At 38.5% G+C, this 288,358-nt stretch overlaps 12 protein-coding genes and 2 long non-coding RNA genes across 22 annotated transcripts; 5 read left to right on the top strand and 9 right to left on the bottom strand.

Annotated features, from left to right (window-relative positions):
• Nucleotides 1-9,096: 9,096 nt before the first annotated feature.
• Nucleotides 9,097-21,123, bottom strand: LOC118803466. Of its 4 annotated transcripts, XM_036563955.1 has the most exons (6): nucleotides 21,025-21,123; nucleotides 17,721-17,797; nucleotides 13,670-13,737; nucleotides 13,101-13,400; nucleotides 12,704-12,994; nucleotides 9,098-9,934 (listed from the first exon to the last, which is right to left on the bottom strand). In XM_036563955.1, exons 3-6 carry the CDS (start codon nucleotides 13,728-13,730, stop codon nucleotides 9,708-9,710), a joined length of 879 nt encoding a protein of 292 aa, XP_036419848.1. In that variant the 5' UTR covers nucleotides 13,731-13,737; nucleotides 17,721-17,797; nucleotides 21,025-21,123; the 3' UTR covers nucleotides 9,098-9,707. The 4 variants fall into 4 exon arrangements, with proteins under 4 accessions (XP_036419850.1, XP_036419849.1, XP_036419848.1 ...); XM_036563957.1 differs by lacking the exon at nucleotides 13,670-13,737 and having other exon boundaries at nucleotides 9,097-9,934; XM_036563954.1 differs by lacking the exon at nucleotides 21,025-21,123 and having other exon boundaries at nucleotides 17,721-18,182.
• LOC118803446 lies at nucleotides 18,685-30,442 on the top strand. Its single transcript, XM_036563929.1, has 5 exons — nucleotides 18,685-18,742; nucleotides 24,273-24,340; nucleotides 27,943-28,242; nucleotides 28,346-28,636; nucleotides 30,159-30,442. The coding sequence occupies exons 2-5, from the start codon at nucleotides 24,280-24,282 to the stop codon at nucleotides 30,440-30,442; spliced, it is 936 nt and encodes a 311-aa protein (XP_036419822.1). The 5' UTR covers nucleotides 18,685-18,742; nucleotides 24,273-24,279.
• A 23,893-nt stretch (nucleotides 30,443-54,335) lies between these two features.
• LOC118803464 lies at nucleotides 54,336-61,073 on the bottom strand. The gene is made up of 4 exons (XR_005006860.1): nucleotides 60,604-61,073; nucleotides 57,168-57,243; nucleotides 54,913-54,983; nucleotides 54,336-54,626 (listed from the first exon to the last, which is right to left on the bottom strand). It is a non-coding gene; the product is annotated as an uncharacterized LOC118803464 (long non-coding RNA).
• A 247-nt stretch (nucleotides 61,074-61,320) lies between these two features.
• Nucleotides 61,321-66,777, bottom strand: LOC118803459. The gene is made up of 5 exons (XM_036563946.1): nucleotides 66,738-66,777; nucleotides 62,933-63,000; nucleotides 62,415-62,711; nucleotides 61,745-62,053; nucleotides 61,321-61,626 (listed from the first exon to the last, which is right to left on the bottom strand). Exons 1-5 carry the CDS (start codon nucleotides 66,755-66,757, stop codon nucleotides 61,406-61,408), a joined length of 915 nt encoding a protein of 304 aa, XP_036419839.1. The 5' UTR covers nucleotides 66,758-66,777; the 3' UTR covers nucleotides 61,321-61,405.
• Nucleotides 66,778-81,411: 14,634 nt separating this feature from the next.
• si:dkey-10o6.2 (uncharacterized protein LOC100124608 homolog) lies at nucleotides 81,412-89,046 on the top strand. Its single transcript, XM_036563938.1, has 7 exons — nucleotides 81,412-81,660; nucleotides 83,966-84,090; nucleotides 84,194-84,260; nucleotides 84,395-84,548; nucleotides 86,500-86,639; nucleotides 87,411-87,521; nucleotides 87,671-89,046. Exons 1-7 carry the CDS (start codon nucleotides 81,421-81,423, stop codon nucleotides 87,848-87,850), a joined length of 1,017 nt encoding a protein of 338 aa, XP_036419831.1. The 5' UTR covers nucleotides 81,412-81,420; the 3' UTR covers nucleotides 87,851-89,046.
• A 27,573-nt stretch (nucleotides 89,047-116,619) lies between these two features.
• LOC118803445 lies at nucleotides 116,620-121,393 on the bottom strand. The gene is made up of 5 exons (XM_036563928.1): nucleotides 121,343-121,393; nucleotides 120,706-120,823; nucleotides 118,382-118,681; nucleotides 117,989-118,279; nucleotides 116,620-116,801 (listed from the first exon to the last, which is right to left on the bottom strand). Exons 1-5 carry the CDS (start codon nucleotides 121,391-121,393, stop codon nucleotides 116,620-116,622), a joined length of 942 nt encoding a protein of 313 aa, XP_036419821.1.
• Nucleotides 121,394-128,726: 7,333 nt separating this feature from the next.
• LOC118803458 (gastrula zinc finger protein XlCGF7.1-like) lies at nucleotides 128,727-135,617 on the top strand. Of its 2 annotated transcripts, XR_005006859.1 has the most exons (3): nucleotides 128,727-128,862; nucleotides 132,061-133,241; nucleotides 133,465-135,617. XR_005006859.1 is itself a non-coding variant. In XM_036563945.1 (2 exons), exon 2 carries the CDS (start codon nucleotides 132,123-132,125, stop codon nucleotides 133,047-133,049), a length of 927 nt encoding a protein of 308 aa, XP_036419838.1. In that variant the 5' UTR covers nucleotides 128,727-128,862; nucleotides 132,061-132,122; the 3' UTR covers nucleotides 133,050-133,436. The 2 variants fall into 2 exon arrangements, 1 of the variants encoding a protein (XP_036419838.1); XM_036563945.1 differs by lacking the exon at nucleotides 133,465-135,617 and having other exon boundaries at nucleotides 132,061-133,436.
• Nucleotides 135,618-139,802: 4,185 nt separating this feature from the next.
• Nucleotides 139,803-190,739, bottom strand: LOC118803447 (zinc finger protein 850-like). The gene is made up of 6 exons (XM_036563930.1): nucleotides 190,404-190,739; nucleotides 186,681-187,396; nucleotides 178,090-179,206; nucleotides 174,010-174,140; nucleotides 166,981-167,773; nucleotides 139,803-141,084 (listed from the first exon to the last, which is right to left on the bottom strand). The coding sequence occupies exons 2-6, from the start codon at nucleotides 187,285-187,287 to the stop codon at nucleotides 140,682-140,684; spliced, it is 3,051 nt and encodes a 1,016-aa protein (XP_036419823.1). The 5' UTR covers nucleotides 187,288-187,396; nucleotides 190,404-190,739; the 3' UTR covers nucleotides 139,803-140,681.
• Nucleotides 149,966-153,223, bottom strand: LOC118803465. The gene is made up of 7 exons (XR_005006861.1): nucleotides 153,060-153,223; nucleotides 152,686-152,785; nucleotides 151,973-152,060; nucleotides 151,603-151,761; nucleotides 151,289-151,500; nucleotides 150,875-151,045; nucleotides 149,966-150,740 (listed from the first exon to the last, which is right to left on the bottom strand). It is a non-coding gene; the product is annotated as an uncharacterized LOC118803465 (long non-coding RNA).
• Nucleotides 190,740-193,346: 2,607 nt separating the features above from the next.
• LOC118803450 (zinc finger protein OZF-like) lies at nucleotides 193,347-210,035 on the bottom strand. Of its 2 annotated transcripts, XM_036563933.1 has the most exons (5): nucleotides 209,956-210,035; nucleotides 209,188-209,282; nucleotides 197,020-197,218; nucleotides 196,274-196,371; nucleotides 193,347-195,733 (listed from the first exon to the last, which is right to left on the bottom strand). In XM_036563933.1, exon 5 carries the CDS (start codon nucleotides 195,616-195,618, stop codon nucleotides 194,164-194,166), a length of 1,455 nt encoding a protein of 484 aa, XP_036419826.1. In that variant the 5' UTR covers nucleotides 195,619-195,733; nucleotides 196,274-196,371; nucleotides 197,020-197,218; nucleotides 209,188-209,282; nucleotides 209,956-210,035; the 3' UTR covers nucleotides 193,347-194,163. The 2 variants fall into 2 exon arrangements, with proteins under 2 accessions (XP_036419826.1, XP_036419827.1); XM_036563934.1 differs by lacking the exons at nucleotides 197,020-197,218; nucleotides 209,188-209,282 and having other exon boundaries at nucleotides 209,956-210,031.
• Nucleotides 198,595-201,844, top strand: LOC118803455 (zinc finger protein 239-like). The gene is made up of 2 exons (XM_036563939.1): nucleotides 198,595-198,756; nucleotides 200,438-201,844. The coding sequence occupies exon 2, from the start codon at nucleotides 200,440-200,442 to the stop codon at nucleotides 201,436-201,438; it is 999 nt and encodes a 332-aa protein (XP_036419832.1). The 5' UTR covers nucleotides 198,595-198,756; nucleotides 200,438-200,439; the 3' UTR covers nucleotides 201,439-201,844.
• On the bottom strand, nucleotides 206,297-264,636 carry LOC118803449 (zinc finger protein 850-like). Its single transcript, XM_036563932.1, has 6 exons — nucleotides 264,551-264,636; nucleotides 262,673-263,245; nucleotides 230,279-230,950; nucleotides 230,087-230,217; nucleotides 220,978-221,676; nucleotides 206,297-207,234 (listed from the first exon to the last, which is right to left on the bottom strand). Exons 2-6 carry the CDS (start codon nucleotides 263,117-263,119, stop codon nucleotides 206,412-206,414), a joined length of 2,772 nt encoding a protein of 923 aa, XP_036419825.1. The 5' UTR covers nucleotides 263,120-263,245; nucleotides 264,551-264,636; the 3' UTR covers nucleotides 206,297-206,411.
• On the top strand, nucleotides 237,146-247,825 carry LOC118803461 (gastrula zinc finger protein XlCGF7.1-like). 4 transcript variants are annotated; one of them, XM_036563951.1, is made up of 4 exons: nucleotides 243,066-243,152; nucleotides 244,225-244,299; nucleotides 244,862-244,951; nucleotides 245,098-247,825. In XM_036563951.1, exon 4 carries the CDS (start codon nucleotides 245,204-245,206, stop codon nucleotides 245,984-245,986), a length of 783 nt encoding a protein of 260 aa, XP_036419844.1. In that variant the 5' UTR covers nucleotides 243,066-243,152; nucleotides 244,225-244,299; nucleotides 244,862-244,951; nucleotides 245,098-245,203; the 3' UTR covers nucleotides 245,987-247,825. The 4 variants fall into 4 exon arrangements, with proteins under 4 accessions (XP_036419841.1, XP_036419842.1, XP_036419844.1 ...); XM_036563948.1 differs by lacking the exons at nucleotides 243,066-243,152; nucleotides 244,225-244,299; nucleotides 244,862-244,951 and adding exons at nucleotides 237,146-237,244; nucleotides 239,550-239,621; XM_036563950.1 differs by lacking the exon at nucleotides 244,862-244,951.
• Nucleotides 264,637-271,814: 7,178 nt separating the features above from the next.
• Nucleotides 271,815-275,950, bottom strand: LOC118803457 (zinc finger protein 239-like). Its single transcript, XM_036563944.1, has 2 exons — nucleotides 275,850-275,950; nucleotides 271,815-274,315 (listed from the first exon to the last, which is right to left on the bottom strand). Exon 2 carries the CDS (start codon nucleotides 274,243-274,245, stop codon nucleotides 273,313-273,315), a length of 933 nt encoding a protein of 310 aa, XP_036419837.1. The 5' UTR covers nucleotides 274,246-274,315; nucleotides 275,850-275,950; the 3' UTR covers nucleotides 271,815-273,312.
• Nucleotides 275,951-288,358: the final 12,408 nt, after the last annotated feature.

The following is a 288,358-nucleotide window of genomic DNA, read 5'->3' as shown; positions in this document are numbered from 1 at the left end:
AAAGTAAATACTGTTCTATTAAAACAATAAAATGTAAATCAAAACTCTTTTTGCCATTTCTTTTTCAAAACACCTGAGCAAATATCCTGCCAAAATGAAAATGAAATGAAGTACCTACATCTGCAATTAAATTTTCCACATAAGCACGAGACATTTGTGAGAAAAATGAAAATAAATTTAAGAGAGTTATTTGTCATTTCATTCATGGCCGTATCTAAAATGGAAAAGCTTCACTCTGGCTTTTCTTCATGAAACGCGTAATTCCTGTCAAAACTAGAATCAAGATGTGATGTTCTTCTTCATACCAATCGGCTGCGTATCTGACAAAAGGAAAATGAAAATGTAAAATGTAAAATGGATAAATCAACAGCAAAGTGATGGTTTGTGATTCAGTTTTCGAGGTGGACGCGCTTTAAGTGTCAGAATAAAACAATAGAGTGAGACAAAGGCGCCATCTGCTGGTGATTTTTTTCCTGCTTTCTTTACGTTTTCAAGTTAACCAACATGCAAGTATATGTTAATTAAACTAGGCGGGGCTAAACTTTGCAAATGTTACACTGGCATTTATATCAAAAACACAATAGTTTTCTAAGTACTACATGAACCAGTAAATCACTGCTGTCAGAAGAAAACCTCACATCTCCACTTTTGTCCTTTTTCAGTTTTTGACATGATTTGGGGAAAACAACACTCTCCTTTACATTGTGTGCAAATTTCACAATCGATGGACCAAATCAAACGAGCCAAAATGACCTGGAAAAAAGTCTGGTTCCATTGACTTCCATTAAAAGTAAAGTAGGTTTTTTCCTTCTCCTGTAAAGTTACCATTTTGGAGATACGAGGTTTTCTTCAAACAACAGCGATTTGCTCGACCAGGCTTGCATTTGGTCTCATAGTTTTTTTGGGTTTTTTTTTTTGTTTTTTGTTTTTGTGAGGCTGTTCGATCTGATGTTCAGTTACACCAGATCTGAGACATGACGATGGTTTTTCTCGAGACTAAGTTGTTTAGTCCGAGGAACGATGCCGTTCTGAGGTCTGAGGATGTCCCAAAACGTACACTGTAGTCCCGCCTAGTGTTTGCATGTTGGTCAACTTGAAAACACACACACACTCTCACACACACACACACACACACACACACACTCTCACACACACACACACATTTTCTATGCCGTTTATCCTTCTGGGTCGCGGGGGGTGCTGGAGCCTATCCCAGCAGTCATTGTGCGGAAGGCAGGATACACCCGGGACAGGTCGCCAGTCCATCACAGGGCAGACAGACATACAGACAGACAGACAGACAGACAGACAGACATACACATTCACTCACACACTCACACCCAGGGCCGATTTAGCGTGTCCCATTGGCCTGACTGCATGTCTTTGGACTGTGGGAGGAAACCGGAGCACCCGGAGGAAACCCACGCAGACACGGGGAGAACAGGCAAACAGCACACAGAGAGGATCCTGGTCGCCCTGCTGGGATAAACTTGAAAATGAAAAAGCAAAGTGGGAAATGAAAAGTAAATCTCCAGCAGGTGGCGCCGATGTTCGTTTGCATTTGCCTTTTTATTCTGACACTTAAAGCGCATCTGCACCGAAAACTGAATCACAAACTGTCACTTTGCTGTTGATTTATCAGTTTTACATTTTGATTTTGTCAGATCTGCAGCCGATTGCTGTGAAAGAGAAATAAGAACGTAAACACTGCATTTTAGTTTTAGTTTTGACTCATATTCTGCATTTCGTGAAGAAAAGCCAAAGCGAAGCTGTGATTCTCTTTTCTGTTAGCTTTTTCATTTTAGATATGGCCATGAATGAAACGACAAATTTATTTTTATTTTTCTCACAAATGGCTCGTGTTTATGTGGAAAATTGAATTGCAGTTGCAGGCGTTTCATTTCATTTTCAATACTGGCAGGATATTGGTGCAGATGTTTGGAAAATAAATGCCAAAAAGAGGTTTGATTTTTACATTTTATTGTTTTAATTTCTTTTTTGGCTGGATTTGCCTCCCATAGTGTAAAAGGCAGGCAGACGTCTGCACTGGAGTCAAACATCTTTAAGTGTAAAATTTCCGACTCCACTACCTGCATTTGGTGTCAGAGTAATTTGCGATTTTCATTAACTTTAAGTGCTAAATTTCCCTTTATATCTGCTAAGCATTTCATTATGCGACAATAAAAACAATAGTTTTATAATCTTAGGATGCAAATAATGTAAATGCTAAATGTCCTGGTTCTTTTATTTCTCCTCTGTGTTCAAATACTTATATTAAATACTAAAACTCCACATATGTCATTAAAACACAGCACACCAGTGTATGTTACCATATAGCGCTCAGACAATAAATACTACTAGTGAGCTCTTATTATAGACGCCGAATGGTGATAATCAGTAAAATCCATTAAATACTCATATGGAAAATATGTATAGACAAATATTTTTAGATGTTGGGAAAACATGTCAAACACACTGCAGTCGCTGCTGAAACAGGTTCCAAACATTAACATGTATTTCAGAATATTTTCCCATATTAACCAAATATATTTTAAAATGCATTTAATTTAAAATGCATGTGGAAATATTAAACAGACAAAAATAACTGTATGTAAATGTGTTTATCAGATCCATCTGAAAATGTATGAAAATCTCCAGAATGCTGTCTGATCTCTTCACTGTCTGATACCTTTAGAGATGAGTTTGTGTTCCAGTATCTTCATTTTAAATCTGATCAGATGATCCTTTAACAGGACAGAAGCGAGTGTTGTAGTATTGATACTCTGTGAAAATGCAGTTATGATCTGATATCTTGTTTGTGTGAACTACATTGTGTGTGAGAGTCTGACTGCAGACGGACATGGTTAATGTAAAGAACAGTGCAGATCACAGAAGAACGTTTAGTTACATCTGGAACCTTCAGTACACTCAACTCAACATATAACTAATGCTAATAAAAGCATTTTAAAAATATATTTAACACATTTTTGACCATTTTCATACGTCACAAAATATATTTGATAAAAACATTTGGAATATATATACATATATACATGTATTTTCCATATAGGTAACATGTACACTACTCTAATGAACTCTTATCTGATTTTAAACTGGAGAGATTCACCTATGAACAGGTGTGTACAGTGTGTTTTTAAGAGGGTGGTGTGTTTGTCTGAATGTGAAGCTCATTCACAACATAAATCATTTAAAAAGACAGTTATTGAAGATGGTCTCTAATGCATGTTGGAACAAACCCCTTTAAATAACGCGCTGGTGTTTCCAGTGTTTAATAAAGCTAAACACATTTTAATAAACTCAGATTTTACCTTTGTTCCTCTCAGCTCCGCAGTTACACTGTCAGCTCCACGGTTACCCTGTCGGCTCCACGGTTACACTGTCGGCTCCACGGTTACCCTGTCGGCTCCACGGTTACACTGTCGGCTCCACGGTTACCCTGTCGGCTCCACGGTTACACTGTCGGCTCCACGGTTACCCTCTCGGTCCCACGGTTACCCTCTCGGCTCCACGGTTACCCTCTCGGCTCCACGGTTAGCACTGTTAGCTCTGCTCCGCACTTCGCCCGCGTTTTTTTAAATTCCTCTTCTTCCTCTGTGAATCGCGTGCAAGAGGAGTGAGGTGCGTTATCGCCACCTATCGAGCTGGAGGACCTGCTGAAAAGGACCGTTCGAAACCACTAAGATTAAAACCTGATTGTTTTGCTTTCTAATTGGAATCAGTTTAATGGTTTCCAATAAACAACGCTGATTTCCTGTAGAACACCTTTAGATTCCACTAAGAAACCATCAAACGCATTTAGAATCAGCCACTGGTCACCTGTTAAACCATTAGGATAATTTACACTGTGAAATCAAACCATTAAAAAAGCCAAAACACATTACAAAACCATCAGGAACCAACAGAAACTCTTAGTGGTTGCTATCGGTTTTTTCAGCAGGGAGTGTGGAGCCATGTTGAACAGTAAAACACAAAATATCTATCTATCTTTCTGTCTGTCTGTCTATCTATCTAACTATCTATGTCTGTCTGTCTGTCTATCTATCTAACTATCTATGTCTGTCTGTCTCTCTGTCTGTCTGTCTATCTATCTATCTATCTATCTATCTAACTATCTATCTGTCTGTCTGTCTGTCTATCTATCTAACTATCTATGTCTGTCTGTCTGTCTGTCTATCTATCTATCTATCTATCTATCTATCTATCTGTCTGTCTATCTATCTAACTATCTATCTATCTGTCTGTCTGTCTATCTATCTAACTATCTAACTGTCTGTCTATCTATCTATCTATCTGTCTATCTATCTATCTATCTATCTATCTATCTATCTGTCTGTCTGTCTATCTATCTATTTGATAGTTTCCTAATGGGATCTAAAGGTGTTCTACAGGAAACTAGTGGTCTCTACTGGAGACCATTAAGCTAATTCCCATTAGAAAGCAAAAGCATTAGGTTTCAATCCTAATGGTTTCTAATGAAGTTGTTATTCTAATGAAGGTGAAGTCAGAAAGCCTTGAGATCATCACCAAAGAAGACGGCCAAAGGAGTCAAGAACACAACAAACTACACCAGGGGTCCTTAATTAAAATTCAAAAAGGTCCAGTTAAAGAAAACTTCCTCAAGCAAAGGTCCGGAACATCATAATTATGATTCAGTGGCACAAACCGAATCCTGAAGTAGCCTAGTAGTTATATCAGCAGCAAGTCAGTGGTCAGCAACTGAACGTCAAATCAAATTAAGAACAATTTAATAATATTTCATCAATATTTGTCAGTTTTCACCCTGAATTGGAACAATAAATACTCCAAATAAATATTCTGTTCTCACTTCAAGTAAAAACAAGGGCTGCATTTAAAAAATAAAACAGAAAGCTTTTGAAAAAATGTGCAGCTGAAAGTGCTTAATTTTAGAAAAAGTGAATAGGAAGTGTTTGAGTTGCACTTTTTCATCATTTTTGTTAACTCAGTTTCACATCTTAACAGTATGAACCGATTTATAATAAAAAAGTCTCGCACCCCGCAGCTGAACAGCTTCAACACCTTTCTCTTTCTTTGACTCTTGGCGATTCTCGACTCATATCGCCCGTGTGTGCGTGTCACTGGAGCCGGTTTACTACAAGTTTTCAACAAGTTCTCTGGTTCTCACTTGAGTTGCTGCGCTCATCGTGAGGCACAGATCTGATTGGATGAGTAGCATCTCATGTGATTTTTATAACGCATGCGATTGGTGTGTGAGTTTCCTGGGCCACTAAATCAGTTCCGTAAATGCTTGAAAAATTACAACATTTAAAATAGAAATACTCCGTCAAAATTAACGTCTGGGTCTGGACCCGGACCGCGGTCGGCCTATTAGTGACCTCTGAACGACACCAACAAACCTGGCAGTTGAAAACTTCAAGTTGAACCTGTGACAGGATTCTGGCTGAAAGCTCACTAGAATAAACATTAGAATTGGTTGAAAATCTATTAATATACAGAGTGAAACTGTAAGTAGTTACAGAGTGAAGATCCCCACCTACAATATGGATTTATGAGGAGTTGCTAGCTAGCAAGCTAACTTTAGGTTTACATGAGGTAACATTAATGTTAGCTAGCTGATGAACTACGTTAACTATTTCAGTCTGAGAGTAAATATTCGCAAAACTTCACAGATACTGAGAGTGTAAATGAGTGACAGGTAGAAATAACGTGACTGACATGCTCTTTGTTTTTATATTTCTCACCAGTGTTTGAAACAATCACAGCAGTGTTAGCCATGCACTTCTGTTTACAGTAACATTACATTAATGTCAGTGAAAGGTTCACAGTGTTGATCATGATGCAGCTTTATATCGCTCTCAGTTCCTCAACCTCTAGATGGGTATACAAAATTTATTTCAAGTAAAAAAAGTTGATCTCTCTTGTAAATCTGTGCAATCAAATAGTGCAACAATTCTAGAATAACGTTTCTCAACGTAAAATAGCAAAGAACTTTTCATCATCTACGGTACATAATATCATTAAAAGATTCAGAGAATCTGGAGAAATCTCTGTATGTAAGGGACAAGGCCAAAAAAAGAAAAAAAAACTTATTAAAAAAATCAGGATCCAGAAATGCTGCTGTCTTCTCTGGGCCCAAGCTCATTTAAAATGGACGGAGGGGAAGTGGAAAAGTGTCCTGTTGTCCGACGAATCAACATTTGAAATTCTTTTTGGAAATTCTGGACACTGTGTCCTCCAAGCTAAAGACCACTCAGCTTGTTATCAGTGCACAGTTCTAAAGCCAGTATTCATGATGGTATAGGGGGCATTAGTGCACATGGCATGGGTGACGTGCACATCTGTGAAGGCACCATTAATGCTGAACGATATATACATGTTTTGGCAACATATGCTGCCATCCAGATGACGTCTTTTTCAGAGAAGACCTTGATTATTTCAGCATTTTTCAAAAAACAATAAAATTTCCCAGTTTCAACATTTGATTTGTTGTCTTTGTACTATTTTCAGTGAAATATTGAGTTTAAATGATCTGCATATCATTGCATTTTGTTTTTATTTACGCTTTGCACAGCGTCCCAACTTTTTTGGAAATGGGGTTGTACAACAGAATCCACTGCTCTACTCTCTCTACACCAATGACTGTTCTTCTACAGCGTTATTTACCTGTTTGCTTTCTCAGTGTATCTACCTGCCTTGCTTTTTGACCTTGTCTTTGAATTTCCCTTTAGGTGCTACCTGCTTATTTTGGACTGTCTACATTTTGTGAACTGTCTGTCTCACTTTGGACCCTGGCCTGTTGTTGGATTAGGTTTCTGGCTCACCCTTTTGCTATTAAAGCTCACGCTTTTACTTTCTTCCGCAAGCGTCTGACCAGTTATTGGAGCGTAACACTTTCCCACTGTAACTTGTAACACATATATATTTTATAAATATATTTACATTTGTTGCTCAGTTCTCTTAGCTGTACACAGTGTATATACTGTATCTCTACTACAGTACCTGGTTGTATCTCCATTGCACGTCATTTTACTTACAGTTTGCTTGTGTGCTGTCTGTTTGATGTTTATATCTAGCATGTTTTTTCTATATTTTATATAATTTCATGCACCAAATTCCTTGAACATCTGGTATTTAGTAAATAATGATTCTGATTCTGATGGGTAGTTGGAGCACCACAGACCGTAGGCTCACAGAGCAAGTGAAAACAGACTTCTTCTCATTTCACAGTCCAGGCAAACAAGGAAGCACTCCATTCTCTTTCGCCATAACTGCTGCTCACCTGTGCATCTATGGTACCACGATATACACACCACATTTTAGGAATAAGCCACACACGGATATAACTCCTACAGCATAGTCGAGTGGTTCTTCTGCATGAAAAACTTTTAAAATGTTTGCGTATCGCGCCTAAAGGATTCCACTACTGTTACAAGTCATAGAGCCCTTTTTATGAAGAGTGTAGCTGTAAAACTCCTGCTGGGAGCATTTTCCCTCTTCTAACGCTCTGAATTCAGTTCATTTAGCTCTTACTAATCAGCTGATGACTTTTTTATGACGGTTTAATCTGCTGAGCTGTGACCCTGCGTTTTAGATGCTGAAACAAATCTGATCGTAGAGCTTTATTGCTCACTCTTATTTACATTTTAGGCATTTGAAACCATTCAGACTGAAATGCGTTAAAATTAAGACAAGCATACTTTGTTTATTTTGTATGCAAATTACAAAAATATTATCCCATAGTATTGCATGCAATGCACACAAAAACAAATTAATATACTACAATGCACAGAAGCATTACATGAACATTTCTATGTACAAACAATAACAAAGATACACATGTAACAACAAAATATACACACGTAGTCTTCTTACACATCCTGAATGTTATCTTAGTTAGTGGTCACTTGCATAAAACATAAGTTAATTTTGGTCTTAAGATTTCCATTTTACCTTAAGTGAACTGCAAAGGGCTGTTTCTCTTTCTTTCTTTCTTCTTGTTTTAAAAGGCACTGGGTAAGAATATAAAGAATCCTGAGCAGATTAACTTAAATATTTCATTCAAGGTGACAAAGGCACTGGTGCATCCTTCTCCACAGCTTCCAGCAGTGATTATCTATCTAGTATCTGTGGCTAAGTTCTGTTTTTGGGGAAGATGAGCTGAACCCACACTGAGGCCTTACAGCCAGTTCACGTGAAGCGTCCACTGCGAAAGTGTTCAGTCTTATCCACAGAAGGCCACAGGTTTTCATACCAAGCAATCAGTATCTTGTCTGTGTTTCACCAGTTGGTCTCAGTTTTCAACAGCTGATCAGGTGTTTTGTTGGAGTGAAAACCTGCAGCCACGAAAGACCTTTGCAGACAAGATTGGACACTGCTGGTCCATAGAATGGAGAAGGACTCAGCAATGCAGCTGCAGCTACAGTCAGATATAATCAAACAGCTTTCGGCTGAACATCACTTTGATAAAATAGTGAGATCGATGTGGAGCTTATCTGACATACTTTCTCTGCCGACCATCAGTCCACTATAAAAGCAAACTAAGCTAAAAAGGTCCATGAATGAATCCAGAGGTGTCAAACTGGGTTCCTGGAAAAGAGCACTTGCCCTGCAGAGGATAGTGTTCTCTTTCTTCTAACAGTCAACTGAATTCAGCTGGTGAAGATAATCAGAGAAGGAGTTGAATTAGATGTGTTTAATGAGAAGGAAGGCTGAAGTCTGCAGAGCTGTGGCCCACCAGGAAAGGATTCTGACACGTCAGCTAGACAGACTCAGGAGAGTATGTGTTAGAGTATGATAGTCCAGCATAGTTTGGCGGTTTAAACACTCAAACACACAAACTAAACATCGCAATGAACATGTGAGTTGAATCAGGAGTGTCTGAGTACGAAAATAACCAAACTGGGCTGGACACCGGCCCTCCGGCTTTAGACCAATCACAACAGGGGCTTCTTTTTTAAAAGTATATCGCTGCTGTCGGAAGAAAACCTCGTATCTCCATTTTTGTCGTTTTTCAGTTTTTGACATAATCTGAAAACGCCTGTTGTCCTTTACATTGTATGTAAATTTCATGATGAATGGACTAAAAGAAACGGCCCAAAATGACCTGGAAAAAAGTCTGGTTCCATTGACTTACATTAAAAGAAATGTAGGTTTTTTCCTTCTCCTGTAAAGTTACCATTTTGGAGGTTTTCTTCCGACAACAGTGATATGCTGGAACATGGCTTAGAATGGGTTTATTACCATTATATTAACATCCTGCAAAAAAGATATATGCTTGTTTCATGTACAGTAAAACTGTACAGTTAATTGCCTTTAGATATTATCTACCTACATTATTTTTTTCATAACATTAGCAAGCTCATTATATTCAGTACTGGAATCAGTATATTCAAGTATTACAATCAATGAAATCATACTGAGTACAGCACTGAAGCAGAACTAAACACAACAGTGTGGAGTGGAGAAATTAGTGAAACGGGCTCTACATGTACAGGTGGTGTTGTAGACCCCGCTGTGCCCACTCACTAAACATCATCCAGTTCTTATATGTAGAACCTTAAAGAAGGTGCATATTCAAACAAATGGAAGAAAGAACGTTCTGGATAACTCTCTGTTTCTCTCTGTAAGCTTCACACACACACACACACACACTCACGCAGTCTATTTAAAAGAGAAGAGAAAGAGAGCAAGAGAAAGACGGAGAGAGATCAGGAACTATCTTGCTTCAGCTTATTAGTGAGGGTTGACAGGCTCTTCATATTTTCTGCACCGTGGTTGTTTAGTCCATTGCTTTCACATCTCTTCTGGAGGAGCAGATTTCTTCTCCACAACCACATATTCACTCCCCATAATGCTACACACACAACCAGCAACAGGACGAACGCCCAGACTGGCACAGCAGCTCCCTGATCTCCGCACACACAGGGCTGTTCATCTACAAACAAAAACACACAAAACATGTGATACTGTTAGTTTTATGTACACTGTCTGACTCCAGATAGATCTGTTAAGACCTCATGCAGCAGTTTCACACTGTATTGTGATTAATCAGTCCTACACTAACACATTAAGAATGCCTGGGTAATTAACACAGGCTCTCTATGGCAGTACTAAGCGTACTAAGTGGAGCACTGGCAGATGCTCCATCTGTGGTGGATTTAAGAGGACTCATCAATTTGTCTCTGTACTTCAGAGTCATCGCCATCATCTGGTAAAATATCACAACAGTGTCACAACGCAAGATCTCAACCTGAAGATAAACACACTTCAGCAGAAACCACTGATTTAGGATCTGAATAAACCAGGCCCAGATCGTCAAATTATAGGCCCCTGAACACAAATCTGTGGTGGGCCCCTATCTGGAACCTTTTTTTCCCATTTTGTCCAGGAGGAACTGTGTTGATCTACCATGGGTCTCACAAAGCAGGGTTTATGGTTTAGCTAGCTACGTTTAAGATTGGTTTGATCTAGCTCTGGATTTTCTGTCTCATAATGGTGAATAAATAGTGTAAATTAAGCGAAGGCTCGGCATCAGAATTTTGATTTGGCATAATACAAGGTTAAAATGTTTTTGCTGTGCTGCCAGTAACGTCAGAGAATGTGAAGTGAGGAGTTCTGCCACTCAATAATGTCTTCTTTTTTCTAGAAAAAATGCACATTTTCTGAACACAGAACAGAACACAATATTTTAACACTGCTCATATTTTTGAGCGCCCCTGAGCTCCAGCTATAGAACATTACACAGGTGCCTCATGTATGTTCATCAGTGAGCATGACCTGCTTCACTCAGCCAATGAACTGCTCCGCTCGCCAGCCAATCAGCAGACAGTAGTAGTAATGCCAACCAGTCAGCGCTCAGTAGCAGTAATGCTAACCAATCAGCACTCAGCAGCAGTAATGCTAACCAATCAGCTCTTCATAGCAGTAATGCTAACCAATCAGCTCTTGATAGCAGTAATGCTAACCAATCAGCACTTAATAGCAGTCATGCTAACCAATCAGCTCTCAGTAGCAGTAATGCTAACCAATCAGCACTCAGTAGCAGTAATGCTAACCAATCAGCTCTCAGTAGCAGTAATGCTAACCAATCAGCACTCAGTAGCAGTAATGCTAACCAATCAGCTCTTAGTAGCAGTAACGCTAACCAATCAGCGCTCAGTATCAGTAATGTTGACCAATCAGCGCTCAGTAGCAGTAATGCAAACCAGTCAGCACTCAGTAGTGGTAATGATAACCAATCGGCACTCAGTAGCAATAATGCTAACAAATCGGCACTTAGTATCAGTAATGTTGACCAATCAGCACTCAGTAGCAGTAATGTTGACCAATCAGCACTCAGTAGCAGTAATGTTGACCAATCAGCACTCAGCAGCCGTACTGCTAACCAATCAGCAAATAGTGCTGCACCCCACAGTACAGGTGTGATTCTGATTAACTGCTGCTCATTTAAATTGATTAAAAATTATTCTTGAAAGAATGAAGTTTAGCGTTTTTAGGGCTGTTAATTTTACCTAAGCCAGCAGTTGATGCTAGTAGACCGAATGTGCCACACAGCATAGGCTCGGTTCCAGCTAACCGAATCTAAAATGACCCGTTTAGAGGATATCTGAGAGTGCAGAGTGACTGGTGTCGGCATGAAAGCTGAGCATGTTCTGTGGTGAGTGGAGCTCTTATTTGTAGCTGAGCTGCTATCATGCTCTTTCAGAGGTTTCACCTATCTCTGATTTTTCCCCTCTTTCTGTAGCACCACCTATCAGTGAGCCCCCACACCACCAATCAGTGATCCCCCCTAAAAAATTGGTGTAATGGGTTTATTTGGCTGTTCAGACGTGGAATAGATATCGGATCCTTTTGAAATACTGTCATTATTTTTAAATAGCAACATTTTATTTCAGTAACACTGCAGTACCTTAGGGCTGTTATACTGCCCAAACATAGTCTGGACAAACACCATAATCGCTGACAGATAAACACCACCATTAAAGCCATGGCAAAGGTTTCCTAAACTGGTATTTCTCACTGTAAATACACTGTAAAAATACTGACTTCGCTAATAAATGCCTTTGGCGCAGACCCATCAGCTTAACACACTGACACAAGGCCTGGCCAGTATAATGAATAATAATACAATATTCTGCTCTATTTGTCACAAAATATTTCAAAATTACAACTACATGAATTTATACCAATAATATAGCAAATAAATAAAAATAAACTTGCAATTTTCAATTCAAATAAACATTGTAAATTCCTGATAATAATTGCTAGTGGCAGTTTAGCTAGCAGGCTATAGCTCAGAACAAGCTGAGACAGTTTCAGTAACTGATGCTCAAGACAGCGGGAACTGAACCTGTCCCACGGTGTGTTGAGCTGTTAGCCTGTTAGCTTCAAGTTTTGAGCTGTTTTAAGACTAATAGTGTAATAGTTTTGATTTTGCTCTGATACACCTCATCAGCTAATGTACAAACTGCTCATACAAGCTTTTCGGCCACCATCAGAGATGCTTTTCCGCTTAGTGCTCTGGTTGTGAAAATAAAGGTGCAAGGAATGACAACTTTGGAAACATAAAAACAAAGTAGTTGTGTGAAACCCTCATCCCTTTTGGTAATATCATACATGGAGGTAAAATCTGTTAGACAGCATGAAAAAACAGACACTTTTCAACTCTACTGCTTAAGCTGCACAATTTACATTAGATACATACCCTGAACGGTCACTGTGTAGATATGAATGGCCTCCTTATTAATGTCCATTATAATATAATTGCCCCTGTCAGATGGAGTCATTTTTCTCAGTTCAAGGGCAGATGTTATTAGTGACACTCTGTGTGTGTATTCAGGTTTACACTGTAGTGAGTTTCCATTCACTGTACAGATCTGATCGCTGGATGGTCCAGCTGGATCTGTGCTGTTATAAATCACCTCCACTGGATCTGATACGTCCAACTTCATCAACAGAGATTCACCAGGCTCTATCTGAACTGAAGTTTTTAAGGCTGAGGAGAAAAATATAATCACTTGCAAATCAGATACAAAGCATTATACTTGAATCACTGCGGTATAGTCAGCAATATTCAGTCAAGAAAGTAGTTCAAAACGTACGCTCAACCTGAAGATCCCAGTGATATATCTCTCTACCATCACACTGACACGTGTACCAGCCTCTCTTAGTGAAATCAGCGTCAGTGATGGTGAGAGAGAGATTCCCCTTCAGGTACTGATCATGGATCATCTGATATCCCTCCTTCACTGATCTACATGAAGTCTGATCACACTCAGCCAGAACATCAGTGGGTTTAGTGAACACAGTCCATCTGACCAAACCAGAGCATCTCTCAGAGCAGGGCAGAGTAGCAGAACCAAGAAACCCCACCTTTACCAGAGGAAAAGCTGATTCAGACACTGAAAGCAAAAAATAAATAAATAAACAAAAAAACAGTGTGTTAAGAGGAGTTATTATGCCTTAATTAATTCTTCTAAAGCATTAAATCATTCAGAGTGAAATATTTGTACTAATTAAACTAAGAGTTTAATTACAATATGCAGCCTGTTTCAATGCCTATTTTAAATTATAAACATGTCATTGCTGAGAAATGCCCACAAAACTGGTTCACAACCCAAAGTGAAAGTAAAATACAGTGAAATCTTTAAGATGATTAAGAAGTCCTTACCCGTAGTGAATGTAGAGATCAGTAAGATCAGGATACAGAGAGCGGAACTGCAGGACTGCATGACTGACCTACAGACACACACACACACACACACCATCAGTACTGACCAGGAGAGGAGAGAGAAAAGAGAAAGAGAGAACAGAACTGACCTACAGACACACACACCATCAGTACTGACCAGGAGAGGATAGAGAAAAGAGAAAGAGAGAACAGAACTGACCTACACACACACACCATCAGTACTGACCAGGAGAGGTGAGAGAGAAGAGAGAAAAGAACTGACCTACAGACACACACACACCATCAGTACTGACCAGCAGAGGAGAGAGAGACGAGAGAAAGAGAGAACAGAACTGACCTACACACACACACCATCAGTACTGACCAGGAGAGGAGAGAGAGAAGAGAGAAAGAAAGAACAGAACTGACCTACAGACACACAAACACACACCATCAATACTGACCAGGAGAGGAGAGAGAGAAGAGAGAAAGAGAGAACAGAACTGACCTACACACACACACACCATCAGTACTGACCAGGAGAGGAGAGAGAAAAGAGAAAGAGAGAACAGAACTGACCTACAGACACACACACACCATCAGTACTGACCAGGAGAGGAGAGAGAAAAGAGAAAGAGAGAATAGAACTGACCTACACACACACACCATCAGTACTGACCAGGAGAGGAGAGAGAAAAGAGAAAGAGAGAACAGAACTGACCTACAGACACACACACACCATCAGTACTGACCAGCAGAGGAGAGAGAGACGAGAGAAAGAGAGAACAGAACTGACCTACACACACACCATCAGTACTGACCAGGAGAGGAGAGAGAGAAGAGAGAAAGAGAGAACAGAACTGACCTACACACACACACCATCAGTACTGACCAGGAGAGGAGAGAGAGAAGAGAGAAAGAAAGAACAGAACTGACCTACAGACACACAAACACACACCATCAATACTGACCAGGAGAGGAGAGAGAGAAGAGAGAAAGAGAGAACAGAACTGACCTACACACACACACACCATCAGTACTGACCAGGAGAGGAGAGAGAAAAGAGAGAAAGAGAGAACAGAACTGACCTACACACACACACCATCAGTACTGACCAGGAGAGGAGAGAGAGAAGAGAGAAAGAAAGAACAGAACTGACCTACAGACACACAAACACACACCATCAATACTGACCAGGAGAGGAGAGAGAGAAGAGAGAAAGAGAGAACAGAACTGACCTACACACACACACATCATCAGTACTGACCAGGAGAGGAGAGAGAAAAGAGAAAGAGAGAACAGAACTGACCTACAGACACACACACACCATCAGTACTGACCAGGAGAGGAGAGAGAAAAGAGAAAGAGAGAATAGAACTGACCTACACACACACACCATCAGTACTGACCAGGAGAGGAGAGAGAAAAGAGAAAGAGAGAACAGAACTGACCTACAGACACACACACACCATCAGTACTGACCAGCAGAGGAGAGAGAGACGAGAGAAAGAGAGAACAGAACTGACCTACACACACACCATCAGTACTGACCAGGAGAGGAGAGAGAGAAGAGAGAAAGAGAGAACAGAACTGACCTACAGACACACACACACCATCAGTACTGACCAGGAGAGGAGAGAGAGAAGAGAGAAAGAGAGAACAGAACTGACCTACAGACACACACACCATCAGTACTGACCAGGAGAGGAGAGAGAGAAGAGAGGACACCTGCATCCAGTGCCTTAAACTTGTAAAAGTGTTTATGTGATCTAAGCTTTGTCTGTATTGTACTATTCATCACCATGAACAAAAACTCTGAACTTAAACAATCACAGAAACCATGTAAACACACTGGCACCACTGATTTAGCAGCTATAATTCCAACTTTAGACCAAAAATTACATTCGTAGTTTTCTCAATAATATAAAATGATGAAATGCTGATGTAGCACATCATAACTTTCAAACACTGCAGTAACACAGTAAAAAGTAATTTTGGTTACTTTTTTCTTTTTACTTTTGCCATGGTGATCAGGCGGAGCCTGTGAAAACTCAGCCCACACCATTACACTGGTAATGGATTTGCACAAATTGTTCCCTCTGGAGAACTATTTCAGCCTGTGAAAGAGCCAGTTATACAGATTAGCAACTTCATTAACAAATTAAGTTGTTTCAGTCATGTGACCTCTTTTTTGGTTTCCTACACTTGACTACCATTATAAATCTATATACAGTAGTTATCAATGTCCATTAACATAATTGTAATGTAATCCATTTTGGGCACAGTTCAAACACTGCCTTGGTAAGAGTGAATGACCATCTTGTGTCAGTAAATTCCAACTTCCTCATTCTTTTAAACCTGAGCGCTTCATTTGATACACTCTGTCAGACTGATCAGAAGAATGTCTGTTTATATCTAATACTGTATTCACCTTGTTTTAATTTTACTTTGTTACTGTGTCCCACAAGGATCAATCCTTGGGCCACTATCATTTAATATTTAGGTGTTATATCTGGGATATAGTATCTTTAGGAAATATGGCTTTGGCTCTCAAATTTACATCAGCACTAAGAATAACAAGGAGAGGCATTCATGTCAAATTGAAATGCTGTTGCTACAGTGACAAAATGACATTACTATAATGTGACATTATTATTATTATTATTTTATTATTGTTGTTGTTATTATTGTTATTAATGATGTGCATAATGCATGCCAAAATGAAAAGCAAAACCTCTTTTTAATTGTTTCCATGTCGCTTGACTTCACTGAAAAACAATGCATGAGGATTCACATTAAAAAAACAAAATGCTTAATTTATGTGAGCATTGAATACAATCCAGTTTGATATGTAATGAGTGCACGGCTTTAATGCTGTGTCAACGTAAAGTCAATGTAATGTTTTTTTACTTTTCATTTTGGCACATTTCCTGCACAGCACTGTAATCTTGTGGGTATTACACTGTTTTCACTACATTTCAATGAAGCAAATACATTTGGAGCACTACACAGTGAAATCAATATAAGTGTCCATTGTTTACATTTGAACATGGATTGCATTCAATGCAAATTAAAAGGATGATTTGCTTCTCATTTTGGCAGGTATTCTGCAGGTCACTATGGAAAAGTAATGGCATTTGTGCATTGCACTTCACGTTTTTCCACTGCAGTGATTGCATTTCAGTTTGGAATTATTTCCTTTCCATATTAACAAGAGGTCTGTTTGTGTTGCAGTCTCTGTTTCTGTGATATAAAAACCTACATGCAACAGAATTTCCTCCAGCTAAACTCGACAGTCATCTATTCTCAGTTTGGTTTTATGTTTTAGATATGTCATCTCTAAAAAATAAAATTGCTGGCATTACCTTAGTTTGCTATCTAGTGAAGTAAGTGGACCAGCCACAGGGTCATGAATGGCAATTGTGTTGATCAGTTTGATTGGTTTAGATTGCGTTCGCACAGTAAACACTGATGCAAACATAGTTAACAGTAAAAGTTGTATTTTTTGCTGCTCCGCCTGCTGCTGCCCAATCAAACAGAAAATGACAGTGTGGTCAAACAGCGACATCACATGAGACAAGTACATGCAGACAGTACAGATCTACTGTGGAAAAAAGCCACTCCGGAAACTTGCTCAAAATAAGTTTTAAGGAACACCTGCAGCTTTACTTCTCGTTTCACATTCACTGCTGAACAGGACCACCTGTTTCCTGTAGAACACCTTTAGATCCCGTTATAAAACCATCTGATTCATTTAGAATCAGCCACTGGTCACCTGTTAGACCATTAGGATTAGGAATGAGTTTAAATGATATCAACCCATTAAAAAAGCCAAGACACATTACAAAACCATCAGGAACCAACAGACACACTTAATGGTTTCTATGGGTTTTTTCAGCAGGGGCATTTTGGAGAGGAATGTGGAGAGGGCTGTTACATGGATTTAAGGATTAGAAGTGCATGAACAGGGTGTGTTTTAAGCACAAAAGCACAGCGTAGTCTGTTACATTAAATAAACACAATAAATCAATAAATGCAGAATGTAACTCACTGTACTGCTGCGCTTGATCTCCTGAGGGGGAAAACACGACGGTGGAAATACTGGTCCTCTCAAAGCTGCACTGTTACCTTAAAAGAAACGAGAGTTAGCAGAAAGCAGTAATTCCTACAGAAAAGGTGGTGTTGCAAAGAAGGTGGAATCTATGCTGAAGGAAGTCTGTTCACTTCCTATTTCTGCTGTTATATGAAAAACCATAGTTTCTAATGCCAGAGGGTGCGGCCCTCTGACTTTTAAATTATTATTTTAGTCTTAACACACACCAGATTTGATCATTTTCCTCTCCTGAGTAGTGTTGCTGCTTTCAATATTAACAAAATAATGATTTTAATTCATACAAAATTCCATTATATAAACCCAAGTCCAAAAACATTGGGACAGTATGTGAAATGCTAATGTGGAATGTTGGAATGTTGATGATGGAAAATAGTGGAAAATCTGAAATAATAAGTTTTCTTTGGGGACTATTTTGCCTCACAGCGCCCTGCATGTATCCCTCCACCATTTCATGTAATAACTTTCTGTGAGCTGGACGTCTGGTTCCTATCACCACCACTGTGAACAGTCTGTAAGTTTCTCACCAAAAAAAGTGAACGAAAATTTCTTTTTTGTGTGTAAAGAACCTTTTTAAAATTGAAAGAATCTACACATAATGAATAAAGAACCTTTTTATTTTTAAGATCATATATTATAAGATTTTATAACCTGTAAATTTAGGCTGAATTATTTCTAATTTAGATATTGAATCAAGACTGTCCTTTATGAATGGATGTTTTAAATGCGTGTAATGTAAGATTTCCTCAGTTTGACTCTAATCAAAGAAACAACGAGCCGTGAAGAGCTACAGTCAGATCGATTTTAGAGCTTCAGCATAAAGAAACCAGTTGTTCATGTTTTTTGAGAAGTGGAGATTGTATTCAGGTATCTGACTCTTCTCTGTTCCTAAAATTAAGTGGAAGTCAGGTGTGTCAGTTTAACACACAAAGAGAGAAGAGCAGAGTTCTGTACTCCACAAGGTCAGTCTATTTTACAATTATATAGAATACATACATATACATACATCTTCTAAACCGCTTATCCTTCTGGGACGCGGTGGGGTGCTGGAGCCTATCCCAGCTGTCATTGGGCGGAAGGCAGGATACACCCTGGACAGGTCGCCAGTCCATCGCAGGGCAGACAGACAGACATATACATTCACACCTAGGGGCAATTTTAGCATGTCCAATCGGCCTGACTGCATGTTTTTGGACTGTGGGAGGAAACCGGGGTACCCGGAGTAGAAACAGAATAATGACACTGGTGTTCAGATGAAAGCAAAACACGTATGTTCATATTCTGATAGACAGTGCTTTTCTCTTCAGCTTCTTAGAAAACAAAATATAAACCAAAACTAGCGTAGATAATATAAACTGTATGATCTGTGTTTGAGACTCAGACGGACTCGTTTCCTTCCTCTATAACTTTGTGCTGCTTTTGTAGCTGCCTGTGTTGTCAGGTTTCTGGTGAAATAGAGTCGAATCTGTCACTATTGATTAACATTAAGAGTTCTAGACTGTAGGATTGGATGAAAAACATGAATCAGCACCCTGGACTCTTCACTGTATTAATACTGTTTCACTTTTTTCTACTTATTACTGCTGAGGTTTAAAAATGTCTGCCAGTCTATTTGTTTGTTTGTTTTTGTGTTTGTTTGTTTAGACAGCTGTTGGAGCTGACTGAGCAAATAAACCGGCAGCAATTTTTACAGCTACACTTTATAGAAGTTTCACGATGTGTCAAATGTTGCACTGCATTCAGCAGAACTCTCTAATCCTTTTCTACACTGTTTAGGTGACCAGTTCTGCCTGACATCCACTCTTTAAAAGTTAGTGTGTGAAATCAGTGTTTAATGTGAGGTGGCTGTATTGGTCAGTCACTGTCACTGGACAGTGTAATCCAAGTACACAGACACGTCCTGTTTAGGCTGTAACTGTTACGACGCTGCATACACAGCAAAGACAGATAAAAAGGAATCTCAGTTTTACTTGACTGCTTAAACAAAGTTAGTGAGTTCCATTCTGAAGGCAGCTGCCTAACACTGCCTTCAGAGGCGGCTCTCTTGTTGGACAGCATTTTAACTGAAATGGAACCTTAGTAGGCATCGCATTCAGGACAGAGCTTCAGAGCCATCACACGTCAACTTTCACTGCACTGTATACGCTTTATCTGTTTATTCGCAGTCACCAGTTAGTTTATACGCACCTCTGACTAAAGGGGGATCATCTCAGTGAAATAAGGTCTGAGTCTGTAGCAGCTGTTTTCCTGCATTGACACTGTGGTGGAAGTTTGTGTATGAAGAAGAGGCTGCTGTAAGGAGTCGTTATATGCAAAAAAATGCTGCCTATTTAGACAGCTGCCTCACGATTGGAACGCAGCAAGTGTCTCTGCTCTCTAAATCACATGTCCATGCTCAAAACACTAGAGCATTTAGCAAATTGTCCCACACTGAGAGTTAAATTAACCATGAAAACCCTAAAAATTAAATATTCACATCCAGACACCAAACTGTATTTAAATATAATTATTTCATTACACACTGAAATACTTCAGCAGTACCAGTAACCAGTTTGTATTTTACAGCACTCATTCATGCAGGGAAGTTACACTGTACGTTACACTGTAAAACAAGGGCTGTATTATAAAGTGTTACTGAGGTTTGCTACACCGACACAAGTTCAAAACACCTGATCTGAAATGCAATAAAGTAGACCAAGTTTCATTTTCTCCATCAGAGTAAACGTGTAGACATAGCATCACAGACTGTGAAACTGACGCCAGCATCAGTGCTTTTATGGTTTAACAGAATCAGACAGGGTAAAGCCAAACCCCACCATCTACCAGTTCATATAAACTACCACACTACCATACACTTCTCATAACTTTAATAACCTTTTTACTTTATAAATAATATGTAAAATTAGTTTTTAAACACCTTCATTAACTATTAAGGAGTCTCTCTTTCATAATAAATAATACACAAATCAACAAGTGTGTCTTTAACATGTCTTTAAATGAGGAAAGATAGGAGGCATCCCGAATAGACTTTGGGACAGCATTCCATCATTTGGGAACAGTAAATGATGGACCATCCATAGATGTCAAGTTAAACCTTGGAACATGGAGAAGGGCTCAGTTATTTGCAGAAATCCTCAAATACTAAGGGACAGGATGGGACATATAAATGAAGATGCTCAACTAGGTAATGAAGACCTAAGCTGTGCAGAGCTTTATATGTAATGAGAAGAAACTTGTACTTAACATGGAATGTAACAGGTGATCAGTGAAGACTCTGAAGGACAGGGTGACCTGGTCAGTCTTCAGAGAATAGGTGAAGATCAGTGGCACACTGTAACCTACTGGAACTTTAGCAGGGAGGATAGATGGGAGAACATTACAGTAGTTTTAACAGATTTCACTAATTCATGCTCACATGTTTCAACATATGTAAGGCTGAGGATGGTGACAAGCAATAATATGAAGATGAAAAAACATTGTCTTAACTTTAGAATTGATATGTCAAAGGAACGTTTGGGGTCAAAGATAACTTGACTGTGTATGCAGGCAGAAAGTATCACCAACATCCCCTCAATATTGATGCCAAGGCCAGGTAAACTAGATAGGAGGGAAACATGAGAGTGGCTGGGTGATATTAGGGGAAAAGAAATCAGGGAGGGAATGACGGAAAGAAGTGAGGGGAAAGCAGATCGGGTCAATTTTATGCTAAAAAGTAAGCAAAGTCACCGTATAATTTATCTTGACCAGAATAAGCTACAGCAGGTGGCTGCAGGAGTTTGTTAATAGTGTTGAAAAAGGTCCTGGACCAGCATGAGCTACAGCAGATGAACAGGGATAGGAACACAGAACAAGCCCTACTTAAAGCAGACATTATCTATAGATATAGACATTTGATCTGCGTAGGCCAGAGAGTTTTTCTATAAAGTCATTCAACACATCTGCCAGTGGCTCTCACATCATGGAGCTCAATGGTAAATGACAGTAAGGAGTGGGAGGACAGCAATAGCCTTTTTTTTAATAGGTGAAAGTATAATATACAGTATCTCACAAAAGTGAGCACACCCCTCACATTTCTGCAAATATTTTATTATATCTTTTCATGGGAAACACTATAGAAATTAAATGGATATAACTTAAAGTAGTCAGTGTACAGCTTGTGTAGCAGTATAGATTTACTGTCCTCTGAAAATAACGCAACACTCAGCCATTAATGTCTACATAGCTGGCAACACAAGTGAGTACACCAGGTGTGAATGGGGAGCAGGGCTGTTACATTTGTTTTGGGTACAATTCGCTCATACTGGCCACTGGATAGTCAACATGGCACCTCATGGCAAAGAACTCTCTGAGGATGTGAGAAATAGAACTGTTGCTCTCCACAAAGATGGCCTGGGCTATAAGAAGACCTAACACCCTGAAACTGAGCTATAGCACGGTGGCCAAGGTCATACAGCGGTTTTCCAGGACAGGTTCCACTCTGAACAGGCCTCGCCAGGGTCGACCAGAGAAGTTGAGTCCACGTGTTCAGCGTCAAATCCAGAGGTTGGCTTCAAAAAACAGACACATGAGTGCTGCCAGCATTGCTGCAGAGGTTGAAGAAGTGGGAGGTCAGCCTGTCAGGGCTCAGACCATACGCCGCACAATGCATCAACTCGGTCTGCATGGCCGTCGTCCCAGAAGGAAGTCTCTTCTGAAGCTGACGCACAAGAAAGCCCGCAAACAGTTTGCTGAAGACAAGCAGTCCAAGAACATGGATTACTGGAACCATGTCCTGTGGTCTGACGAGACCCAGATAAACTTGTTTGGCTCAGATGGTGTCCAGCATGTGTGGTGGTGCCCTGGTGATGAGTACCAAGACAACTGTCTCTTGCCTACAGTCAAGTATGGTGGTGGTAGCATCATGGTATGGAGCTGCATGAGTGCTGCCGGCACTGGGGAGCTGCAGTTCATTGAGGGAAACATGAATTCCACCATGTACTGTGACATTCAGAAGCAGAGCGTGATCCCCTCCCTTCAGAAACTGCGTCGCATGGCAGTTTTCCAACATGATAACGACCCCAAATACACCTCCAAGATGACAACTGCCTTGCTGAAGGTAAAGGTGATGGACTGGCCGAGTATGCCTCCAGACTTAAACCCAATTGAGCACCTGTGGGGAATCCTCAAGCGATAGAAAGAGGAGGAGCACAATGTGTCTAACATCCACCAGCTCTGTGATGTCATCATGGAGGAGTGGAAGAGGATTCCAGTAGCAGCCTGTGCAGCTCTGGTGAATTCCATGCCCAAGAGGGTTGAGGCAGTGCTAGATAATAATGGTGGTCACACAAAATATTGACACTTTGAGCACAATTCGGACATGTTCACTGTGAGGTGCGCTCACTTGTGTTGCCAGCTATTTAAACATTAAAGGCTGTATGTTGTTCTTTTCAGAGGACAGTAAATCTATACTGCTATACAAGCTGTACACTGACTACTTTAAGTCATATCATAGTTTCATTTCTATAGTGTTTCCCATGAAAAGATATAATAAAATATTTGCAGAAATGTGAGGGGTGTGCTCACTTTAGTGAGATACTGTATATAAAGACGCTCTCATCCAGAGGGACTTACAAAAGTGCTTTGTTGTCCACTCAGAGAAAGTATCTAGGCTAGAACAAATAGGACAGAGTCCTACTCTTGAGTTCAGACACTGCAAGACACAAGAGTCAGTGCTAATACCTAGAAAGACAGATACAGGGTTAAACACAGCATAAGAGCTACACAATATATTTCAGTAAGTCCTTAGATTAGTGCTCACTTAAAGGGGACCTATTATGATTATGATTTTCTTTCCTGTAGTTTGTTGTAGCTTTTTGTACAGTGTAAATGATCAGCATGCCCTCACATAACGCACAGAGAGCTAACAAAGTAAAAACTGACCATTCTGACAATCTCAAAGATAAACTCAACACAAAGATAAAAGCTTTTAGAAAAAGACAGTAAATAGCTGGATTCTTTTTACAGTTCTATATCATATTTTCATAGGCAATGTAAAAATATTGGTTTGGGGGTCAGGATGTGAACAGTAAGAGATTATCTTCAGTATCTCTCTCTCTCTTTCTCTTTATCTCATCTCTCTCTCTCTCTCTCTCTCTCTCTCTCTCTCTCTCTTGCTGTCTGAAGTCCATTAAACTGTATTTTAAAGTGGTAATATTTAATATTAAACTGTTGTATCCGTTGTTCCATTGAAATGATGGTGTTAGAAGCAGCATGTGTAAAAGCTGAGAACTAAACAAATTTAGTACAATGATAAATACACATTTTTAAGACAATTATTTTCCAGTGCCTCGTGTCTGTAATGTGGCTAGTGTCTTTGATGGATGCAGTAAAGTTCAAAATAACCCTAAAACTTCTTCCTTTCTGTTTTTTTAACTTGCAATGTTTAGAGCAAATGAATGGTCATTTTTTATTTATCTCCTGGTCAGTACTGATGGTGTGTGTGTGTGTCTGTAGGTCAGTCATGCAGTCCTACAGTTCTGCTTTCTATATCCTGATCTACCTGATCGCTACTTTCACTACGGGTAAGTTTGTGTAAGAAGTGACCTTCTTATAAATTTCACTTCTGTATTTCACTTTAGTTTGTCAGATTTACTGCTGCTTCTCTAAATGATGACAATGATAAATTGATACACTGTTCTGTGAAAAAGTAAGTCATTGTCACGCCCCCCTCCGGCACGGCTGGAACTGCAGCTGATGCAGCTGCCTCAAACTAAGATTCCCAGAACCCCTCGCTGCCTCACATGACGCAGGACTCCTACTGATCAACCTATCAGCACTCAGCTTCACCGGACTTCTGATTACACACACAACTGTTCTTAATTTTATGTAATTATTAGTTTAGTATATAAGCCCGGGCTTTAGCTTAGACCATTGCAAAGTATCATCTCAATATGTGCATACCGAGCATTTCTCCATTGTCTGTTTTATCTTCTTCCTTTGTATGACCTGTTTTTCCGTCCTGACCTTGATTTTTGTCTTGCCCTTTTGTCTTGTTGTGGATTTCTGGTTTTTGGCTTCTTGCTTTCGTTTTTCGACTGTGATTTTGGATCATCGCTTTGTTATTAAAGATCTTAACTCTAGCTTTGTCTGTGAGCGTCTGGTTCCGTCTGCCACCGTTACAGGATACTTCCCTGCATGCAGATGGTGGACATTGAGGCTGTTCAGAAGATCTTGAGCAATTAAGGTTAGCTTCTGGGACATCACCAGCAGGTATTGGCAGGGGTTACTCAGTCTGTAGGTGACCTCACCCAACAACAAGCTGAACAGCAGGCCCAGCCCTCTCAACTCCTAACTGTTATCAAAGACATTTCTGCTCAACTGCGTAACCTCTCTGTTTGTTCACCAACTCCTGTCACCATCTCAGTCTCACATACGAATGCGACCGCCCCAGTGAGTGTTAATACTTTTTTTCCAGTAAGCAAACCCGATAAGTTTGATGGATCTCCAGACTAGTGTCAAGGTTTTCTCCTGCAATGCTCTGTATTTTTCAGTAATCCCCATCTAGCATTGATCAGGCCAAAATAGCACTCGTCATCTAACTTCTCTCAGACAAAGAATTAGAGTGGGCAACTGCTGGGTGGTCTCGTATTCGAGACATGTCTTATGAACAATTTTTTGAAAGACTTTAAAACAATTTTCAACCATCCTCATAATGGTTACTCCAGGGAAGAGCTTTTGTGCAAGTTTAAACAAGGTAATCACTTGGAGGCAGCCTAAGCATTGTAGTTTCATACTCTGGCTGCAAGAAGTAGGCGGAACCTACAGAAGCAGAGAGAAACATCATCCATGACAATGTGGTGGCTCAGCTACAGACTCCCGTGTCCAACATCCCCGTGCAGGATGGAGAACCCGTTGGACTGGACCCAAATTCCTTCATCACTGAACCTCTTCAGCTTGAGGCTAGCTTTCTCCATAAAGAACAGTTATCCTTCTTATTGATAGACTCATCAGAGTTTTCCATCATCCTAGGTCTTCCTTGGCTCCAGAAACATGACCCCCAAATCTCTTGGTCCGCTCATGAAATTACCGCTTGGTCCTATAACTGTGAGTCCCATTGACCCATTGAACTGAAAGTCATGTCCACATCCATTGAAAGCCCAGACCCCACTCAGGTCACTCAAATTCCCCTTGAATACTCTGATTTGACTAAGGTGTTTAGCAAACGAATGCTACTAAAGTCTCTCCGCATTGTTCTTATGACTGTACCATAGACATTATAGAAGAGGCCACTTTACCAAAATCTAGAGTTTATCCCCTGACTCAAGAAGAAGAAAAGCCATGGGAGAGTACATTGATGAGGCACTGGCACAATGTTTCATTTGTCCCTCAACCTCACCAGCTGCATCTGGATTTTTCTTTGTCAAAAAAGACAGATGGCGGTTTAAGACCCTGTGTTGATTATCGTGCCCTTATTGAAGTCACAGAGAAGTTTGCATACCTTTTACCATTGATCCTGGTAGATTTGGAACAACAGAGGTGCTCATTATTTCACCAAATCAGACCTCCGTAGTGCCTATAATTTAGTCCTGGTTTCATCTGCTTTCATCACCACTAGGGGCACTACGAATACCTTGCAAAGCCTTTTGGGCTCTCTAATGCCCCATTGTCTTCCAATGCTTTATCAATGATGTTCTTAGAGACATAATTGGTAAATTTGTCATGGCCTATATAGATGACATTTTGATCTATTCCCCAGATTATGACACCCATGTCCATCAAGTTTGACAAGTCCTTAAACTTCTACTAGAAAACGATTCGTTCGTCAAAGGGGAAAAGAGTGAGTTTCACCTTCAACAGGTCTCGTTTTTGGGGTATATCATCAGCGCACAAGGGGTACTAATGGACGATCACAAGGTCAAGGCTGTAGTTAACTGGCCCACCCCAACATCTGTGAAAGACTTACAGAAATTTCTTGGCTTTTACAGGCATTTAATTAGAAACGTTTTAAGACTCCAACCGATCAACCTATCAGCGCTCAGCTTTACCTGACTTCTGAGTACACCCACACCTGTTCTTTATTTTACGTGACTGTTAGTTTAGTATATAAGCCCGGGCTTTAGCTTAGCTTCTTTGAAAAGTAGCGTCTCACTATGAGCATACCAAGTGTTTCTCCATTGTCTGTTTATCTTCTTCCATGACCTTTCTTTCCGTCCTGACCTTGATTTTTGCCTTGCCCTTTTGTCTCGTTGTGGATCTCTGGTTTTTGACTTCTTGCTCTTGTTTTTCGACTGTGATTTTGGGTCATCCTTTTGTTATTAACTCAAGCCTCATCTGCGAGCATCTGGTTCCATCTACAGCCGTTACAGTAATTCCTGTGAGAATGCATTTGTTTTTTTAGCATAAATCCATGTAGGTATTTTTGATTGATTAATATATCTCAGTCATTTTTAAAAATATCATAACACAGATGCAAGAAGTGCACCACTACCTCTTTCACTGAATCAGTTGCCTGTATTTCGTAGTCACCAGTTCACTGTTCAAAAGACCATCCATAGAACAAATCAGTTTTAATCAAAACAGCTAAAAACTTGGCTGGATAACTTCTGTAGTACTTTAACCAAGACACTTCTTTTTTTTTGAGAAATATCTACTAGTTACTGTGTTGCACTTTTCACATTAATAGCATTAGCTTCCTAACTAGCTTGTGGCACATTATAGTGTAACAAATGAACTGCTAGTCTTAATACTTGGTAGTATGAATTTATTTTATTCCCCCCACCAAATGTCTGATTTCACATATCGGCTCAAGCTTCGGTGTGCTGGTAAACAGCAGACGTGGCACCAGCAACTGATGTGTGTAGGTGAACTTCCTCAGTCAATCAGTCTTCTTTTTGTAAAACATTTGCAAAACACTCTCAAAAAGAAACAAAATACTGAAAAAGCGATGGGAAACAGACAACCTGTATCTGTAGCTGGTAAACACGTCATTATCTAGCTACACACTGAAACAGATTATTTATGATGATTAATGTGATCTGCTGAGTATAGAAAATCCTCTCTGATTTATTAACTGTGCTTTTGAAGAATTCAGAGAAAAGTATAACCTTTAAACATCTTGACAAACATTAGAGATGGAAATGTGTGGTGTACACTTTTTTATTTTGTTCCTTCTTTTTTATTTCAGTGTCTGAATCAGTTGATCCTCCAGTGAAGGTGAAGCTTCATGACTCTGCTACTCTGTCCTGCTCTGAGAGATGCTCTGGTTTGGTCAGATGGACTGTGTTTCATAAACGCAGTGACACTCTGGCTGAGTGTGATCAGACTTCATGTAGATCAGTGAAGGAGGGATATCAGATGATCCATGATCAGTACCTGAAGGGGAATCTCTCTCTCACCATCACTGACGCTGATCTCACTAAGAGAGGCTGGTACACGTGTGATTGTGATGGTAAAGATCTCTGTGATGTGAATCTTCAGATTGAGCGTAAGTGTTCATCTGGTTTCTTAAATGGCCAGAGATTTGGGTGCAATGACTTGAATCAGATTTGGACATAATTAACAAACTTCCTGATTGTTCTTCTTTTCAGCCTTGAAAACTCAAGTTCAGATAAAGCCTAATGAGTCTCTGGTGATGGATTTGGACATATCAGATCCAGTGAAAGTGATTTATAACAGTTCAGACCCAGCAGGACAATCCAGTGGTCAGATCTGTACAGTGGATGGACGCTCACTACAGTGTAAACCTGAATACACACAGAGAGCGTCTCTAACATCTGTTCTTGAGCTGAGAGCAGTGACTCCATCTGATAGTGGAGTTTATACTGTAATGGACACCAGAAATGAAGAGGTCATTCACATCTACGAGGTGACCATCCAAGGTAGGAGTTCATTCAGAGTGTAGAGAGAGTCAGTCCTTTACTGGTGATGGTGTGCAGACTCGGTGCTGATGAGTGCTGAAGCCCCCTCTGACAATCATTCAGCACCCCCATTAACACCATAGGCTATTTATAGTTTATACCACATGAATGTAATTAGAAAACCGTTTCATATTTCGGTTCCACTCTTTTATACAAAGTACACAAAAGTAGTTTGTGTACACCGGAAGTCCTCCACATTCACTGACTAGACCACCGATATCAAATCAGTCCTGTTTTAGCCTCTAAATCTAAGCACTGAATGACACTCTAAAGCACTGATCTTCAGCGAGTCATGACAAATGTACCCACTGTGCTCTCACGATATTTTTGCTGTGGGTTATTTCTGTTTAGCTGTTTAAACACATCCTGCTTTCTTTTTCTTTACACAATGAAAAGTTCAGAAGTAAACAGTGAAGACAGGAAGGTCCAGTCCCATTTCACCCCTCGCCCCTACCACTGAGCCCCAGCCCTCTGCTTTGCGTGTTCACGTCTAGGGTTAGGGTGTCCCAATTCTTGTTGAGATAGAGGGGGAGGGTGAAGTGTTAGAGCTACATGACCCTCCAAACGGAGGCTTTTCAGAGACTCACTCCAAATAGTGTTATATAAAAAATTTACGATCACCACATATCATGTTTTCTTCATAATAAGCATAAAAAATCGCTAATAGTATGCTAATGTCTCGGTAGCTAGCTAGCTAACTTTCCCGTTCCACCTTAAAAAATCCAGCAGTTTTGACACCTGAAGCGCCAGAATGTAACTGCTGCACCATTTAATGTGGAACGGGGAAATTCGAACAAGAATCTGGTGAATATGTGACTTCAGCTTCATATCACTGAAGAATTAGGGGTGGGTGATAATAAATAATTGCCCCCCTCTTTGAAGTCATATGATGCCCTAAATATAACTAAAGCCCAGCAGTGAGGAGCTGAACTTTACCCTCCTCTGCTGTCACTGCAGACTGGCAGGGTCGCCTACAGAGCAGCGCTGGTAGCTGTTAATACCCTGTAGCTCAGCTCCAAGGGGTTATGGTGACCCTCGAAAACAAGCGGTAGGAGTAAAAAGAGGAAATGGGACTAATTTTTTAACATTCCAACAGAAATGCAGTTAGCTTGTGGCATACAAGCTAAAAACAGGCTACTAAATGTATTGTAATAGTGAGCTAAACGCAGCCTGTCAGAACCGAAGCTGTAGTGCATGAGAGCTCTGTGTAAAATGAGGATTAATGCTGTGTTATAATCATTTACCATTTTATCTGCTGGCCAATCCAGGGGTGGTGGAGTCTATATTTTTGGACTTATGGTTGACCCAGGAGAATTCTCTCCCCATTTGCATGAAGTCTCCCCTCCCTGGTGGCCCTAGGTGTATCACTCCCTTTTTTAACATACGCCACTGGTGGTGTGAAAGAAAAAGAAACTGCAGCTGTGGACTGGAATTTAGTTTCATTTCTCTATGTTACAAATCTGTATGTCTTTTTTTTTTGCAGATCACTCATCAGATCTGGACAGAGATAGAGGACCTGCTGCACCAGTGAGGGTGATTATAGTGCTGGCTGTGATGGGGACTGGGTTTCTAACTGTGACTGTGGTATTAGTGGTATTAGTGATGGTGAATGTGAGGCTGAAGAGAGAAAATCATCAGCTCCGCATGAAAGACACAAAGAACAGAGTGGAAACTAATGAACGCAGTGATTCCACTGAGGAGGAGAAACTAAACGTTAACCCAGAAGTGGAGAGATCATTACCACCCAAACACAGGACGGGTACATGAGAGTAGTTATTCACATGTATCAGGCAACAGTGTCCCTAGGGGCCCACTTAGGGCTTGACTTTTGACTCACAATGGCCTGCCTGCACTGGGCCTGTGAAAATGTGTTAATTTTTGCTCATTTTTTTTTTTCATTATTTAAAATTGTTGGCCTTATGCAGGCAGCCCTAACTTAGCTGTAAAGACAAATTCAATTCAGACTGAATGCACTGGAAAGGAAATTCAAAATTTATATATCATATTTATTTTTTATATATACATTTTGTTTTACAGACTTTGATACTTATTATTTTTAACTAAAAAATAATAACATATATTGAATTCCATGTTTTCTAAAAAGTGTATGTACTTGAAGAAACACTCAAATATAAAGCTAATATTTCTTCCCTGCTGAGACTGGAGTCCCTCCCTCTCCATCGATATGCTGGGTGATGAGTTTGGTGTCAGTGTTCTTTTTAGGTTTATTAGGTTAATTGTTATTGGGGTTTATTTAAGAACCCCTGACCCACAGCACCACTATACACCACTTCTTTGCAAGCAGTTCTAGATAAAAAGCCCAAATATTTCCAAAAACAAAACAAGCATTTTAAAAAGTGGATGCACTCTAATTAATCAGGAGCAACAGAACACTAAAAACATCTCAGGTTCAGATTAGAGCAGACTAGTAGAGAATATCAGCAGGACAGACATTCATTCAGACAACAAAAAGCTACCATTCATGTTCATAGGCTGCTGGTTTTTGTAAAAGACACTCCCCCTTTGCTTCCATTGGCTTAGTTTAAGACATATTGATGATAATGAGTGCAGTGCAGTGATGAGCTCTGACTGCCGGAGAGAAACAGCAGATTTACAACATTCACTCATCTGGAATTCAGCTGTACAGCTTTAGCAAACAGCTTTAGCTTTAAATATTCTGTCCTAAATCTGCTTTCCTTCAAAAGTCTGGCTTCTTCTACCAAAGAGATTTTTCTGTCTGACAGCATACAGCGCTTGCCTTAAAGGGGAACTCCACCTATTTCTAAACAGTTAAGATGTAATCAGAGAGGTTCAGAGTGGTTTGGTGTGAAACGCTCCGTTCTAGAGAAACTTACCGAGTCAGAGCTGTTCACAGTGGTGGTGATAGGAACCAGACGTCCCCCTCTAAAAGCTCCCTCACTGAAAGTTCCTACAGTAAATGGTTATGAATTCACTGCCTGATGACTGAGACACTGTTTTATGATAGTTTAGAGAACTTAAACTCCATTCATGGTGGAGGGATACATGCAGGGCGATGTGAGGCAAAATAGTCCCCAAAGAGAACTTATTATTTCAGATTTTCCACTATTTTCCATCATCAACACTCCATATAAACTCAGAAGACTCGTGTAGGTTCACTGGTGGTTCTGGATAGTAAATAAAATGTCTATATTTGTGTTGTAGTCATGGCGACCCCTGGTTCCTATCACCACCACTGTAAAGACATCTGAACCATTTCACACCAAACCACTCTGTTTATATCTTACACACTCAGTTATTACTGGGGAAGTGTATAAAAAGGTGGATGAGGCAGCTGACTGTCTCTGAGTTTAGATTTCACTAATGAAGCTTCTAAAATATTTATTGATTTTAAGACCTGGTATTAAATGAGTGCGACATAGAATCAGCTTTAGGATGGCAGCTTCTGTAGCGTAATATACAGATTACAGATCTGAACAAGATCTAGAGGAACAAGAGAGTAACATTTGGGGACTTAGAGGGTAAATGTCTGGCATTTATCATGTAATTTTCTGGAACTTATGCTGAAACTTGGCAGTTGTGACAACCCCTTTTATGCATGCAAGTTCAGCAGGTGGGCTTCAACCCCACTTGAAGGGTTTATTCTGCTTCTATTACTTCGCTGTATCATTTTGAATAACAGCATGTGGAGAAATGGCTCTATACTTTGGAAAAGGAGCTTCTGGCAGGCATGTTTGTCCAGCTCTGCAGCAGCTTAGAACAGGCAGGCTGGCCTACACTCTCAGAAGTAAAGGCAGTAAACTGTCACTGGGTCAGTTCCCCTCCTGTCACTGGGGTGGAACCCTCAAGGGTCCATCTCAGTGCCTTTAGTCAGGGAACATAACTGAACCATAATCCACTGAAATGATATGTTCTAAGCTGTACTGACTCCACACACCCCGTCTCGTCTCCAGGCTTTTATTTTACTGTTCTGTTTTAAAACATTCGGTTATGAAAAGGTACAAATACGAACTTTTCACCTGGAAACACTTATTTAAGGTTCACAATCAGACCTTAAAACCACTGTTGGAGCTTTGAGGGAACATTTACACTGTTTGTACCTTGATGAACGAGAAATGTACCTGAACAGAACCTTCATTTCTAACAGTGTATAAAGGAAACTTACTTAGCTGAAGTGCACACCTAAAAAACTGAATCTCACTAATAAAACAAGGCCAAACCGCTCTAACAGATGCCATTTAAAGTAACTAAATGTCCATAATTTAATAAACAGCTTAGATGTCACTGTATAGATACATAAATAAATAAACACCAGTTATAACTTCCAGCCTGTTTATACTAAATAAATAAACACCCCAATGAGGACGGATTATTGAGACCCTCACAGTGGAGTCATGCAGTGTCTCCAGGTGTAACTGTAGTTTATGTAACAGCGCCACCTGCTGGGGATCAAAATCATTTCTAACCAATATAGACTTTGTTTCTGAAAGACAGTGGCTGAAGACGACAGTGCATAATTAATGTGTGTTTTAATGGCTCATACATCATCTGTAATTTTGCTCATTCTTTTTTAATATCACTTCTTTTCACACTGAGATAAGCACACTGCATGCATTTAAAGTGGCTCAGGGAGAAAGTCAGACGTTCATTTTGTTTATATAAATAACAAACACTCTGTGGCAGAGAGATTTACTAAAGAGCTGTTGATGAAATAAACACTACAGTTCCTCTCTGGTTCCACATGGACACTAATAATATACAACAACATACATTACTGTCTATACAAGAGAAGGTTTACAGTTATGTTTACCTATTTACATCACTATACGCCGATCAGGCATAACATTATGAGCACCTCCTCGTTTCTACGCTCATTGTCCATTTTATCAGCTCCACTTACTATATAGGTGCACTTTGTAGTTCTACAGTTACAGACTGTAGTCCATCTGTTTCTCTGATACTTTGTTAGCCCCCTTTTACCCTGTTCTTCAGGGGTCAGGACCCCCATGGACCCTCACAGAGCAGGTACTATTTGGGTGGTGGATCATTCTCAGCACTGCAGTAACACTGACGTGGTGGTGGTGTGTTAGTGTGTGTTGCGCTGGTCTGAGTGGATCAGACACAGCAGTGCTGCTGGAGTCTTTAAACACCTCAGTGTCTCTGCTGGACTGAGAATAGTCCACCAACCAAAAATATCCAGCCAACAGCGTCCTGTGGGCAGCGTCCTGTGACCACTGATGAAGGACTAGAGGATGACCAACACAAACTGTGCAGCAGCAGATGAGCTATCGTCTCTGACTTTACATCTACAAGGTGGACTGACAAGGTAGGAGTGTCTAATAGAGTGGACAGTGAGTGGACACAGTGTTTAAAAACTTCAGCAGCTCTGCTGTGTCTGATCCACTCGTACCAGCGCAACACACACTAACACTAACGCTTTTCCTTGTTTCACATCAGTTCTCATCAGTGCACTGAGTGTTACACAAAAAACAAATAGTCTGAGGTCAAATTTCATGTGTTCATATTCAGATTGTTGCTCCTCTACTGATCACATAGTGTTGCAGTTTACCTAAAGAAACAGACTGTGTGCATAGAAACTAGAAACATCTGCAGAATATCCTCCCTTTCTTCATCGTCTATCAGAACAACAGACGGCGATCTTCTACTGCTTAGTATTTTGGGAAAGTGTCACGTCAGTGTCATATCAGAACTCTTATTTTGTACGTCAGTCATATCAGAACTATTTCATGATTCACTGATTACATCATCTTTGCTGTGTGGAATTCACTGTAAAGGCAGGAAAGTCGTGCTCGTGAATGTCCACAAGGTGGCAGTATAACAGTATAAATGACAGGAATGGAGGTGTAACTGAGTGACTTTAAGGTATTAACAGTGTGCAGTGCTCAGAAATAATAAAGTGCCTCAAATTAGAATTATGGATTTGTACCTGCAGCTACGAGGCTAAAAGCTGGATTATAGTTGACCACAAATATAAAAGACTGCTCACCATCAACTGACTGTTTCATTACACTTTGTTTTGCTAGTTACACACATGACATGAAGCTTACTTGGATCTAGTATCATAAGAATAATGCCAATAAGAGAGCACAGTGGAGTCATTAACGAGGTGGAACTGAATTAAGGTGTTGCTTTCTGTAAGTAGTTTTATTCATTTCAATTCAGAAATCAGATTGTAAATTTTATGTAACTTACATTGTAGTAAGTTACAGTGTAGCTGCTGAAGAGTGGAGATGCTCAGACCCTAAATCAGTGGTTTCTGCTGGAACTGCTGAACTATACTGATCTTCAGTTTGAGGTCTTGCGTTGTGATACTGTTCTGATGTTTTATCTACTGATAGAGATGATTCTGAAGCACAGAGGCAGATCCTTAATCCTTTGGGGTCCACAAACCTGCCCACACGTCAGATTCTCTGTTTCTATATCTGTGTCTGTGTCTTTGTGATGATCCAGCACAGAAATCCAGTTCAAACACTTCCTGAATCTGTAGAGTCGCCCTTTCCATTCCATCTTATCTCGAGATCATACGAGACTCACATCCGGAGTTATGAGCCTATGAAGAGGGGCTGAGATACACGTCATCTGCCTCTCACCATGTGGAACTGGTGGATTGGTGTGTCCGTCTACATTCTGTGTGAAACTGACCAATGGACACTCAGGAAATCACTAAGGACTGACCATCATGCCGATTCTTCATTCGGTCCACATCGGAGACTCATGTGAAACGGCGTGCAGAGAGTTTACAGCTGCTGAAGCTGCTGCAGCGGTTTTGGAAAGTAGTGATGAAGATAACGAAGCATTTTGATATGAAACACATGAGGATCATGATATATGAAGAGCCTTTAAAGGAGAGTTTAAGAAGAGACGAACAGATCGACAAATTGGATTTACTTCAGTTTTATATTGATTATGTCCAATTCTAAGAAGAGTCTAATGCTAGTTTTTGTTGTCTTCCTCTACAAGGACTCTTATTCTAAGAGCAGGGGCTGGTAATGACTAGGCGCTGTAGCAGAAAGCTTTGAAGTTGTGAGAACAGTACCAATTAAATACAGGGTCAGTATCGCTGATACCGATACTGATACCTTTTACTTATAAAAGCAGCTTAGGTACTTTCATGTGGGGGACAGCAGTGTGTCATGATTTATGAGGTGAATCTATCCATCATCAATATGGTAAATCTGAATATATTTTCAGGACCACTAAGTGATTTTGTGATTTTTGGTTTTCCACTGCAGTTAAATTAGTTAATCATGTGCATGTTTAAACCCAGGACGGCAACGTTTTTAGGCAAATAAAGACAATTTTTTATTACTGTAAATTTGCATACATGAATTCTGCATAAAATTACATAGAATAGTGAATGTTTTAAAGCATTTTTCTTTCCTTCAGCCTGTAGTTTTTTGTTCAGGAACAAATAAATACTAACAAAGCATAATTTCTCCCATTCATTGCATTTCTCTAGCTTTTTCACAAATACAGTGCACAAAGTCATTACTGGAGAGTCAATGTTTTAAAATTTTAAATATGTAATATCCACTGCTCTGGGGGAATCACCTAGCTGAAACAACAAAATAAAGTCTACAGCCTGTGTACAAGTAGCTTAAATATAGGAATCCTATGGTGTCCCTTACCCAGTTAACACAAAGGGGCGTTATATTCAGCCACACAGCCAAGAATGTAGAAGTACTTCCACCCTGAACATGAATAAATATTACTTTCACCACGATATAAGCTACCTGGATAATCTTTGGCTCTCTGAAAGGACTGTGACCTCTGTCTCAGTGCTGGGGGTCTGAGGGAGTCTGAGGGATTTCCCTCCTCCTTCCCTTTCTTTTGCAGCTCTGAGTCCTCTTTTTCGTGGTTCTTCATATGTTTGTATAATTTGGTGGTGTTGCCACAGTAACCCTTCTTACACACATCACAGTTTGCAAGGTTTTCATTTACAGCCATAAAATACCTCCACACGACGCTCCTCTTTCTCTCTGCTGTGAATGTGTTCTGTAATTGGCCATATTTCCTAATGGTTAAGTAACCAGCACGGACCCAGAAAAACACGAAGGGATCTACTGGTTGGAGTGGTCAAAATGGTTAAACTATCATAAGCTATGCTGCTATTCTACAGAGCGGAGAAACAACACAAAGCTGATAAAGTTGGTTTAGGAATAAGTGTTTAAGTTGTTTTCTGCAAATATCACAGAGGCTTCGAGGGGTTTAACCTTCATCAGAAAGATGAACTAATCGCCTACAGTGCCCAGACTATAACGCATAAGTGATGATAATGAATGTACAGCTTTATTTCCAGTAAAGCTGGGACGCCGTGCAAAATGTAAATGAAACAGAAAGCAACTCATATAAAACCTGTCAAAGACAATACGTCAAATGGTGAAACAGAAACTTATTGTGTTTTGAAAAATATGTGCCCATTTTGAATTTGATGCCAGCAGCACATTTCAAAAAAGTTTGGACTGGAGCAAAAAAAAAGACTGGTAAAGTTGTGTAAAACTATTAGGACACCTGGTGGAGCATCTCACAACCAATTAGGTTAACTGTAACATGATTCAGAATAAAACATACATAAAATATAGTATAAAAGATATTTATGATATAGATATGTGATATAGATAAGAGGTAAATAAATGACACGGTAAATGTCAGGAAGTTACACTTGAAGTCCCCAATTGTTACTCTTTTCTCTTTGCTTGCTTTGTTACTGTATTGTATATGTACTGATTCATATGGGAAGTTACACCATAAATTCTGGGAAATGACCCAGTAAATGACAAGAAGTCACACTCGCTTTACAAAATACTACCAATAAGATTAAATTAAGCAAATATGTTAAAATAAGAGGAAATAAGAAACATAAACAATAAAATAAGCAATAATGAAAAGGTTCAAAGTGGTCACAGCAATAATAGAACTCATAACAATGAGTGTCACTGATGGAAACAAATGTAATAAAAATAATTGTTCTACTTAACAGCAGATAAAAAAACAGAACCTTGGTACAAATGTGTCTTCAGCTGCTTCTTCATATGATGGCTGTGTAATTTTAGCTGGTTACTCCATTATTCAGTTAAAAAACATAAAAACTACATGCACATGTACATGTGTAACACTACAGGTGATGTATAACATCCATGTGTATAACAGTACATGTGATGTATAATATGTATGTGTATAACAGTTCAGGTGATGTATAACATGTATGTGTATAACAGTTCAGGTGATGTATAACAGTCTGTACGTTATGTGTTCTGTATGTCTGTGTGAAAGTGTCATTCAGTGTTTTGGTGGAGTTTATCAGGTATTTTGAGATATAAAAATGAATTATTGAAATATTGACCCCCCTCAGCTTTACATTCCTGTTTTGTCCGACTCTTCAAACGGCACTCAGAGGAATAGTGTCTGCTGTCTACTGTCTGAGTCTATCAGAGCTGCTGCTGTTCTCCATCTGCTTCACTTTGAGCTCCATCTTTGATATCCTGACAAGAATCTCCCAGTGAACAGCAGAGAGAGAAACAGTGGAAGAGAAAAGTACCACATTCAAATGCAGCGTAACTTGGAATTATCACTTAACAGTGATATCACAGTAAACGGGTTATTGAGTTTTTCTCTTTAGTGTGAGTTTATTCTCTCTGAGAGCCCATCATGCAGCGTCTGTCTCTCTTTTTGGGAACAATTGTTTTATTGTCTTTGAACATATATGTTAGCATGCATGTTATCACATCACAGAACATCCCCTTCCCATCCTCACCCCACCAGGGTGTGTTGGGATACAGAACTTACACTTAGGACAGTATATAGAAAAAAATATATGAGAACATCACTTCATGAAACAAAAAAAATGTATATATATATGGGTTTCAGCTGGACCTACAGATTAGACTCTATTGAGAAGTATTGAGAAGTTCAGCACAGGGCCTGTACATAAGGACACACACTTTGATGACGGTCCCTTACTGTCATACCTGAAGATCCTCTTAATGCAGGTCAGCGAGTAAAATGAAATAGTGCAGTCCAGAGAATGTGTAGGTGAAATCTGGTCTGATGCTCTCACCCTGGGTGATCTCACCCTCCCACTCTCCCGCTCTCTCTCTCTCTCTCTCTCTCTCTCTCTCTCTTGCTCTCTCTCTCTGTGGGAGATCTTACCCTCACTCTCTCTCTCTCTCTCTCTCTCTCTCTCTCTCTCTGTGGGTGATCTTACCCTCTCTCTCTCTCTCTCTCTCTCTCTCTCTCTCTCTCTCTCTCTCTCTGTGGGTGATCTTACCCTCTCTCTCTCTCTCTCTCTCTCTCTCTCTCTCTCTCTGTGGGTGATCTTACCCTCACTCTCTCTCTCTCTCTCAAGTTCAAATTTGCTTTATTGACATGACAAATGTACATTTGTATTGTCAAAGCACAACAAAAATGATCTATATATTAAAAGTTAAGAAAGAAAAATATTTTTTAAAAAAATAAAATAATGATAATAATACAAAATATAAACCAAGATTAATATATGATAATGTAATAATTAAGAACACAAAGTGTTAATCATAAATTAATATTGTAAAAGTACATGTAATAATGAAACAAAACCCATTGAATATGTGTGTAGTTTATGATACAGAAGAGAATGTTACTCGTATACATATCTGGCTGCAGTGGACGCTGCTGTGACCCTCTCCTAATATAATCGCTAATTTATCTGTATCTCCCAACGTCCTGAAGTTCTTTATCTATTTTTCAAATTGGTTAAAATATTTATTTCTAATAGAATCATATTTTGGGCAGTTCAGTAGGAAGTGCACCTCTGTCTCTACCTCACCTGTCCTGCAGTGACCACACACTCTCTCCTCTCTCGCTAGCCAGGACTTTTTAAACCTGCCTCTCTCGATGGCCAGGCTGTGGTCACTGAGTCTGTATTTGGTGAGGATCCGTCTCTGCTTCATGTCTTGGACAGTAATAAGATATTCAGCCAGTCTGTTTTCCTGTTTTAGGGCCAGAAAGCAGTTCAGTCTGTTTTGTGAGTGAATGTGGTGTTTCCAGTGTTCCAGGTAGGTATTTTTGCTTTGTTTAATAATTTGGTTTACTCTGATTGGTGTTTGGGAAGCAGTGCTGGTCAGAGAGTTTGGGTTGTTGGGGGTCAGTGAAGTGGTCAATCTCTGTACCCGCTGACACAGGGGACTCTTTTCAGGGTTCAGCTCCTGGGACCGGAGTGCCTGTAACTGTAGTGTTGTTTTGGGACTCGATTTAAGGTGCATCCAAAATTTAAGTGTTCATCTAGTGTAGTCACGATGACTGAGTGGACCCCAGACTTCACTACCATACAGCGCGATGGGCAGGACTACACAGTCAAAGATCTTTGTCCAGATTCTGATTGGGATGTTAATGTTGTGGAACTGTTTCCTGATTGAATTGAGGGCCCTGCAGGCCTTTTCTTTCAGTGCATTCACTGCCAGGTGAGGTATATCTCTCTCTCTCGCTCTCTCTCTCTGTGGGTGATCTTACCCTCCCATTCTCCCTCCCTCTCTCCCTCTCTCTCTTTCTCTCTCACTCTCTCTCTCTCTGTGAGTGATCTCACCCTCTCTCTCTCTCTCTCTCTCTCTCTCTCTCTCACTTGCCTGCTGTTTGTCTTTAAGCTTTAGTCCTAGTTAAGTCTTTGTGTGTGAGGTTGTGTGTGTTTGTGTGAACATGTTGACCTGTTGAGTTTATTTTTCTCTATTTTTTCTCTATATATACTTGTTTTTTATGTTCCTGTGATCCTGACAAAGCATTACTGTTGTGAAATTGGATGATCTATTTTAAAGTTAAACTCACTGTGTGGGCGTCTCTCTTTAGTTTTGTAACAAACTGCATTAGAGAAATTCTCAGTGGGTGTTTTTCACACATTTCTGAGTTTTGATCTTAGTCATGCTGTGGAAAATTCCCCAGCAGTTAACACTTATTTGGAGATCAGGTCTGTTAATTGTTCTGTTGCTGCATATCTGTGTTTGAGTGACAACTAAAGAGATGTGAGATTTTATTCCATCCTGCTAAGAAATAATTCCACAGTGAATCACTTTCAGCCCTCTTTGCGGTGTTTATTGCCTGATGTTTTACAGGGTGAGTGAGAGAACGTCAGCAGGTACATCTCAGTCATACCGAGCAGCTGTACAACATGCTTTATAACTGTTTAATAACTTTATATTGTTTTACCGATTCATTCTTATTAGATAGACTAAATTAAAATCAAATCACTTTTATCGGCACAGCTGTGAAGGTGACTGAAGATCTCACCTATACAAAAAAACTATATATATATATACACCCACACACACTAGACTCTAAATATTTACACATATAAACAATATACAGATTAATATACACCAGTATTGCACCATTCAGTGTAATCACTGCTGTTATATTTACTGATGAGATTGTTAATTGTTTATATTTATTGATGCTGTGATTAATTTTTATATTTAACCCTCAGAACCCTAGAATTTATTTATTTTTTCTTTTTTTTGCTATTTTGGGTCAATTACAATTATACAGTATTTACATGTGACAGTCACAAATGAGGGGAAATTGGGTTCATACCTGCCACAACTGCCGCACTGACTAAACAGTGTGAGGGGATTTCTGTGTAATTCTGTGAAGAACTAGTGACCATTTTCAGCAGTAAAAGGACTCCATCGTGCTCTGTGTAGTGTCCAGAAGGTGAGTAATGTGGTGGTTAATTACGTATGTGGACTGCATGTCCACTTTCATTACAAAACATTAACGTTGAGTTAGTTTAATGTGTAAAATACTTAACGCGCAGATTCTCTGATATGACCTGAAGCTGGGTAGTGTTACTGCTCTGTGTGCATTATTTACCTCTTTATTCAAAATATATTTATCGTAATAATCCAGGGTATTGTTACCTATTTATACACCATTCATAAACAAACAGCTTAATGTAATTTTTTCACTACTTTTCACACAATTTAAGTGGCACTTCTTGTTGAAGCTTAATATTAATAAATCAAACAGAATTATGGGTCATTTGTCAGAACAATTAGGGTGATGATGAGGATGCACAGTGACAACAAACGGAAACAACACGCTGACGTGTTTTGAAAGGCTTTAAAGCTTCAAAACACTGTTATCAGTATTTTCTGTAATAATCTTAGAACATCAATATTTACAGGTGTTGTAAAGACTCTACCACTCCGTGATTGGAGTCCAGAGGCTTCAAGAAGAAACGTTTGTAAATGAGCTTGTAGATCCATTGTAGTACATCTCATCTTCTGGCTGTGAGATGTTTGAGCTCCGTCGCTCCCAGAGTAAATAAAGCTGGACTAACCGAGTAAATTAACACACTTCTGGGCCTCCAGTCTAACAGAGATCTCAGAGACACACAGTAACTGGACCAGGAGACTGTAGCTCTTCACTGGGTGAGCAGAAACCCCACTTTTCTTGGGGGCTTCACAGTTTAGTTTCATTTAAAATTCAAAATTCAGGCGTCTTTTGCCTTCTGTAAAATAAGCTGGTCCAGATAGCAGACAGTTCTGGGCCAATTCTGGCCTGTTTATGATTCTGATGCACAATAAACAACCTGACTACATTCTAAATGTTTCTGCTTTTTGTTTTGTTTAAGGGATTCTGCACGGGTGAAAATGAATGTATGCAAATCAAAGCAGGTGGAGCCAGATAAACGTCTATGTATAAACTATAGGTTACTACCACCATAGGTGGGTTTAGAAACCCACTGCTAAAAGAGTTATAATATCCTGTAATATGTTTTAACATATTAGAGGATATAAACATATATTTAAAACTATCATGGTTCAACATTCATCCAGAAATATTGTGAAAATGTATTTATGTGAAAAACATAGTACTCTTTGACTCAAGGCAGATGGTCTGCAGAATGTCCAGCTGCGTATGTCCTTGAAGGTGTTCACACAAAGACTACAGACAATGACCAATCACAGAGCCTTTTTTCCTTCATTTACTGTTTTTATCTGTTTGACCAAAATCAAACTTGAGTTCTCATTTTGCGGCGGCGTTTGACACATGTTGATTATTAAGAAGAAATATTACTAAAATTTTGCATGTTCTGCAGTAAATGAGTGTGCCATCCTGTAGGGCCACATTTGGGCTGGGGACCAAGATGGGTACTTAGCTGTAACTGGACCACAGGCATTAGTTCTTCTCATTTTATGGCGTATAGGCCAGATCTGGGCTGAGGACCCATATAATCTCAGATTAAATTAATCCTGCACTGTAAATTGAGTTATAGAAATAACCTTATATTAATCCTGTGCTGTAAAATGAGTTTGAGAAATAACCTCAGATTATATGAATCCTATGCTGTAAAACAAACCATAGAAATAAACTCAGATTATATGAATCCTGTGCTGTAAAACAAGCCTTAGAAATAACCTCAGATTATATTAATTCTGTGCTGTAAAACAAGCCATAGAAAAAACCTCTGATTATAATAATCCTGTGCTATAAAATGAGTTATAGAAATAACCACAGATTATATTAATCCTGTGCTGTAAAACGAGCCATAGAAATAATCCCAGATTAAATGAATCCTGTGCTATAAAATGAATTGTAAAAATACTTACATTATATTAATCTTGCACTACAAAAAAAGAAAAAATAAACAGAAATAACCTCAGATTTTATTAGTCCTACGTCATAAAAAGCAGGGCACTGCACTGTAAAGCGAGCTGTAGAAATAACTGTCAGTTGGTTTTTACCTTTCAGTCTTCAGCCTCCTACTTTTTGTCTCTGGTCATATTTTACCTTTTTGCTTGTTTGCCTGGGGTTTGGTCTCTTTGGATTTGGCCTTTGATTGTTTTGATTGTGACGTCTGTCTCTGACCACTGCCTTTAATAGGACTTGTTTTTGTGGATCATTGAACTTGTATTAAACCTTTCCTGGTTCTGATGTGAGACTGATAGGATTAACATAGCTATCATCATTCATCGTTCAGTTTCCAAACCTCTCTTTACCTCTTATAATTTTTCTCTCTTCTCTCTCTCCTCCCCTGGTCAGTACTGATGGTGTGTGTGTCTGTAGGTCAGTTCTGTTCTCTCTTTCTCTCTTCTCTCTCTCCTCTCCTGGTCAGTACTGATGGTCGTGTGTGTGGCTGTAGGTCAGTCATGCAGTCCTGCAGTTCTGCTCTCTGTGTCCTGATCTTACTGACCAATACAGTCACTGCAGGTAAGTACTGCAATATTACTTCTTAAAGACTTCACTGTGTTTTACTTTCACTTTGCTTCGTGAAACTGACTGACTGAACTCCACTGATTTCTGTTCAGATTTACACTCTTCTTGTTTGTTATTCTCCTCAGCCTTGAGATCTCCGATTCAGATTAAGCCTGGCAAATCTCTGGTGCTGAAGTCGGATGTATACGATCCAGTGGTCACATCTGTACAGTGAATGGACGCTCACTACAGTGTAAACATGAATATAAACAGAGAGCATCACTAACATCTGCTTTTGACCTGAGAGGAGTGACTCCATCTGATAGTGGAGTTTATACTATAAAGGACAAAAGAACTGAAGAGGTCATTCACATCTACACAGTGACCGTGGGGTCAGCAGGTGGAGGTAAAATAAAGGGTATGTTGTTTTATGCTCTCTGTCTGTCCAATCAGAATTCACTGAGCAGTAATCAGGTGCTGCTGAGCTTTAATGATGGTGTTCAGTTAAACTCACTGTATTACAAACCTGTGTGTTTGTTTTGTAGATGACCATCCAGATCTCTGCACAGATGAAGGAGCTGCTGTTCCAGCGTGGGTTTTTGCACTGATGATGGCTGCACTTTTAACTGTGATTGTGGGATTAGCAGTGGTGATTGTGCGGCTGAGAAGACAAGTTCAGCAGCGCTGGATAAGAACTGAAAGGAATTGAGTTGAAAAGAATGGACACTGTTACCACAGTCGGGAAAAACAGAGACCGTCCCACCCCATTGTCGAATGGCCAACCCTTCATGTTAACAGCAGAACTGTTGCATTGTGGTCGGTGTGTGTCAAATGTTTTTGGATGCAGACGAGAGGGGCACGAGAGGGCAGAGGAAGGCCCCTCACAGGCCTTAAACTCTGAGCCCATAGGGGGTAACACAGGCCAGGCCTCTGATACAGAGTACAGCTGAGCGGAGTGCTGCAGATCCCAGGGCAGGCAGTGTGGCCGACGCAGACCCTGATACACAGACACAGGATGGGGAGGGAGGTAGAGCAGCTGAACCTGCTGTTAGACCCAATAGTGAGACAGATGTGGGACTGGAGTGTTCAGAGCCTCAAAGGAGTAAACGTAATACTAATGCTCATGTAGGGGTTGGTGCGGCAGCTATTGCTGCTATGGGATCTGTTTTAGGAGAATAGAGTATGGACACAGAAGCTGTGGCTGAGGAGACTGTTTTTAAAGCTCCCTCTGGTAAAAGAAAAATGAAGTGGGCTAAGACTGGTGACAGTAAAGGGGAGGCACAGCGAGTGGCAGGAGTGCGGAGCGAGAAACAAGGAGAGGATACTGGTTTCTGTGCATTGGATGATTATGATAGTGACCTGTCAGACATTAAAAGTGCATATATTTGGTTGAAGATCAGTTTTCTGATCGCAAGCTGTTTATTGAGTTGGTTCACGCAATTATGAGGAATGAAGGTGAAGAACAGTTCACAGTGCAGGAGATTTACAGGCTGAAGAAAAATGTGCTGAAACTGAAATTAGGTTTGCAAAATGAAAAATGGGTTTTAGGGCACTGGTTGGCTGTGGTCTGGTCGCGTTTTCACAGTCTAACTCAGATGGATGCCCCATTTAAGTTTTTCTTTAATCTAGAAAGAAAGAATGACCAGAGCCGTTTCATTCGCTCTCTACTCTGAAGCTGGGCAGGAGCTGACAGAGCCTGTTGACATAAGAAAATGGGCTGTATGGTTCTATTCAGAAGTGTGCAGAAGTGAGTATGAGCAGAACAGAGAACTGGCTTCGAGCTTTTATGCAGGTCTGCTGAAGGTCTCTGAGTGGCTGAATACAGAGCTGCAAAGGCCTCTGGGTGAGCAGGAACTCCATGCTGCACTACAGAGCACAGAGGGTGGAACTGCTCCGGGTTTTGATGGCCTTCCGGTGGAGTTTTGTAAGGCCTTTTTGGCCTTTTTGGCCAAAATGCTTAACTCTGTTGTTGGTCAGGCCAAGTATCCAGTTTATAATTCAAGAAGAAACAAAGTAAATCTGGTCACAGTGTTTTTCCTCTATTTATTGCTTTAGTCAAGTCTAGAATTGTTTTCAAGTTTAGGTTTCATAAAGCAATGAACAACTTAAAGGTATTTGAATTTGAATGGTGCTATAATGATGTTTTCTGCACTGTGGTGGAGGGTCAGTTGGTCTTTGCCTTGGGGCTGACACTGTTTAGGATCAGTCATATTATGTGTGAAGCACTGTGTTTCTGATTTGAAGTGACTGAATTAAAGTCTCTGTTCAAATCAAATCACTTTCTCTCTCTGTGCTCTTTGTATCTGTGTTTGAGAGTGATTGTCTGTGTGAATCAGTGTGAAGAGTACAGCTCTGTCTAACATCCATCTACAGAGTTTAAGGGCCCAGTCTGCGCCGCCAGCCGCCAGCAGAGGGCGACGACGGCGAGGTGCCATAAGTTCAGGGAACTCCAATTCCCAGAAACCCTCGGGCTGATTAGGCCCAGCCTGGCACACATGTGGACTCCTCTACTTAAGGCTGAGGCAAACAGCAGCCCTTTGTCACACCTTTGTAGAGGGGTGACTGGTACGGTACTTAGCCCAGGTGGGTATTTAGACACAAAGGAAAGGAAAGAGAAAAGAAAAGAAAAGAAAAGAAAAGAAAAGAGGACTGGAAAAACGAGAGAGAAAGTGCCCCAAAACTACTTAAAAAACCAAAAAGAAGGCTTGAACAAGAAACGGCTCAAAACCATACAAAAAGTATTTGCTCCACTAAGAGCAAACAGGTGAAACATAAAGTCTACCTTCCTGTCATCACAGAGGAAGTGTTTTTTTGTTTTCTGATTATCTTTTATTTCACTTTTTCTATCTCAGCCTTTGTTTGAGCACACTGCTGTCAGCGTCCCCTTTGTTTGCCTTTTTCCCACCTTTTTTATTTTTCCATTTGTTGAGGTGTTTTTTCCCATTTTTGCCTGGGCTTCTTGGTGGCACAGTGGTAACTGTGGTAGCCAATCAGCACATCAGTGGTTTTGGGCCTGTCTCTGAGGCACCTCAACTCCAATGTGTACAATCACCCAATTCACACTCCATCACGTCAATAAATTCATTTAAGACCCTTTCTCACAGGTTTTCGTCTCTGCACTTGGGTCTGCCTCCCTGCCGTCCTGTAACGCTGAGGTTTCACAGGTATTCTGTCTGTTTTTACTCATACTGTGAGAGTTCTTTTATTAACGTATTAATATGTGTTATTACATAACGTATTATTGTGTAAAGATCCTTTTGCTAGTAATGGAGCAGGTTTGTCTAGTACAGAACGTTCAGTCTAATTTCTGTGAGCTGTTTATCTGTAGAAGATTATTAAAGCCCTGAAACCACATGAAGCCACACACCAAACTGTCATATGTATACCAATGGCATTCATGGGAGTTACGGAATAACTGAAATTCGGGAGGAGGGCCATGCCTGAAACCCCTCCTCCTTCCAATTACACCCTATAAATTCCCATCTATACCTTCCCTTTCCCCTGATGAAGTTCTTACAATCAGCTGTGAGACGCAAATCCTGCCTGCTCGTTTCGCCAGTACAGTCCAGCCAACATTCAACTGAAATCTGTTTTCACCGTACCAACCGATCTGGGTTGTGTGGCCTTGATAGGATCCGCCCGCCCGGCTGAGTTCCCAGGCCATGTATGTTCTCCCTGCCAAGACTCCCCACTTCCAGCATGGCAGCTGCTTGCGTGACTGATGGAGCTCATCACGCTTTCTTTCCCTTCTCTTAATCCTCTTCTGCCTATGGCCTACCTACTCCCCCTTCCCCCCTTTCATTCCGCATCCTGCCTCCACCCCCTTTGATCCCTAATACCTCCTTATTCCCTACACCTATTCCTATGCTTCAATTATAATCTCAAAATAGAAGAATCCAATTTTAATCCACAGCACTGCAGTTCACTTTAAATCCAATACAAAAGAACTAAACAACGATCAAATCACCCGAATAACAAGATTAAAAAAAAACCCCTCTGTGGTTAATCAACATATACAGAAAGAATAGAGAAGAAGCTGCAGAGTGGAGTGAAGGAGTTCTACTGCATGTAGGAGTGACTGATGAACAAACGACATGAACAAAACGAAAGAGGAAGAAAAACTTCTCTGGAAACTCCTCATTACTCAGCACTCTGAGAACAAGGTCAACACGAACAGGGGAACCACATTCCACACACACAATAACCCTCCCACCCCCACATCACTGAGACTGTATACAAAGGCTAAAGAAGACTAAAATCCACAGGGGCTGAAAATGTATGAACTGTTTAAAGGGTGTTGTTTTAGTCATAAAAGAACCTTACAGCATAGAACTACTCAGAAAAGGACACTTTCTGTTTGATTTGGTGCTGAAGCATAAACAGGATGACTGAATATGATAATATGATATGATAAACAATGTCAGCCATAGCGTTGTTTGCTTAAATGCATGGTGCCAAAAGACTTAGACCTGTGAATCTCTACTGTCTAACTAAATCTAAATGTTATCTTAGTAGAAGAGACACAGTCACCGTTGTTACGTGTTGGTGTAAAAAGTGGCTCAATAATTTTGACTGGTAAATTATAGTAATCATTTTCATCATTCTGTTTTTCTACTTAAATATAACATTGAAATTAGTACAAAAGAACATATTACAGTAACAGAAGCTATTCTTAAGAGTGTACTCTCTTAAGAGATACTGCCTTAGATAAAACAGTATCAACCTTTGATAATCTTAACACAGCTTAAATCACTGGAATTTACATAAGCGAATAACTTTTTAATAATAGATTGGTTAGAGATCTGTATACTCTGAGACGAATACCGGCAATACTTTGTCAGTGGGCTTGGGAATGGGTTCTTGATTGGAACTATGTAAGGACCTTATCTAGTGAATACAGTGACATGCCAGAAGTGACGGGATAGCAGTGTGTAAATGGAGTGTAAAGTGTGTTATCCTCAGGGGACGGCTTGTAATACAGCCACACCTGTTTTAGTTGTGAGGTGTTATCTTGTGAGTGAGGTTGAACACTGGCCAGCACACTCTTGGCAAGGCAACGTGAATTATCAGAGTTCGAAGGACGTGTGGTAGTGGGCGCCAGATGGGTGGGACATTCCATTTCCGGAGTTGTTTGGGCATTTAACATCCTCGATCCACAGTGTCGCGTGTGTACAGGGAATATGTCATAGAAGGCATCACAACCCACAGTGGACAGCACAGTGGCTGCCCATAACTGCTTAATGATGATGAATGACCGGCGGCGTCTGGCTAGAATTGTCCAAGCGAACAGACAAGTGACTCTGACAGAAGTCACATCCACAGAAATACTAGCATGGCATATTTATCACTGTCTGGTTTTGCAAAAAAATGCAAATTCACAGCTGCTCAACTCCCTCGCAACAAAAACAACAAAAAAAGTCATGAACAAAGATGAACTAATATAAAAAATAATACTGACCAAAAGCACATACTTTATATTGTTATGATTTTGGTAGAATTCACATTAAATTCAGTGAGTTTATGTTCAACTGTTACACTTGTCTTAATTGTAGTACGTTTCAGTCTGATGTTGAAGTGATAGATAGTGTAAAGGTACAATAAGTCAGAGTGAGTGATGAGAGTTAACTGCTGGAGTTTCAGTAAAGATCATGAACAGGTAAAATTCCCAGATTGATTTCTCTGAACGGTTATGAGCTCTAATTTCTGGTAAAAGATGGAAATCCCCAGTGACCACAACATCAATGATTGTTTACACGTGCTGCTTCAAAACCAGTCATAATGAATGAAAGGTCAGTTGCTGATTCTGCAATAATACATAACTAGATTTACTGTACAGCACTCTTCACACACCAAACACAGAACACAGACCAGAATACTTCACAGAGAGATGAGGCAAAAAAAAAGACAAACACAATTATGGAAAAATAAAATCACACAATAAATAGTAATTATAAATGTATCCGAATAAAATAAGATAAACCATACACAATAAAAAAAACAAAATAACATTAGATAAAAATGAGAAAAATGAAATAAGCAAATATGGTAAAATAAGATAAAAGTAACAATAAAATAAACAACTATGGTAAAATAGGATAAGCAGACAAAAAATAAGCAGAAATAATGAAATAAGATAAAAACAAGATCAACAAAATAATCAATAATAGTAAAATAAGATAAAAAATAACAAACAATAATACTAAAATTTGGTAAAATAAGCAAAAATAAGAACAACAAAATCAGCATCAATCAAAAGATTTAAAGTGGAAATAGAAATAATGGTGATCATTTTAAAAAGTGACTGTAATATAAACAAAAAGTAGTGAAAATAACTGCTAATAAAAAATAAATGAAAATAAAAGTTTGTTTAGAAATTGCATAAAAATGTGGGTTTAATAAAGTGACCCAATCTTTTCTAATATTTTAGAAGCTTCTTTAAACTGTACAGTGAAAGACAGTTTGCTGTCATATCCACCTTTTTATAAGTCCCCCCATAATTCAATGTGTGAGATGTTAACAGAGGTTCTGACTGGATTGGTGTGAAATGGTTCAGACGTCTTTACAGTGGTGGTGATAGGAACCAGGGGTCGCCATGACTACAACACAGATATAGACATTTTATTTACTATCCAGAACCACCAGTGAACCTACACATATGTGTTTGGCTTTAAAATAATACACACACATGCACACACACTTCTTCTAAGCTGCTTCTCCTTCTGGGTCGTTAAAAATTGTTTAAAAATGTATTGTTTAACATGAAAATAAACATGGACCAGCACATGTTTATAATCTGAAGGACATCATGGACATCAATAAACAGCATGACAAGAAACATGATATAGACATGAAATGTAGTGAACACCACTATTAGAAGAGACACTGCTTTAGCACAAGTTGTGGTGATTTACTTTACTGCTGTCGTCAGCCACAGTTATGAAGTACATAAGTGGAGTTCTTCTCTAACCAGCTCACGTCTCTCACTCCCTGTCTCAGCTCACACATGCATACACATACACCTCCGGGGTCATTCGTAGGCCCACCCTCCACAATAAGGTTACAGTCCTCACCCCCCAGAAATGCAAAATCTTTAAACCAAACCACCCTTTCTCAAGGGTCAGCCATCCCGGCTACCCACACAGTCCACCATCCTGGCCAGCATAGGTGCCATGTCTTGTTGCTGTGTTCTTGGCGCAGTGGCTCCTCAGCGTACCCTGCTCCAGGTGCTGTCCAGTGGTGGACAAAGTACACAAACCATGTACTTGAGTTAAAGTAGAGATACCTAAGGTAAAATATTACTCCAGTAAAAGTAGAAGTTCCTCCCTTTAGACCTCCACTTGAGTACAAGTACAACAGTATTTGCCTTCTAATGTACTTAAGTATCAAAAGTGAAAGTACTAAAAGATTAATTATGGCTCTAAAGTCCTGTTACCGTTTTTGCTTCATTAACTCATTTTAGGTGAAAATACTCCAGTGTCTCTCTTGGTAAACCAGTCTTTTAATAGAGTCATTAATTAGTGACGCTGATGTCTATTAAAATTATCATAAGCACAAAACACTGAAGGCAAACAGTTTCCATCAGGTAGAACTGAGTGGCTCTGAAATCACTTTTTACAAACGAGCAAAGTTTCAGTTTAAGATTTATTTGAACTTAGTTACAAGTTTAAGTTTAATAAAAACTGCTTTAAACTCAGATTTACAAATGAGTTTCCTTTACTAAACTGCATCTGTAGGTCTCTGTTCATAAACATAAACTAGCCTAAACTAATTTACTATAAAATGAAATAGTGTTTGTATAAATTCAGAATAAAGACACGTCAGTCTCAACTGCATATGTGTACATATTTCTATATTGTGGTCTATTTACACAAAGTTAGGTTAGTTCATCATTTATGTTGAACAGACTCTCCCAAAATTTTACGCTGCTGCACTGACATTGAACCGTGTGCTGCACTGGGTCTGTATGACCAACGGATCAAAACAAAGTGACCGCTGTGCCCTGATTGGTGTTCTTGCTTTGCGCTTCTTTTGTTTTGACATGTTCCGTTTATATTCACACATAAACCAAAAGGAAAATGGAAATAACTACTTAAGTACAGTAACAAATTACATTTACTGTCCACCACTGGTGCTGTCATCTGTCCTCTAGTCCTTCATCAACAGTCAGTTTCTCAGACAGGTTCACATTGTAGTGATTCTCCTCTTAGTCTGCATTCAGTTCAGTGTTCATCTGGAGCTGCCAAATGTCTCTCCTTTGCCGCATATTCACCACCCCTAACACCACAATCACAGCTACAAGTACAGCCACCAGTACAACCAGCAGTACAATCAGCACAGTCACCCACACTGGAATAGCAGCTCCTTTATCTGTGTCCAGATCTGGATGGTCACCTACAAAACACACACAGGTTTGTAATACAGTGAGTTTAACTGAACACCATCATTAAAGCTCAGCAGCAGATTCCTGATCAGTGAACTCTGATTGAACTGAAGAAAGCAGGTTACATACCTTTCACTGTATCACTTCCCCCTGCTGACCCCACGGTCACTGTGTAGACGTGAATGACCTCTTCATTCCTTTTGTCCATTACAGTATAAACTCCACTATCAGATGGAGTCACTGCTCTCAGCTCAAGAGCAGATGACATTCTCTGTTTATATTCAGGTTTACACTGTAATGAACGTCCATCCACTGTACAGATCTGACCACTGGACAGTCCAGCTGCACCTATACTGTTATAAATCACCTCCACTTCCTCCGGTATCTCCAAATTCAGGACCAGAGATTCACCAGTGTTCAGTCGAAGTGAAGTATTCAATACTAAGGGGAGGAAAAACAAAAAGAAGCATCATTAGCACTCAGGTCTGCTGCTTTACTTCAGGTTTTTCATTTGTTTACCATTGTTTGACTGCGCCATTAGCAGGGGGGCTTTAAACTGCTCATGGGCCCTGGGGCTACAGGTGGTCATGGGCCCAATTGGTCTAGTTACTCAAAGTGTCCAAAAACTTAAAACCTTCACGCAATGCCCTCTGCCAGTCAACGACTCCAGCACTGTCATCCATTCCTGCACTTCTAAAAGCTGCAGTCGGTCATGGTTGGAAATTTGCACTGAGGAGACAGTCCATTCCCAAATGGGGATGGAGTTTGCTTCGCTAGGTTCTCTTTCGAATTTCCTTAAATCCTCCACCTTAAATGTTGCCACAGTTACATTTTGCCGCATTAAAAGGAAGCTAGTTTCAGCCTCACTCGTACCTTTTAGCTTGAAAACAGAAAGTCTGAGAAGAGATTTTTTTGACTGTTGCAAAGTTTGACTGTGCCGTGAGCTGTGAGACAGCACTGCGACACTGGAGTTTGCCTGTGTCACGAGCTGTGATACGGCACTGTGACACTGGAGTTTGACTGTGATGCAAACTGTGAGACTGCATGCCATGGTGGTGGATACGTGATAAAGTCGATGAGAAAGCTATGATTTGGGAGCTGTGAGGATTTGATTGCATTCAGCCACAAGAGCATTAGTAAGGTCAGTTACTGATGTTGGATGATTAGTTCTGGATCACAAATGCCACTCCAACTCCAACTCTTCCTAAAGGTATTGGATGGAACTCCATCACTCCAGAGAATGCAGTTCTACTGCTCAATGCCCAATACTGGGGGGTCTTCATACCCCTCTAGCTGACACTTAGCACTAAGCATGGTGACCTTAGGCTCTATGTGTATGTCCCATTCTACTGGTAATAATATTCTTTGGAGATTTGAAGCTCTTTGTGCAGTTGAACTCCTGTGTCAGTAGTGGGTACACACTTTTGGACATACAGTGTACCTCATTATGGGCAACGCTATATCCCTCTCAATTGACAGCAGCAGTTTCCAAATTGATGTTAGCATTGAAACAGCTAAGCAGGGTACATGTTTACTTAGCCATCTCTTTAACAGGGTTACAGCTCAGACTGAATTAATAGGGATGGGTATTGAGAACTGGTACTAAAATTGGTACCAGTTCCTGACTGGTCAGTACTGAAATATCAATGAGCTCCTGGACAAATGTTGCTCCTACAGGTGTTTATGTAACGTTAATTCATTCTACATAGCAAAGAACAGCATCATGAGTTGGACGTCTATACATATTTACTAATAACACTGATGTATTGCACACAAAACTCAGTGCAACATATTCAAAAGACGAGAAGACACTAAAAGTCTTGTTTATGCGGTTAAAATCACCACTATATATACATGCCACTCCTCGCCCTCACATTCCCTGACCATACAGTGTGCATGAATCTGTCATTTTCAGGAGCAGCTTCAAGCAAGATCATTGACCCACTATCATTCAACCATGTTTCCGTTAAGGACATAAAATGAAGCTTATTGTCTTTCATAAGACCCCAAATTAAAAACGTTTTGTTATTTTTTACTGTGATCTAACATTCAGTACAGCGTTTACATTTTCTATTAGTAAATCACAGTGAAGAAAACACAAACACTTGCCTTCGATCAGAAGCTGGACACTGCAGAGGTCTCTACCATCACACTGAGATGTGTAAAGGCCTCGCTTATTGAAATCAGCGTCAGTGATGGTGAGAGACAGATTCCCATTGAGGTACTGATCATGGGACATCTGATATCCCTCTTTCAGCCAGCATGACTCTGGATCACACTGACCCAGAACATCACCAGGCCTATGAATCAGGCTCCATTTAACTGAACCAGAACATCTCTCAGAGCAGGGCAGAGCAGCAGAGCTATGACGCTTCACCTTCACTGAGGGTACAGTTGAGTGAGACACTGAAAGAGAAATAAAGACAAAAAGGATAAAAGGGTTCAACACAGGTTTCATGCTGTTAGAAGAGCAGATTTTAACTGGCAAACCATAAAGCAGAAGGTTTAAAATCCAGCATGTTTAAAGTGAAAGTAAGTAAAGTGAAAGTAAAATATTTACAATAAATATTCCTCATAATATAGGATTATAATATTACATATAATAACCACATTTCACTTTGGTAAATAAGTGCTAGTAAGACAGAGGAGTAAAGTCTTTAATATGATGATAGAGTGACAATGTAGCACTTACCACCAGTGAACATAATGATCAGTAAGACACAGACAGCAGGGAATTCAGTCATGCAGGACTTCATGACTCAGCTACAGAGACAAGACGTAAACGCAATTAAAAACCATAATCAATATTGGTCACTATCAATGAGAACAGGAGAGACAGAAGAAAGCATCATTACATACAGAATCAATAGAATCAATACACGTCAGGACGTTCGATAAGAAATAAGAGAAAGCACTCAGCTGTCCAGGGAGGTACACAAATAAGGACACACACTGACCCCCATTCACCACAGAGAGACAGAGAGGGTGTGAAGAGAGACTGATACAGGGAGAGAGGTTAAGGTCAGAGTTAGGATTAAGGGCCAGGGTGAGGGTTAGGATTAGGTTTTGGGTTGAGGTTAAGGACAGAGTTATGATTAGGGCCAGGGTGAGGGTTAGGATTAGGTTTTGGGTTGAGGTTAAGGTCAGAGTTAGGATTAGGGCCAGGGTGAGGGTTAGGATTAGGTTTTGGGTTGAGGTTAAGGACAGAGTTATGATTAGGGCCAGGGTGAGGGTTAGGATTAGGTTTTGGGTTGAGGTTAATATTAGAGTTAGGATTAGGGCCAGGGTGAGGGTTAGGATTAGGTTTTGGGCTGAGGTTAAGGTCAGAGTTAGGATTAGGGCCAGGGTGAGGGTTAGGATTAGGGCCAAGGTGAGGGTTAGAATTAGGTTTTAGGTTGAGGTTAAGTTTAGGGTTAGGATTAGGGCCAGGGTGAGGGTTAGAATTAGGTTTTAGGTTGAGGTTAAGTTTAGGGTTAGGATTAGGACCAAGATTAGGGTTAGGATTGGGTTTTGGGTTGGGTTTAAGTGTAGGGTTAGGATTAGGGCCACTAATCCTACTATTTAATGTAAGTAATGTATCAACAGAACATCTACAGCATATTTACCTCAGTGTATTCAGACGCTTCACTACTGCTACTTCACTGATATGATGTTGTGTTACTGATAATCTGTTAAGGGTTTATTAATCATTTACAAAAGACCACTCCAAATAAAGATTTAACATGTGATAGTAAAGAAGAGAGCTAATAGTTATATTCATAATAATAAAGGTTCTTAAAGAAAAATAGATTCACCAATGAAATACCATCACACACAACAGACTATCACACCCGTATCAGTAACAGATACAACTCTCTGACCAACACACCACTTTCTCTCAAAACAGGAGATATGATGAGTACTTTGATGAAAAACAAGCTCATTTCTACTGTGTGATTCCACTAAAGCCTGGAACAATTTTAAAACATCCACCTGCTGCCATTCAGACAACCTGAAGGACTTCCACACTGATAACTTTAGATTATTAAATTAGCCAAAGCTTTAGAATCCTGAGCATATCTACAGCCATACATAGTCCAGGTAGAGAGAGAGGGAGAGAGAGAGAACGATAGAGGGAGGGAGAGAGAGAGAGAGGGAGAGAGAGCAAGAGAGAGAGCGATAAAGGGAGAGAGCAATAGAGAGATAGAGAGAGAGAGAGAGAGAGAGAGATAGAGGGAGAGAGCGAGAGAGAGTATGTGATGCCACCAGCGAAGTAATACAGAAAGATATCATTTGCATATTGCCCCGGCATTAAAAGTTTTCTGTATCAATGGCTCGATCAGTTACGCGAAAGCTCCGCCCACTCTACTCGAGCATGTGCTGGCTGAAAGATGGAGCTTTAACTCTTTAAACTCTTTAAACTTTCCAGTTTTCAGTGACTTTAATTCACAGAACTCGTGTGTAATTATAGCCTTTAACTGATTCATATTGTCTCTGCTGATCATGCTGCTATTTCAGCATGTGACCCACAGAGAGGAGATATTCTGCATAATCATGATGAGGCTTTTGAGAAATCCCCACTTTTCTTACTGGCAACAGCACCATCATGTCAGTAGTAACCACAGTACTCTTTATTCCACTCTTCAGTGTGATTCTATTCAGTGACCCTGTGTTCATCACACCTTTATTGTCCAGAGCAGATCCTGATGTCATGGGCCCAAACACACACACACACATAACATACACAAAACACACACAAACACCCACAACACACACACACACACACACAACACACACATGCAATCACACACATACACAATCACACACACAAAGCAGGAGGCATCACAGACAGCACTGGGGAACACAGAGTTTTAACATCCACAGTTCAGACTGTCAGAGCAGGCGGTGTTTAAACTGCTGATTCAGTCAGAATAATCGATCAATAAAGCATTTATCAATCATACTCACCACGACAGGCGACGCTGAAGTCCTCAGCAGACTCGCCCTCTCACCCCTGCTGACCTCCGGCACTACCAGTGATGTTCTGTAAAGTAAAAACAGAAAAGCACTTCAGAGAAAAGAGGCATCCACAATGCGATTGGCTGCTGCAAGAGAAGGGGACGGGGAGGGGCCGGGCCGGGTTTTGGCCTGTAAATAGGAGTGTTGATTGGGTCCATGAAAAATGGGTTAATTGTTAAGGGGGGATTGTTGATACACGGCGAGTTTAAACCTGTCACGTGGCGTCTTAAACTCCACTGCTGTGCCCTCGGAAGCTGCGGTTTAAAGTAAACCCGACCGCTGTGTTCTTCAACAACCACACAGCTGATGGTGCTGTATTTCAGGTTTAACTGAGGTTTATCTTAAACCTGATAAGGACATGAACTCACTCAGGTTTAAGGTAAGATCACCTCTGAAACGATAATATTCCATACTTAGGCCTACATACCTTCCACCATGATGTTCTGTGGACTTCATGGTGTGTTTTAATCGAACGCTGTGCTGTTTAACTGAGTTACTGTACTCAACTAGAGGAGGTGTTAAACACTACTACAGCACTGATTAGGTTTTTTCATAGTGTTCTGTTCAGAGAAGCTTGAGATGAGCTGCCTTTACAGGAAAAACTTACTGACTGAAAAGGAAACTGTATCTGATACACATCTAATTTCAGAAAAGTGTACACTCATTCCCTCAACTGCAGGGAATGAAAGAAAGAAAGAAAGAAAGAAGAAAGAAAGAAAGAAAGAAAGAAGTGTTTGAAAAGGCCGTTATTATGTGCTGTAGGTGTAAATGAATATATATATATATATATATAAAAGTATAAATATATATAATATGTGGGTGTGTTTTGTTTGTATGTAGTTTTTCATTTTTAATTTGACAGTACCTCCAGTTTAGCGGTACAGGTGGACAATAATGTACAGGTGGCAAAATGTAATATCATGATAGTTTTACAACACACAATATGCCATGTTTATGTTTTCTGACATTTAATAAGTTTAGCCACATTTTAAAAATCCTTTAAAAATGATAAATGTAAGAACTTGTATTCATCATTTCATGCACTGTGCTGCTCTAAATCCAGTGAAATAGGATTCAATCTGCTAACTTCTTAATCAAATATACAGTTAGGAAGTGAATTTTATGTACTGATGATATCGACAATATGCTCAGAAATACATAGTGACATATTTTGATGTACTTCATCACAATAATAATAAATATCATCATATTGTCCAGCTCTACACAGCTTCAGAGTAACTTCAGAGCATTAAACCCTGAAGTTCCGGGTTCAGCTGAGCCTGTGTTAAATTAAGGCCCAATCCCATTTGTTATTTTTACCCCTATTCCTTGTTTTTCGAGTGTTGCCCCTTGGAACTGAGTTACAGGGTAGTGGTTGAAATCTTCCCTCTGAAATGGGACCCTCAAATAAAAAGAGCATCACTTCATTAACAGCTACCAGCGCTGCTCTGTAGGCGACCCTGCCAGTCTGCAGTGACAGCAGAGGAGGGTAAAGTTCAGCTCCTCACTGCTGGGCTTTAGTTACATTTAGGGCATCATATGCCTTCAAAGAGGGGGGCAATTATTTATTATCACCCACCCCTAATTCTTCAGTGATATGAAGCTGAAGTCAGATATTCACCAGATTCTTGTTCAAATTTGAAAATACCTATTGCTCTTTACATTGTGTGTAAATTTCATGAAAAATGGACCAAAAGAAATGGCCCAAAATTACTTGTAAAAAACTCTGCTTCCATTGACTTACATTGGATGTGAAGTGTGTTTTGTCCTTCTCCTGTAAAGAAGAAGGAGGTTCGAGGTTTTGTTCCAACAACAGTGATGTTCACTTTGTATTGTATCTGACTCTGAGACCGTTTAGAGTAATAAAGTTCCCTCATAGTTGAAACTTAGAGCTTCATTACTCACTGCTTCATTTTACTTCATACTCATGTCATTTCAAACTAATCAGACTAGAACACAGTTAAGACTCAAATAAGCACACTTTCAAACAGAGAAGCTGAAAGGCTGGACCCTGCTCTGGTCACTGTTGCTGTCAGACAAGAGTCAGAAGCAAATAAAAGGTTCACATTCTGCATTTCCAGCTATGGTGGTGCACACTCCTCTGCTTGGTAATATCAGTGGAAGCTTCTTAAATATTTATATGTTTGATTGAGCTATTGTTGTGTACTACATGGAACATGAATGTCAATACACACCTAATAACAATAATAATAATAATAATAATAAAGCAATTTTAAAATGTTATGTAGTAGGGAGAAAACTATTTGAAATACAGGAAGGAAAAAAAATACCTTTGTGACAGCTGAAGGAGGTTTATCTTGTGTAGAATCAGTTGCTCTGGTGCTACAACCCTAAACTGTGCAGTTCCCTTTTCTGAGCTGACTGAAGAGAACTAAGTCATGCCACCGAGCTCTCAGCAGTAAATGTGTTTCATAGCTGCTCTATTTGATCATGCAGTCTTTCAGAGTGGTGAACCCCTCCTCATCTTTTCTTCTGAAAGACTCAGCCTGTCTGAGATGATCTTTATACCCACTCATGTTACTGACCTGTTGCCAATTAACCACCAGGCGTTTTTTTAGCATTGAACAACTTTACCAGCCTTTTGTTGTCCCCGTCCCAACTTTTTGGGAATGGGTTGTTGCATCAAATTCACAATGGGCATATATTTTTCAAATATATATATATATATATATATATATATATATATATATATATATATATATATATATATATTTCGAAATGGGGTTATATTTCCTGCTTATGTAGTGTGTTTTTAAATGTGCCTTTAAAGCAGGTAAGGATTTCTATCACACAGCAGTGCACAGTTAGATACGCAGACACAGATATTTTTAAGTATTAACTTTCATTTTAATAGAAAAATTTTATATTATAAGTACAGTACTGAATATTTACACACTGGACATCTAATGGACTCTCAGTCAGTCTAGGTTACTGCTGTGTTCTGTTTCTAAACACACTTGAGTCAGGTTAGCAGCACTACAGCCTCCATCACCTCAGTGGAAGCATTCACACTGTACAATATCTACACAACAACTACATTAAGACCCAATGTAACGTGCCAAAGGGGCTTTACTGAGAGAATCACAGTTCAAAGTCGTCGTCACAAAACAGGCAGGTCGAATCCAAAAGGCATAGAAAATACACACAAACATACATCTGACAATACATCCAGTTCAAGAAGGGGACAGGCAACAGCGTGGTCGAAGATACAGGCAATGAGTCAAAAACAGTAATCCGAAATCAGGCAAACAAATCCGAAGGGCAGAGCAAAAAGGCAAAGTCGAGAAAACGAAAGACAAAGATCACACACAAGATAAATTCCAAGAAATGACCGCTCAGTAGTTCGCAAAAGTGGATACAATACCTCGAAACTTCTGAGCTAAAGCCCGGGCTTAAATACGAAACTAAGTATGTCATATGACAAATAACACAGGTGCTTCCCATCAGTATTCGGGAGCTCTAGAGCGCTGATAGGAGCGCGGAGTCACGTGAGGGGTCAGGTGATCTCCCAGAGGATTCTGGGAGATTGAGTCCGACTCCACCCTAGAGCTCGGTGGATGCGTGACACCCAAAATAACAATAGAAATAATACAGAATAAAATACAATCATATTCTTTGCTTTGCTGGAAAGAAATATAACAACAAAAATAACGTTTTTCTCCAAGTAATTTTGGATCATTTCCAGTTTTCCATTCATCGTTTAATTCTAACAAATTGTAGAGAACGGCTGGCATTTACAAACAAAAAAACCAAAAAACAAAAATGGAAAAATAAAACTTTAACAGCAACAATGTGTATATGTATAGGTAAAAAACCTCAAATAAGAATAAAAATAAAAAAAAAAAAAACATTCATAGCTGTTTGTTGTGATTCAAAGATAATAAGTCATACATCAAGTCACAGTTCTACTATTTATAATCTGCATCACTATTTCTCACATTTGTCTTTTAGTGATATTCTCTTTTAGTGATAAGCCAACCTTTTCATCTCTTCCAAGCGTAAAAATTGGTTTGGAATATTTTGCCATTTCTTTGGTTTCTGCCCTTTCCATTTGGGTTTTCTAGTGCTTTTATCAAAATTTGCTGAAAAGAAGTGGATGGAAAACCCTCCACATAAAGAAAAAAGAAAGACAGACGGGTTAATGAGGAGGGCTGAGATTCTTGTCATTATTGGTGCATGACAGTCCCTCTTTCTCTGAATTGACAATGCCCATTGTTTTCATTCTTCTTGAGCTGCTGAATTTCTCTCCTCAGCCACACATTCACCACCACTAACACCACAATCACAGCTACAAGTACAGCCACCAGTACAACCAGCAGTACAACCAATACAGTGACCCACACTGGAACAGCAGCTCCTTTATCTGTGTCCAGATCTGGATGGTCACCTACAAAACACACACAGGTTTGTAATACAGTGAGTTTAACTGAACACCATCATTAAAGCTCAGCAGCAGATTCCTGATCAGTGAATTCTGATTGGATAGAGATCATGTAATAACATACCCTGTAATTCACTTCCACCTGCTGACCCCACGGACACTGTGTAGATGTGAATGGCCTCTTCATTCAATTTGTCCATTACAGTATAAACTCCACTGTCAGATGGGGTCATTTCTCTCAGCTCAAGACCAGCCGACACTCTCTGTTTATATTCAGGTTTACACTGTAATGAACGTCCATCCACTGTACAGATCTGACCAATGGATGGTCCAGCTGCACCTGCACTTTTATAATACACCTCCACTTCCTGTGGTATGTCCAAACGCAGGAACAGAGATTCTTTGGGCTCTATCTGAACTGAAGTATTCAATGCTGACAAAAAAAAAGGAACATCATTAGTGTCACTGAACTGCGACACTGCGCTCCACAGCGTAGCAGTTTGAATGTGCTGTGAACTGTTACCACACTTCAGTGCAGCAAGTATAATCATCAGTCTGAGGGGGCAACACTGTTGTCAGCAGCTGCCCGCTCTGCGTTCCATGATGGCAATGATTGTTTAGTTCTTTGCCAAGTGAAGGGAAGAAACAGACCAGAATCACTAGAGATTGGCAAAATTGGCAGAGTCTGGCAAGTGATGAGAACTTCATCAGCTCTGTACACATCTGAAGCACTGCATCTAAACAACTGGAGTTCTATTACTAATTCACAGTGAAGGAAACAGACGGACACTTACGCTCAATCTGAAGCTGCACATCACAGACATCTTTACCATCACAGTCAGATGTGTAGAGGCCTCTCTTATTGAAATCAGCATCAGTGATGGTGAGAGAGAGATTCCCCTTCAGGTACTGATCATGGATCATCTGATATCCCTCCTTTGATCCACATGAAGTCTGATCACACTCAGCCAGAACATCAGTGGGTTTAGTGAATACAGTCCATCTGACCAAACCAGAGCATCTCTCAGAGCAGGGCAGAGTAGCAGAGTCATGAAGCTTCACCTTCACTGAAGGAACAGCTGACATGAGCTCTGAAAGAGAGAATAAGACAGAATGGATAAAAAAAAAAAGTGTCACATGATAAGTGAACACTTCAAAATCATTTATGATCAAAGAAATCTATGTTAAAGTGAAAATAAGAGATGGGAAGGTACAATATTTAGAATATTGATTACCTGTAATATATTATTACACCATTATAAGAGTAAATGTCTTTAATAATACATTAAAATAGCGACAGCGCAGTTCTTACCAGTAGTGAATGTAGAGATCAGTAAGATCAGGATACAGAGAGCAGAACTGCAGGACTGCATGACTGACCTACAGACACACACACCATCAGTACTGACCAGGAGAGGAGAGAGAGAAGAGAGAAAGAGAGAACAGAATTGACCTACAGACACACACACACCATCAGTACTGACCAGGAGAGGAGAGAGAGAAGAGAGAAAGAGAGAACAGAACTGACCTACAGACACACACCATCAGTACTGACCAGGAGAGGAGACAGAAGAGATCATCGTTACAAACACAGAGGAACAGAATACACTAGTCATGCAGCACCCGATAAAACAAATAAGAAAAATGTCACTAAAAACAAATTCTATATATTTGAAGGTAACAAAGGATCACCAATGGAAAACACCACAGCCCCATTAACAGGAACAAAGCCTTGATTAACACACCAATTCTTTTCAAATCCAGAATTATTAATTGTGCTTTGATAGAAAACAAAATTTCACTAGAGTTTGGAATAGTTTTACAACATCTATGAAGGATTTCCAAATTGCTAATTTTGCCTGTCCCACTAAAATATGACAAAGCCACTTTTAAAACACAAAAACTTTTAAAACGTTTAAAACTTTAAGAGTGCTGAGTCTTGGAGTACATGCAGCTAAAGATGAATAAAATATGATTAAACAGAAAGCCGAAACCTCTCAGAATTCAGATTAGGATTTCAAAAAGCAGAACCAGCCTGGAGCATGAAACGTAGTATCCCAGTTATGAACAATAAAGCAAAAAGGTGAAACAGCTGGGTTTAATTTTCATATAAATGTGTTGGTGGCTCCTGAGCCTTTGAGCAGAGGGGCCAAAGAGTACAGAAGCCTAAGAGACGAAACTCTGGTGCTCTGTTGACAACCGTCACTAGATGGTGCTGCGGTAGCACTATTGCCATTTTGGACTGAAAAGGAAAAACACAAGATTGTTGGTAAAAAGGAAAAGCAAAGAGCAGACATGTCAGTCACACACTCACTCTCAACGGGGTGTCTTCAGTGAATAATGAATACTTATGAATCTGGTGGCTGACATTTTCTCAGTTTCCCTATTCTTAATGACACTTCTAAGATAAACTGGATTTTTTAAGATTGAACTGAAGTTTATCAAAAACCCACACTCATCGTGGAACTTCATTCCTGATTATATATTGTAAAACTCCTATGTACTATGTAAGTTTAAAACTGATAAAAATCTTCAAAAATTGTCTGATTTTCAAAAACAAATGTTGCTTGCTTATTGGTCTATGATCTATAAACACACTAAAATTTGCTGTAAATTAACAGCCAGTTTTCATCTGTATTATCCTGTTATACACAAAAAACAGCTCTTTACTGTAAAATGAATTGCGGCTGTAAATTTACAGCTTTTTTACAACATTATCAAGTTATCCCTAAAAACAGCTATTTTTGTAAAACTAATGCATTATAGGAGTTGCGTGATATAAAGCTAGCATAGCAGTAGCTCATGGCAATTCCTTGTGATTTTAATCCAAATTCATGTTTTACATTATAGCATGGCATTTCTTTTTTGCTTGCGAGGAAATACAAAACTCATCTGTAACATTTCCAGCTGTCTGGATTATCATTTTGTAGGTGACTACATTTTTTGTCCTTTTAGCACCTTCAACAACTAGCTGCCAAATGCTGGCAAGCTGGAATGCTGGAATGCTAGCAGTGCATTTTCCCTTAAGCTTGCCTTTCCCTACTGTACAACACTGGACAAGTAAGTTCCTTTTATATTAAGATCTATTAGTTAATACATCAACTGCCCTAGACTTGTTTTGGTTATATTTGGTTTGTATTGCGCTGCTTGCCCAGCTCGAGCCTTTAACACGGTATAATCGCGCGGGCTCTCGCATCTGATCGCTTTACTATGTCAGCGCTGCTGTCTGTCTCAGATCACGGACAGACTGTATCCCGAGTAGAACCTCATAATGATCCCTGGTCTGTTTACCTGCTGAAGTGCTGAAGACTGTGGCTGCGTGTACGGCGAGCATCGAGGTCTTCACCATAAAGCAGAGCTAAAGCGGACTGGGGCCGTTTTGTTTTCACTACGCACAAATTAATCGAACTACAAACCGAACTACAAACGAACCGAACTGAACTGGTCTCAGTTCGTTTCGTTTTTGGGGCCGTTTAGGGGGTCTGAGTTCGTTTGGCGTGTTCACATAAACAAAAGAAACCATGACTCAGCGGTCTGAGTCCACTTGAAGTGTCAAAACGGCCTTAATGGTGTCAACGTCACTGATAAAGAAATTACAAATGTTTTTATGATCCATTTCTGTAATGAGCACTGTGTGCCACAGGCAAGAGTGTTTGTTCTGAATTCTAACTTCTAATGTCAAAACACTGAACGCTGTGTTGTGTGGAAGATTGGGAGGAAATATTGTGTCAACTAACAAAGTTCATAAAATGTCTTGTAAAATTATTCATTTTATATATCGCGTTTAAGGGCATCGCGCGGCCCAGAAGAATGAGCGTTTAGAAAATATGTATGTATGTGTTTGTGTGTGTGTGTATGTGTGTGTCTGTGTATGTGAGTATGTGTGTGTGTGTGTGTGTGTGTGTGTGTGTGTGTGTCTGTGTGAGTGTGTGTGTGTGTGTGTGTGTGTGTATCTGCATTGTGTATCTGTATTTGTGCCAGACTGTTCTGGATGTAGAGAATTTTCTTTTTGCCATAACTGGTGTAAAAGTTAAATGTAATATAAAAGTTGTATTACTTTAAGTTTAATGTGAATCAAAACATGTCCCTTTTGGCTAATCTTCTCATATATTATGGCAAATATGATATACATAAATGCAGGTGATTAAATGACAAGCTAAGATTTGCCCTCTTCAAATAAGAATTCAGTCATTACTCAAATCTTTCAAGCAAAGTTAAAAATTCAACTTAAAACATGAAGAATGTGTAAAGATTTGAAAACAGTATGAATGAATAAGTCCATTTATTTTTAATTTCTTCATTTTTTACTTTTCAATGTTCTACATTTATTCATCTGAATTTTCTCTTTTAATAAATGTATTCATGTGTGTAAGCTCTGTGGCACGTTTGACGTTCCCAAATATGAATTTCGACTGTCATGCTGTTATTGCCAGAATCCAACAAAAACATACAGTCCATAAGTGAAGCTTTTTAAATATTAAAAAAACAGCAGAACAAGCTCTGCTGCGAATATAATTAGCTGTAACGCGCTCTCTGCTCGTTACTAGAGACAAGATGTAGGCAAAAAAAGGTTTGAGATCCTCTATTCAGGATAGGGGGCTAAGCCTGTACATGGGGTGTCAATCAATTAATGTTTTTTTTTAAATTGGTAACTATCTTCTGGTCCGACTGGCCTTCGACGGAGCTGCCTCGTAATGTCTGTCTACAGCTTAAGGAATCGAGGAACATAAACCTGTGTATTATGATCAACTCTATATGACTTTTCACTGACATTTAACTTTAAACTTTAGCTCTAACTTACTGTAAACTGCAATATAAGACAAACACTGTTGTCATTGTTTTCCAATAATGAAGAGAAATCTAAAAACAAAGAACGTAAAGAGCTGAGTATAAGTATGTATAATATATGTATAAGTGAGGTATTTCAGGAAAAGCACCTTTCTATTTAATACTGCTTATTATAGGCTCAATCAGGACATACACACACACACACACACACACACAGACACACACACACAGAGCAGATGAGTTTTAACCAGAATGCAGGCTTTTAGGAGCAGACAGAGTTTAAGCTGCTGTTTCAGTCGATCATTAAAGCATTTCTCCATCCTACTCACCGTTCGAGGAGACCCTGCATTCATCCACAGACCGCTCCTGTCTCTGGTCAAAGAATAAAAAAACACTCCCCTGTAAGTGTCAGTCAACACGATTGGCTGCCAAGAGAGCGCTGGTACAGAAACACGCTCGCTGATTGGCCTGACAAGCCTCCGGTGGTGAATGTGTTCTAAACGGCGCCAACTGCATTCATTATTCTTCTCCGCTTCTTTGAAACATTTCCTAACACCTGAGAGCACACAGGTGTTAAATGTCTTTCAAGAGATTACAAAGAATCCACATTTTGGGGACCATGTACCTCACACTCTTCAAATATGTGCTGTTTGTATGCGTGTGAAGGGACTGTATATCAAAACAAAAGGTCCGAAATACAAAAGAAGCGGGACGAAAATCTACTAAAATACTAAAATATCATTACTCAAATATTTTAAACAAAGTTCAAAACAAAAATTCAACAGCACTTAAGACATAAAGAATTTGTAAGGAATTAAAACAATATGAATAAACCTATTTCTTCATTTTTTACTTTTTAATGCTGTTATTTATATTTTACATTTATTTTCTCAAAATGTTCTCTTGTTAATAGATGTATTAATGTGTGTAAGCGTACTGTTATACGTACTATGTATGACGTTCCCAAATATGAATTTCGACTGTTATACTGTTATTGTCAGAATCCAACAAAAACATGCAGTGTATAAGCGAGGCTTTTTAAATATTTAAAAATTATATTATATTATATTATATTATATTATGTTATATTATATTATATTATATGATATTATATTATATTATATTATATTACAATTAGCTCCTCCGTTCAGGAAAGGGGGGCTAAGCCTGTACTGGGGGTAGGTGGGTGGGGAGACATGGTCCCCCACGACAAATTTTAATGGCCCCAAGATTTTCATCATGTACTTTTTGAGTAGCATCAGCCAGAAAATAGATCAAAAATGGTTATTTGGTCAAATCGGCATAGCAGATCTGCCTCTTTGTGTATTAAGCACAGAGCTAATGTAACAAACGCTATGTCCTCTACGATTAGAGATCAGTTCAGTCTCAAGAAGACTGTGATTTTGCTTTGTAGGCATGTTTAATAAGCTGGGTGACAGAATTCCATGGTCGTAGTGACAAATATTGTATTATATTAAATATTATATAGTTAAATCCAGTATTAATTTTAACCGAAAGCTTATACAACTCTCTCTCGCGCGCTTTCCTCTTGATCACTAACTTCAATCAGATCTGCTCTTCAGTCCCGTCAGTTTCCTTCAGCTTCTTTCTCTCCCTCTCATCCTGTGCTTATAATATATATTTTTTTCAAACACATCCATTAAACATGAATGAAAGGTAGATTCCATTCTCTCCGAAATACGCCCATTTACAGTTCCTCATAATAAATCAAGGTACTGACAGTTTAAAGTTCACTTATACACATTTTTATTTTTTTTAGAAGAGGCACGAAGGGCTGAAAATAGGGCTGGCACTGGTTTACAAGAAGACACCTGCGTACATATATATATATGGCAGCAACACAAAAAAATATATATGAACTGAATATACTTCGACAGAAAATGAATCCACTGTCTTAAGTGAGCCGTCTTAACATTAATCTTGATTATACATTCTAACTCAACAGGAGGTTTTTAAGAGTTGGCAGTGAAAGTTTGTTCTCTCCCAAGCCAACCATCGCTCTTTGAATGAAGTTGAAAGTGTTTTTCGTGGCTTTAGAGTAATCCAAGTGTAAAGCATATGCCAGCTGAAACAAGAGGCACGTTGCTTGAGGTAGGTTCTGTATCTAATCTATAGATTGTCTATCACAACACGTCTCCCAACAATGATGGCAGTAGACACTGGGTCAAGGTGATCTGAGGAGAGGCACATCTTCACTGATGACAGTCAGAACCCCAACAAATACTTGCGCCCAGGCCTCATCACTGTCAGAACCCTGTATTAAAAAAAACAACAAAAAAAAAAACATTAGTAGCCCTCAAACATTTCAGACCAGTTTACAGACGTAATAAACGAAGCGAAACTAAGTATTGAAGTCTACCTCATGTTCAGTTTGCGGAGCTTTGCGGAGATGTTCTGCTCCTTGTGCACATTTCACAACCAAGGCATGGCAGGCAGGCTTAGCAGCGTTAAGCTCAGCAGTGCAACACACTGACATGGACTGCAAACGGAGTTAAGCGCGTCACACACCAAACGCGATGTGAATAAACAAGACGAAAAAGCTGAATATTTGGACAGATTTTTTTTCGCATAATAACAGGAACCTTTAACACATAATAACAGGCGTGACGTCATCACGTGTGGAACTGCAAAGAAAAAAAGTTTAAAGCTTAAACTGAGTTAACAAACCTCCGAGCTGTGTGCAGAAACGTACAGTGGAGCTGACGTTTGTGAACCCTTTATACTTTTCTATATTTCTGCATAAATATAACCTAAAACATCGTTAAATGTTCAGTCAAGTTCGAAAGTAGATAAAGAGAACTCAAATAAACAAATGAGAGAAAATATTATATTATATATTTGTGAGTGGCAAATATATGTGAACATCTGTTTACAGTGGTGTGACCCGCTTTGTGCAAATCTGATGATGTTTCAGGTCATATTTACGCAGAAATATTTAAAATTCTAAAAGGTTCAAACTCTTTCAAGCACCATTGTGGGCGACCGGCGCCTTATACCGCAAGCCTTCAAAGCAGCTTGCTGCTCACCAGCAGTTGCCACATGCACTTCTGAGAAGGACAAAGTATTTTTGGGTTAAAACAAGTTCCACGTGTTGTGGTTTGTATTTTAGTCACACATTCTCTGATATGTGCATGTTTTAACGGCATTAGAGAAAATATTGTTTTTGATATGAATGTATATGCACTATTTTAAATATCTACTTTAGGCCTCAGCCATTAAAAACACTTTAAAAGCAGGGTGTCTTCTGTATTAATTTAACAGCAGTATGCTAACAGAAATCACATTTACTGCTGGAAAAAATGTGAAAGTAATCATTTTAATTTAGTTTAACTTAGGGGTGTAAAGCTAAAGGTCACGGTTTGGCACAAACCACTGTTCGGACCTCATGGTTCGGTTCGGTTTCGGTACAGGAGAGGAAAAAAAAACAACAAAAAAAGGGTTTCATTTTATTTCCATTTCATGCACTGATCAGCTTGAGCTACGCTTATACATGGCATGTTGCTAACAGTTTAGGGCTAAAGGCAGGGGTAACAAGTACCACCTGTATCCACTTTTACTTTTATGAAATAACGACTTTTTATTTGTATTCAGCTCTGACCTGCAGTATGAACATATTAATAAGGTTCAGTAATATTTAGACGTGCTGTCTTTAAACTGGCTCTGATCTGTGTTGTTCAGCTACAGGACTGGGTTTGCCTCTCAGCACAAATTAAAGATGGTTGTTAGAGCGAGCATCACATGAAACACTCTCTTTACCATCTCAGATGGTCTAAACACTATGAAGCTGTAGAGAAACTGAGCTGGTCAGGTCACCATTACTGTCTGTACTGGTTTATTACTGGTTTAGTTCTAGGGATTGTTTCTGACATGAGTTCAGCAGCAGTGAGCGGCCTGTAAATGTTCCCGTGCCAGCAGCCGCTCGTCCGTTTGCTCGGCGCTCGCAATTATGATAACTATGAGAAGAATACAGATTCCGTTACAGACCTAGTTTAACTAACCTTACAGGTTTTCTCCGGCAGTTTGCCTTGACATGCCTAAGAGATTCTGAATCTGACGCTTCCACTGCTTTTAATCGCTAAACATGCTCTAACCAGTGACGGACAAAAATGACAGCAACAATTCCGGTGGCGGTGGCAGGTAATTGCTAATACATGTCTGGACATGTCGGTTATAGTCCGCTAGTGTTTAGTGTTTAGTATATGAGAGCATAAATGATGTACAATATTCAATTGCCTGTTAAGATATAGTAGGTTTCATGTAAATAAGCCGACGCTGGAATCTAGCCTGTAAAGCAAATTTAAAGAAAAACTGACCAACTTCGCACAGTCTGGGGAAAGTTTTTCTTTAAATTTGGCTGAATTTCTTCTTGGCGTAGACTCCAGGACCTGCCCTCAGGTGTCACAGCCTTCTAAGATATCTTTCAAGAGATCACAAAGAATTCATCTTTGGGGACGATGTGCATCACATCGTACGTACAAAGAAAGAACATACCTACGAAGAAGTATCAGTGGACACCAACGATACTGTTTAGAATGCTGTACGTATTAGAATGCTGCGTAGATGTGTGAAGGGACTCTATATTAAAAAAAATAGTCTGAAACTAGGTCAATTTAAGAATATGAAACTTATCCAGAATACAAGAAAAAATACAGCATTATCAAATCAGTGTGATTTGTTTGGAATTGTAAAAACCCATTAAACCATAAAAATGATAAAACATACATCTATTCATTTTTAGGGTGGGAGCAGACGTGAAATATATGTTGGACTGTTCCATCCTCCCTTTTACAGAAGAAGCTTTGAGGAGATGTGGTGTCAAAGAACTTACACAACAACACCTTACATGGACGGTAGAATCTTCAAAAGAGTTTCTTTAATTTAGCTAGAAACAAAACTCCATTTGCAGCACACTGGGATCACTGTTATATCCTGAAAATAGGACACATTCCTGATGAAGTAATTATTACACACTTCATCCAAAATACTAACCTCGCCAGCTGAGAGTGAAGAAATGCTGTATGACGAAGAAGTGTGCTTTAAATAACGTTCTTAGACTGAGTGGAATGCAGTTTGTAGCCTTATTGAATTTTTTCACAGAAATTTGAACCCTCTCAAAGCCACAACATCATCATGAGAATAGCGGTCTCTTTGTTCATTCAGCAGCTTAGAAATAAATATGCTTAACTGTGATCTTTCAATAAATACGTGTTTGTGGAGGTTAGAAAGTTTGATAGGCCGCTTACTATACTTAAAGAAGTAAGTCCAAATGAGAGCGAGACTGGGTCAATACAAAACCCAAAAAATCGAGTCCTCTTCAACACCAGGGCCTAATTAGTATTTATCTCCTTTTGCAAAAAATACAAAAGAAAGATTTTCTTTCCACAACACAAACCTGTATGTTTAAAAATAACTCCAAACATGTTGTATGTGGTTTAGAATGAATGTTTCTTTGCAACCAATGTCCACTTTCAATGAATCCCACCAAGCCCGCTGTAAATAAATCCAACCAGTGCTCATTTGGAATGTGGCCATACCAAAACCTCTGAATTAAAGCAATGGCCTTTCTAAATGAACCCTACCAATACCTGTATCATAAAATATTATACAAATGTGATTAAAAACAACAGCCTACCTGTTTTTGTCTTTCGTGACTTAATTAAGCCAAATAATTAGTCTGTTTTAAGTTATTACAGTCAGTTTTGGTTTTCAAAATATATCATCACATCTTCTGATTGCTTTTTGACAGAAATGAAAGTGAAACTAGCGTCTTTATATTAGCAAAAACGGAACAGTCTAATCAATAATGCCGTCAATCACGACTCTTCACGTCCTTTTATCTGCTCAGATCATATGTCTCTTGTTTTTAAGCGTGCTGTACAATACAGTACAGCAGAGTTTATACAGGAAAAAGGTGAAATGGTTCAGCATTGTGCAGATGTTTACGGCCAGATGGCTCAGCTCTGTCTGGCCCTGAGACAAACCAAAAAAAGCTCTCTGTGTTTCGGTCTTGAGCGTGAGTCAGTGCGTGTCGACGACCGTTCAAAGAAAGTTATTCTTTAAGCCGAAGATGGACTAGAAAATCAAGAACATATAAATGTAGGGCGGGCTAAATGTTTAGCCAAAACCAAATTAATTCAAAACTTCAAGAAATAAATAAATGCTCTAAAGTATCAACAGCTTTGTAAAAATCAAGAAAAAGGATCTTGGGTTATAAATTCACAGTAATCCAAATTTTTGAAAAAAGCAGACTGAGGGCAGCATATAGATTCATCTAAACTGGGTTTCATCCTATTTAAAAAGAGTCAAGCCAATCATTTATAACCCGAATTTAAAAGAGTAATTGGCCCCAAAATAATCCACGTTGGTCTTTTTTGGCTTATGTGTTAAAGTTATAAGACTCTGTTTCACTGATGCTCCTAATTCTCATCTTTTAACAGTATCTATGTGCATCAACCAGATTTACAGCTTGACAAAAGTTACCTATAACTGGGTTGATAGAAACTCTTCTGTGTGGGAATTTATTAAACGACAGATCAGGTGGTTTATTAAAATCACCACCCACCACAGGGATATTTAAGACTAATGTTCATTATACATTATAACATTTCTGCCAGAAGAGTGTTGTTCATATATGACCTATTAAATCCATAGACATCTACTAAAATATTACAAATATAACCAACTTAAACCTGCCTGTCTATGAGGAGCAGGTCTCAATAATCATTCCACAAAGTTTGTTAAACAAAATGAAACTCAAACACCTATTGCCCTACCCCACAACACAGTGAAATAAATAAAATATTTAATAATTTTAAACAAAATTAAACAAATAATCATAACTTTGAACAATAACAACAACGATAAAAATAAACTGCTGCTAAAATAATAATCATAGCCACAAGAAAATCACACGCCCCGCACAAGACTTGCGAGAGGACCAACCTAAATTTCGTTAACTGTTCAGTTTCAATATGCATCGATACATTGATATTTTTGGCAACATGACAACATCTCCAAAGCTAAAAAATGTTAACATTACAGCTGTGGATTGATCTGTGCGGGAAACCTGTGTGGTTTCCAAACACAACTGTTTTCCTCTGTTCATTACAGTCGTAGTTGGTAATATGAGCTAGTCTGAGTGAATAATAAACAGTGAGACTCCACACGGGAGTCTGAAAATCCAGTGTTGAGCTGAGACCAACTTCAGTGAGTTACTGTTATCAATGTTATCTATGCAGTAAGTTAACTTTGTTAAATAGTCAGCAAGATCAGCAAAGAAAACAGATGTGGCTTTAGCATTGCAGCAGCATTTGGACACATTTCTTACATCATACCGTTATTAATGTATAAAAAGGCTGAATCCAAAGCTATTAGAATATCCAGGTGGTTATGTCAGTGGTTACGTGTTCTTGAAATGACTGCATTTTGGGATGCAGCATATGATGAAGGTAACTCTGTGTGTATACTGGAATATTTTGCCAAAGCAGTATGTCATCGGTCTCTGTGGCGTATACTGGGGAAATTCATGTTGGTCAAATACTTTATACTACTTACTACTTTTGGGCAGAAGCAGTACACAAGTGGTCTGTAGGATGCCATTTCCAACACAGTCAAATGCCGGCCTTTCACCAAACAACTTTTTAAGCAATTTCACTGTCGCAGACAAATTTCCAATGTTGTTGTAAAAGCATGAGAGTCTTGCTAGAGTTGTGCTACTCACATCATCTGGATCGTTTATGCTAACTGAACACTATAAGAAAAGATTTTTAAAAGACTAGAGTCTGATGCACTTTTTAAAAATTTTATAATTCCTTTTTTATTTAACATAAAGATTTACACATCAACACAACATGCAGCGATTCATAACCATAAACAAACACGGTTGATTTTATCGCAGCTTTGAGAAAAAGAGGGAAAGAGCGAGGGAGAAAATGCATGCCTGAAATCTCTGTATAAAATGCAAATCTGCTCCCCTTTAAAACAAAAATCAAACTAACCTAAAAATGTAAACTAGCATATTTAATGTTTTCGGTTCACTAAATGTACCAGTGATGTGCAGCTGTCTTTACGAATGTCTCCACTGAAGAAGCATCTGTTTTTGTTTTTTTTCTTTCTGTTACAGTGGTTTCTTATTTTGTTTGTTTGTTTGTTTATGGTTAGTTCATAATACCCACTCATCGATGCTGAATCGCTGCGTGTTTTGTTGATGTTTAAATCTGTATGTTAAATAAAAGTAGATGCATATTTTACAGGTTAATTCTAAACATTCTGGGTGATGATCTGCCAGAATATTCAGTTCCACAGTGAACTGTGCTGATCTTTACACGCCCAGCCAGCGTGCCTTCACACTGGTACCACTTCAAAGCAAAGAAGGAAAAAAGTACATTTCAACCAGGTGTGTGATGGGAAATCATTTCAAAAGCCTAACTATGTGATATGATCTAAGGGCTTGTTTCTTGCATGTGCTGTTTAGACTTACCGCCAAGTGTGTTGTATTCGCGGACTCCAGTGTTACATGCGGCTACATGAGGTGCTGTGGCGCAAGGCGGCTGGCTTATCCGCAGTACAATCTAGATGCACTGTTGCAAATAGCGACCCTGCAGAACCACAGTCTGTGTGTAAGGGCTGGCTCCAGGGCTGCGGCGCTCCCGGCCACCAGCGGGAGACGACAGACGCACAGGTCCCAGGTCCCATCAAGCCCGACGTCCTACACCTGGGCAGAGGCTTCATAAGCGCAGTAGAAGGAGACACACATTGCTGTGTCTTCGTCTCATTTTGAGTCAGCAGAAACAGCCGGTAATTTGGGTAATGAGGGCTGAGAGTTTTGCACTCCCCCCTCACTTTTCGGGTTTCTCCAACCTCCTCTCGAGGTTCCTTCTCTGCTCTCTGTCTCTTTCAAAAGAAAAAGAAAGAAGAGAAGGAATTCTCCCTCCTTCTGTTCAGTTTTAGTTTTGTTTCTGTTGGGAAATCCGAGACTTTGTTCTCTTTTCCCGCCTGACAGAAACGGGTGGGTTTATAATTCGAATTCTCTGTCTGGTGAGCCGTCGGAAAAAAACACAAGTACCATTGTGTTTCTGTTGGTTTTATGATGGTAATGTGTTTTGTTATTTTAATGGGTTTATCACAGTGTAAAGAATCCTAATGGTTTAACCGGTGACCAGTGGCTGATTCTTAATGTATTTGCTGTTAGTTTAGTAAATTAGTAAAAATCAGTTTAGTAAATAATTTTACTAAATTTAATAAGCTGTTTGTAATGTGGGGGGCGGCACCCCACATTACACCCCAGCACTGTAATGTGGTAGCGCTGTCGCCTCACAGCAAGAATGGCCTGGGTTCGATTCCCGGCTGGGCGACCAGGGTCATTTGTGTGTGGGGTTTGCCTGTTCTCCCCGTGTCTGTGTGGGTTTCCTCCGGGTACTCCGGTTTCCTCCCACGGTCCAAAGACATGCAGTCAGGCTGATTGGACGTGCTAAAATTGCCCCTAGGTGTGATTGTGTATGTATGTCTGTCTGCCCTGCGATGGACTGGCGACCTGTCCAGGTCCGTCCAATGACAGCTGGGATGGGCTCCAGCACCCCACCGTGACCCAGAAGGATAAGCGGTTTAGATGATGTATGTATGTATGTATGTATGTTTGTAATGTGTCTTAGTTTATTTTCTAAAATAAAAGTCTCTGTGCATTTAAAATTTGTTTGAGGAGATTTAAACTAGTTAGAGCTTGTATACAGGACAATAATCTGGGTGGTTCAAGGGTGACCAGTAGTGGCAAACAGTCGGTGAGGTGCCAACCTTATCAAGCCTCTGTTTGGAGGGTCTTGTAGTGCTAACACTTCGCCCTACCCCTCTATCTCAACGAGAATCAGGACCCCCTACCCCTAGATGGAACACGCAATATGGAGGTGTAGGGCTGAGTGGTAGCGGTGAGGGGTGAAATGGGATTGGGCACAGGAATGCCATTTTACACAAAGCAAAATCGCTCAGGTAAATAATCACACCTTCAAGCTCCTTGTTTTCATTTATAAGCACGTAGAACAGCTCGCCAACCAAGTAAGAAAGAATGCATAATACACACGTAATCACTACAAAAGAATATGGCTGTTTTTGTTCTAGCTTAACTGCAATTTTAATCTGCCATAAAATGCTTACACCTGCGGTACAGATCAGGCAGTGCCAGTGAAAGTAATATCCTCTACACATGCCTCACCATGGTAGTGCAAATGTGGGGTGCAAATCACGCAGGGAACATTTGCTACTGGAGGCTGGTCGCTACCGTTTTCACCACGCATGCGCACTACTTGCGTGCATAGAGAACATGTACATTTCCCAACACCAGGCAGCACTACTCCTCATGTCCTTGCACTCTAACCTGAATGCTTTCACCCAAGAGCCTAACTCAAAACTAACTAATATCAAGCCAGGAAATGGAATGAGACTGATTATATAGTGGTTCCTACATTAAACACTATAAAACAGTGATGTGTAGCGGCCTCAAGTTATTAGGTGCAAAAGTTATTAGGTGCCCCCCTCCCCCCTCCCATGTGTTAAATTCAGAAGACAAGAAGACACTGTGCACTAAAATTTGCAGAAAAGTGTCATGTACGTGTGTTAGTTGTAGTCAACGTGTTATTTTCACTTAGGAAAAACTACAAAACATATCATTTGACCAAAACATGTTCAAACTTTTTATAAGACTGTACATGAAATATCTCAGCATTGGCCTAGAATTCTCATATTGGTTCCTCATCAAAATAACCAAAGTAACCAAAAGTTCAAGGCCAGGGTGCCTGTAGGCCACCGTTTTCCCTTCTTTATCTTTTATATTTTTCTTTATTTTTGCTGAGAAACCCTTTGCTGATAGTGGTTTTATTGTGACCTTATTTTTCTTTTTAGATTTTATTTGTTTTTGTTTGGTTTAGGCCAGTTGCTAGCACTAGGAGAAGCACATTGTCATTACTTTTCTTCCTTAAATTCATGGTGTTTGATTTTTTGTAATCATTTGTTGGGCATAGTTTTTGCTTCTTATTTTTGTTTATAATGTATTTACATTTTTCATGTGTTTGTGGAAGTGTAAAGGGACATTGACCAGCTTTTAGCTTTGAGTATCCCTGTGCTGGGCCTGGACCTAGTTCCTTCATTTATTTTCTGGCAGTGGTTTAAATTCCACATTTCTATTGTTATTGATGAAAATCTGTCTCATGCAACTTTCTGTCAGACTCATTCATTTGTGGAGTGTGAAACAGAATCCCCTCCTCACAAAATTGGGGTAGCATAGTCTAAGATTGCTTTGGGGAACTACCCCAAGGGGGCTTACAAAAGTTCTGTCTATTTTTAGTAATGAATAAAGTAACTCAGTTAGTTTATGCAATATATTTCAACAGGACTGTACATGTACACCATATAAGGGCCATGCACACTTTTCTAAATTAACAAATGAAGAATGCAGTAGCTGTTCAGCAGTTCAAAAAATCTTTTTTCAGGAATAGTCACCAAAAAGTAAAATAGCTATGCTGAATATACTGATATACCAGTTTAATTCAATATCTTTAAAAGTTACTTTCCTCCTCATACTAACCCTGCAATGTATTTGAACAATAATAAAACTGTCAAACACGGTGTTGATCTGACAGATGTTCACTAAACTCAGTTACACTTTAACTGTCAGTGTGCAGTTTGGTAAGCAGGTTCAGTAGCACCACAGTATTCTTAATTAAACTGTTTAAAATCTTGTTCATCAACATTACACCGGGGATCCTTGTTGGTTTGTCATTTGTATTTCTATTTTTTCCTCGAGCTCTAATCTTCAATCGCCCTGTTCTTCTTCACAGAATGATTGAAGAGTAGTGCTCTATAATCATAGTTAAATTATTAAAACCTAAATAAGGCTTTAATTAATGTTTAGTATAATGATTTGTGAAAATTTCATAATTAGTACAACCCAAAGGCACCAATAAATCCTATAAAATCTTTTCTACGATATATAACAGCAGTAGTAACTGACCTCCTTCACTCTGAGTCTGATGATTTTCATCAGTAGAAATCTGAGTTTATGTCCATTATTCCATCACTGTCTCCTCATCTTCTCCACATGTTCCCTCCTCATCCTCTCCTCCAGATACAGCCCACTCCTCCCCCACATTCACCTCTCTAATATTAATAATATTAATCTTCAGAGTAGCGTGTCTGTGTCTGTCGTCTATCTTTGTAACTGACAGCTGATGATTTAAATTTCCCGCCTGATTTAGAGCGGAAACACGACACATTACCACCGCCACCTAGTGGAAAAACAAAGAACTGCAGCTGCAGAGCTCAAGTCTTTCTGTACTGCATCATGAAACAGGACTAAACTATTTGGCAAAAATATCTTGTTGATATTTTTCTCTGGCTGCGATTTAAACTCTGTTTTCTATAAACCCAGCTCTGTTATCTTCAGCCCAGAACTTCCTCTTTTTCTGGCTTAAGGCTTGAACGCTGATCACAGTGCTCCAGACTGCCAATTATACGTGGCTGTAATGTCACAGGGTGTTTTTGTTGTTTCTGATTGGTCTAACTCATCTACAGGCAGTTCACCAGCTCTGTGTCAAGTTTCCCCACTAAAATCTTAAGTGTTGTTGATCATATAGATTAGAATTAAAGCTGCAGCTCTTACAGTTTGAAAATTACACTTTGTGATTTTAGTACAAAATTAATTAATCTTTCACCTCTATCATGAAGTGATATAGTTTCAGGATCAATACTGTCGGCTGAGTCCACCTGAATATCTGAGTGGGCTCCTGTGTTCTGCAGGTTCAATGAAAACTCTACAGCACCCTGAAGGCAGTGAGGTGTCCATCAGTAGAAGTTGAGATGGAGATGGAGTTATTGTGCTGACGTTGATGCCAGTAGAGGTTTGAACTCTGCAGTTATTGATCAGCGGAGTGTTGGTGACTTTTATGCGTTACGCACCTCAGCACTCAGCAACCCGCACTATAACTGCATGGCTAGGTGCTTGATTTGATACACCTGTACAATGGAACTGAATGAAACACCGAATTCAGTGATTAAGAGACGTGTGCTAATACTTTTGTCCATATAATGTACATATTTTGGTTGCAGAGTTGACAGTTTAGACTGCCTCATCCTCTTTAAAGCTCAGTAGGCTTCTAAATACAGTAAACACATTAGAAAAGAGTAACCCTCACAGTGCCCAGTGCAGCCCATATTTTACATTTATTACAGCTGCTGACATGTTAGTCTCTCACAGGTTTGGCACAGCACAGCACCATCTGCTAAAAGAGCAGATAAAGTTGTAAAGAAGGTCAGTGTACGGCAAGAAGAAGCCTGGTTCTATTAAATTCCACTAGTGGCGTAACTAAATCTCATGGGCCCTATGATGCCCCCCACCCACACCAAAAATAAATACTTCCATTTAATAATAAAGGCAATGTAATTTACATGTTTATTTTGTATTGTTATGTCTCAACAAAAGTTGATGCCCTAAAGGTGCCAATCCACACACCAGCATGTATTGTATTTGCTTTTCTAACATTGGGATAAACACAAATAAACACAAAAACAGTAGAAATAATGTGTTATTTGGCAATGAAAAAATTTTGTTATGAAGGTTAGATAAATTCAGATAAAGCACGTGCTTTAATTTAAAGAAGAACTGATTCGATACACCAGGTTTTATATTGTGATGGTAAATACTAGACTTCATCCAGGAGAGATTTGCCAAAAAGGCTTTGCTAACACTCATCGAATCACAATGGATCTTCTGTTTCTTTGTATTTTTTTGCTAATGCTAGTGTTTCTGGAACAAAAACACTTCATTTAAGCACTATGTAAAAATGCCACTTTCTTTATCGGAACTGTACAAGTACATCAAATATTCCTCCTTTCACTCTGAGCAGCTCAGTGTTTATATCTCACATTTTCTCAACAAAACTCAGTGGTTTAAGAAAGAAAGAAGAGAATAGAGGAAATGTTCTCAATAATAGATGCCACTGATGTTGCGGGTGAGCAGCGGGTGATTTCAGGAGGTTGCAGGTGAGCAGTATGAGGTTTCAGGAGGTTTCGTGTGAGCAGCGGGTGATTTCAGGAGGTTGCAGGTGAGCAGCAGGTGGTTTCGGGAGGTTGCGTGTGAGCAGCAGGAGGTTTTAGGAGGTTGCGTGTGAGCAGCGGGAGGTTTTAGGAGGTTGCGTGTTAGAAGTAGGAGGGGACAGATCCAGTATGTACCTTAACAAGCTGCAAGGAAACCGCTCACAGTCCCGTATTATTAACCACAGACTGTCATTTAAGCTACGTTCACATTACAAGCCTCATTGCTTAAATCCGATTTTTTGCTCAAATCCGATCTCTCTGACACGATGGTTCACACTCATTTAGGCAAGTCATTCAAATCTGTCATTAATGTGACGAACCGGCGTCCTGAAATGACCCTCATGAGCTCATCCTACTCAGTAACGTCACGTGAATGAATCACGTTCATCATCAGCACAAACTAACGAGCAGAACGAGCTTCGCTGAGAAGATAATTAACTCTGATCAGCTCTCAGCTTCATTATTAGAGCGAGACGAAGGAGAAAAAGGTGAGATGAGCTGCTTTTCCACCGTTTACAGGCTTTAACTTCTGTTCGGCGCTGTTGCCATGGTAACGCCGAATGATGGCGCAGCGCAGTGGAAGAAAAACACATGAATTCTGATCTGAACGTTCACATTAAGGTCACATGACCACAAATCAGATACGTATCCGATCTAGGACCACATATGAAAGTGGCTCAGGTCGGATTTGAAAAGATCAGATTTGCGTGTCCACACAGCTCTGAAAACATCAGATCTGAGTCACATTAGGGCAAAAAATCAGATTTGTGCCACTTCAACCTGGTAATGTGAACATAGTCTTTGAAGTGTTAAATCCTGATGTCGGTGCTCCGCTCCAGTCCAGTAAGGGGCGCTAATGCACCACATAACAGGCTTACAGACCGCCAAAATCCCAGAAGAAGAACGAAAGTGATGTGCTTCGTTAGCGCCATCACAGCTCGCTCTCCTCGATGTGAAGACGAATGGACGCTGCTGAGCCCGGTGCTCAGCATGGACACCATCCCGGTCATCGACTTCGACGCCTACAGACTCGGGGTCACCGACGACGACGTTCCCAGAGAGCAGCTGCAGGAGCTCCGTGATGAAGTGCGGAGGGCCTTCACTGAAGTGGGCTTTGTTTACCTGAAGAACACCGGAATAGAGCAGGAGGAGGTGTGAGAGATAACGAGACAAGTTTCACAAACTAATCATCAAATTACACAACAAACTAACAACAGTGGAATTAGGGGCTTCTGATCTGGGCGGAGAAGCTCAGACACGCTGTTCTGGCATATCAGTAATGTAGTGATCTAGAAGAAGAAGAAGAAGAAATCAGTGATCTAGAAGAAGAAGAACCCCTGTAATAGATAAACAGCTAAGGTTAATAAACAGCTCATAACGGTTGAGTTAGGCTTAACAGTTACACTGATTTTGAGAGTTCGTGCAGCAGAACTGAAAGGTCATGATTCAGTGGCAAGTTTCAGTTTAATTGAATCTCTAATCAAACTTAATGAGACTCCACAAGTTCATGCAAAAGCCTCTGATGAGTAGATAAAATCCACCTGGTAGTTGTCTAAGCACAAGCTTCAATGGAATGAATAGGTTAAACCAGCAAAGACTATGATGGTCACCAAGCTTCACCTGATTTTTTTTGCTGGTCAGATTTCATTGGAATGAAATCAAGATAATTATGCCAGAATCAGACTCCCGTTAGCTAACGCACGCATGACACCACTGATTACGCTGAGGATTTCTAACATTTCTATGTGCAAATAACAGCTACATCTGTCATGTTCATCTGTCACAGTGCAACAGGACATGGAGTCTCACAGTGATTCAGGGATTTCATGCTGGTCTAAGCTGATTTATTTCAGCAGGGGAGAGAAATGAGTCACGTTGCCCAGTCATGAGGAGAGAAGTAACACCGTAGGGTCACACGGTCAGAGGAGGACTTTGTCATAGGATTGAGTTTTTGCTCCAGACATGAGAATTAAAACTAAGAGCTGCAGTTTAAAGTGTTCTTGTTATACTGATCATTATGACTGAAAGGTGTTCAGTCGCCCGAGTGCTGCTCCAACAACCAAAGTCTTTAGTTCATTACACTAAACTATCAGTGTGAGACTGTGTCCTGTTCTGCTGTTTACTGTGAAGGTAAATGACAGATTAGCTGTTATTTACACACAAACATTAAAAATCCTGAGTGCAATCTGTGGCATCCATCTGCCTGGGGATTGGAGTTTGTGCTACTTATTTTGAACTTGAGCATGTAAGCAGCTAATCTGGCGAGCACCCTGAGAGTTCAGTGTGGGAGTCACTTCCACATATCATTATGTCACATTAAAAAAAAAACAAAAAAAACAAGGCCAACCAGATGCCCTGAATTCCTAGGGGACCCTGGGCTTTAGCCCAGGTATGTTTGTGCATTAAATCAAGTTTGATAGCCACTGTGTTATGCGTATGACTTAACGCTGCACATCAATTTTGTTTATTGGCATAATCCATCTCACTAATATACATAGGGAGAAGGCCGGGTAAAGAAGTTGGGACAAACTATCCATTTTAGATAATCCCAAAGACTCTGACCTCTCTCTGCACCCACCTATTCAGAATTAATTTACACTTTTCTATATTATTCCAAATATTCATGTTGCCAGTTGTTTTATCCTTAGAGATAACAATCCCCAAATATTGAATCTCCTTCTTAATCTCTGTCTTACAGAGTTTGCAGGGAATAGGCATGTAGAATTAATAATTCATATGTATCTACATTCACTTGTAGATCTGAAGCTTTTGAAAACTGGTTATGAACTTGAAATGTGATGAATTTGATTTTCATTTTTTCAATTAAGGTAGTGTCATATGCCGACTGACTTATTATTATTTAAAAGGGTGTTTAACAGAATGCAATGCTTTATATAAGCTTAAAAACAAAATACACCCACTTCCTTGTGTCATATTCAAGTATAACAAGTAAATCCAAGACTTATACCCTTCTTCAGTCTTGTAATGATATCCCCCAAAAGGATTTATTATCAGTATTATCAGATAAAATACTTTTATCTTTACCAGATTTAGGAATCAGTGATTTAACGTTGTTTCATGATTGGCGTCAATGCTTTCTTCTCTATGCGCTCCTTTAAAGCTTTGAGTAATAAACCTCTTACATCCTTCCAGAGATTTACATCTGTCCCTGGACATTGTTGGAATCCATCTTCAGAATAGCCAAATGCATTTGGATGTGCTATTGCGCTCCCTTGAGGCCATTAGGGCTCATATAGTGTGCCTGAGATGATGGAGGGACGACTGCCTGTCGACCAAGTTTAATGTCTCTACAATTTACAGTTTGGTCTGAGCGAATCTAGAAAAACTCTTTAGAAAAAGAAAATAGTTTTTCTTCTTATTATTATTATTAATATTATTATTATGCACTGCATATTTATGTGCTAATAGAAACTAAAACTTTACATGATTTTTGCAGGTGGATAATGTCATGGCCATTTCTAAGAAGTTCTTCCTGCTTCCTGTGGAGGAGAAAAGACCCTTCAGTCGTGGCAGCTATTCAAACAGTGTGAATCATGGCTGGGTCTCCTTAGAGAGAGAAAGGTAGCTTAACCTACAACTTTGTGTCTGATGTGGGAAAGTGGAGGTATTGGTTATTGTTGATGTATTTAAATTAATCTAATCTGTATCAATCTGATTTTAACAGTTTGAATCCTCGCCGTCCAGGAGACTTGAAGGAAGCCTTTAACACGACTTCTCTGCGCACAGACATTGTAATTCCGTCTTCTTTTGCAACACAACACTCATCAGATATTGATGAAGATTTTTTTAATGGTGTTTTTTTTTCCCCAGGGTAAGTCTGTTTGTTAACCCAGAAGATCTGTCACTTTTTTGTCAGTTCATTTAGGAGTGGCCTTCAGATGGTGTTGATGACTTTTGCGCCACCCAAGTGTCCTTCTATGAACGCTGTATGAAGCTCTCGCTCCGAGTGCTCAGAGTGATGGCACTCTGTCTTGGCATAGACCCTGATGTGTTTCTCAAAGCACACAGGCAGATTGGAAGTAAGCTAAATGATGTTCAATGCTTTGATACACACAAACTCTGCACTTTGCTGTTCTTTTTCAATGTATATTATATTGTTATGCAGCTTTTGGACAATTATTATAAGGTAGCATTACAGAAAATCAGTTCTAGACACCTAATCTTGGAGTGGAGGACAACAGTCTCAATGGCAAGGAAAAAACTCTGAGATGGCACAAAGAATAAACTTTGAGTAAGACCAAGAATCAAAAAGGGAATCTTTTCCTGTTTTTTTGGGCAGCAGTGGAAAATGAAGTTATAGTCAGAGATTACAGAAATTGAATGGGATTATACAGTGGTGGGCTACTCAAACTGCACATGGAGTATCTGAGTGGCAATTAATACGTGTGTACATAATTGAGAATATAAGGCAGATACAGAAGACTAAGAAAGAGGTTTGGAGTTCATGCAGTAGAATGTACATGAGGCTAGTTAGAGACCATAAGGATTAGGAGTTCATGAGTGTTGGATTACAACTCTGGAGTGTCCAGTAGCATCAAGGGAGGTTATTGGATGCTCAGATAAGATGTCACATTCAGATTGTTTGGTCAGTTTTGTAGTATGCTTTTTTTTGTAGTACACCAGAACAAAAGTGGCGAGCAGATATTTGACCCACCACTTTTCAAAGTACTGCAGAGACGACCCACCACTTTCTGATTGAGTTCATGACACTTACATTATAAATAAATGAAACTACACAGAGCACTGATCATTAGACACGAACAGAGAGAGTCAAACTCTTTGGCAGAACCAATCAGAACCTCTGTTTCAGCTCAGGGGCGGGACATTTCCCAAACAGTTAACGCCTTTGTGAGTTGGTGTTCAGTGAGAGGAGCTGCAGCTTTTTGATCTGGTAATGATGCTGTTACTGCGATTAAATGTACTAATGAACTGGCTCACGGTTTGAATCTACTGAATGTTTGAATATTTCTCATTGCTCCCTTGCTGTGCTAAGGTCGCTGTCACATCTACCTCGTTTGGAGCTTTTTCTTTAATTCTGTTTTGCTGTGTGGACGCTGCACCTTATTCAGGTCCACGTGTTATGACCGTGAACCGGTGACCCCTGATTGAGTTTGCTGCTGCTGGCAACGCATTTTTACGATGGTCCACACCAAACGAGAGAATGCAACACCAGAGTGTGCTTTTCTCAGAGCACATCAGCCTGCCAGTTTAACATTTTATTCTTTAAAAACTGTCTTATATTTCTTGCAGCACATGCTGCTGTTAATAACACCAGATAAGCAGTAAAGTAATAGCAAAGATAAGCTTTTAATTTTGGCACATGAATGGCAGAACATATTTTTGGTCAAGATGAGAAACCTTACATTCAAGCTGGTAAAACAATCACAAAGAAACAGAAATCATGGTGGTAAATGTGACAGTAACAGAGTGACTGCATCCCTGCAAAATATCTGAATAATCACTGAATAACCCCATGTGAAATTAGGTCCACTTTAGCTGTTGCGGCGTGAAACCAACTTGAATCATTTTTTTTCCCCTGTTCTTTTTGTTCAATGTTGTATATTAATTGTAAAATCATATTCACTTTCATATTGCGCTTGTTATGTTATTGTTTTGCTCTCTGATGTGGACTAGATGAGGATAGGTTCCCCCTTTGAGTTTTGGTTCCTCTCAAGGTTTGTTCCTCTTGCTCTTGGGGAGTTTTTCTTGCGACTGTTGTCCTTGACGACACTCATGGGGTCTCAGACCCAGATTTTCTGTAAAGCTACTTTGTGACAACACCTGTGGTAAACAGCACTATATAAATAAATGTTGACTTAAACCAAATGAAAAAAGATAAACTTCCGATTTTGTCATAGGTTTTTTTTGTTTGTGGATGCTTTTGTTTTTTGAAACCACAAGTTTTGCTCCACCACTTTTGGAGATGTGATGCCAGTCCAGGCCCTAAAATTAGTTTCTTTTGCTGTTAAGGTGAAGAGAATGGCAGTACCCTGCGTTCTCTGTATTACCCTCCAGTAAAGACTGTGAAGGAAGATCAGATCCGCTGTGGGGAGCATTCTGATTATGGCAGCATCACTCTTCTCTTCCAAAGCCGCGAGGGCGGCCTGCAGGTGAGAAAGCAGAGTGACGGGACTGATAATGCAGGACAAATTAATTACATCTCCTACAGCCTCATTTTAATGGAGTTTAGGACAGTAAAATGGTAAAATCTTGGACTATCACTATATTGTAGTGTATCATGTTGTATTACTGTACTGTTACTAGCCTGTTAGCTTGTGGATAGTGTGTTAACTAGGTGTTGGATGTTGTTTTGTTAGATATTTTGCATTTCAAACATTGACTTTTGTGATGAGGTCACAGGTGAGGTTTCCTTCTGATGAGTCTTCTATGAAGATCATGTTTGTGCAAGTAACATTGCACCATCACTCCTTTTCAGTTAAACCATCCTGCAGGTTTTTGCTGTCATATGGGGGTTTTGCCTTGCATTTTGAGCAGTTCTGAGAGTTCTCTGGGTCTTCCAGATCTTTCCTTGACTTCCACAGTTCTCCGTAACTGTCGTTTCATAATGCCATTTCAGACAGTGGAAATTGCAAGCTGGAAATGCTTTGATATCTTTTTAAAGCCCTGCATTGTAGGCATCATTTTCAGATGCTCAGCCAGCTGCTTAGAAGACCCCATGGTTGTTGAGTGTTGCCACAAGTTATGAAGGGTCAGAGAGTTCATTAAGCTCTAGAGTCATCGTCGAATAAAATAACTGGGCATTACCATTTGCAGAAAAATGTATTGTTGTAATGTTTTGCTGCAGAGGTTGGGTTTACGTCTTTCACATCAAAAATCAACAAAACATAAAATGTATAAAACCTAACCTTTTTTTTTTTTAGGTCATGAACCGTAAAGGGGAGTATATCTCCGCTCAAAGCATTTCTGGAACTGTTCTGGTCAACATTGCAGACTTGATGCAGAGATGGACCAGCGATGTGTTTGTGTCTGCTGTAAATATCCTTATTAATTCAAAACCTAATACAAAAACAAATAAAGCAAAACTGAATAAATTATGTGTACACACAGTAAAGCAATACTTATCCTTACATTTCAGTTGACCACCTTTTTTTTGTTGTTTTTTTTTTTTTCACTCCTTCAGGTCCATAGAGTCTTGCTGCCCCCTGGTGGTGATTCAAGAACGCGGCAGAGTTTGGCCTTCTTTGTGCAGCCGGATGACAACGTCATGATAAGTTGTGTTGATGGATCAAACAAATATCCTCCAGTGAAGTGTGTGGATTATCTTCAGTCAAGATTCAACGACACTTATGGCAGAAACTAGTGTCTCCTGAGCCACAGCTGGAACAGCTGGACTTAACATTAACATTTGTGTCACTACAAACATTTAAATATTTTGATCAGTGTCATCAAACACTCTTTTAATTAGTCATTAGCATTAGGTTTTAGTACAGCCTAGGGACAAATTTTAGAGATAATATTAACATAGCAAATGAGAGGTTACGTATTTGATTAAGTTTGATTTACATTGCATAATGTGTACTGAAGTGAAAGGATGATGTAGGTTATCTTCCACAATCAAGCTCAAATCTTTTTAATATAGAATATTTTCTATATGATTATATTTGTAACACATAGGAGTAATACCAGCCACCTTAAATAAGCTGCCTATGCTGTGACACAAAGAAATAACATTTTGCAAAGAGAATTATATTTATAAATTAGAAAAATCAGAGTTAAGAACGCTGGGAAGCTTCTTGAAGACTCTTCAGTCTTTAGGATTTATGCAAATTAACTGATCTTAACTAGATTTACCTCAGTAGCTCAGAATTCTACAAAAATAATATGTGGTGCTAGATGTGTTTAGTAATTATGTTTACAACGTATGGTACAGGACTTGGTACTGGGTTTTGCCATCTTAATATAAGTGGGTGAAAGATGAACTTTGAAGGCCTTTAGCCTGACTGAGGGCGACTCTTCTTGCTGATGTCCTTAAGAAGGACACTGTCCAGTTAGTTTCTGTGCCTATCTACCAGCTATTTTAACAAACTTCCTGGAACCACTCAGGGTCATTGAAGCTGGCGCTGCCCAAATGGCCTATGCTGATTAATATTATCCAGTGCTCTTTGTTTAGTCATTAGTACTACGTTTTGATGCACTTTAAGGATCAGTCATAGAGATGAAAATATCACTGGTTTTAATATTGCAAATAAGAAGTTATGTATTCGATTAACATTGATCTTCATACAATTTACATAACAGCTTTGACCAAGTCTTTGGGGATCTCTCTCGCTTTCTTTCTCTCTACCTCTACTTTTAGAGTTTTAGGCCGCTGATTTTCCTCAAGCTTTTGTCTTAGTGAAGCCTGTTTAAGATTTGTGTGCGATGACGTGTTTTTGTTAATGTGATAACCCGTTACGATTTTTGTATCCATTTTTATAATCATGTTTTCTCGTTCATGTTCCTCTAATCCTGAAAATAGTTTTCTAATTAAATTTTATAATCTGTTTTACTTTTGAATTTCACTGTGTGGTTTTCTCTTTGTTTTTGAGGTATACTGTATCACAGAAATTATGAATGTACGATGTCATACATTTCTAAATTTTAAAAGTTATGCTGTGATAAATTACCCAACAGCTTTTGGTGTTTGCATCTGTTTTCAAAGCCTGGATCGAAAGTCTTTTTAAAAGGACAAGGAGGGTCCACCACAACCTGTGTTTTCATGACCAACTGGCCCTCTATCTAAAGTAGGATTAATCTAATTTTAGCTGTAAATATGAAGTGAAGGTATTTCGGTATTTTGTTGCGATATTTGCCTGACTGTGATCTCTATCCTTTCCAGTGTTTATGGTGGTGCACCATCACAGCTGATTAGGACAGGATTAGCCAATACAGTCAAGTGGTGTACACTTTTAGCAACTTTAGGGTTCTTTGACTTGTAACAATAGTGGAACCCTTTTCAATAAGGACGGACATTGTTGGTCTCTCAGCTTTCCTTACTTATTTTCTTCTAGTTGAGGACAGTGGACCAATAGATGCACAAAATGTACACATTTGAAGAATAACAGTGCTGAACAAAGTGGTAGATGTATGGAATGATTTTTGTACTGTACATTACAGCATATATACATACCAGACATCTGAATTGCATTAAGATGATGGTACTCGTCGTTTGTAAGTTCTTTTCAGCTATTTTCAGCTTCATACCTTATAGATTTAGAGGTGTGCAGCTGAAAATAAGTTACTAAAATGAATACACGAACAGTAAGACTTGCTGACTTGTAAATTTCTGAACTCCTAAAATGTTTATTCAACTTTGTCCTAATTCTCAAATTATTCTAACACACAAAGGACAATCTTTAGCCTCTTTCTACCAGTACCCCGCCCTCCTTGGCTCTCGCACCTCTGCACCCTGCTTGCCTCACCATTAACGAGCAGGTGAGAAAGCTTTGCGGCCAGACGGAGTCTAAAGCACTGTTGCGATCAACTAGCGTTAATTTTCACCACCATCTTTGTCAAATCACTGGAACTTTGCTCTGTTCCCATTTGCTTCAAAACATCTTCAAAACCATCATTCTGTCCCCAAGAAAATGAACATTACTGGCCTAAATGATTACAGGCTAGTAGCCCTGACCTCTGTAGTCATGAAGGTCTTTGAACGCCTGGTCTTGGCTCACCTGAGGACCTTTACAAGCGCTCTGCTGGATCCCCTGCGGGTTACATACAGAGTTAACAGGTCTGTGGATGACGTGGTCACTTCACACTACAACATCTTGACAGCCCTGGAACCTACGCCGCTCCTAGGTGCGGCTAGGAAAGCACGCCAGACCCTCAGTACTGGTGTACCACAAGGTTCCGTGCTCTCAGTCCTTCTCTTCAGTCTCTACCCCAGTGACTGTCTCTCTAAGGAACCAGCTATAAAGATCCTTTAGTTTGCAGATGACACCACTGTGGTGGGCCTCATAGCCAACAGTGAGTGTCTGGTCTCCCTTCCTCAACATCAACAGCTCTGTGGTTTCCACTGTGTTGATTTTGTAGAGTTAAATGAAAATGTTACAGAGCTGTAAGCAGAGTTACATTTACAAATATGAGTGACTTCAGTGTTGGTGACAGCTGAACTGACCAAATACTCACAAATCACATGAAAAAACCTCAATAGAATGAAGAACAACACAGCATAGTTTATTATCACTTTATCACATCATAATTAATTATTATAAAATCATATTAAATCCATTTTATTACCTTGGCTATTGTTTTTAAAACACACACACACACACACATATATATATATATATATATATATAAACTAATAATGTTCTACATATAAACAGTACACAGGAATCAGAATGAATTTTCAGAACATGCTAAATTGAGTAGTTGTACAAAACAGATTTTTACACAGTAAATCACATTAATAACCTCAACTCTGAGTATTGGGGAAAACACACACAATACTCATAAAAGCTCTGCAGATGAAAATCAGACAGAGCTAGAACATTTGTGTAGAGTTATAGATCAGCTCTGAGCCCCAAAGCCTAACAGGGTCCAAGTATAAACATATAAAAGTAATACTGACATTATATCAGCTGCTGTATCTCTCTCTGTGTATATCCCAGTGTTAAATATCACCATGTGACTGTGGGCGTCACACAATTGATTACTGCACAACATATAAACAATCTGATTGGTCTCTGCTCACATAGATATACAAACATAGATGCCACGTTGGGTCAAACCAGACACATCAACGGTGCCGCCATTTTGGGGAGGTCAACATGCATTCAGTACCATTACAGAGCGGCAGTTTAAGAAAGATACTGTCCAAAATTACACTATTTCAAGAATATTGCTCTCAGAAAGTGACAGACCAGTCCGTATGATCTAGATAAATGCCTGAGGATTATAATAAAACAAATTTGGTGAAAATTGGTTGAGTAATAAGGAAGTTATGGTCGATTTAATCCTGAGACTCATCATACCTCTTGACCGCTCCAACATGGCGGAAACACAGATGTTTTGCCCGAGATAGAGAACAACAGAAAACACGGCATCTAGACGTGTATATCTGTATATATGTATGTCTGCTCGGTTCACCTGCTCAAAAGAGCAGAGCGAAGCTCTTCATCAGTGTCAATTATATGTATATATGATCATCTCTCACCTCACTACAGCACTGACACCTTCTGAGTCTTAATAGCAAAAAAAAGCAAATCAAAAAGGCAAAATTAATTTGCGTCATTGTTCACGTCACATATCAGCACCTTCAACTGTCCTGAATCCCTGGCTGAGCTTTAATACTGGTATTTAGTTAAAACTCAATATAGTGAGTGCATGCAGGTCTAACACCAGCTCCATTTTCTCTAAGCAAATAAGCAGAAGAATCCCAGATGATCCCGGCATGCTGACTTGAGTAGATTGATGTCAGGGAAGCACTTCTAAGAGTGACCTCATTCCCTAGTTTCACCACAATTTGTTCATCTCTTCTGCCACAATAGAGCGACAGTGAAGCCCAGCAACACTCCAAGAAAGACACCCACACCGAGCCCAATGCCAAATTCCTCTTTCACCCAAATCTTCCATATCCAGCTCTCCTTCTCACCTACAGAAATTAAAACATTAAAAAAATTGTTTTTTGAAGCTATTTTGTATTTTAGTAACAACGTACACTGTATGTGAAGATATTGCTGAACTTTACAATAATATTCCAATGAATTTTCTTTTTCCAAAGCATAACATGTAATTGTAGTGTGATGAAGTTTATTTATGTAGCTAAATGCTAAATGGTAGCTTTTAGCAGGTACATTTTCAGCAAACCTCACATTTAAAAGAATGGCTAATGCTAACTAGCCGATAATACACACCAACTCTCCCACACATCACATACAGCAATGCTTTTGCTGGGAAATGCATGGGAACTAAGAAATGGCTGTTGTGGCTTTTTTGTGCCACACTACAATGAAATTCTACACCACTAGATCCAAATTACTGGGGCACTTTAAATTCTTGTCATGCCCCACTATAATCATGAGGAAAAGTCAGTAAGCTATACAGTTAAGTGAACTCTGTTAAGCTAAACTACACGACACGAACATAACCAGGTGAATTTACTACTGACGCTACATTTCCCATAATGCATCTATTCGGCAGCCATGAGGTACGTGAACATTTGCAAGTATTTAACAGCATAAATACAGACATGTCTGTACATCTACGTTTAACAGCAAGACAGTCGCACAGCAGCCAAAGTAATGGTAATGCTAATATTAGGAGCTAACCTCTTGTAGCCTACCAAAAACACATATTAACACATGCTAAATCAGATAGAATAGTTAAGTTAGCAACTTGTAGTCTAATTGAGATCAATACACCAAAAAGACTTTGTATCATTTTCATATGAAATGGACATTATATTAATTCGCAAGCATGTGCTGTCTAACTAGCATAAAGACAAGAAGGAAAAAGCTACTTAAGGAGGATGAGGACATATCTGAGCAGGTGGGCAATGGGAAATCTTGACTTTCACTTACTTAGCTAGTATTAGTCTGTAGCATATTGACTGTCATGATAATGCCACATTTAGGAAAAAACCTTTGCCAGTTTTTATCACTAGTTAGCCACCTTAGTTAGCTCACTGCAGTATACAAATAATAAGAGATGATGAAAAATGAAGAAGATGAAAAAGCACAGATTTAAAAAAATATTTTGAAAGAAGGCAATGCTGTGTGTGTGTAGAGTTTGGGGTGGGCTGGTGTGCATCATGAAACTCCTGGTTCGAAAACCACTCTGACCTTGCTTGACTTTACACAGAGAAGTTTCTCATCTGAATTTAATTCAGGAGACTTCAGCTACTTAAAAATAAAGCTCAAGTTTAGTTTTGGCCATAAAAATACATTACGCTTTAATGCAGGTAGTTTGTAACTGCAACGACTAATACAGAAGACTTTTTAAAAAAGTCTTGTCCTTGTAAATATCGGTTTAATGCCATTGTGAATATTAATAGCAGTAGCAGTATTGTGGGTAGAGCTCTGGGTGATTTGAATATAGGGCTGTGGGTCTGCTAAGTTGCCACTGTTGGGCCTTTGAGCAAGGCACTTAAACCCCCTGCTCCAGTGGTGCTGTATCATTGCGGACCCTGCATTCTGAAAGCTTTCTTAGCTGGGATATGTGAAGAAAGATTTTTTGTTGTACTATGCAAGTACAGTGACAATGATGGTACTTAACCACATAAAAACTAGCAATTGGTTGTTGTTCATGAAATGATTTGCATATATATGTGTGCCACATAGTAATCAGACTTAAGTCTGATTATATGGAGACACATTTGATTTACAAAGTGTAAATAAATGAGTTTCATATCGTATCAGGTTACAATCCAGATAAAATCACGTGAATCAATGAGGTGTAAATGGGTTATTAGAGTAGGCCCCTCAGGACAACCAACGGTATAAAACACTCTTGACCTGTACATAATGATGACACCAGTAATCAGTTAAAGTCTTACCTCTGACTGTGATTTTATATGTAGACACAATCTCCTCATTCTTGGTGTCCACTAAGGTGTAAACACCATCATCAGAATCCTTCAAGTCCTTCAGCACTAGACCAGATTGGAACGACACTCTCTCCTCATAGGCAGGATCACACTGGATTTTACGGCCCTCAACTTCACACAGCTTCACAGGGTTTGAAGTAAGGTCTCCGGTCCTGTTAAAGGTCACCTTCACAGGCTCTGAGACAGGAAGATCCAGGGTGAGAGATTCTCCAAGATACATCTTCTTGGAATACTCAGGAGCTGGAAAGATAAAAACACAATAAACCACAACATCACTCCCCAACTCTTATTTAAAGGTCGAATGACCAGGTTTACTGACTGGACACTTACGCTCGAGTCGTAGACTCACATCACAGACGATGTTGTCATCACACTGACAGGTGTACCAGCCTCTCTTAGTGAAATCAGCGTCAGTGATGATGAGAGAGAGATCTCCCTTCAGGTGATGATCATGGATCATCTGATATCCCTCCTTTGATCTACATGAAGTCTGATCACACTCAGCCAGAACATCAGAGGGATTATGGAACTCAGTCCATCTGACCAAACCAGAGCATCTCTCAGAGCAGGACAGAGTAGCAGAGTCATGAAGATTCACCTTCACTGAACGAACAGCTGCTTTGGAAGGAACAACTGGAGAGGAAAAGGAGAGAAAGTTAGAACACTCCAGTAAACCAGTGGAAGATGTCAGTGAAAACAGGCAGAATGTATTATTGTTGTTCAAAAAAAAGTGTATTTCCATTTTTGTCCATTTGTATTTTTCTACATCATTTTAACATGGTGGAGGTCTTGTACATAATGTAAATACTTCATGATGAATGGACCAATAGAAATGCTCTGAAATAACTCTCTGAAAGACCAACTGCTGTAGTTTAGAAAGTGAAATGCTTTGCTTGACATAGCATTTCAGCTGCTCAACAGTTCAGGGCCTCCTTTGTCTTATTTGCAAACTTTTGCAGCTGCTCCTGAACTTCCCCTCCTTCCCCACTGCTCCTCTTCTTTCCAAAAGTGGAGGAGTCAATGGGAGGAAAGGAGCAGGAGGAACAGAGACAGCAAGCAGTAACAAATGAAGATCTCGTCTGCAGCTTTTCACTGTATTGCCTTATATTAAAAGTCAGTTCACTACACCAAGCAAGCAGTTCCACTCTTAATATGAAGCTGTTCTCTATATACATTTATTATATATTTGATATATGATGTACAGTGGTGTGAAAAAGTGTTTGCCCCCTTCCTAATTTCTTATTCTTTTGCATGTTTGTCACACTTAAATGTTTCAGATCACCAAACAAATTTAAATATTTAAAACATAAATTAATTGTGGTTTATCACATCTTTGGAAAGCTCAGTTCAATTTCCCTAGCCACACCCAGGCCTGATTACTGCCACACCTGTTCTCAATCAAGAAATCACTTAAATAGGACCTGCCTGACAAAGTGAAGTAGACCAAAAGATCCTCAAAAGCTAGACATCATGCTGCGATCCAAAGAAATTCAGGAACAAATGAGAAACAAAGTAATTGAGATCTATCAGTCTGGAAAAGGTTATAAAGCCATTTCTAAAGCTTTGGGACTCCAGAGAACCACAGTGAGAGCCATTATCCATGTCCCATTACACCTGGCGTAGAAGTAACACAGCGTTTGAGAAAAGGAACATCATACCAACAGTAAAATATGGTGGTGGTAGTGTGATGGTCTGGGGCTGTTTTGCTGTTTCAGGACCTGGATGACTTGCTGTGGTAAATGGAACCATGAATTCTGCTGTCTACCAAAAAATCCTGAAGGAGAATGTCCGGCCATCTGTTCGTGACCTCAAGCTGAAGCGCACTTGGGTTCCGCAGCAGGACAATGATCCAAAACACACCAGCAAGTCCACCTCTGAATGGCTTAAGAAAAACAAAATTAAGACTTTGGAGTGGCCTAGTCAAAGTCCTGACCTGAATCCGATTGAGATGCTGTGGCATGACCTTAAAAAGGCGGTTCATGCTCGGAAACCCTCCAGTGTTGCTGAATTACAACAATTCTGCAAAGATGAGTGGCCAAAATTCCTCCACAGCGCTGTAAAAGACTCATTGCCAGTTATCACAAACGCTTGATTGCAGTTGTTGCTGCTAAGGGTGGCCCAACCAGTTATTAGGTTTAGGGGGCAATCACTTTTTCACACAGGGCCCTGTAGGTTTGGATTTCTTTTTCCCTTAATAATAAAAACCTTCATTTATAAACTGCGTTTTGTGTCTACTTGTGTTATCTTTGTCTAATATTTAAATTTGTTTGGTGATCTGAAACATTTAAGTGCGACAAACATGCAAAAGAATAAGAAATCAGGAAGGGGGCAAACACTTTTTCACACCACTGTATATGATTGGGTGTGATTGGCATACAAGGCAAAAGTTGCACTTGAGATAGAAAAAAGTCAAGATTATTTTATTATATGAAATGTTATTATTCTGTAATGGTTTTCTAACTTTGTGTACATGTGCAATGACAACATGTAATTATAAAAACATGTTTGAGAGTACAGTTAGACCGCTATTATTTCAAAATATAAAACACACCTAAGATGCAGGCAAAAGTCAGCAGCCCAAACACGGATCTTCTTTGCATGTTCGCGAATCCACTGCGGAGGAATAAAAACAGACAGCGCACACGTAAGTATGACAACCTAATATGTCCTTAATTATATATGGGTGTTTCTGCTGAACTGGTCCAAATTCAGAGTTGAAAAGACATTTGGGACTTTTCACTGATCTTGGACTTAAGACTAAAATCCTTTTGCTTTGAGTGACCCTATACCTTAATTATCTTTATATTATTAAAACAAAACATTGAATATTCCATTTTGTCACTACCAAAACAATCATAACACCAAACTTTACCAAATGCTTCAGCAGTGATTGGTTCTGAGGGACAGGGATGCAGCCTCACTTCCTGCTCATAAATGCAGGGGTGTGGCTAAAATAAGGCTCTGCCTACATACTAAAAGCCTTTGTGCTTTGATAGTGACATGAAAATGTGGGACAGCATTTTTTTTTTTTTTAATTGATGAGGGTTTAATTAAAATATGAATGTAAACTATAAAACTTCACTTGAAAATACATCAAAAAGATCTTAAATCTTTTTTTGCCTGTGGGACTAATTCAGTAGAATGGTCCTTACATGTTTATGGATCATTTGTCTTTTTTATTCTCTCAAATTGCTGTCTTGTCCACACCTACTTGTCAGTCATACTCATCTCATCACCCCTGTTTTTGGTTAGATAGGCGTTTAACCTACACAAGCTAGCTGGTAAATAGCTGTACGAGATATAGGTCATCAATACATGCTATCATGGTTTGACTACACCATCATGCTGCACCCCACCGCTCAGTCAAATTTGTAAAGAGTGTTTAGCTTATAAGATAAATTATAAATACTAAATGATAATAAATGATATCATTTACTAATTTTCATCTTACCATCATATAGCCTACTTCATATAATGTAGCTCGCAGTTCCAAAACAATAGGTTTATTAAACCGTTAACTGCATTTTTAAATATTTCTTTTCCATTATTTTAATATAGTACATTTCGTTATCTATAATATCTCTTTCGAACATTGTCTCAGCAATGTTAATCCACATAGAGCACAATGCTGTTTGGCTGCACCGCTGGTTTGCTGGTTGTTCACTGCAGTGCTGCAATACCAGTGACAAGAAACAGATCACAAATGATTGATATGTTAATTTATTTGGAAATACAAAGGATGCATCATAATGAAGGTAAATGCTCTGCACTGATGGTTTACAGTGGCTAAGGGCTCAGCTGTGCTGCACACGCTCCCTGTTAGCACATTAAAGTAATTGAATAACTATGCTCATTTACAGCCATCAGCTTTTAATTCCAGCATCAATATGTATTGTGTACTCACAGTCCGTCGGGTTAGAGGTAGTAATGGTCCAGCCTTATGTGCTGTAGCACCAGCTGTGGGCTCATACAGGACGTTCTGTGTGGCGGGTTCTGGGATGCTCCTTCACAAGCAAGATGTGCGCAATGCTAAATTCAGTGCGCATGACTCATTGTGCAGGGAAGAATTTGGGGGATTTGTCCGGCTCCCTGAAACTGAAACTGAAAGTGTAACCAACGGTGATGCATTCCGAATGCCTGGAATAGCTGTGCTGAGTGAAGTCATTTCATACTGGCTACCTGCATGCTGACATCACTATGCACAGTGTGATTAACTGTGAACGCCTTTGTTGAAATGTTGAGCAAAATGGGGTCCTGCACTTTCACTAAAGAAACACAAATTACAAAATTAGTTAACTCATTCTATACGAGAGACTTAAATATGGCATTTTCCTGCACGTTGCTAATTTCTACTTATTTGTGAACATATTGGAAAAAGTACAATATAAAATATGCCATAACTTTTGCACAGGCCACATTTCATGTTTTGTTCATATTTACATTCAGTAATAAACAGTAATTGTGCATTAAAATGTGCAGAATTGTGTTCTCCATAGAAGAGGTTTTAACTTACTTCCAATCATCAAAACATGGAATTCTCCAGGGGTGCCCATACTTTTGCACACAACTGTAAGTTAATACTTACATTCAGCCACTGGCGTCCCACGTGATGAATCGCTGTGATGCTAAACTCTGAACGCTGTAACGCAGTTTAAACTCAATCAGCAATGTGATAAATAATCATGCTGCCTTATAAAGTTGGCTTTTTGCTCTCAGTATGAAAACCCTAAAAACTGTGTCATCATATTTACTGTGTTCATGTTTAACACTGTTTTCACAGTGAAATATTGTACTCATCATGTTACTGTGAAACCAGCTCATCTTAGAACACACTAATACAGTAAATTGCTGTAAGTTGATACTGTACGATCTTGACTTCTGACACATAGCATTATGGAAAATGATTAGAAACTGTCAAATCATCCAGCCAGTTGAGTTCAACACATTTGTAATTACATATTGTCATATACTGAAGTGCTTTCCAGGGGATTTTTTTGGCTTAGTTTAGTTTTATTTATTTATTTATTTGGTACACAGAGCAATAACGACATATTCAGCACACAAGCTTTTAACTGCTCATTATGATCTGCTAAAAGTCAAGTTTTTTTAGAGCACATTTAAAAACAGCCAAAGCTGACCAAAGTGCTGTTCATAAGGCTCAATTTTAATTCAGTAATGCACAACATGATTTCCCCCCCGCTGATCTTCACTATTGCCTTTACTGTAGTGTAATTTGTAGACGGCCCCTTAGCTCTCGGGGACTTTGTGACAGCCCGTAAAAATCAGCGTGTTCTGTGGTTTTAAAAGACACACGTTTATGACCTAAACCAAGTAGCAGCTGCTCATCTTGGATGCCAACAAATTAAATTTGCATGTATTAATTGCTTTGCATACACTGTTTGTAAAATTGTGAGGACAAAAATAAGATTACAATAATATAAAAACTCGCTTCACCCATCTTGTTTGAACCGTTTGTGTGGGTGAGGGAGAACGAATTCATAAAGCTTCGATTGGAAGTGTGTAATTCCAAGAGAGTGATAACTCCTAAGGCAGGACATAACCAGGGGTGAGAGAAAGAGAGATAAAGAGACAGAGACAGAGAGAGAGACATGCCCACCACCCAAGAGGGAAGTTGTGTTTAGTATGAGCTCTTTAATGAGAGTTTACGCTCTACACTGTATTAAAATGGCTGCAGCAGCTCTGCTTTGCTGCACTTTTGAGTACAGCAGCATATACAGAAAACACAGAGATCTGCTCTGAGAGCATAGAAAACACAGAGATCTGCTCTGAGAGCATAGAAAACACAGAGATCTGCTCTGAGAACATAGCAAACACAGAAAACACAGAGATCTGCTCTGAGAGCATAGAAAACACAGAGATCTGCTCTGAGAGCATAGAAAACACAGAGATCTGCTCTGAGAGCATAGAAAACACAGAGATCTGCTCTGAGAGCATAGCAAACACAGACGTCTGCTATGAGAGCATAGAAAACACAGAGATCTGCTCTGAGAGCATAGAAAACACAGAGATCTGCTCTGAGAGCATAGAAAACACAGAAAACACAGAGATCTGCTCTGAGAGCATAGAAAACACAGAGATCTGCTCTGAGAGCATAGCAAACACAGAAAACACAGAGATCTGCTCTGAGAGCATAGCAAACACAGAAAACACAGAGATCTGCTCTGAGAGCATAGAAAACACAGAGATCTGCTCTGAGAGCATAGCATACACAGACGTCTGCTCTGAGAGCATAGAAAACACAGACGTCTGCTCTGAGAGCATAGAAAACACAGAGATCTGCTCTGAGAGCATAGAGAACACAGAGATCTGCTCTGAGAGCATAGAAAACACAGAGATCTGCTCTGAGAGCATAGAAAACACAGAGGTCTGCTCTGAGAGCATAGCAAACACAGACGTCTGCTCTGAGAGCATAGAAAACACAGAGGTCTGCTCTGAGAGCATAGAAAACACAGAGGTCTGCTCTGAGAGCATAGAAACACAGAGGTCTGCTCTGAGAGCATAGAGAACACAGAGGTCTGCTCTGAGAGCATAGAAAACACAGAGATCTGCTCAGAGAGCATAGAAAACACAGAGGTCTGCTCTGAGAGCATAGAGAACACAGAGGTCTGCTCTGACAGCATAGAAAACAGAGGTCTGCTCTGACAGCATAGAAAACACAGAGGTCTGCTCTGAGAGCATAGAAAACACAGAGGTCTGCTCTGACAGCATAGAAAACAGAGGTCTGCTCTGAGAGCATAGAAAACAGAGGTCTGCTCTGAGAGCATAGAAAACATAGGTCTGCTCTGACAGCATAGAAAACAGAGGTCTGCTCTGAGAGCATAGAAAACACAGAGATCTGCTCTGAGCGCATAGAAAACAGAGATCTGCTGCATAAAAACAGCAGCATAAAAAGAAAACAGAGAAAGAAAATCCTGAGACTCTGTTTAAAGATGCCAGTGTAAGCAAAGGAAAAAGCCACCACCACTAATTAGTTTTTTTTTTACAGCATGGCATTCAGCTATAAATAAATACTTAGAGATCAAGACAAGAGATCTGCAAAGGCCATCAAATGTACATTTTTAAGGATGACAAAAAAAAGTCTGAAAATCGGCTGCTAACAGTGAATTTATACCAGAACGGTACAGTAATGGTGCACAGCAGTGAAGATGCAGTGCTAAAGTTTGAAGGGGCAACACTAGCTGCACGTGAAAGCGCTGAAGCCTGGACAAACACAAAAGCATTGGGCCCAGTGTTTTTGTTTCGGCGTGCATGTGGGCCGACACAATTTTGCCAGCTGAGACAGTCCCCCCTCCTGAACTACTAAGAGCTGAGGGAGAAGCAGAGCCCCCTCACAGCCTCACTGTCACTGTAGAGCACAGCCCCCCTCAGCGAGCACTGCTCCTCGCCCGAGCCCACGCCTTCACTCCACTGTGGCTGAGATCAGGAACAGCCCCTCCCTGCTGGAAGTGGAGCAGGTGGAGGGAGCAGATACAAACACATCAGCAGCAGCACAGACATGAGCTGCCTCAGGGACCAGCTCAGCCAGATCAGAATCCAACTAAAGATGTCTGTACAACAGCCGAATGGGGACAAAGAAAACCTGCTACAGGAGAAAGAAGCACTGAAAAATGAACTGACAAGTGTTAAAATAAACAAAGGCCGGGAACAAATAAAGCAGGGACTGAAAAAAGAAACATAGGCCTCAAAGATTAGCTGTGCCAGAAAGATATGAAAAAAAGGGCAAGTTTATATATATAGCACCTTCCATGTACCGTGGTCAATACAAACGTAGTTCAAATTAAAATGTAAAAAGATGTAAGGGAATAAAAACATGATTAAAACATAGAAAAAGGAATAAACATTAGGATAGTAGGATAATAAAGTGCCATTACAACATTGTTCCTAATAGCTAACATTGTTTTAAACTGAGCTGAAAGCTTCTTAAACAGGATTGTTTTCAGGCTGATTTAAAGTGTCCAGTATCTCTATCCACTGGGTCCATCTAAACACTGCTTCTCCATGATTAGTCTTCACCAGGGGCTTCAGGAGGACTAACTAAACCAGTTCCTAATGATCTGAGAGTTCTGCTCGGCTCATATCGCTGCAGCAGGTCAGATGAATATGCTGCTCCTGACCATTAAGACATTTATAGAGCAGGAACAGCTCCATAAAGTCTATTCTGGAACAGACTGGTAGCGAGTGAAAGGATTTAAGAAAGGGGGGTTCCTTCTTTTACTCCTAGTGAAACTCTGGCAGCTGCATTCTGAACCAGCCGAAGCTGTTTGATTGTCTTTTTTGGGATTCCAGTTAGACGACCATTACAGTGATCAATCCTGCTAGAAATAAAGGTGTGGATCAGGTTCTCCAGGTCTGCTTTAGTCAGAACATCTCTGATCTTGTTGATGTTCTTAAGGTGATAAAAAAGCTGATTTAGTGACTTCATTGACACAACTGCTAAAACTGAGAATCAGAGTCCATCAGTACACATTAGTTTTTCTGCTGCTGAACACATCCTTTAACTCAACACTAAACAGATTAAGCACATTGTGCTCAGTGGTATCAGCACATTTTCAGCCAATATGAAATGATTTCACTTCCATTATTCTGGTCATTCTCCATGGGTAACACTTTCAGTTTCAGTTTCAGGGAGCTGAGCAAATTCAGACTGAGTCAGTCTGGCATGCGCACTGAATTCAGCATCTCATCCTTCTTGCATCTAAAGCAGGAGCCACCCAAAACTCAGTCCTGTATGAGCCCACAGTTCCTGCTACAGGTCACACCACTAAGACTGGATCTTTACTATCTCTAACGCAGCAAACTGTGAGTATACAATACATATTAATGCTGGAATTAAAGGCTGATTGCATTAACATTCAGAAGGAGCTGTAAATGAGCATAGTCTATTCAGTTGCTTTAATGTGCCTAAAGACAGCGTGTGTAGCACAGCTGAGCCTTTAACCACCATAAATGAGTTAGTGCAGAGTATTTACTTTCAGTGAGATGCATCCTTTCTTTCTTAAAGAAATCACTGTTTTTATGATCTGTTTCTTGTTGCTTGAACTAGCACTGCGGTGAACAAGCAGGGGTGTGGTCAAGGGAAGTGTTTTTTTCTGGCCATCTGACCGCACTTAATAATCAGTGTCTGCTATCTCACAAGATGGCAGGCACTGCTCAAAACAATAACCTTATTCTTGTTTGTGTTGCCTAAGAAAGCAGCTAACATTGGCTTTCTACATTAGAAAATCATTAAAAAACTAAATAGATCTCTACATCTCTACTGTGTATTAGAGTATTCTTTGTTACTCATTGTGCTCTATGTGGATTAACATGACTGTAACTGAAGATTTTAACAGTGTTCAGCAGAGAGTAGAGATAGGACAGAGAACAAAATGTATAATATGAAAGAAATGGAAAACAGGACAATATCACTTTCAGTTTTTGCAGTGAAACTGAATTTAAAAATCTTTAAAAACACTATTATTTTGAAAATCTTCTCAAAAGTATGACCACACTGATGATTTGCTCAGTACACCTCAGCAGTGCTGTGAGCTATGCTATGTAAAGAAGGCTGTACGATGGTAAAATTAGTTACTAATAGCATTTAGTGTTTTAAAGCAATGTGTGTCATTTATCATATAAGCGAAATACTCTTTACCAATTTCAGTGATGCTCTTGTGCTCAAATACTGATATGTTTTGAGAATTAAAATTTTATGCAGTAATGTATTAACTTGCTTGTGTAGGCTACACACCTATCTAACCAAAAACAGGGGTGTAGAGGTGAGTATGACTGACAAATAGGTACAGACAAGACAGCGATCTGAGAGAATATGAATGACAGATGGCCTATAAACATTTAAAAGCTGACATATAAGGACCTTTCTACTGAATTAGCTCAAACTGCACTCCCACAGTAAAAGAAAAAAGGGTTATTTTTTCAAGTGAGGTTGAAAGATTTAGATTTATCATGAGTTTTATTTTTTAATTCGAAACTTCATTAATAAAAAGAATGCTGTCCCACATTTTCAGGTTACTACCGAAACAGTTTTAGTCCATTTTAGAGCACAAAATGAGACTGCACCCAAATCTGAAAATCAGTGTGGATTACATTAATAATTGTCACAACGAAAACACATATTTTTAACATTTAAGTAAACTTTTTAGTGTTTAAATGAAATGTATGATGATTTTATGTGTGCACAGCTGTTCAAAGCTGTGTTTTCTAGTCATGTACTGGCAGTACTAGTATTGTTTTTGAGCTTAAAATGAGCTAAAATTGACCAAGACAGTCACTATTTGGTAAAGTTTGGGGAGAGTTATGATTGTTTTGGTAGTGACAATATGGAATGTTCAGTCATTTGTTTGTGTAATAAAAGAAACATAATTAAGGTTTAGAGTCACTCAGAGCAAAAGGATTTTAGTCCAAGATCAGTTAAAAGTCCCAAATGTGTATTTCATTCGGACTCTGGATCAACTTGGTAGAATGATCTGTTAACATAATAAAGCACTGATCAGGTTTTCATACTGTATTTGTTTGTTTGTTTTCACCTCAGTGAATCCACAGACATGCAGAGAGCATCCCTGTTTGCGCTGCTGAGTTTGACTTGTGTCATGGGTATGTTTTTACTTTTTCAAATAATAGCAGTTTAATAACACTCTCAGATATGTTTTGTTTAAGGTAGCCTGATTCTTTATAATTATGTTTTTGGTGTGATTTAATTGATGCTCAGGGTTCTTGAGCAGCTGCTAGTTGGTATAAAATTCCATACCATCGACAATGTCTGAGATTGAGACTTCAGAGCTTGCAAGAAATTTTTCTAGTCTGTTTTTGATGAAGCACTGCTGATGCTTGTGTCAGTCCTAGAAAATCACATGGCCCATGACAATTTAACCACATGGGTGCTGCAATTGGCAATGAATCTTGCAGCATAACTGTTCAAAACAATAATATTTACTGAAACAACACTACTGCCATTGCAACAGCTTTTACATATGATTATTAATAATCATTAATAATGTGAATCAGTGGTTTTACAGGTACAGTGCTTGCTCTACCTTAGCATCTGTAATGGTACTACATTTCCATACTGAAGCATTGCACATGTACAGAAAAAGCTTTTTCATTTCATAAAAATATCTTCAAATTTTTCTATCACAAAGGATTTTTTGCCTTGTATGCCAACCACATACTATTATATACATCATATATATCAGATCTATGATAAATGTTTTTGTAGAACACATTTCATATTAAGAGTGGAAAAGCTCGCTTTGTGTAGAGAACCAATTTTCAATACAAGGTATGTCAAAGTGAATGCTAGGAACAAACTCTATTTCTAACTGCTCGTTTTTTCAGTTCCTCCTGCTCCTTTCCTCTCCTCAACTTCTCCACTTTGGGAAGGAGAAGGGGAGTAGGATGGGAGAGGGAGGTCAGAAGCAGTAGCAAAAGTTTCTGGGCGCAGTCCCAGCACTGATCTATGAACACTACTCTTCAGTGCTCACTTGTGAACATCTGAGATGGCCTAAGCAAGGTGTACCAACATGTCACAGCATGCAACAGGTTTAAATCTTACGATGAAAAACATAAAATTGCAGGTACAGGCACAGGCAGGGGCGCTATATTGGGGGGGGGTTGGTGGTAGCAAGGTTCAAAGGGCTCATCCACATACTTCTACCAATAAAGCAGCACTGTCTCCCCATCCCCATACCAATGAACCAGCCCTATCTGCCTATCCCCATACCAATTAACCATCCCAGTTTCCTCATTCCCATGTCCCTACCAATGAACAGGCCCAGTCTCCCCATCCCCATACCAATGAGCCAGCACTGTTTCCTCATACCCCTACAAATGAACCAGCTGTAATCCCAATCCCCATATCAATTAACCATCCCAGTTTCCCCATACCCCTACCAATGAATGAGCCCTGCTTCCCCATAACGCTACCAATGAACCAGCCCTTCCTGTTCTGCGTCAATATGATATTAAAACAAGTGTATATCCCACCATCTCCCTGACTCTCTTTCAAATTAATAGGCTTGTTCAACTTCAAGTGGAGCTGTGCAAACTGAGCGTTGTGGTACGATGCATGCCACAGTTTTTTCTCTGACTTAATCATCATGATGGCATACATGGTTATGCACAGCTCAGATTTCAGAGCCAATCAGCACCGTTGCTTTCCACTTGACTAATCGACAGATCGACAAAAATCAAAATACATGTATTTTTGGACAACAACAACATGTTTAAGCTGAGATCTAACATCTTGCACAGGTTTGCTGTACTGTTCTAATTTTCTCTCCTTTTCCTCTCCAGTTCTCCCTTCTGTATCAGCTGTTATTACAGTGAGGGTAAAACTTCATGACTCTGCTATTCTGCCCTGCTCTGAGAGATGCGCTGGTTTGGTCAGATGGACTGTGTTCCATAAACCCACTGATGTTCTGGCTGAGTGTGATCAGACTTCATGTAGATCAGTGAAGGAGGGGTATCAGATGATCCATGATCAGTACCTGAAGGGAGATCTCTCTCTCATCATCAATGAGGCTGATTTCGGTGAGAGGAACTCGTACATGTGTAAATGTGACGGTAAAGACATCTGTGATGTGAGTCTACAGCTCATGCGTAAGTGTCCAGTCAGTGAACCTGGTCATTTTATCATTAAATACCAGTTTAAAACGTAACGATCATTGAGTGATGATGTGGTTTATTGTGTTTTTATTTTTCCAGCTCCTGAGTATTCCAAGCAGAAGTATCTTGAAGAATCTCTAACCCTGGATCTTCCCATCTCAGAGCCAGTGAAGGTGACCTTTTACAGAATTGGAGACACTGATCCAAACCCTGTGAACCTGTGTGAAGTTGAGGGGCGTAAAATCCAGTGTGACCCTTCGTATGAGGAGAGAGTGCTGTTCCAGGCCAGTTTGCAGCTGAAAGACCTGACGGACTCTGATGGTGGCATTTACACCATAGTGGACACCAAGAATAAGGAGACTGTATCTACATATAAAATCACAGTCAGAGGTAAGACTTTAACTGATTTCTGGTGTCATCTTAATGTACAAGTCAGGAGCATGTTAGACAGCTGGTTGCACTGGGGGATACATTAATACCCCGTTTACACCTGGTCATTTTATGTGACTTGTATCTGGATTGTAATCTGATACAATTTGAACCACATTCTCATACACTTTATAATCAAATCTGTCTACAGTTAGTCAGATTGGACAGAAGTCCAATTGCTAGGTAGTGAATGATATGCAAATCATATCTTATACAGCAACTAATTGTAAATTGTTTCTCAAAAATCACAGATTCTCATGCTGTTAAGCTCACTTAATTGGCTTTATTGTCATTATACTTGCATTATTCAAACTAGCTTGGCCTGCTAAAGTCTCCTGAATTAAACTCAGATGAGAAACTCTTTCAGGTGAAGTTGCATGATGCACACTGGCCCACCCCAAACTCTGCCTTCTTTTTTGACCTGATAGGGGAAATAGACATTTTGGCTCAACCCTTGTGATTTTCCTCACAAAAAAAACTTGCACCTGACTTCCACCTTGTGTGAAGCTTGTCGTGACACAATCATTATACCTTGCTAGATTTTTAGGCAATTAGATTAGCTAGATTATTGCTAATATTTTGAATGAAAGATCAAAAGAGTAAGTAATTGAGAATATTTTTTACAACTCCTTTTGCTCATGATTACAAGGGGTGCCAATATTTTTGGAGGGCACTGTATCTGTTCTGCGTTCTTTGTAAAACATGAATATTTCAAGTCATTGGAATATTATTTAATGTGATATATGTTCAATATATGTGTTCAAAACATGCTTCAATATGTCTCATTCACATACAGTGTATGTTGTTACTAAAATATAAAATAGCTTTGGAAAAAGTCAGAAGTTTTTATGACACTGTGTGTTTTAATGTCTTTAGATGAGAAGGGGAGCTGGATATGGAAGTTTTGGAAGACATATCAATTTTGCATTGGGCTTGTTTTGGGGGTCTTGCTTGGAGCATTGCTGGGCTGCTTTGTCTGCTGGTGTCTGAAGAGAAGAACAGATGATTCTGATACTAATACTAATACTAATACTAATACTAATACTAATACTTTTACAGGTACAATATCTTCTGTATCAGTGTACTTGGGTTCTATTCCTATACTGAAATATTTTTACCAAAAGAATAATGTGGAAAAGCAGGCTCATCAATAACTGAGTATTTTTACGCACAATGACATATTTTCTGCTTCTTTAGCCTGAAGGAGTATTTTACTCCTTTTTACTGTCACTAAATCTGTAATAAACTGGGATGAACAGAATAAAAGATTGTCCCTGGACGTTTTGTCTAGACCCAGACATGATTCTTGTAACCCCACTTCAGTGTACTTTTGTGTATACGTTGGTAATATGCATTGACTTTACATGTGAGATTTTAGCAGAATCTGAATAAAATATGAAATATTCTGTAGTCAAACTCCCCACCGGCCCATCTTTGAGATGATTAAAAAATAGCTGGTTGATCAGTTTTCCAAAACCTTCAGCTCAGCCTGTGAGCCGGTTCACTTTTTGCATTTTGCTGCCTCTTACTCAAATGAAAAATCGAAGCATCCCAATTACACCATTCAATTTAGCTGCCAATCAGAAAATAAATTAATTAAAATTTTAAAACTAATGAAACAAAATGGCATCATTGTGTTGCATGCATGAAATCTGGCTTACTCAGTGGCATCAAGTTCACATGACTGTATCTCCTCTCACTAACTCAGCTGAGAGACAACATACATGATTACAAAAACATATATAAAATTATAAATATATATAATTTAAACTCTATATTTAATTGAATATAGTACAGAGACAACATATCAAATGTTTAAACTGAGAAATTTTATTCTTTTTTGAAAAATATACGCCCATTTTGAATTTAATGCCAACATGTTCCAAAAAAGTTGGGGGGGGCATGTTTACAACTGTTTTATCAGCTCTTCTTTTAACAACACTCTATAAGTGTTTGGGAACTGAGGAGACTCTGCTGTAGTTGTGAAAAGTTTTCCTGTTCTTGTTTTGATACAGGATTTCATCTGTTCGACAGTTCAGGGTCTCCTTTGTTGTATTTTTGTTTCATAAAGCACCAAATGTTATCATTTTGATTGATCGGACCACAGGACACATTTACTTCATCTATAAATGACCTCAAACCCAGAAAAGGCGGCATAGTTTCTGGATCCTGTTTTTAAATATATTTTGCTATATTATTAAATCATTTTTTTTGTAAGATTCTTACTTTTGTTTTTGTTTATGACATTATTTGGATCATGTATATTTTATTGATATTTCTTGCCTATTTTCTTATTTAATCTGTTATTTTTATTTTCTTTACAATTCATCTGTTTAATCTCTGTTTAACTTGCTTGGCTACACTGTAAATAAGAGTCACCCTAAACATACGTCTGAGTTGAAATAAAGGTTGATATTGTTTCTTCTTTGCATGGTAGAGTTTGCATTTGCATTTGTGGATGCAGCAAATACTTGTTCACAGGTCAAGTGCTCTTGAGCCCATGCAGTGATTTGAGGTACCCAAAAATCATGGCCAGCCAATATTTCTATTCAGTTATTTTATTTTGAGAAATGTAATTCTTGAATTGTTGCACTATTTGTCCAAGCAGTCTTTGTCATGTTACTGAACTGTGGCTAATTAATGCAATAAGTTGTGAGATTTTCCACTAGGAGTTTTTTTTTTAGCTTTACCAGTCTTGTGTTGCCCCATCCCAACTTTTTTGAAACATGTTGCTGGCAAAAATTCAAAATGGTCACACAGTTTTCCGTTTCAATATTTGATATGTTGTCTTTGTAGTTTTTTCAATTAGAAGTAGGGTATCTACATTTTACAATATTTGCTCCATATATATCAGTGATCATTCGATATATTTAGATGTTTATTCTATATACATTATGTGTGTGTGTATATATATATATATATATATATATATATATATATATATACTTTGATTCATATATATATATATATATATATATATATATATATATGAATCAAAGATCATTGCATGTATATCAATGTTCATACAATATATTTCAATGTTCATTGACTATATATGAAATTGTATTGTATATCTGTCAAGGTTCAATTTATACATATGTCAATGTTCATTAAATATTTCCTGTTTAGCTTGCCGTAATATATATGAGCATCAATAAACAATGGAGATAAATAGAACCATTTACTTCTTGTCAATTATTTACTGTATGTTCCTTATTTACTGAAGCATTACTTTGTGAATATTATTGATGTTACTGCTTGAATGAATGTACAAAACTTGGAGATAAAATGTTTTGCATGTGTAACTTCAATCCAAAGAGAATCCAAATCACTCTGCATGTAAATTTGTACGTTATGTTTCATTTTAAATCCAATAACATGCTGAATGCCTATTATTTGTTGGAGATTATTAAATGATTTTATTTATTAATGCACTGGTGAAATGGTATGTTAATATGTTAATGTCAATATTTATTACTCATATTTATTACTATTATTTATAATTTCTTAATGCACCTCTACTGGTTACTAGATTTGTTTAAGTGATGTGATTTGAATTGAAATTATTGAAATTTTTAAATCAGAAAACACATGTTGATATTTCCAATACTGATACAGCATCAGTGTTATCTACTTTGTGTGTGTAGAAATAACTGTCTTGAAATTATACTATTTATATGAATAAAAATGCACTGTTATTGTCTCATTGTAACAAACAAGGTGAGGCAGGATGAATGTGTGAGTTTTTGTGAGGAATCTAAGTCAACCAAGTAAAAGTAAAAATACCTTGCCAAAAAAAAAAAACTTGAGTAGAAGTACAAAGTACAAACGTATCTGGTTAAAAAAACTACTACTACTAAATTTTTATTAACTCCAGCATCAATCAGCACAGGATCACCAGCTCTATTTTTGGGATTGTTTTGGTCTAAAATATAATGCTAAAGCTCCAAAGTCAGAGATGTAACCAATCACAAAACAGTGCAGATGTGGTCAACAACAAAACAGAATAAAATTAAACTCAAAAAGGAGTTATTAACTAAATATGAATAGCTAAAATGTAACTGAGTAAACAGTAGATTCATCTACTCACTAACATACTCTGGAGCATGTGTCAAGAAAATACTTTACTTTAAAGCACTGCATCAATACAACTATACACATGATCAATGCTGTCCGAAGCTTCTTTGGGACACAACCACATGAACACTTTGGTAAATCTGATAATACCAAGACATTATTTATGATTTATATACTTAAAATAAGACTGCATATCAAAACGTTCTTTTCATTCAACTGTAAAATCTGAAAAAACTGAATAGTTGCAATTACTGTCTCTGAGTAACTGTATCGACTACGTTGCTTATTACATTTTCTAAGTTAATTTATGCCATTGTTTTGAAACTTCTTGCAGAAATAAATAAATAAGGGAACTGCTTCAAAACTGATTCAAAAATGCAGATTTCCATGGTTTTGAGCCACACAAAACTTTATTGATGATTTAGTCTTTATATATGAAGTTGACAACTTGAATATGAATTTATATGTAGGGCAAATTCATATGTCAATAAGATTATGCATGAGTTAGGAGATGTGTTAGCTATAAAATAGCAGCTATAAACTATCTTAAGCCTCTTAAGATTGTCATTTTTTGTCATGTAACTCCATAGTTTATGTTAATTACCTTTAGTGCTTTAGAAACTAATTACAACAAAAGGCTGGTAAAGTTGTGTAATGCTATAAAAACACTGGGTGTTTAATGGACAACAGAAAGACTGCACAATCAAATATTGCAACAATTCAAGAATAACATTGCTCAGAGTATCTGGAGAAATCTGTATGTAAAGGAACAAGGCTGAAAAACAGGATTTGCAGGCTGTGGTCTTTGGGCTCTCAGGTGGCACTGCATTAAAAACAGACATGATTCTGTGATGGAAATCACTGCATGGGCTCAGAAACACTTCTGAGAACCACTGTCTGTGAAAACAGTTTGTCGCTGCATCCACAAATGCAAGTTAAAACTGTAAAACGCAAAGAAGAAACCATAAATAAACAGGATCCAGAAACGCTGCCACCTTCTCTGGGCTGGAGTTCATATAAAATTGACTGAGGGGAAGTGGAAAAGTGTCCTGTGGTTCAACCAATCAACATTTGAAGTTATTATTGGAAATCATGGACACTTCATATCGATACTGGTATCGATACTATTGATATTTGGATCGATCTGCCCTACTGGTTACACTCAAAAACAGAAATGCCTCTTTATGCTAGACAACACCTAAAAAGCCTGCTTAGATCTGGAACAACAATCTTTGGACAGAAACCAAGATTAGCTTGCAGCAGAATGATGGGAAGAGTATGGAGAAGGAAAGGACCAGCTCATGATCCGAAGAATACCACATCATCTGTCAAACATGGTGGAGGTAGTGCTTTGACATGGGCAGGTATGAATACCCAGTTGGTCAGTGGTGTTTATGGATGATATAAGTGCTAACAGAAATAGCAGAATGAATTCTTAAGTGTATAGAGCAACACTTTCTGCTCAGACTTAGTCAAATGCTCAAAAACTAATAGGACAGTGCTTCACAGTACAGATGGATAAAGACCCAAAACATACTGAGTAAGCAACCCAAAGAAATGGAATGTTCTTAAGTGGCCAAGTCAGTCACCTGACCTCAGCCCAACTGAGCATGCTTTTCACTTACTGATGACAGAAGGCAGAAAGACCCACAAACAAGCAGCAATGGAAGGCACTTATCAAGGGAGGAAACTCAGCATGTGTTGATGTCCACGGGTTCTAGTCGGGCAGTCATTGACCATATTTTTGTTAAATGTCTTTATTTAAAGCTGAAAGTCTACACTTCAATCACATCTTGACCGGTCAACTTCGAATCCAATGTGGTGGTGTAATACGAATTCTATTCTTGAGTGCTCTCAGTTTCACATCACGTTCAGAGACACTTCACTTTTCAAAATGTTTTTAATACAAATGAGCTAATTTCCTCTCATCATTTTCAATTAATGAGTTTAAACCACTTGGACTAAAACAGCTGGGCATCAGAAACAGCTAGAACAGCTAGAACTCACTTGACTTTATGAACGAACTGATTTTCTTGCTTCTTGTGGTTTCTGATTAACAAATAATGAAATGCTAATAAAAAAGGTGAAAAACAGATCTGTGCAGAAGTCAGGCAGTACACATTTGTTTATTTAATTTTCAGTTAAAACAAACAGTAAGTTGAACAGTAAAAAAAAAAAAAACTTTAATGGAATAGAATCTAGAAGTGAATCACTGAACTCCTGTTTCCAAACCTATTCATTGCACTGTGGTTGTTTCAAACCATTACATTCATTTTCATCTTGCCATATCTGAAATATTTATCATTGTAAGAATCAGATAAACTGGATACATACCAGAAAATACATGACACTAATCCCGTTACAGTTTTTTTCAATGATTAATACAAAAACTGACACTCTAAACCCAATAATCCCATACAAACTGCAGAGCTTTTAAACTCTCTTTACATTACAGTAAACACTGATTTCATTACAATATACACTCTCAGAAATAAAGGTACGAAACTGTCACTGGGTCAGTGCCTCTCTTGTCACTGGAACCCTCAAGGGTACATCTCAGTACCTTTAGTCAGGGAACATATTTGTACCATAATCCACTGAAATGACAGGTGCACAATTGGACCTTAAAACCACTGTAGTGCCTTTGAGGGTACATTTACACTGTCTGTACCTTGAAGAATGAAAAATGTACCTTCACAGTATCTTTATTTCTAACAGTGTACAGTTAGCCTCATATGGTCATACAGAAAGCAGACATTCAATACACAAAGCTCCAGTCACTATAATCAAACACAAATAACACGTTGGTGTAGTGGTTTACACTCTACCACAGACGTTCTCCACCTTTTCTAACTCGCGGCTTACACACCTGACCACATAAGCTTCCACAGACCACAAAATTATACCGACTAGATCATTTAAAGTGCAGAAAGAAAATACAATAATGAATGTAGCCTGTCAATTTGGTCTGATTTTATAATATAGCACAACACATTAAACACTAACAAACAACCAAACATTTCTAAACGTCTAAACATTTCTAAACGTTCATTTGCTTTCTGCTTTCTCACAGATGTTGATAGCATCTGTAAAACCAGCATAAACTGAGTTACAGACCGAGCCGTATCCAAAAGCTTTCATAAAGCTTCAGCTCCTGAATGAGGGGCTGAAACTCTCCGTGCTCCTTTCACTTTTTTGAATGGAAAGTAGCCCACTCAGTATCCATACAAACAGGAAGAGAAACATTTGACTTTTACATTGATCTGAAAATAAAAAATATCTAGCATTTGGCAGACAAAAAAGAAATGTTCTATTTTTGCAAATAATCACCCATATTTAAAATAATATTGAAGTTAAACAAAAGAGAAAGAAACAGCCACGGCCCCTTAGCAGCACCACCATGGCCTACGTGCTCAAACCACTCTAACAAATGTAACTGTTAATATATATTTCTAAAGGTGAAAAACTATGGGAAAACTGTAATATAGTGTACATTTTTGAAAAATAGACTGTGGTATCTTTGGTGAAGTGGAAAGATCAAGGAGTAAAATAGGACATGTAATGAAGTCATCTGGTTAATCTCAGCCCACAGCAGGAATGCTACAACACAGTAAAACCACTTTATTTTCTTTCTACATATATTTCTATAGCAGTATATTTTTCTATTGAATGTCTATATGTTTTTACTTTTTCCAACAACGTGGATTCTTTATATTTTTTGTTGTTGTTTCTTTAATTTTACAATTTCTTCGCTTACATGCATATTTATATTCTTTTCTTCTTTATTGAATTCATTAGCATCTTTGATAACTGTTTTCTATTGATCACACTAGCATTCAGTTGATAATCAGCCGTGTTTATGGATTTGATTTGTTTGTCTTTGTGTCCATTCAGAGCAAAGTTAACATGCTTTTGGACGTGGCTTTGCCACTACAGCAGCTACAGTTCAGAGAAAAAAGGCATCTGTAAGAGAGCAGCACGAAATATACTGCTGATCTGTAAACGTGTGCAAAAAGCATCAACTCCAAATCTCACCCTACTACATAATGAAAAGTCAATGTAAACAAGTAAAACAGGCAAATAAACCCCTGAACAATTTGAAATAGGTAGCTTGTAAAATTTTGCAGCATCAATTTGTCCAACACTTTAACAAATGTGACAAATACTGAAAAACATATTACAATTTACATCCATAATTCCAGTGAAATTAAATCTAAAGCCATTCTGTGGCTTATTTTTACTGATAGTTGTGCATAGGCATTGTAATTGATCTATTTAAATAAATAAGAATTGTTTGGTATGTTTTTGTACCATTTCATGTATGTCTGGCAATTCAAAATTCCTGATGTCAGAAATTCAATATGAACAAGAGAAAATGTTAATAATATCAGAAAACAACTTTGACATGTGAACGTCAAGTTCAAACATGTAAAATTTAATTTTTAGATGAAGGAATTCTGGGTGGCACAGTGGGTAGCGCTGTCGCCTCACAGCAAGAATGGCCTGGGTTCAATTCCCGGCCGGGCGACCAGGGTCATTTCTGTGTGGAGTTTGCCTGTTCTCCCCGTGTCTGCGTGGGTTTCCTCCGGGTACTCCGGTTTCCTCCCACAGTCCAAAAACATGCAGTCAGGCTGATTGGACACACTAAATTGCCCCTAGGTGTGAATGTGTATGTCTGTCTGCCCTGCGATAGACTGGCGACCTGTCCAGGGTGTATCCTGCCTTCCGCCCAATGATAGCTGGGATAGGCTCCAGCACCCCACCGCAACCCAGAAGGATAAGCGGTTTACAGGATGGATGGATGGATGGATGAAGGAATTCTTTTTAGCATGCAAAATGTTAATGTCCTTTACAAATACTTAATTCATTTTAATATGTGGAGCATGCAATGTATGTACTTAAATTCAGATGTCAGATTCTGAAAATTCAAATGTTTTTGAAAAAAAAGTTTTTTCTGTTTTAAGTTAGATTAACATTTTCACATAAAATTGAATTTCTGGTATCAAAAATTAAAGGTTAAAATGGCTTTGCACAATTATGAACATCATGCCACTAGAGTAGCATACACTGCATGTACTCTAGCAGTTTCTCATTCACCTCTTTTCTGCTGTTGGTGAAAAGTTGTGATATTTAAAGCTAAACGTGTGTAGAGAAATGAAATGTGGAATCAGTAATGCATAGTATTTTAGATTTAGTTGGTTAAAACCACTCTCTCCTGATTCTTACAAATAATCACAGAATAATACTAAACACATTATATATTGATTTGTTCATCTAGTTACACAGAAAAAAATCCACCAATGTTTTAGTGGACTTTAAAAACTGTTGTTTGATGTGGTTTAGGAGTTACTAAGTCTGTTGTGGGACAAATCAGACACAATATCTGTAGATGAGCATCACATCAAGCTTTAAGTTTTTTTTTCCAGAAGGAAAAAGAAGAAAAAGCGGTTTAGTCTTCGGAGCTCTGACTGGGGAGCTCTGACTGGGGAGCTCTGGCTGGGGAGCTCTGGCCAGGGAAACACCACTTTCCCCTTCTTCAGCTTATAACCCACCTGCGGGATCTTCTCTTCTGCCTCAGAGTTCTTCTCTTCTGAATGTCGGGACACATCTGTCTATTAGAGGACGCACTCGTGGCCCAGCAAGCATTCCCAGGATTACACCAAGAGCCAGTGCTACAATCCCAAAAACCCCTGCTCCAATTCCCAATCCGTTATGATATCCATCTTCGTTTCCCTTCCGATATCCGTCCTTCCATATCCTGGTCTGCTGAACATCTAAATATAACAAATAAAACAGAAGAGTTTAATGTGATTGATGCTCTTTAGGAAAGTCTTCAGGTCTTAATGAAAAGTCAGACTAATAGAACTAATAATAAAATTGATTCCTGTATTAAAAATTACATGTCAAATTTCTGTTCCCCATTTTATGAAGAAATAAACACATTCCACCCATTTACACTTTTCCAGATGTTGGGACACAGCTGATCCTTCAAGTTAGCCAGTTAACTTTAGTTAGCCAGAACTGAACGTGTTCTGTGGTGAGCAGACCTGTGATCATGATAGGCTAGTCTATGCTAATGCTAACCAGCTTTTCAAATAAATGTTGAACAGTTAGCAGCACTATTTAACATTTATCACCTCATTTGTTCTGAGTCCTCCCCCTGACTGTGATTGGTCCTAATTACCACCTTGACTGTTCTGCGACCTCCCCCTGACTGTGATTGGTCCTAATTCAAGAGTCTTGATGTCAGAAATTCAATATGAACAAGAGAAAATATTAATATTAGGAAAAAACTTTGACACATGAACATCAAATTCTAACATAAATCCTAACAAAAATCTACCATTATTTTTTTTAAAAAGAAATTATTTTTAGCATGTAAATTTTAAATTTCCTTCACAACTTCTCAATTAATTTAAGTATGTGGAGCATGTAATATAAGAAATTAAATTCAGAAAAGTCAAATTCTGAAAATTCAAAGGCTTTTCTGTTTTGTGGTATTCATTTTTTCACAACAAAAGTGAATTTCTGATATCAAAAATTAAAGGTTAAAATGGCTTTGCATAATCATGAACATCATGCTACTAGTAGCAGGCAGTGCCTGTACTCCAGCAGTTTCTTATTTGCCTCCTCTTCTGAGACCTCCCCATGACTGCGATCAGTTCTAATCATCATCCCATTAATTTAATTCAGTTTAGTTCACAATTACCAATACATCAGTTAGGAAACAGTGCTTGGTAAAACATGAAGTATGCTATTAAAACACTAAATGCGTACCTTGGACTGCCACTGTGTAGGTGTGAATGACCTCTTTATTCTTTTTGTCCACTATAATATAAACTCCACTATCAGATGGAGTCGCTCCTCTCAGCTCAACACCAGATGTAAGTGATGATCTCTGTTCATACTCAGGTTTACACTGGAGTGAGCGTCCATCCACTGTACAGATCTGACCACTGGATGGTCCAGGTGTGCCTGTGCTGTTATAAATCACCTCCACTGGATCTGATACATCCAGCCTTAGAATCAGAGATTCACCGGTCATTATGTCAATTGTAGTGTTCAAGGCTGAGAGAAAAACCATCAGAAAAATCCTTAACTCTATGCAGATCTGATCTGTAGTGTCAGTAATATAAATCTCTTCTGTCAGTGAATAAAATAAATACTTACGCTCAATCTGTAGATGAACATCACAGATGTCTTTATCATCACAGTCACACGTGTACCAGCCTCTCTTAGTGAAATCAGCATCAGTGATGATGAGAGAGTGATTCCCCTTCAGGTACTGATCATGGATCATCTGATATCCCTCCTTCACTGATCTACATGAAGTCTGATCACACTCAGCCAGGGTGTCACTGCGTTTAGTGAACACAGTCCATCTCGCTGAACCAGAGCATCTCTCAGAGCAGGGCAGAGTAGCAGAATCATGAAGCTTCACCTTCACTGAATAATCATTTGTTGCAGACCCTACAAAAGGAAAAAAGAAAGTCTATATGTTAAAAAAAAGCAAATGCCTAACTGACATCATTAAGTTAACAGAATTGCTGAACGTTAAAAAATTGCTGAATTGAATGTCTATAAATGCAACCAAATTAAGAATTGCTGGTTGAACATCACTGGTTGCTGTTAACAGGGGACCAGGGACTACCACTGAAAATGAGCAAAACGGGCTAAATTGGAACATTTACAAAAATGCTGATTATTGTGCGTTGACTGTGTAAATCTAAATCAAAAAACAAACAGCCTGTTTTTAACTGGTTTGCACTTTATATTCTCCAGAACTGGACTGTATTCTGCCCTCATCAGGCAAGTTCAGAGATGTGCATCTAACATTTGCACAGAAGCATTTAGAAAAATCAGGGACAATGTTTTGAAACGTCTAAAACGTTTTATGGTCAGAAGACACAAAAACAGAGCTCTTAGGGAATAATTCAGCTCGTAATGTTTGGATAAAAACGGGTTGAGATTCTGATCCCAAGAACATCCACAGTGAAGTATGAAGTTGGGAGCATCATGATATGGAGCTGCTTTCCTGTAAACAGTACTGAAGCAATAAATGCCATCGTAGGAAACATGAATGGACACAGGAGCGATGTAGTGGAAAATATTAAAGAAAAATTTAAGTATATCAAAGAATGAAAACAAAAGTATCTTAATACTTGATTCCCTTTATTGTATAACAGTGCTGGTTTGGCACTAAATTCAATAATAGCATTCTAGAAAATGTTACGAATTTATGCTTAACAGGTGTCTTTATTTCCAGATTAAAATCATATTTGTTTAGACTAGCTTCTGTCTAGAAATACTGTGTCTCATTTTCTCCTGTTTGCCACTCTGATTTTCATTTTGAACATAGTATGAACAAAGCAAAGCGCTTTAGATTTTCTGATTTAAATGAAAAGTGCTATATAACAAATTTATATGGTCCTAAATAAAAAAATTATATTGCATATTCATTAAGGAAATCATGCAAAACAGAAAGCATGTTATTTTGCTTACTTAAAAATTGCAGTCCTCCACAGGCCCTCCTCATGCCCTTTGTAGATTCTGTCAATAAATCAAACTGTTAGTAAATCAGGGCCTCAGAGTGCATCACTGGACAAAAAGGACCTGCATGCTCAATAAATCTGGTTCACAAAAATACAAGAGCCAAATCTTTAATAAACATCTTAAAGGAGTGATAGTGCAGTACTAACCTGTAGTAAATGTAGTGATCAGTAAGATCAGAACACAATGAGCAGAACTGCAGGACTGCATGACTGACCTACAAAGACACAAACCCACTATCAGTACCAGGTCCAGACCCCATTAGGAGGACCTGTAAATTTCCTGGATGGTCTGCTGCATCAGCCTGGTTTAACTAAACTACAAAGCAGCAACATCCATTCAAGTTTCCCCCATACTTCTATGCTCTACAGTATATCATGCAACTGGTCTAAAATAACTTTTTAAAGCATGAGAATAAAACATGAAGCTGGCCAGCTAGTTTTGTTAGTCAAACAGATTACAGACTTGAGTGGCTGGAGTGGTGTAAAGCATACCACTGCTGGACTCTGGAGCAATAGAATTGTTTTCTCGGGCATGATGAATCATGCTTTACTATCTTGCAGATGAATCAGAGTTTGGCAGATGCATAAGAACAGTACCTGGCCAAATGCAAAGTTTGGTGGAGGAGGTATAATGGTCTGGGCTTTTTTAGTTGGAAAATTGCCTCTCTAAAGACCCAATACAACCCAATACAACCCAGTGTTAAGTACAGTGGCCATTGTGATGGCTGCATTGAGGAAGCAGACAAGTTGCCTAGGAGCCTACAAGCACTGGCTAGAGTGCTAAATGAAATCCAAGCCTTGAATCTTCCTTACATAAATTGGCTCCAAACATGTGGAGAACGCAGGCATTTTGGACACATTGACCACAAGCAAAAAATGGGCAATTTTCTTCCCAGTGGGTTATCAAAAATCTTACTACATTCTACAGCAACAGGAGGTAACCCAGGAAATAGCCCGCTCCCAGAAAGATGTAGCAGCAGAAGATCTGGTCTTTCTCCAGAGTGCGGCGTGACCTACACCTAGGGTAGAAACATTTGCTATGGACCACCTTCTTCGCACCCTGCCAGGTGAGTTGAGAAGCTACGGGATTCCCCAATGGCACATTGTCAGTGGGGCGACAAGAGAGGAGATAGCAGTTTGGAACCATGGGTAACCGCAAACCCTCTCCCAGATTATGAGAGTCAGAGAAACAAAAACTGCTGTTCACAACAGAACAACGAGCCTTATCTGCCAGTCTGACACTATCAGCCAACGGGATGAGCCCAATCGAGCCAGATATGCCAGTCATATCAAATACAGTAAAGTGTTGACAAAAACCCACCACAACATTAAAAGCAAACAGGAAACAGATACCAGCATTCTTTAAATCAGGTAACACTACAAATCTCATTCATCCCTGACTTTTAACCCAACCTCCAGTGACGACAGGACAGCTGCCTATTTTGTGCATTCGTGGGGATCTTTAAATGGTTCCTGCCTTTGGAAAATGGCAAAAAGTCCATGTTACATGGAACCCCATTCAGTTTTCAAAACCTGATGGATGTCATGCTGAGACTGTCAGAAATATGCTGCCACTTACTTGGACAATGTCATCATTCACTCTGAAGGTTGAGCCGAGCACCTTCTCCATCTCTTCAGGGTTTTAGAGCCATTGAGGGAGAAGGACTTACTGCCAACACCTCCAAGAGTCATTCAGGCCTCTCTGAAGCACAGTTTCTTGGAAATTCCATAGAGAGGCAACTGTTAAATCCACAGAAAAAGGCAGTAGTGGTCATCCACAACTGCCCAAAGCCAGTCAATGAAACACAGGTATGTGCTTTCTTGGGGTTGGCGGGTTCTTATAGGTATCTTGTCCATAACTTTTCTTCAGTACCCTTCCCCTTTCAGATCTTCTGTCTGACCACCTCCACTGAATAGGCCTTCAAACAACTAAAAGCCACCCTCATATCACCACCCACAAAAGGGCTTCTCCAGCCCTAATTGGAGTGAAGACTCTGGCAGAGCACCACTTTAATCTCTCTACTCTGTTCTCTCTATCCCACAGTACGCCCCTCGATAGACACCAAGCCTGACCTAGACCTAGGGAACTTCAGGTAACCTTGTTAATGGACCTATATTCTACTTTATTCTCGTATATTTATTTTTTATCCCTCAGGTCCACTTATGACATTAAATTATTTATACATAACATAGTCATAGTTCATTTAAAGTCTTTAAGCCCGATATACATTTACCAAACACTTTATCAGGATCACTATACTAATACTGGTTAGGGTCAGTAATGGGTCAGCTTCCTATTTTGGAGCATAACCATAGTTTTGTGTTCTTGGAGCAGATTGTGTGTCTCTGAAAGTGTCACGCATCCCTCTGGCCCTGACACCTCCATTGACTCCATCTCTCAGAATCCTCTGGGAGATGATGTGACTCCTGACCTTCCACCCTGCTCCAATCACTGTTCAGCCTCTCCAGTTCAAATGTATGTTGAGTCCCATTTTTTTCCACTCCCTGATTAACATTAGAGGTACATTGTAGCAACTAAAGTTAGTTTTATGCACAGTAAGCTTTCCATACTCATACTGTGGACAAAAATTAAGGGAATTGGTCTGGACTCTCTTAGCCTTTGATTTCTTTTAAATAAGAATAATTGTGGTTTTGTTTCCAACAGAGGGACAAACTTATGTTATCTAACATCGAATATATGGTTTATGTGGATAGATCATAGTGGCTAAACTTAAATACATCACAGATTCTAATAAACATGGAAGGCACTTTGTAAAAGCAGGGATGTTAATTAGATAAATAGCATAGCGTTACAGCCAACATGAGCACTTTAAAGTCCCCATGTACCATCAGCTTGATGAACCAAACAGCCTGGTAGCTCATGAGGAAAACCATAGCAGATAGGGCTTGTGGCTAGGATTCCTTAGCACCGGTGTTCTCACAGCAAAGTATGTATGACTTCTTCCACAGGCACATTAATGATGTAGATGCATCCTTATGGTTGACTTTAACCAAATCAGTTACTTCAGATAGTTAAGTCATCAACCAGCCTGGTGGGGTCTGGACACTGCAGGGCACTTATTTCTACAACATCTTTGCCAGCTTCACATTGGGCCTCATTTACCAACCATTTGTAAGAACAAAAATTCTTCTTAAAACCCACTTAGGCAGTTTTCATGAAGCTTCCGACATTCACCAATGTTCTCTTATTTGGGATTTGTTCTTAGGTAAGAACAGAATCTACACACACTCAATATCACAAAGGTGCGAACAGTTCTGCGCTTTAAGAACGTGTCATGAATCTGACGTAGCCTTTGTCTTAGAACGTTTCTCAACAAAAACATAAAACTGATTATAATTATTAAATTCCATAAATAAATTCTAATTTCTATTAAGAATGTCTCAGACAGATCAAATCAACTTTTAGGTTCATCACTTTTTTCACCACATCAGTTCTAGAATATAGCCTGTTAGTTTGTAATTTCTGCCTATGTTTAGAATGTACATGCTTTTATGGCCCACTCAGCCCAGAGATGAACGAGCTCTGGATATAAAAGCATGAAGTACATTTCCATAACACAGGGGGCCTAAATCAGATTACTGCTTCTTGGCAAGTTAACATATTGTTGAAGGTTTATGAGCAGATATGACATTGATTTATTAAATTCCATCATCAGGACCTGATTTAACATAATGAAGTATTGATTAAATAAACCATGTATTATACTACAAATAATACTTGAGGAGAACCACAGAAATGGTTAAAAACACATTAACATACATAGACTCACTACTTATTGCATTAATATTACTTACATTTATTCTAATAGTCTTCTTTTACTGAGTAAATAAACACTTAGTGCCCAGATAAATCTTAAAAAAAAATATATTTTTCTCTGGCATCTAAAACTCTAGCAGGGTAGAAATTTGACAAACTACGTCGGACTTGATGAAAAGGCATAGCCCTACTTAGACTGGATAAAATGCTCTTAGGGTTCTGGGGTAATTTCCTCTGTAACAGGTGCTGCTTGTGTTTTTATTTTAATCAAGATGGGCCACATCATTGTTTTTGACCTATTTTATCCCGTTCAGATGCACAGCTCAGTGTTTTTCCAGGAAGATGTCCCGTCTGCCACCTGGGAGAGCAATATCAGGAGGAAAAAGAAAATAAAATCAGTGAGAAAAACTCATTGAAGGGGCAATTATAACAGCAGGTATAAAGCATTACTGTTTGAAAGTTTCTGAACCCGTTACCATTTCATGAATTCCTATATAAATGTGACCTAAAATTTGATTTTTGTTTAATGCATAACAATAGATAGAGAACCCAATTAAACAACTAAAACAAACAATTATATATTTTTTCATCCATTTTTTTGAACAAAGTGATCCACCATTAAATATATTTGTTGTTAAAAGTATGGGAACCTCTACAATTACCAGTTTGGTACAGGTGATAATGAGGGTCAGGGGGTTAAATCAATCGGATGACAATCAGGTGTCAATGTGGCTGACCCTGTTTGTCACAATTTCCCCATTATTCCCCTATATAACATTAAATGGGTTCCTCTATTGTTATGATGTCAGGCTTGTTACAATAGAAGAACCCTTTTTGGTGCCATATAAAACATTTTTCAAAAAGGTTCTATATAAAACCATCTACAGCACATTCTCCATCAATCTGAAGAATGCTTTCATCGTGCAAAAAACCCTTTGGAAAGTGTTCTATAAACGCTCATGGTTCTATTTAGAACCATCTTCTTTACTAAAGAACCCTTAAAGAAAACATAATTGAAAAAATGTTATGTTGTATTTTTAGGCTATGTTGTCCAAAATTTTAACAACTAATGTTTAACTCATCAACAAAATAAATCAATATATAATAATACAAAAATATATATGAACTGCAAAACAACTTCATGCTGTTGTTTGGTTCTTCAATGTGAAATGAAGTGTTTATTCTTCAACTTCAGGATGGACATTTTTGAAGTATATTTGCTTGTAGTTTGTTCTGTTCTTCTCAGGAGGGAAAAATGCAGGTTATATCATTTTTCTGCATTTATTTCATGAGAAATCCAGCAGAGAAATGTCTAAAATGTACAAAACCAACATTTCCATGCAGTAACACACCGGAGCTGTTCTGTTCTGCAGCGTGGCTCTTCTCCGTATTTAGTGCATGTTATTATACCCTTAGTGTTCTCTGTAGCTGTGGCTGAGATTTACTACCATTCTCATAAACTCCACATCACAAAGACAGATCAAGACACATGCTGTTGATTAACACCTAAACCTGGCTATGAACAACTGAGAGTCACAGCTCATTCCAGTAGTGTCCAACAGCAGAGCCGCAGCACCACAAATTTAGACCTCACACTTAAAGACTTAATATAGGTTCTAGATATCTACTACCTTGCAGATTTTTGGCTCCAGTCCTATTCTAACACACGTGATCCAGGTAATGAAGGGCTAAAGGAGCATCTGAAAATTAGAGCCAGGTGTGTTGGATCTGAACTCTCCAGGGTGGTAGACCTCCAGGACCAGGATTGGACAGCCCTGACTTAATACCCTGAAAAAGATTTATTTATTCATCTATTTTTTCCAGATTTTGCAACTTACATTTTTTGGAGTTTATCCTGTTTTTAATAGAGATTAACCTGTACAATGACACATAACAATGACCCAGAGCTCACCCTGCATTGTGACAGAAGGAATTTTTTATAAAATGTACTTTATGATTTTTTTATTGCTTGTTTTCTTATTTATTCTGAATGTTATTCTATTTTAATGTCCTCTAAAGCACTTTGACCTGCTCTCTTGTACGGAGGGTGCTCCATTAGCAAAGATTTTTGTTATACTACTACGATTCTTATAAGGGAAACGCGGGGAACAACCTAACAATTTAATGTATTGTTATAGAAGGTCAAGCAGCGGGCACTTCTGCCCACATTACCACATTTCCTAGCTGTGGTCTCCCACCAAAATTCATTGCAATTCGTCAGTGTTTCAAAGAGATCTGAGCCAAAGATTGTTTTCAAAGTCATTTTTTCCAGCAACTGAGCTGTTTGTGTAAATCACAAAATCCAGCCTTATATTACTGTAATCTCCATCTTGTTTCCTACAATGCAGCACCATTTAGAAGCAGCTGACAAGCTCACAGCAAGTGCAGCTGGGCTTCAGTCCAGCCTCCGCACTACGGGGTCAGTTCACACACAGCGTTACAGCTCAGACACCTTCAGTACACAAAGACTGATAAAGGACATTCAGTCTTTTTGTTCCAGTTTACACAGATTTTAAACTGAAAAAGAGAAACATTTGAAATCAGGCATTTTCTTCTGCTTTATTAGGATCTTTCAGATGTCAGTGTTCTGGTTTTAAATAAGTTTATTAATGAAATTGACATTATCAGTTGGTAAAGCTGCAGTCATTCAGAAACAATGTTCATATTTTACTGATATTTTTATTTGCTTAAAATAAATCTGTAACTGTTTGACACACAGACTGATGTTAGTGTTGACATAAGTTGATCTGTGTCTGATTTATAGATGATAATATTTAACGCAGTACGTTGGAAAATTGGTTTTTTGTGACATTGAATTATATTGAATTAACTCTGTTTGCACTGATTGATCAGACGTTTCTAGCAGGTGTTAAACTGACCCACTGTCTGTTACAGTGAACCCACCCATGGGCTAAACTGGAATACTGCACTCCCCTTATTTTGGGTGGAATTGTACTGAATAGTAGGAGCTAGAAACAAAATTCAAGTGTTCGTATGTGTTGCATGTATAGAAATCTGACTATTCCAAATGAAATATTTTGAATAATATTTTAAAAAACTAAAATGCGTTAATTGTTGGTTGTGCCCCGCTCTCCCCTACATCAGAGAATATTTTTAACAGATAATCTATTTGTATTTATGGCAACATTACAGTTTTAAATTATGTTTTTGGTCCTGCAGATCGTCTCAGGTGTAAATCACCACTGATCAGCCCGGAGCTGAGAGGGCGGTCCTGCGGCTCTGCGGTCAGACTCGAACCGCTCCCTCTGGGATCTAATCGTGTAGTCCAGTGTATACTCACTGTTCCTGAAGGCGGAAATGTCCATCGGAGCATCAAACACACAGGACGCCGAAAGGAGCCTCGTCATGGCCATGTGTTTTCGGTGTCGCGGTTACGTTTAGGTCACGTGACCGCGCGAGTCACATCCTCTCTTAATCCATCCCTTATTAAAAAGGCATGAACCATTAAGTGTTTCTATTGGTTTTGTATTGTGTTTTGATTTTTAATGGGTTGATATCACAGTGTAAAGGATCCTAATGGTTTAACAGGTGACCAATAGTTGATTCTAAACGCATTTGATGGTTTCCTTAGAAGTATGACCAATCCAAAAACTTTGATCCTTTGGCACAACTTGCCCCCAGACAGAAATCTGGATTGTTGAAGACTTTGGAGTTTAGCTTCATATAAAAACACTAGTCATTACCTTCTTTTTTGAAAATATTCACAAACATGTTTGTTTTGATCTACATGATTGCTTTATTCGGGTCTAGTTTCCGTGTGTAAAAGTGGGATTAGACAGCCAGGTATATGTGTGTGTGTGTGTGTGTGTGTATATATATATATATATATATATATATATAATATATATTCTATGCGCTGTTCTGAGTTTATGTGACATGTCGACGTTTCTGCGTTTCTCCATAGAACCCCAAATGTACTTAAGTATCGAAAGTACTAAAAGATTAATTATGACTTTAATGTCCTATTATCATTTTTACAACAAGACTCTGCTTCATTAACTCAATACTCCAGTGTCTCTCTTGGAAAACCAGTCTTTTAATAGAATGTTATTAATTAGTGACGCTGATGACTATTAAAATTTATCATAAGCAAAAAACACTGAAGGCGAACAGTTTCCATCAGGCAGAACTGAGTGGCTCTGAAATCACTTTTTACAAACAAGCAAAGTTTCAGTTTAAGATTTATTTGAACTTAGTTACAAGTTTAAGTTTAATAAAAACTGCTTTAAACTCAGATTCACAAATGAGTTTCCTTTACTAAACTGCATCTGTAGGTCTCTGTTCATAAACATAAACCAGCCAAAACTAATTTACTATAAAATGAAATAGTGTTTATATAAATTCAGAAAACAGACACGTCAGTCACAACTGCATATGTGTACATATTTCTATATTGTGGTCTGTTTACACAAAGTTAGGTTAGTCCATCATTTATGTTGAATAGACTCTCCCAAAATGTTACTCTGCTGCACTGATGTTGAACCGTGTGCTGCACTGGGTCGGTATGACCAACAGGGTCAAAACAAGCTCAAAACAAAGTGCCGCTGTCCCCTGATTGGTGTTCTTACTTTGCGCTTCTTTCGTTTTGACATGCTACGTTTTTATACACACATAAACCAAAAGGAAGGACAGATTTCTCATAATGTAGTGGAGTAAAAAGTGAGATATTTGACTTTGAAATGTAGTGGAGTGAAAGTAAAAAGTCGCCCAAAATGGAAAAACTTCAGTAAAGTACAGATACACAAAAACTACTTAAGTACAGTAACAAATTACATTTACTTAGTTACTGTCCACCACTGATAGAATGTAAACGTTTATAAGCATTGCTATAAGCTGTAGTGTTTTGGGTGAATGTTTCTGGGGTTTGTTAGGGGGAGGGACTCTTATTATAAAGAGCAGCAGTGGTAAACGCCATGTTTGCGGCTATTGTAAGTAGTTGAGCTCGCCTAAAACAAAAGGTTACTAAGAGTTTTAAAGAACCCAAACACAAACGGTGGTGAAGAGTCCTGGACCCGCCAGAGTTAAGCCTGCTTACATTTGTTTCAGACCCCAGAACGCAAATCCCCATCTGGACTCGGTCCAGCCTGCAGGAATACGTACTTGCGCTCGCGGTGTAACCAGCAGCGAGCTGATTGGCTATTTTTTACAGAAGGGCGGGACTTTCTCCGTAAACAGACGCCATGTTTGAGCGTTGCCATCTTTCCCATTCATATCTAAACCACTGACCGTCTACCCGCTTATAACGCCTCCTCCGCTCGGACAGTGGTGGAGGAGCAGAGCCCAGAGCTGAATTACTGAAGGTAGGAATCTGTCCGACACTTCAACACTAACTGTTCTTCATTCACTCTCAGACAAACAGCTGGAGACACATCTGAGTTCTGAAAATAAGATCTGATGACTTTAAAATTAGATTAGACACACAGAAGCAGCTTCACTCAGACAGAGCTGGTAATGTGAGCTGCTGGGCCAGAAGATTTGGTTGAAAATCTTTTCCTAGTTGGATTTGGGAAAACATAGAGCAGTTTGCTTCTGATTTGTGCACGTTTTATCCCATATTTATGGGACCATACAGGGAAAACTGTTAATTAATCTGTAAAGCTCCTACTGAGTGCTATGTTTGTTCCCAGCCAACGTTTAGAACGAGCTTCGTGATTCTTGGTTTATCTCATTAGGTTCTGTTCTTGTGTGTGCTGATGTCATCGTCAACGTCTTCATTTTTAAACAAAACGTTAAGATGAGTCCTTTATGTCCATGACTGTCTGCTAAATTTGCCCTGCGATGGACTGGCGGCCTGTCCAGGGTGTTTCCTGCCTTCCGCCCAATGACCACAGGGATAGGCTCCAGCACCCCCCGTGACCTAGAAGGATAAGCGGCTTAGCGTGTGTATGTCTGCTCCATTGTTAGTTTGAACACACAAAGCTGATCTTATTCACTTATAAAACAATGTGCAAAACAGGTCATGCTGTAATTAATGTAGAAATACTGACTGATATGCTGATACTGTCCGAAATGGGTAGAACCGGCTGTGTAAATGTGGTGAGGAAACAGCAGTTTGTTCTAGAACAATATGAAGAGCTTCCTGAAAGCTGGGACTGTATGGGTGGGGGTTGGTGGTCAGTGGCTGGTATTAAGAGCTGGTAGGAGTGTATGTGGTGGGTGTTTAAGGTCTGTTTAGAGGTGGTGTAGTGTGTGAGCTTTTCCAGAGCTGATAGTGTAGTTCAGATGTTCCAAATCCCAGACCACATGCTCTGGATATTTTTGTGCTTTCCCTGATCTGACACTCAGTCCAGCATTTAATCAGTTAATAAATTGAATAAAGTGTGCTAGATAATAAAAACATAACATTTTGTATAGTCCAGGGCTGGAGTGAGAACCTCTGTCTATTTTTCTACCGCACAAAGAGCAAAACTTTTTAATTTAATATTAAAATGAACCCAGGAAAAGGTTAGATTTGCACACAGTCGACTAAGATGGCTGATATGCATTTTTGCATAAAGTGTTTTATGTAGTTTTGTCTGACTTATCTGCGACTAGTGTGAAATGTAGCTGTCAACCTTGCACATGCACTGATGTGTAGCAATACAAGACAAATCGGAGCAGGCAAAAATAAATTTTTGTTGTGTTTAGAAAAATATTTAAACTTCTATATCACCTGCTCAACACTATTTTCTACACTATTTGCATCATTCTGGATCAACATCAGTCTGTAGTGTTGGCTCCCTATATGTCTTTCCCTAAACATGCTGGGAAAGTGAGCTGCCTCCATTATGCCAGAACTTTTCTTCTCTTTAAATGCTCCTCTTTTTTAGCTTCACTTCCTCAGCCTCGTAAGCTTTTGGGTTGGTGTAGTGTAGTGGTTAATACCTCTGCCTTCTACACTGTAGACTGGGGTTCAATTTCCTGATCGGGCAAGGACCCTACACTATACCAGTAAGAGTCCTTGGGCAAGACTCCTAACATCACCTTCGCCCAGTTGTGTAAAAAATAAAAAATGGTCAAATTGTAAGTCGTTGTGGATAAGAGTGTCCACCAAATGCCATAATTGTAAAGGTAAATGTAAAGTTTGGCTCTGTAATCCCTGAGGACAGAATCAAATGGACTTATTATGGACAGAAAGTGTTATTAAACCACAAACAACTAGTATTTTAAATGGTACTTACACAGACGGCTAAGCTAACATGTTAAATTTACGCATCCTGTGATGTTGTTAAACAAGCAAACTGCCTTAATTAAACCTCAGGAATGATTTCTAGTGATCTACAAACACAAATTTGTTGAATAAGTTTTACAAACACAGCAATCAACCAGAATGGTTTGTACATATGTAAACACATTCTTTGAAAGAAAGTAAAATGATGGAACGGTAGATCAGTATTATGGGACTGTTACAGACAAATATATTAGAAAGACAAAGTCCTTTGTTTACAATTACGGCACTTTATCGGAACATTGGATTTTCCTAAAGAAGCACTTAAGCACCTGTTAAAAAATGAAATCATAACTGCTGAAAGCAGTTAAAATTAGAAAGATATTGAAAGCAAAGGTGCAAAATCATTCTTGAAAATTTACCAATATGCATTTCCCCATTATGTAGTGATTTCATCTGACAGTGTTTCCTCAAAATCACAGAACAAAAGTACATGAATTGTACTGAAAACTAGACTTTCTTCTTAGAGAAAACTAATTCTAGTCAGGACATCTCTGTTGGTTACGTGTAGCAGCTAGCTTACATTGGCTCTATGTACAACTTGAATTAACGTGCCTAGCTTACACTAGTTTTATTTGCACCTTGAACTAACATGCCTTTTCAGTGATCAGATAACATTTCAGATTTCACATAATTGTACAAAAAGCCAGGTGTAAACACCCCCAGGACGCACTGTGATTGGTTTATATCAGTATACGGATCAATGGGGTGTGCATTTCAGTGAAAAGTGTAAATGGAGTCCAGCAAACTTTAACCAGATACAATCAGGAAACTAAACGTGATGATGCAAAGTGTATACAGGCTTGTAAATCAAGTGCTGTATTAAGTACAGTATGTAAGGAGCTAACGGGTAACTGATAACAACTAAAATATAAAGGAAATAGTCTTAACAATTAGCAGGGAAGAACAACATCTGACCTGGCTCTGTTTTGCTCCTCTCTCTCCTCGTGACCTGAGCCACGTTCATGTAAAGTTAGCAGCCAAGTAGTGGACAAAGTTTGTTGCTTCTTTGGAGCAGACTAAGAAAAAAATGCTGCACATTTTTTGAATGTGTTGAAATATATTTGGTGGCCATCCATATACCTGGGCACCCTATATGAACTTCAGTGGTTCCTATGTCTGTTTAATGAGTGCAGGTGATTAGGTGATTTGGTTTTTCCACCTCAGACAGAATTTTATTCTTTCTTTGCACTTTCTGCCAATTGATGCAAGCACAGCATTCATGAATTGGATCAGACTACTTTTGTTGCATTGCACGCTGAGTTTATATTTTCTTTTTTTCTTCTTCCAGAAATAAAGTTTTCACGTCTTCTCCCGCACTTCCCTACCCATCTTAAATGTGCTTCCGTAAACATGTCGGAACATTCTACCAAAGGGATTATTAAGCTGCTGAAACAGGTTAAGTATAAGAAGAAACCATCCAGAAGACGTTTTAGTACTCAGCAAACATCAGCTGGAGACCCCCACGTGAACACATCTGATATACAGACACAGGAACACATCGAGGAGAGAACTCACTACTGTTTGGAGTGTGGGAAGAGTTTTACTCATGAGAGTCATCTCATATCACACCAGTGCATTCACACCGAAGAGAAGCCATATCCATGCTCAGAGTGCGGAAAGAGTTTTACTGAACAGAGTGATCTTGTATCACACCAGTGCATTCGCATAGTAGTTAAGCGGTATCCGTGCTCAGAGTGTGGGAAGAGTTTTAATCATCCGAGTCAGCTCAAAATACACCAGCGCATTCACACAGGAGAGAAGCCGTATCACTGCTTGGAGTGTGGAAAGAGTTTTACTCATCAGAGTCATCTCCAACAACACCAGCTCATTCACACAGGAGAGAAGCCGTATCACTGCTCAGACTGTGGGAAGAGTTTTAATCATCTGAGTAACCTCAAACAACACCAGCTCATCCACACAGGAGAGAAGCCGTATCACTGCTCGGAGTGTGGGAAGAGTTTCACTGTACAGAGTAACCTCCAACGACACCAGCTCATTCACACAGGAGAGAAGCTGTATCACTGCTCGGAGTGTGGGAAGAGTTTTACTGCACAGAGCAATTTCCAACGACACCTGCTCATTCACACAGGAGAGAAACCGTATCACTGCTCAGAGTGTGGGAAGAGTTTTAATCATCAGGGTAATCTCCAAGAGCACCAGCGCATTCACACGGGAGAGAAGCCGTTTCACTGCTCAGAGTGTGGGAAGAGTTTCAGGCATTCAAAAACTGTGAAGACACACAAGTGCACTAAGAGCAGTGATGGAAATGGGCAGTAATGAGTGTACCCTTAACACATACTGGGAGTAAAAGTCTCCAGGGAACAGTGCTTCCAGCTCAGATTTCAAAATGTTTCTAGGGAAAACCACCTATTGCTGTTTTACTTTGTTTTAAAAACAAGATCATAAAATGAAATCTATTTTTCTGAGCAGAACACAGTCAAGCCTACAGCTCAAACACCCGCTGAAAAGGTGAAGTACTTCAGATTGACTCAAAACTTGTTTGATTTGTAATACACATGGAAAACAATCAAGAAGCTCCACATTATATATTAAGGAGTTTCTTTACTTTCTAATTTAGTATAACTAAGCTAGTATAGTGTTTCTGATGCAGTGATGGATGTTTTGACAAACATTTGTGTGTGAGCCTCTTTGTCTTTCCTTTGAATCTTTGTGTTGTATGCTGTATGTCCAGAGTGTTGTTGGGACTGTAATAAAGGAGATATGACCCTGGAGACTGCAACAGCGAGGTTTATTCTGTCTTGCATTCAACTGAGCAGCTTTTAAAGAAGACAAAGGAATAAGAATGACTGCAAGACATCAAGCTATCCAGGGGGGGAACCAGTGACCTCTCCTCAGTATGGCACATGCATTCCTGTTCTAAGCGATGTTGCATACAGTCCAGATAACAACTCATCCATGGACTTTTTCTATTACTGTTTTCAAACACTTTTAAGGACTGTTCATGTTCTTTGTGATGCTTGGAGAGTGAATGTACCTTGAGAAAGGTGTTGTGACATGAGATAAGGACCTTTATACCCATCTCCAATCTCCAAAGCAGTCTGAACTGGGTATCTCAATCATTGTAGATGTGTATGAAAGGTGACCAGTTGGGAAGTTCAAGGTTTTGAGTCTCACTGAGAATGACTCTTGTTGATGTTGTTACGATGTGCATAAGACACTATCTTTGTTGACTGAATCTCAATCCAGTGACACAGTTTTGTTCCTGAACCAATCCAAGCCTACATTATAATAGCTTCGATTTGTAGTGATGAATCGAGATGTGTATGCAATTCTGTATGTAGAGTCTCATTTTCACATATGCATAAAGGTATGACTACTGTGACAAAGTCTATGTTAGGTGAGGAAGAGACCTGCAGGTACTCTCAACCTCCACCGTACTATTTTATTTTCTGTCTTGCTCACTTTCTGTCGCTTTCTATCTATCCATCTACGTTATATGGAGAAAGGTTTTGGGACACCCACACATTACACCTCCAGGAACTTTTATGATGCCCATTGTAAATTCTAAATAGACATTAATATGGAGTTGGTTCCCCTTTGCAGCTCTAACAGCTTCCATTCTTCTGTGAAGCTTTCTACAAACTGTTGGAGAGAGTCTGTGGGAATTTGTGTCCATTCATCCAGAAGAGCATTTGTGAGGTCAGACACTGATGGTGGACGAGAGGGCCTGGCTCACAATCTCCATTCTAGTTCATTCTAGTGTTTGATGGGGTTGAGGTCAAGGCTCTGTGAGGGCCAGTTAAGTTCTTCCACACCAAACTCACCCACCCAGTCATCCTGGAATTGAAAAGAGTTCCCCAAACTCTTCCACCTGTTGGAAGCGTACAATTGTCCAAAATTTCTTAGTATGCTTTATTTGAACTAAGGGGCAAACCCCTTAAAAACAACCCCATAGCATTAGTTAGGCAGGTAAAGTTCTCATGGCCCAGAATTGCCCATCAGACAGCCAGATAGTGAAGCGTGATTCATCACTCCACAGAATGCGTTTCCACTGCTCCAGGGGCAGCGTGCTTTACATCACTTAGTGTGGCTGAAACATCTGAACTCAATAATTAGGAGGAGTGTCCCAATACTTTTGTCTATATATTTATGTCTCTCTCCCTCTTGCTCTCTCCCCCCTCTTAGTTTTAGGTGCCTGATTTCTCTCTTACAGCATGTGTCTTAGTGAAGCCTTTGCGTCTGAGCTTGTGTTTTTGTGAATGTAAAGCTGTTTAGATTATTTTTCTACACTTTCTCAATATTTATTCTTTAAGTAATATTTATGTTTCTGTAAACCTGTTTTTCTTTTGAAAGTCAGTGTGTGGTTTTTAGTTTTTAGGGTATTTCACATAGAATGGGTGTTTTTTAGTTCTGAACTTTGATCTTAGTCATGCTGTGGTAAATTGCCCAGCATTAGCCAAGCTCTACTTTGCAGTTCATTTTGGTGAAGACTGCACCTGGCACAGTCACCCATGACACTGTGTTCAGTTATGTTCCTGAACCAGTCTGCATTGTAATAGTTTTGATTTCTAACGGTAATTGTATTGTATATGTAGATTGTCTAATTTACATATAATGTGCATAAGATATAATTACTTTGACCAAGTCTGTGTTAAGTGAAGAAGACACCATTCAGAGTGCTCTCAACCCCCACCACACTTTCTCTCTCTTCTTCTTATTTTCAGCCTGGTATTTTCTTTCTTTAGGCTTTTGTTTAGTCAAGTCCTTGCTTTTGAGGTAATGTATGATGTCATATGTGTTAAATAGTTGAGATTATTTGTTTCATTTTTCTCCATTTATATCATTTTAATCATATTCCTTTTTATTTTTCCTGTAAATGTGTAAAAAAAAAATCCTAATAAATTTTCTTCTTTTGAAGCTCACTGTTTTTTCAGTTTGGGGTATATCAGTTAATAGACTTTATGAACAGGTGTTTTTCATACAATTACACAACATCAGACAAGCTTCACTTTGCAGTTCTTTTTGGCAAAAACTAGCTGGCAAGTTAGCTGCTGTGCCACACTATATAACCTAATAGATGGAGACTTTTTTTTGGTTCCATAACATCATTTACATCAGAATCATGTTATTTCACTATGTTAGTCATACAAAGAATTTGTTTTGGTAAATACATACATGTAACACACTAAACATACAAGTGCAGAGAAATGTCATAAAGCAAGAAGACTAATAAAAACTCATTAAATAACAATAAACATAAACAGATCAGCATGTTTGTAATATTTTTAAGGAATATTTATGTTTGTATTTATTTTGTATGAAGATAAATGCTATTTCATATTTTTGAAGTGTTTGTGTTTGTCAGTCTTCTGCTACCTGAAGAGCAATGAGATTAGCCTCATCGCTCCTCGGACAGCAAGCTACTTCCCTTGCTCTTCAGATAGCAGGTAGACCTGTCGCAGTTATGGCATAACCCCCTGATCGCGATTATTTGAGCTAATTGCGATGATTTGCACTGACCACGATCATTTTCCGGTTATTTTATTTCAAGCCCAACAAACAATATGAATTACATGCATTTACATCGCAACAAATGAGGTGAGACAAATACCTGAATGATCACAGGTTCATCTTAACTACTGCTTGAAGGGAAAAATGTCTTTCCCCTTTTTAATCCAAATGTAGCTGGTGTCACACAAGTCACTTAAGCTGCATTCTGAAATCACACTCACTTCGACATGCAAACCACGAGAAGGCGCAAGCAAACTATTTTACATTTCATTTGCGAACAACTCGTCATAAGCAGCTTTTGAAAGAAACATGGATGGATAGTTGCGAAGCCAAACATCACCGCTGTGGGCACATTTTGGTTTCAAGCCAAATGAAAAAAGAGAACCCAAAAACTTGGATGAGGCAATTTGTCAGATTTGCTAATACAACAAACCCGAGAAACCATCTGCGGATTGACCACCCAGCCAGTTAGCCAAACTTGGAAAGACAACTGTGTCATCAGATTCTTCTCAGCAGCTGGCTATTCTGGAGGCTCTCAGGTATCTCGGGTAAATATCAATGTGACAGTACCAGATGGCACACGTAAACCGACAGTGTAACACGATTTATAGCCTGGGACATAGGTTTGGTACATCATACCAATTTAGCAGAGATACCGTGTGACGTGCCGTGAGCTTTTCGCTGCTGTCAAGACAATCCCATCACTACCTCTTGAGAGAATGAGATAGAACTGAGCTTAAGGGGGACAAGGTGAAAGAGTTAGAATTGGGAAAATAAGAAGTATGGAAATGGCAGAGAGAGATGAGGATCCATGTCTATGTCTCCATGGTAGTGCTTCAGATGTTTCTGGATCCTTTCTCCGAGTCTTTCTTATCGAAGACACGAAGATTCAGTGAAAAGACAAACACAAACCAACAAAAACACAGATTGTAGAAGTAATGCGATATACACTGTATGGACAAAAGTATTGGGAGACACCTCTTAAGCATTGAATTCAGGTGTTTCATTCAGTCTCATTGCCACAGGGGTATAAAATCAAGCACCTAACCATGCAGCCTGCCTTTACACACATTTTTGAAAGAATGGGTCATTCTAAAGAGCTCAGTGAATTCGAGCATGGTACTGTAATAGGATGCCACCATTGCAATAAATCCGTTTACGAAATTTCCTCCCTCCTAGATATTCCATGATCAATTGTGAGTGGTGTTATTGAAAAGTGGAAGCATTTATGAACCACAGCAAGTTACACAGTGGGTCGCCGAGTGCTGAGGCACATAGTGCATTAAAGTCTCCAACACTCTGCTGATCAATAACTGCAGAGTTCCAAACCTCCTCTGGCATCAACATCAGCACAAAACTGTGTGCTGGGAGCTTCATGGCATGGGTTTCCATGGCCAAGCAGCTGCATGCAAGCCTACAATACCAAACCCAAGCATTGGATTGATTGGTGTTAAGCACGCCATCACTGGACTCAGTAAACAGTAAAAACATTAGGGATGTTATGCTATGGGGTTGTTTTTCAGGGGTTGGAGTAGACTCCTTATTTCTAGTGAAGGGAAATCTTAATACTTCAGTATGCCAAGACATTGTGGACAACTTAAATTTATAGTCTTGTCTATTACTAACTGATTAATTACTCAAATAATTGTTTGATTAATAATAAACTTTTTTATTAATTCATCCAAGAACCCATGCTATGGATGGTGGTCTGTGATGCTATTTCCAGACCTCCACAGGAAACAGAACCAGCCACAATTCCTTAAAAGCCAAAATGAGAATATTGTACATAATAATGTTATAACATTGATAAGTGAACCTTCTGATGTTTTTACATATTGTATTTGAAGTATTTATAAAGGTGAGACTTGGATTTATTTTACTTTTTTTCTTCTTGGCAGCACTGCAGGTCTGAGAAGATAAAAGAGCTGAGACCTGATGTTATAACAGTGGCATGTTAGCAAATTTTAGTTGTACATGTGAGTAATATAACATCACTGTGATATCAAATATAGCTTTTATTTTTTGCATTTGAAAACTGCTCTTACATTGGGCCTCATTCACCAGCTGTTCTTAAGAAAAAAAATACCTTAAACCCATTAATGCAATCTTAAGAACAAATTTAAGAAAAAAAAATTGGTAAACGATACCCGTTGTGTGAACATTTCATGTTTAATGGACCAACAGAAAGTTCAAAATTACTTTAAAATAAGCGTCTTTTTATTCATTTACATGTTTGAAATTTAAAGTATTTTTTCCACGCTTCCTGTAAACTTGCCAGCAGTTTCCTTATATTCACTTGCATACATACATTTCATGTTCTTTGTTTCTATGCCTTGCTCTGTCTCCTGCTAGAATCTCCACCTTTATGAATGTGTAGAGATGATCTGTAAGTCCAGGCCCTCCTCCTCAGCCACTCAGAGGGCAGGTTCCAGTAGTGGAAAGACTACTGAAAATACCTACTTAAGTAAAAGTACTTTTACTCTAGTGATAATTTACTTTAAATGGCTGCATTACCAGCCAGTTTTTGCCAAAGAGAACTCAGAAGATAAAGCAAGTTGAAGCTTATGGAGTGCTGGGTAATTTACTACAGCATGATGGTAAAGTTGCTCAAAATTCAGAAATGTATGAAAAACAAAAATCATAATTTCTGTGATGAACAACAGATTACAAAATTTAATAGGAATTATGTTTTTCAGGTTTACAGGAGCTTTATTATTAATAATAATAATTTAAATAGTTTAACATTCCCATAAAAACACAAACAACCTCACAAATGCTTAACTTAAACATTTAAAGAAAAAAAAATTCAGCAAGCTAAAAAGATGAAAAACAGGGAGGGAGAGAGAGAGAGAGAGGGGTGGGGGTGAGAACACACACAGGTGTCATCTGCATGCAAATCAGACTTGGTCAACGTAGTTATACCTTTATGTAAATTAAAAGTAAATTAGGCAATCTACATTACAATTAAACTTCGTTCAAAAACAAAACTGAACACAGTGTTATTGGTCAGATTCAGCAAAGATTGTGTAAACATCATCCTCAGGGAGACCTTTCACCCAGGTCTATGAAGATGGAGATTCACCGCCATGTTGGTAGGAAAAATTGGAGATGGGCATCCAATTCCTTATCTCATGTCACAGAAATCACTCTCCAAAAGGTTCCTGAAGAACATTAACAGTCTTGAAAACAGTTCTGAAAACAGTAATGGAAAATTTATAGAGGAGTTGGAGTCTGGCCTGCATCCAACTTCATGCCGCTCAGAACAAGCATGTGAAGGCCATACTGAGGAGAGGCCACCAGCATGTCACTCAAGCTACATTCACATTACAAGCCTCAGTGCTCAAATCCGATCTTTCTTACACGATGGTTCACACTCGTTTAGGTAAGTGACTCAAATCTGTCATTAATATGATGAACCGGCGTCCTGAAATGACCCTCATGAGCTCATCCTACTCAGTAACGTCACATGAATGAATCACGAGCATCATCAGCACAAACTAACGAGCAGAACGAGCTTCGCTGAGAAGATAATTAACTCTGATCAACTCTCAGCTTCATTATTAGAGCGAGACGAAGGAGAAAAAGGTGAGATGTGAGATGAGCTTTCACAGTTTACAGGCTTTAACTTTTGCTCGGCGCTGTTGCCATGGTAATGCCGAATGATGGCGCATGTGCACTGGAAAAAGAGCACATGAATTTTGATCTGAGCGTTCGCATTAAGGTCCCATGGCCATGAATCGGACACGTATCCGATCTAGGATCACATATGAAAGTGGCTCAGGTCGGATTTGCGTGTCCACACAGCTCTGAAAACATCAGATTTGAGTCACGTCAGGGCAAAAAAAATCGGATTTGTGCCACTTCAACCTGGTAATGTAAACATCGCCTCGGACAGCTTGATGTCTTGCAGTTCATACTCATGTGTCTCTTTTACAAAGCTGTTCAGTTCTGCCCACCACAACAAAAAAATTCCCTGTTGCAGTCTACAGGATCACATCTCCTTTACTACAGTCTTCAACAAGAACACCCTGAACACAGCATACAAAAATCTCCTAAAGATTTAAAAGGGAAGACTGAATGGCACTTTCATTGCAGCAAGCAAACATGTCACATGCAGGAATCAAATGAGCAAAAGTGGGACTTGAGGAGCAAAGTCCACTGTCACGTGTTTGTGAAAACATGCATCATTGCATCAGAAACACACTAGACTAAATTAAAAAGAACCTTTATTATTTAATGTGGAGCTTCCAGATTGTTCTCACTTTGTTATTAATATTATTAATGAAATTTTATTTTACACTCATATACTAGAAACAGCATAAAACAACAAAAGTTGAATTTCTCCTCTGATAAAAGCTATGCAGATTTTTCTAATTTGGGCGAGAAACACCATTCCCTGCAGACTTTTAATCCTACAGTGTTCTAAGGTTATAATCATTACTGCCCATTTCCACCTCTGCTCTTAGTGCACTTGTGTGTCTTCAAACTACTTGAATACGCAAAACTCCTCCCACACTCTGAGCAGTAATACGGCTTCTCTCCTGTGTGAATGCGCTTGTGTCTCAAGATATTACTCACGTAATTAAAACTCTTCCCACAGTCTAAGCAGTGATACGGCTTCTCTCCTGTGTGAGTGCGCTGGTGTGTTTGGAGATTAATCCGTTGATTAAAACTCCTCCCACACTCTGAGCAGCGATACGGCTTCTCTCCAGTGTGAATCAGCTGGTGTTTTAGAAGATTACTCTGTACGGTAAAACTCTTCCCACACTCTGAGCAGTGATACGGCTTCTCTCCTGTGTGAATGCGCCGGTGCATTTTGAGAGTATTCTTTCGATTAAAACTGTTCCCACAGTCCAAACAGTAGTGTTTTATCTCCTTGTCGCGTTTCTGTTTTCGTCTTTGAGATGCGTTCATGGGGACGGCACCAGGTGACCTCTTCTGAGTACTGGAACGTGTTCTGGGTGCCATATTTTCATATTTAACCTTTTTCAGCAGCTCATCATTCTCCTGGTGGAATGTCCTGACATGGTTATGGGAGCACGATTAAGCTGGGTAGGGAAGTACAGGAGAACACTTGAAACAGGACATCATTCATTTCTGGAAGAAGAAAAAAAGGAAACACAAACTCAATGTGCAATGCAACAAAAGTCTAGTTTATTCTGATCCAAATAACCAACTCTACGCATACATCAACTGACAAAATGCAAAGAGAGAATAAACTTTGATTTGATGTGGAAATCAATCACTTAATTACTTAGCTTTTTGATAAGGTCTCAGAGATTATTATGGTCACTAAGACTCAATCCAAGTCACATATAGGCAATTTCAGAACATAATAAATTAGGTGACCCTTCAAACCTCTTACTCTTTTACTCACCTCTTAGCACTTACACTACATGAGTTTTACCCCAATTTTAGGCCTGATTCTCAGTCTGCCTGAGTCTGAGCTCTGGTCTGCAGAGTCGAGAGAGAAATGTGCAGTGTGCGAGGGGTGCAGACATAGATTTTTGGTGTTTCATACCAGCCAGTGTATCAAACATGTTTGATATTTTCAACCTGACTGAGTTCAACCTAGTAGTGTATACTGGTCAATGACTCAATCTGAATGGATTCCTGCAACAGCCAAAGAAAACTGAGCACAAAAGAAAAAATTCCAAGTAAGCAAAGAAAAATATCGTAAGTAAGCAAACAAAAAGTCACATGTGAAGTAAAACTTCTTAATAAGCTTAGTTTAATGCACATGCATAATCAAGTTTACATACATTTAAAACATATCACAGTGATCACAGTTGTAAATCCATGACCCTCACTTAAATATGTGTACCTGGTGTTTCTTTACAGCATCAGTGCAAATGATAGAGAAAACGGCAACAGCAGGAAGCTGTCCCAAATTTTTTGTGTCTCCTAGTAATAGTGAGTTCAGCAAGTTCTGTTAAGTTCAGCAAAAACTTGAAAGTTAAATAGTGTGTAATCCCTTGTGATTGAATGTGAAATCCCCAGTATTCCAAAATGCACAGAAACTAGTTGGATAGTGTGATAAGCCCTGTCTTTTTTTAATATGTTAAGACTTTAAAAGATGCGTAGTGTTCCCAAGGCTTCAAAACATGGATTCACCTAAACAGCTGACTGAGGATCTGAAACTATAGATTACTGACTCTTGGAAAGCAAAAGAAAAATATTACATTTATCTAAATTCCACCTGCTTATAAACTTTCTTTTTCTGAAATGGCATTAAGAAATCAAAGTTAAGGACAACTATCGAAGTCAAGGCTGGCCAGGTATACAAAGCAAAACCCCCACCTTACTGCCCAAGACCTGCTGGAAGATTTGGCTGGCCTGGGAATGGTGATGAAATGACCTACTGTGCAGTGTTGTTGCAAAAACATCATCTACATGAAAAGATTATCAGAAGGTAACCTCAACTGTGATATCATCACAAATGTCAACATGTGACTTTTGCAAACAGCTCTTATGTAAACCAGAAGCATATTGTGAATCTTTGTGAATTTTGTGAAGTGCTGCAGTCTAATGAAACAAAAACTGAACGCTTTGGCTACAATCACCATTGACTGAGAAAGTGCTCAAACCTAGGCATTATAAAAATTAATGTTTTAATATTAAAAGAGTATTTGAACAATCTGGTAGACCAGTGACAGAAGTTGTTAGGTGTAGTACCAATAATACTGCCACTAAACTGTATCTAATAAATAAAATATCTAACCTAAAACTACGTTAAATGCTCGTTCAGTTAAGGAGCTTTAATGCAGCCTGGACCAAAGGAAGCAGAATTAGGATTAAATAGTATTTAGTGGTATAAAAATAAAATATTTTTAAGTTTAGTTAAGAGGCTCTTCAGGACTAGAGTTAAAAAAAAAAACAAAAAAAACAAAAAAAAACATTAATATATGGTACAAAAAAGGGCCAGGTGGCTTCACTCCAACAACCAAAGAGGTCAACCCAGCTAAACTATTGTACTGAAAGAACGGCACTCATTACTCGACTTGAAATGCCTACAAAAAGAATCTTGTACATTCCATGGGTGACAAACTACTTTAACGAGAAACGTGTGTGGTAGTGAAGATATTTTATTTGTTAGTTTAATAGACAACAAAATTGCTATTTTATCAACAAAGTCAAATTACACTAATTACAGATGCTCTCCATCTGATTCTGTGCCCCTCTTAAACTGGTCTGGTCACAACTGGCATCGTTTTGTGGCAGCTTGTAGTGCTTCATGAGAGATCTGTGTTAATGCTTATGAAAGTACGCTTAGGAAAGCGCATGGATACTCAATTAACCGCTTGGATTAATTTATTTCAATACTGACATCTCTATTAATGTATTTGTTATGTTTCACCACAAAGACAGTGAAATACACAGAATAAAAGTCACTACACACTGAATTTGATGCTAATATGCAGCACAAAAATACTAAATATTTGGAACTGTAACATTTCTTCTCAAATGGACCAATGTTGGCACTAGGCAAATTACTTTCCTTTTTGAAAAAGTGAAAGTAGCATGGAGAACTCCATGGCTTCATTTAGTAAGTCTGTATATACACTTAGCCTCTCTGAAACACCTAAACATGAGCAAATTGCTAACAAGTGTTGTTAAGAGAAGAGTCTGGCTACTGGAAATATTGAAACACTTCCAGTTGTAGAGCTTGTGATGAATCACAGCAGCAACATCTCTCTCCCATTCAGTCACTCCTATTCACTCTCTCAAACCCTTGAAGCTCACACACAACAGAAATTATGTATCCACAACCATCCACTAACACACCTCCTTCAAGCTCACAGCAGAACAGACTGTCTGACCAACCCTTCATTATATGAAGGGAGAATTCTATCTAGCAGCTAAAGCAGCGTTGGCTCAGTTATTACAAACACCCTGTCTAAGCTCAGGTTTTCTGTTTCTGCCGAGTGTCCACGGAAAGAGTTCTAGTTTGCATTAGATGCTGTTCCAAAGTCCAAACTTTACTTCTTGAAATCTTTTGTTATAGTTTTCATATGAACTTCTGCTGTCAGTTACTGTGGAACTGTGAGCTTCTGTGTAACTTGCTTGAAATTCCTTGTATGTACAAACATATTTGGCCAATAAAGCCAAATATTTTATTCTAATTAATCTGTTGCCTGAGGTGTTGATTTGGAATAATTACAGAGACATCAAAACTGACATGAATATCAAAGTCAAAATATCAGTATTGATGCAACACACACACACACACACACACACTACTTTATGCACTTACCCATTGGCAAAACTTTATCCAATTCTGTGATGAAAATCATTCACTAATCTGAAAATCTCAGTCTCTGAACATATGTCTGTGGAAAATATAAATCGTAAATCACTTGCAAGTTCATTATTACATTTTCAATTAGTTTGACACTTTTTAGCTAACACTGTACTGACACGAAACAACAAGCTGCACTATAAAACTATCACAAATAAACCCTCTATTCTGAGAGTTTGGCGTACACAGGCTTTTTGGAAATCATTTTAATCCATCCAAACAAATTAAAGCAAAGGGGAGTGCTTATGCTACTGACACACCTGCGCTCATATGACTAGCTTTTATTTCTTAAGAGTTTATACAATCTAAAGGCTCGATTAGATTAGAGATATGAGATGGAGGTGTGCTTCAGGCGTTAAAAAAAAGGTTCTACTGAAGAACTTTTTTTTTATTTTCACCCAACCATTGGCATAGCATATAATTAGGACTCTGCAGAGGGCATTTGTAACACAAAGTATTCTAAAAATAAAGAACCTTGACATAAGAATCTAGAATTAAATCAAACTTGACACTTTGTGTATAATTAAACCCCTACTGTACATGATGTAAATACTGACATTTTAAAATTAAGACATGAGGTGCATGTTCCTGGCAAACAAGGCTTTGCGGGACCAGTGTGGGGCCACTGTGGGCTAAAAGTCAGTATGAAACTGGGGGCACACGCAGGGCTTGATGTCCCGAGTGGGGCCCTAACATAGGCCCCTGCTTTCACATCAGATTGGAGCCCACGTTAATACAGGTAGCCACTGTAAGTCTATAATGAGCTGCTGTGACTCATGTTCTCCCCTTGCTCCAGCAACTGAGACATTTCAGTGACCTTTTGGCTTTCCATAGTTCCAGTGTTGCTTGGCATCGAGTTTTGTTCAGTGAATGCACGCTCAAGGGCTTGACTTGTGAAGGGAAGCACTAATTTGAAGGGGACCCCAATCGGATGCAACCCCAGCATACTGTCAGCGTTCAGTCCACAATTTGTTTCCAGTCATAAATGCACTCGTCTGAGTGGAACTGCTGCACCACTTAAGGTGGAATGGACAATCAGGCAAGCTAGCGAATTAGATGCAAGATGTCAGCCTTGTTTTCACACCTATGATAGCATGAAATCCAACTGTATTCTATAAACAGTGCATGCTGTCTCATGATCCCATATCAAAAAAAAGAGCATTATTACAAAACCAAGGCGGCACGGTGGCGCTGTGGGTAGCGCTGTCGCCTCACAGCAAGAATGGCCTGGGTTCGATTCCCGGCTGGGCGACCAGGGTCATTTCTGTGTGGAGTTTGCCTGTTCTCCCCGTGTCTGCGTGGGTTTCCTCCGGGTACTCCGGTTTCCTCCCACGGTCCAAAAACATGCAGTCAGGCCAATTGGACATGCTAAATTGCCCCTAGGTGTGAGTGTGTGTGTGATTGTGTATGTCTGTCTGTCTGCCCTGTGATGGACTGGCGACCTGTCCAGGGTGTATCCTGCCTTCCGCCCAATGACAGCTGGGATAGGCTCCAGCACCCCACCGCGACCCAGAAGGATAAGCGGTTTAGATGATGTATGTATGTATGTATTACAAAACCAAATGCTCCACTACATGATTACAGTGACAACGCAATATTGTACCAACGCTTTATTAAACCAATGACAATGATATTTAGCTCATCCATCCAAATGTATTATTATTAATATATTATTATATTATTATTATTATTATCCAGAAACAGAAAACTGTGCAGCCTACCTTCATCTTTTCTGTCTGTTTTTTGCAGCCAGCTTGTCAAAGTGGCAACATTACAGTAAATATAAAAACTCTCTCGATGTCAAAACATCTCAATAATCCCAAAGATAGGTGACTTGATTATCATTAACCAAAGTCAGATTTGAAAAGTATTCAGATGAAGTCAAAACGTGTGTAACCCACAGAACTGAATTCTTCCATTGTCAGTTAGTTAGTTAACTAGCTACCAAACATCTCAAACATCCCAACACCTCAAAAGGCTAGCCACAGAATGATTTAAACTCACCCTCCAGTCTTCCCTTTAGCTTGTAAAAGTTTTCTCCAGTTGCCCTTCGTCTCGTAAAAACACTCAGACAACACTCTTTTATAATAGTAATAGTTTAATTCAGCTCATTCAGTATTTAATGGTTCACACTTGCCTTTTTTCTCTCAGTCTCTCTTTCCACAGGTTAGTGGTCAGCTCGCTGTGCAGCTACAGCCCTCATTATTTATTTATTTATTTAAGTCTCGCGAGAGGTTTTTAAAGTGACAGGCACCACTTAAAGGCTAATTGCTACCATATGATGACGTTATCAACTTTAAGGCTTTACATTTTCTCAAATATTATTAATACCATTACATACTATTAACATTTATATATGAAACATAAAGATGATTATACTAAATAATAATGAACTAAAAATTACAATGTATTTTTTCATGCCCCCCGTAATCATTAGGCCTTCTCTGAAGGTGTAGAAAGCCTGGCTGGTTCCCTACTGCCTTACATATTAATAAATACCATTTTCTAAGTTTATATTTTTACAATCCGTTAACATCCTTAACGTCCATTAGTCACTTTTTATTACATTTTCCTTCTTATTCACAAACTAATCAAGCACCATTAAACACAAAACAAGATACTCTTTAATGCCACTGGTTCTCAGAGACCATTAAACTGTTGTCTGGATAAAGTTTGTATCACAACATAATATCAATGCAAACTTAGAATTATTTTAGACCCATTTTGAAACAAAACGCTGCCTTTAATATGCTGCTTAATATGCTTAATATGTCATTATAAGCTTTAAACTGTTCAACAATACAATATATTTATGCTTATGGAGAATTTCTTCCAAACGATTAATTAAAAAACAAATTTTTCAATTATTTGGTCTGTTGGTTCTGTATGTTGCTTGAGCAATGACGCCTCACCAGCAGGGGGCGGTGAAGCATCATGGTCTCCCAATAGCAACACAACCCAAACAGAAAACACTTAACTTACAGCATTAACGCGCTGAATACGTGTTAACTCGGGATTCCCACGTGTTCTGATCCCAAACTGCCCTACGAGCGAGGTCCTCCCACCACAGTGACCACAGTCCTGAAACAGCTCTGTCTGAGTGAAGCTGCTTCTGTGTGTCTGATCTGTTTTAAAGCCATCAGATCTCATTTCCAGAACTCAGATGTGTCTCCAGCTGTTTGTCTCAGAGTGAATGAAGAACAGTGAGTGTTAAAGTGTCAGACAGATTCCTACCTTGTTTTCTTTTCCTACAACAACACTGTCTGAGCTGCTGACCACAACACAGTCTTCCGCTTCTCCACTTTAGTGCAGTTGGAGAAAGTCAGTTACAGAATTAGCGCCACCATCTGGCCTGGAGCGGCTTCACAAGCGTCTGTGTAGAAGAGTCTGTTCACTCGGCGGGCAGGTTTTTCCTGCCATATAGACGAGATTCCTCTCTCTAAATGAGGAGACCAAGCTACTCCAAACTGAAGGTCAAAATTTGGTCACCTAGTGCACCTAGTGTGAAATTTAGCTGCCAACCTTCACATGCGCTGATGTGTAGTGAAACAGGATTTTTTTAAAAAAAATCACCAACATAACAAAACACAGATTAAGCATTTCACTTTTTCTGTCTACTGTGTGTACAGTTGCATGAAAAAGTTTCTAAACTCTTGGAACCACTTGGACTTCTGCTTAAACAGCTCCTAAAATATTAAATACTTGTCACTGGTGTTAGAGATTTGTTATGAGATGGTGTTCTTTTTGAGGAAACTTTGTCTGTATTAAGAGTATCTTACTTGAAATGTTAGAATGATGCGTTTTGCACTGGTTTTTATCTCAGTAATTCAATTTCCATGCTTCTTGTACAACATTTTATGGTATATGGAGGTACATTAAAATATGATATATATTTATCTGTATTTTATTATTTTCTTAGTGCATTTGTATAAAAGAGCTTTGGTAACATGATTATTCACCTTAGATTTCTTCTTCTTCCATGCTGCTGACTTCACTATACATGCCTCAGGTAAGGTGTTTATTGGAGCAGAGCCCACACCTGCCTACCTATGCAATCTCAAAAATAGTGCTAAAGAGAGATATACAGTCCCTCCAGAGTGTGAGTACCTGGTGTGGAGGGCAGAAGATAACCCAAAACCAGGTCCCTGCAGTTGTGGAGCCTGTTAGCCTGGCCGATGGAGTCTCCTCTGGAAGCATTATGATTAAGATGGAGCACCGCTTTCCAGTATGGCTGAGTAATGTGTCTGCTTCTAGCAAACCATGTGGAGAACATGTTTGGGGTGGTTAGTGGAGGCCTACCCTGATGTGGCTCAGAGTAAGAAAGAAAGTCTAGTTACTGCTAGAAATGTATGACAAACATTCATAATTTGTTATGTCATATACCATGAAAACCTAAAAACAAACAACCACACCTAATTGAAAAAAATGTTTACAAAATTTAACAGGAAAAATATTTTTCAGGTTTACAGGAACTTAAATATTATTTAAAAAAAGTTGAGAAATATAATTTCAATAGGTTAATAATGGCAAAGATAGTGGCTCTCAAGCACATCCTTCTGACATCAGCAAACGTCGCTCTGGGAAGTTCATAGAGAAGTTGTTGTCTGGCCTGTATGCAACTTTACGCAGCATAGAACAGACATGTGTAGGCTACACTGAGGAGAGGTCCCCAGTACGTCACTCAGATAGCTGTCTTGTAGATGTCTTGCAGTCCATCACACTCCTGTGAATCCTTTAAAAAGCTGTGGGTAGAACTGAACCACAGCAAAACTTCACTGTTGCAGTCTTCAGCATCAGATCTCCTTCATTATACACACTAAGAAAATTAAGTACAGATTTGTACTTAAGTGAGTACAAAGGCTTGTCGCTGGGGCTGTACCCTGTTGAGGTACAATACTGTACCTTTCAGTGCAGGTCCTTTTTTGTACCCATGGTTTTTGTACCAGTTAGGGTACAATTACATACCCCAAGAGGCAAAAATGTTCCTTTGAACTATGGTACAACTGTGTACCCTTTCCCAAAGGTACCAACATGTGCTTTTAGAGGTACCACCCCAGCGACAAGCCATTTTGGACCCTATAGTGACAAAAGTGTACCAGAAATATCCACACAAAATATTCATAATGTCTTTGTACACTGTTTATTTAGTAGTAAACAGACAAATTTAGCATTAATTCAAAGAGCATTACAAAGAGGAATACAATAACTGTTTATGAAGGTGAGGTCAAATAGTAAAAAAACTGGCCCACCACCAATGCAATTTTCAATAACTTCAGAGCATTAACAGTGTACAAACACGATAAATCCAAAGTAAAAAAGGTCAAATGTCAATATTTTGAAAAGCGTATTTCATGGCAGAATTTACGAATGTGTACAAAAAATAAAAACAAAAGATACTCCAGAGAAGATCAGCCTTAAAACACACACACACACACACACACACACACACAACACTCAGAATACAAAATTGACATTCTTAAAAACACTTCAAACTCCAAACATGCCCCACTCCATCGTAATGCTAAAACTAACATTTTCAAGGAACAGCTTCACAACAAAATGTGGCATCAACAAAATACAAAACGTCCAATGTCGATATCATGGCAATTATAAAAAGACAGAGTTTCATGCATGAACATGACAGAATTTATGAGCATGTACTCCAACCTTGAAAATAAAGGTCAACCTCTTCTTCCGTAACCTCCTCATTGCTCTCAGGGGAGGGAAAAATATTGTGCTTGTGTTTTCTGTACACATGCCTTTGGTAAGAATGATACTTGGAAAAAGTAAACCAGCAGTCATTTATACCACAAGTTATGCTGAAGTGAAGTTCATGTGCATGTACAAGTCTGATGTGTTGTATGAGCTTCACAAGAGTAAATGTTCTAAGTGGGCAATTTGTGCACTGGTGCAGTGGAGGCATGACTGGTTTAGAAGAGAAGGTTGATCACCCCGTCATGGAGAATATTCTGTCTACTTGAGTCAGTGAGTGTGTGTTGGTGGGCATGAGTTAAAATGCATGACAATAAAACAGATCTGGCATGGTACACTAAAAAACATATTCCTGACTTTCTGTTAAGGGGGGGCCCTATCAGTTTGTGTGGCACCAGTTCTTACCTCTCCAAGAGTAATGAGGTGGTCAGCGTTGTCCCTGAAGATGGATGGTAAAAGAACAAGTCCGCCCCTGAAGTCAATGCCTACATCATCATGAAGACAAGGGGGTGGGGGGGGGTGCTTTCATAACAATCCTGTACTTACTTAAACAATTTACATTCCAAAGCACAGAGGCAACACTGATGCAATAATAATATATCTGGGTCAAAATCACAACCTGGAAGGTCCTCAGCCAGGGCTTCCTTTATCGCCTCCAGATACAGTTTTTCAATGGCGATGTCCCCTTGACGACTTTCAACAAATTAGGCAGTACAGCTGTAAATCCCTCGCTGAAGCGCCGATACATGTTCACCGTCAAAGGATGGATGGCATCAACCTCATCATACAACTAAACGATAACGGCATAAAATAGACAAAACCATATTAGACAGATAGACTATATAGTAAAATGCTAATATATGCCAATCCTTATGATCTGTATTAAGCCATAAATAGGTCATCAGACATATAAAAGATAAATTTATACCTATTTAATGTTGGTCCAACACTTGCCAGCAATAGCTAACATTGGGGCATTTGATGGCTATGTTTAATTTAGCTGTTTCACTTTCCATTATGTTATTCCACCTACCCCTGAGGATGTTCTTAAAAATTGGTATTTCATCAAGATGTTTTCAATAGTCATTCCCTCCGCTATTTCTTGACGTCGCCATGCAAATGTCTTCTTCATGCGGTCCTTTACAATCATCATATCAGGTTGTGCCTTCTTATACTGGTCATACAATACCTTAACGTGAGTCTCAACAGACATAGCATCTCCAGCTCTCCAACAATGCATGATTCCTTTTAAAAAAAAAAAAAGATGCAAGTAATCAGTCACAACCAAAAAATTTGTGCATTACTCAAATCTCTCCCTTGTTAAAACCAATATAAATAGATACTTACTGATAATGGCTTAGTTCGCTTAGCACGCAAAGTTTCAGATCCACCTGTTGACTTCCTTGCTTGGTGAAACTTCTCTTTAAATTTTCGGACCTCTGTGTCATTAATGAGTGGTGCCCATTCTGCCTTGAACTTCCACTTGAGTGATGTATGCCAGGTGTGCTGGTTGATGAACAGCATTAAGTGAAAACATGCATGTTTTCAGTAATCACCAGATCACTAATAAGTTTAAAATATTACACCAATCCAACATTATACCAACTACTATTATCAAGTAGCCGATTACCATTTTCAAAAATAACAAAATACTTCTTTTAAAAAAAATAATAATAAACAAAAAAAACAAAACAAACAAAAAAAAACACTAACTTACATGACCATTCCCCTCAACATCCTTCAGGACAGGGTACTTCAAGATTAAAGCTTAGGCAACCTGAACATACTCTGCATTGGTTGGATACCTGCACAACAACAGCAACAAAATGAATCAAATTTGTCCAGTAATTCTGCCAATCTAGACAAAATCATATGTAAACATTTGGCACTCCTGATAAAAAATAACATGTTTTGTTGATTTTCTAAGTAAAAATAACTATTCAATCTCTACAGAGCTACTCCTGCACAATTTCCTGCAAAATAACTATTCATTTGATGAATTTAACATATTGCGAAAAATACAAAAATTGTGGCCTGTGCAAAAGTAAAGGCATATTTTGTTTTATTTTTTCTTTTATGTCTAACTCATCAAAAAAACAGAAATTTTGCACTGAAATTCACAGTAATACATGAGGTACGTTTGTTCCCTTAGGAAGATGTGAACTTATTTTCACTTAGAAAATCAACAAAGCATGTGATTTGACTCAGGGTGTTCAAACTTCTGCATACCACTGTACATCATTTGGTCAATGGTTATTCTTTAAAATGGCACATCATAATTTTTTAGTGCATTTTCAGTGTTCGACAAGGTATAGAGCAGTATAATTGAAACAAAGTACTTTAGTTTGAACTGAGCAGCCCTAATGCTTACATCATAAAAAAAGCTATGATTTTATAATAGTCCACTGAGCTATATAGAGCAGAACTTACATTGTGTACTGTACCATTATTTCATGCAGCGCTCTAATTTTGTTCCGATCTCTTGGAACCTTTTGACAGTGCTCTTTGGCACCCAGACGGCTCTGGACATCTTTTGGAAAACGTGAAATGGATATGACAGCAGTTAGTCTTTGGAAAACTGGTTCGTGTCTGAAAAATGAAAAGGAAATGCCTGTCTCTATGACTACTATATGACTATATAGGATGAGACTAAAACTCAGATAAGAGGTAAAAACAACCTGAAGCTGGTTTAATCCAATTCAACTCTATTGTTTGATGGATGAGTCAACCAAAAACATAAAGCATAGCAAACAGGTGGTGAATACATTTTGAGAAAAGTAATATCCATTATTAAAAATCCTTACCTTTCACTCTGAGTCAGGTGCTCTACTTCTGGTGTGACTTCTTCCAAATTAAGAGTCACCTCCTTGTTTCGACACACAAAGTCTCTGAATTTTAATTGTTTTTTGAAAGACTTGTCAAAGAGATAGGCAATCATGGCTTCTGTAAGTCCACAGTCCACGGTCTCTCTGTCCACATCATTTGTCTAAAATGAAAAGAAAAAAAAAGGTTCACAGTCTAAAGTAATCTAATACTTTGAAGATGGGAGGTAAACTGAAAAAAGTCAAAGGCTGGATAACTACAACTGGCAGGTAGATTTGCTTTTGTTACTATACAACCCATCTCAAGGCATTCAACAAGAGAACTCACGAGTGCGCCACATCGTCAGCTACATTGATCCGTCATTGGCCGGGAATTATTAGGCTTGCTCTTCGAGTCAACGACACGGACAGCTCAGTGGGCTTATAGCTAGTACAGGTGCAGACAGTTTAGCATGCATTTATCGTTACGTGACGACAGACAGATTTAACCACTTCAGCACTCAGGGACTCAGACATATTTGGTTTGTTAGTTAGCGGTTAAATTATTAGCGTTAACGTATAACTTGTGTGTGAAACAGAATCATAGTTAAATTAAACTGAACGTTTGCATGTTGGTCGGTGCAGGTCGGATCCAAGTAAATGGCTAAGGCGTGTGCAAATACCTTTTTTTTCCACAGCAGAGCCAGGGTCACAACAAACACGAGTAACATTTGCCTGGCGAAAAAGCTTGAATGAGAACGTCCAAAAACACAGAATCCGCTTCCTTAAGCGGTCCATGTTAACTTTTAATTTTAACCAAACTCGCCGGACGTTTCGAATAAGACGCCAACTTCAGCCTCCTGCTAGTTTACGACGCGCAGAGCCAAAACAACTAGCGGTTAGCTAATTACTAACGTATATAAAACTAATACTAACCAATTATAAATTATACTGGTCGTAAAAATGCTCTTTGCCTGTAGTGCCAGGCTCTTTATTAGCCAAGAGCTAGCTTAGGAGGCTAACGATGATAGATTTTTTAGAAAGACTCAGGTAACCTTAGCAAGCCTTGTTTAAAAGAGCTAACACGCCAATGAGACGGTGGCTAAATAATTCCCGGCCAATGACGGATTAATATAGTTAGCTAGCTGACGATGTGACGCACTCGTGAGTTCTCTTGTTGAATGCCTTGAGATGGATTGTATAGCACGCAAAAGCACAAAAAGAGGTAATTTAGTGCTTACTCGGCTTTCTTCCAGACATTTACAAAAAAAAGACACAAATATCGCCATTTGTAACTAAAAATAAAGGACTCGCCTGCTACAGTTGGAGTCATGAGAGCTCCTCAGTGTTAGCCTTCGTTTCACTGAACTCGCCACAGCCACGCTCTTCCCGCTCTTTTAAAAGTCGGTTAGCATCATTAGCTAGCAACTTAGTTAGCGTTAGCTAGCTTGCATTTCACTGCACCTCACCGGCCTACTGCTGAAATAAATGTTGAAAACATAACTGTTAGTTAATACAACTTAGTTTGTTTAAAATATTAGGGGCTAACTTCCTCTACACCTTCACTAAAAAGGTAAGCTTATTAGCTAGACAGCATAACGAAGCTGTTGATTCATTAAATTAGCTAGCGCTCTTAAGTAGTTTAGCTAACGTTACCTATGAAAGTGAGTACGTTAAAGTCACTTACTATGATTACAACGCACTTACCTTTGAATTTCTGAGACTCCTCCGCCGTCATGCGTGACCGTTAAATTTGAAAATGTAAAGGGGAGGAGCTTTTCTCTCTCTCTCTCTCTCATTACAAAAATAGACCCTAAAAGAAGTCTGGCTTTTACAGGCAAAAATAACAAAGTTGTGTGTGTATACATACATACATACATACACACACACACACACACACATACATATATATGTGTGTATATATGTGTGTGTGTGTGTAGAGAGAATGATATGTGATATATTTTAATATATTATATATATAAATTTGTGTGTGTGTGTGTGTGTGTGTGTGTGTATCTTAATACTTAATACTACATTTATATAAAATAGGCATGACATCATAAGCCTTTACTGCCATCTCTTCATAATGATGTGCAAATGAGGTAGCCCATCCCAAATGTACCTTTTGTTGGTGGTTAAATGGTACAAATCTGTACTTTTTACTGTTAGGAAAGACTTTTGTACTTTTCAGAAAATCAGAAGGCACATATCTGACCCTTTGAAGTCCAATATTATACCTTTGAGGGCACATTTGTGAAAAGTGTACCTCAGAGTACAAGACAGTACTTATATCGTACCTCCATTTTTTAGTGTGTAGTCCTCAACAAGAACTGTCTGAATATACAGCACACAGAAAACATCTCAAAGATTGAAAGGGAAGACAGAGTGACACTTTCAGTGCAACAAGCAAACATGTAACACACACTAGGGATGCAATGATTATTCGACTTAGTCGACTAAAATCAACAACCAAATTAGTTGGCAACTAATTTAATAGTGGATTAGGTGTTAACATCATTACACGTATTTTTCGCAGGAAATGTTTTGACATTACCACTTACTGGAGAGTTGACAAAAGTGCAATGGCAAAATTTCAGTTGTGCTACAAACCTTAGCTGACATAGAAACACATCCTCCATGTTGGAGCCTCTGAAGCGGAAACATGTTGGCTCACTGGATTAAGAAGATTCATATTGGTAAGAAAGCTGTGCTAGTGAGCTAGTTAGCTAATGTTAAAGTTAAAATCAGTCCTATTTCATGTTATGAACTGTAACATCTATTTCGAAATGCATGTTCTCTTCAATCGTTAATGGAGTTGGAACCGAGAAGCAAATAACTATTATTCACAACAACCCCGTTTACATTCCAGGTAATGTTTACGGCTTTAAACATTACGTCGTTGTCTTAACATTGAGGCTGCTGGTCCGTTCAGATTCGGCAAACACAGGAGAACATTTGCAAACTCTCATAGTTTCAAGAGGTAGTTCTACATAAATATACAGGGCAGCTGTTCAAAGGGTTACCGTCGAAATGAAAATGTTTAAACAAAATCATTCCGATTTAACTGTTCAAAGATAACACGTTTGCCACAAAAGTTAGCCATTTTCCCCGTTAGAGTGCATCTTCTCTGCAGCAGGGAAGAGTAATTTAGATTGACCTTTTTTATATACTTAATTAAGGGAAAACTTATTTGGTTATATTTTCTGCTACTTTGCACATCCTTGGTTTTAAATTTTGACAGGAAAAAGATATTTGGAGTTTTATGTGTCTTTTGTATTAGCAGGAAAGATCATCACAACAGTGAATTTTTAAATAAGATATTCATCTTTATTGTCCTCATTGTTAGTTAGTAAATGCATAAAACAACCTCACACTAAATTTCAAAGCAGATGGCTACACAAGAGTTATTTGGTAAATTTGTGATTTATAATCAGAATAATCGATTATTCATTTCAATAATCAGCAGATTATTCAACAATCTAATAAGTCTTTTGTTGCAGCCCTAACACACAGGAATCAAAAGAGCAAAAGAGGGACTTTAAGAGCAAAGTCTACTATCAAATTTTTGTCAACTATTTGTCAAAGCATCCATCATAGCATTAGAAACACTATACTAGCTTAGATACACTAAATTAAAATTTTTTTTCAGATTTTTTTCATCTTATTAAAGGACTCTGAATGACAAGTGTATGAAAGGTGCTATATCAATAAACTTGCCTTGCCTTATCATTAGTATTTTTCATAAAATTTTATTTTACACTCACATATTAGAAACAGCATAAAACAACAAAAGGCGGATTTCCCCGTCTAATAAAAGTTACACAGATTTTTGAAATTCTGTTCTAAAGTTACAATTATTACTGTGAATTTCCACCTCTGTTCTTAGTGCACTTGTGTATTGTCAAACCATTTGAATTCCTGAAACTCTTCCCACACTCTGAGCAGTAATACGGCTTCTCTCCTGAGGAACACTTGAAACAGGACATCATTCATTTCTGGAAAAAGAAAAAAATATATATAAACTCAGTTTGCAATGCAACAAAAAATCTAGTTTAGTCTGATCCAAACCATCAATTCTCTACGTACATCAACTGGCAGAAAATGGTTTTGGTAAGTTCTCAGAGTTTATTATGATCATTAGTCCTTAATCCAAGTCATGTATAGACAATTTCAAAGCATAATTAATTTGGTGACCCTTCAAACCTCTTACTCACCTCTTACCCTATGAGTTTTACCCCAGTTTTAGCCACGATTCTCAGCCTGGCTGAGTCTGAGCTGGCTGGCTCTATTCTGCAGATTTTTGGCTCAGGTCAAGAGTCAAGTGGAGAGAGAAATGTGTAGTGTGCGAGGGGTGCAGACTTAAGGTGAGTGAGCAGCTATGTTTAAACACAGCTAAAGTCAAGTATTTGTACATCATATCATATAGCCGCCACTACACTGTATCTAATAAATAAAACATCCAACCTAAAACTTTGTACTGATGGTTCTTTCAGTTAAGGGACTTCAATGCAGCCAGGACCAAAGCAAGCAGAATTAGGATTTAATGGTATTTAATGGTATTTAATGGTATAAAAATAAATTGGAAATCATTTGAATCCATCCACTCAGATTAAAGTTAAGGGGTGGGGGCTTACGCTACTGACACACCTACACTTAAATGACTGGGTTTTAATTCTAGGCAGCTTATACATTCTATAGGTTGTGTTGGGGGGGGTGGTATTTTATTAGTGGTCAGTGTGGCAGGTGTTGAAAAAGGTTCGACTGAAGAACTTTCATACAACTAAGCAGTGTAGTATATAATTAGAATTCTGCAGAATCAAGACAAACACATAAAAGTATTCCAAAATAAAATGAATGTTGAATTCAGAATCTGAAATTGAATCAAACCTGACAGTGTGTGTATAATTAAACCCTAAGTGCACATGATGTAAACACTGATATATTAAAATTAACACAAGGCACATGTTCCCTGCAAACATGGCCATGTGGGCTAAAAGTCAGTCGTGAAACTGGCGGCACACAGAGGGCTCCTTGTTAAGGCCCCTATGGTGACCAGCATGGGGCCCACATATGGCCCTCCTTTCACAACAGATTGGGGCCCACTTTAATACAGGTAGCCCACTTTTAGTCTTCATTTACAGATGACTGGGGCCACATTTTAGTCAGGTTTTTCCAATTAATTTCAGACAGAATTTTTTCCAATTAATTTCAGACAGAGACAGGGGATTTTCTACCATGGCTCAATCGCTCCCAGTAAACTCCAGAATCCAGGACTCTCTCCAACAAAGTAAGTACTAAAAGCTGTTGAGTTACTTGTTTGGCTCATTAAGAATCGGCTCTTGGTGGCTGTTTGAATCCTGTGTGGATAACTAGTTGCTGTGACTCACATTTTCTCCTCGCTCCAGTAACTGAGATAGTTTGCTTTGACCCTTTGGCTTTCCGCAGTTCCAGTGTTGCTTGCCTTTGATATTTTTCAGTGAACGTGCGCTCAAGTGCTTGATTTGTGAAGGGGAATATAAATTTGAAGGGGATCTGAACTGGATGCAACCCAGACCTACTGTCAGCGTTCAGTCCACAACTTGTTTCCCAACACCAAAGTGTTCCCAAACAGGTGATGAGTGTGAATTTACATGGCTTTTTCCAGCTAAAGCTCATTTTCTCTGCTTGCCATTTCAAACATCTTGTCTAATCAGCCATCCAAAGTAGAACAATGAAGTTAACTCCATATACAAATTTTCCTCAGGTGTCTGAGTGGAACTGCTGCACAATTTAAGCTGGAACAAACAATCAGGCAAGGTAGCAAAAACGATGCAGGATGTCAGCCTTGTCCACGATAGGCTGAAAAAACTGGTTTGATTAGTTCATGGTTAAAATTTCTTGATGCATAATAGGTTGTGTTAAACAGAGATATAGAAACTATTCTTGTTGTCACACCTGTTATAGCATGAACTAACTGTATTCTGTAAAGTGTGTACTGTCTCACAACCCTGTATTGAGAAAAAAAAACAAGCACATCATTACAAAACACAATTTGGCACTCTGGCACAATAATAATTTTATTGTGATTATCCTGTTTTTATTAAACCAATGACAATGGTTTTAGCTCACCCATAATGTATTATTATTATTATTAATATCCAGAAACTGAAAACTATGCAGCCTACCTTCTTTTTTGTCTGCTTTCTGCAGCCACCTTTTTTATATATATATATATATACATATATATATATATATATATATATATATATAATTTGTGTATATATATATGTATAAGATATATAAGCAATTACATTAAATAATAATTGACTACAAATACCAATGTATTTTTTCAGTCTCCAGAAATCATTAGGTGTAGAAATCCCGAATGGTTCCCCAATGCCTTACATTTTAATAAGGACCATTTTCTAAACATCCGTTAAGTCACTAACATATCATTATTTTAGACCCATTTTGAAACATAAAATTCTGCTTTTAATATGCTAATGCATTTATATATGGAATTATGAACTTTAAATTGTTCAACATTACAATGTATTTATGCATATGAAGAAACAATGAATTATGAACTAATTTTTCAATTATTTGGTCTGTTGGTTCTGTATGTTGTTGAGCAATGACACCTCACCAGCAGGTGGCAGTAAAGCATTATGGTCTCCCAACAGCAACACAACCCTAACAGAAAACACAAACTTAAAGCATTAACGCGCTGAATACGTGTTAACTCGGGATTCCCACGTGTTCTGATCTCAAAGTCCTGCCCTACCAGCGAGGTCCTCCCACCACAGTGACCACAGTCCTGAAACAGCTCTGTCTGAGTGAAGCTGCTTCTGTGTGTCTGATCTGTTTTAAAGCCATCAGATCTCATTTCCAGAACTCAGATGTGTCTCCAGCTGTTTGACTCAAAATGAATGAAGAACAGTGAGTGTTAAAGTGTCGGACAGATTCCTACCTTCAGCAGTTCAGCTCTGGTTTCTGGTCATCCAACAACACTGTCCGAGCTCCTGACCACAACATAACCTTCTGCTTCTCCACTTCAGTGCAGTTGGAGAAAATGAGTAACAGAATTAGCGCCACCACCTGGCCTGAAGAAGCTTCACCAAAGTCAGCATAGGAGAGTCTGTTCACTCGGTAGCCAGATAGACCAGGCTCCTCTCTCTAAATGAGGAGAGACAAACTACTCCAAACTGACGGTCAAATGATTATTTCATTACATTGGATTTGGCCGTTGAAACAACGTTGAAATCACGTATCTGACTGCCGTTTAAACTACGCTTTATTAACGCATTATCTGTCAATGTGAAGAACCTTTTCCTCATGCAAAAAAACTTCCTGTAGTTAACTAACAATTTTGATTCCAATGTAAACATAAAACAAACTTTGTTAAATGGAAACTTCATTGAAAACGTGTAGTTATTATTAATTTCATTTGTGGAACATGAAACTGGACCATGAACTTCGTTAGGACTAAGACAAAGATCCTATGCATCAATTCAGAAAGAATTTTCAAACCTTTGAACCATAAGCTGTGTCAGTATTGTACATGATTTTCAATGTTTTAATGTAAAGGAAATCAAGGTGATTATTTAACAAGACAAAATCTTGCATTTTAGTTTCTGAGAAGTCAAACAAGAAAAGAGTTAAAAGCTCTGCAGGGGGCATGCTTGAGGTGATCGGCCACAGCAGAATCCATCTCATGAGCTGTGGCTTTGTTGTTCCACTTCAGAACTGCAGCTAACATAAAACACAAACAAGACTGTTACAATTAATGCACACACAAAGCACTAAAATCTCCTGGCAAAAACAGACAGATCTGTGGAAGGTGAAAGCCATTCTAACATCATACTTATTACTTATTTAGTCTTACTTATCAATTAATAGTCACAATGCCACAAGGCCTTTGACAGCTTTTAATTCACATATATTTAAACCTTTCAAATCTGAAATATGTTTCCATATAATATACATAATATTTTCCTGTCTGCAATGTAGCCAATAAGGAGGCAACTGATAATTACAAATCTATTTTTTAGTTATTTTTAAATGTTTATTTCAGTGGGCTTCTAAACAACTGCGAAGTAGTGATGTTGTGATATGTTCTTTTAAATGCAAAGGGCTTGAGCTTGTCTCTAATTTTATATACTGTCTCTAATTTTATATATTCTCCTAAGACCCATGAGATTTCTAAACTCTGTACTAGACTGCTGGGAACTGAAAAGCCTCTCTCTTATTTTGGTCAGTGTTTATTTGTTAAAAGAACAAAGCACAGTCCAAAGAACGAACTGGGTAGTAAATAGAACAGAATGCAGCTATAAAGCTCAGTATTATTATTTGACTTTTTTATATGCCTTACAAATTCCAATATCAAATTTGACTGAAATGACTACAATTAATGATTCTGCTTCTTTAGTTTAGTATTGGTGTTATGTGTAACATTGCTCAAACACTAGAAGACAATATTAACCCAGATGTTTTTCCATAAATACATCCCTAAAACTTCTCTCAACCCTCTCAAACCTCATCTAGGTCTCCATTAGAGTCAGCAGACTTGTCAGTGTAGTGTAGGACACAGAAAGACTTACTTTGAACTGCAGAAATGAACAAAACCTCACCACTACGGCCATTTTAGGCAACACAAAGGCTGCACAGGACTGATGTTGGATCAGTAATTATGACTGTCATTTCCATAAAAAACTATTCTAGCTCAGCAATCTTACTCCTGAGACAGAGAGGTCACCCATGGCACTTACTTAATATGTCATATTGTGTTGCACACCACACTGAGAAGTCTGCGCCACCTTAATGAAGACACGAAATGATTTAGGTGAATATTGACTTCTAGTGTTTGTTAGAAATGTTAGCTTCACAGCTCCATTGCTAAACTAAAGACACAAACTTTGGACACCAATTATGTCTTGGCCAAAAGATTACATTGGGGGTAAGCAGAAAACTGTTTAAATTTTATATTTTGCAGAACCATTCCTTTAAACAGGTTCTTAATCATAAAATGAGTGTGGCAACTGATAACCAAGAAACCGGTACATAAATTGTTAACACATTACGTTCTATTCTGTTTGTGATAATACTTACTTTTTTAACTTGTGTGCATTATTTGACCACAGCCAGTATGTTGTTGTGGCACACAGACAAATCCAGTCAGCTTCTGAAACAAATATTTGTTTGCAAAAGACGACAGTCAGCAACAGTTAATTCAGTAACTGATCTCTGATAGGACATTTCATTGTCTAATAAAACCTCACTAATGATTTCAACGTGTGTAGCCAAAGCTAATGAACGAAGCATCAGAATGACTGCCACATTTCCACTCTCCAACATCTAGAAACACAGCTGTAGCTTCTGCAGCTGTTTAAAAAATATGCTAGCTAGCTAGCTAGCGTTAGCTACTCAAATTACCTAGCTGCATAAGCTAACTACTTTCAAATAGTGATAATCATTAATTGTGGTAGTTCGTTTCAAAGTAAAAATAAGCTCCTGGCAGTTTTAAAATGAGCCTCGAGCTATTCATGTATGTGACTACAAGCTTAGATAAATATAGCTAATGTAGCTCAATATAGCTAACGGCTAACGTTTACAAATGAGCCCGCGCAAAAATCCAAGATGAACGCCGACGCAGACGCTATATGGAGCGCTACATTCACAATATACAGCTGCTATTCACGTTAGCGTTTTACTATAATGATTATGTGGTGTTTCTAAGAAGTTATTAGCAAATACTTATACAGGGCAACAACAGAAACAGCTAATGTCAGAAAACGCGTGTTGTCGTGATGAATCAATAGCGTTAGCTAGCGATCTTAGCTTTTATCAGGACCTTCACCATCAATCACACTGAATTAAGGGAAATAAAATGACCGCTACCTTCGTTAATAAGGTTTTAATTCGCTATATTCAGCCAATACAGACAAATCTTTAAATCTGCGTTAATGACGTGCCCAACCGACCGCTATGTTTCCCGTAGTTAGCACGACTGTTCAGCACTAGCTGACCTTAGCAGGACGGCTTCAGCAGCTGTATCAAATACTAGTTAACTAGCTAGCTAGCTGGCTAACATGTACCCTCTATTCAAAAACAAACGATAATACTAGCTAATATTTAAAAAAAAATCTTTGTAAGCTTAGTGACTCGTATATGGCAAAAGGTCCACCTAAAACGGCCAGCTAACGTTTACTCACCTGGACCAATGTGGACAGTAGCGCTGTGTGCTGCGGGCGGCTCGCTGAGAACTTTCTCAGACGAGGACCTTCCATAGGGGCAGTGATCGGTGTCCGTTCAGATGGATATCGCGGCTTCTCAAACCCGCTTGATACATCCAACAAACCCACAGCGCTTAAATGACAGGACTGCCTTGCTGACAGTGGAAATGCAGTTGCAAACAGGATTGCAAATATTCATTTTGGCAGAGCTGAAGGGCCATGATGACGAAATACAATAAAATGGGCGTTTTTTATGTCAGAGTCAGACCGTATTAAGATAATGAAAATGAATGGTCAAAAACGCTGCTTTTCTATATTAACCGTTTCCAGCTATTATACAATACAATAAATAAAAACGCAAATAAGTTTGCATTCAAATTCGAATTGTGTCTTAAATAATGCGATATGCAATTACAAACACCATTTAGCACTTGCATTTAAATTTGAAAAAAGTCCAGGAAATATAGAAAAGCTGATGGCACCATGTTAAATAATGACAACCACACTCCATGTGACGTCATATGGCATGTTCTTTACACCATAAAGACAAGTGAAATATTATCAAGCTTCAGCAATCAACATCTAACATAACAGTAAGCCAATCTATATTTAACATTTGGTATCTTTGAGAAAAGAAACATAACATAATATCTCTGGACTGGAATACAGCTTTCTTTTTGTTGTTTCTTCTTCTTCTTACTATTACTATTATTATTACTATTATTATTATTATTAGTAGTAGTAGTAGAAGTAGTAGTTGTTGTTGTTGTACTAGTAGCAGTAGGCTAAAAGCAGTGGTACTGGTATTGTTATTATCATGATCGTTATCATTATTTTTGGGTTATAGTGAAACGTCCATTGACGTTATTAACAGGTCACCAATGGACTGACTTTTTGAAATGGATTTTGGACGTCTATTGACATTCATAACATGTCCCCGACTGACCGACTATTTTTAAACACATTTTGGACGTCCACAGACGTTCTTTGTTTACTGGGACAGCCATGTTAAATTTAAATTTTGAATAAATACATTTATGACTAAATGAATGCCTAATTACAAGGTGACACCAGTAACAAATTCACAAAAAACTTTCCATTTTACATTAAAATACATTTGGAATGAAGCTCTCCACTTTGCTTATATGATAATAGGAGATACTAATGGACATATTAAGGTTGTTTGGTTTTGGCATTAAAAAATTATTTCTAAAAATATATTCACCTAAATTCCCACTCCCAATAGAGAATGACCCTTATACAGATAGCTAAGCTAAAATATGTTAGCTGTACACATCCTGTCAGGTTATTAAACAAGCTAACTGCCTGAATTTAACAACAGAAAAGATTTCTAGTGACCAACAAACACAAATTTGTTAAATATGTTTTACAAACTAAGCAGTCAGTTTGTATTGAGCTCTCTGAGCTCTACTAGCCCAGTCTCTGGTGTCTGTGTCCAGCTCAGCTGTCGGTTTCATTTACAATATGTAAACACTTTCTTTGAAAGAAAGTGAAGGGATGGAACTCTTGGCCTTAGGTCAGTATTGTAGGATGGTGACAGACAAGTGTTATTAAGACAAACATTTCCTCTAGAAGCACTTCACCACCTGTTCATAAATGAAATTATGGTCCTTTGATGGAGAAATTATGTGCAGACAATCTGCTAAATGATGCATTTTCAGCCTGTTTCTCAGGTCAGTATTTGGCATTGTATAAAAATATAATTAAATGTTGCGCACACTTTTTTTTTGCTCCTTTTTCACTACAAACTATCAGAGGGCCTTATTACAAAGTTTTCTGTGCTCTGACAGGGAGAAACAGTCAACTGAATTCTTTCATGACTGACGGGAGATACTAAGTCTGGTTAGTTCTTGAGAGCCTGTAGACAATACAGTTACAAAATCATAATCACTGGCAACAGCAGTTCAAATTAAACATGTATTGAAAGCAAAGGTGAGAGCTAGACTTGAATAACATATTTTACTTGAACATTGTTTACTTAAAATGGCCCACTGAAACATAGCCAGGGCTCCAAACCTGACACATTAGTGTAATCCAAATGGTGTGGAGAAAGCTGTTTTTTCATGAGAGAGTGGAGTCAAAGGGATCTTCCAGTATCCCTTGGTTAAATCCAGTGTCAAGTAAAAACAAACAGCACCCATCCGACTGAACAGCTCATCAGTACGTGACACTGGGTTGGTGCCCGAATTAGACACAACATCGATTTTCGTATAGTCCACACAAAACCGAAAAATCCTGTCAGGCTTGAGGACAAGCACCACAGGGCTGCACCAATCACCATGAGATTCCTTGATTACACGCATGTCGAGCATATCCTTGATTTCATCCTGAACCAAGTTTGCTTTGTTTTCAGGTAAATGACAAGGCCAGCTGCGTACAACCACACCAGGAGGAGTCTCAATGTGGTGTTCTATGAGGTCAGAGTGGCCAGGCAAATATTTATAAGAGTCTGATTAAACTGTTTGACCAGTCCATCCGTTAGGGGATGGTAAACACTGGCAGGAACCAATTTAATGCCCAAACTGATTGGTAAAAAATTGTGTAGGGTGATGCATTTCAGGAGAAGGCAGGGAGGCTGACTGTGGTGTCACATGGTATAAAAATTAGACCGTGTACATAAAGAACAGCATACGCATATTGATTCATCATTACTAATCAAAACTACTATAATGTTGACTTGGATTAGTTCAGAAACAAAACTGAACACAGTGTCATTGGTAAGACTCAGTCAACAAAGATGGTGTCTCTTAAGCACATCCTAATGATGTCAGCAAACGTCACTCAGTGAGACCTTTCACACAGTTCTACGAAGATGGAGGTTCACCCAATTCGAACTCCTGTACCATCAGCCACCACCATGTCTGGTAGGACAATTTGGAGATGGGCAAAAAAGTCCTTATCTTCTCTCACAGCACCCATCTCAAGGAACAATCACTCTCCAAAGGTTCACAAGATTCAAGAACATCAAAATCCTGGCCTGTATGCAACTTTATGTCACATGGAAAAGGCATTTGTAGGCCATACTGAGGAGAGGTCACTAGTACGTCACTCAGACAGCTTGATGTCTTGCAGTCTTTCGTATTTCTGTCTCTCCTTTACAAAGCTATTCAGTTCTGCCCACCACAGCAAAAACTTGAACGTTGCACTCTTCAGGGTCACAGCTCCTTCTTTACAGTCTTTAACCAGAACACTCTGAACATACAGCATACAGAAAACGGATCCTAAAGAATAAAAGGGAATACAGAATGGCACTTTCCCTGCAACAAGCAAAGTACTTAACATGTAGTATTAAAGGAGCAAAAGAGGGTCTCTAGAAGCAAAGTCTATTGTCAGATGTTTGTCAAAACATTAATTATTGCAACAGAAACACTGTACTAGCTTAATTACACGGAATTAAAAAGTAAACAACCTTTTTTATTGAATGTGAAGCTTCCAGATTGTCTTCACCTCATTATTAATATCATTAATGAAATTCTATTTTACTTTACACTCATGTATTAGACACAGCATAAAACAACAAAAGGTGGTTTTCCCGTCTGATACAATTATGCTGGTTTTTGAAATTGGGCTACAAACACCATTCCCTGCAGACTTTTAATCCTGGAATGTTCTAATTTTACACGCATTACTGCCCATTTTCACCACTGCTCTTAGTGCACTTGTGTGTCGTCATAGTATTTGAATTCCTAAACCTTTTTCCACACTCCAAGCAGTGATATGGCTTTTCTCCTGAGTGAATGCGCTGGTGTTGGTGAAGATGGCTCTGTTGATTAAAACTCTTCCCGCACTCTGGGCAGTGATACGGCTTCTCTCCACTGTGAATGCGCTGGTGTGCTTTGAGATGACTCTGATGATTAAAACTCTTCCCGCACTCTGAGCAGTGATACGGTTTCTCTCCTGTGTGAATGCGCTGGTGTCGTTGGAAGTTACTCTGTACAGTAAAACTCTTCCCACACTCTGAGCAGTGATACGGCTTCTCTCCTGTATGAATGCGCTGGTGTTGTTGGAGATTACTCTGTACAGTAAAACTCTTCCCACACTCTGAGCAGTGATATGGCTTCTCTCCTGTATGAATGCGCTGGTGTTGTTGGAGATTACTCTGTACAGTAAAACTCTTCCCACACTCTAAGCAGTGATACGGTTTCTGTCCTGTGTGAATGCGCTGGTGTTTTTCATGAGTACCCTGATGATTAAAACTCTTGCCACACTCTGAGCAGTAATACGGCTTCTCTCCTGTGTGAATGCGCTGGTGTGTTTTGAGATAACTCTGATGATTAAAACTCTTCCCACACTCTGAGCAGTGATACAGCTTCTCTCCTGTGTGAATGCGCCGGTGTGTTTTGAGATGACTCTGATGATTAAAACTCTTCCCACACTCTGAGCAGTGATACGGCTTCTCTCCTGCGTGAATGCGCTGGTGTGTTTTGAGATGACTCTGATGATTAAAACTCTTCCCACACTCTGAGCAGTGATACGGCTTCTCTCCTGTGTGAATGCGCTGGTGTGCTTTGAGATGACCCTGTTGATGAAAACTCTTTCCCACACTCTGAGCAGTAGTGTTTTCTCTCTTTGTTGGATTTCTGTGTTTGTCTGCGAGATGTGCTCATGTGGAGGTTACCAGATGACCTTTGCTGAGTACCGGAATGTTTTCTGGATGCCATATTCTTGCATATCAGCTCTTTCAGTAGCTACACATTTTGCCTTTGGAATATCCTGACATGTTTATGGGAGCACATTTAAGCTGAGTAGTGAAGTACAGGAGAAGACTTGGAACAGGACATCATTGATTTCTGAAAGAAGATATATATATATATATATATATATATATATATATAATATATATATATATATATATATATATATATAAACTCAATGTGCAATGAAACAAAATTGTGCTGATTCAAACTATGAATGCTTCATTTACATCAACTGGAAAAAAGTGAACAGAAAGAATAAACTTCCATTTGATGTGGAAAACCAATTACTTTAAGCTGGTGTTTACACAAATTCTACCCCGATTTTAGCCCCGATTCTCAGTCTGACGGAGTCTGTGCCAATTGGCTGTAGTCTGCAGATTTTGGGGTCAGCTGGAGTCAACAGTTGGAGAGAGAATCCTGTAGTGTGTGAGGGGTGCAGATTTTTTTGGTCTCGATTGCACTATAGACCACTCAGGGTTTATCAAACATGTTTAATTATTGCGACCCAACTCTGAGCATAATCTGTAGTGTATACTGGTCAGCAACTCAATCTGAATGGACTCCTGCAACAGCCAATAAAAAATGAGCACAAAAGAAAAAAATATCACAAGAAAACGAAAAAAACGGCAAAAAGTCACTCACGTGTGAAACAAAGGTTCTTAATGAGCCAAGTTTCAGGCACATGCACAATCAAATGTATGTACATTTAAAACTCAAACATATCACACTGACCTTGTTCAGTGAGTTCCTTTCAGTTCAGGAACAGCTTAACTACTGTGTGATCGTTTAGTGTGTGATCCCCAATATATCAGTTGCCCATATTTTTATAATCTGTAAAGACTTTAACAGACATGTAGTGAACCCAAGGCTTTAGGATGCTTAAACTTCACAAAAACATCATCTCATCTAAACAGCTGACTATTTAGCTTTCACCATCTGAAACAGCATTAAGAAATGAAAGTTATGGACAGCTATTAACATCAATGAAAGACCTGAAAGACCAAGAAGGAAACTGCTTTTGGACTGCCCAGGTATGAAAAGCAAAATCTGTGGCAGAAGAAGCTCATGACCGCATGTTTGCTGTAAGGTTTATAACGACAGATGAAGTAGTTCTCAAAAGATGCTGGGTTACTCAGAATCACGTTGTTTAATATGCGAGTTTTATTAAAGATTTTCATTAAAACAATTACTACTAAAAAGCTAAAGACTACAATAGAATAGAAAGTAGATTAAAGCTGCTGTAGATCACAAAGGGCTGCAGGAAGAATTACTTTAGCATGAATATGACCTCCTGCCCCATCACACTCTATTCACACTCTGCTGTCTGAAGAGAGAGTGAAGATCACGGACCTCCCGTTTTCAGTTTCAATTAGATCAGAGGTTCCCAGTTTCAGTCCAGAAGAGTCCACACCATCCACATTTTTACACATCTCCCTTATCCAACACTCCTAATTCAACTCATTAACTGATTGAATGAGGGTTAAAGTAGCAAAAAAACATATGTACAGCATGTGGTCTCCAGGACTGAGATTGGGAACATCTGAACTAGGCCATCAAACCCCTGGATGTCTCCCACACACTACACTCTTCTTTAAACAGACCTCAAACACCCATCATAGACACTCCTACCAGCTCTTAATCTGCCAGCCATTGACCACCAACCCCCACCCAGACATTCACAGCTCTCAGGAAGCTCTTCGTATTGTTCTACAACAAACTGCTGTTTCCTCACCACATTTGTACAAACAGTTCGATCCATCTTGGATAATGTCAGCATATCAGTCACTATTCCTACATTATTTACAGCTACACAATCAATACATCATGAGCTCTTTTTGCACTTTGTTTTATAAGTGTATAAGTTGAGTTGACTTGATAACATTAGCACACAAAAGTAGAAAAGCTCATGGAATAAGCCAAGAAGCACAAAGACTGTTCCAAATGTTGACTGGAAAGCAAAAAATGACATTTTAATCAACTAGATAAAATAACTGACAATAAATAAAGGTGTAATTCAACAAATCAGAACCAAACTGTTCCATGTTTGCCGAATCCAACTAGGTAAACATTTTAAACCAAATATTCCGGCCCAGCAGCTCACATTACTCTGCAATGCTTCCCATTAATTAACTAGATTATGGCGGCCCATCAGAGTGTAATTTGTCCTGCCACAGTTCCACATTGAACATATCTTTACACTTCTTGTAAGAACATAAACAACATTGTGTTTTGCCAAAGCATCTCTCACTATCAGTCAGTAATTTTAGTCACTATAACATTTTCCCTTCTTATTCACAAACTGATCAAGCACCATTAATTACAGACAAATCAAAATGACTTTTTCATGTCTTTGGTCCTCAGAGACCATTCAACTGTTTTCTGGATTAAAAAAAAAAAAACTCATCACAATGTAAAATCAGTATAATTTTTTAAATTATTTTAGACCGATTTTCAAAAAAAAAATGTTATTAATGTGCTGATAACTTTATATGTTTCATTATTATGAGCTTTAAGCTGTTAAACAATACATGCATTCATGCTTATGAAGATTGTTTTCCAATCGACGAATTATAAACGCATCATGGTTTCCCAAACCGCCTTACAATAACGCTAATATTTACGTGTTAACTCGGGATTCCCACGTGTTCTGATCCCAAACTGCCCTGCGAGCGAGCTCCTCCCACCACAGTGACCACAGTCCTGAAACAGCTCTGTCTGAGTGATGCTGCTTCTGGGTGTCTGATCTACTTTAAAGACATCAGATCTCATTTCCAGAACTCAGATGTGTCTCCAGCTGTTTGTCTCAGAGTGAATGAAGAACAGTGAGTGTTAAAGTCTCGGACAGATTCCTACCTTGTTTTTTTTCCTACAACAACACTGTCTGAGCTGCTGACCACAACACAGTCTTCCGCTTCTCCACTTTAGTGCAGTTGGAGATAGTGAGTTACAGAATTAGCGCCACCACCTGGCCTGGAGCGGCTTCACAAGCGTCTGTGTAGGAGAGTCTGTTCACTCGGCGGGCAGGTTTTTCCTGCCATATAGACGAGATTCCTCTCTCTAAATGAGGAGACCAAGCTACTCCAAACTGAAGGTCAAAATTTGGTCACCTAGCGCACCTAGTGTGAAATTTAGCTGCCAACCTTCACGTGCGCTGATGTGTAGTGAAACAGGATTTTTTTTTAAAAATCACCAACATAACAAAACATAGATTAAGCATTTCACTTTTTCTGTCTACTGTGTGTACAGTTGCATGAAAAAGTTTCTAAACTCTTGGAACCACTTGGACTTCTGCTTAAACAGCTCCTAAAATATTAAATACTTGTCACTGGTATTAGAGATTTGTTATGATATGGTGTTCTTTTTGAGGAAACTTTGTCTGTATTAAGAGTATCTTACTTGAAATGTTAGAATGATGCGTTTTGCACTGGTTTTTATCTCAGTAATTCAATTTCCATGCTTCTTGTACATTTTTTTTTTAAATAGTATATGGAGGTACATTAAAATATATGATATATATTTATCTGTATTTTATTATTTTCTTAGTGTATTTGTATAAAAGAGCTTTGGTAACATGATTATTCACCTTAGATTTCTTCTTCTTCCATGCTGCTGACTTCACTATACATGCCTCAGGTAAGGTGTTTATTGGAGCAGAGCCCACACCTGCCTACCTATGCAATCTCAAAAATAGTGCTAAAAAGAGATATACAGTCCCTCCAGAGTGTGAGTACCTGGTGTGGGGGCAGAAGATAACCCAAAACCAGGTCCCTGCAGTTTTGGAGCCTGTTAGCCTGGCCGATGGAGTCTCCTCTGGAAGCATTATGATTAAGATGGAGCACCGCTTTCCAGTATAGCTGAGTAATGTGTCTGCTTCTAGCAAACCATGTGGAGAACATGTTTGGGGTGGTTAGTGGAGGCCTACCCTGATGTGGCTCAGAGTAAGAAAGAAAGTCTAGTTACTGCTAGAAATGTATGACAAACATTCATAATTTCTGTAATGTCATATACCATGAAAACCTAAAAACAAACAACCACACCTAATTGAAAAAATAAAGTTTACAAAATATAATAGGAAAAATATTTTTCAGGTTTAGAAGAACTTAAATATTATTTTATAAAAGTTGAGAAATATAATTTCAATAGGTTAATAATAGCAAAGATAGTGTCTCTCAAGCACATCCTTCTGACATCAGCAAACGTCGCTCTGGGAAGTTCATAGAGAAGTTGTTGTCTGGCCTGTATGCAACTTTACGCAGCATAGAACAGGCATGTGTAGGCTATACTGAGGAGAGGTCCCCAGTACGTCACTCAGATGGCTGTCTTGTAGATGTCTTGCAGTCCATCACACTCCTGTGAATCCTTTAAAAAGCTGTGGGTAGAACTGAACCACAGCAAAACTTCACTGTTGCAGTCTTCAGCATCATATCTCCTTCATTATAGTCCTCAACAAGAACTATCTGAATACACAGCACACAGAAAACATCTCAAAGATTGAAAGGGAAGAGTGACACTTTGATTGCAACAAGCAAACATGTAACACACACTAGGGATGCAATGATTATTCGACTTAGTCGACTAAAATCGACAACCAAATTAGTTGGCAACTAATTTAATAGTGGATTAGTTGGTAACATCATTACACGTCTTTTTCACAGGAAATGTTTTGACATTACCACTTACTGGAGAGTTGACAAAAGTGCAATAGCAAAATTTCATGCTAAACACAGGGAAAAAAAAGGTTGTCAGTTATGCTACAAACCTTAGCTGACATAGAAACACATCCTCCATGTTAGAGCATCTGAAGCGGAAACATGTTGGCTCACTGGATTAAGAAGATTCATATTAGTAAGAAAGCTGTGCCAGCGAGCTAGGTAGCTAATGTTAATGAGAAACAAATAACTATTATTCACAACAACCCCGTTTACATTCCAGGTAACGTTTACGGCTTTAAACATTACGTCGTTGTCTTAACGTCGAGGCTGCTCGTCTGTTCAAATTCGGCAAACACAGGAGAACGTTTGCAAACTTTCATAGTTTCAAGAGGTAGTTCTACATAAATATACAGGGCAGCTGTTCAAAGGGTTACCGTCGAAATGAAAATGTTTAAACAAAATCATTCCGATTTAACTGTTCAAAGATAACACGTTTGCCACAAAAGTTAGCCATTTTCCCCGTTAGAGTGCATCTTCTCTGCAGCAGGGAAGAGTAATTTAGATTGACCTTTTTTATATACTTAATTAAGGGAAAACTTATTTGGTTATATTTTCTGCTACTTTGCACATCCTTGGTTTTAAATTTTGACAGGAAATAGATATTTGGAGTTTTATGTGTCTTTTGTATTAGCAGGAAAGATCATCACAACAGTGAATTTTTAAATAAGATATTCATCTTTATTGTCCTCATTGTTAGTTAGTAAATGCATAAAACAACCTCACACTAAATTTCAAAGCAGATGGCTACACAAGAGTTATTTGGTAAATTTGTGATTTATAATCAGAATAATCGATTATTCATTTCAATAATCAGCAGATTATTCAACAATCTAATAAGTCTTTTGTTGCAGCCCTAACACACAGGAATCAAAAGAGCAAAAGAGGGACTTTAAGAGCAAATTCTACTATCAAATTTTTGTCAACTATTTGTCAAAGCATCCATCATAGCATTAGAAACACTATACTAGCTTAGATACACTAAATGAAAATTTTTTTTTCAGATTTTTTTCATCTTATTAAAGGACTCTGAATGACAAGTGTATGAAAGGTGCTATATCAATAAACTTGCCTTGCCTTATCATTAGTATTTTTCATAAAATTTTATTTTACACTCACATATTAGAAACAGCATAAAACAACAAAAGGCGGATTTCCCCTCTAATAAAAGTTACACAGATTTTTGAAATTCTGTTCTAAAGTTACAGTCTTTACTGCGAATTTCCACCTCTGCTCTTAGTGCACTTGTGTATTGTCAAACCATTTGAATTCCTGAAACTCTTCCCACACTCTGAGCAGTAATATGGCTTTTCACCTGTGTGAATGCGCTGGTGTTTTAGGAAATTACTCACATGAGAAAAACTCTTCCCACACTCTGAGCAGTGATACGGCTTCTCTCCTGTGTGAATGCGCCGGTGCATTTTGAGAGTATTCTTTCGTTTAAAACTGTTCCCACAGTCCAAACAGTAGTGTTTTATCTCCTTGTCGCGTTTCTGTTTTTGTGTGTGAGATGTGTTCATAGGTGACCTCTTCTGAGTACTGGAACGTGTTCTGGGTGCTATATTTTCATATTTAACCTTTTTCAGCAGCTCATCATTCTCCTGGTGGAATGTCCTGACATGGTTACGGGAGCACGATTAAGCTGGGTAGGGAAGTACAAAAAATCTAGTTTAGTCTGATCCAAACCATCAATTCTCCACGTACATCAACTGGCAGAAAGTGGTTTTGGTAAATTCTCAGAGATTATTATGATCATTAGTCCTTAATCCAAGTCATGTATAGACAATTTCAAAGCATAATTAATTTGGTGACCCTTCAAACCTCTTACTCACCTTTTACCCTATGAGTTTTAGCCATGATTCTCAGCCTGGCTGAGTCTGAGCTGGCTGGCTCTATTCTGCAGATTTTTGGCTCAGGTCAAGAGTCAAGTGGAGAGAGAAATGTGTAGTGTGCGAGGGGTGCAGACTTAAGGTGAGTGAGCAGTTATGTTTAAACACAGCTAAAGTCAAGTATTTGTACATCATATCATATAGCCGCCACTACACTGTATCTAATAAATAAAACATCCAACCTAAAACTTTGTATTGATGGTTCTTTCAGTTAAGGGACTTCAATGCAGCCAGGACCAAAGCAAGCAGAATTAGGATTTAATGGTATTTAATGGTATAAAAATAAAGTATTACTTAGAAATAGTTTATTGATGTTTTGGTCTCTTCTGAGGGTTTCTCATTTACAGTCTTTTTTGGAAATCATTTGAATCCATCCACTCAGATTAAAGTTAAGGGGCGGGGGCTTACACTACTGACACACCTACACTTAAATGACTGGGTTTTAATTCTAGGCAGCTTATACATTCTATAGGTTGTGTTGGGGGGGGTGTTTTATTAGTGGTCAGTGTGGCAGGCGTTGAAAAAGGTTCAACTGAAGAACTTTCATAGACAGATTCCTACCTTCAGCAGTTGATCCCTGGTTTCTGGTCATCCAACAACACTGTCTGAGCGCGTGGACTGCTGACCACAACATAACCTTCTGCTTCTCCACTTCAGTGCAGTTGGAAAAAGTGAGAGTGGTAGAATTAGCGCCACCACCTGGCCTGAAGAGGCTTCACCAAAGTCCGTATAGGAGAGTCTGTTCACTCTTCTGCCTTACAGACCTGCAAAAATGGCATCTTATCAAGTAAAATGAATACAGTTAAATCTAATATCTCTCCTATTAAGATTGTTGTAAGCTTGAGACAAGATTATTTACTTTATTTCTAGACATTACTTACTTGGTTTAAGTTATTAAGGAAATTTCTCACTATATCAGCAGCTGATTTTACCTGTTTTAAGAAATGTGGGTGAAACTAACCAAAGTCAGCCTAGGAGAGTCTGTTCACTCGGTGGCCGGATAGACCAGGCTCCTCTCTCTAAATGAGGAGAGACCAAACTACTCTAAACTGAAGGTGAAATGATTATTTCATTACATTGAATTTCTTCAATAAATACAGCCATGTTAAATTTAAATTAAAAATAAATACATTTATGACTAAATGAATGACTAATTACACCAGTAACATTCACAAAAACTTTCCATTTTACATTAAAATACGTTTGGAATGAAGCTCTCCACTTTGCTTATATGATAATAGGAGATACTAATGGACATATTAAGGTTGTTTGGTTTTGGCATTAAAAAATTATTTTAAAAAATATATTCACCTAAATTCCCACTCCCAATAGAGAATGACCCTTATACAGATAGCTAAGCTAAAATATGTTAGCCGTACACATCCTGTCAGGTTGTTAAACAAGCTAACTGCCTGAATTTAACAACAGAAAAGATTTCTAGTGACCAACAAACACAAATTTGTTAAATATGTTTTACAAACTAAGCAGTCAGTTTGTATTGAGCTCTCTGAGCTCTACTAGCCCAGTCTCTGGTGTCTGTGTCCAGCTCAGCTGTCGGTTTCATTTACAATATGTAAACATTTTCTTTGAAAGAAAGTGAAGGGATGGAACTCTTGGCCTTAGATCAGTATTTTAGGATTGTAACAGACAAGTGTTATTAAGACAAAGTCCTTTGTTTACCGCAATAACAATGTTTATCAGAACAATGGATTTTCCTTGGTTTCCTCCAGAAGCACTTCGCCACCTGTTCATCAATGAAATTATGGTCCTTTGATTGAAAAATTATGTGCAGACAATCTGCCAAATGATGCATTTTCAGCCTGTTTCTCAGGTCAGTATTTGGCATTGTATAAAAATATAAATAAATGTTGTGCACACTAAAGAAAGATTTCACTCTATTCAGTGTGCTCCTTTTTCACTACAGCCTATCAGAGGGCCTTATTACAAAGTTTTCTGTGCTCTGACAGGGAGAAACAGTCAACTGAATTCTTTCATGACTGACGGGAGATACAAAGTCTGGTTAGTTCTGTGATAGCCTGTAGACAATACAGTTACAAAATCATAATCACTGGCAACAGCAGTTTAAATTAAACATGTATTGAAAGCAAAGGTGAGAGCTAGACTTGAATAACATATTTTACTTGAACATTGTTTACTTAAAATGAGCCACTGAAACATAGCCAGGGCTCCAAACCTGACACATTAGTGTAATCCAAATGGTGTGGAGAAAGCTGTTTTTTCATGAGAGAGTGGAGTCAAAGGGATCTTCCAGTATCCCTTGGTCCATCCGTTAGGGGGTGGTAAACACTGGCAGGAACCAATTTAATGCCCAAACTGATTGGTAAAAAAATTGTGTAGGGTGATGCATTTCAGGAGAAGGCAGGGAGGCTGACTGTGGTGTCACATGGTATAAAAATTAGACCGTGTACATAAAGAACAGCATACGCATATTGATTCATCATTACTAATCAAAACTACTATAATGTTGACTTGGATTAGTTCAGAAACAAAACTGAACACAGTGTCATTGGTAAGACTCAGTCAACAAAGATGGTGTCTCTTAAGCACATCCTAATGATGTCAGCAAACGTCACTCAGTGAGACCTTTCATCCAGTTCTACAAAGATGGAGGTTCACCCAATTCGAACTCCTGTACCATCGGCCACCACCATGTCTGGTAGGACAATTTGGAGATGGGCAAAAAAGTCCTTATCTTCTCTCACAGCACCCATCTCAAGGAACAATCACTCTCCAAAGGTTCACAAGAATCAAGAACATCAAAATCCTGGCCTGTATGCAACTTTATGCCATATGGAAAAGGCATTTGTAGGCCATACTGGGTAGAGGTCACTAGTACGTCACTCAGACAGCTTGATGTCTTGCAGTCTTTCGTATTCCTGTCTCTCCTTTACAAAGCTATTCAGTTCTGCCCACCACAGCAAAAACTTGAACGTTGCACTCTTCAGGGTCACAGCTCCTTCTTTACAGTCTTTAACCAGAACACTCTGAACATACAGCATACAGAAAACGGATCCTAAAGAATAAAAGGGAATACAGAATGGCACTTTCCCTGCAACAAGCAAAGTACTTAACATGTAGTATTAAAGGAGCAAAAGAGGGTCTCTAGAAGCAAAGTCTATTGTCAGATGTTTGTCAAAACATTAATTATTGCAACAGAAACACTGTACTAGCTTAATTACATGGAATTAAAAAGTAAACAACCTTTTTTATTGAATGTGAAGCTTCCAGATTGTCTTCACCTCATTATTAATATCATTAATGAAATTCTATTTTACTTTACACTCATGTATTAGACACAGCATAAAACAACAAAAGGTGGTTTTCCCGTCTGATACAATTATGCTGTTTTTTGAAAATTGGGCTACAAACACCATTCCCTGCAGACTTTTAATCCTGGAATGTTCTAATTTTACACGCATTACTGCCCATTTTCACCACTGCTCTTAGTGCACTTGTGTGTCGTCATAGTTTTTGAATTCCTAAACCTTTTTCCACACTCCAAGCAGTGATATGGCTTCTCTCCTGTGTGAATGCGCTGGTGTTGTTGAAGATTACTCTGTTGATTAAAACTCTTCCCACACTTGAAGCAGTGATACGGCTTCTCTCCTGTGTGAATGATCTTGTGTTTTAGGAAAGAACTCTGTACAGTAAAACTCTTTCCACATTCTAAGCAGTGATACGGCTTCTCTCCTGTGTGAATGCGCTGGTGTTGTTGGAGATGACTCTGTACAGTAAAACTCTTCCCACAGTTTAAGCAGTGATACGGCTTCTCTCCACTGTGAATGCGCTGGTGTATTTTGAGATGACTCTGTTGATTAAAACTCTTCCCACAATCTGAGCAGTGATACGGCTTCTCTCCACTGTGAATGCGCTGGTGTATTTTGAGATGACTCTGTTGATTAAAACTCTTCCCACACTCTGAGCAGTGATACGGCTTCTCTCCACTGTGAATGCGCTGGTGTATTTTGAGAGTACTCTGTTGATTAAAACTCTTCCCACACTCTGAGCAGTGATACGGCTTCTCTCCTGTGTGAATGCGCTGGTGTTGTTGGAGATGATTCTGTATAGTAAAACTCTTCCCACATTCTAAGCAGTGATACGGTTTAACTCCTGTGTGAATGCGCTGGTGTTGTTGAAGAGTACCTTGATGATTAAAACTCTTCCCACACTCCGAGCAGTGATACGGTTTCTGTCCTGTGTGAATGCGCTGGTGTTGTTGAAGAGTACCTTGTTGATTAAAACTCTTCCCACACTCTGAGCAGTGATATGGCTTTTCTCCTGTGTGAATGCGCTGGTGTTGTTGAAGATTACCTTGTTGATTAAAACTCTTCCCACACTCAGAGCAATGAAAAGGCTTCTCTCCTGTGTGAATGCGCTGGTGTATTTTGAGATTACCCTGGTCAGTAAAACTCCTCCCACACTCTGAGCAGTGATACGGCTTCTCTCCTGTGTGAATGCGCTGGTGTATTTTAAGATGACTCTGTTGATGAAAACTCTTCCCACACTCTGAGCAGTGATACGGCTTCTCCCCTGTGTGAATGCGCTGGTGTGCTTTGAGATGACTCTGTTGAGTAAAACTCTTCCCACACTCTGAGCAGTAGTGTTTTCTCTCTTTGTTGCATTTCTGTGTTTGTCTGCGAGATGTGTTCATGTGGAGGTTACCAGATGACCTTTGCTGAGTACCGGAATGTTTTCTGGATGCCATATTCTTGCATATCAAGTAGTTTCAGTAGCTACACATTCTGCCTTTGGAATATCCTGACATGTTTACGGGAGCACATTTAAGCTGAGTAGTGAAGTACAGGAGAAGACTTGGAACAGGACATCATTGATTTCTGAAAGAGGAAAAAAAAAAATATATATATATATATATATATATAAACTCAATGTGCAATGAGACAAAATTATGCTGATTCAAACTATGAATGCTTCATTTACATCAACTCGAAAAAAGTGAACAGAAAGCATAAACTTCCATTTGATGTGGAAAACCAATTACTTTAAGCCGGTGTTTACACAAATTTTACCCCGATTTAAGCCCCGATTCTCAGTCTGACGGAGTCTGTGCTAGTTGGCTGTAGTCTGCAGATTTTGGGGTCAGCTGGAGTCAACAGTTGGAGAGAGAATCCTGTAGTGTGTGAGGGGTGCAGATTTTTTGGTCTCTTGATTGCGCTATAGACCGCTCAGGGTTTATCAAACATGTTTTATTATTGTGACCCAACTCTGAGCATTATCTGTAGTGTATACTGGTCAACAACTCAATCTGAATGGACTCCTGCAACAGCCAATAAAAAATGAGCACAAAAGAAAAAAATTATCACAAGAAAACAAAGAAAAATGGCAAAAAGTCACTCACGTGTGAAACAAAGGTTCTTAATGAGCCAAGTTTCAGGCACATGCACAATCAAATGTATGTACATTCAAAACTCAAACATATCACACTGACCTTGTTCAGTGAGTTCCTTTCAGTTCAGGAACAGCTTAATAGTTAACTACTGTGTGATCATTTAGTGTGTGATCCCCAATATATCAGTTGCCCATATTTTTATAATCTGTAAAGACTTTAACAGACATGTAGTGAACCCAAGGCTTTAGGATGCTTAAACTTCACAAAAACATCATCTCATCTAAACAGCTGACTGTTTAGCTTTCACCATCTGAAACAGCATTAAGAAATGAAAGTTATGGACAGCTATTAACATCAATGAAAGACCTGAAAGACCAAGAAGGAAACTGCTTTTGGACTGCCCAGGTATGAAAAGCAAAATCTGTGGCAGAAGAAGCTCATGACCGCATGTTTGCTGTAAGGTTTATAACGACAGATGAAGTAGTTCTCAAAAGATGCTGGGTTACTCAGAATCACATTGTTTAATATGCGAGTTTTATTAAAGATTTTCATTAAAACAATTACTACTAAAAAGCTAAAGACTACAATAGAATAGAACGTAGATTAAAGCTGCTGCAGATCACATGTATTTTTGTATATATTTTTTTGTATATTTGTATATATATTTGGAGTGAGAGGGCCATATTATCAATATTAGTGATTTTTAAAAATGGAAATATTGTGCTAATTATTTTTTTTAAAGATATTTCCAAGCCTAGCGCACCTACTCTTCTTTAAACAGAATGTTAACAATTATTCCATTTCAAAAGTTTCCCACTCAAACCCCCAACCCCAATGCAATGGCCCTACTGACTACTTTAAACCAATGAATCAGCATTCAAATCAGAAACAATTTGCTGTTTAGACCACAAAGGGCTGCAGGAAGAATTACTTTAGCATGAATATGACCTCCTGCCCCATCACACTCTATTCACACTCTGCTGTCTGAAGAGAGAGTGAAGATCACGGACCTCCCGTTTTCAGTTTCAATTAGATCAGAGGTTCCCAGTTTCAGTCCAGAAAGTCCACACCATCCACATTTTTACACATCTCCCTTATCCAACACTCCTAATTTAACTCATTAACTGATTGAATGAGGGTTAAAGTAGCAAAAAAACATATGTACAGCATGTGGTCTCCAGGACTGAGATTGGGAACATCTGAACTAGGCCATCAAACTCCTGGATGTCTCCCACACACTACACTCTTCTTTAAACAGACCTCAACACCCACCATATACATTCCTACCAGCTCTTAATCCATCAGCCATTGACCACCAACCCCCACCCAGACATTCACAGCTCTCAGGAAGCTCTTCGTATTGTTCTACAACAAACTGCTGTTTCCTCACCACATTTGTACAAACAGTTCTACCCATCTTGGATAATGTCAGCATATCAGTCACTATTTCTACATTAATTACAGCTACACAATCAATACATCATGAGCTCTTTTTGCACTTTGTTTTATAAGTGTATAAGTTGAGTTGACTTGATAACATTAGCACACAAAAGTAGAAAAGCTCATGGAATAAGCCAAGAAGCACAAAGACTGTTCCAAATGTTGACTGGAAAGCAAAAAACAATGACATTTTAATCAACTAGATAAAATAACTGACAATAAATAAAGGTGTAATTCAACAAATCAGAACCAAACTGTTCCATGTTTGCCGAATCCAACTAGGTAAACATTTTAAACCAAATATTCCGGCCCAGCAGCTCACATTACTCTGCAATGCTTCCCATTAATTAACTAGATTATGGCGGCCCATCAGAGTGTAATTTGTCCTGCCACAGTTCCACATTGAACATATCTTTACACTTCTTGTAAGAACATAAACAACATTGTGTTTTGCCAAAGCATCTCTCACTATCAGTCAGTAATTTTAGTCACTATAACATTTTCCCTTCTTATTCACAAACTGATCAAGCACCATTAATTACAGACAAATCAAAATGACTTTTTCATGTCTTTGGACCTCAGAGACCTTTCAACTGTTTTCTGGATTAATAAAAACTCATCACAATGTAAAATCAATACACATTTTATAATTATAATTATTTTAGACCCATTTTCAAACAAAAAAAATGTTATTAATGTGCTGATAACTTTATATGTTTCATTATTATGAGCTTTAAGCTGTTAAACAATACGTGCATTCATGCTTAGGAAGATTGTTTTCCAATCGACGAGTTATAAACGCATCATGGTTTCCCAAACAGCAACAAAACCCCAACACACAAACTTACCGCCTTACAATAACGCTAATATTTACGTGTTAACTCGGGATTCCCACGTGTTCTGATCCCAAACTGCCCTGCGAGCGAGGTCCTTCCACCACAGTGACCACAGTCCTGAAACAGCTCTGTCTGAGTGAAGCTGCTTCTGGGTGTCTGATCTACTTTAAAGCCATCAGATCTCATTTTCAGAACTCAGATGTGTCTCCAGCTGTTTGTCTCAGAGTGAATGAAGAACAGTGAGTGTTAAAGTCTCGGACAGATTCCTACCTTCAGCAGTTCATCCCTGGTTTCTGGTCATCCAACAACACTATCCGAGCGCGTGGACTGCTGACCACAACACAATCGTCTGCTTCTCCACTTCAGTGCAGTTGGAAAAAGTGAGAGCTGTAGAATTAGCGCCACCACCTGGTCTGAAGAGGCTTCACCAAAGTCCGTGTAGGAGAGTCTGTTCACTCTTCTGCCTTATAGACCTGCAAAAATGGCATCTTATCAAGTAAAATGACCTTAAATACAGTTAAATCTAATATCTCTCCTATTAAGATTGTTGTAAGCTTGAGACAAGATTATTTACTTCATTTCTAGACATTACTTACTTGTTTTAAGTTATTAAGGACATTTCTCACTATATCGGCAGCTGATTTTACCTGTTTTAACAAATGTGGGTGAAACTGGCAAAATTATCTGCCAATACAGTGAGATAATTTTACTTGATAAAAAGACCTAAAACAAGTAAATAATGTATAGAAACACGCTAGATAAACTTATAATAAGTGCACAACAATCTCAAAATGGGAAATATTAGATCTATCGATTAGATTTTAGATCATTTCACTTGACAAGATACCATTTTTTGCAGTGCAGACTCTAAATGGGGAGAGGCCAAACTACTCCAAACTGAAGGTCAAATTACCTTTTCAAACACATTCAAAATCACCCTTAAAATTTGACAAAAATCTTATAGTTTGTAGTATCTGGCTCAAATACAACACAAAAAAACATGATTTTCAGTCAGTTCTAGCTACTGCATTTGTGCATAGGCAACTGTAGTTGTGCGTTAGTCTGTAGTCCGCTTTATGCCCATATTAGGAACTCTGGATGTACGCTTGATTTCTCTATAGGCAGAATGAATAAGAGTTTTCAAAAAAGCGTTTCTATCACATCTATGTGGCACCATTTCTCTCTGAATTACGAGGTTATTAAAGGGCCTTAATAATAATATTGCTGCATGAGAGCTGAAGCTATTGCGCGTCAAATTGCCATCATTAAGCTACCTGAAAGTAAAGCGGGCTGTGAGTTCTGGCAAGTTGTGCTACCTTATCGAAATGTTCTACTGTAGCGCATGTTTATAGGTATACCTGTAAATGAAACCTCAGGGTAGAACATTTCAATCAAAAAACACCATCTGGGTTAAACCTACGAGGCAGAATTTAGGTTGTTTTTCGCCAAGTTCAAGTTAGGTTGTTTTTCTGGTTCAAGTTTTCTGTTCCACGTTACGTGATGCAGCAGTTGTGATGAGCTGTCACAAATAGTTGCAAACAGGACAAAGCAATACTGACCTGTTGCTTCTGTGAAATAGCAAAAACAAGTTCATGTTACTCAGCTTTGAAGCAGAAATAGAGAAGCCTGGTCATATCATGCCTTTCAACTCTCTATCTGAGATACATGAATCTGACCTCTCCTCGGTATGGTCTATGCATGCCTGTTGTACGTTGTGAGTTTGTGTGGTCTGCAGCTTCGTGGCTGAGCTGTTGTTGCTCCTAGATGCTTCCATTTCACAATAATAGCACTCACAGTTGTCTGGGGCAGATCTAGCAAGATAGACATTTCACAAACTGACTTGAGGCAGAGGTAGCATCCTATGAGTGCCGTTTTTAAAGTCATTGAGCTCATCAGTATGACCCATTCTACTGCCAGTGTTTGTCTTTTAAAACTGCAAGACTGTGCTTAATTTTATCTACCTGTTAGCAATGGGTGTGGCTGAAACACCTGAAAGCAGTAATTAGGTGTGTTCCATTACTTTTGTCTATACAGTATGTTTGATGGAGCTCTATCACTCTAGAGAACAATTTCATTGTTCCACACCCCAATGCCCCTCTAGCCCATGCTTGGCATTAGGCATAATGACTTTGGGATCATGTGGGGGTGCTACATAGTGTCTTATTCTATTCGTCAGTGCTCTTCTATGGAGTTTATACAAGCTGTGTGTGTATTTGAACTCCTGTGTGAGCAGTGGGTGCACTAATTAATGCAGGTAAATTCACTAATAAGAAGGGGTGTCCACAAACCTTTGGATATACAGTGTCAATAATTTAATAAGTTCTGATTTATGATTCAGATTTAAATCTACATTGTATAAGTAATCAAAAACTCTAAGCTACTAATATGCAGAGTAAGATGCGTAAAGAACGTCTGTAACACTTACAGAACACTGTACATCTTATTTTTAGTTGTGTGTAAAAGAAAAATAAGACCATGCATTAGTTTAAAAACTGAATGTGTTTAATACTCTCTTCATGAAATCGTAATCCACTTCATGTCTTTAAGCTTTTTTAGTCTACTTAAGTAAAAGTACTGTTACTGTAGTAACGATGTACTTGCAGTACAAGTATACATAAAGAAATTTTCTCAAGTAAAAGTAAATAAAGTAGTTCATTCGGAAACTAGTCAAATAATTTGGTATAATATATACAGACAAAACTAAAGAAACCATGATGTTACGAGTGCTGATTGACCACATTACCTTGGCTTTGAAAAACAGATTGAGAGTTCAAGTAATGGGTAGTTTACTTAGGTTATAATTTTTAGTGACAGCTGCCCATTAGCTCTGGAATGTCATCTTACATTAACTAACATTACAAAGAGTGAACATTATATATTCACAGCTACAAATTCTGGAAGTTAACTGAAACCCATATAGAACATTTCTACCATTGAAATCAGTGATAGAAGCAATTTATCCAGCTTTGACTTTCTTTACTGTGGTATTTTCATCTAGTAATCATAATTACTTAACACACAATCAGAAATTCCTTAAACGGCTGTATTGTCAGGCGGTTTTTGCCAGGGAGAACTGAGAAGCCCTGGTCTTGGTAGATCTCAAAAACCTAAGTGGGGTAAAGCTTATGTAGTATTGTGTAATTTACAGAAGAGTAAGAATGATTATAATAATTTAGAAATGTATGAAAAACACACATTTCTATAATGATATACCCCAAAAGCTAAAGAGATTCAGTTTCACAGAAAATATTTCTCAGGTTAACAGTAACATAAAACAAATTATTACAATAATAAAACAAACTAAAATGGGAAAAAATAATCCCAACAGGTTAACATTTTCACACAAACATAACCTCACAAGCAAAGGCTTAAATAAGACAAAGATGTATCAGAAATCAGCAGGCTAAAAGGGAGAAACAGCACGAGAAAGAAACAGAGCGTGAGATATAGACATGGCAGTGAAGAGCACCTGCAGGTGGCCACCCCCATCTAACAGAGACTTAGCCAGAGGAGTTGCACCAAATTATAGGTAAATTAGACCGTCTATATGCAGAATTACAGATTTTGATTCATCATTATAAATCTAATATAACTACAAAACTACTGCAGACTTGGACTGGATCAGGAACAAAACTGAACATAGTATCATATTGGTGAGGTTCAGTCAACAAAGATAGTGTCCCTCTTATGCATCCTAATGCAAATGCATCCTGGAAGAGTCAGTGAGGCCCAAGGCCTTGAAGGTACCTTTTGGTTACCTTTCACCCAGTTCTATGATGATGGAATCAGAGATGAATATAAAAAATAGAATTATCTCATGCCCACAATGCTCTTCTCAAGCAACAATCACTCTCCAAAGGTTCCCAAAGAACATCAACAGTCCTCAAAATCTCTGAAAAGTATAATGGAAAGTTCATGGTTGACTTGTAGACTGACTGTATGCGACTTTATGCCGCGTACAATAGGCATGCATAGATCACAATAAGGACATGTCAGCAGTACATACTACATACAGTTTTTCATACTTCTGTCTCTCTTTTACAAGCTGTTCAGTTCTACCCTCCATAACAAAGCTTCACTGCTGCAGTCTTCAGGGTCATGTCTCCTTTGTGGCAGCATTAACATTAGTTGTTGTGTAGGAATCAAATAAGTAAAAGAGGGATTCTAGGAGCCAAGCACCCTGTGTGGTCAAAACTTCCATCTTTGCAACAGAAACACTATATTAAATTAGAAAGCTTCTTTAGAAAGTATATTTTTAATACTATTTGTGAACTTTTATTTCATTTTGTGCTCACGAATTGCAAAAAGTGTAATACAACAAAAGCGGAATTAACCCTGGAATTTGTGAAGGTTGCACTCAGTACTACCCATTTCCACCACTGCCCTTTAGTACACTTGTGTGTTGTTGCAGTCTTTGAATGCCTGAAATTCTTCCCACACTCCGAGCAGTAATACGGTTTCTCTCCTGTGTGAATGAGATGGTGTTGTTGGAGATAACTCAGACGAGTAAAACTCTTGCCACACTCTGAGCAGTGATACGGTTTAACTCCTGTGTGAATGCGCTGGTGTTGTCGGAGATGAGTCTGTTGACTAAAACTCTTCCCACACTCTAAGCAGTGATACAGCCTCTCTCCTGTGTGAATGCGCTGGTGGAGCTGGAGAGAACTCTGTTGACTAAAACTTTTTCCACACTCTGAGCAGTGATACGGCTTCTCTCCTGTGTGAATGCGCTTGTGTTGTTGGAGGTGACTCTGTACAGTAAAACTCTTCCCACACTCTGAGCAGTGATACGGCTTCTCTCCAGTATGAGTGCGCTGGTGTATTTTAAGATGACTCTGATGATAAAAACTCTTCTCACACTCTGAGCAGTGATACGGCTTCTCTCCTGTGTGAATGCGCTGGTGTGTTTTCAGATTACTCAGTTTAGTAAAACTCTTTCCACACTCCAAGCAGTAGTGATTTCTCTCCTTGCTGCGTTTCTGTGTTTGCCTGTCAGATGTGTTTGTGTAAATGGGACCAGATGATGTTTGCTGAGTACCAGAACTTCTTCTGGATGCCATATTTTATATTTGACCTGTTTCAACCTTTTCTGACGTGTTTATGGAAGCACATTTAAACTGGGTAGGGAGGTGCAGAGGAAGAAGACTTGAAACAGGACCCCCTTCATTTCTGGAAGGAGAAAAAGAAAATATAAACTTAATGTGCAATGCAACAACAGTCTGATCAAAATCATGAATGCTTCACTTACATCAACTGGCAGAAAATCTAAAAAATAAACTTTCATCTGTGGAAAACTCGAACGCCTTATCCATCAATCTCTTCACATAGACATATAAACCACTGAAGTTGTGTGAAGTTCTATGATGATATTAGAAACTCCAGGGCTAAGCTGGATTTGTCCATGGCAAAAAGGACTGGAATTTGAGATGTTTTACCCCATGTACATTCTCCCACTGAATGTTACTGGATCTTCTGTTTTACAAAGTCTTAAAGAAGCCAAAATATGAACTTTGTTACATGCGATTTTTTGTAAGGTCTTAGAGCTTATTTGACTCATTAAGCCTTAATCCAAGACACACACCCACATACACACACATTATGTAAGCTGCTAATCCTCATGGGTCATTGGGCGGAAGGCAGAAAACACTCTGGACAGACCGCCAGTCCATCACAGGGCTAATCCAAGACATGTATAGTCAATTTTAGAGCATAATAAATTATGACAAACATGGACTCATCTAAACAGCTGACTGGGTTTCTGAAACTATAGATAATTGAGTGACACAGCAAGGAAGCATCATAAAATATATCTAAGTACTACCTGCTTATAAACTTTTACTGTCTGAAACAGGACAGCTGTTGAGGTCAAGGCAAGATTATCAAGACCAAGAAAAATTCCTGAGAAAAACTGCTTGTAGACTGGCCAGGTATGCAAAGCAAAACCCCCACCTCACTACCAAAGACCTTGAGAAAGATTTGGCTGGCACAGTTATGCATTGACTTACTGTGCAGTATTATCGCACAATCATCATCTACATGGAAACATTATTAAAGGGTAACCTAAACTCATTACAAATTTCAACACATGAGATGTGTAAACAACTCCTGGATATACCAGAGGCATTTTCAAATCAAGTGCTGTGGTCTAATGAAACAGAAACAGATTTTTTTTTGTTTTAATTTACTAAAATTTGTTTTCTCTAAGAAAGAATAAGTAATTGAGCGATTTTCTTGTGTATGGTCTAGCTTAATCATGATGAAATAGTCCATGCTGGTCATTTTTAGCAAATGATAAACTTTATTTGTGTCTAACTTGCACATCTGAACTAAACCATCAAGCTCCTGAACGGCTCTCACACACTACACCCCCTCTAAACAGACCTCAAACACCCACCACAGGCATTCCTACCAGCTCTTATTCTAACAGACATTGACCACCAACCCCCACCCAGACATTCACAGCTCTCAGGAAGCTCTTCACATTGTTCTAGAACAAAATGCTGTTTTCTCACAACATTTGTACAAACAGTTCTACCAATCATGGAAAATGTCAGCATATCAGTCACTAATTCTACATTAATTACAGCAACACGTTCAACATGGCATGAACTCTTTTTACACATTGTTTCATAAGTGAATGGTTGACAAGATCTGCATTGTGTGTTCAAACTGACAATAGAGCAGATAGTCATACACATGAAGGGCTCATTTTTACAGTCTGTTTGAAAATGAAGGAGTTAACTTGATAACATTAGAACACAAAAAGAATGCAGAATAATTGAAGCACGAGATAAGCCAAGAATCAGTCATGATATAAAGAACATGTATTTGAAGTTTCCGATGTCTTTGTAAATAACATGCCAAATGCATCAGAAGCAAACTGCTCTATGTTTGCAAAACCCAACCAGGAAAACATTATCAACCATATATTCTGGCCCAACAGCTCACATTACTCAGCTCTTGAATATTTCCTATTAACTACCCAGACTGTGACAGCCCGCTTTGATCAAATTTGTACCATTGGTTGGTAGCAAACATACAAGATTGTCATGCACATGCTCTGACAATGTATCTAACCATTTTCAGCCTCTGAGACTATTCATGTAATGCTAGGTTAATTTTAATGTTTACTCTGTTTACTTTTCTGTGTATTCTCTGTTCAGTGTTTTATATTTAAAATGAACCAGTTGAACCCAGGTCAACACTTCTCCTTCATTTCTTTGAGGACTGAAATGTATGCTCTAGTCATTTTTTTTTTCTTTGACCATCTGTGAACTCCTTTACTATGCTTTGTGGGTGTGATCTTCGTGCTGTGCCTTCACCAATCATACCCAAACACAGTGTGTTTATGATTAAATTACTAAAGCACACAACTATTTAGAGCACAAAGTTCCTTATAAATAAAAAATTAACTTGGGGAAGTGTGCCCCCGGACCCCCCTCTAGGGTCAGAGAAATTTTGAAATTAAAAACATACCATCTTTAAAATAAAATAATGTAGCCTAGTGCAAAAATGTAAGGTCATTTTTCATGTTAAGGTGTTAATAAATATTCTGTTTTGCATGTTTAGCAGCCGAACTCAATGCTGGAGCCCTATAGACCACTTTAAATAAATACGTCTTTTTTACTTTTTACAACAAAACTGTCACTTATGCTTTTATGTGTGAATGAGGTTCTGTTTGGACCACAAAGGTCTTCATCAGGAATATGACTACCCACCCCATCACACTCATGCTGTCTAGAGAGAACGTGAAAAGATCAAGGACCCAAATTAATCTCAGTTTAACCCAAAAATACACATAATCTCATGAAACTTGATAACATTAGCACACAAAAGAACAGAAACACATGAGATAAACAAAGAATCACAAAGCTTGTTCCAAAGAGCTGGCTGGAAAGCAAAAAACGCCATTTTAATCCTGTAGACAAAAGCATTATTACCTCAATAAATTAACTGTCTGGTTTTCCAAATAGAATATATATTATAACTCATGAATAAAATCATAGACAAACTGCAGCTCACATTACTCAGCTCTGTCTGAATGAAGCTGCTTCTGGGTGGCTGATCTATTTTAAAGCAATCAGATCTTATTTTTTAGAACTCAGATGTGTCTCCAGCTGTTTGTCTCAGAGTGAATGAAGAACAATGAGTGTTAAAGTGTCGGACAGATTCCTACCTTCAACAGTTCAGCTCTGGTCTCAGGTCCTCCAACAACAGTGTCTGAGCGCGTGGACTGCTGACCACAACACAATCTTCTGCTTCTCCACTTTAGTGCAGTCGGAGAAAGTTAGAGTTACAGAATTAGCGCCACCACCTGGAACCCTTTTCACAATGGAACCCGCGGTCACGGAAACGGGCGGAATGGTCGTTCTTTTTAATCCCACCCGTATTCAAATCCCGCGCTCTGTTTGGGTAACAGCAAGGGTTCAACTTTGGGAGCAAGATCTGTTTAGCAGATATTAAACAGCTTTTGGAAAGAAAAACATACAGCGAAAAAACATACCGAACAAATCTCGCCATAAGAATTACAACCTGAAAATGCAGCGGTTTAAATGATTATAATGCGGCTGGAGAAGAAAACACTTCTCAAGTATATTAACACTGGTCAGAATTCCAGCTGTGGTCAGTTATTTCTCCTGGGTTTGATCATGACAGGTTGATAATAATTTTCCTTTCATAGTAAAATCTAAATTTCAAAGATATTTCTCTCATAACTACTTAAAAGCTAATAAATGTTTATTTTCTCTAAATATCACATTAATAAGAAGTTATGGAACTCTCCATGTATGTCAACACTGCACAGTTTAAGTGAAATAAGGACAATTAATAAAAAAAGGACTTACAATTTGTATCTAAGCTATTCTGTCTCAATTTATGTCCCACTCCATCCTATAATAAAGCTGTTCTCACCTCATGTCTGTCATAAAAACAAGACGTAACATCACTCTCGCTCCCTAATGGTTTAACACCTGGAAGCACGTCATGTTACTTACTAGCAAGTGGATCATAGGAGCAAAGCTATCTAGATAAGTTAATCTATCTAGATAAGATAAGCTAATAATGTTGTGTAACTTAACAGAAAAATACTTACTCGCCCTCAAAACAAACCTAATATCTGGGAACTTTCTCCTCTTCTGATTCCTTTATGGTAGCTCTCTTATCACGACAAAAGGAGTCCTCAAAAACAAGTGGATGTAGTTCATAAACATTTTTAAGGTTTCAGAACATACCATTCTTTCGTCAGTCCGTAAAGTCTATATGTGGAATCTAACTGACCTTTTCTGTGGCGTCACAAAAATTTTGCGTGCATATGACCAATCAGTCTACAGCAGTTTAGCCCCGCCCATTTTCACTGAAATTAAAAGTGTTTCAGCCTGGAGCACTTTTTTGAATGAGGTACAATACAGAGCAGCCAATCAGAGCAGAAGTCATTTACACATATGACTCTATGAGTTTCAGTAATAAAACTGGTTTAATTCTAAGGGATGAAGAAAGGTTGGAAAACAGTCATGTAAAAAATGTATTATGACTCATTTTGGTACAAAAAAAAACCCCACACAAACGGCATAAATGGAATCATCACAAGAGATAAGATACGAGCCCTTTTAATGCCATTTTAGCTTCTTAAACAAACGCCTCCTTTCAATCTTTTCATTTTGCTACCACAAATATCTGTGATGCACTAAACTAACTAAATAGACCATGTTTCATTTTTTGACATCATCTGCAGAAATCATGAGTACAGTTTTCCATAAAATGCCCATCTATATGGCTGCATTTTAGATCTTCACACTTCCCGAAGGAAGCATGTTTTTTTCTTAAGATCACGTGTTCCTTGTCTTAGAAATAAAGCCCCAATCTGTATAAGAAATTCCTGTTTCTGAATTCTTCCTCATAAACACTCTTCAAGAGAAAAGAGGAGCTCAACGCTAAGATCTTATACACTGATAGATGCTGAAAGATTTCTGAGAAAAGTGCTTTATAAGGAGGAGAAGTATGTGCTAATGTTTCAGCTGACAGCCTGGCTTTTTCCCGAGGTGATATACTCGAACAGTCAGTATCAAAACAGACATGTCTTCAAAACAGAAGGATTTTCTTTAAAAAGGCGGCATTGTGGGAGGAAGAAATCTGCTGCTCTGTCAGGGCTCCCTGAGGTTTTGTGGTTAGACAACTTGATTTTTGCTTTGGACAGCGAGTAAATTCCTTAAGGTGATCTAAACTGAAGCTCTGATGACCAAGAGGAGAGGTGAGACAAAACGAGACATACTTTAAAGATGGAAGAAACTCTCTGCAAATCGTGTTGAAACAACCCCGGAACCTCATTATACTCTGGCCTCTCCAAACTCCAGAAAAACTCACGAGTAAACAATTGAAATTAGCTCGTCTGTGAAAAGTGACATCCTCGAAGCAATTTCTGCCTTGTCCGCCAAACATGACCAAACCTTCAAAAAATAAATAAATAAATAAACACATTGAAAAGTCTGCAGTCAAATCTGAGGCTCTGAGAAACATCTCAGATTATTGTTAGATTTGGTGGGAGAACAATATATATATATGTATATATATATATATACATATATAATTAACTATATAATAATGCAGCTTAAATTTAAATAAGCTTAACTTTTCTCATCTTCTCCAATCTGTAATCAAAACTTTGACCTGCAGTCATTCCTACAGAGACTAGTCTGCTGCCTTAAATGTTATTAGAAGTACTCCTGACTAGATTGAATGGAACACATTTTTTTATATTGCAAGAGGTTTAAGGCAGACTTTTTTAAGTAAAAATGCACTCTTGCTTATCAGATTTAAATATTTGGAACAATAAATGAGGTAATAATATCTGGGTTTCACTTGGTATTAACCGTTCTGCAGTACTAAAAGGTACATTAAATTGGGATATTTTGGAGAGATAATCACATGGATGTTGGTGTGGAGAATGGGGAATGCCAGTTCTTCAGAGCATTGAATGATGGTTCTTATGTCAGTAGCATTTGAGAATGCCATCTATATTATACGTTACCTTTTAAATCAACAATGAGGTCATTACTAATTTAGAACTCCCTTAGCACCTCCCTGAACAATCTCTCTACCAGGTAAGACAATGTCAACAAAGTACGAGGTTGAAGAGGGTTTTATTCCTGCTGCAGTGTCAATAACAATGTGTAAGAACCACAAACCTGTACTTCAGCTACAGGCTGGAATCAGTGCAGAGAAAATACATCAATACATCATTTGAAAATTTGTGTGCAAATATAAGCAGTGTTGTACCACCATGCAAAGTAGTCACACTTTGCTCTTTAAATGTTCTTTATTAAAGAACAACAGGAACAGAAAACATAGCATTGCATTGAAACAATGGGGAAGGTCACCATTAGCCAGAGACTTTCACCCCACTGGGACCAACCCCCAAACACAAAACACCCACAACCCCAGAAACAATAAAACACATATAACACACAATGCATCCTCAAACTAACAAATAACGTTAACAACCTTGATGTTCCTTTTCATGGGGAACCCATGCCTCCCATGAGCCTCTTCTCATGGCACATCTTCATGGCCATGCCTCCGGAACCCTCGAGGGCCTGCACTGGCCCCGCACTGGCCTTGCACTTCAAGCTACAGTATCTCAACAGTGCTGGAACCTATGCTAGAGTTCTGTTTGTGGACTTCAGCTCAGCATTCAGCATCAAACTGAAAGGTTTTCAAGGGGTGCTTGAGGACCTTTGAGTGCTCAGTGCATGGCTTGACTTGGTGTTCAGCACAGGAAATTATGTTTCATTTTATGTTCGTACTTCCAAAAGAGTAAAAAAATGATGGGTTTTCTCTTTAAAAAAATGTTTAAATAAAACTATTATCTAGATTTTTTTTAAATTGGGGACAGATGCACTGTTTCCCTCCAGACTCCCAGCATGGTATTATGGTTGCACTCATTACTGCCCATTTCCACCACTGCTCTTAATACACTTGTGTCTCTTCACAGAATAAGAATGCCTGAAACTCTTCTCACACACTGAGCAGTGATGCGGCTTCTCTCCTGAGTGAATTCGCTGGTGTGATTTGAGATGACTCTGATGACTAAAATTCTTGCCACAGTCTGAGCAGTGATACGGCTTCTCTCCCGTGTGAATGCGCTGGTGTGTTTTGAGATTATTCTGATGCCTAAAATTCTTGCCACAGTCTGAGCAGTAATACGGCTTCTCTCCTGTGTGAACGCGCTGGTGTTGTTTGAGAGAACTCTGTTGATTAAAACTCTTCCCGCACTCTGAGCAGTGATACTGCTTCTCTCCTGTGTGAATGTGCTGGTGTGTTTTAAGAGTTCTCTGAAGATTAAAACTCTTGCCACAGTCTGAGCAGTAATATGGTTTAACTCCTGTGTGAATGCGCTGGTGTGCTTTGAGTTGACTCTGACAACTAAAACTATTGCCACACTCTGAACAGTAATATGGTTTAACTCCTGTGTGAATGCGCTGGTGTATTTTGAGATTACTCTGACGATTAAAACTCTTTCCACACTCAGAGCACTGATACGGCTTCTCTCCTGTGTGAATGCGCTGGTGTGTTCGGAGATTACTCTTTACAGTAAAACTCTTTCCACATTCTGAGCAGTAATATGGTTTCTCTCCTGTGTGAATGCGCTGATGTCTTCGGAGAGTATGCTGCTCAGTAAAACTCTTTCCACACTCTGAGCAGTAATATGGTTTCTCTCCTGTATGACTGCGCTGGTGTATTTGGAGAGAACTCTGTTGATTAAAACTCTTCCCACACTCTGAGCAGTGATACGGCTTCTCTCCTGTGTGAATGCGCTGGTGTGTTTTGAGATAACTATGATGACTATAACGATTACCACACTCTGAGCAGTGATACGGCTTCTCTCCTGTATGAATGAGCTGGTGTGCTTTGAGATGACTCTGAAAATTAAAACTCTTGCCACAGTCTGAGCAGTAATATGGTTTAACTCCTGTGTGAATGCGCTGGTGTGTTTTGAGAGAACTCTGAAAATTAAAACTCTTGCCACAGTCTGAGCAGTAATATGGTTTAACTCCTGTGTGAATGCTCTGGTGTGTTTTGAGAGTACTCTGACGACTAAAATTCTTGCCACACTCTGAGCAGTGATACGGCTTCTCTCCTGTGTGAATGCGCTTGTGTGTTTTAAGATTACTCAGGTCAGTAAAACTCCTCCCACACTCTGAGCAGTAATACAGCTTCTCTCTTGTGTGAATGCGCTGGTGTCTTTTGAGAGCACTCAAACAATTACAACTCATTTCACACTCTGAGCAGCTGTGAGTTCTCTCCTTGCTGAGTTTCTGTGTTAGTCTGTGAGATGTCTTCATGTGGAGGGGAACAAATGATGTTTGCTTGGTACTGGAGCGTCTTCTGGATGTCATATTCTTGTATTTTACCTGTTTGAACAGCTGAACACTGCTCTTGCTAGAATGTCCTGGCTTGCAAAAGTGCACTCTACAAGCAGTAGAAAGTCTTGAAGCAGAACGAAATTCATTTCTGGAAGAAGAAAATGAATAAGACAAAAAAAATCAAAACTCAATGTGAAATGCCACAAAAATAGTCTAAAGAATGAATGCCCTACTTACATCATCTGGCAGAAAGAGTAAAGAAAGCATAAACTTCAATCTGATGTGGAAAAGCAATCACCTAATCAGCCATATCAAATGCACATACTAAGTGGATGGAAATGTTTGAGGTGCACTCTGATCTTGCCATTTCAGCACTTTTCATCTAAACTAAAAAAGTAGTTTGCTTGTAGTTATTTTGTGTACCATTCCCAACCAGCTACAATATTGGCATGGGATGCAATTAAATCAGCTTTAAAAAATTTAGTACTAGTCCATTAGATGAAGGCCTGCAAAACTCACCCTATACTTATTTTCTTACCTGCTGTGACAGTGTTTTTATGTGCTTGTATTGACTGTAATTTTGACTGTACCTATTCATGTTTGTTTACACTGAACAGGACTGTAAGCTACATGTCTGTTGAAAGCTAATAAAAACTTGATCAAAGAAAAACACAGGACAGTGGCTCACCAGGACTGAATTTGAAAACCTCTGGACACAAAACACAAAAGGGTAATGTAGCTCCACTCCAACAACAAAAGAGGTCAAACCAGCAAGACTGCATGGAACTGAAAGATAAACAAAACACCCATCCCTTGATTGGAAACACAAAAATTACCAGGCTCGTTCCATGGTTAAATAAAATAATTGTTATGGAAACAGGTGATAGTGATGTAATTTATCAGTTAGTCTAGTAAACAGCAAAACTGCTGTATTACCTAAAAAGTCAAATTACACATTCTTAGATGCCCCCTATCTCATACTGTGTCCCTAAACTTGGTCTGCACACCTATGGCACGATTACAACTCATAACTTCTGGTGATTCGTATTATATACTTGTGGATGTTGGAGAGGGTTGGTTCTTCATTATGCTTTTTCCCCTCAAAATGATACAGCACAATATAGCTTTTCTATTGTCATCTAGTGCAGTGGTCACCAACCATTACCATTACATGTAGCGTATGTAGTATACATCATGAATAAATCAGAAACAATTTGCTCCATTTGCCAAACCCAACTAGGAAAACACCATCAACCAAACCTTCTGGCCCAGCAGCTCACATTACTCAGCTCTGGTTTAAATAAAGCTGCTTCTGGGTGTCTAATCTCTTTTAAAGACATCAGATCTTATTTCCAGAACTGAAATGTGTCTCCAGCTGTCTGTCTCAGAGTGAATGAAGAACAGTGAGCGTTAAAGTGTCGGACAGATTCCTACCTTCAACATTTCAGCTCTGGTTTCTGTTTTTCCAGCGACTCTGAGCTCGTAGACTGATGAACGCAACAATCTTCTGCTTCTCTCACTTTAATGCAGTTGGAGCAAGTTAGAGTTCCACAATTAGCGCCACCACCTGGCTTGAATCGGCTTTGTTATTTTAAATCCCACATGTATTCGGTCAAGCCCCGTCTCCAGCGCTCTGTTTGGGTAAAAGCATATTAAATTATTGATTTAAATACCATAATGTACAGAAAAAAATTCTGCCAAACTGCAGCCGTTCAAAACTGGACAGAATGTAAAAAACAGCCTTTTCAGAGCAAGCCTATAATACACTTTATCATTCTCAACTAAAATGATTATCATCCTATAAAAATTACTATTACTTTTAGAACATTCAGAGAACATTCAAATGATTTTAGTTCATATACAATAAATTAAAGTTTAAACTTTTGCTAAATAGCCAAGCAAGGTTAACAGGGTTTGCCAAAATGCTACATACAAACGGATACCTACAGTTAAATGTGCCAGAAATTTAATTTATACATGTTCTCCTTCTTATGCCAATATCATTAATGGGTCAGGGAATAACGTTAAATTTGCCAGTGGGTATCAAAACTACAGCAATAAATGAAGTACATCTGCAGAGTGTGAGTGAAATATGTCATTTAGTGAGGTAAATCTGTAGAGTCTGAGTGAAATGATACGTTAACTGAGGTAAACCTGCAGTACCCGTGTAAAATACAGCATTAGCTGAGGTAAATCTGGAGAGACTGAATGAAATACAGGCATTAACTGAGGTAAATCTGAAGATCCTGAGTGAAATATGGCATGAACTGAGGTAAATCTGGAGAGGCTGAATGAAATATGGCATGAACTGAGGTAAATCTGGAGAGGCTGAATGAAATATGGCATGAACTGAGGTAAATCTGGAGAGGCTGAATGAAATATGGCATGAACTGAGGTAAATCTGGAGAGGCTGAATGAAATATGGCATGAACTGAGGTAAATCTGGAGAGGCTGAATGAAATATGGCATGAACTGAGGTAAATCTGGAGAGGCTGAATGAAATAAGGCATTAACTGAGGTAAATCTGGAGAGGCTGAATGAAATAAGGCATTAACTGAGGTAAATCTGGAGAGGCTGAATGAAATATGGCATGAACTGAGGTAAATCTGAAGAGGCTGAATGAAATAAGGCATTAACTGAGGTAAATCTGGAGAGGCTGAATGAAATATGGCATGAACTGAGGTAAATCTGGAGAGGCTGAATGAAATATGGCATGAACTGAGGTAAATCTGGAGAGGCTGAATGAAATAAGGCATTAACTGAGGTAAATCTACAGAGGCTGAGTGAAATAAAGAACTACTATTTACGAACTGTTCAGTTTTAGCAGTTACAGTTTTAAAAAAAATGTGCGTCCATTGCTGGTTGTGTTATTGCATTAAAGTTTATCTGCACATTATAATTTAAAGTATTTGTTTTTAAAGATGCATCTCAGTGCTGCATAAATCCAAAGATTATCTATGCGGTTACTCAATCCGAGCGCTGGAGGCGGGGGTTGACTGAATACGGGTGGAAATATAAAATTCTTCAAGCCAGGTGGTGGCGCTAATTTTGTTATTCTAAATTTCTCCAACAGCGCTAAAGTGCAGAAGCAGAAGCTTGCGTTGTGGTCAACAGTCCAGGCGCTCAGACAGTGTTGTTATAAGAATAGAAACCATAGCTGAATTATTGAAGGTAGGAATCTGTCCACATTTCATTCACTCTGAGACAAACAGCTGGAGACATGTTTGAGATCTGATGGCTTTAAAATAGATCAGACACCCTGGAGCAGCTTCATTCAAAAGAGAGCCGAGTAATGTGAGCTGCTGGGCCAGATTTGGTTGATAATGTTTTTCTTACTTGAGTGTGGCAAATGTAGAGCAGTTTATATCTATTTTATTCATGATTAATACTACATATACTTGGAACACATATCATTTAATTTATTGTAGTAATAATGTTCTTATTTAGTGAATTAAAATATTGTTTTTGCTTCCCAACGAACTTTTCTTGATTTTTTGTGATTCATCCCATGAGCTTCTGTTCATTTATGTTCTAATGTTATCAAGTCACCTCCTTCATTTTCAAACAAACAGTCAAGATGAGTCCTTTATATGCAAGACTATCTGCTCCACTGTCAATTTGTAAACATAAATATCAATAACAGTAATAACAATATTAATAACAATAACAATGATAAAAAAACAAAACATAACGTAGATCTTATCAATCATTCAACAATAAATAAAAACAATGTGCAGAAACAGATCATGCCATATTGAACGTGGAGCTGTAATTAATGTAAAAATGTAGACTGATATGCTGACATTATCCAAGCTTGGTACAAATAGTTAAACCCATCTGGTGCAAAAACAGCAGTTTGTTTCTAGAATAATCTGAAGTTCTTCCTGAGAGCTGTGAATATCTGAGTAGGGGTTGGTGGTTAATGGCTGGTAGATTAAGAGCTGGTAGGAGTGTCTATGGTGGGTGTTTAAGGTCTGTTTAGAGGGGGGTGTAATGTGTCATTCAGGAGCTTAATGGTCTAGTTCAGATGATCCCAATCCCAGACTACATACTCTGCATATTTTTGAGCTGTCCCTACTTTAACACTCACAATCCAGCATTTAATCAATTTATGTGTTGAATTTGTAGTGTTAGATATGTGAAAGTACACACGTGCAGAGTGTGGAGTCTCCAGGACTGGAACTGGGAAACTCTGATCTAAATGAAACTGAAAACTGGTGTCATTGTTTTGTTTTTTTTTGTTTGAGGTAAAAAGATTTATTTAGTTAGGTAGTTAGGTAGACATCGGCCAACCCCTGAGCAGTTTTTTTCAGAGATATTTCTCGATCTTCCAGATCCTGCCTTGACTTCAATAGATGTCCATAACTGAATTCTTAATGCAGTTTTAAAGTTTATAGGCAGAAAGTATTCAGATTTATTTAATATTCTTCTCATGCTTTGTAAAAGTAATCTATCTATAGTTTCATATACCCAGTCAGCTGTAGATGAGCCCATGGCTGTTTACAAGATCACATAATTGATTATGCTCTGAAATTGTCTAAAGCAGAGGATACAGTAACATTCAATGGAAAAATGTACATAGGATAAAATCTATTGAGGTAGGAATCATTTTGTCCCAGTCATTTTTGGCATGAGGACATCCAGTTTAGTTTCCAATATTAGCAGCCACACAACCTCAATGGTCTATATGCCTATTTAAAGAGTTTGGGTGACTGGCTTTTCCATGTTAGATGTAAATGGTTTTTTTTTACACTTTTTGACAGTTGATTTAAGTGGAGCATTTGTGATTTGGATCAGACTACTTTTGTTGCCTTGCACATAAAGTTTAGGTTGTCTTTTTGTGTTCTTCCAGAAATGAATGATGGCCTGTTTCAAGTACTGCACTTTCCTGCCCGGCTTAAATATGCTCCTGTAAACAAGTCAGGACATTTCACCAAGTGGGACGTTGAACTTCTGAAACAGGTTAAACATAAAAATATGGCATCCAGAGGACTTTGTGGTACTCAGCAAACATCATCTGGTACCCTCCACATGAACAAATCTCACAGACAAACACAGAAACGTAGCAAGGAGAGAAATCACAACTGCTTGGAGTGTGGAAAGAATTTTAATCATGAGAGTCATCTCAAAAGACACCAGCGCATTCACACAGGAGAGAAGCCGTATCGCTGCTCAGAGTGTGGGAAGAGGTTTACTCGACAGAGTACTCTCAACATACACCAGCTCATTCACACTGGAAAAAAGCCATATTGCTGCTCAGAGTGTGGAAAGAGTTTCAATCATCAGAGTTATCTCAAAATACACCAGCGCATTCACACAGGAGAAAAGCCGTATCACTGCTCAGAGTGTGGGAACAGTTTTACTCAACAGAGTACTCTCAAAATACACCAGCGCACTCACACAGGAGAGAAGCCGTATCACTGCTCGGAGTGTGGGAAGAGTTTTAATCAGCAGAGTAATCTCCAAGAACATCAGCGTGTTCACACAGGAGTTAAACCATATTATTGCTCAGATTGTGGGAAGAGTTTCACTCAACAGAGTAATCTTAAAACACACCAGCGCATTCATGCAGGAGAGAAGCCGTATCACTGCTCAGAGTGTGGGAAGAGTTTTACTGTACAGAATCATCTTAAAATACACCAGCGCATTCACACAGGACAGAAACTGTATCTCTGTTCAGATTGTGGGAAGAGTTTTACTCAACAGAGTCATCTCCAACAACACCATCTCATTCACACGGGAGAGAAGCCGTATCACTGCTCAGAGTGTGGGAAGAGTTTTAGGTGTTCAAAGTCTGTGACAACACACAAGTGCACCAAAAGCAGTGGTGAAAACGTGCAGCAATGGGTGTAACATGAACACATTCTGGAAGTAAAAGTCTCATGGAAACGGTGCTTCCAGCCCAGAATTCAAACTGTTTTTAGGGGAAACCACCAATTTTTGTTTTACCCTGTTTCTAAAGCACGAGCATAAAATGAAATATAATTTCCTGTGCTGAACACCATGTCTGGTCAACAGCTCACACACCCAGTGAGGCGTGCTTCTTCATATTCATATATTCATTTGTAATATATGTTGAAAAGTTCAATATAAATTTTCAATATAATATAATATAATTTTTTTTTTCCTTTCTAATTTAGTATATCTGTGCTAATAAAGTACACTATATTGCCAAAAGTATTCACTCACTCATCCAAATCATTGAATTCAGGTGTTCCAATCACTTCCATGGCCACAGGTGTATAAAACCAAGCACCTAGGCCTGCAGACTGCTTCTACAAACATTAGTGAAAGAATGGGTCGCTCTCAGGAGCTCAGTGAACTCCAGCGTGGTACCGTGATAGGATGCCACCTGTGCAAGTCCAGTCGTGAAATTTCCTCACTACTAAATATTCCACAGTCAACTGTCAGTGGTATTATAACAAAGTGGAAGTGATTGGGAATGACAGCAACTCAGCCACGGAGTGGTAGGCCACGTAAAATGACAGAGTGGGGTCAGCGGATGCTGAGGTGCATAGTGTGCAGAGGTCACCAACTTTCTGCAGAGTCAATTGCTACAGACCTCCAAACTTCATGGGGCCTTCAGATTAGCTCAAGAACAGCGTAGAGAGCTTCATGGAATAGGTTTCCAAGGCCGAGCAGCTGCACCCAAGCCTTACATCACCAAGCACAAGGCAAAGCGTCAAATGCAGTGGTGTAAAGCGCCGCCACTGGACTCTAGAGCAGTGGAGACGTGTTCTCTGGAGTGACGAATCACACTTCTCCGTCTGGCAATCCCATGGACGAGTCTGGGTTTGGCAGTTGCCAGGAGAACGGTACTTGTCTGACTGCATTGTGCCGAGTGTAAAGTTTGGTGGAGGGGGGATTATGGTGTGGGGTTTTTTTTCGGGAGTTGGGCTCGGCCCCTTAGTTCCAGTGAAAGGAACTCTTAATGCTTCATCAGAGAAAATCTGAGATTTTGGACAATTTCATGCTCCTAACTTTGTGGGAACAGTTTGGGGACGGCCCCTTCCTATTCCAACATGACTGCGCACCAGTGCACAAAGCAAGGTCCATAAAGACATGGATGAGCGAGTTTGTTGTGGAAGAACTTGACTGGCCTGCCCTCAACCCGATAGAACACCTTTGGGATGAATTAGAGCAGAGACCTTCTCATCCAACATCAGTGTCTGAACTCACAAATGCGCTTCTGGAAGAATGGTCAAAAATTCCCATAAACATTCTCCTAAACCTTGTGGAAAGCCTTCCCAAAAAAGTTGAAGCTGTTAAAGCTGGAAGGGTGGGCCGACATCATATTAAACCCTATGGATTAAGAATGGGATGTCACTCAAGTTCATATGCGTGTGAAGGCAGGCGAGCGAATATTTTGGCAATATAGTGTACAGTATGAAGGTTTTGGGCCTTGTTAAGATTGGTTTGATTGAGTTTTTTTACTTCTTCATTTTCTTTCTCTTTCTCTCTCACACTTAGGAACCCACTTACTTGTGAGTGTGATTGTGTCTTGCGAAACGACGTGCGTCTGACTGGTGTGTGAAGGCAGACAAGCTAATACTTTTGGAAATATAGTGTATTTCAGATGCAATGACTGATGTTTTCACAAACATTTGACAGTGTGCTTGGCTTGTTGAGTTCCTTTTTTGCTTTCTTGACTCTTACGTTAATCAGTTTGTTGTTATGAAGGTGCCACTTTTGTCTTCCTTTTTTAATGTTTTCTGAATGTTCTATGTTATGTGTTCTTGTTGAGGACTGTAATGAAGAAGTTATGACCCTGAAGACTGCAACAGTGAAATTTTTGCTGTGCTGGGCAGAAATTCTGATGTTATTTCTCAGCTGTTAGGATTTAAGAGATTCTGGTGCTGCTTTACTCCAGAGAGCTGAACTGTTCATTTCAGTTCAGACGCTCTAAAATGAACAGTTATTCCAGTGAGCTTAGAGCACATATTCACTATATACAAACAACAGTTCTCTCTTTCTGTATAACTGTATCCTCCCCCTGTAACTCCTCGGAACCACAGTACTGTGGTTCCATATACAACTGTATAAATGTTTTTATCATCCTGTAATAGACTGTAAATTATAGTTCTCTGCACATAGATATACATTTACGTGTTACAAATTCACATCCCTTTGCTTTTTCCATGTTAGTGGTTTTGTATATAAATGTCGTTTATTCACATAATTCTATTTGTACTTATTTATCTTTTTTTTTAGAATTTCTTATATTCTGTGTCCATGTCTGGTCTGTTTAGGATGTTACATGTGTGCACACACGGTGACAGATTACTTGTGTGTGGAACATATTTAGTGAAATAAAGTGATTTTGATTCTGAAGTAGATGACATTATGGATCAACAAAAAAGAAGCCTACATCTATTAGGTTAACTGCAAGGTAAAGCTGTTCAGTTTACCACAGCACATCAAAATTAAGAAATGTAGGAAAAAAGCCCACTCATAGATTATTAAAATAGATTGCAGTATTTTTTTTAGGTTTACAGGAACATTAAAATGTTATTAAGAGAATACAAATACATATACATTGAAAAAAATAATCTCAGAAGGTTAAAATTCACAAAAACATACATAACTTTACAGCAAAGGCTTAACCAAGACAAAAGCTTAAAGAAAGAAATCAACACAGACCTGGTTGATTCATTTAGGTCTTTCAATTCATAGTTCATTCATATAAATTGTATGGAAATTAGAAAACCTACATAATTAATTGCATACACACATTGATTCATAATTACAAATCAAAGCTATTGTATTGCAGACTTTGACTGTTTCAGGAACAAAACTGTACAGTGTGTCATTGGTGAGATTCAGTCAACAAAGATGGTGTCCCTCATGAACATCCTAATGATGTCAGCAAGAGTTAATCTGAGTCAGGCCTGTTATGATCTGTCTAGGAGTTTTGCAATAGTCATAACATAAAACATAAGTCAGTGTATAAGCAAATCAAGTTTTGTTATTTTCTTTCTTTTCTGCTGTTTTCTTAACCAACTCGGGATAGAAGTCAGAGTGGGCATGCACTAAATCAACAAAAATACTAGATGTAGCTGGGTGATTAGAGAACTAACTTACCTGCACGCAAATAAAGAAACAAAAATAGTCTTTCCTAACTTCGTGACTAGGCCAAAGACAGAGGAAACATGGGCCAAAAGAAATGCTACCCAGTCCTACACCTTGATGTGCAGTTATAGGAGAGTTACAGGCATTATTCTTAAATTTGCTGGTAAGTAGTAGAGATAAACTGGGCTGAAAGCATAACTAGGGCTAATCTAATACATTGCTAGAGAAAACAATACACGACTCGTAAAAGAAGCATTTGACTGTACAGCTAAGCTGAACTACACAGCAGCAATGCTGCCTAGGCGTTTGCCCCAAGACATCATGGAGGTAACCCTCAATGAAGTCGGAAACAGCTGCTGAAGAAATACCACGTGTTTTATCAGTGTGTCCCCAAAGCGGACAGTGTTGGCGATGGAAGTGATGTGGCTCACTGTAATGAAAACGCAGCTTAAGTACAGCATGGCTATTGCAAGTCTTATATGAATTACACACAAAAATACAAACTGACTCACATACCTGCACAAATAGTTCTTTATTGCATTTACATAATTTTAAAGTTTTAATCTTTTTTGTGAGTACTTTGGAGCAGTTGCAGTTACACAATCATAAAATCTGGGGGTGTAATTTATGTAATTGTGATGTTTGAAAAATAAAAAGGATTGGAAAAATATAACAGCAAACAACTACTTTATAACTACTAAGATTAAAGAGCTATCATATAAAATAATCCATCAAATTTACCCAGTGAAGACTGTTATTCGAAGATTCAAAATGGATGAAAATCATCACTGATATATGTTGTGAAGGTGGCTCTGAAACTATACAGCATTTATTTTTGGTCATGTCCAGCAGGAAAAGCATTCTGGATTGATCTGCAAAATTATATAAAACACCAGACAAGCTGCTTTCTCTTGACATTGGTCTATTCATATTTGTAGAGGGCTTTCAAATACAGTGATTCTGTGATTGGGATACATTGGAGAGATAATCGCAATGGATGTTGGTGTGGAGAGTGAGGAATGCCAGTTCTTCAGAGCATTGAATGATGGTTCTTATGTCAGTAGCATTTGAGCATGCCATCTATCTTGTACTTTACCTTTTAAATCTACAAAACAATGAGGTCATTACTAATTTAGAACTCCCTTAGCACCTCCCTGAACAATCTCTCTACCAGTTAAGACAATGTCAACATAGTAAGAGGTTGAAGTGGGTTTTATTCCTGCTGCAGTCAATAACAATGTGTAAGAACCACACACATGTACTTTAGCTACAGGCTGGAATCAGAGCAGTAAAGATTCAGTACATCATTTGAAAATGTGTGAAAATCTAAGCAGTGTTGTACCACCACACAAAGTAGTCACACTTTGCTCTTTAAATGGTCTTTAATAAAGAACAACAGGAACAGGGATCATAACATTGCATTGAAACAATGCGGAAGGTCACCATTAGCCACAGACTTCCACCCCAAGAGGATTAACCCCCCCCCCAACACAAAACACCCACAACCCCAGAAACAATAAAACACGTATAACACACAATGCAAACTAACAAACAACATTAACAACCTTGATGTTGGCGTTCAGCACAGGAAAGCATTTCATTTTATGCTCATACTTCCAAAACAGTAAAGGTGGGTTTTCTCTTTAATAACCACAATGTTTAAATAAAATTCTTATTTAGATTTTTTTTTTTTTTTTAATTGGGGACGAATGCACTGTTCCGTTCAGACTCCAGGCATGGTATTAAGGTTGCCGTATTTACTGCCCATTTCCACCACTGCTCTTAATACACTTGTGTGTCTTCACAGAATAAGAACGCCTGAAACTCTTTCCACACTCTGAGCAGTGATACGGCTTCTCTCCTGTGTGAATGCGCTGGTGTGTTTTGAGATGACTCTGATGACTAAAATTCTTGCCACACTCTAAGCAGTGAAACGGCTTCTCTCCTGTGTGAATGAGCTGGTGTCTTTTGAGAGTAGTCCATTGATTAAAACGTTTACCACACTCTGAGCAGTGATACGGCTTCTCTCCTGTGTGAATGCGCTGGTGTCTTTTGAGATTACTCTGAAGATTAAAAGTCTTGCCACAGTCTAAGCAGTAATATGGTTTAACTCCTGTATGAATGCGGTGGTGTGCTTTGAGATGGCTCTGACAACTAAAACTCTTGCCACACTCTGAACAGTAATATGGTTTAACTCCTGTGTGAATGCAGTGGTGTTCTTTGAGATGACTCTGACGATTAAAACTCTTTCCACACTCTGAGCAGTGATACGGTTTCTCTCCTGTGTGAATGCGCTGATGTATTTTAAGAGAACTCTGAACATTAAAACTCTTGCCACAGTCTGAGCAGTGATACGGTTTAACTCCTGTATGAATGCGGTGGTGTGCTTTGAGATTACTCTTACAACTAAAGCTCTTGCCACAGTCTGAGCAGTAATATGGTTTAACTCCTGTATGAATGCGGTGGTGTGCTTTAAGATTACTCTGACAACTAAAACTCCTCCCACACTCTGAGCAGTAATACGGCTTCTCTCCTGTGTGAATGCGCTGGTGTCTTTTGAGAGCATTCAAACAATTAAAACTCGTTCCACACTCTGAGCAGCTGTGAGTTCTCTCCTTGCTGAGTTTCTGTGTTAGTCTGTGAGAAGTCTTCATGTGAAGGGAAACAAATGATGTTTGCTTGGTACTGGAGCGTCTTCTGGATGCCATTCTTGTATTTTACCTGTTTGAACAGCTGAACACTGCTCTTGCTAGAATATTCTGGCTTGCAAAAGTGCACTCTACAAGCAGTAAAAGTCTTGAAGCAGGACGAAATTCATTTCTGGAAGAAGAAAATGAAAAAGACAATCTAAACTCAATGTGAAATGCCACAAAAATAGTCTAAATTGTGAATGCCCTACTTAGATTATCTGGCAGAAAGAGTAAAGAAAGCATAAACTTCAATCTGCTGTGGAAAAGCCAATTACCTGATCAGCCATATCAAACGCACATACTTAATCTCATCTCAGGCTTTTGTTTTTCTGAAATTGTAAAACTGCATGAGAATTGAATATAGGTCAATGCATTATTCAGATACATACTATGCATCTAACACTGTTTTGTTACAGTATAGTATGTACCAAGCCTGTGCAATATCTAAAATTAATCAGCACTACATTTTCCAGCTTAAAAATTGTGATTATTGATTATATTTACGGTGTTTTCTATCGTTATCGCAGTGACTACTCCGGAGTTCAGCAATCGATGCCAAGGCACATCAGCGATTATTCTCAGTTCCATGCACTTAGGCCAAGCTTAATATGAAGTAAAATAAGTTGAAGCAGACGAGGTAGGTAATAGCAGAAGAACAGTGGCCCTCTCTCTGTCTCTCTCTCAAATTGGAGTACCACCAATCTTCTTAAAATCCTCAAAATATTTAGTATTCTTTTAACAGTAAATTTGTCTTCTACTTTGCTCTCAGTTCTCTTTCCCTACACAGGGATTACTGAGTTTTACGCATCGCCATCGGGTTACTTGTCCATCACAAACATTTTCATAATACACTGCCTTGACACATAGACCCAGTATGTAGTCAATGGTAAATGGGCATGGTCCAGATGATTGAAAAACTGATTAAATTTGTTAAAATCGTATTTTAATGCTCCTTGTAAATCTTCATTGTGTATACAATGTGGTAGGACTTTGTTTAGGGTCTAAGTCATCTAAAAAGAAGACCCGTTTCAGTAGGATATCTTGTTTTGACCAGGTTGGAGTGCTTGTGTTATCACTATTAGTCGGCTAGGCTCTATGGGCTAGATTTCATTGCCTATATTGATCAACTTCTTGATGGGAAGTGTGTGTTTCATGTTGTAAGTGGATGGAAATGTTTGAGGTGCACTTTGATCTTGCCATTTCAGCACTTTTCATAAATACTGAAAAAGTAGTTTGCTTGTAGTTATTTTGTATAACATTCCTGAGCCATTGTACTGTTTGCAACGCTGATTGTATCAGCACTATTCTGCGTATGTTTTTGCGACTGCACTCAGATTAGCAAATTCTTTGACTATATATTGTCAACATTGTCTGATATGCTTGAAATTCCTATGAACCAAATCCCATGTCTCTGTTTATTAAATAATGATAGACTCTTCACTTAACTTAAAAATGATTAATCTTTGTCGGTCTAATCACTGCTAACAAGACTATTACAGATAATTGGGTTGATCTAAATATGCAACAATATCTATTATGATATTGTCTCCCTTGAGCAGACTACTGCAATGATATAAAAAAGCTAAACCAGCTACAATATTGGCATGGGATGCAATTAAATCAGCTTTAAAAAATTTAGTACTAGTCCATTAGATGAAGGCCCGCAAAACTCACCCTATACTTATTTTCTTACCTGCTGTGACAGTGTTTTTATGTGCTTGTATTGACTGTAATTTTGACTGTACCTATTCATGTTTGTTTACACTGAACAGGACTGTAAGCTACATGTCTGTTGAAAGCTAATAAAAACTTGATCAAAGAAAAACACAGGACAGTGGCTCACCAGGAGTGCGGCTGAAAACCTCTGGACACAAAACACAAAAGGGAAATGTAGCTCCACTCCAACAAAAGAGGTCAATCCAGCAAGTCTGCATGGAACTAAAAGATAAAACAAAACACCCATCCCTTGATTGGAAACACACAAAAAGTACTAGGCTCATTCCATGGTTAAATAAAATCATTTTAATGGAAACAGGTGATAGTGGTGTAATTTTATCAGTTAGTCTAGTAAACAGCAAAACTACTGTATTACCTAAAAAGTCAAATTACACATTCTTAGATGCCCCCTATCTCATACTGTGTCCCTAAACTTGGTCTGCACACCTATGGCACGATTACAACTCATAACTTCTGGTGATTCATATTATATACTTGTGGATGTTGCAGCCTGTTGGTTGTTCATTGTGTTTTTCCCCTCAAAATGATACAGCACAATATAGTTTTTCTATTGTCATTCTACAATATAGCTTTTCTATTGTCATCTAGTGCAGTGGACACCAACCATTACCATTACATGTAGCATATGTAGTATACATCATGAATAAATCAGAAGCAAACAGCTCCATTTGCCAAACCCAACTAGGAAAACACAATCAACCAAATCTTCTGGCCCAGCAGCTCACGTTACTCAGCTCTGTCTGAGTGAAGCTGCTTCTGTGTGTCTGATCTATTTTAAAGCAATCAGATCTTACTTCCAGAACTCAAACGTGTCTCCAGCTGTTTGTCCCAGAGTGAATGAAGAACAATGAGTGGTAAAGTGTCGGACTCCTACCTTCAATAGTTCAGCTCTGGTCTCTGTTCCGCCAACAACACTGTCCGAGCGCATGGACTGCTTACCACGACAAAATCTTCTGCTTCTCTCACTTTAATGCAGTTGGAGCAAGTTAGAGTTCCACAATTAGCGCCACCACCTGGCTTGAATTGGCTTTGCTATTTTAAATCCCACCTGTATTCGGTCAAGCCCAGTGAGCGCTCTGACTGGATTAAATCTTAGGGTTTGCTAAAATGCTACATACCAACGGATACCTACAGTTAAATGTGCCAGAAACTTAATTTATATATGTTCCCCTTCTAATGCCAAGATCATTAATGGGTCAGGGATTAACGTTAAATTTGCGAGTGGGTGTCAAAACTACGGCAGTAAATGAGGCACATCTGCAGAATCTAAGTAAAATGTAATTTACTGAGGTAAATCTGTAGAGGCTGAGAGAAATGTGTAATTTACTGAGGTAAAGTCTGCAGAGTCTGAGTGAAATGTTATATTAACTGAGATAAATCTGCTGAGTCAGGGTGAAATACAGCATTAAATAAGATAAATCTGTAGACATGGAGTGAAATAGGGCATTTACTGAGATAAATCTGCAGTAACTGAATAAAATGTGCCATTAACTGAAATAAATATGCAGAGGCTGAATGAAATATGGCATTAACTACAGAAAATCTGCAGACAGAATGAAATATGGCATGAACTGAGGTAAATCTGCAAAGGGTGAATGAAGTACAGCATTAACTGAGGTAAATCTGGAAATCCTTAGTGAAATATGGCATTAACTGAGGTAAATCTGGAGAGGCTGAGTGAAATACCGCATTAACTGAGGTACATTTGGAGATCCTGAGTGAAATGTGGCATTAACTGAGGTAAATGTGAATAACATGAATGAAATAAAGCATTAACTGAGGTAAACCTGGACAGGCTGTGTGTAATACAGCATTAACTGAGGTAAATCTGGAGAGGCTGAATGAAATAAAACATTAACTGAGGTAAAACTGCAAAGGCTGAGTGAAATACAGCATTAACTGAGGTAAAGCTGGAGATCCTGCGTGAAATATAACATTAACTGAGGTAAGTCTGGAAAGGCTGAGTGAAATACAGAATTAACTGAGGTAAATCTGGAAATCCTGAGTGAAATATGGCATTAACTAAGTAAATCTGCAAAGGCTGAATGAAATACAGCATTAACTGAGGTAAATCTGGAGAGGCTGAATGAAATAAAACATTAACTGCGGTAAATCTGAAGATCCTGAGTGAAATATGACATTAACTGAGGTAAATGTGCAAAACTTAAATAAAATATGACATTAACTGAGGTAAATCTGGAGAGGCTGAATGAAATAAAACATTAACTGAGGTAAATCTGGAGAGGCTGAATGAAATACGGGATTACCTGAATCTGGAGGGGCAGAATGAAGTAAGGCATTAACTGAGGTAAATCTACAGGGGCTGCGTGAAATACAGCATTAACTGAGGTAAATCTGGAGAGGCTGAATGAAATATGGCATTAACTGAGGTAAATCTGGAGAGGTTGAATGAAATAATGCATTAACTGAGGTAAATCTGGAGAGAATGAATGAAATACGGCATTAACTAAGGTAAATGTGCAAAACGTGAATGAAATATGGCATTAACTGAGGTAAATGTGCAGAACATGAAAGAAATAAAGCATTAACTGAGGTAAACCTGGAGAGGCTGGATGAAATAAAATATTACCTGAGGTAAATCTGGAGAGGCTGAATGAAATAAGGCATTAACTGAGGTAAATCTACAGGGGCTGCATGAAATACTGCATTAACTGAGGTTAATTGGGAGATCCTGAATGAAATACGGCAATAACTGCGGTAAATCTAGAGATGCTGAAAGAAATACAGAATTAACTGAGGTAAACCTGCAGTAGCCATGTAAAATGCAGCATTAGCTGAGGTAAATCTGGAGATCCTGAGTGAAATATGGCATGAACTGAGGTAAATCTGCAGTAACTGAATAAAATGTGCCATTAACTGAGGTAAATCCAGGGAGGCTGAATGAAATATGGCATTAACTGAAGTAAATCTGCAGAGACAGAACGAAATATGGCATGAACTGAGGTAAATCTACAGAGGCTGTGTGTAATACAGCATTAACTGAGGTAAATCTGAAGAGGCTGAATGAAATAAGGCATTAACTGAGGTAAAACTGCAAAGGCTGAATGAAATACAGCATTAACTGACGTAAACCTGAGGTAGCCATGTAAAATGCAGCTTTAGCTTAACTAAATCTGTAAAGGCTGAGCGAAATATGGCATTAACTGAGGTAAATCTGGATAGGCTAAATGAAATACAGCATTAACTGAGGTAAATCTGGAGATCCTGAGTGAAATATGGCATTAACTGAGGTAAGTCTGGAGAGGCTGAGTGAAATACAGCATTAACTGAGGTAAATCTGGAGATCCTGAGAGAAATATGGCATTAACTGAGGTAAATCTGCAAAACTTTAATGAAATATGGCATTAACTGAGGTAAATGTGCAGAACATGAATGAAATAAAGCATTAACTGAGGTAAACCTGGAGAGGCTGAATGAAATATGGCATTAACTGAGGTAAATCTGGAGAGGCTGAATGAAATAAGGCATTAACTGAGGTAAATCTGGAGAATCTGAATGAAATACAGCATAAACTGAGGTAAACCTACAATAGCCATGTAAAATGCAGCATTAGCTAAGGTAAATCTGTAGTAGCTGAGTGAAATATGGCAATAACTGAGGTAAATCTGCAGTAACTGAATAAATTGTGCCATTAACTGAGATAAATCCAGAGAGGCTGAATGAAATATGGCATTAACTGGAGTAAATCTGCAGAGACAGAATGAAATATGCCATGAACTGAGGTAAATCTAGAGAGGCTGTGTGAAATACAGCATTAACTGAGGTAAATCTGGAGAGGCTGAATGAAATAAGGCATTAACTGAGGTAAAACTGCAAAGGCTGAATGAAATACAGCATTAACTGAGGTAAACCTGCAGCAGTCATGTAAAATGCAGCATTAGCTGAAGTAAATCTGCAAAGGCTGAGTGAAATATGGCATTAACTCAGGTAAATCTGCAAAGGCTGAATGAAATATAGCATTAACTGAGGTAATTCTGGAGATCCTGAGTGAAATATGGCATTAACTGAGGTAAATGTGCAAAACTTGAATGAAATATGGCATTAACTGAGGTACATGTGCAGAACATGAAAGAAATAAAGCATTAACTGAGGCAAACCTGGAGAGGCTGAATGAAATATGGCATTAACTGAGGTAAATCTGGAGAAGCTGAATGAAATAAAACGTTAACTGAGGTAAATCTGGAGAGGCTGAATGAAATAACGCATTAACTGAGATAAATCTGGAGAGGCAGAGTGAAATAAGGCATGAACTGAGGTAAATCTACAGAGGCTTTGTGAAACACAGCATTCACTGCGGTAAATCTAGAGAGGCTGAGTGAAATATGGCATTAACTTAGGTAAATCTGCAAAGGCTGAGTTAAATACAGCATTAACTGAGCTAAACCCGTAGTAACCATGTAAAATACAGCGTTAGCTGAAGTAAATCTGCAAAGGCTGTGTGAAATATAGCATTAACTCAGGTAAACCTGCAGTAGCCATGTAAAATGCAGCATTACCTGAGGTAAGTCTGGAGATCCTGAGTGAAATATGACATGACTGAGGTAAATCTACAAAGGCTGAGCGAAATACAGCATTAACTGAGGTAAATCTGGAGAGGCAGAATGAAATGAGGTAAATCTGCAAAGGCTGAGGGAAATAATACATTAACTGAGGTAAATCTGGAGGGGATGAATAAAATGTGCCATTAACTGAGGTAAATCTGCAGAGGCTGAATGAAATACAGCATTAACTGAGATAAACCTGCAGTAGCCATTTAAAATGTAGCATTAGCTGCAGTAAATCTGGAGATCCTGAGTGAAATATGACAATAACTGAGGTAAATCTGCAGTAACTGAATAAATGTGCCATTAACTGGGGTTAATCCAGAGAGGCTGAATGAAATATGGCATTAACTAGAATAAATTTGCAGAGACAGAATGAAATATTGCATTAACTCAAGTAAAACTACAGTAACTGAATAAAATGTGCCATTAACTGAGGTAAATCCAGAGAGGCTGAATGAAATAAGGCATTAACTGAGGTAAATATACAGAGGCTGTGTAAAATACAGCATTAACTGAGGTAAATCTGGAGAGGCTGAATGAAATAAGACATTAACTGAGGTAAATCTACAGAGGCTGTGTGAAATACAGCATTAACTGAGGTAAATCTGAAGAGGCTGAATGAAATAAGGTATTAACTGAAGAAAATCTGCAAAGGCTGAGTGAAATACAGCATTAACTCAAGTAAAACTGCAGTAACTGAATAAAATGTGCCATTAACTGAGGTAAATCCAGAGAGGCTGAGTGAAATATGGCATGAACTGGAGTAAACCTGGAGAGGCTGAAAGAAATAAGGTATGAACTGAGGTAAATCTGCAGAGGCTGAATGAAATACTGCATTTACTGAGGTAAACCTGCAGTAGCCATGTAAAATTCAGGATTAGCTGAAGTAAATCTGCAAAGGCTGAGTGAAATACAGCATTAAGTGAGGTAAACCTGCAGTAGCCATGTAAAATGCAGCTTTAGCTGAGGTAAATCTGGAGGTCCTGAGTGAAATGTGGCATTAACTGAGATAAATCTGCAATAGCTGAATGAAATACAGCATTAACAGAGATAATTATGGAGAACTTGAGTGAAATATGGCATTAACTGAGGTAAATCTGGAGGGGCTGAGTGAAATACAGCATTAACTGAGGTAAATCTGGAGATCCTGAATGAAATATGGCATTAACTGAGGTAAATCTGCAAAACTTGAATGAAATATGGCATGAACTGAGGTAAATGTGCAGAACATGAATGAAATAGAGCATTAACTGAGGTAAACCTGGAGAGGCTGAAAGAAATAAAACATTAACTGAGGTAAATCTGGAGAGGCTGAATGAAACACAGTATTAACTGAGGTAAGCCTGCAGCAGCCGTGCAAAATGCAGCATTAGCTGAGGCAAATCTGGAGATCCTGAGTGAAATATTGCATTAACTGAGGTAAATCTGCAGAGACACAATGAAATAAGGCATGAACTGAGGTAAATCTGCAAAGACTGTGTGAAATACAGCATTAAGTGAGGTAAACCTGCAGTAGCCATGTAAAATGCAGCATTAGCTGAGGTAAATCTGGAGATCCTGAGTGAAATATGGCATTAATTGAGGTAAATCTGCAAAGGCTGAATGAAACACAGCATTAACTGAGGTAAATCTGGAGATCCTGAGTGAAATATGGCATTAACTGAGGAAAATCTGGAGAGGCTGAATGAAATAAAGCATTAACTGAGGTAAACCTGGAGATGCTGAGTGAAATATGGCATTAACTGAGGTAAATCTGGAGAGGCTAAAAGAAATACAGCATTAACTGAGGTAAATCTGGAGAGGCAGAATGAAATACGGCATTAACTGAGTTAAATGTTTAGTATCTGAATGAAATGTGCCATTAACTGAGGTAAATCTGCAGTATCTGAATGAAATACAGCATTAACTGAGATAAATCTGCAACGGCTGAGTAAAATGCAGCATTAATTGAGATAAACCCTCTGTAGCCATGTAAAATGCAGCTTTAGGTGAGGTAAACCTGGAGAGGCTGAATGAAATATGGCATTAATTGAGGTAAATCTGGAGAGGCTGAGTGAAATAAAACATTAACTGAGGTAAATCTGGAGATCCTGAGTGAAATATAGCATTAACTGAGGTAAATGTGTAAAACTTGAATGAAATATGGCATTAACTGAGGTAAATGTGCAGAACATGAAAGAAATAAAGCATTAACTGAGGTAAACCTGGAGAGGCTGAATGAAATAAGGCATTAACTGAGGTAAATCTACAGAGGCTGTGTGAAATGCAGCATTAACTGAGGTAAACCTGCAAAGGCTGAATGAAATACAGCATTAACTGAGGTAAACCTGCAGTAGCCATGTAAAATGCAGCATTAGCTTAAGTAAATCTGCAAAGGCTGAGTGAAATATGGCATTAACTGAGGTAAATCTCCAAGCAGGAAATTTACCTCAGGAAAATAAGGAAATCCAGTTTAGTTTCCAATATTAGCGTGACCACACAACCTCAGTGGTCTATATGTCTATTTAAAGAGGTTGGGTGACCAGCTTTTCCATGTTAGATGTAAATTGATCTTTTTTACACTTTCTGCCAGTTTATTTAAGTCGAGCATTCATTATTTGGATCAGACTACTTTTGCATTGCACATAAAGTTTAGGTTGTCTTTTTGTCTTCTTCCAGAAATGAATGATGTCCTGTTTCAAGTCCTACACTTTCTTGCCCAGCTTAAATATGCTTCTGTAATCAAGTCAGGACATTTCAAGTGGGAAGTTTAGCTTCTGAAACAGGTTAAATATAAAAATCATGCATGGGACTTTGTGGTACTCAGCAAACGTCATCTGGTACCCTCCACATGAACACATCTCACAGACAAACATAGAAACACAGCGAGGAGAGAAATCACCACTGCTTGGAGTGTGGAAAGTATTTTAATCATGGGAGTCATCTCAAAAAACACCAGCTCATTCACATTGGAAAAAAAACATATTACTGCTCAGAGTGTGGAAAGAGTTTCAGTCATCAGAGTTACCTTAAAATACACCAGCGCCTTCACACTTAAGAGAAGCCATATCACTGCTCAGAGTGTGGGAACAGTTTTACTCAACAGAGTAATTTTAAAACACACCAGCGCGTTCATGCAGGAGAGAAGCCGTATCACTGCTTAGAGTGTGGGAAGAGTTTTACTGTACAGAATCACCTTAAAATACACCAGCACATTCACACGGGAGAGAAGCTGTATCTCTGCTCAGACTGTGGGAAGAGTTTCAGGTGTTCAAAATCTGTGATGACACACAAGTGCACCAAAAGCAGTGGTGAAAACGTGCAGCAGTGGGTGTAACATTAACACATTCCAGAAGTAAAAGTCTCCTGAAAACGGTGCTTCCAGCCCAGAATTCAAACTGTTTTAGGGGAAACCACAGATTTTTGTTTAACCCTGTTTCTAAAATATGAGCATAAAATGAAATATAATTTCCTGTGCTGGCTAACAGCTCATACACCCAGTTTGGTGTGCTTCTTCATATTCTCCCCAAAATGCTAATTTTATTAGTATTATATGTTGAAAAGACTCAAGAAGTTCCACAATTAATGTTTTTTTCCTTTCTAATTTAGCATATCTATGCTAATAAAGTATCTCAGATGCAATGCCTGATGTTTTCACAAACATTTGACAGTGTGCTTGGCTTGTTGAGTTCCTCCTTTGCTTCCTTGATTCTTACATTAATCAGTTAATGCTTGTTGTTATGAAGGTGCCGCTTTTGTCTTCCTTTTTTAATGTTTTCTGAATGTTCTATGTTATGTTTTTTCTTGTTGAGGACTGTAATGAAGAAGATACGACCCTGAAGACTGCAACAGTGAAGTTTTTGCTGTGCTGGCCAGAAATTCTGATGTTATTTCTCAGCTTTTAGGATTCAAGAGATTCTGGTGCTGCTCTCAGCTCTCTGGGGTAACTGTTCATTTCAGTTCAGACGCTCTAAAATGGACAGTTATTCCAGTGAGTTGAGAGCACATATTCACTATATACAACCAACAGTTCTCTCTTTCAGTATAACTGTATAACACCTCTGAACCACGGTACTTATTTATACAACTGGATAAATGTTTATATCGTCCTGTAAATAGTAGTTCTCTGCACATAGACATATTCCATATTCACATTCATCCCTTTTGCTTTTTCCATGTTAGCAGTTTTATGTATAAAAGTCATTTAATCACTTAATTTTATTTGTATTTTTTTCTCTTTTTTAGAATTTCTTATAGTCTGTGTCCATGTCTGGTCTGTTTACGATGTTACATGTGTGCACACACTATGACAGATTCCTTGTGTGTGGAACATATTTAGTGAAATAAAGTGGTTTTGATTCTGAAGTAGATGACATTATGGATCAACAAAAAAAAGAAGTCTACATCTATTAGGTTACATAGCCTGGTAGAATACCTTAAACCTACATGACTTGTCAGTCTATATGTGCCAAAGAGAACTGCAAGGTAAAGCTTTTCAGTTTACCACAGCACAACTGAGATCAAAATTCAGAAATGTAGGAGAAACGCCCACTCATAATTTCTGTGATGTGATAAATCCCAAAAACCAAGACCACACTGTGAATTTCAAAAGAAAAGTAGATTTTTTTAGGTTTACAGGAACATTAAAATGTTGTTAAGAGAATAAAAATACATACAAACTGAGAAAAATAATCTCAGAAAGTTAAAATGTTCACACAAACATACATAACTTCACAGCAAAGGCTTAACCAAGACAAAAGCTTATGGAAAGTAATCAACACAGACCTGGGCAATACATTCAGTTCATTCAGTTCATAGTTCATGCATACAAATTGTATGTAAATTAGTCTACATAATTAATGGCATACACATTGATTCATCATTACAAATCAGAGCTATTGTATTGCAGACTTTGACTGTTTCAAGAACAAAACTGTACAGTGTGTCATTGGTGAGATTCAGTCAACAAAGATGGTGTCCCTCATGAACATCCTAATGATGTCAGCAAGAGTTAATCTGAGTCAGGCCTGTTACGATCTGTCTAGTAGTTTTGCAATAGTCATAACATAAAACATATCAGCGTTTAAGCAGATCAAGTTTTGTTATTTTCTTTCTTTTTTGCTGTTTTCTTAACCAACTCAGGATAGAAGTCAGAGTGGGCATGCACCAAAACAACAAAAATATTAGATGTAGCTGGGTGATTAGAGAACTAACTTACCTGCACGCAAATAAAGAAGCAAAAATAGTCTTTCCTAACTTCGTGACTAGGCCAAAAACAGAGGAAACATGGGCCAAAAGAAATGCTACCCAGTCCTACACCTTGGTGGGCAGTTATAGGAGAGTTACAGGTGTTGTTCTTCAACTTGCTGGTAAGTAGTAGAGATAAACTGGGCTGAAAGCATAACTAGGGCTAATCTAATACATTGCTAGAGAAAACCATACACAACTCGTAAAACAAGCATTTGACTGTACAGCTAAGCTGAACTACACAGCAACAATGTGTAAGTTGGGTATGTGTAATGTGTAATAGGTGTAAGTTGGAAACAGCTGCTGAAGAAATAACACATGCAGCCAGCCAATCAGACGCACGTCTTTTCACAGGACACAATCACACTCTCAAGTAAGTGGGTTTCTAATAAGTTTGAGAGAGAAAGAGAAAGAAAATGAAGAACTGAAAAAAAAACAATTAAACCAATCTTAACAAGGCCCAAATCCTTTACACTGTACACTATATTGCCAAACTATTTGCTCATCTGCCTTCACGCGCATATGAACCTGAGTGAGATCCCATTCTTAATCCATAGGGTTTAATATGATGTCAGTCCACCCTTTGCAGCTATAACAGCTTCAACTCTTCTGGGAAGGCTTTCCACAAGGTTTGGGAGAGTGTTTATGGGAATTTTTGCATACACTTCCTACTTTACACCTCAGCTGCTCGTGTTTTATCAGCGTGCCCCCAAAACGGTCAGCAGTTGGCGATGGAAGTGATGTGGCTTACTGTGATGAAAACGCAGCTTAAATAGTGCATGGCTACTGCAAGTCTTAAAAATATATGAATTACACATAAAAATACAAACTTAATCACACACCTGCACACATAGGTCTGTATTGCGTTCACATAATTTTAAAGTTTTAATCTTTTTTGTGAATAATTTGGAGCAGTTGCAGTTACACAATCATAAAATCTGGGGGGTTTGAAAAATAAATAGGATTGGAAAAATGCTATAAAGGCAAACAACTACTTTATAACAACTAAGATTATAGAGCTGTCATATAAAATAATCCATCAATTTTACCCAGTGAAGACTGTTGTTATTTAAAGATTCAAAACTGATGAAAATCATCACTGATATATGTTATGAAGGTGACTCTGAAATTATGCAGCATTTATTTTTTGATCATGTCCCACGGGAAAAGCATACTGGATTGATCTGCAAAATTATAGAAAACACCAGCCAAGCTTTCCCTTGACATTGGTCTATGCATATTTGTAGACAACTTTCATATACAGTGATTCTGTGATTGGGATACATTGGAGAGATAATCGCAATGGATGTTGGTGTGGAGTGTGAGGAATGCCAGTTCTTCAGAGCATTGAATGATGGTTCTTATGTCAGTAGCATTTGAGCACGCCATCTATCTTGTACTTTATCTATTAAATCTACATAACAATGAGGTCATTACTAATTTAGAACTCCCTTAGCACCTCCCTGAACAATCTCTCTACCCATTAAGACAATGTCAACATAGTAAGAGGTTGAAGAGGGTTTTATTCCTGCTGCAGTGTCAATAAAAATGTGTAAGAACCACAAACCTGTACTTCAGCTACAGGCTGGAATCAGAACAGAGAGAATTCAATACGTCATTTGGAAATTTGTGTGCAAATCTAAGCAGTGTTGTACCACCACACAAAGTAGTCACACTTTGCTCTTTAGATGTTCTTTATTAAAGAACAACAGGAAACGGGGAACATAGCATTATATTGAAACAATGGGGAAGGTCACAGACTTTCACCCCACTGGGACCAACCCCAAACACAAAACACCCACAACCCCAGAAACAATAAAACACATATATCACACAATGCAAACTAACAAATAACATTAAAACATTAATGTTGGTGTTCAGTACCGTAAATTATATTTCATTTTATACTCATACTTCCAAATACTTGAATAAAAATGGTGGGTTTTCTCTTTAAAAATACAATGTTTGAATAATCTTCTATCCAGATTTTTTAAATTGGGGATGGATGCACTGTTCCCTCCAGACTTCCGGCATGGTATTAAGGTTACTGCCCATTTCCACCACTGCTCTTAATACACTTGTGTATCTTCACAGAATAAGAATGCCTGAAACTCTTCCCGCACTCTGAGCAGTGATACGGTTTAACTCCTGTGTGAATGCACTGGTGTGTTCGGAGAGTACGCTGCCGAGTAAAACTCTTCCCACACTCTGAGCAGTGATACGGCTTCTCTCCTGTGTGAATGCGCTGGTGTGTTCGGAGAGTACTCTGCTGAGTAAAACTCGTCCCGCACTCTAAGCAGTGATACGGCTTCTCTCCTGTGTGAATGCGCTGGTGTTGCTGGAGAGAACTCTGTGTATTAAAACTCATCCCACACTCTGAGCAGTAATGTGGTTTAAATCCTGTGTGAATGTGCTGGTGAGTTTTGAGAGAACTCTGCTGATTAAAACTCTTCCCACACTCTGAGCAGTGATACGGCTTCTCACCTGTGTGAATAAGCTGGTGTGTTTTGAGAGTACTCTGATGACCAAAACTCTTGCCACAGTCTGAGCAGTGACACGGCTTCTCTCCTGTGTGAATGCGCTGGTGTGTTTTGAGATTACTCTGACGACTAAAACTCTTGCCACACTCTGAGCAGTGATATGGTTTAAGTCCTGTGTGAATGCGCTGGTGTGTTTGGAGGTGACTGTGTTGATTAAAACTCTTCCCACACTCTGAGCAGTGATACGGCTTCTCTCCTGTGTGAATGCGCTGGTGTGTTTTGAGGTGACTGTGTGCAGTAAAACTCTTCCCACACTCTGAGCAGCTGTGAGTTCTCTCCTTGCTGAGTTTCCGTGTTAATCTGTGAGAAGTCTTCATGTGGAGGGGAGCAAATAATGTTTGCTTGGAACTAAAGCTTCCTCTGGATGTCATATTCTTGTATTTTCTCTCTTTGAACAGCTGAACACTGCTCTTGCTAGAATGTCCTGACTTGCAGAAGTCCACTCTACAAGCAGGAGAAGTCTTGAACCAGGATGAAATTCATTTCTGGAAGAACAAAATGAAAAAGACAAAATTAGTCTAAATCATGAATGCCCTACTTACATTATCTGGCAGAAAGAGTTAAGAAAGCTTAAACTTCAGTCAGCTGTGGAAAAGCCAATTACCTGATCAGCGATATCAAACGCACATACTTAATCTCATCTCAGGCTTTTGTTTTTCTGAAATTGTAAAACTGTGCATTAGAATTGGATAGAATATAGGTCAATGCTTTTTTCAGATACATATTATGTATCTAACACAGTTTTGTTACAGTATAGTATGTAGTAGGTGTTTTCCATTGTTATCGCGTTATCAAGTTCAGCTATAGATGTGTTTGGAAAACCATGTAGTATTATAATTTCACTGAAGCAAGCTGAAGTTCCAAGGCACATCAGCATTTATTCTCAGTTCCATGCACTCAGGCTAAGCTTACTGTAAAATAAAATAAGTTGAAAGAGAAGAGATTAGAATAAAAGTAGAAGAAAAAACAGGCTATTAGAGTACCCCCAATCTTGTTAAAGGAATGCGATACCCAATTACCCAACATATTTACCGTGCTTTTGAACAGTAAATATGTCTTCTACTTCTCTAGTTCTCTTTCCCTACACAGGGATTATTGAGTTTTACGCATCGCCATCGGGTTGCTTGTCTATCACAAATGTTATCAGATTACAATGCCTTGTCACCCTGGTCCAGTACGTAGTCAAATAAGCATGGTCCAGATGATCGAAAAACTGATGGAATTTTCAAAATAATTTTTAACGCTCCTTGTAAATCTTCATTGTATGTGCAACGTTGTGGGACTTTGGTTAGGGTCTAAGTCTAAGTAGCTTATCTTGTTTTCACCAGGTTGGAGTGCTTGTGGTGTCACAATTAGTTGGCTAGGCTCTATGAGCTGGATTTCATTGCCTATATTGATCAACTTCTTGATCAATATAGGCAATATAGCACTCTGATCTTGCAATTTCAGCAGCTTTTCATATGTATCAAAAAGGTAGTTTCCTTGCATTCCTGAGTTGTGTTCTTATTTGTTAAATTTGCATATACTGAGTTTATGCTTTCAGTGTTAATGAGTTGATTATTGTGTCCATCTTAGATTTAGTTACTGATTATGTAATGATATGTGGTGATTTTGGCTACTTTCACAACTTAACCACACTGTGTTCATATGCCTCCAATCCTTAAATCACCTGACAGAGCTCCCTACATTTATCTCCCACATACTGACAGTATAACTGCCGTGTCACATTTATTACATTTTTCATAAGTTTTGGGGGAGGGAATACCTGAAACTGTGCAGGACAGTGGCTCACCCAGGACTGGACTATGGCATACAAAGGTTTAACGTAGCTCCACTCCAACAATAAAAGAGGTGAAACCAGAACAAACTGTTTGGAATTGAAAGATAAACAAAACACCCATCCCTTGACTGGAAACACATACAGAAATACCTGGTACAATCCATGGTTAAATGAAACTATTTTTATTTAAAACAAATGATAGTGATGTCATTTTATCTTGTAGTTTAATGGTCAACAAAACTGCTTATTTTCAGTGGCAAATTACATATTCTCAGATGCCCCCATCTGATTATAAGCCCCTCTAAATTTTATGTACCTCTGCTTTTGAGTCTGTATGGCCTTAGCTGTAAAATATCTCTGTTCATGCTTATTAATAAATATATTTTTATATAACTATTTTATTTTAAACAAAGGAAATAGTAAAGTGCAAATTCATTATGTGTGTAAATTTGAACTGCACTGATGCAGTAGAAGCATATAAAATACTGAAAAACCTATATTAATAAATAGAAAGGTTGGATAGCCTCTTCATTCTTCATATTGCTTTCTCCCATTAAAATGATGTAGCACAACATACACATCCTACTTTTCCTATATGCATGTATTGAATATAGTACAATACATTACAATTTAGTACTGGATTATCATGTTTTTTTTTTTTGTTTTTGGCCAAGTGTCAACAGAAAGCTCTGTGTTTTGGATTGGATGCTCCTCAAAAGTCTAAACTTTAAATTCTTCTTGAAATATTCTGTGTTACAATATTAGTGTGAACTTCTACGGTCAGTTACGGTGTAACTGTGAGCTTCTGTGTAACTGAAGACAAATTCCTTGAATGTACAAACACAACAGGCCAGTTAAGCCTGGTTTTCTGTTCTGAGTAATCTGTTTCCTGAGGTCTGAGATTTAGAATAAATACATATATATATATATATAGCTTTATGCACTTACCCAAAGCTTTGTCCAGTTCTCTGCTGAAAATCAGTTCCTGAATCTGAAAATATCAGTCTCTGAATCTGTGTCTGTGGAAAATCATAAATCACCTGTAAGTTAATAAAAATCCAGTTTCTTTTAGCTCGTAACACTTGGTAGCTAATACAGATTGTACTAACATGGAACGACACACTGCACTGTAAAGCTGTATCACTAATACACCTCTTGGTGTCTTGGTCACTAATACACCTCTTGGTCTCTTTACAGTCTTCATCTACAGTCTTTTGTAGAAACAATTTGAATGCCTCCAATCAGATAAAAGTAGGTGGGGAGGGGCGGGTCTTATGCTGCTGAAACACTCAGGCTCAAACAACTGGATTTCAATTCTAGTAAATCCTTTTTTTCCATTTGAGCCCAACCAACTGGTGTAGTATAAAATTAGAACTCTGCAGAGTCAGCTAAATTTATACACACAAAACAATAAAAATCAAATTGAATCTTGATCTCAGAATCTAAAATTTAATCATTAATTTAATCAAATTTAAACATTAAGTTTAAATTTAAGTTTTGATTAATCAATGCAATTCAATTTAAACATTAAGTCATGAATATGAGCCACATATTCAGTCACCTCATATTTTTCCTGTATTATAAATGTATCATACTGAATATAATTTTACATTTTAAGTACGGTTTTGAATACACAAAAGTTAGAAAATGTAATGATAATAATCAAACTCACGATATTATGTAATGATTGTGAGAGACGTGGGGCTGTATTACAGAAACTATTACAAAAAATCTTTTTTGTCTTAACTTAAGATCTGAATGCTCAAGATATGATTTTTAAAAATTTAGTATGACAGGAGCCAATATTAATTTATATATTCTATTTTATCTTACAGAATTTTATCTGAAGTTAGGAAATCTTAACTCAATTCAAGTCGACAATAAACCATCATGTCTGTAACCTAGCAACTGACCATATGCACACAGCTGAAACATAAACACATAATCAAAATGATCAAGGTAGACAGCCAGACAGCTGCCGTTACTGATGCAACAAAGGTACAACTAAACGAAAGCACTAAATATTATGTCAGAACTTCGTACTGTTTATCAGTGTTGCTGCTCCCCAGTTTCAGTCTCCATTTCCCAAACGCTTTAGCTAATGTTATTCCCCCTAATAAACAGACATGCGTTCAGCTCTGTCTCCTCATTATTCACCATCACTGTAATATATTATTGTTAACATTACCACACAAAGGTAATCAGAGAGATGGTGGAGGTTGTGTATGCAGTATCTGAGATTTTTGAAATGCAGAGTTAGAAAAAACAACCCACAGTGAAAGCAGAGTTTCACAGTAGAAATAAATGTAGCGTCATTATGCTAGTAGTGAACTATGCTGCCTGTCACTCCATAAAACAATAGAAACAGATTGTTCAAACAGAGCGCCTCTGGGGTTGTTAGGACGGAATTTAGGAGATTTTGATTATTTAGGATGTTTGTGTTTTCTTATCTGGAGTTAATAGATAAGATTATGAACTTAAGAACTGTTGTTCTGTAATAGCTTCTGTCCTAAATTCAGTCCTACCTGAAGTTGTCATGGTGACTGAACAGATAAGATTTCAGACTTAAAAAGTTTCTGTAATGTGGCCAAGATAGAAATTCTCTGACCCTTGCAGGACATTCCAATACATTACTTTACTAAATTAAAACTCCATTACATCAAAAAAAAAATGCTGCATTGCCATGGCAACGGCCCTATTGTCTACTTTAAATAAATGCTTCTTTTACTTCGAACAACAAGATTGTCGTCAATGAATCTGCATTCAAATTAGAAACAATTTACTGTTTAGACCACAAAGATCAGCAGGAAAAATTACTTCATCATGAATGTCACTACCCACCCCATCATGCTCTATTCACACTCTATTCACAACCATGCTCTTTGGAGAGAGTGTGAAAGATCAAGGACCATCACTTTTCAGTTTTATATAGATCAGAGGTTCCCAGTTTGTCCTGGAGAGTCCACACTACATGCATGTTTATACTGTTCCTTATCTAGCACTCCAAATTCAACTAATTAACTAATGAAATGCTGGATGGTGAGTGTTAAAGTAGAGAAAGTACAAAAACATGCAGAGTGTGTGGTCCCCAGGACTGAGATTGGGAAGATAAGAACCAACCCATCAAGCTCCTGAACAGCTCACACAGTGCACCCCCCTCTAAAAAGACCTCAAACACCCAACATAAACTTTCATGCCAGTTCTTAATCTACCAGACATTGACCACTAACCCCCACCCAGACATTCACAGCTCTTAGGAAGCTCTTTATATTGTTGTAGAACAAACTGCTGTTTTCTCACCACTTTTGTACATTGTTTTATTAGGGAATGGTTGATAAGATCTGCTTTATGTGTTTAAACTGACAATGGAGCAGATAGTTATGCATAAACCCTTTAATGTCCTCACCATGAAAGCACACACACACACACACACACACACATCTTCTAAGCCGCTTATAAGAAAAAGCAATGTTTTTTTATATTTGTATTTGGAGCAATAATAAAAACAATTGGTGTTTTCTTCCCCCAGTTTTTAAAATATTCACGTCTATATTTGTTCTGATTTTGCCACAAATCTACCAAACTGAAGTGCCATCTCGACAGTTTGGTAGATTTGTGGCAAAATCAGAACATATATAGATGTGCATACATATAAAATGTGCTAGACCACAAAGATGAGCAGAACGTTAAATAAGGGACTCCTCTTCACAGTTTGTTTGAAAATTGAGGAGTTGACTTGATAAAATTACAACACAAAAGAGCAGAAGTATATGAGATAAGCCAAGAATCGTTGGGTGGAAAGCCATAAACAGCATTTTAATCCACTGTAAGTGCATTATTACCACAATAAATGAATTGACATGCTTTCCAAGTAGCATGTATAGTATAAATCATTAATAAATCAGAAACAAACTGCTCCATGTTTGCCAAACCCAACTAGGAGAACATTATCATCCAAATATTCTGGCCCAGCATTTAATACAAAAACAAAACATAATGCAGATCTTATCAATCATTCAACAATAAATAAAACAATGTGCAGAAACAGATCATGCCATATTGAACGTGGAGCTGTAATTAATGTAAAAATGTAGACTGATATGCTGACATTATCCAAGCTTGGTACAAATAGTTACAAATAGGGTGTAGTGTGTAAGAGTCGTTCAGAAGCTTAATGGTCTAGTTCAGATGTTCCCAATCCCAGACTATGTACTCTGCATATTTTTGAGCTGTCCCTACTTTAACACTCACAATCCAGCATTTAATCAATTAATGTGTTTAATTTGTAGTGTTAGATATGTGAAAGTACACACATGTGCAGAGTGTGGATTCTCCAGGACTGGAACTGGGAAACTCTGGTCTAAATGAAACTCAAAACTGGTGTCATCAGTGATTTATTTATCAGATAGTTTCTTGTTTGAGGTAAAAAGATTTATTTAGTTAGGTAGTTAGGTAGACATCGGCCAACCCTAAAGAGCATTTTTCAGAGATATTTCTCGATCTTCCAGATCCTGCCTTGACTTCCGTAGTTGTCCATAATTAAATTCTTATTGCAATTTTAAAGTTTATATGCAGAAAGTATTCAGATATATTTAATATTCTTCTCATGCTTTGTAAAAGTAATTTATCTATAGTTTCTTATACTCAGTCAGCTGTTTAGATGAGCCCATGGCTGTGAAGTGTAAGAGGTTTAAAAGATCACATATTTGATTATGCTCTGACTTGTCTGAATTGTCTAAAGCAGAGGATACAGAAATAATTAATGCCTTTAATTAAATCCAGTTTAGTTTCCAATATTAGCATGACCACACAACTTCAGTGGTAGAAGCTGTATCTCTGCTCAGACTGTGGGAAAAGTTTTAATCAGAAGAGTCACCAGCGCGTTCACACAGATGTTAAACCATATTATTGCTCAGAATGTGGGAAGAGTTTTACTCAACAGAGTAATCTTAAAACACACCAGCGCATTCATGCATGAGAGAAGCTGTATCTCTGCTCAGATTGTGGGAAGAGTTTCAGGTGTTCAAAATCTGTGACGACACAAAAGTGCACCACAAGCAGTGGTGAAAACGTGCAGCAATGGATGTAACATTAACACATTCCAGAAGTAAAAGTCTCCTGAAAACGGTGCTTCCAGCCCAGAATTCAAACTGTTTTTAGGGGAAACCACAGATTTTTGTTTAACCCTGTTTCTAAAATATGAGCATAAAATGAAATATAATTTCCTGTGCTGGCTAACAGCTCATACACCCAGTTTGGTGTGCTTCTTCATATTCTCCCCAAAATGCTAATTTTATTAGTATTATATGTTGAAAAGACTCAAGAAGTTCCACAATTAATGTTTTTTTCCTTTCTAATTTAGCATATCTATGCTAATAAAGTATCTCAGATGCAATGCCTGATGTTTTCACAAACATTTGACAGTGTGCTTGGCTTGTTGAGTTCCTCCTTTGCTTCCTTGATTCTTACATTAGTTAATGCTTGTTGTTATGAAGGTGCCACTTTTGTCTTCCTTTTTAATGTTTTCCGAATGTTCTATGTTATGTTTTTTCTTGTTGAGGACTGTAATGAAGAAGATACGACCCTGAAGGCTGCAACAGTGAAGTTTTTGCTGTGCTGGCCAGAAATTCTGATGTTATTTCTCAGCTTTTAGGATTCAAGAGATTTTGGCGCTGCTCTCAGCTCTCTGGGGTAACTGTTCATTTCAGTCCAGACGCTCTAAAATGGACAGTTATTCCACTGAGTTGAGAGCACATATTCACTATATACAACCAACAGTTCTCTCTTTCAGTATAACTGTATAACACCTCTGAACCACGGTACTTATTTATACAACTGGATAAATGTTTACATCGTCCTGTAAATAGTAGTAGAAAATCTACATAATTAATGGCATACACATTGATTAGAAAAGCATTCTGGATTGATCTGCAAAATTATAGAAAACACCAGGCAAGCTTTCCCTTGACATTGGTCTATTCATATTTGTAGACAACTTTCATATACAGTGATTCTGTGATTGGGATACGTTGGAGAGATAATCGCAATGGATGTTGGTGTGGAGAGTGAGGAATGCCAGTTCTTCAGAGCATTGAATGATGGTTCTTATGTCAGTAGCATTTGAGCATGCCATCTATCTTGTACTTTTCCTTTTAAATCTACATAACAATGAGGTCATTACTAATTTAGAACTCCCTTAGCACCTCCCTGAACAATCTCTCTACCAGTTAAGAACCACAAACATGTACTTCAGCTACAGGCTGGAATCAGAACAGAGAGAATTCAATACGTCATTTGAAAATTTCTGTGCAAATCTAAGCAGTGTTGTACCACCAGACAAAGTAGTCACACTTTGCTCTTTAAATGTTCTTTATTAAAGAACAACAGGAAACAGGGAACATAGCATTGCATTGAAACAATGGGGAAGGTCACCATTAGCCAGAGACTTTCACCCCACTGGGACCAACCCCAAACACAAAACACCCACAACCCCAGAAACAATAAAACACATATATCACACAATGCAAACTAACAAATAACGTTAAAACATTAATGTTGGTGTTCAGCACCGGAAAATATATTTCATTTTATACTCATACTTCCAAAAGAGTGAATAAAAATGGTGGGTTTTCTCTTTAAAAATACAATGTTTGAATAAATCTTCTATCCAGATTTTTTAAATTGGGGATGGATGCACTGTTCCCTCCAGACTTCCGGCATGGTATTAAGGTTACTGCCCATTTCCACCACTGCTCTTAATACACTTGTGTATCTTTACAGAATAAGAATGCCTGAAACTCTTTCCACACTATGAGCAGTGATACCGTTTAACTCCTGTGTGAATGCGCTGGTGTTTTTCGGAGAGTACGCTGCAGAGTAAAACTCTTCCCGCACTCTGAGCAGTGATACGGCTTCTCTCCTGTGTGAATGCGCTGGTGTGTTTGGAGAGTACTCCGCTGAGTAAAACTCGTACTGCACTCTGAGCAGTGATACGGCTTCTCTCCTGTGTGAATGCGCTGGTGTTGCTGGAGAGAACTCTGTGTATTAAAACTCATTCCCACAGTCTGAGCAGTAATGTGGTTTAACTCCTGTATGAATGTGCTGGTGTGTTTTGAGAGAACTCTGCTGATTAAAACTCTTCCCACACTCTGAGCAGTGATACGGCTTCTCTCCTGTGTGAATGCGCTGGTGTGTTCGGAGAATAAGCTGCCGAGTAAAACTCTTCCCACACTCTGAGCAGTGATACGGCTTCTCTCCTGTGTGAATGCGCTGGTGTGTTTTGAGGTGACCCTGCTGAGTGAAACTCGTCCCGCACTCTAAGCAGTGATACGGCTTGTCTCCTGTGTGAATGAGCTGGTGTGTTTTGAGATGACCCTGCTGAGTGAAACTCTTCCCGCACTCTAAGCAGTGATACGGCTTCTCTCCTGTGTGAATGCGCTGGTGTTGCTGGAGAGAACTCTGTGTTTTAAAACTGTTTCCACACTCTGAGCAGTGATACGGCTTCTCTCCTGTGTGAGTGCGCTGGTGTGTTCGGAGAGTACCTTGCTCAGTAAAATTCTTTCCACACTCTGAGCAGTGATACGGCTTCTCTCCTGTGTGAATGCGCTGGTGTGTTTTGAGATGACTCTGATTACCAAAACTCTTCCCACACTCTGAGCAGTGACACGGCTTCTCTCCTGTGTGAATGCGCTGGTGTATTTTGAGGTGACTGTGTGCAGTAAAACTCTTCCCACACTCTGAGCAGCTGTGAGTTCTCTCCTTGCTGAGTTTCTGTGTTAGTCTGTGAGATGTCTTCATGTGGAGGGAAACAAACGATGTTTGCTTGGTACTGGAGCGTCTTCTGGATGTCATATTCTTGTATTTTACCTGCTTGAACAGCTAAACACTGGTCTTGCAAGAATGTCCTCACTTGCAAAAGTGCACTCTACAAGCAGGAGAAGTCTTGAACCAGGACGAAATTTATTTCTGGAAGAACAAAATGAAAAAGACAATCTAAACTCAATGTGAAATGCCACAAAATCAGTCTAAATCATGAATGCCCTACTTACATTATCTGGCAGAAAGAGTTAAGAAAGCATAAACTTCAGTCAGCTGTGGAAAAGCCAATTACCTGATCAGCCATATCAAACCCACATACTTAATCTCATCTCAGGCTTTTGTTTTTCTGAAATTGTAAAACTGTGCATTAGAATTGGATAGAATATAGGTCAATGCTTTTTTTCAGATACATATTATGTATCTAACACAGTTTTGTTACAGTATAGTATGCACTAGGTGTTTTCCATCGTTATCGCGTTATCAAGTTCAGCTATAGATGTGTTTGGAAAACCATGTAGTATTATAATTTCACTGAAGCAAGCTGAAGTTCCAAGGCACATCAGCATTTATTCTCAGTTCCATGCACTCAGGTTAATCTTTCTGTAAATAAAATAATTTGAAAGAGATTAGAGTAAAAGTAGAAGAAAAAAAATGCGATACCCAATTACCCAACATATTTAGCATGCTTTTGAACAGTAAATATGTCTTCTACTTCTCTAGTTCTCTTTCCCTACACAGGGATTATTGAGTTTTACGCATCGCCATCGGGTTGCTTGTCTATCACAAATGTTATCAGATTACAATGCCTTGTCACCCTGGTCCAGTACGTAGTCAAATAAGCATGGTCCAGATGATCTAAAAACTGATGGAATTTTCAAAATAATTTTTAACGCTTCTTGTAAATCTTCATTGTATGTGCAACGTTGTGGGACTTTGGTTAGGGTCTAAGTCTAAGTAGCTTATCTTGTTTTGACCAGGTTGGAGTGCTTGTGGTGTCACAATTAGTTGGCTAGGCTCTATGAGCTGGATTTCATTGCCTATATTGATCAACTTCTTGATCAATATAGGCAATATAGCACTCTGATCTTGCAATTTCAGCAGCTTTTCATATGTATCGAAAAGGTAGTTTTCTTGCATTCCTGTGTTCTTATTTGTTAAATTTGCATATATTGAGTTTATGCTTTCAGTGTTAATGAGTTGATTATTGTGCCCATTTTAGATTTAGTTACTGATTATGTAATGATATGTGGTGATTTTGGCTACTTTCACAACTTAACCACACCGTGTTCATATGCCTCCAATCCTTAAATCACCTGACAGAGCTCCCTACATTCATCTCCCACATACTGACAGTATAACTGCCGTGTCACATTTATTACATTTTTCGTAATTTTTGGGGGAGGGAATACCTGAAACTGTGCAGGACAGTGGCTCCCCAGGACTGGACTATGGCATACAAAGGTTTAACGTAACAACAATAAAAGAGGTGAAACCAGAACAAAACTGTTTGGAATTTAAAGATAAACAAAACACCCATCCCTTGACTGGAAACACATACAGAAATACCTGGTACAATCCATGGTTAAATGAAACTATTTTTATTTAAAACAAATGGTAGTGATGTCATTTTATCTTTTAGTTTAATGGTCAGCAAAACTGCTTATTTTCAGTGGCAAATTACATATTCTCAGATGCCCCCATCTGATTATAAGCCCCTCTAAATTTTATGTACCTCTGCTTTTGAGTCTGTATGGACTTGTTTTAAAATATCTCTGTTCATGTTTATTAATAAATCTATTTTTATATAACTATTTTATTTTAAACAAAGGAAATAGTAAAGTGCAAATTCATTATGTGTGTAAATTTAAACTGCACTGATGCAGTAGAAGCATATAAAATACCGAAAACCTATATTGATAAATAGAAAGGTTGGATAGCCTCTTCATTCTTCATATTGCTTTCTTCCGTCAAAATGATGTAGCACAACATACACATCCTACTTTTCCTATATGCATGTATTGAATATAGTACAATACATTACAATTTAGTACTGGATTATCATGTTTTTTTTTTTGTTTTTGGCCAAGTGTCAACAGAAAGCTCTGTGTTTTGGATTGGATGCTCCTCAAAAGTCTAAACTTTAAATTCTTCTTGAAATATTCTGTGTTACAATATTAGTGTGAACTTCTACGGTCAGTTACAGTGTAACTGTGAGCTTCTGTGTAACTGAAGACAAATTCCTTGAATGTACAAACACAACAGGCCAGTTAAGCCTGTTTTCTGTTCTGAGTAATCTGTTTCCTGAGGTCTGAGATTTAGAATAAATACATATATATGGCTTTATGCACTTACCCAAAGCTTTGTCCAGTTCTCTGCTGAAAATCAGTTCCTGAATCTGAAAATATCAGTCTCTGAATCTGTGTCTGTGGAAAATCATAAATCACCTGTAAGTTAATAAAAATCCAGTTTCTTTTAGCTCGTAACACTTGGTAGCTAATACAGATTGTACTACCATGGAACGACACACTGCACTGTAAAACTGTATCACTAATACACCTCTTGGTCTCTTTACAGTCTTCATCTGCAGTCTTTTGTAGAAACAATTTGAATGCCTCCAATCAGATAAAAGTAGGTGGGGAGGGGCGGGTCTTATGCTGCTGCTCGAAACAACTGGATTTCAATTCTAGTAAATCCTTTTTTTCCATTTGAGCCCAACCAACTGGTGTAGTATAAAATTAGAACTCTGCAGAGTCAGCTAAATTTATACACACAAAACAATAAAAATCAAATTGAATCTTGATCTCAGAATCTAAAATTTAATCATTAATTTAATCAAATTTAAACATTAAGTTTAAATTTAAGTTTTGATTAATCAATGTAATTAAATTTAAACATTAAGTCATGAATATGAGCCACATATTCAGTCACTTAATATGTATTATAAATGTATCATACTGAATATAATCTTACATTTTGAGTATGGTTTTGAATACACAAAAGTTAGAAAATGTAATGATAATAAACTCAAGATATTATGTAATGATTGTGAGAGAAGTAGGGCTGTATTACAGAAACTATTACAAAAAAATTTTTTGTCTTAACTTAAGATCTGAATGCTCAAGATATGATTTTTTAAAATTTAGTATGACAGGAGCCAATATTCATTTACATATCTTTTTTTATCTAACAGAATTTTATCTGAAGTTAGGACATCTTAACCTACTCAATTCAAGTCGACAATAAACCATCATGTCTGTAACCTAGCAACTGACCATATACACACAGCTGAAACATAAACACATAATCAAAATGATCAAGGTAGACAGCCAGACAGCTGCCATTACTGATGCAACAAAGGTACAACTAAACGAAAGCACTAAATATTGTGTCAGAACTTCGTACTGTTTATCTGTGTCACTGCTCCCCAGTTTCAGTCTCCATTTCCCAAACGCTTTAGCTAATGTTATTCCCCCTAATAAACAGACATGCGTTCAGCTCTGTCTCCTCATTATTCACCATCACTGTAAATATATTACTGTTAACATCAACACACAAAGGTAATCAGAGAGACGGTTTAGGTTGTGTATGCAGTATCTGAGATTTTTGAAATGCAGAGTTAGAAAAAACACCTCACAGTGAAAGCAGAGTTTCACAGTAGAAATAAATGTAGCGTCATTATGCTAGTAGTGAACTATGCTGCCTGTCACTCCATAAAACAATAGAAACAGATTGTTCAAACAGAGCGCCTCTGGGGTTGTTAGGAAGGAACTTAGGAGATTTTGATTTTGATTATTTAGGATGTTTGTGTTTTCTTATCTGGAGTTAATGGATGAGATTATGAACTTAAGAAATGTTGTTCTGTAATAGCTTCTGTCCTAAATTCAGTCCTACCTGAAGTTGTCATGGTGACTAAACAGATTTCAGAAGATTTCAGACTTAAAAAGTTTCTGTAATGTGGCCAAGATAGAAATTCTCTGACCCTTGCAGGACATTCCAATACATTACGTTACTAAATTAAAACTCCATTACATCAAAAAAAATGCTGCATTGCCATGGCAACGGCCCTATTGTCTACTTTAAATAAATGCTTCTTTTACTTCAAGTAACAAGAATGTCGTCAATGAACCTGCATTCAAATTAGAAACAATTTACTGTTTAGACCACAAAGATCAGCAGGAAAAATTACTTCATCATGAATGTCACTACCCACCCCATCATGCTCTATTCACACTCTATTCACAACCATGCTCTTTGGAGAGAGTGTGAAAGATCAAGGACCATCACTTTTCAGTTTTATATAGATCAGAGGTTCCCAGTTTGTCCTGGAGAGTCCACACTACATGCATGTTTATACTGTTCCTTATCTAGCACTCCAAATTCAACTAATTAACTAATGAAATGCTGGATGGTGAGTGTTAAAGTAGAGAAAGTACAAAAACATGCAGAGTGCGTGGTCCCCAGGACTGAGATTGGGAAGATAAGAACCAACCCATCAAGCTCCTGAACAGCTCACACAGTGCACCCCCCTCTAAAAAGTCCTCAAATACCCAACATAAACTTTCATGCCAGTTCTTTATCAACCAGCCATTGACCACCAACCCCCACTCAGACATTCACAGCTCTTAGGAAGCTCTTTATATTGTTCTAGAACAAACTGCTGTTTTCTCACCACTTTTGTGAAAACAGTTCTACCCATCTTGGATAATGTCAGCATATTCAGTCTCTATTTGCTACATGTTTAATAGGCATGACTTGTTTTGCACATTATTTTATTAGTGAATGGTTGATAAAATCTGCTTTATGTGTTCAAACTGACAATGAAGCAAATGTATAAACCCTTTCATGTCCTCACCATGAAAAAACACACACAAACACACACATCTTTCTATGATAAGATAAAGCAATGTTTTTTGTATTTTTTTTATTTGTTTAGGGTAATAATAATACAATTGGTGTTTTTTTAACCACCCAGTTTTTAAAATATTCACATCTACCAAACTGTCGAGATGGCACTTTGTGGCAAAATCAGGACATACATAGTGACTCAAAATGTGCTATACCAAAAAGTCCCTCTTTACTGTTTGTTTGAAAATTAATTAATAACTCAACTAGGAAAAACATAATCAACCAAATCTTCTGGCAAAGCATCACTTGCTACCAGTTAACCTCCTTCCATTTTGAGGACACAGCACAGTTTGATTTGAGGTCATTTTACAGCATCCACTGCATTTATCCACTAGTCCAAACACAATCTTATCAGTGTAAGTCTACAAACAGGAAATGTTAACGTCAGTGTGTCCCGCTCCTTACTTTAAAACAGTGCACTGTTGAATTTGTGAAGTTTTAGCTTGTTTCTGAGTCGACTTTATCATCAGTGCTGCTAACTCATCTGGTTGAGTAATTTCATCGTTCAGAATACAAAAACTAACCCTAACTCTGAGAACATAACTATAGCCTCTGAGGAGCAAGTCATGTAACATTAGGCTAGTATGTAATGTTTCCTAATCATGTTGAATTAGTGATAACTAATCAAGTTTTAGTCATTGTTACTGTTTAAGCTAAATTTTTGTGCACTTGATTTTATAGGCCTATTTTTGGCTAAAGTTAAATGATTAAATTTTCTGTATAATATTCTGTATAATCTCGATTCAGTGTTTTATATGTTAAAGGAATAATAGTAATAAACCGGTTCAACAAAGGTAACCACTTCTGCTTCATTTCTTTAAGGGCTGAAATGTATGCTCTAGTTTTTTTTTTAATTGTGAACTGTTAAACTTGTTTACCATGCTTTGTAGGTGTGACCATTCCCATTCATACCCCCCAAAACAGTGTGTTTATGACTAAAGTTCTTAATTCATCTAATCTCTTACTTTTGCTCCGAAACTGTATTAAAGTACATTTGAATCAAAATGTTTGCACATACTCAGCAGGACTGAACAGCAGCGGCTGAAATCTGTGCTGAAAATTGGCAGGGTTGAATAGGACCTGTTTAGGAGCTATTAAACTAGCTTGGATCCAGTGTGAAGCCTCTTTTTTCTTCACTCTGCTGTTATGCAAACAGAACACTGGAGGCGGGGCAAGCCGCTTTTAGGCCAGGTGGTGGAGCTACTTCTATAACTCTAACTTTCTCCAACTGTGCTGAAGTGGAGAAGCAGAAGATTGTGTTGTGGTCAGCAGTCCACGCGCTCGGACAGTGTTGTTTGAGGAACAGAAACCAGAGCTGAACTGTTGAAGGTAGGAATCTGTCAGACACTTTAACACTCATTGTTCTTCATTGACTCAGAGATAAACAGCTAGAGACACGTTTAAGTTCTGGAAATGAGATCTGATTGCTTTAAAGTAGATTAGACACCCAGAAGCAGCTTCATTTAAACCAGTGCTGAGTAATGTGAGCTGCTGGGCCAGAAGATTCGGTAGAGAATGTTTTCCCAGTTGGGTTTGGCAAACATAGAGCAGTTTTCTGATTTGGTCATGATTTACTGTATTTAACCTGTTAGTTCATTTATTGTGGTAATATTGCTCTTCCAGCCAACTTTTAGAAGAAGTTTTGATTCTTGATTTATTTTATGTGCTTCTGTTCTTTTATGTTCTAATGTTACCAAGTCAACTCCTTCATTTTCAAACTGTAAAATTAGTCCTTTATGTGCATGACTATCTTCTCCATTGTCACTTTGAACACATAAAGCAGACCTTATCAACCATTCACCTATAAAACATTGTGTAAAAAGAATATGCGATATTAAACATGTAGCTGTAAATAATGTAGAAATATTGATTGATATGCTAATAGGTAGAACTATTTGTACAATTGCGGTGAGAAAACAGCAGTTTTTCTAGAACAATATGAAAAGCTTCCTGAAAGCTGTGAATGTCTGAGTGGGGGTTGGTGGCAAATGGCTTGTAGATTAAGAGCGTGGATAGAGCCTGATGGGACGGGTAGTCATATTCATGATGGAGTCGTTCTTCCTTTAATTATTGATCTGTTTTCTGTGACCCCTGTCATCCTACCCTCTGGCTGGGTCTCCTCACTTGACAGTGAAGCTATGAAGTTTTACTGATAGCACCAATCAAAGTGATCCACACTCCAAAAGCCTAAACATTTTGGAGGACTTGTAGCCCCAAACTTTACTTTACATTCAACATTAGACAGGTAACTCAACCCAACCATGTTTACACACTGAACACGGTTTAATTCAAGAATTAGTCATTAACAGCATTATCTTCATAGACCAAACTATACAATCACAAAAATGTTATAAGTACAACCCAATGAACCTCCCTAACTGCTAGCTGGAAATGTAATGAAATCCTTAATTATAGCTGTTCTTCTTCTGAGCACACTTTTTTATGGCTTTATTCTCTACTTACAACTAAAGAGCCTTAAACCTCAGAAAATGTTATCAGAAATATTTAAACTTACATATGCTGTAGTTAGATTCTGCATTCCTTGAACTCAGATTTTAGTTAGATAGTTCTCTGTTTTGTAGAGATGAAAATGTACCTAGCTGGATACCAACTGACTAAATTTTCCTTCACCTTAGGAGTCACTCATAAATAATTGCTTTCTGGATGAAAAAAAGTCTATATTTCAAAGCAGTTGGGGAGTTGCTAGTATTATTACATTTGTCAATATCTCTGAACGCTCATTAAACCTGGCTTCATAGCCAAGCTCATAGGCCCTTTTAACTGCTTATTTCTGAGCTTGTAAACTTGGGTAAAAAATTCTAATCTGATTGGTTATCCCACAACCCCAAATTTCCTTTATTAATGATAAAGACTCTACAATGTTTGTTTAAAAACACTACTTTGTCACACAGATAAAATGTTGTAGTTTTAAGGCACAGATTTATTGTAGAAGGGCATGTGCAACAATGTTACCACTCCTTTTGTTGAACCTAATATATTAGAAGGAAACATGGCGTGTACAAGGTTTGAACACACTCTCAGTCCACAGCACTTGATTCTAAAATGCCTCAGGTTTATCTAAGAGTTGTTTACCAATTTTGAATGTTGACAATATACCTTCAGATGTTCTGTCCACGTAGTATGTGTTTGCAACAACACTGCAAAGTAGGCCAATGCATTACTGTTGACTGCCAGCCACATCTTCCTACAGCTCTTTGGTAGTGCAGTGGGGGTTTTGCTTTGCATACCTGGCTAGTTTACAAGCAGTTTTTTAAGATGCATTTCTTGGTCTTCCAGATCTTGCATTGACTGCAATACTTATCCTTAACTTTCATTTCTTACTGTCATTTCAGGCAGTAAAAGTTTAGAAGCAGGAAGAGTGTGTATGCATGTATATATTTTGGTACTTAATGAATAAAGCATAGGATCCAGTAACAGTCAGCGGAAAAATGGATAAACTCAAGTGGTGATGGCAGTTTTCAAATAATCATATTAATTTTTGCCATAGAGATACCCAGCTTAAACCAGTATTGGCATGACAACATTCATGATTTGACTACTTTTGTTGCATTGCACATTGAGTTTATATTTTCTGCATTTTTTAAATACTTTTTTATCTTTTTTTTTCTTCCAGAAATGAATGATGTCCTGTTTCATGTCTTCACCTGATCTTTGATACTCAGCTTGAACATGCTTCCACAAGCAAGTCAGAACATTCCACAAAAATAAATGTTCAGTTGCTAAAACAATTTAAATATAAAAATATGGCATCCAGAAGACATGATGGTACTCAGCAAACGTCATCTAGTACCCTCCATATGAACACATCTCACAGACAATCACAGCAACTCAGCAAGGAGAGAACTCATACCTGCTCAGAATGTGGGAAGAATTTTTCTCAACAGTGTCATCTCAAAGCACACCAGTGCATTCACACAGGAGAGAAACCGTATCACTGCTCAGAGTGTGGGAAGAGTTTTAATCAGCAGAGTAAACTCAAAGCACACCAGCGCATTCACACAGGAGAGAAGCCGTATTACTGCTCAGAGTGTGGGAAGAGTTTTAATCAGCAGAGTAAACTCAAAATACACCAGCGCATTCACACAGGAGAGAAGCCGTATTACTGCTCAGAGTGTGGGAAGAGTTTTAATCAGCAGAGTAATCTCAAAATACACCAGCGCATTCACACAGAAGAGAAGCTGTATTACTGCTCAGAGTGTGGGAAGAGTTTTAATCAACAAGGTTATCTCCAAAAACACCAGCGCGTTCACACAGGAGCATATCACTGCTCAAAGTGTGAGAAGAGTTTTACTTGTCAAAGTACTCTTCTTCAGCACCAGCGCATTCACACAGGAGCGAAGCCATATTATGAGGAACGATACAGGACAACCAATCAGAACAGAGCTCATTTATCTTAGATCAGTCTTAAAAGCACTGTGTGTTTCATTGCAAGGAATAAAAACAATATCCATGTTAAATAAATTTTGGCTATGTTTGATACAACCTCACAAATGTTATAAATGAAAAAATTACATACAAGAAAAATGTGGTGTAATTCCAGATGTAACAGCATCTATGGAACGTTGTTTTCAGCCCTCATTTAAAACTGTTTTAGGGGGAAACCACTTATTTTTATTTTACATTTCTAACCATAAGCATAAAATGAAATATAATTTCTTGCACTGAACACCAAGTCAAGCCTGCAGCCCCATTCTCCCAATGAGAAGATGTGGTACTGCGTATTCTTTGCAAAATTATTTTCATTTGTAGTATTTATTGAAAACAACCGAGAAGCTCCACTTTCAATAATTATACATTGTTTACTCTCCAATTTAGTGTTTGTAAGTTAGTATGGTTTTTCTGTTGCAATAATGGATATTTTGAGAAACATCTGACCGTGCACGTGGCTCCTTAAAGCCCCCTTCTGCTCCTTTGATTTGTACTGTTTAATGTTTCTTGCAATGATAGTGCCACTTTGTCTTCCTCTTTAATCTTTCAGAGTGTTCTTGTTGAAGACTGTAATAAAGGAATAGGAACTGAATAGCCTTGTAAAGGAGTTACAGGAGCATGAAGGACTGCAAGACATCAAGCTATATGAGTGACGTACTGGTGATCTTTCCTTAGTATGGCCTATGCATGTCTGCTATATACGGCATAAAGTCGCATACAGGCCAGACTGTAACTCATGAACTTTCCATTATTCTTTGACTTTTAGTATTCATGTGTTTTGTTCTTTGTGAAGTTTGTTCATGAGAATGGTGTTGTGACATGGGATAGGGACATTTACTCCTATCTCTAATCTATTCAACCAAACATGATGGCCAATGGTACAGGAGTTAGAACTGGGTATTTCCATCAATGTAGAACAGGGTGAAAGGTGACCATTTGGGTATGTTCAATGACTTGAGCCCTAAGGGACACTATATTTCTTGACTAAATCTCACCAATAAAACTGTTATGCAGACCTGCCAACCTGTTCACATTTTGTATAGCAGGCACGCATTTTGGACATCAGTGTAAGCTGGTACAATTTGTCATTACTCAAAAAGCTGGGTGACACCTGTGAATCCAGTTGTGCATGTATAGTACTCAAATGTAACAGCGGGGGGCAACAGCATCTAGCCTTCTAAAAAACAAAAAAAGAAGAAGAGTTTAAAAAAATGTAGGCTGGGATTCCAGCTGGATCCTAGCTCACTTGCCATAGTGGCGGTTGTACTGATCCAGCTTAAATGGCAACAAAATGTTTGGTTTACAGTTCTTCTTTCGGACGTGCTCTTTTATAGTTCCACACATTAATTTAGATCTTACGCATCTCCTTTTTTGCATTTGGTTTGAGAAATGGGCAACAATTCACTCTTTCCACCAATCTTTGGCAAGTTTCTAGATTTACAAATATGATATAGCATATTTTAAACTTTTTCAGAGATATCTCAGGAGTAGTTACAGTTGCATGGTCTTAAAGGATCAACTGGGTGGACCAATTAGCTACAATGCCACTCTGAGGCTGACCAGTGCTGCAGCTCTAGTCAGTTAAGAATAGCAAAGACAGCCGATTGTCGGTGACGCAGCTAAACAATTACCTTTCACTGAATCTGTATTTGACAGTGGTGTCTCTGGCACAGAAAGCTTGGTGGGGCACAATAATTTGTTGGGGCAGCAGCCAACTAGTCAATGAAAGCAGTGAGTGAACAAGTTTCTCTTTCAGATGGAGAGTGATTTGAAAATCACTTTTCGATAAGAGATCTCTGCTTTTGGTGAAAAAGAGGTGATTTTGTTGTGAGGGTCGAACAGCGATGGTTTGCAGTATATAGTGTGTAGAACCTAATTTCAGCACAATTCATTTTCTTCACATAAGGAAGGCATCGGTCTCTCTCTAGCTGACTCTGTGCTGCTCACTCGTTCGGCGCCCCCTTGTGAGACAAATTCATTTTGAAAAAAAAGTTAATTTAACTGAAAGCATCCAGACTGCACCTACGACATTGAGTTAACTGAACTTCTTTCATTAGGGAAACTTACTTTCTACTACCGCTAACTTAGTATTTGAAGCTCATCTGTGAATTTTAAGGCAGTCAGTTTGTTTATTTTGTAAGTTAAAACGTCATTTTTTACAGTGTTGGATGGACAAGAACTGAAGAACTGAACATTAATAAGGAACTGAAGAGGATGAATAACCAACTCCTATTGAAAGGAAATGATAAAGAAGCTATTAAAGGGAAATTTCACAGATTTTTCTACATTTCTGCAATTAAATTTAAATTAAGTGTAAGTATAAAATGTTTTGTGAGTGACTGTTTACATTTTTAGAGGAGGGAGCACTTATGTAGACTTTTTATTTTTTACATCATCCTGTTCAGATGAGACAGTACCACATAAAAGATGTTTTTTCTTCACATTGTAATTTAGAGTGTTCTAATCTGAATATCAAAGATAATTTATAATGTCATGCTAAATCATGAATCCTCTCCAAAGTCCTCACCCCGCTGTTACCCAATCAGAGCGCTGGAGGCGGGGTTTGACTGAATACGAGTGGGATTTGAAATAACGACCCCTCCGCGCGTTTCAGTGACCGTGTGGTCCCTGTGTAAAGCTGCTTCAGGCCAGGTGGTGGCGCTAATTCTGTTACTCTAGATTTTTCAAACTGCACTGAAGTGGAGAAGCAGAAGACTGTTGTGGTGAGCAGCCCACGCGCTCGGACAGTGTTGTTGGATGACCAGAGCCCAGAGCTGAACTGTTGAAGGTAGGAATCTGTCCGAGACTTTAACACTCACTGTTCTTCATTCACTCTGAGACAAACAGCTGGAGACACATCTGAGTTCTGGAAATGAGATCTGATGGCTTTAAAACAGATCAGACACCCAGAAGCAGCTTCACTCAGACAGAGCTGAGTACTGGGAGCTGCTGGGCCAGAAGATTTGGTTGATAATCTGTTTCTAGTTGGGTTTGGCAAACATAGAGCATAACTGATATGCTGACATTATCCGAGATGGAAATGTGGTGAGAAAACAGCAGTTTGTTTCTGCCTGGGTGGGGGTTGGTGTTCAATGGGTGGTAGATTAAGAGCTGGTAGGAGTGTCTATGGTGGGTGTTTGAGGTCTAAGGGGGGTGTAGTGTGTGTGTGAGAGCGCCATTCAGGAGCTTGATGGTCTAGTTCAGAGACCACATGCTCTGGATATTTTTGATCTCTCCTTACTTTAACACGTACAGTCCCACATTTAATCAGTAATGAGATAAATTAGGAGAGCTAGATAAGAGAAAGTATAAAATGTGCTTAGTGTGGACTCTCCAGGACTGGAACTGGGAACCTCTGATCTACAAACTGGAGGTCCTTGATCTTCCTCTTTCCAGACAGTCGTGAGTGTGAATAGAGCGTGATGGGGCAGGTAGTCCTATTCATAAAGAAATAATTCTTCCTGCAGATATTTGTGGTTTAAAGAGTGAATAGAACCATATATAAATCTACTAACAAAGATTCAGCCTTATATCTTTGCATTAGGCTAACTTAACTTAGATTCTTGATTTTTGCAATGTAGAGTATTGAAACATAAGGTCTGAAAATTTATTCAGAGAACTCTGAGACAAAAATGCTAATTTTCTGACTGTGATTTTTTTTTTTATTGTTGACTGTTATCATTCAAACAAATCATGATCATTTTACACAAAATTAAATTTCACATTTGCAACTTTATCTAATTCAGGGGTTCTCAACGTTTTCTGCCCGAAGACCCACCTGTTCACACATACAAAATATAACAGCCCACAGGAAAACTAAAATCAACTTTTTAATTGTCGTTTTCTTTTTCTTTTCGTAGGTGCTGACTCTGAATACCTGAGAATTACGGCTTGAAAAAGATCAGATTGGTCCAATCACACAAACCAAAATTATAGTTAAGTTAAAAACCATATCTTAACATGGTTACAGTGATGTTATGAAAAAGAGATAGGGAATAGAAATGTATGAGGTAGATGTGGACTGTGATTTGAAGCTGCAGTCCATTGTGTTCTCACTAAAAATAATCCACTGGCTTTGCCACAAGAGTAATTGTTTGGTCTTGGGATGTCTCTTTAGTTTTGAGGGTTTTGTTCAAAACATAGTGACAAGTGCTCCAGCTTGTTTGGAGTGGAAACCTGCAGCCACACTGGCCCTTTGCTGATAAGATTGGACACCTCTGTTCTAGGACATCAGTCTATAGACTTGCCTCCCATTATGACCCCCCCCCCCTTGGTTTCCTATAAAAGTACTGTTTTAAAAAATGAATGATGGCCTACTGTTAAAGAAATAATGTGCAAGAAATTATGAGCAGACAAGCTTTGAAATTATCCCCTTTCATCCTTTTTCTCAGGTCAGTTTTGCTTAAAACAAATATTTGGCTTTAGTTTTATAAAGATCAAGTTGGAATCAAAGCGTCTTGTTTTTTTTTGTTTTTTTTTGTTTGTTTTTTTAAACAGACCTAGAAAAAATGCTAACCATCCAGATACATGAGCAATCTACATGACCTTAGTGGTCTGAATGTCACTTTGAAGAACTTGGGTGATTAGGTGATTGTTTTATTCCACATGAGATGGAATCTTATTCTTTCCTTACACCTTTTGCCAGTTAATGTAAGTGGAGCATTCATGATTTGCATAAGAGTATTTTTGTTGCATTGCCCATTAAGTTTACATTTTCTTTTTTCTGCTTCCAGTGTTCTTCTGCACTTTCCTACCCAGCTTAAATGTGATTCCATAAACACATCAGGATTTTCCACCAAGAGGAATGTTAAGCTGCTGAAACAGGTTAAATATAAGAATATGGCATCCAGAAGATCTTCCAGTACTCAGCAAACATCATCTGGTACCCTCCACATGAACACATCTCACAGACGAACACAGAAATGTAGGAGCGAGAGACGTCACTACTGTTTGGAGTGTGGAAAGAGTTTTAAGCAACAGGGTGTTCTCAAAAGACACCAGCTCATTCATACAGGAGAGAGGCCATATCACTGCTCAGAGTGTGGGAAGAGTTTTAATCGTAAGGGTAATCTCAAAATACACCAGCGCATTCACACAGGAGAGAAGCCGTATCACTGCTCAGAGTGTGGAAAGAGTTTTACTCATCAGGGTCACTTCAAAACTCATCAGCGCATTCACACAGGAGAGAAACCGTATCACTGCTCAGACTGTGGGAAGAATTTTAATCATCAGAGTAATCTCAAAATGCACCAGCTCATTCACACAGGAATTAAACCATATTACTGCTCAAAATGTGACAAAACTTTTAATCATCAGAACTCTCTCCAAGATCACCAGCGCATTCACACAGGAGAAAAGCCGTATCACTGCTCAGAGTGTGGGAAGAGTTTTACTCAAAGGAATCATCTCAGACAACACCGGCTCATTCACTCAGGACAGAAGTCATATCACTGCTCAGAGTGTGGAAAGAGTTTTAATCGTCCGAGTCATCTCCGAGAACACCAGCGCATTCACACAGGAGAAAAGCCGTATCACTGCTCAGAGTGCGGAAAGAGTTTCAGGCATTCACATACTTTTAGGATACATAAGTGCACTAAGGGCAGTGGTGAACATGGACAGTAATGAGTGTAACCTTAACACATTCCAGGAGTAAATTTTTTTTTCACCCCAGATGTCAAACTGTTATTAGGGGAAAACATCTGTTGTTGTGTTATGCTGTTTTTAAAACTTGAGCATAAAATGAAATACAACCCAAACCCAAATCTTATAGACCCATATTTTATTCACAATAGCCCATAGAACACATATCAGATGTTGAAAGTGAGACATTTTACCATTTCATGAAAAATATTAATTCATTTAGAACTTGATGGCAGCAACGCATCTAAAAAAAGTTGGGATGGGGCAACAAAAGGCTGGAAAAGTAAGTGGTACTAATACAAAACAGCTGAAGGAGCAGTTTGCTATTAACTCACGTGACTATAGAGTATAAAAAGAGCATCTTAGAGAGGCAGAGTCACTCAGAAGCAAAGATGGGCAGAGGTTCACCAATCTGTGAAAAACTGCATCTTTCCAGGTGTGTTCTATGTTCTATTGTGAATACAATTTGGGTCTATGAGTTTTGCAAATTATTGCATTATGTTTTTATTTACATTTATTTACATCTTACACAGCGTCCCAACTTTTTTGGAGTTGGGGCTGTATAATCAAATATAATGAGATAAAAAAAAAATATGAAATATAATTTTCTGTGCTGAGCATCCCCATGAGAAGGCTTTTGATCTTTAGCAGATGTTTTTTGTATGCTGTATGTTCAGTGTGTTGTTGTTGAGGACTGTAATGAAAGGAGATATGACCCTGAAGACCGTAACAGTGAAGTTTTCGCTGTGGTGTGCAGAACTGAACAGCTCCGGAATATGAAGAGGACTGCAAGACATCAAGCTATCTCAGTGATGTACTGGTGACCTCTCCTCAGTGGGGCCTACACAAGCCTGTTCTAAGTGGCATAAAGTTGCATACAGGCTACACTACACCTCATGAATTTCCATTACTTTTTTCAGAGACTTTAAGGACTTCTTGTTGATGTTCTTTGTGACACTTAAGAGAGTGATGGTTTCTTGAGAAGGGCTATGAGAAGGACTTGTTTATGCCCATCTCCAGTCTATCCTACTAGACATGACGGCAACCAATGGTACAGGTGTTTGAACTGAGTATCTACATTATTGTAGAACTGTGTGAAAGGTTACCATTAGAGGACGATCAAGGTCTTGGGCCTCATTGAGAGCAACTCTTGCAGACTTCATTAGGATGTGTATGAGGGTCACTATCTTTGTTGATTGAATCTCACCAATGACACTGAGTTCAGTTTTGTTCTTGAACCAATTCAAACCTGCATTATAATAGTTTTTGTTTGAAATTTTTGTCTGGAAATTTCAAACCAAAATTCTGTTTGTAGACTGTATGATTTCCGTATAATTTGCATAAAGGTATGACTACTTTGTCTGGCTTGATTACTACTTGCTTATGGAAAATCAAGCAGAACCGCAATAACGGAAAGATGTCAGAAGGAGAAAAGAGCTCCCATCTCTTGCAGATTATGCCAAAAGCATCGAAATCAGTATATAAAGATGTAGCTGCCATAACTTTATTAGAATGCACTGTGTGCACTGCCTTTTCAAAATAGCAAGCTTTATATACATGTCAAGCTGAGAAACACCTCTGCCAAACCATCAAACAAGAGAAAATATTCCTCACAGCCCGCTGCACATTGTTTTGCATCATTCCGATGAAACATTGTTCAACCTGGAATCTGTAGGAAGAAGAGTGCACACGTTTTGAGATTGAATGCGCCCTAGGTTTAGTTCTTTGTATATGAACTAGTCTTCCTTGTTTTAGTCAAGCAATGTCTTTATTTCTCTGTATCAGCTTGATTAGCTTATTTTGTATGCTGTTGTCTTGTTCCTATATACATTTGCATTACTCTTTTCTTTTACTAATGATTTTATAATTAAACTCTGTGAATGTTTTATTTGTGTGTATGTGTGTATCTCTTTGTCACATAAGTTCTACTGCTAGGAGAGGGTATTCAACATCCTTCTGATAAATAAGAAATTATTCCTGTTTTAAAGAGATGAATGTGAATATCTGTGCAAAGTCTGAGGAGCTAAGCTATTATTTACAGTATATTACAGGCTGATATGAACATTTTAACAATCGTATAAATACACATTGTGGTTCAGAGGAGTTCTACAATTACACAGAAAGCAAGGTTTGATGGTTGTTTATAGTTAATATGTGCTTTAGAATTTCAGCATGTTATGTTTGGTATATTTTTAAGGAAAATTTCTGTGTTGGTATTTCTTTTGCATGAAGGTAAGAAGTGCTGTTACTTGTTTGTGTTAAAGAGACTGAAACTGTAGTTGGTGTGTTTGTGTTTGTCAGTCTGCAGCACTCTACACACTGCAGTGAGTGATGGACTGTTTTTGCAATAAGAGTTTATCTTCTTCCAGAATGGTTGAGTTGTGGTTGTGAGTCACTAATGAAGAGCTGCAGTGGTGAATGTTGTGATCTAGCTCTCTCTCTCTCTCTCTCTCTCTCTCGACTCTTTACTCTAGGACAGTGTCCAGATGCAGCTAATCAGGATCTTTTAACTCCAAAAGTAGCATTAACCTAAGACTTATTAAAATAAGTTCAATGAGAAGAACTGAACTAAGTTAGCTGTTTAAATATTCATCTATCAAACAAATGACATATTTCCTACTGTGCTTTAGGGTATTTCTATATGCACTCACTTTAAATTCTGGTATTGTTTCTCCATTTCTACCTAATCTAATTTCTACCTAAATATGAAAGCTTTTAGGATTTAGGAGATTCTGGCCCTGCTCTCAGCTCACTGGAGTAATCAGTACAGATGCTCCAGCCTCCTAAAGCATTTTGCCTTCTCAGGGAGGTGGAGAAAAGAAGCATTTCAAGTGCAAAACCCTGAAGCAAGCAAATCCCCTCCTTAAACACGTTACTATTCAAAAGTTTATAATCAATGTTTTTCGTTAATATAAAAGCAGACACGTCCACAAAAGCATTCTAATATGGCTCTAGTACTGTATAACTTTATACATTTGGAATCATTTGCTGGACACTGTAAAAAATGAAGATGTGTTAGGTATGTCCACAATTATAGACGAATGTAAAATGACTGACAAAAATAATGAGTACTGAAAGCAATGTTGTAGTAAAATATCCAGAATTCCTTTCATTTGCAAAACAGTGATCAAATTTTGATAAAATGCTGAAACAGATACTGATCTCTGACAAGGAGTTATTATAAACAGGTTGTTATATAATTATCAATTATTAATTCAAGATATATAATAATAATAATCAACTCAATAATGAAGTTCAAACCAAGTATGCCAAGAACCATGACGATCAGAAATGGGAAAGTGACCAGAAAATTTCAGCTCTAAATGCAAGAGGTGGTTATATCATAAATTGAGGAAAACCCAATAAAATGCATAGGGAAGGGGTATGATGCCTCGCTGAGTGACAGAAGCAACATATTTCTGACTAAACAGGTGTAACGTCCCAGCGTCCTGCTAGGCCACCACCAACCACCAGAGGGAGAAAGAGAACTGAACCAGGCTCAAGTGCTCTCGACCAAGCTGGTATTTGGTATAATTCTCTTTCTCTCAAGTTCTGGGTGTTTGATCCTTTGTCTCCACCGAGTAAAAGATCACGGTGTAAACATAAGAAAAAAACCTTTTCTTAGGTTCTTTTCTTTTCTTACCTTTTCCTAGACACCTAAAAGGGAAAATAAAATAAAAAGAAACAAAACAAATGAAAGAAAGAAAGAAAGAAAAACAATTGTTAGGGCCCTGCGATGGACTCGCAGCATGTCTAGGATGTTTCCTGCCTTCCGCCCAATGACTGCTGGGATAGGCTCCAGCCTATTGTAATATTTATCCCTCCCAAGCAAAATAATTAATGTCTTGGTAGAAATTGAAGAATTAATAGTCACTATGTATTCAAGTATGATAAAGTTCTTATCTCTGGGGATTTTAACTTACATAGTGAAAATCAATCAGACAGTAACAAAATAAAATTCATTAGACGTCTAGAGACATTTGCTACACATGCTAGGTCACAGCCTGTATGTGGTAATCACTAAAGGTTTAATTGCAAACATGTCCCTCACCTCTGACGTTTTCATATCCAATGATTTCTGTATAATCTTTCAAATCAATTAAAAATTAAAGGAGAAAGTGTCAAAGTTACTTTAGAAAGTGATATTGAATCAGAAGTTATACATAGATCATATATATATATATATATATATATATATATATATATATATATACATATATATATATATATACACACACATAATAGATCATCTATTGCAGTTCTGACTCCCTCCTGTAATGATCTGGTTTCTGATCTAAATGCTAGATTACGTGAAACTCTTGACACTCTCGCTCCTGTCTAATGGAAGAAAAAAATCTCGTACTCATAAAAATCTGTGAATGAATGCAGAAATATGCCAGCGCAAAAGAAACTGTTGTAAATCAGAGCGCTTAAGGAGGAAAACAAAGCTGCGGTACATTATAATATTCTCAAAAAGCACCTACAACTACACCTACAACTATGCTTCTAATGCTATGAAAATATCCAGAGAGTCATACCTCTCTAGAGTAATTAATGAACATACACATAATACCATAGTGCTTTTTTTTCCACCATAAACCGACTAATTAACCTGAATTTTTCTGCTAGTGTGGTGGTGATTTTTCTTCTTAAATTTGCAAAGAGTTTGCAGATCATTTTCAAAATAAAATAGACGTGATAAGACAGATCAGAGCTCAACCAGCTGAAACAAACTCCTAAAACCTTCCTGTTAGTTCACCTACATCAGTAATGACATCTTTCTCTGGTATCAATTATCAGAAGCTTACAACTGTTAACAAATTAAATTCATCCGCATGTGATCTTGACTCTGTTCCTACTTCTTTCCTTAAGAGGGTTTTTGATTGTGTTCAAAGTGATGTTTTAATTATTGTAAACTCTGTCAACAAGTGGTTTTCTAGACACTTTTAAAATTGCCTTGGTGAAGCCTCTGGGGAAAAAAAGAATAGCATGGATCCTTCCGTACTAACTGATTTTAGACCAAACTGAAGTCTTCCTTTTTAAAGTCATAGAAATTTTGTTTTCAAGCAATCAAATGTGTATCTAATACCAATCAAGTTGTATGAGAAGATTCAATCAGGTTCCTGAGAGGGCTGAGTCCAATAAAACCAAAATAGAAGGTTTTGGGCACCAGTGCTAAGCCTGAGGTCGTTCACAACGTGAACCAATGCTGTCTCAGTACTATGGTTAGAATGAAAACCTGACTGAAACTTCTCATGTAACTTGTTTGATATTAGATATGCATTTAAATGTTTGAAAACAACTTTTTCTAGAACTTTACTTAAAAATGTAAAGTTTAAAGTTGGTCTAAAATGATTTAGTATGGATGGATCCGTGCTACTCTGTTGTTAGCAGAGGGTTCACCAAGGCAGTTTTAAAAGTGCCTGGAAAAGCACCTGTTGGGAACAATTTACAATAGTAAAAAATCACTTTCAACATATTCAAAAACAAAAAATCTCATTATTGTTTGTCTTTTTAATATTTCTTATCAGCTGTGTCTGGTCTGTTAGTATGTTCATGTGTGCACTCACTATGACAGATTCTGAAAAATAAGACATTACGGGACAACAAAAAAAGAAATCTGCATCTATTAGGTTATATAGCATGGAGACAATAAAGAAGCAAAAGACCTTACTTGAAGATTAAAGTGAATAGAGTTAGCTGTTGAAGGCTAATACAAAAGAGCCAGGCATTTAATAACATCAAGAGCACGCTCACAACTCCTCCAGGACTAGCCCTTATGACCTTGCAGCAGCCACTAAAGTTTCAGGTAATGCTTGAACTAATGGTGTTGGAGCAGTCTTGCTTCAGAAAAAGAATGAAGGAGACTGGCGCCCTATTGCTCCCATATACAGAGCACTGTTGGACACAGAGTGCTCTTGCGATAACATGGACTTGTGAATGTTTTAGAGACTTCCTTCTTGGGCTCAATTTCCTTGTGGACACAGATCACAAGAGTTTAGTTGGATTTAAAAAACTTGAATGAACTTGAGACTGAGATATTTTAAATACAGCAATAAGCATGTTCCCGGAAAAGAGCTTGGCCACTCTGGACAGCACTACTGTCCAGAGCGCTTGTCTTACAAAACAGCTTCACGTACAACTTGAGTGAAACTGAAAGATATGTACATGCTATTCTCTCTTCACTCCCCATAACTGAAAAACGCCTTCAGCAACTGCAACAAGAACAGGAAGATGATGAATTCCTCTCTCAGGTGAGACAGTATTGTGAGTATGGCTGGCAACGTGTGGCTAAACAGGATAGTGAACCCCTGTTGGGCTTCCTCTGGGAATTTTGTGGTGGCACATGGATTGTTGCTAAAAGGCACAAGACTTGTCATTCCAGCTTCGATACAGACAGACAAACTAGAGAAACTACATGATGACCAAGGCATAACGAAATCCAAAGAGAGAGCAAAATGCTCTGTGTAGTTTCATCAAAACTGCAACCAAATGTAGAACAATGTGGCACATGCAACAGATTCAGGAGACAAGCCCCAGAACCTTTTCTTCCAACAGCAACACCAGAAAGTTCATGGGGCTGACCTTTTTTAGTTAAATGTATGTTTTAGTTTGTTGTATGGCTGTCTTTGACTACTTGTTTAGTTTTACCACGTCCAATGCAGTGGTGCAGCATATGAAACCTTGGTTTGATTAGAATGGTGTACCTCTCCAGGTCATTACAGACAGTGGGCCCCAATTCTCCTCTGACACATTTAGATAGTTTACAACTTACTAGGGCTTCACATACACAACCTTTATTTTCTCAAAGTAATGGGGCTGCAGAAAGGACAGCACAGACAGCTAAGCAGATGCTACAAAAATTCCCCTACCTGGAACTTTTAGCCAACAGGCTGACTCCCCTCCCCTAATGGACTGAGCCTATCTGAGTTGCTCGAAAGAGGGACTTGAGCCAAGCACAATGTAAAATATGTCAAAACATCCATTATTGCATCATATACACTATAATAGCTTAATGATATGAAAATTAAAAAAACAAACATTTTTAATGGTCACATTTTTTATTGCATTTTATATTTCATTTTACAACAGGGTGGGGAATAGTAGGAAGATAAAAGGAAAAAAAGTGACATACGTTTTTAGGAATACACACAATACGGCTTCTCTCCTGTGTGAATGCGCTGGTGTTTTTGGAGACTATTTGGTTGAGTAAATCACTTTCCACACTCTGAGCAGTGATACGGTTTCTCTCCTGTGTGAATGCGCTGATGAGCTTGGAGATTACTCTGTACAGTAAAACTCATCCCACACTCTGAACACTAATATGGCTTCTCTACTGTGTGAATACACTGATGTGTTTTGAGACGACTCTGACGATTAAAACTTCTTCCACACTGTGAGCAGTGATACGGCTTCTCTCCTGTGTGAATAAGCTGGTGTGTTTTGAGAGTGCTCTGCACAGTAAAACTCTTTCCACACTGCAAACAACAGTGATTTTGTCTTTGCTGCGTTTCTGTGTTTTTCTGTGAAATCACAATGATATTTGCTGAGTACTGGAACGTCTTCTGGATGTCATATTCTTATATTTAACCTGTTTCAGCAGCCCGACATTCCTCTCGGTGAAATGTCCTGATGTGTTTTCAGAAGCACGTTTAAGCTGGATGCGTAAGTGCCCGTGCAAACTTGAAACAGGACATAATTTATTTCTGAAAGAAGAAAAAAGAAAATCTAAGATCATTGTGCAGTGTAACGCAGCAGTCTGATCCAAGTCATGAATGCTCCACTTACATCAACTGGCAGAAACTGTAATGAAAGAACAGATTATCATGTGATTTGGAAAGCTAATCACTTAATTACTCAAACTCTTCAAATAAACACGTAGACCACTGAAGTAGATATTGGAAACTGGGGCTAAGCTAGATTTCTCTGTGGCAAAAACAATTATTGGATTATACAACCCAATTTAAAAGTTGGGCGCTATGTAAAATGTAAATAAATATGAATAGAAACAGAATATAATGATTTGCAAATCTCATAGACCCATATTTTATTTCCAATAGGACACACATCAGATGTTGAAAGTGAGACATTTCATGAAAAACATTAACTTGTTAAGAACTTTAGATGTACAAAAACCACCACCAACGTCTTCTATAGTAAACAAAAAGGATTCCAAACTTGATTTGTTTTATAATATGTACTTGTTCTACTGAATGCTATCCGATTGTCTGCTTTACAAGGTCATTGTATTTTGTTACATATGTTTTTTTTGTTTGTTTGTTTTTTTTGTTAATGCCTCAGAGCTTGTTTGATTCATGAAATCTTAATCCAATTCACATAGAGACAATTTCAGGGCATAATAAATTATGTGATCCTTCAAACCTCTTAGGGTGTTTACACTTCATAGCGATGGGCTCACCTCAACAGCTAACTGAGGATCTGAAACTATAGATAATTGACACAAAGCAAAAGAATTACAGAAAATATCTGAATATTTCCTGCTTATAAACTTTGACTGTCCAAAATGGGATTAAGAAATGAACATTAAGGACACACATTGAAGTCAAGATCTGGAAGATGATGAAATAGCTCTGAAAAAATGCTTGTAGACTTGCCAGGCATGCAAAGCAAAACCTCCACTGCACTGCCAATCACCTGTGGGAAGATTTGTCTGTCATGGGCACAGTAATGCACTGGTTTACTGTGCAGTCACACAAACATCATGTACATGGAAAGATTATCAGATGGTAACCTTGACTGTGATCTCATCAAAAATGTCAACAACTCTCAGATCAGCCAGAGGCATTTTGGAATCAAGTGCTGTGGTCTAAACAAAAATGTAATTCTTTTGCTGGGTGAATGCACTTTTCCACCTGGTTGTCCTAGGACCTGCTGGATGGATTATACCTGAATGACCTGGAGGAAGTTGCGAGGGACGGAGTCGTCTGGGATTCTCTGCTTTCCCTACTGCAACCTTATCTGGATCAATCAGTCTAAGAAGATAATGATGATATTGATAATGGTCTTCAGAAATGTACATGGTAGGCATATTTGTGATCGACTAGCAAGAGTTTTGTATGTTTTGAGATGTATTTTAGTAATATTATTAATATTATCATATTTTTCATTTCATAAGGCACCAAAGTCGGTGACACGCCTGGAAGGCGAGTTTAGCACCCGGACACTTCTAATACAGAGCAATGTTATTGTAATATATGCAGAATAAGGTTTGACATTGTCTTACTGAAATAATCAAGGCCTCCCCTGAAAAAGATGTCGTCTGGGTGGCAGCATATGTTGCTAAAACATGTATATATTGCTCAGCATTAATGACACCTTCACAAATGAGTACATCACCCATGCCATGCACACTAATGTACCCCTAAACCATCAAGAAAACTGGCTTTTGAACTGTGCACTGATAAAACTGTCTTTAGCCCAGAGGACACAGTGTCCATAATTTCCAAGAAAAAATGCAAATGTTGATTCGTCAGACCACAGGACACTTTTCCACTTACCCACTTACCCGGAATGATTTTAACTCCCACCTCCGGAAGAGTTTTTCTCATGTCCTGGAGGAGGTAGGGGACATAGAGTCTGAATGGACCCGGTTCAAAACCTCCATTGTGGAAGCTGCCAGGCGTAGCTGTGGCCAAAAGCTTGTTGGTGCCTGTCATGGTGGTAACCCAAGAACCCCCTGGTGGACACCGGTGGTGAGGGAGGCCGTCAAGCTGAAGAAAGAGGCCTTTAGGGACTGGATGGCCCGAAGGACTCCCGATTCAGCAGATAGGTACCGACAGGCAAAAAAGGTGGCAGCTGCAATGGTGGCAGAAGCAAAATCCAGGGCGTGGGAGGAGTTTGGTGAGGCCATAGAAAAAGACTTTCGGTTGGCCTCGAGGAGGTTCTGGACAACTGTCCGGCGACTCAGGAGTGGTCGGGGTGGCTGCGCCCAGGCTATATTCAGCAGGGGTGGAGAAACTCTGACTTCAAATGAGGATATTGTCGGTCGGTGGAAAGAGCACTTTGAGGAACTCCTTAATCCGGGTGACATGCCTCCCTCACGGGAGTCAGGGCCAGAGGCCTCTGGCGTGTCAAGCTCCATTTCCCTGGTGGAGGTCACTGAGGTAGTTGGCAAGCTCTTCAGTGGCAAGGCACCGGTGGTGGATGAGATTCGTCCGGAGATGCTTAAGGCTCTGGATATTGTGGGGCTGTCGTGGCTGACACGCCTCTGCAATAGTGCATGGACCTCGGGAACAGTACCCTTGGACTGGCAGACCGGGATGGTGGTCCCTATTTTCAAGAAAGGGGACCGGAGGGTGTGTGCCATCTATCGGGGTATCACACTGCTCAGCCTCCCTGGGAAAGTCTATGCCAAGGTGCTGGAAAGGAGACTTCGACCGATAGTTGAACCTCAGATTGAGTAGGAACAATGCGGATTCCGTCCTGGCCGTGGAACAATGGACCAGCTTTTCACCCTCTCAAGGATTGTTAAGGGGGCATGGGAGTTTGCCAACCCAGTCTACATGTGTTTTGTGGATTTGGAGAAGGCTTACGACCGTGTTCCCCGAGATATCTTGTGGGAGGTCCTCCGGGAGTATGGGGTGCCGGGGTTACTACTCCGGGCCATTCAATCTCTGTACGCCCGGAGTGAGAGCTGTGTTCGTATACTCGGCATTAAGTCGGACTCTTTCAGTGTTAGCGTTGGACCCTGCCAGGGTTGTGCCCTGTCTCCACTCCTGTTTGTGATATTCATGGACAGGGTGTCAAGGCGCAGCCGGGGTCAGGAGGGCATTATGTGTGGAGGCCGGAGGGTGGCGTCTCTGCTATTTGCAGATGATGTTGTTCTTTTGGCTGGATCACATGGATGCCTCCAGCGCACACTGGAGCGGTTTGCAGCTGAGTGTGAAGCGGTTGGTATGCGGATCAGCACCTCCAAGTCTGAGTCCATGGTCTTAGCTCGGAAAAGGATGGTATGCCCACTCCAGGTAGGGGGAAAGGACTTGCCCCAGGTGGAGGAGTTTAAGTATCTCGGGGTCTTGTTCACGAGTGATGGGAAGAAGGATCGTGAGATCGCCCGCAGGCTGGGACAAGCGGCAGCTGTAATGCGGTCGCTGTACCGGACTGTAGTGGTTTACCGATCGGTCTACATCCCGACCCTCACCTATGGTCATGAGCTGTGGGTAATGACCGAAAGAATGAGATCGCGAATACAAGCGGCAGAAATGAGCTTTCTTCGCAGGGTGGCGGGCTACACTCTATTTGATAGGATGAGGAGCTCGGCCATCCGGGAGGAGCTCGGAGTAGAGCCGCTACTCCTCCGCATTGAGAGGAGCCAGCTGAGGTGGTTCGGGTATCTGATCCGGATGTCCCCTGGACGCCTCCCGGTGGGGGTGTACCAGGCACGGCCTACCGGAATAAGACCCCGGGGTCGTCCTAGGACCCGCTGGAGGGATTATATCTCTAAGTTGGCCTGGGAGCGGCTTCGGGTCCCCGGGAATGAACTGGAGGAAGTTGCGGGGGACAGGGTCACCTGGGATTCTCTGCTCTCCCAACTGCTACCGTGACCCTATCTGGACTAAGTGGTTAACGATGATGATGATGATGATGTTGCACTATTTGATTGTGCAGTTTTTCACAGATTGGTGAACCCCTCCTCATCTTTACTTCTGAAAGACTCAGCCTCTCTGAGATGTTCTTTTATCAATCATGTTATTGACCTGTTAGCAATCAACCACCAGGTGCTTTTTTTGAAATTACACAACTTTACCTGCCTTTTGTTGCTCTTGTCCCAACTTTTTTGGAATATGTTGCTGCTATCAAATTCAAAATGGGCATACATTAAAAAATAATAACATTTCTATGTTTCAACATTTGATATGTTGTCTTTTGTAGTATTTTCAATTAAATATAGGGTTTGAATGATTTGCACATCATTGCATTTTGTTTTTTTTATTTACATTTTGCACAGCATCCCAACTTTTTTTAGAAAAAGTTGTATTAATTAGAATCTCAGCTTTCAAAGTACTGCCCACAAAAAAAAAATATAGCTAACGCAAGATAACAAACATTTCATCTACATATTTAAAATAGAGTAATATTAAGAACAATAGCGAAACTTTTACAAAATAAAAGTATTATGGTAAATGTGGTGTTATTAATTAGACTGCTGCTTGTTTTGTATTTGTCTTCATACTCTGAAGTATGAGTTGCCTAGTAGAAGAAATGAATAAAACAATCGAGCCGTTCTATCCCTCTTCTCAGCTCTACACTCTGCTTCAGGTCCCTGCTCTGGAGGTTCAACCAAATGGTCATCATCAGCCCCTTCTGACTGTATACCAGAAAATGGAGCACCACCTTGCTTTTAATACTCCAAATGCTCTCTCCACACTACTTCTGGCTTAGGATAGGTGGTGGTTAAACTGCTCGTTGTAGGTTGTGTAGTGGCTGTCGGCCAGCCCATCACAGGGCAGACACACAGACATATGCATTTACACACACACCCTAGGGGCAATTTGGCATCTACGGTTTGTCTGACTGCATGTCTTTGGACTGTATGAAGAAACCCACGCAGACATGGTGAAAACATGCAAAACTCTAGAAATGTTAATATTTTGAGTACTATCCTGCCAAACTCATGTTGTTAATGATATATACTGTATAGTGTTAGTGTGTAGTACACAACTGGTACGCAGCGACTGGCAGAAGTAGATAAGACCATGGACATTTACATCCCAAGGTTCTGGCTGGCTAGTTTGCTCTCTGACATGTTATAGTTGGGCCGTGGTAGTAATCTGGTATTATTAGTTTAAACTTTTACAGTTATACTCCATAGCGAATCCCCATTACGATACAGTGACAGTAGTAATCTGCTCAAATTAAGTTAACTTACTCTGACTGGTGAATATTTATGCTACATATAATTTAAAAGTGTAAATGGCTCTGTCTTGTTTGGGTGTCCTCTAGAAACATCTTGGTTGTGTTGTAACTGCCTTATCAACATTTCTGAAGTTGCTTGTGTTTATTATATTTGTAGCATGTTTGTGAAAAGAAGTGTTCATGTTCCCATTTTGATGAAAGTGTTTTCTGCGTTTGCAATTTGTTGGGTCTTCTCAGCCACCATAGCTTCTTTTACAGCTTTTTCCACCTCCCTGAGAAAGTGGCAGGCTTTAGAAGGCTGGAGCATCTGAACTGAAATGAACAGTTACTCCATCTATCTGAGAGCAGTGCCAGAATCTCCTAAACCCTAAAAGCATTCTGTTATAAAGATTAGGTAAAAATAGAGAAATAATATCAGAATTTACAATGAGTGAATATATAAGTACACAGAAGAACAATAGGAATAGAAATTCGGCAGGAAAAGTCAGGAGACTGGAGATTCAGTGTTGACTAATTTATTTACACATATAGAGAGTCATGTATGGGTACAGCGTGATCGATCAACAGTCAATCAGCAGTGTCAGTGTTGTCTAGTGTAAAAAGAAGTATTTGGGGGGGACCTTATATACATTGAAAATATTGGGCCCTTGTCTTGTTGGATCTCAGTAGCTAAAGAGGGTTAAAGCTTTTATAGTGTTACGTAAATTAGTCCAGCATGACATTAATAAAAAATTTGAAATACATGAGAAATGCCCATTTATAGATTGTGTGATGCAACACTAAAGAGAAGACAACACAATGAATTTCAAAAGAAGAATACATTAAAAAATTTAGTAGAAAAAAATCAGGACTACAGGAACATGTAAAAGAAATATTATTGAAATAATCAAAATAGATAAATGGTAAAAAATAAATTCAAGTTAACACATTCGTACAAACGCAAATGCTTTATTAAACAAAGGAATTTAGCAGGAGAAAGAGACTATGTCGGGTGAGAGCACCTGCAAGTGTCTTCTCCCCCTAACACAAACTTAGGCCCAATTCCATTTTTTATTTTTATGCCTAATTTTTATTTTTTAGCATCACCTTGCCACTTGAAACTGAGTTGCAAGGTAGTGGTTGAAATCCTTCTGTATGAAATGGGACAACCCTCAAACAAAAAAATTGCGAATTTTCATGCTTGTTATGAAAAAAATGATGATGATGCATTGAAACAACATTAAACTAAGATGATACAGCGGTTACCATCATTTCATTTTTACCAGAGAAAACTTTCACATTTGTTGGTTTCTTTGGTCTCCTGCACGGTTTGGAGGGCCATATGGTCCCTATGATGGAAGGCTAAGTGATGGGTGCAAGAGGTGAAATGGGATTGGGCCTTAGTCAAAGTCATTATATTTTAATGCAAATGAAATGTAAATGTAATAAATTTGCAGAGAATTGCATACACATATCGATTTATCATTACAAATCTGTGGAGAAGGTGGTGTGGCCGAACGCCGAATGCAGGACAGAGAAGCCGGTCTGGTTGAACCAGCAGGCTAAGTAGCTGCTGATGTTCACCTGTGCCTTGTTTCTGCCAGCCTACTTATAGTCATCTCATCCCTTCATAGGTGATAGAACCCAGAGAGAGAAGGAGACCTGTGAAGGCATGAGAGCCGAGCCGAACTGAACTGAGCTAAGCAGAGCTAGAAAGAAAAAGGAAAGAAAGGACTAAAAAGTCCCAGTGAGTGTCTTGTCTTACTTTTTGGGCTGAAAAGCTGAGTGTTTTTTGTGTTGTGTATAAATCATAGTCCTCAACAAAAATACTTAGCATACTTAGCAACAAGCATTAACTAGTTAATATGTCAACTACAAAATCAAACTACCGAATCAACTACAGAATCAAAAACTGAAAAGTTCACCGGCCAACAAATTATTCACCTGTGACTGAAACGTATCTAATTGCATGTCATATCTCCACAAGCACAAATTACAGCTGTGATTTAATCTGGCATGGACTGGAAAAGTTTCTGGATGTAAGCATGACTTCAATGTTCAACCACTCTCGCATCAAAGAATTGCGCAGTTAGGCCAGATTTCGTGGATGCCTTTCCTGGCATATTACTCATTCAAGGTAGTTCCACAGATTTTCAAATGGATTCAAATCTGGGGATTTTGCAGGCCAGTCCAGATGTGTGAATACTCCTGAATGTTCATCATGCCAATCAGTCACATTTGCAGCCCTGTGAACATGTAAATTTTCATCTTGGAATACAGGGATATGTTATGTTTTTCTCTAAGGCGATGAGCAAAAGGCAAAACCTGGTTTTTCAGCAGCTCACCTCAACCAAAGGACTCATTTTCGCATAATTACAACACCCCCAGAACATCACCGAGCATCCTCCAGCTTGAACCACACCTTACACACAGTCTTCATTGAAGGCTTCCTGAAGTCTATGATGAATAACATGCTTAGCATCCTTCATATGCAGGCAGAAACATGATTAATCTGACCAGATAACAGGTTTCCAGTTGTGAACAGTCCAGTTTTTGTGTCTCTTCACCAACTGTAACCAGGCAACACTTGCATGCCACTCTGCTCCATATGTTCATGGTATGCAGTTCCCTGTGCTGTGGAGCGTTCTTTCAGAAATTGGTTGTGAAGGACCTGCATTGACTTCTATAAGCAATTCTTGCCTGGAAGCGAAGCGAATTTTATTCACAAGCTGTGAAATCCGCCGGCTTTCCCTATCTGTCATGTTCCATTTTTCAGCCACAAATCTGACAAGAATTTCCTGAAGACTAGAATTTTTGCCACTGCTGACAGACCCGTATGACCATACACTTTGATACACCTGCAAATTAATTTCCTTCATACTATGGCCTTTGGCACGTGTAAATGCAATCAGTCCTTTTTGCCAATCATTAGCATCTGCTTTGCGACCCATCTTCCACACATCAAACAAGACATTCCCTGCACTATACCACCTCTTCTCAATCTACGCATCCCGTGTGTGTGTGGAGGAAGCCTGTGTTAGCCTTCACCCTCCTAGCGTTGATAGCATCGTGTGATTGGGGGAGTCCTAACTAGCGGGTGGAATTGGAGACGAGTAAATTGGGGAGAAAAATCGGGTAAAAATTAAAACCTGGAAGGTAACAGATTTTTTGTCCAGGGACCTTATTTTTCAAAGCATCAAGCTTCAATCTAAAACATTTATTAGCTTAAATATACTAAATTTGAAAATGAACCTTATTAAATGTGAAGCGTCTGGAGTTCCAGAGTGGGTGTATGAACAGTTTTCTTGACTTTTAAGATTATATTTTATTATATGCTTATATTTTAGAAACAGCATAAAATTAAAATAGGTGGTTTCCCCTAAAAGCAATCTGAAATTAGGGCTGGAAGCACCATTCCCTGTAGACGTATACTGCCAGAATGTGTTAAGGTAACACTCAGTGCTGCCCATTTTCACCACTGCTTTTGATACATTTGTGTGTCTTCACAGTCTTTGAATAACTGAAAGTCTTTCCACACTCTGAGCAGTAAAACGGCTTCTCTCCTGTGTGAACGCGCTGGTGATCTTGGAGATAACGCCGTTGACGGAAACTCTTCCCACACTCTGAGCAGTGATACGGCTTCTCTCCTGTGTGAATACTCTGGTGATCTTGGAGATAACGCTGTCGAGTGAAACTCTTCCCACACTCTGAGCAGTGATACGGCTTCTCTCCTGTGTGAATGCGCAGGTGTTGTTGGAGAGAAATCCATTCAGTGAAACCGTTCCCACACTCAGAGCAGTAATACGATTTAACTCCTGTGTGAATGCGTTGGTGTCTTTTAAGTTTACTCTTTTCAGTGAAACTCTTTCCACACTCTGAGCAGTGATACGGCTTTTCTCCAGTGTGAATACGCCGGTGATTTTTAAGATGATTCAATTCAGTAAATTTCTTTCCACACTCTGAGCAGTGATACGGCTTCTCTCCTGTGTGAACACGCTGGTGTGTTGTAAAATAACTCTGATGAAGAAAACTCTTCCCACAGTCTGAGCAGTGATACGGCTTAACTCCTGTGTGAATGCGCTGGTGTCTTTTGAGATTACTCCGTAGAGTAAAAGCCTGTCCACACTCCGAGCAGTAGTGAGGTCTTTCCTTGGTGCATTTCTTTGTTTGTCTGTGAGATGCATTCATGTGGAGGATATCAGATGATGATGATGATGATGATGATGTTTGCTGAGTATCAGAATGTACTGTGGATGCCATTTTTTATGTACTTGTTTCACAATCTTAATGTTTCTCTTGGTGAAATCTCCTGACGTGTTTACAAAAGCACATTTAAGCTGGGCAGGAAAGTGCAGAACAAGACTTGAAACAGGGCATCATTCATGTCTGGAAAAAGAAAAAAAAAGACAACCCAAACTCAATGTGAAATGCAGCAAAACGTAGTCTGCTCCAAATCATGAATGCTCCACTTACATCAACTATAAAAATAAACTTACACCTATTGTGGAAAAGCCAACCATGCAAACTCTTTAAATAGACATATGTACCACTGAATTTGTGTGGTCATGCTGATACTGGAAACTCTGGGGCTAAGCTAGACTTCTCTATGAACCGCCAACATCATGTCCTGTGGTTGACAGATTGATTCCCAACATTTTTTTCTATGTGCATTTTCCCATTGAATGTTACTGGTATCTGCTTTACAAGGCCATTATGACTTTAGCTATATGTCCTTTTGCTAAGATTTTAAAGCTCATTTGAATCATACAGCCTTAATTCCAGTCATGTAGACCATTTTAGAGCACAAATATGTGATTCAAACCTTTTAGAGTCATTACACTTCACAGCCATGGGCTCTTCTAAACAGCTGAGTGAGGATCTGAAACTATGGACAGTTGATGCTTACAAAGCCAGAAAGGAATATAAAATATCAGAAAACGTCCTGCCTATAAACTTTGAAATTGCATTAAGCAAAGTTTTGACTGAAGCCAAGGCAAATACCTGGATTCCACAGGTATTTCCGTATGTATGTATATACAGTCACTATAATAGACCCCCCATCATTCATAGCCTTTCAACTGTGGTCACAATTTCTTAAACCTTCAAATTTCATGAGGCAGAGTTTGATTGTTGTATAAGCATTTAAGCTTAAAAAAAAAAAATCTGAACAAAATATGAACAAACATCATCTAGAAGATGAAGAATGTTCAAATCCTTTATTTCGTGTTTCTGCGCCGCTCTAACAATGTTTTGCTGAGTCTCACATCACCTGCCTGTTCCCGCGCATGCGCGGACTGAGAAAACCAATAGAAATCGGAGTACGGGTTTACATTCACTGAGAAATCTGATTACTGAGCTAAAATCCAACTCTCTTTATCGGATTTCTAGATCAGAGTATGGTGTTCACATGACCATTTGAATAATCAGATAACTGCAGAAATCAGATTATGATCTTATGAACTTGCCAAATAAAGCAGAGTGAAACTGTTCTATATCTGCCAAACCCAAAACATCAACCAAATCTTCTGGCCCAGCAACTCACATTACTCGGCTCTGGTTTCAATGAAGCTGCTTCTGCGCGTCTAATCTAATTTTAAAGCCATCAGATCTCATTTTCAGATGTGTTTCCAGCTGTTTGTCTCAAGAGTGAATGAAGAATAGTGAGTGTTAAAGCATCGGACAGATTCCTACCTTCAACAGTTCAGCCCTAGTTTCTGTTCGTCCAACAACACTGCCTGCACAACAATACAATCTTCTGCTTCTCCACTTTAGTGCAGTTGGACACATTTAGAGTAACAGAATTAGCGCCACCACCTGGCCTGAAGCTGCTTTAGGTTATTTTAAATCCCACCCATATTTAGTCAAGCCCCACCTCGAGCACTCTAATTAGATTCATGCATACCTACAAGTGAAACACAACACCTTTAAGAATTGGTAAGTTTACAAGGCATGATACACTACATTCTGGCTAAACACATGATAATGCATATTATATTATATAAACTGTCAAATTATTTACTGTTCAGCTTCGTTCACCCATTTCATTTAGTCCCTGCAGGTTTAGCTCAGTTAATGCTGTATTAATGACGACAAGATAAATCTGAAAACAACTGCTTTAATTGCGTTACGGAAATATACAGAACTTGCACGCAGGTGCATGGATAAATTATCAGTTACTATATACCAATAAACATTGAACATCCCCAAATGATAACCTGGATAGACTGGAGATGTGCATAAACAAGTCTTTATCTGATGTCACGGCACCTTTCTGAAGGAACATTCATTCTCCCGGCATCACAAGGAACATCAACAGTCCTTAAAGACTCTGAAAAGAGTAATGGGAACTTTTTGAGCTGTAGTTTGTTCTGTATATGACTTTATGATGCATACGACAGGCCTGCGTAGACCATACTGGGGAGAGGTGATCAGTACAGCGGCTTGATGTCTTGCAGTCTTTCATGCTCCTGTTTCTTCTTTTCAAAGCTGTTCAGTTCTGTCCAGCACAGCAACAACTTCATTGTTGCAGTCTTCAGGGTCATATCTCCTTCATCACTGTCCTCAACAAGAATACTCAACATATAGAAAACATTACAAGGGAAGAGAAAATGGCACCTTCATAGAAATAAGCATTAACTAGCTAATATGTAAAATTTAGAAAATCAAAAGAGAACCTTAAGCACAATGAACATTTTTTTTTCAAAACATCAAATATTGCATCTGAAACACTTCATTAGATATACTAAATTTGAAATTTGAACAACGTTGTGAATGTGGAGCTTCTTGTTGTGAACATATATTACAAACATAATTTGTATTTTAAGGAAACAATGCACTATCTCACCTTTCCATTGTGTGTATGAGCTGTAGGTTAGACCTGGTGTTTAGCACAGGAAATTATATTTCATTTTATGCTTATATTTTAGAAACAGAATAAAACAAGAATTGATGGTTGCCCTAAAAAACAATTTGAAATGAGGGCTGGAAACACAGTTCCCTGTTATCTCCCGGAACGTGTTAAGGGTACATTCACTACTGGCCACTTCCACCAATGTTTTTTGTGCACTTGTGTATCTTCACAGTCCTTGAAAGCCTGAAACTCTTCCCACACTCTGAGCAGTGATACGGCTTCTCTCCTGTGTGAATGCGCTGGTGCTCTTGGAGATAACGCTGTCGAGTGAAACTCTTCCCACACTCTGAGCAGTGATACGGCTTCTCTCCTGTGTGAATGCGCTGGTGTTGTTGGAGAGAAATCCATTCAGTGAAACCATTCCCACACTCTGAGCAGTAATATGATTTAATTCCTGTGTGAATGCGTTGGTGTTTTGTAAGTTTACTCTTTTCAGTGAAGCTCTTGCCACACTCTGAGCAGTGATACGGCTTCTCTCCTGTGTGAATGCGCTGGTGATTTCTAAGATGACTCGATTCAGTAAAACTCTTTCCACACTCTGAGCAGTGATACGGCTTCTCTCCTGTGTGAATGCGCTGGTGTGTTTTAAAATAACTCTGATGATGAAAACTTTTCCCACACTCTGAGCAGTGATACGGCTTCTCTCCTGTGTGAATGCGCTGGTGTCTTGTGAGATGACTCTTTAGAGTAAAAGCCTTTCCACACTCCAAGCAGTAGTGAGGTCTTTCCTTGGTGCATTTCTTTGTTTGTCTCTGAGATGTATTTATGTGGAGGATATCAGAGGATGTTTGCTGAGTATCAGAATGTGCTGTGGATGCCATATTTTTATATTTAATTGTTTCACAATCTTAATGTTTCTCTTGGTGAAATCTCCTGATGTGTTTACAAAAGCACATTTAAGCTGGGCAGGAAAGTGCAGAACAAGACTTGAAACAGGGCATCATTCATGTCTGGAAAAAGAAAAAAAGACAAACTAAACTCAATGTGAAATGCAGTAAAAGTAGTCTGATCCAAATCATGATTGCAGACTGGCCAGGTGTGCAAAGTAACACCCCACCTCACTGCTAAAGACCTGCAGGAATATTTGGCTGGCATGGGAATAGTAAAAAAACTGGCCTGCTGTGCAGTGCTTGTCTCACAAATAATTAAATAAGCTCTTAGATAAACCAGAAGCATTTTTTAATCAAGTACTGTGGTCTCATGAATTAAAAACTGAACTCTTTCGCTAAAACAACCATTCACTGTGCAGACACACACTATTATTATTATTATTATTTTATTTTACTTTTTTTTACCAATACATTACATTTAGCAAATAAATTGTAATTGTGAGCTTGCATTTAAATTTGTAAAACTGATCTTATTTAAAAAAAACAAATTTTGTTTAAAAAAAAAGGAACAAAACATGTTATTTGATTTGATTGAAATACCGTGGCTATACAATGAGGAAGTGCATGTTGTCATTTTTAGCAGTTTCTCCTGCCAGTCTTGAAAGGCTTTAATTAACTGTTCTCCCCTGCCACAACACATGAAGTTTCAATTCTAAATAAATCCTCTCATAGGCTGTGAACCCTTCAAATAGCCAAAAACCTCAGAAACAAAATTATCCTCTATTGCACACTGTATTTAATCAATCATAGTTAACACGGCTAACATCAAGTATTTGTTTTAGAGGGTATAACATACGTGAGAAACAGACTGGAAGTGGGTTCCTTTGTCTGCACATAATTTTCCTGCACATCATCTTAGGCTCTGAAATGCTTCTTTAGAAAACCATTTGTAAATAAAAGCTATGTATTACATATCAGCATTAGCAGATATGTACATGAATAATTTTGATTGGTCCGTAACAAAAATGGAATTTCAAACATGGCATATTGAGCTAGTGCATTTTAAGGTGGCTTTTATTGTGTGTTAATTTATGTTCTACTGAAGAACCAGCAGACTACATACTATGCCGGTTGGTTGGGCTTGAAACTCTGCAAAATCAAAATCAGACATTTAAATACAAAATATCAAAAATTCAGTTAAATCTTAACTTTAAATATGTTTGTGTATAATTATACCTCTAGTGTGTACAGTATAACTGTGTTAAAGGTTCCTTCAATTGAGGGGATTCAACGCAGTCAGGACCATACAATGTCAAATTAGACTGGAATAGTATTTAATAGTATAAATTAAACTGTTTCTGGTCATTATGCAATGAATAAACAATGTATTTTTTCAGTTGTAGGGCCTGTAACAAACCACAGCATCGGTATGTGAGCTTCTGTGCTACTGAAACAAATTCTTTGTAAAAATGTTTGGCCAATAGCCTGACTTTTATTCTGACAAAACTGTTGCATGAGGCATCAATCTGCAATATCGAGGTATTAAAACTGTCATTAATTTCAAAATAAAGACATTCCTGTCAATCCAGCACGAACACACACATACACCCTTTTGTGCACTTACCCAACTTCCAATTCTGTACTGAAAATCAGTCCCTGAATCTGAGAATCTCAGTCTCTGAATTTGTGTCTGTGGGAAATATAAATCACAATTCACCTCACAAACTTCATATCGCGGCTTTTTAAAAAACATCGCAATACCTTAACTGAAAATATGAATTTACATCATTTAGAAGATGAAGAATGTTCAAATCCTTAGTTCGTGTTTGGTTTCAGCGCCGCTTTTGCGCATGCGCAGACTGAGAAATCCGATAGAAATCGGTGTACGAGTTTACATGCACTGAGAAATCTGATTACTGAGCTAAAATCTGTCTTTATCGGATTTCTAGATCGGAGTATGGTGTTCACATGACCACTTGAATAATCAGATAACAGCAGAAATCAGATTATGATCTTATGAACTTGCCAAATAAAGAAGAGTGAAACTGTTCTATATCTGCCAAACTCAAAACATCAACCAAATCTTCTGGCCCAGCAGCTCACATTACTCGGATCTGGTTTCAATGAAGCTGCTTCTGTGCGTCTGATTTATTTTAAAGCCATCAGATCTTATTCTCAGAACTCAGATGTGTTTCCAGCTGTTTGTCTCAGTGAATGAAGAACAATGAGTGTTAAAGCATCGGACAGATTCTTACCTTCAACAGTTCAGCCCAGGTTTCTGTTCGTCCAACAACACTGCCTGCACAACAATACAATCTTCTGCTTCTCCACTTTAGTGCATTTGGAGACATTTAGAGTAAAAAACAGCGCCATCACTTGGTCTGAAGTGGCTTTACGTTTTTTAAAATCCCACCCTTGTTCAGTCAAGCCCCGTTTCCAGCGCTCTGATTGGGTAACCGCATATATTCTACTTGGTTTTATGCAGCATCGAGATGCTAATTAAAAACCAAATACTTTAAATTATTGTTGTAAATAAACTTTCATGCAAAAAGACGACCAGCAACAAACACACATTTTTCAAAACTGTAACTGTTCATAACTGGGCAGGATGTAAAACAGCCTTTTTAGAATACGCCTGACACACTTTATCATAATACCATCACCTTAATCCTATAAAAAAACAGATCATGTAACATCACTTTAAGAAAGTTTAAAGAACATTAACATATTTTTAGTAAGCACTAAATAGATTTACAGACAAATTTAAATTTAGTGTCATTATTTTGCTAATTAGCCAGTCAAGGCTAGCAGGGTTTGCTAAAAAAGCTTCCTACAGAGGAATAGCAGTGAAATGTGATTGTTTTAGGAATCTTCTTTAAATATGCCAGTGAACGAATCAGTAACTATAACTAACCATACTAGTGGCTGAAATACATCAGAGTTAAATTTTCATTTAAAAATCTGCATTGGCTGAGTGAAATATACCAGTAACTGAGTGAAATACGGTATTAACTGAGACAAATCTGCAGTGACTGAGTGAAACAGGTGAACAAAACTGAACAATGAATCATCTGCCACAGTTTTTAGAATATAATGTGCATTACGTGTTAAGCCAGTATGTACTGCTTAGCACTGCAGTGATATTAACATGGTAGTATGTGTGGTGTTGCATAAAGCATATAATACGGCTGGGGTTGCTGGGGTATTCGGACACCTCAGTGTCTTTGCAGGATGAAGAATAGTCCACCAACTAAAAATATCTAGCCAGCAGCATCCTGTGGGCAGCGTCCTGTGACCACTGAAGGATGACCACTAGAGGATGACCAGCACAAACTGGGTAGCAACAGAGAGCTTTTGTCTCTGACTTTACATCTACAAGGTTACCCAACAAGGTAGAAGTGTCTAATAGAGTGGACTGTGGGTGGACACAGTGTTTAAAAACACCAGCAGCACTTCTGTGTCTGATCCACTCAGACCAGCACAACACACACTAACACACCACCACCACGTCAGTGTTAGTGCAGTGCTGAGAATGATCCACCTTCCGAATAATACTTGCTCTGTGGTGGTCCTGACCATTGATGAAGCAAAGGGGCAAACACATTATACTGTGAAACAGATGGACTACAAGTCTATTATTATTTACGCTTTGAAGAGTGGCAGGAAACTTTAGAAAATGGGTGCTGTACCTCGCCGTTTGTCCTGGAACAACTGGGGATGACTAGATGTCTCGGGAATCTCCCTTTGACTGCACTAGTACTCATGTTGGAGCGAACATTCATGGAGAGCGCGCTGCTGTGCAGGCTAATTAAGTTTCTACTGTGGATGAAGTGGATGAGGTTCAAACCACAACTACTACGTGGCAAGTATATGCAAATAATTTTTTGCTTTAATGCAGTGTTTTAAATCATCCACTATTTTTTTTTAATTATTTTAGCGAACATTATTTTAGTTTACATTGAACCTCTTTGCAGTGAAGCTGCAAGTCTGATGTAGCTAGCTAGCTAGTTCATCTACTGTAGTGTGTATGCCCCACTTCCTTGTTTACTACACTAGCATTGTGGCTCCACTACAAAACTGAATAAGCAAACTTTGGACACCATAAATATTTTGTATTATTTATGTAGAGAAAGGCAAAGAAATTGTGTATTCATTCTCTGACATTTTGCTTCCCGCTACACATGGACATGTATACACTAAGTTTCTCAGAATAGGACTGTTGATTCAGGATTAGAGTAAAATCATAGTAAATGAGAAAGAAACCTGATCCCAAATCTGCACTCTTACTCTGAGAAGCTTCTTGAATAAGGACCCTAATTCAGCTAATCAAATGCAAGATAAAGAGTTGATCATTTGGATTGGATGTGTTGTAGCAGGGGTTACTGTGGTGTGTTACTGTGGGGAAACCACTAAATGTCTCAATTTAAAGAAAAGGACAACTTCAGTTTCTCCCTAATGGAATTACCTGTGTTTCAGGTGCATTGGAAGAAGGTGCTTCTAGAAGAATCAGAGAATTATACGCCAAAGTCAGAGAATTAGAATCTCAGCTCAGGGACCTGACTGCTGCAAACCTACAAATCAAAAATTGTGTGCAAACAATTAAGAGTTCAGATTTGACATCCATTTTCCACCAAAGAAGGTCTTTTGGATCTTTTGGGAGTTTGTTGCCCACTCAGCATCAAGGAACAGTTGAAGATGTCAGAGTTGAGGATGTCATTGAAATTGCGAAAACAAGTCCAAGCCAGCATTTGTGGATGAGTTGTTCATGTACTGCTACCGTCTCGCAGTTGGCCCGAAAGAAAAAGGTCCTAGCAAATAACTTTGGTGTCAGCACTTAAACTGTAACCAAAGTGATCATGTGGTGGCCAACTATTTGTACCTTGTCTTGGGCTCAATGCTAACCTGGATGTCAAGGGAGCAGGTCTAAGGAGGCTTTGGGAGGCTGGAGCATCTGAGATGAATAGTTACGCTAGTAAGCTGAGAGCAGTGACAGAATTTCCTTCATCCAAAAAGCTTTCTATTATGAAGATTAAGTAGAAATGAAGAAAAAGTATCTGAATTTACAGTGAGTGAATATAGATGTATACAAAAGAACAACAGGACATACCGTAGTAATAAAAATTTTAACTAAGAAGCCCTGTTCTTGTTGGATCTCAGAAGCTAAAGTAGGGTAAAGCTTTTGTAGCGTTAGGTAAATTACTACATGACGATGACAAAAATTCAGAGATGTATAAAAAACACTCCTATTTAATTTCTTTGATGCAATATACCCCAAACACTAAAGAGGAGACAATATAATGAATTTCAAAAGAAGAACAGATTGTAAATTTAACAGGAAAAACATTTTTTTCAGTATTACAGAAACATGTAAAAGAACATTATTAAAAGACTAAACATAGATAAAATGGTTTAAAATCAATCTCAAGAAGACAGCATGTTCACATTAGCAGGCTAAAAAACAGAGAGTGAGCGAGGGAGTGAGAGAGTTGTGAGAGCACCCACAGGCGTCTTTCCCACCTAATACAGACTTAGTCAAAGTGGTTATATCTTTATGCAAGTTAAACGTAAATTAGACAATCTATATACAGAATTACATAAACATACTGAAAATACTATAATGCAGGCTTGGATTGGATTCAGGAACAGAACTAAATACAGTGTCATTTGTGAGATTCAGTCAACAAAGAAAGTGTCCCTTGTGCACATTCTAATGATGTCAGCAAGAGTTGCTCTCAGTGAGGCCTAAAGCCTTGAACATCCCGAAATGGTCACCTTTCGCCCAGTTCTACCATGACGGAGATATCCAGTTCAAACAATCAGCTGCTGCCATGTTGGGTATGATGGATTGAAGATGGGCTTAAAGACCCTAATTTCATCTCACAGGGTCTTTCTCAAGGAACAATCATTCTCCCAGGATCACAAAAACGTCAATGGTCCTTAATATCTCTTGAAAAGAGCACAGTTCATGAGCTATAATTTGGTCTTAATGTGACTTTGAGGCATAGAACTGAGAAGAGGTCACCTGTACGATTTCTTGATGTTTTTCTTACTCCTCTGTCTCCTTTATAAAGCTTTTAATTTCTGTCCAGCACTACAAAAACTTCACTGTTACGGTGTTCAGGGTCATATCTTCTTCATTAGTCCTCAACAAGAATACTCAACATACAACATTCAGAAAACATTAAAAGGAAAGACAAAAGTGGCACCTTCATAACAACAAGCATCAACTAATTAATGTGTGGAAATCAAAAAAGGAGCGAAGCACACTGAAAAATGTTTTCAAAACATCAGATATTGCATCTGAAACACTTAATTAGCTTAGAAATACTTAATTAGAAAGCAAACAACAGTTTACTGAATGTGGCACATCTTAAGTGTTTTCAACACATAAATGAAATTTGCATTTTGAGGAGAATCTGAAGTACCACAACGTCTCATTGGGGGTATGAGCTGTAGGCTTGGTGTTCAGCATGTTAAATATTTCAGTTTATATTCATGTTTTAAAAACAGTCTAAAGCAAAAGTAGGTGGTTTCCCCTAAAAACAGTTTGAAACAGTTATTCTGGCTTTGAAATCTGGACTGTAAACTATTCCCTGGTGACTTTTACTCCCCGAATGTATTAATGTTGCACTCATTGCTGCCTATTTCCCCCCACTGCTTTTGGTGCACTTGTGCGTCTTCACAGTCGTTGAATGGCTGAAACTCTTCACACACTATGAGCAGTGATGCGGCTTCTCTCCTATGTGAATGCGTTGGTGTCGTTGGAGATTACTCTGTACATTAAAACTCTGCCCACACTCTGAGCAGTGATACGGCTTCTCTTTTGTGTGAACACGGTGGTGTTGATGGAGATGACTCTGTACAGCAAAACTCTTCCCACACTCTGAGCAGTGATATGGCTTCTCTCCTGTGTGAAAGCGCAGGTGTATTTTGAGATGATTCAGTACAGTAAAACTTTTCCCACACTCTAAGCAGCGATACGGCTTCTCTCCTGTGTGAATGCGCTTGTGCTCGTTCAGAGTAGTCTTACGATTAAAACTCTTCCCACACTCTGTGCAGTGATACGGCTTCTCTCCTGTGTGAATGCGGTGGTGGTCTTGGAGATGACTCCCTACAGTAAAACTCTTCCCACACTCCGAGCAGTAATACGGTTTCTCTCCTGTGTGAAAGCGCTGGTGTATTTTCAGATGACTCTGCTCAGTAAAACTTTTTCCACACTCTGAGCAGTGATACGGTTTCTCTCCTGTGTGAATGCGCTGGTGTTTTTTAAGATTACTCTGTACAGTAAAACTCTTTCCACATTCTAAACAGGAATAGGGCTTCTCACCTGTGTGAATGTGCTGGTGTGCTTTAAAATGACTCTGATTAGTAAAACTCTTTCCGCATTCTGAGCAGTGATACGGCTTCTCTCCTGTGTGAATGCGCTGGTGTCTTTTGAGATTACTCTTTAGACTAAAACTCCTTCCACACTCCATGCAGCAGTGAGTTCTCTCCTTGCTGCATATCTGTGTTTGTTGCTGAGATGTGTTCATGTGGAGGGTACCAGACGACGTTTGCTGAGTACCACAATGTCCTGTGGATGCCATATTTTTATATTTAACCTGTTTCAGAAGCTCAACGTCCCTCTTGGCGAAATGTCCTGACATGTTCACAGAAGCATATTTAAGCTGGGCAGGAAAGTGCAGGACAAGTCTTGAAACAGGGCATCATTCATTTCTGGAAGAACACAAAAAGACAACCTAAACTTTATGTGCAATGCAACAGAAGTAGTCTGATCCAAATCAGGAATGATCTGCTTACATCAACTGGCAGAAAGCACAAAAAATAAACTTACATGTAATGTGGAAAAGCCAGCCACCCAATTATCCAAACATTTTAAAAAGGTATATGGACTACTGAAGTTGTGTGGTCATACTGAAATTGGAAACTCTGGGGCTAAGCTAGACTTTTTGTACAATGGGATATAGCCAGTGGTATTGTTTGCAGTGCTAAAAAGAAAACATGTTTTCAGCTCAGACAGAAAAATGTTTTGGATTTTATGTGAAGGTCAAATCTGTTTTTGTTTTTTTCATTCAAAAAAATCATACTTGCTGTAAATATTGTGTTTTGCCATTTTTGACAGCCAAACACCACCCCCTTGCTACTGCTACTACAAAAGTCCCAAGGAATATATTAAATAAATGCATCTTTTTACCTCACACAAAAAAGCATGCAATTAATGATTTTATATATGACTGAGATTCCATGTAAACCACAAACATCATCATGAATATGACTATGCATCTCAACACACATTGTTCACACCCATGCTCTCTGGAGAGAGATTGAAAAGTCACAGACGACCAGTTTTCAGTTTCAATTAGAGAAGAGGTTCCGAGTTCCAGTCCTGGAGAGTCCATACTATGCACACTTGTATACTGTCTCCTATCTAGCACTGTTAACTCAACTAATTAACTGATTAAAGTAGGGACAGCACAAAACTATGCAGACAGGATAGGGAACATCTGAACTAGGCCATCAAGCTCCTGAATGGCTCTCACACACTATACCCCCCCTATAAACAGACCTCAACACCCACCATATACATTCCTACCAGCTCTTAATCCATCAGCCATTGACGACCAACCCCCACCCAGACATTCACAGCTCTCAGGAAGCTCTTTACATTGTTCTAGAACAAACTGCTGTTTTCTCAACACATTGGTACAAACAGTTCTGCCCATCTTAGATAATGTCAGTATATCGGTCTCTATTTCCACATTTATTACAGCTACACGTTCTATAGGCATGAACTTGTCTTGCACATTATTTTATAGGTGAATGGGGGATAAGATGTGCTTTATGTGTTTAGACTGACAATGGAGCAGATAGGCATGCACATAAATGACTCATCTTTACAGTTTGTTTGAAAATGAAGGAGCTGACTTGATAAAATTAGCACACAACAGAACAATATGGGGCAAGCCAGGCATCATAAAGCACTAATGTGTTTCATGTCTTTGGAACTAACTTGCCAAATAAAGCACAATGAAGTTGCTCTCTGTTTGCCAAACCCAACTAGGACAAAATGGCCAACCTAATCTTCTGGCCCAGCAGCTCACATTACCAGCTCTGATTTGAATGAAGCTGCTTCTGTGTGTCTAATCTATTTTAAAGCCATCAGGTCTTACTTTCAGACCTCAAATGCGCGTCCAGCTGTCTCAGAGTGAAGGAAGAACAATCAGTGTTAAAGTGTCGGATAGATTCCTACCTTTAATGGTTCAGCTCTGGTTTCTGTACCTCCAACAACACTGTCTGAGCGTGTGGACTATTGACCAGAACCCAATCTTCTGCTTCTCCACCTCAACGCAGCTGAAGGAATTTTTGAGTAACAGAATTAGCGCCACCACCTGGCCTGAAGCGGCTTTAGATTGTTTTAAATCCCACCCGTATTCAGTCAAGCCCCGCCTTCAGCGCTCGGGTTGGGTAACCGCAAAGATAATCCCTGGTTTATGCAACATCGAGATGCAAATTAAAAAACAGTACTTTAAATTATAATGTGCAAATAAACTGTTATGTAACAAGACAACCAGCAACAGACACACATTTATAAAACTGTAACTGTTCATGACAGGATGTAAAAACAGCCTTTTCAGAATATTCCTATAATATACATAATCATCCTAAGATATTATCATCATTCTATAAAAAAACAAAAATTCCTATCAAAATAACGTAAGATCACTTTCAGCATGTTTAGAGAACATTTATGTAATTTGAGCTAACGTTAACTATATACACTGACAATTTAAAGTTTAGTTTAATTGTTTTGCTTACTAGCAAGGTAAGACTGTCAGGGTTTACTAAAAAGCTACCTATGGACGAATACCTACATAGAAATGTGTCAATCGGTGAGTTTATGAATCGTCCCCTTCTTTAAACATGCCAACTGAAGCTAAAATCTTCCAATGGCAGAGGGAAATACAGAATTAAAGGACATAAATCTGCAAAGCCTGAAAGACATATGGCATTAACTGAGGTAAATCTGCAGAGGTTGAGAGAAATATGTTATTAACTGGGGTAAATCTGCAGTAACTGAGTGAAATGTGTCAACTGAGGTACTAGCTGAGCGAAATATGGCATTAACTGAGGTAAATCTATATTAGCTGAGTGAAATATGGCATTAACTGAGGTAAATTTGCAGAAGCTGAGTAAAATATGTTATTAACTGAGGTAAATCTGCAGAAGCTGAGTGAAATATGACATTAACTGAGGTAAATCTACAGAAGCCAAATAAAATATGTTATTAACTGAGGTAAATCTGCAGTAGTTGAGTAAAATATGCCAATAACTGAAGTAAATCTGCAGAAGCTGAGTAAAATATGCCATTAATTGAGATAAACAGGCATATGTAGTACTCATATAGAGAACGTACTCATATAGAGAACTGTATATAGCTGAGTGAAATATGGCACTGATTGAGGTAAATATGCAGAAGTTGTGTGAAATATGCCATTAACTGAGGTAAATCTGCAGAGGTTGAGAGAAATATGCCATTAACTGAGGTACATCCGGAGTACCTTAGTGAAATATGGCATTATCTAAGTTAAATCTGCAGAAGCTGTGTGAAATATGACATTAACTAAGAGGAACCTTCAGTAGTTGAGTAAAACATGGCATTACTTGAGATAAATCTATAGAGGCTGAGTGAAATGTGTCATTACCTGAGTGAAATGTTACTGAGGCAAATCTGCCGTAGTAGAGTGAAATCTGTCAGTAACCAAGTGAAATATGGCATTAACTGAGGTAAATCTGCAGAAGCTGTGTGAAATATGGCATTGACAAAGGTAAAACTACAGAAGCCGAGTAAAATATGTTATATGTAAATATATGTTATATGTAAAAATATGTAAATCTGCATTAGTTGAGTTAAGCATGCGATTAACTGAGGTAAATCTGCAGTAGTTGAGTGAAATATGCGATTAACTGAGGTAAATCTGTAGTAGCTGAGTGAAATATGACAATAACTGAGGTAAATCTGTAGTAGCTGAGTTAAATATGACATTAACTGAGGTAAATCTCTATTAGCTGAGTGATATATCCCATTAACTGAGGTAAATATGCAGAAGCTGAGTGAAATATGCCATTAACTAAGGTAAATCTGCAGTAGCTGAATGACATATGCCATTAACTGAGATAAATCTGCATTACTTGAGTGACATAGGAAATTAACTGAGGTAAATGTGCAATAGCTGAATGAGATATGCCATTAACTGAGGTAACTCTGCAGAAGCTGTGTGAAATATCGCATTGACTGAGGTAAATCTACAGAAGCCGTGTAAAATATATTATTAACTGAGGTAAATCTGCAGAAGATGTGTGAAATGTCATTAACTGAGGCAAATCTGCAGAAGCTGAGTGAAATATTACATTAACTGAGATAAATCTGCAGCAACTGAGTAAAATATGGCACTGAATAAGGTAAAACTCCAGAAGCCGAGTAAAATGTGTTATTAACTGAGGTAAATCTGCAGTAGCTGAGTGGAATATGCCATCAACTGGCATTAACTGAGGTAAATCTGCAGAAGCTGTTTGAAATATGACATTAACTGCGGTAAATCTGCAGAACTTGAATGAAATATGTCATTAACTGAGGTAAATCTGTAGTAGCTGAGTGAAATATGACATTAAATGAGGTAAATCTGCAGAAGCTGAGTGAAACATACCATTAACTGCGGTAAATCTGCAGTATCTGAGTGAAATATGCCATTAACTGAGGTAAATCTGCAGTAGTTAAATGACATATGCCATTAACTGAGATAAATCTGCATTACTTGAGTGACACAGGCCCTTAACTGAGGTAAATGTATAGCAGCTGAATGAGATATGCCATTAACTGAGGTATAGTATAGTAAAGTAAAATTAAAGTAAAATATGTTATTAACTAAGGTAAATCTGCAGAAGCTGTGTGAAGTGTGGAACTGAATAAGGTAAAACTCGAGAAGCCGAGTAAAATATGTTGTTAACTGAGGTAAATCTGCAGTAGCTGAGTTAAATATGCCATTAACTGAGGTAAATCTGTAGAAGCTGAATGAAATGTGCCATTAACTGAGGTAAATCTGTAGTAGCTGAGTGAAATATGCCATTAACTGAGGTGAATCTGCAGTATGTGAGTGAAATATGCCATTAACTGAGGTAAATCTGTAGTAGCTGAGTGAAATATGCCATTAACTGAGGTGAATCTGCAGTATGTGAGTGAAATATGCCATTAACTGAGGTAAATCTGCTGTAGCAGAGTGAAATATTACATTAACTGGGGTAAATCTGCAGAAGCTGATTGAAACATACCATTAACTGCGGTAAATCTGCAGAAGCTGAGTGAAATATGCCATTAACTGAAGTACATTTGCCGATGCCAAATAAAATATGTTATTAACTGAGATAAATCTGCAGAAGCTGTGTGAAATATGTTATTAACTGAGGTAAATCTGCAGAAGCTGTGTGAAATATGGCATTGACTAAGGTAAAATTACAGAAGCCGAGTAAAATATGTTATTACCTGAGGTAAGTATGCATTAGTTGAGTTAAATATGCCATTAACTGCGGTAAATCTGCAGTAGCTGAGTGAAATATGCCATTAACTGAGGTAAATCTGCAGTAGCTGAGTGAAATATGGCATTAACTGAAGTAAATTTGCTGAAGCCAAGTAAAATATGTTATTAACTGAGGTAAAACTGCAGAAGCTGTGTGAAATATGGCATTGAATAAGGTAAAACTCCAGAAGCTGAGTAAAATACGTTATTAACGGAGGTAAATCTGTATTAGTTCAGTTAAACATGCTATTAACTAAGGTAAATCTGCAGTAATTGAGTGAAATATGCCATTAACTGAGGTAAATGTGCAATAGCTGAATGACATATGCCATTAACTGAGGTACATATGCAGTAGCTGAGTGAAATATGACATTAACTGAGATAAATCTGCAGAAGGTGAGTGAAATATGCCACTAACTGAGGTAAATCTGCAGTAGCTGAGTGAAATATGCCATTAACTGAAGTAAATTTGCTGAAACCAAGTAAAATATGTTATTAACTGAGGTAAAACTGCAGAAGCTGTGTGAAATATGGCATTGAATAAGGTAAAACTCCAGAAGCTGAGTAAAATACGTTATTAACTGAGGTAAATCTGTATTAGTTGAGTTAAACATGCTATTAACTAAGGTAAATCTGCAGTAATTGAGTGAAATATGCCATTAACTGAGATAAATCTGTAGAAGCTGAGTGAAATATGCCATTAACTGAGGTAAATCTGCAGTAGCTGAGTGAAATATGGCATTAACTGAAGTAAATTTGCTGAAGCCAAGTAAAATATGTTATTAACTGAGGTAAAACTGCAGAAGCTGTGTGAAATATGGCATTGAATAAGGTAAAACTCCAGAAGCTGAGTAAAATACGTTATTAACTGAGGTAAATCTGTATTAGTTGAGTTAAACATGCTATTAACTGCGGTAAATCTGCAGCAATTGAGTGAAATATGCCATTAACTGAGATGAATCCGTAGTAGCTGAGTGAAATATGACTTTAACTGAGGTAAATCTGTGTTAGCTGAGTGACATATGCCATTAACTGAGGTAAATCTGCAGAAGCTGAGTGAAACAAACCAATGACTGCGGTAAATCTTCAGTACGTGGGTGAAATATGCCATTAACTGAGGTAAATTTGTTGTAGCTGAATGCGATATGCCATTAAGTGAGGTATGTCTGCAGAAGCTGTGTGAAATATCGCATTGACTGAGGTAAATCTACAGAAGCCGAGTAAAATATTTTATTAACTGAGGTAAATCTGCAGTAGCTGTGTGAAATATGTCATTAACTGAGGCAAATCTGCAGAAGCTGAGTGAAATATTACATTAACTGAGGTAAATCTACAGCAACTGAGTAAAACATGGCATTAACTGAGTTAAATCTGCAGAAGCTGAGTGAAATATGCCATTAACTGAGTTAAATCTGCCGTAGCTGATTAAAATATGTCATCAACTGAGGGTAATTCTGCAGTAGCTGAGTGAAATATGGCATTAACTGAGGTAAATCTGCAGTAACTGAATGACATATGCCATTAACTGAGGTAAATGTGTAGTAGCTGAATGCGATATGCGATTAAGTGAGGTATATCTGCAGAAGCTGTGTGAAATATGGCATTGACTAAGGTAAATCTACAGAAACCGAGTACAATATATTATTAACTGAGGTAAATCTGCAGAAGCTGTTTGAAATATGACATTAACTCATGGTAATTGCAGTAGCTGAGTGAAATATGTTATTAACTGAGGTAAATCTGTAGAAGCTGTGTGAAATATGGCATTGACTAAGGTAAAACTACATAAGCCGAGTAAAATATGTTATTAACTGAGGTAAATCTGCATTAGTTGAGTTAAATATGCCATTAACTGAGATAAATCTGCAGAAGCCGAGTGAAATATGTTATTAACTGAGGTAAATCTGCAGAAGTGGAGTGAAATATGCCATTAATTGAGGTAAATCTGCAGAAGCCGAGTGAAATACATTATTAACTGAGGTAAATCTGCAGAAGCGGAGTGAAATATGCCATTAATTGAGGTAAACCTGCATTACTTGAGTGAAATATGCCATTAACTGAGGTAAATGTGCAGTAGCTGAATGACATGTCATTAACTGAGATAAATCTGCATTGCTTGTGTGAGATGACATTAACTGAGGTAAATCTGCATTAGTTGAGTGAAATATGCCATTAACTGAGGTAAATCTGTAGAAGCTGAGTGAAATATACCATTAACAGAGGTAAATATGCATTATTTGAGTGAAACATGCCATTAACTGAGGTAAATCTGCAGTAGTTGAATGACATATGCCATTAACTGAGATAAATCTGCATTACTTGAGTAACATAGGCAATTAACTGAGGTAAATGTGTAGTATCTGAATGAGATTTGCCAATAACTGAGGTATATCTGCAGAAGCTGTGTGAAATATCGCATTGAATGAGGTAAATATGCATTATTTGAGTGAAACATGCCATGAACTGAGGTAAATCTGCAGTAGCTGAAGGACATATGCCATTAACTGAGGTAAATCTTCAGGAGCTGAGTAAAATATGTCATTAACTGAGGTAAATCTGCAGGAGCCGAGTAAAATATGTTATTAACTGAGGTAAATCTGCAGACGTTGAGTGAAATATTACATTGACTGAGGTAAATGTGCAGAAGCTGAGTGAAATATGCCATTAACTGAGGTAAATCTGCAGAAGCTGAGTGAAATATGCCATTAACTGAGGTGAATGTGCAATAGATGAATGACATATGCCATTAACTGAGGTACACATGCAGTAGCTGAGTGAAATATGGCATTAACTGAGATAAATCTGCAGAAGGTGAGTGAAATATGCCATTAACTGAGGTAAATCTGCAGTAGCTGAGTGAAATATGGCATTAACTGAATTAAATTTGCTGAAGCCAAGTAAAATATGTTATTAACTGAGGTAAAACTGCAGAAGCTGTGTGAAATATGGCACTGAATAAGGTAAAACTCCAGAAGCTGACTAAAATACGTTATTAACTGAGGTAAATCTGTATTAGTTGAGTAAAACATGCCATTAACTGAGGTAAATCTGCAATAATTGAGTGAAATACGCCATTAACTGAGATAAATCTGTAGAAGCTGAGTGAAATATGCCATTAACTGAGGTAAATCTGTAGAAGCTGAGTGAAATATACCATTAACAGAGGTAAATATGCATTATTTGAGTGAAACATGCCATTAACTGAGGTAAATCTGCAGTAGCTGAAGGACATATGCCATTAACTGAGGTAAATCTTCAGGAGCTGAGTAAAATATGTCATTAACTGAGGTAAATCTGCAGTAGCTGAGTGAAATATGCCATTAACTGAGGTAAATCTGCAGTAGTTGAATGACATATGCCATTAACTGAGATAAATCTGCATTACTTGAGTGACATAGGCCATGAACTGAGGTAAATGTGTAGTAGCTGAATGAGATATGCCATTAAGTGAGGTATATCTGCAGAAGCTGTGTGAAATATTGCATTGACTGAGGTAAATCTACAGACGCCGAGTAAAATATTTTATTAACTGAGCCAAATCTGCAGAAGCTGAGTGAAATATGCCATTAACTGAGGTAAATCTACAGCAACTGAGTAAAACATGGCATTAACTGAGTTAAATCTGCAGTAGCTGAGTGAAATATGCCATTAACTGAGGTAAATCTGCATTACTTGAGTGAGATATGCCATTAACTGAGGTAAATATGCAGTAGCTGAATGACATGTCATTAACTGAGATAAATCTGCATTGCTTGTGTGAGATGACATTAACTGAGGTAAATCTGCATTAGTTGAGTGAAATATGCCATTAACTGAGGTAAATCTGTAGTACCTGAGTGAAATATACCTTTAACTGAGGTAAATCTGCATTATTTGAGTGAAACATTTCATTAACTGAGGTAAATCTGCAGTAGCTGAAGGACATATGCCATTAACTGAGGTAAATCTTCAGGAGCTGAGTAAAATATGTCATTAACTGAGGTAAATCTGCAGTAGCTGAGTGAAATATGCCATTAACTGAGGTAAATCTTCAGGAGGTGAGTAAAATATGTCATTAACTGAGGTAAATCTGCAGTAGCTGAGTGAAATATGCCATTAACTGAGGTAAATCTGCAGTAGTTGAATGACATATGCCATTAACTGAGATAAATCTGCATTACTTGAGTGACATAGGCCATGAACTGAGGTAAATGTGTAGTAGCTGAATGAGATATGCCATTAAGTGAGGTAAATCTCCAGAAGCTGTGTGAAATATTGCATTGACTGAGGTAAATCTACAGACGCCGAGTAAAATATTTTATTAACTGAGGCAAATCTGCAGAAGCTGAGTGCAATATTACATTAACTGAGGTAAATCTACAGCAACTGAGTAAAACATGGCATTAACTGAGGTAAATCTGCAGTAGCTGAGTGAAATATGTCATTAACTGAGGTATATCTGCAGAAGCTGTGTGAAATATCGCATTGACTGAGGTAAATCTAAGGTAAGTCTGTATTAGCTGAGTGGAATATGGCATTAACTGAGGTAACGTTGCCGAAGTCGAGTAAAATATGTTATTAACTGAGGTAATCTGCAGACGTTGAGTGAAATATGACATTAACTGAGGTAAATCTGCAGAAGCTGAGTGAAATATGCCATTAACTGAGGTAAATCTGCAGTAGCTGAGTGAAATATGCCATTAACTGAAGTAAATTTGCTGAAGCCAAGTAAAATATGTTATTAACTGAGGTAAATCTGTAGAAGCTGTGTGAAATATGGCATTGACTAAGGTAAAACTATATAAGCCGAGTAAAATATGTTATTAACTGAGGTAAATCTGCATTAGTTGAGTTAAATATGCCATTAACTGAGGTAAATCTGCAGTAGCTGAGTAAAATATGCAATTAACTGAGGTAAATCTGCAGAAGCCGAGTGAAATATGTTATTAACTGAGGTATATCTACAGAAGCAGAGTGAAATATGCCATTAACTGAGGTAAATCTGCAGAAGCTGAGTGAAACATACCATTAACTGACGTAAATCTGCAGTAGCCGAGTGAAATATGCCATTAGCTGAGGTAAATCTGCATTACTTGAGTGAAATATGCCATTAACTGAGGTAAATCTGCAGTAGCTGAATGACATGTCATTAACTGAGATAAATATGCATTGCTTGTGTGAGAGGACATTAACTGAGGTAAATCTGCATTAGTTGAGTGAAATATGCCATTAACTGAGGTAAATATGTAGTACCTGAGTGAAATATGTCATTACCAGAGGTAAATATGCATTATTTGAGTGAAATATGCCATTAGTTGAGGTAAATCTGTAGTACCTGAGTGAAATATACCATTAACAGAGGTAAATATGCATTATTTGCGTGAAACATGCCATTAACTGAGGTACATCTGCAGTAGCTGAAGGACATATGCCATTAACTGAAGTAAATCTTCAGGAGCTGAGTAAAATATGTCATTAACTGAGGTAAATCTGCAGTAGCTGAGTGAAATATGCCATTACCTGAGGTAAATCTTCAGGAGCTGAGTAAAATATGTCATTAACTAAGGTAAATCTGCAGTAGCTGAGTGAAATATGCCATTAACTGAGGTAAATCTGCAGTAGTTGAATGACATATGCCATTAACTGAGATAAATCTGCATTACTTGAGTGACATAGGCAATTAACTGAGGTAAATGTGTAGTATCTGAATGAGATATGCCATTAACTGAGGTATATCTGCAGAAGCTGTGTGAAATATCACATTGACTGAGGTAAATCTGTATTTGCTGAGTGAAATATGGCATTAACTGAGGTAACGTTGCAGAAGCCGAGTAAAATATGTTATTAACTGAGGTAAATCTGTATTTGCTGAGTGAAATATGGCATTAACTGAGGTAACGTTGCAGAAGCCGAGTAAAATATGTTATTAACTGAGGTAAATCTGCAGTAGCTGAGTGAAATATGCCATTAACTGAGGTAAATCTGCAGTAGCTGAGTGAAATATGCCATTAACTGAGGTAAATCTGCAGAAGCTGAGTGAAATATGCCATTAACTGAGGTAAATCTGCAGTAGCTGAGTGAAATATGCCATTAACTGAGGTAAATGTGCAATAGCTGAATGACATATGGCATTAACTCAGGTAAATATGCAGTAGCTGATTGAAATATGACATTAACTGAGATAAATCTGCAGAAGGTGAGTGAAATATGCCATTAACTGAAGTAAATTTGCTGAAGCCAAGTAAAAAATGTTATTAACTGAGGTAAATATGCAGTAGCTGAGTGAAATATGCCATTAACTGAGGTAAATCTGCAGAAGCTGTGTGAAATATCACATTGACTGAGGTAAATCTAAGGTAAATCTGTATTAGCTGAGTGGAATATGGCATTAACTGAGGTAACGTTGCCGAAGTCGAGTAAAATATGTTATTAACTGAGGTAAGTCTGCAGACGTTGAGTGAAGTATGACATTAACTGAGGTAAATCTGCAGAAGCTGAGTGAAATATGCCATTAACTGAGGTAAGTATGCAGTAGCTGAGTGAAATATGCCATTAACTGAGGTAAATCTGCAGTAGCTGAGTGAAATATGGCATTAACTGGAGTAAATTTGCTGAAGCCAAGTAAAATACGTTATTAACTGAGGTAAATCTGCATTAGTTGAGTTAAACATGACATTAACTAAGGTAAATCTGCAGTAACTGAGTGAAATATGGCATTAACTGAGGTAAATCTGTAGAAGCTGAGTGAAATATGCCATTAACTGAGGTAAATCCGTAGTAGCTGAATGAGATATGCCATTAAGTGAGGTATATCTGTAGAAGCTGTGTGAAATATTGCATTGACTGAGGTAAATCTACAGACGCCGAGTAAAATATTTTATTAACTGAGCCAAATCTGCAGAAGCTGAGTGAAATATGCCATTAACTGAGGTAAATCTACAGCAACTGAGTAAAACATGGCATTAACTGAGTTAAATCTGCAGTAGCTGAGTGAAATATGCCATTAACTGAGGTAAATCTGCATTACTTGAGTGAAATATGCCATTAACTGAGGTAAATATGCAGTAGCTGAATGACATGTCATTAACTGAGATAAATCTGCATTGCTTGTGTGAGATGACATTAACTGAGGTAAATCTGCATTAGTTGAGTGAAATATGCCATTAACTGAGGTAAATCTGTAGTACCTGAGTGAAATATACCTTTAACTGAGGTAAATCTGCATTATTTGAGTGAAACATGCCATTAACTGAGGTAAATCTGCAGTAGCTGAAGGACATATGCCATTAACTGAGGTAAATCTTCAGGAGCTGAGTAAAATATGTTATTAACTGAGGTAAATCTGCAGTAGCTGAGTGAAATATGCCATTACCTGAGGAAAATCTGCAGTAGTTGAATGACATATGCCATTAACTGAGATAAATCTGCATTACTTGAGTGACATAGGCCATTAATTGAGGTAAATGTGTAGTAGCTGAATGAGATATGCCATTAAGTGAGGTACATCTCCAGAAGCTGTGTGAAATATTGCATTGACTGAGGTAAATCTACAGACGCCGAGTAAAATATTTTATTAACTGAGGCAAATCTGCAGAAGCTGAGTGCAATATTACATTAACTGAGGTAAATCTACAGCAACTGAGTAAAACATGGCATTAACTGAGTTAAATCTGCAGTAGCTGAGTGAAATATGCCATTAACTGAGGTAAATCTGCAGTAGCTGAGTGAAATATGCCATAAACTAAGGTTAATCTGCAGTAGCTGAGTGAAATATGCCATTAACTGAGGTAAATCTGCAGTAGTTGAATGATATATGCCATTAACTAAGATAAATCTGTATTACTTGATTGACATAGGCCATTAACTGAGGTAAATGTGTAGTATCTGAATGAGATATGCCATTAACTGAGGTATATCTGCAGAAGCTGTGTGAAATATCACATTGACTGAGGTAAATCTAAGGTAAATCTGTATTAGCTGAGTGGAATATGGCATTAACTGAGGTAACGTTGCCGAAGTCGAGTAAAATATGTTATTAACTGAGGTAAGTCTGCAGACGTTGAGTGAAGTATGACATTAACTGAGGTAAATCTGCAGAAGCTGAGTGAAATATGCCATTAACTGAGGTAAGTATGCAGTAGCTGAGTGAAATATGCCATTAACTGAGGTAAATCTGCAGTAGCTGAGTGAAATATGCCATTAACTGAAGTAAATTTGCTGAAGCCAAGTAAAATATGTTATTAACTGAGGTAAATCTGCATTAGTTGAGTTAAACATGCCATTAACTGAGGTAAATCTGCAGTAACTGAGTGAAATATGCCATTAACTGAGGTAAATCTGTAGAAGCTGAGTAAAATATGCCATTAACTGAGGTAAATCTTCAGTAGGTGGGTGAAATATGCCATTAACTGAGGTAAATCTGCAGTAGCTGAATGACATATGCCATTAACTGAGGTAAATGTGCAGTAGCTGAGTGAAATATGCCATTAACTGAGGTAAATCTACAGCAACTGAGTAAAACATGGCATTAACTGAGTTAAATCTGCAGTAGGTGGGTGAAATATGCCATTAACTGAGGGTAAATCTGCAGTAGCTGAATGACATATGCCATTAACTGAGCCAAATCTGCAGAAGCTGAGTGAAATATTACATTAACTGAGGTAAATCTACAGCAACTGAGTAAAACATGGCATTAACTGAGTTAAATCTGCAGTAGGTGGGTGAAATATGCCATTAACTGAGGTAAATCTGCAGTAGCTGAATGACATATGCCATTAACTGAGCCAAATCTGCAGTAGCTGAGTGAAATATGGCATTTATTCAGGTAAATCTGCTGTAGCTGAGTGGAATATGGCATTTATTTAGGTAAATCTGCTGTAGCTGAGTGAAATATGCCATAAACTAAGGTTAATCTGCGGTAGCTGAGTGAAATATCCCATTAACTGCGGTAAATTTGCAGACGCCAAATAAAATATGTTATTAACTGAGGTATATCTGCAGAAGCTGTGTGAAATATGTTATTAACTGAGGTAAATCTGTAGAAGCTGTGTGAAATATGGCATTGACTAAGGTAAAACTATATAAGCTGAGTAAAATATGTTATTAACTGAGGTAAATCTGCATTAGTTGAGTTAAATATGACATTAACTGAGGTAAATCTGCAGTAGCTGAGTGAAATATGTTATTAACTGAGGTATTTCTACAGAAG

This window comes from Colossoma macropomum, unplaced genomic scaffold (genome assembly GCF_904425465.1).
Source record: "Colossoma macropomum unplaced genomic scaffold, Colossoma_macropomum, whole genome shotgun sequence".
Lineage (NCBI taxonomy): Eukaryota > Metazoa > Chordata > Actinopteri > Characiformes > Serrasalmidae > Colossoma > Colossoma macropomum.
Note: the sequence above shows the minus strand (reverse complement) of the source record. Positions and strands in the feature narration are given on the sequence as shown.

What these genes read in the sequence shown, in the direction of transcription:
- si:dkey-10o6.2 (XM_036563938.1), top strand. Translation starts at nt 81,421, where the DNA reads ATGTGCTTCGTTAGCGCCATCACAGCTCGCTCTCCTCGATGTGAAGAC. An exon ending in CTTCTCTGCGCACAGACATT is followed by an intron (nt 84,261 to 84,394) that starts GTAATTCCGTCT and finishes CAGTTCATTTAG; the next exon opens with GAGTGGCCTTCAGATGGTGT. An exon ending in AGCACACAGGCAGATTGGAA is followed by an intron (nt 84,549 to 86,499) that starts GTAAGCTAAATG and finishes TTTGCTGTTAAG; the next exon opens with GTGAAGAGAATGGCAGTACC.
- LOC118803447 (XM_036563930.1), bottom strand. Translation starts at nt 187,287, where the DNA reads ATGGCATCCAGAAGAAGTTCTGGTACTCAGCAAACATCATCTGGTCCC. An exon ending in TCACACAGGAGAGAAACCGT is followed by an intron (nt 179,207 to 186,680) that starts ATTACTGCTCGG and finishes AAGAGAGAAAAC; the next exon opens with ACTACTGCTCAGAGTGTGGG. An exon ending in ACACCAGCGCATTCACACAG is followed by an intron (nt 167,774 to 174,009) that starts GTGAAAAGCCAT and finishes GCATTCACACAG; the next exon opens with GAGAGAAGCCGTATCACTGC.
- LOC118803458 (XM_036563945.1), top strand. Translation starts at nt 132,123, where the DNA reads ATGTCGGAACATTCTACCAAAGGGATTATTAAGCTGCTGAAACAGGTT.
- LOC118803461 (XM_036563948.1), top strand. Translation starts at nt 245,204, where the DNA reads ATGGCATCCAGAAGATCTTCCAGTACTCAGCAAACATCATCTGGTACC.
- LOC118803466 (XM_036563955.1), bottom strand. Translation starts at nt 13,730, where the DNA reads ATGCAGTCCTGCAGTTCCGCTCTCTGTATCCTGATCTTACTGATCTCT. An exon ending in GATCTCTACATTCACTACGG is followed by an intron (nt 13,401 to 13,669) that starts GTAAGGACTTCT and finishes TTTTGCTTTCAG; the next exon opens with TGTCTGAATCAGCTTTTCCT. An exon ending in CTGGGATCTTCAGGTTGAGC is followed by an intron (nt 12,995 to 13,100) that starts GTACGTTTTGAA and finishes TTTTCTCCTCAG; the next exon opens with CCTTAAAAACTTCAGTTCAG.
- LOC118803450 (XM_036563933.1), bottom strand. Translation starts at nt 195,618, where the DNA reads ATGACATCCAGAAGACGCTCCAGTACCAAGCAAACATCATTTGTTCCC.
- LOC118803446 (XM_036563929.1), top strand. Translation starts at nt 24,280, where the DNA reads ATGCAGTCCTACAGTTCTGCTTTCTATATCCTGATCTACCTGATCGCT. An exon ending in TGTGAATCTTCAGATTGAGC is followed by an intron (nt 28,243 to 28,345) that starts GTAAGTGTTCAT and finishes TCTTCTTTTCAG; the next exon opens with CCTTGAAAACTCAAGTTCAG. An exon ending in CTACGAGGTGACCATCCAAG is followed by an intron (nt 28,637 to 30,158) that starts GTAGGAGTTCAT and finishes TTTTTTTTGCAG; the next exon opens with ATCACTCATCAGATCTGGAC.
- LOC118803449 (XM_036563932.1), bottom strand. Translation starts at nt 263,119, where the DNA reads ATGGCATCCACAGTACATTCTGATACTCAGCAAACATCATCATCATCA. An exon ending in ACCAACGCATTCACACAGGA is followed by an intron (nt 230,951 to 262,672) that starts GTTAAATCGTAT and finishes AAACTCAGCAAG; the next exon opens with GAGAGAACTCACAGCTGCTC. An exon ending in ACCAGCACATTCATACAGGA is followed by an intron (nt 230,218 to 230,278) that starts GTTAAACCACAT and finishes AGTTCTCTCCAG; the next exon opens with CAACACCAGCGCATTCACAC.
- LOC118803445 (XM_036563928.1), bottom strand. Translation starts at nt 121,393, where the DNA reads ATGGAGAAGGTGCTCGGCTCAACCTTCAGAGTGAATGATGACATTGTC. An exon ending in TGAATGATGACATTGTCCAA is followed by an intron (nt 120,824 to 121,342) that starts GTAAGTGGCAGC and finishes CTCACCTGGCAG; the next exon opens with GGTGCGAAGAAGGTGGTCCA. An exon ending in TGTTCATCTACAGATTGAGC is followed by an intron (nt 118,280 to 118,381) that starts GTAAGTATTTAT and finishes TTTTTCTCTCAG; the next exon opens with CCTTGAACACTACAATTGAC.
- LOC118803459 (XM_036563946.1), bottom strand. Translation starts at nt 66,757, where the DNA reads ATGCAGGGTCTCCTCGAACG. An exon ending in ATGCAGGGTCTCCTCGAACG is followed by an intron (nt 63,001 to 66,737) that starts GTGAGTAGGATG and finishes GTGTGTCTGTAG; the next exon opens with GTCAGTCATGCAGTCCTGCA. An exon ending in GATCTCTACATTCACTACTG is followed by an intron (nt 62,712 to 62,932) that starts GTAAGAACTGCG and finishes TCTCTCTTTCAG; the next exon opens with AGCTCATGTCAGCTGTTCCT.
- LOC118803457 (XM_036563944.1), bottom strand. Translation starts at nt 274,245, where the DNA reads ATGTCAGGACATTTCGCCAAGAGGGACGTTGAGCTTCTGAAACAGGTT.
- LOC118803455 (XM_036563939.1), top strand. Translation starts at nt 200,440, where the DNA reads ATGAATGATGGCCTGTTTCAAGTACTGCACTTTCCTGCCCGGCTTAAA.